Genomic DNA, 244,089 nt, shown 5'->3' with positions numbered 1-244,089 from the left:
TAGGAAACTTACTTTTAAAAAAAATATTTTTAAGATATAATTTTCTTTCAAAGGTGCCTTTTTAATGGGCCTAATTAAATTAAAAAAATTTACTTTGTTTGTACCTACACCATAAAAGCATTGTATTTGTAATATCAATACTTTAAGTTCTATTCTCATACGAAATGTTTCGGAGAACGACCAACGCTATAACACGATTTTTATACTAGACCTTATATATATATATATAATATACTCATATCATAAAACGTTAAGGAAGATGTCGCGTATGTTTTTGTGTATTCGTATATCTTCGATTAGCTTGTCTTAGTATAGGTATGTTACATACATATTTTCAAATATGATCTCCTAAAAGAGGAAAATAAATACTATGTTTCCAGTCTTTTTAAATATTTGTATAATATCAATGGAAATATTTGCTTCCGGTCGAAATACACTCGAAGGTTGCTTTTGTCGTTTAGTTTAAAATAGTGTAATATATAAGTACACTAGCGGACCCGACATACGTTGTCCTGCATGATATTCAATCAAATCGATTTCATTCAAATCGGTCCAGCCGTTTAAGAGTTCAGTGACAGTTACACATGTACAGTAGAATCATATATATAAAGATAATAACAAGACCCAATCCATTATACATTTGTCAATTAATGACCCCATAAAAAATGATTTAAAATGCCCAGCAACATATGGGAACCAACAACAATGGACCTAATATGCGTCTAAGTACGGACACTGAGTCCACCAACCGACCACTTATAATTAATACAGCGTCAAAACAGAAAAAAAACCGTGATTTAAATTATTTACTTTTTATATTTGCTCAGTTTTTATTGTCTTTAGGCTTTTGACATTGCAAAATGTCTTTAGGGAACTCTGTGACTCTGATATCTTACCCATCTAACAAGGAGGTTCTCTCTTTTCTCTTCAAGGAGTTTAAATTCATACAGTTTGGACTCACTCTAACAGTAGATCGAGAGAGATATTTAATTATGAATTATTAAAAACATAATTGTTACTGATAAACAAAGTCAAAGTCTTACCGCCTCTTCAAATATCTCTTTGGTGAGGTGGAAAATATCAACATTCTCATAATGAGTGTCAGATAGATAAAACTCGAAACATTGGCGAATTATGCAGAAAATTCGTGTTCGTACGGCACTTGAAACAATTATTATGAGAATCTTGTCGCATAAGGTAGGGGGATTGATAGAGAAATTAACGACAGTTAATTTATTTATTTCTTTATGCTACAGCTAACATAAATTATATATATAATAAAAAAACAATTTTAAAAATATATCCAAAGATGGAATACATTATATTTAAATAAAGTTCAAACATTTATAAAGGGAAAAATCAATACATTTAACTAAGTAATACCTAATTTGGCTGTGTTGTGTGATGGTATGAAACTATTGATTGTGATTAAACACATGTATATTTTAACAAACAAGGAATTTACTTATTGTAATTATTTAAAGTAATTTTTTATTTATACTAGTTTTACTATAATTAGGGGAACAAAAACTACAACCTTGTACAATATTAGTTCTTTAATCAAAGGTTATGAAAATATTTAATTATCTACTTAATTACTATTATTATAATGAAACTATCTTTTAACACTGACATTGAATCTGGGTTTATAACGCACATGTGAGTAATAAAAAGGTCGATTATAATTTGTGTAATATATAATATATTTTGTTGCTGTTATAGCTTACCTTGTTTATTTAGAATATCTATCATACATACTAAATTAATATTTACGAACAAAACGCAAAAGCTGTGCATTTATGGCTTTTTATTTTTGAAGTTATACTTCTTTTGGCGCGTTAGGAAAAAATTATGAGAGTAAATTTTTCGATGCGCGCGCTCACCGTCACAAAAAACCGACACCCGGAAGTTGGCATAGTCAACATTTTAAAATAAAAAATACCCAGTTCTTTATGTAGAAATATTTTTTGTGATATTTAAATAAACTTTATTTAACGAGATAATGCGGTATAATAAAACTTTTAATGTATTCAATACCTTTTTTCTGATGTTAGTGTCGTTTTTTCTACAAACGTAGAATAAGGCGAAAGATAAAAAATTTAATAAGATTTTTGAACTTGAAGAACGCGTGTACATAAGTACACACTCATGTTTTTTTTGCTTGCTCCTAAGGTCAAAGGAGATGTAGCGCGACTGGATTAGTTTTAGTATTATCTATGTAAATTCTTTAAAATTATTTTACGAAAATAATTAATTTCAACTACAATTTGGTCAATTATTCTTATTTATTTATTTACGTACATAAAATAGAAAAATTTTAATTATATTTAGAGTATATAAAATAGAAGTTGAAAAAAATCCAGTCGTTCGTACACAACACTTAAAAACTCCACGTGTTTAGTATTTAATAATTAATTTTAATTGTATTATATTTGATTGAAGGTTTAAAAATCATTTTGCGCCATTTGTTGCCCGCTCAGCGAACCGCGAAGCAATTAAAATTATTAAGATGTTCTTTAGGCTATTTTTTTGTTCCAAGGACAATTATTTTAATGTGTGTTTGCCTTAAAAACGCTCAGTTGGGGACGACACGGACGTCGAGGCGATATAGGCAACTTTAAAATATTTTTTCCTTTTGTTTTTTCGCTTCTTACTTGAGCACACACACACATTACACAAGCACTGCCATTTTTAAGCGCGCTGTATTTGCTCAGACGAATGTAGCTACGGTTTTTGGGTGCTTTTTAAAGGAAAACGCGGAAACCTGTGTCTTTTTGGGGCTAAATGGCACTAGATTTAGATTTAGACAACAACAGAAAACAAGTTTTTTCCTATTCTGTTCGACAACCGACTATTATTTAACTGGTTTAGGTATGTGATTCATGTTTAAAGACAGTAAACGAAAATAAATAGCTGAATCCTTCATATGGAGTATTTAAAAATAAAGATCCAAAGCCAAGAGCCATTTTACTCACACTTGCGAATCTGGTAGCGTGAGTGTCCATGGGCGTAGGTACTACTAATAAAGTAAAAAGGTTAAATAGCACTTAAATTTTTAGGGGAGATACTCCAAATAATCTTAAAAACATCACTAAGAAAGTATTTTGTTTGATATTTGGTTTATAGTAGTATTTATATTTTCATGCACAGGATAAGGTTTAAAAAGCGTGTACATATTTGATTTTCTGTATATAATTCAATGATTGTTAAAATATTGAAAGACTGTACTAAAATTCTTCAGCTCCGGAACAAAGGATGAAAAGCATAACAGGATAATTACCGATAAAAAAAATGCAACAATCTATTAAACATATAATATAAATAAATACATTAATAAATTACTTATTATTCTCCTGTTCAGTCTTACGTCTAGTTGGAGTTAGTACGGCCTTGACAAGTCCCGCTACTGGAGACTCGACGAATAGGTAAAGTGACACTCCAAGTAGATACGATGTGAAAATTGATGAATGTAGCAACACCGACTAAAATTAAAACAATAACATGAGTCTTAGCAATCGTAAATCTTTCTTTGTTCTAAAGTTTAGATGGAATGACATCTAATATGAATAACGATGCTAAATTGGGATTTTTAAAAATCTCTTCCTTCGATTTCCGTTTTACATTCTCACCACACTATTCGTCTCATTATCAACCAATTGATAAAGCCTTTTGTGAATCTTCAGACTGTTAAAGACGCCATTGAAAGAAAACTTGCATTGGCGCAGGTGGTTCACTGATAGTAAAATAAACAGTAATCTAGCTTTATTACATACCACATAAAAGTCGGAGACGTACATAGGCTTCATCTGTATTCCCAGTAGACATCGCTGGAACAAGGTGTGTACAAGAAAGGCGGCATATGAAATCCTTCCCATCCATGTAAATCCACGCCATTCACAAATAACACGGTACACATCTGAAAATTCAACCATCAGTAAAACCTATGGAGACTGGCCAATGAAATATTTTAAAGATTTTTCAGAAAATGCGATTAGCAATAGACCACGCAAGTTAGGCATTTCCTTGTTCCCGTTGAATGGACAATAAAGTTGAAGACAGAGGCTAGAGCTTAGTCACAAATACTTGATAGATCTTCGCTATAGATATACATAGATAGATATTAATGCAAAAGGCCACAAGCGTGTCCTTTTACGAAACATTGGAGTTATTGACGCTTTTATTTGTGATTATTTGTGAAGCAGTAAAAAAAAATATCAATTTGTCATCTTCCGACGCAATTGAGATCCACATTTAAAGGCACAATTCGCGATAAAGTAAAGCATGCAAAAACAGGACCTTATAAAAATATCAATCAAAACTAAACTCCCTATATAAAATTGTGTAAGAAAATCAATAAATTAATTATACTTAATTTCTGTATAGTTTTTGTTCCGCGGGTAGATTTAATTAAATAATTTAATAGAAAACTAAAACTACGAATAAATACTATACCAATAAAATTCACTTTCGCAAGGAATTTTAAGAAAATGAATATAACTTATAATTTGTTGATAAGATTAGGTTTTTAAAATTAATTAAGACATGTAATATCACAAATCAATCTTTAAGGCCGTTTGATGTCCAGCGCACATTTAGCCTCTCTTTTGTCAAATCATCTATGACTATATATGACTCCAGTGTAATGTGGAGGTATGTCCACAACTTTGAGGTCGATAATGCTAATGCAGGAATAATGTCATACTTTTTGTATGTTTTTTTCCTCCGTCGTTCATTCTACAAAATTCCTCCTCTAACGCGTAATAGGTAATTTTCTGAATGGCCTTGAGCTTATTACAGGTTTTGGTTTAGCATCAGGCAGTTAACATAATATAAGTTTTGATGAGTTATGTTTAACTTATGCAGTACTTACTGTCATATTTAAAGAAACATCCGACCATGATGATAGTGACCAGGATTTGGAAGACGATTTTGTAGAAAGTGGCGTATATAGTTTTGAACACTTGCGAGGGCTCCAGACCGTCAATGTAGAAGAATCCACCGGATAGAATGATAAGAACACCAGCCGGGAATACAAGCCAGTAAGCCCAGAGATAGCTCTGAAAAAATAAAGCATTTCCTCGCTGTAATGCGATACTTATTCGTTGAGCGAGGAAAGCACCAGCTCTCTCCAGTCGCCGGTATTATCATCTACCGGCACTATCTAATAAATATAATTTTTTTTAATATACAAAATAATATTTATTCAAAAAATTAAACGTTCAAGAGTAAATAACAAAAGCATTTAGTAATTACCCTGTATTTGGAGAAATCTTTTTTCTCGTTATGCCATTTATAAGTGAGTAAGGCAGCGATGAAACCTATTACATATGAGGACAAGTTTGTGTGACCTGGTACGTATACAGCTTTGAATGTCGGGTTCGTGCTGTAGAGGTTACGATATGATCTGTAAAATAAAACCTTTATTACAAACATATTATATAGACCATTTACGGACATTTGGATGTATAACCTAATGGAATTCCTACTGAGGTGAGATATTCGGCAACGTAGAATCAATGGAAAGAACTCGGTAGAACAGCATCGGTATTTTGAAAACAATACTGATGGCGATTCCGATCCCTACTACAATTTTGTGTTTTTGTACCGCGCGATCAGCGCTAATGATATCAGCGTTACGTATATTGATATACATCCAAAGCTCATAGATAAACGTCGGGATCCGTTTTTTGAGTTACATAGTACCAGTGCATGCAAAAGATAAAAAATACAGATCAAAAGCATCCGTAACCGATCGAATAAAGAGCTATGACATAGTATGTTATGAATTATGTCTCAAATCCACTTGTTACTATATGCCAAAATATGTATACCATCCCGTCGGGATATGTATATCATATATCCCATATGTGATAATCGGTGGCTAGGCATAATTGTACCTACTTTGCATCAAGTAGGGGATGAATTGCGCTTCCCATATACTATGTCACAATTACATAGGTTGACGATTAAAATTATGCTTGAAATTGTCAGAAGTATGTTGGACGGATTATAATTCCATTAACAATATTACGGTTTTGCGTCTGTATTTAATAAACTTACTCAGGCGTCTGAATGACAGTAGCATCTAGTTTCTGGTAGTATGTGATCGTTGCTGTGATGACCATAGACATGAGGAACATCAGCCATATTGCTATCTTACGAGAGCGGGGTGTCCGAGCTATTACCAGCACGAGAAGACTAAAACAGAATAGCTGCGTGTCGGCGGCTAGATACCTAGATATGTAAGATTGCATTAAAACATACAAATATTATCCATAATTTTATACATAAGTATAAGGTATAATCTTTATTAATTGCTTTCGGCAGTTGTGAAGTATCCAGAAAGTCGGCAAAAATGCGGATTAATAATAAACAGACGACCATATTGTATTTGTCTCAACACGCAATCTATTGGAGAGGAAGCTCACAGGACTACATAGTGAAAGCAGGCTTATCTTAGATTGTATGACGAGATAATATAAATCAGGTCTAATATGGTCAGAATATGGTCAGTTATTCTGTGACTGATCTATGATCGATACAACAATAGAAGAAATTGACACAAGAATAGCAAAAGCGTGCAAGTGATTTCGGGCGCTTAAAAACGAAACGAAACGAAATAAACCATTTACGAACAATTAAAGGGAAGCTATACAATACTGTATTACCTCTCAAACGCACACTAAAGCGCAGCATAGATTACTACAGGTGTGTGAAAGATTGATGGAAGGATGCACGATAATGAAGAGAAGATAAGATGAAATAAAGAATACAGTATTAAAAAGAATAACTACTCGTGCTAGCATAAATGATTCCACATGGTAAGAGCAACAGAAAAGTGGAACTACAAAGTATTAAATTGGTGTCCGAGGTACAATTACAGGAAAAGAGAAACACAAATCAGACCAGGATAGACCAGATCAAGAAAGCAGCGAGAGACACATGGCAGAAAGTGGCACAGTGCGGACTTAAATATCGATGATTCCTCCCTCTGACGATAATGATTTCGACGACGCCTTTGCCTCAAAGCCACTCAGAAACTAAGGAATGACACTGTTACATAGATAATAGAAATAAAAGGCTTTTATTGTTAGTATACAAAATTCTGGGACCGGAATATTCCTTTCCTCGTGAAAGCTGAATAACTCACCAAGATTGCGGCATACAATTGCTGTCGCTATACATGTAATTGTTTATGTAAAGTATGTTTGTCCACCACTTATTGCGACAGGCGTCGGATTCACTGGTCACAGTAAGCTGCCATAAGGGGCCGTCTCCGAAATACGGTACGATACAACCAATAGTGCCGATGAGAAGAGCGTATGTAGGTGTCAATCTGAAATTTTTGATGCAACGGTATACTTATGAAGAAATAATTAGATCTAGAAAAATGCACTAGCCTTAAACCGTAATGGAAATAACGTTCTTTCGTTTAACAGCTTTTTTTTACATATATGAACTTTTTCTATAAGTTTTGCGGAATTTGACAACAATTAATTTTAATGTTTTCTATTTGGATAACTTCAAAATAGTCATTTAAATTAAATGTTATAGCCAAAAAGTTAAAGCTTGTAAAATGTACACTACTAAAGAATTAAATGATTGATTATTAAATTATTTTTATAATATTATTAAAAAAAAAATACGCCTGTAAAATTATATAAAATGAAAAATAGCAAGTTTGCGAAAACCTATTAGCAGGCGCAAGTCTACATATATATAACAAAAAAAATCTCGGTTTTTTTAATGATGTTGATCTCTCTTATTTATTCCTTCTATTCTATTAATAATTTCGCATAGCCCTTCAACCACAATCGAATTATAGAACGTTGCCTTCTTTTCTCGTCAATGATTAAAAACAAAAATACCATTTATGAATTTAGAATCTGTGATTTTTTTTCATTCAATTAATAAGTAAAAAAACCAAAGGCATTTCGTTTAATGCTTCATGAATTTCGTACTAGCCTATTATAGCCGAGCCTAAAATATTTTATGACACAAAAGAGAACTTCAGATGTTTAGTCAATAATACTCTGCGACAGGCAATACAATATTGTATTGGAAAGACAATAATTTGCGCGGTAACCATTTCTATACTAGTTCGAGCGCCGCGCGCCGTAAGTATATCACGCCTGTCACTTAGAATCTTTGGCTTTCATCATATACTTTCTTATATGTAAAATAAGTAATAAGTAAAAAAGGCTTTTTTAAATGTATGCTTGGTTATGCATAGACAAAGAAACATATAATTCATCTTTATATACCTGATCCATCGTAATAAAACTCCTTTGGGAAAATCGACCCATGTAATCTCATGGCTCTCGGCGTGGATTAAGAAATTGTACACGAGTAGAAAAGCAGACATAACAAAGAAGGTCATTGTCACCAATGTACCATTGAATAGGATCTGCTTAAATGGATCGTCATAGGCCTGAAATGGAACAACTTTATTTTAAAATTTCGCTGTGTCAATTTGAAATTAAGGGCGTCGACCTTTTGAGAATGTAGCAAATATTTTATATTATAATTCATTTGTCAAAATTTATTTTAATATTAATTAGATGGTTATGAATTATTTATTGTACTTGGCTGTACAATAAATAATACATGCCATTTAACGATGAAGTTTTGCTTGCTTTATGCTCCCATCCTCTGTACCTACTTCTAGTGGCCCCCTGCCCTGCGTCAGTCATTTTATGATTTGGCATTCTGAAAAGGTGGGAGCTTGTAGTTTTGTTTATCAGAATGCCAAATCATAAAATGACTGCTTCACGACTGATTTGAGAGCGACCGCCGATGCGATAACCGCTGTGTGAGTTCAAAAAGTGAGTTACAGAATCGCAGAGCTGGCCTTTGATAATGGACTAGCAACGCCTTTTATAACTAACTAAAATTTTGATTATCGGTAATCAAGCAAACAAATAGCTCACATTGTTCAAGCTATGGCCCCGTGTATATAGAGGCAGGTAAACATTAACATTTTCAGTTGATAAGTGATGGTACTTTTGAAATAGATACATGTATTTTTTATCAGAATTTATATACAATTCACAACGGGAGATCCGGAAATATTTTGCCTTATGATAAAAAAATTACCTTTTCAAAGTAAAGAGGATTTTCAATATACGTAAACGCCAAAGTGAGAGCGGTATGTGAGAAAATAACGCACACCATCGTCATAGATCTGAAAAACAATAGATATCTTTTTGAATCACTGCTATAAGTGCATACTGCATAGCTCTCTAATCTTAAGGGTACGTTTTCAATGACTTTATAGGCAAAGTTTTCACTAAATGTTAAAATTTTATAGTATTGGTTTAATTGTTTATATTTGTTGTTGTTCTATGGTTTTTCTATATAAATGTAAAATAATAATAGCTTAAGGAGTTTTAGTTCCCAGTCCGCTGTCACGTGCTCATATTGCGAAGGTAACACAGAAGTCTGATCAGCTACTTGTCTAAACTATTACAATAATCAAAGCAACTGATGAATTATTCTTATTACCTTAAACCATTGAGTGCTTTTAGCTTGTTCAGTCTTTCATCTGAACCTTTTCCGCTGGGCGCAACCAATCTTTTCCAATTTCTTTTTAAGGAGAACGCCAGTAAATATTTGTTACCTGAAATGTATGGCTTGAATGTTCAATGGCTTAAATAAGCTTTTACTAAAACGATTTTCATTTGTTCCAGAACTAAATTTGTATGAAAAACTATTGTTATTGTTATTTGGTAATATTATTCGTAATTAGCTACTCTGGGGCCTCAGTCAAAGTGCCTTAACAGCCCTGCGATTCTGTAACTCACACAGCGGTTTTCGCATCGGCGAAATGACTGCTTCACGACTAATTTCAGAGCGACCGCCGATGCGAAACCGCTGTGTGAGTTCGAAAAGTGAGTTACAGAATCGCAGGGCAGTAGTGTATGTAGAAAATCGATAACTAAATTTGTATGGAAATGACAGTTCGTGTCGAAACGTTTTCATCTAGACTAAGGCCCCTGTAACTCCCCAATCCCCATTTTACTCGTAAACCGGCTATCACTGTTTATATAGGTCACAACAATTTTCGTTTACAGATAATAAATCTAAAGAAAGTGTATAGATTAAAATATTCTAAGACAACTTACATATTGACGTTACCATCATCAATCAACTTCAACAGCCTCTTATGGAGGGCGTAATGGACATAAGACACGCGATCCTACTGTTAAATTTATCAAACATACCATTTCTACTGATTTATTATATGTATAGGTTTATCATTAGCATTTACCTGTTCTGTTTTCATCTTTAGATAAAATTGTTTCGTAGAACGTGCCAATCATATTCAATAACAACACTAGACCGTAAACGCCAATAATAGCGAAAGTACCATAGCCGATTACTTTCTTATCATCTTTTCTTTTACAATACTGTATTCTTGACAATTTGGCTTCAATCCCATAGTCTTTCCATATTGTTTCGTTTAGGCATGGGCCAAGGGTCGCGTTCAGGGCCATAGTCTTATTAAAATTTTCTATATAGTCTTTACACGTCCTTGTAACACACAAACCTCTGTGTATTTGTGTGTGATTGTAATGCTTCTTTGTGTACGCTGAATATTGCTGAAATTTTTTGAATGGTGAGTATTTTTTGAGCCACGATAGCCTTTTCTAAAACCAAGCAAAATCCCAAGCAGAACCTTTTCGAAAGCTATTGAAAAACAACTTAATTCGAATCGTTTGTCGTGGTTAAGAAGTAGTATGGTAATCGCTAAAAAGTTAGCTTCGCAGTTAAGTTAAGTTAGCGTGTACAAAGGGTCATTAACCCCGTTCTTATTTCGATTAAATTATCAACTTGCATTTTAAATTGTTATAGTCGAACTTTTAATATTATTTTTTCATAACTAAAGAAATAATATATTAGAAAATATATGTTCTATATTAAAATAATAGAACTATTAAAATACATTTATTTTGACCTAGGCACCTTGACATAGCATTCGTATTAATATCATTATTTATAATTATTTTAATACAAGTAAATTGGCTATGCAGTAAATAACTATTTACCGTTAACTGCATGTCATTTAAACTAGTTATAATGATTTACAACGAGTTTTACACTTGATATATTTTATACTACACCATAATTATACAATTGTTCAAATTAAACGCGATCAGAATATTGTCTCTAGATTACAAATACTACATATTTAAAAAAAAAAATTAACGCATAAACGCGGACGTGTATAAATAACTAAAATAAAGTTAAAGTTAAAAACACTAGCTCAAGACTAGTCAAAATGTTTTGCGTCTGTTTATGTTAAAGACGTGTTATTTAATCATCACTTACCGAAGAAGTAAGAAGTGACTGTCAAATCAGTCTCTAAGCTTTCGGAATAGTTATATAAACTTCGAATCTGATAAAATATCTCAATATACTCTCGATAATTTGACACTCGTTAATTTGAATCTCTCGATAATTTGAAAAAAAAAATCCGGTCCCTTGAAAAATACTCGATAAATTGAATAAAATCAATGATAATTGGTCCCTTCGGTAATTTGAAGTTGAAAAAGTATTATCTTGCTCGCCAATTTGAAATTTATCTCTGGTCCCTTGAGTTTCAAATTATCGAGAGTCGACTGTAACGCTGTTCGCACGGTGTCTAGTCGGTTTTTGATGTCTTCCAATCAATATCACGCTCTATGAAGTACGATTTTTTAAACGTATACTCTTTGCAACGGTAGGTACGTACCCCAATATATAATTTTCTTACATTTATGTATTTATATATTTAAATATCTAATTTTAATGAAGTTTTCGTGTCTTCACAGATAATACAATCGCGATTGTGCGACGATTTCTATTTCATGTCTGTGATATAATTTATGAAGTTTTTACCTGAATTAAATGCATCAGAGGAGACCGAGATCTGGAGAATAGATCGAAGTCCGCGATACAGTAGGTGCCCTCTGCTTCTGTCATGCAGACGTTGTAATCCTCCATCTCATACAGCGGTGGCATTTTGAAGTAATCGGTTTCTGAAAAAAGTTTTTGCTGAATAGAAACTCGCTGGCTAAGTTTGTGTGATATCAAATAATAATAAAAATAATTTAGGAAAATACAGTCCATTGATTGATTAGTAAGTTAGTAACAATAGTTTCTTAAGATCTATCTATAGGTATCTCTACAAAACTGTGTAATCACGAAGCGAAAGCCTGCTGGAATTTTAAGAATAACCATTACAAAAACCTATACACAATTATGTTTATTCTAACCTTCTTAGAGATCGCTGTAATTTCCAGGCATTTTATTTTATTTTTGCTCACAACCATCACATATCTTACAGGACAATTAGATACTTATGAAAATATGTTGTAGAAAAGATATAGGTACACGTGTGAAAATAACATGAGAACTTAAGAAACCGCGCTAACCAGATCCTGCAACTTCCTCACAATAGAGTAGCCCACAACTAAGGACTTCAGTTGAAGGTAAGGTTTATAAAGGGTATTTCAACAAGAAGTTTGTTTTTCAATTGTGGCAACACCGAGAACGTGATAGTTTTGACATTTAGTTTTTGGCGGTATTCGTAGCAGGTGCTTTGGCAATTATTACAATGAATTCAATTTCGCTCGAAAATCGCATTAAAATAATTCAAATCCACTATAAAAATGGTGGTTCTGTTAAAGTTACATTTCGTAAAATTCGTGATATTTTCGGCCAGCATAATCGTCCTTCTGAGACCGCTGTTAAGAATTTGGTCGCGAAATTTGAGTCGACAGGCTCGGTACAAAATGTGCCAACACCAACACGTGTTCGACCGGGTCGTTCAACAGAAAACATCGCCGCCGTGAGCCATAGTGTTGAAGAAGATCAAAATTTGTCAATTTCACGACGTTCTCAACAATTGGGGTTATCCAAAAGCACAACATGGCGAATTTTGCGAAAGGATTTGGCTTTGAAGCCTTACAAGATTCAACTGGTGCAGGAATTAAAGCTGATCGACCATTCAAATCGCCGCAGATTCGCTCAGTTCATTCAGGAACAACCTGCTGGTTTTTCTGAAAAAATCATTTTTTCAGACGAAGCCCATTTTCATTTGTCAGGGTACGTCAACAAGCAAAATTGTCGCATTTGGGCTTCTGAAAATCCTAAAGCAATTATTGAGAAGGCTTTGCATACTCAACGTGTTACTGTGTGGTGCACTATGTGGTCTGGAGGCGTGATTGGGCCGTTTTTTTTCGAAGATGAGGCTGGAAATGCGGTAACAGTCAATGGATCACGGTATCGCGAGATGTTAACCACTAAATTTTGGCCTATTATTGATGACATGGATATCACTGAAATGTGGTTTCAACAGGACGGTGCCACATGTCACACAGCCAATGAAACGATCAATTTATTGCAAACCAAATTTCCCGAGCGCATAATTTCGCGAAATTCAGCTGTTAAGTGGCCAGCCAGATCGTGTGATTTAACACCACTGGATTATTTTTTGTGGGGCTATGTTAAAGACAGAGTCTATACGGAGCCAATCGAATCGATTGCAGCCTTAAAACTCAAAATCCGTGATGTCATTAACGAAATAGACCCTCCATTTTGCCAAAAAGTGATTAAAAATTTTGATGAAAGAATCAACATCTGTCAGCGTGGTCGTGGTGGACATTTGCCAGATATCATTTTTCATTCATAATTGCCAAACTTTTCTCTTTGTAAGACAATAAAAATTTTATTCATTTTCCTCTAAATTCTTTGTTTTATTTTGTTTTAGAAAACAAAGTTCTTGTTGAAAAACCCTTTATAAAGAAATAAATAAGCATCTTAAAATATCTTCTTGTGCAGGTCTACGGTATACGGAATACCACCAGAATATTATTCTCTGGTATCATTCTCTCGTATTTTTTATTAGGTCTTTACATATGAAATTGGAGACTTCGTAATAAAAATGTAATTTTGGTATTATTTTTATTTCAGCTAAACAGAGCACCAGCCCAAACTCAGATACATATAATGTACAATTAAACCTGAAAATGCTTATTATGTAATGTCTAATTACATAGGTAAATACCTATTATCGATAAATAAACGGGTTCATCAAAAGCAAAAAACGTTGAATTTATTTTTATGTTGAAACTGTGTGAGAGCAGTGTTGGCTCTGTGGTTACATCGAACTCGACCCTGAGGTCGTAATTTCGAATTTCGGCTACGCCAATGGATTTTTCTTATTAAGTAATCTAACACACGTACGGGGAAGGAAAACATATCACGCGTCAGAGTCAAGAAGCGTAGGTATAGCGACGCAGCGATGCGACGACGCACAGAAGGCTGTTGACCTGCCTCCCTATTAATAAGAAAGAGATCATGAAATAGATATAGAAATCTGAGGCCAATACAAAGAGTTGCTATGCTTTATTGTAATGAAGCATGTCGGATATAATATTAAAACTAGTCGTACAAATATCTGATAACAAAACGATATTATTACGGTAGGACAGTGTTTCCCTACAGTGCAGTGGGGCAGTTTTATTGTTAAGGGGGCTGTTCAAAAATTTATTAAAATTATTTAGAATTTGAATTTCAGTTTTTCATTATGTTTTGAAAATTTACTTACTGCGTACTTTCGTTAACAACTTCCTAGTAATTTCTTCCTTAAACCTATCATTTAAGTTTCTTTAGTGAACAATTCATTTTTTAATATTAAAAATTATGTATGTTACATAGCGGGCATAATAATTTAGAAAGGCTAAAATGGGGCATGGCTCAAAACACGTTGGAAAACACTGCTGTAGTGTGTACTATAAGTGTTAAATTTCATACTTCGTTGCATAAGCTTGTACAATTGATTTAGAAAGGGAACGGGTTTATTTTAAGCGATATCTTCCAGACCATCCACTCAGCATAGATTTAAAGTAGATAATTTGTATGATTTGCAGAAAGCGTTATAAATTAAATTTGTTTTATTTTCCTCTAAAGGTCGATTTACATCAAACGAGCGAATGCTCATTCTATCCCCACTACATCAAATTCTTCTAGTGTAAACAGGCGTAGAGCATTCTTTCGTTGTTCTTAGTGCGTTCGCAAAGATTCTATAGAATATTCTAAGAATGCTCGTTTGCTTGATGTAAACGGCGCAAGAGCGCGCGAACAGTTGCTTAGAGCGTTCTAGCGTGTTCGGACGTGCTCGCGCCACTGAGCGGTCTTTTCAAAGCGTTCTTGTGTTCTAGCGATTGTTTACGTATCTTATCGATTAAATTATGGATTGGTCTCAAGAAAAATGTTTATTAATGATAGAAGCCTACCGCAATTTCAGATGCCTGTGGGATCCGACGTATGAAAACTATAAAAATACAACTTACAAACAAGATGCTTGGCGGGAAATCGCAAAACAACTGGAATGTAATGTTGAAAAGAGTTAAAAAAAAAGATGGACTCGCTTCTTGCATCTTACCGCCGGGAAAGGCAAAAAACAATGAGTACGAAGTCAGGCAGCAGTGCCGATTGTATTTATAATTCTACACGAATGAGCAAAGAACATTCGATCTAGCTTTTGTTTACACTAAAAGATTACGAAAGAATGCTCTTGTTCTAGCTCTAGCTCTATGTTCGTTTGATGTAAATCGACCTTAAGAATAAGGTCACAAAAGTGTAACCTTGGCACGTTGTCTATGTGCGAATATGACCATCTATTTTTTTATGACAACAAACCTTTTTTAAAACTACGTGACTGGTCTAGTAGTAAACAACGGTCACCACAGATGTATAAACTTCTGCTTTTAAAATGGTTATTTAATTAATTTATAAAGTAGGGTTTTAAAATAAAGTAATCATAATTAATATTGAATATTGTCGTTATAGAAATTATGGTTCTGAAATGTAAGATTAATTAGTTGTAATTAATAAGTTGTCGAAAAACTCGTATATTAATCGCAATTATGTGTTGAATAAATTGAAGATATCTGTTAAATTATGAAAGTTGAATCGAACAGTATAATTTCCTTATATATAACTAAAAGAAATTTGTATTTTAGGAGTTAAACAACAAACTTTTTTATTTGTTTTTTTATTTTTTATTGGTAGATCATGATGGCGAATTTTGCGGAAACGAAAAAACGAAAAAAAAGTCAGTGGCGCTACAACCTCTTTAGGTCTTGGCCTCATATTTTTGAATCTGTTTCATGATCATTTTTAAATCTAATAGGCAAGTAGGTGATCAGCCTCCAGAGCCTGACACACGCCGTCGACTTTTTGGGTCTAAGACATGTCGGTTTCCTCACGATGTTTTCCTTCACCGTTAGAGCAAATGTTAAATGCGCACATAGAAAGAAAGTCCATTGGTGCACAGCCGGGGATCGAACCTAGGACCTCAGGCATGAGACTCGCACGCTGTAGCCATACACGCATAAAAGGGTTTGGAAGCCGGTTAAAAATACATATAGTCTTATGCTATATAAGTATGATAAATATTAAAACTAATTTATGTAAATTACTTCGGTAATATTTTTTGTCTCAAGATTAATTTTTCACTTTTTTAAACTTGAAACTAGCAAAAACTTAATCTTTATATTACGTCAAGATAAATAATAAATTCAAGAACATTCCCGATTATATAATTATGTAATTTGTAAAAATTGTAGATTATTATCACTGATGATGTGATACTATGATTTATAAAGCATTCATAAATATAATGTGCTATGATAGCATGCTAATTCATTTTAATTAGCAAAGAAATCAAAAAAAAAAAAAAAACAACAAAAACAAACACAGACACAGCCCACGCTTATACCAATTAACACACTCACACATTCATGCATACTTATAAGACTTGTGTTTGATTAGTTGTAACACTAAAACAACTTTTTCTCAAAAAACATATACCATGTATCATGTAAGAATTGTTATCTAATTACCCACAACACAGGGACTGCCTTGTGGGACTAGCGATAGGTGAATTTTGTCACAACCTATTTGAATCTATCTATCTAATTTTTAAGTCATGAATAAAGTTTTTATTTGTTATTATTTAATAGATTTCGGGCAGTATGGTCACTTTTTAGGCTTTGCTCTAAGATTCATAAACAAACATAAACTCTAAACGACAAATTTTTCTTTAACCATTTCCTAAACATCATTATACTGATTTTGAGACAACGAATTCTACGTCAAGTCTTCTTAAATGCGACTTTCGACAGTGGTCTTCCAGTTACACATTATTCTTAGCTGCCTTTATTTAAACAAACTGCGGTGTGTGGAAGTGTGTCGCACATGAAGATCCACAAATTTTAAAATATCAAAACTCTCCTGAAAAGCTTTCCAGATAACTACTAAATTATTCAACATGTTAACTCTTAACTAACTTGATTTCCTCTCGCATACCTGACAGTTTCCGTACAGCATTGCCTTATTTTAGAGGTAGAATGTCCAAATCCCTCTTTTTGGTTATCATATCAACACAAAATGCAATACTTACCAATTTCATACAAAATATTATTTTCTAAAATTTTCTGATGTATATGTTTATAATATTATTCTATTTTATTTTTCTAGCCATAGACGCTTCGAATGTCTCATAAAGCCTTAAGGACAATTAAACTACAATTTTAAACATTCAACATCTTAGCAATGCTATATGTAGTATTCTTTAAATTTCAATCCTAGTTAAACTCACCATTTAAGCTATATATCACGCACGCACTCCGCCCAAATAACAAAAACAAAATAAGCACAAAAAACATATTGTCACTAGATTAAATCACGTATACTAGAACCGCTGGTCACTGTTACTCTAAAGGAAACCCATTCGTTAAACGCAAAGCATTTTGTGTCCTTATGATTTTATACGCAACGCCGCATCCTATGAACTCCGATGAAGCGTGCCAGGTACACACCGTTTAGCGAAGGTGAACGTATTATACGAGTAAATATATCGAAATTATTGATATTTTTTTCTCATAGGGGAAAGATTAGGCACATATTGTTGTACGCTACATAATATATCACTAGCTATCCATTTTCTATCTGAATATTAAAAACAAATATAATATTCACCGTCTATGATATGTGAAGAAAACTATATCCTTGAAATCCCATCTCCTCCTTGGCGAGTCCTGTAAGGTCTCTGCAGTTAGGCTATGGAATTCACTTCCCGTTCCTATTCGCATAGCTCCTTCTCTATCTTCCTTCAAATTTCATCTGTACAAACATTACCTGTCCACATCGTATCCCTAACTTTCGTACTAACTACTAACTGACGTGAGACTGATCTTTAATGAAATTATAATGATTCATGTGCACTTTTTACTTTTTATTTTTCATGTATCCTTTATTAGTTTAGTTTGTTTTTTGTTCCTGTTTAGTTTGTTTTTTTCTTAATAACTATAATATTTTAATTTATTTATTTACACTTCTTTGCATTACAATATAAAAATTTAACATAATTAAATGTAAAGGAGGGTAACTGGCGGCCTTATCGCTAACGAGCGATCTCTTCCAGGCAACCACTGTGAGAAAAGAAAAAAAAATGTATTCAATTAGAGAGGCAAGAAGTGCAAAAATACATATTACATAATATAATATTTACAGTCTATGCTATATAAAGAAACAATTGTAGGAATTAATGAATGTTAGTTCTCGTTCCTCATTCAGGATAAAAGAAATGTTGACTGGATAATAACAGCAATTTGTAATCTAGGTTTTAGATCATTTTAACTAATCGCCACACGCGGTATGGTTATAAAACGTTGACTAAGTACAGTGTTACCATGGTTAAGACTGTGCATTATGTTTACTAACTAAAATTGGAGAAAGAAATATACATTCAGAGACGCTTAGATATTATTCAAAACAAGTAGAATAAACAATAAAACTGAATTCCGGAAAACATTTACTAATAATAATTACAAAATAATTTAAAAAAAAAGTCAAAGTAATTAAAAGAAAAAAATTATTTATACATAACGTCAAGAGATGCTACCAAAATATAATAAAAATAACAAATATAGTACAATTTCCATATGTAACTATTTTACCTACATTTCAAACATCGAAGCAGAATAATGTGTTACATTCTCGTCAGTGATGTGCACTCGGCATTATAACGAATGAATTAACATCAAAAAGTATATAGAGATTATGTTATCGGGTTTAATTTTTTATTCGTCGCCGAATATTTTAAGAGTATAAATTTTTTCCTCAGTTTAAATATGAAGGTTTTCTTCATATTTATTTGAAAAATCCACTTCCTCGTTGGATGATAATATTGGCCTGCCCTGCGATTCTGTAACTCACTTTTCGAAGTCACACAGCGGTTTTCGCATCGGCGGTCGCTCTCAAATCAGTCGTGAAGCAGTCATTTAATGATTTGGCATTTTGATAAACAATAAACTACAAGCTCCCACCTGTTTTGTGTACTATGTCAACTAACTAGTAGGTTAGTGTTTTTTCATATTATTCAACATATTTTTTTACAAAATATACACTTATACCCTCCTATACTACAGTTATAACTTTTAAGGCTGGAAAATATGTGCCAAGCGTAATAGGGTGTGTTTGTTTGTTTATATAATAAAGATTCTTAACTCTATAGGTAATATCATCAGAGTCAAATATAAATCTGTAGCGTCCGCAGAGCAGGTGGAAAATAATAAACGTCTCAAATAAAAGAGTCTTTCCTCCAACTTTAATTTCGTTCCCTTTGGAGTAGGCCTCTTGGGCCGTTGGACAGTTGGCGCCTGGTAGATACTACCGGTGACCCCGTAGCTGGTGCTTTCCTACCTCAACGAATAAGTATCGCAATACAGTGAACAAATACTGCCAGTGTTAAAGGTACGCTGCCATAGGGACCAAACTTTTTAAATTTGTTTTTTTTTATTAATGTTTAGTTATTTTTATTATTACTATGTAGGTTTAGAAAATTGTAAATACTGTATAGAGAGAGAAAGTAGAAGGTAGGTGTGCTCTTTCTCTTTCCTAAAGGGATCAGTTTAACCAATGACTGGATGTTGTCATATATATACTTCTTCATCTTTTCTTTGAAATTTAATTTACAATAAAAATAATTTAATTTAGGTCTGGGCCTCAGATTTTTGAATCTGTTTCATGATCATTTGTCAATCGAATAGGCAAGTAGGTGATCAGCCTCCTGTGCCTGAAACACGCCTTCAACTTTTTTGAACCAAAAAAGTTGTTTGCACCGTTAGAGTGTTAAATGCGCACATAGAAAGAAAGTACGTCGGCCGGGGAACGAACCTAAAACTTCAGGGATGAGAGTCACACGCTGAAGCCACTAGGCTAACACTACTCTATAATTTACAATAAGCGATTTCAAAAATTTGTGACAATGACTAAGATACATGGAAACATTGTTGCTTTATACGATATATTAGAAATTATGGTTTTCCGCCATTTGTGGTTTTTGTTAATCGTCGAAGATGCGAATGTAAGCGAGAACAATTATTTGTCAATTGACAGATTCAAAACCATTCTGCGCTAGTAATATATTTTCTATAGTTACTCAAACACACCTTTGAGCTTAAGCTTCTGTAATATTTATTTTTATTATTTTGACACATTTATAAACGTCAGCAAAGGAATTTGAGAATTTTTAAGGAATTATCAAAAAGGTTAGTCGCATCTCGGGAGACCGAAGATCTGGCAGCTACCTCGGACAAAGAATTAGTCTAGCAATTCAAAGGGGGAACGCTGCCAGTATCTTCGGAACCTTGCCTAAAGGGACTCCTTTTAATAATATATTTTAGTTTATGTTAATGTTAGTTATTGTTTTATTGTTCTTTTTTTGTATTTATTACATTAGCATTATATTATTTCTAATAAGAATTGTACAAATTGAAATTGTTGCCTTTTACTTAGAAGGTAATTATCGCACGCTGCAGATAATTATTTGAGAATTCTAAATGTATCATGAGTTCATTAAAGATGCAGAACGGACAAGAATTAGAAACAATAAACTCTAGAATATTTCTTTACTTGTGCGTCTTAACTTGTGTTTATTGAAGATCGTCCGGGAAAGCTGGTTTTTATGCATGCATTTTTAGTAACTTCTTTTTCTGTTTGAAACTAGTATGTGTAGGAAGGAAAGTGCTGGTCTTCCTCCAATCTAAAGGGAGTTTTACTAGGGTTAAAGTTGAGAAATTGATAAATCGTAAGCGGTAGGAATAAATTCGTTGCCGCGATTTAGAATTGACGTCATCGACGTCGCCGTAGGTGTCACTACAGCCTTGCGATTCTGTAACTCACTTTTCGAACTCACACAGCGGGTTTCACAGCGGCGGTCGCGCTCAAATCAGTCGTGAAGCAGTCATTTTACGATTTGGCATTCTGATAAGGAGGAGCTTGTAGTTTATTGTATATCAGGATGCCAGGATGCAAAAACCGCTGTGCGTGTTCGAAAAGTGAGTTATAGAATCGCAAGGCAGTACTCAACACAAGATTATGACTTGAGATATTGAATATATATATTTATGTCGAGTCTTTGAAATAATAGCCAGTAACAAACACCCAGCAGACACTTACTTTACATATATGGAGAGAAAACCATGAGCACGGAATTATTACAACCAAAATAGTTGAGACCTCTGTTCCTTATACAGTAACTGACTTAGATTTAATTTTTTATAGTATTAGGAAACTTCATCTATTGTACAATCATATAAATATGTATTTAGGTTTAAAGCAGTTTATTCTCATTAAAAACATACATGTCACTTACATGAGAATTAATGATTGTTAATAAAACATAAATAGTAATATCTTATACATAAAATTCTCGTGTCACAATGTTAGTTACCTCCTCCGAAACGGCTCGACCGATTTTTATCAAATTTTATATGCATATTCAGTAGGTCTGAGAATTGGCTACTATTTATTTTTCATACCCCTAAGTGATAAGGGTTGTCCACTCCTTACATTTTATTTTTATTTTTTAGACAATTTTTTTGTTATTATTTTTATTATGATACAGCATACAAAAATACATACAACCCATAATCACCCCTCTACGTTCAACCCCTATTTTTTATTATAGTAGATAGTTATTTTTATTAAACAAAAAAAAAAATTCCTAGAAATAATATAGGTACATGGCAAAACAACGTTTGTCGTGTTAGCTAGTAGCTAGTAGCTAGTAGTATATATATATATATATCACAAATATATATATATATATGATAGGCTGCGATTACCATTTCTTAATGAAGCGGCATCTCGTGCAACTATTTTAAATTGGTTTAACGAGTTTAAGCCTGGACGATCCAATCTCAATGATGATCCGCGTGAGGGACGTTTTTCAGTGTTACAGGTATAGGTACTGGGTATATTATTTATGTTAGCTGTAGTATTACGAAATAAATAAATATAAGACTAGTAGCTTAACCCAGCTTAGCACAGCTGGACAATTATTTTTATAAATACAGCTTATGTTTCTAAAAAGACTTTTTTAAGTAGGTTCAAAAATAAAATATTTCCTCGACATCATATTAGTCTATATAAGGTGAATGAAACACGATTGATCCTTTACGCAGATTTTTGGGTCCTAGTCTACATCCTAATTGCGTATTTGCTAACTACTCAAAGCAATACATATATTCAAATTATGTGTAAGTACTACTAAGAATATGGAAATTCACTCGCGTTCAATTGTTTTAAAAAGACAAAAATATACCCGTTTATGTTAATTATTTATTTCTTTTTTTTCACTACCAAGCGAGTAGATGCGTAGAGGAGGCAGAGGGTTGTAATTTTCGACGTAGGTTTCTCCACCATCAAATATATTGGTACTGCAAGCAGGTATGACAACCACACAACTCCCAAGTGCATTATTACCTATAAAGTGTAAATATAAACTGTATTACATATCTATTAATTTATTCAAATAAGTTTAAAGTTTTCTGAAAGATTTTATAAAAATATCCGAAACGCCTTCCTAAGTAAAATTTGGGCATACAATGTATAATGCATGATTGTTTACGACAGAAGATATATAATAAAATATTAGGTGCTTTTTTTTCAAGAAAACGATTTTAGTTGAGATTTTAATTCCTTTAATTCGTGATAAATAATTGCTGCTGCCACCGCTAATTTATTTACTAACACTACGATGCAAGTATACAGAAATACAGAACAATTAAAATAATTAATTAATTAAAAAGGCGGGCAACTAGCGGACTTATCGCTTTCGAGCGATCTCTTCCAGATAACCACGGTGAGGGAAAAATATAATTAATTTCTTCTTATAAAAACTTCTCTAATAGAAACTTCTTGCGCTTATCTATTTTTAATTAATAGAAGAAGTGCAAACTACTTAGACAAAACTAATGCAACAAAGCAAAACAATTAAAACATATGTAAAAAGGGAAACGGACAATAATAGAAAAAAGAAAGAATGCACATGACTCATGATAATTTCAGATCAGTTACTACGAAAGTTAGGGATACGATGTGGACTAATGCTTGTACAGTAGAGATTTAAAGAAAGACAGAGAAGAAATTAAGTTAATGTTTTACACCAAAAAATTGTTTTCTTGCTAAATATAGCATGAATTGCTTCTGTCCAAGAAGGAACATTTTGCTCTTCCTTAAACCTACAGGAAGGATCCTCAAGCAGTCTAACTACAGACTGGCGCAAAAGCCCCAATGTCTGTAATATAGCTTTAGCTGTCGAAATAACTTCATCAACGCGTTTCAGGGTGCAAAATGCATTATATAGCACTAGATTGTAGGCGTTACGTCTGTAAGTTAACTCACCACATTAAAAATTGATATGTTATATAATTGCGTCCTTGTTCCTTGTATGTAATGTATAACACATATATGTACCAAGAATACACCATACGTCAATCTACTCGGTACGCGCCATCCAGGCCATTCGATGAAAGCTCGGAAGTCATCTGCAATTAACAACAAACTTTATATATTTTTTTTATTTTTTTTTATTTAAAAGACAATTCACACCAATTGACCTAGTCCCATGCTAAGCTGGTGAAGCTTGTGTTATGGGTACTAGGCAACGGATATACATACATATTATAGATAGATATACATATAAATACATATTTAAACACCCAAGACCTAAGAACAACACCAAATGCTCATCACATCGATGTTCGCCTCAGCCGGGGATCGAATCCGGGACCCATGGATTCGCAGTCAGGGGTAATAACCACTAGACCAATGAGTCGTCAGAATGTCATCCATGTCCTTGTCTTTTTCTTAAGTCTTTTACGCAAACTATGACTCCAATATCCTACAATACTAGCCATGCTGATCGCCAACCTTCGCAAAGAGATGGCACTATAAGAAAATCTTTTGTTTACGATTATTGCGCAATATAAAGCCTAAATGTTGAAATGTACTGATAGTGCAATTCACGAAGACGCGCCCCGCCAATTTTTGGTTGAGGGGATCGCGGGGTGGGGGGAGCACAGAGTCGTCACGAAAGTTGCTCTACTTTATTTTTTTTATGTCGAGAAAATCTCAGCGTGTTGTACTTAAAAGCCAGGTATGTAAATTATTGTTTAGAAGTGTATAGTTACTAAAACATATGAAATAAGCAATTGAATTAATTTAATTTTGAAAATAGCAAATTTTCATCATTCAATTGACATCATTTTATGTTTAAAAGTAGATAAGGAAAACGATTAAATATTTTAATTTTAGGCAAGAGAAATTATTTTTAAAGTTTATGTTTATTATATTATTAGCTGACCTGGCTAACTTCGTTCCGCCCTACAACCTTATAATATCGTTGTTATTTTAATTTAACTTATTTTAGGATTTTATTAATGTTAAGTATTACATTAATACAACTATTTTGCAAATACAGAAATGTTTTATTGCTTGCCATTGCGAAAGAAGAATGGCAGTTTTACACATTAGGCATCTTCTCTCTAGCGTCAATATGGCGATACTGCATGTTAAGCACTTTCTGATATCCAACATCTTTTGATCAGGATCAAAGCATGGTTATGCATCTCCTCATTCACCTCAAGATCGGAATTTCTTGAACTGACATGAATTCGACGTAAAATGATGCGTAGTTTTGTCAACAGATGGCACCATATGGTTTTTGCATTCGTAAAATTAATTAACTTATCCGATATTTTATTGCTTATTCTGCTATTCGGGACGGAAACAAATCCAACAAATCAAAAACCATGGCAATCGGTCCAGCCGTTCTCGAGTTATAAGTGTTGTAACAAACACGACTTTCTTTTATATATATAGATGAAAAAAAGAAGCTAGTAGTCCATCTTTCACTTTGACCATGACACTCTCTCCTGATTAGTATATTCATTGTAGTGTGCGTGTGTACCGATAACACTCAACATTGACGGAAGCTTGCACACATCTATATATATAAAAGAAAGTCGTGTTTGTTACAACACTTATAACTCGAGAACGGCTGGACCGATGTTAGTTATGTCTTTTTTGATGGATTTTTCTCCACTCCGAATAGCAGAATAAGTAATAAAATATCGGATAAGTTATCGAATAACAATAAATAAATTAATTAATTTTACGAATGCACACGGCATGTGGTGACATTTGTTGACAAAACTACGCATCATTTTACGTCGAATTCGTGTCACTTCAAGAAATTCCGAACTTGAGGTAAATGAGGAGATGATCGAAAACATGTGTTACCTCATCAAAAAATGTTGTAAAGCAGAAAGTGCTTTAACATGCAGTATCGCAATATTGGCGATAGAGAGAAGAGGCCTAATGTGTGAAACTGCCATTCTTCTTTTGCAATGGCAAGCAATAAAACATTTCTCTATTTGCAAAAAAAGTTATCACCTTAATGAAATCCTAAAATAAGTTAACTAAAGTAACAACGATATTATTATTAAGGCGGAACGAAGTTAGCCGGGTCAGCTAGTATACTATAAACGGTTAGGAATAATAAATATGGTAGCTCAATGCTAGATATTCACATTATTCGAATTAACTAAAGTTTTTTTACCTTCCACTTTAAATACGATCATTGTTATTCCAATAAACATTAGGGCTCCCATCATCGGCCTATGAAGAGCTGAATAGGCAATCCGTATGGGTAGTGATGGGCGCACGCCGTTAGGATACACAAAATATCCAGACATAAATAATAATAACAGCAAAAGAAATAGCGCCCAAAATAGTGTTACGAGGATTCTCTGTAAAGTTTAATAATTATATAAAAAAGAGGAATTTGAAAAGATTAATTTTATATACAGTTATAGATTCTAAGTAAAAACTAACCTTATGCTTTGAGAAGTCAATTTTATTTTTACTCGCGTTGAATGTTAGCAGGCCCAATAGTAAACCCATTGAGAAAGAACACAGGTTATTATAAAAGGATACATACACCACAGCAAAACTATCGTCACTAAACGTGCGATATGCTCTGAAATTAAAAAATCAAAATGTATAACGTATACATGGATTCTAAACAGGTGGGATTCAGAAAAGAGATTTAACAGGAATGTAAGTTTGTGTGTATTTGCGTATGTTAGAAGTTAGAACGATCGAAGTCAAAATTTAGCTTAGAAACTCGTAAACCCTGAGCTGCGGTTCCTAACACCACCTAACATACAATTACATTTAAAATACAGATAAAAAAAGGGTGCGTGTACTTAATTATGTACGCGCGTAAGAAGTTATACTTCTTTGGCTTTCTTTATTTTTTTTCAATATAATTAATTAATAATTAATATTTGACGTAAACAATTTAATAATATTTAGTATATTATTCAAGTATTACTTAATATTACTAACAATTATTATTATTATTTTAATAACTTGGTATGTTTCATAACCTTTTAACTAAGTAACAATAGGTCTTTGTGAAAAAGCATTGCTAAATTTCTTTGAAAAAGTAATTAAAACTCCTTTATTTGTTTAAAAGGTAAATGTCATTATGGTCATTCAAAATTCTTAGCATAGAGCTGCTAACTTCACGCATATTCTATTTCTTTTTACTTGTAGATTGTCTTATTCCCATCTCGCTCGCGCACGCTATAATCACACTGACAACTTTGTGTCTCAGGTGCGCGCGAATCGTAAAATTTCACTCTCATAAATTTTTCATAACGCGCCTTAAGAAGTATAACTTCAATAATTCAAAATACATCACTACGATAAATAATAAAACAAATTCTATGTGACATTAAAATTTCGCACTTCTATTTTATTGGTACTTTTGAACTAGACATTCTTATTTTTATAGAACAAGGGGCAAACGGGCAGGAGGCTCACCTGATGTTAAGTGATACCGCCGCCCATGGACACTCTCAATGCAAGACAATGCGTTGCCGACCTTTAAAAGTTTACTGTTCTACACTCTCAATTTGATGTTTCTTACAGTTACAGATTATATATCATTAAATACGTTTTTTCGATAATTCCACTGTTACATTTTGAATGGCTTCACATATACAATAAAAAACAGTAAACAATGTTTCACTGTAATCATACCAAAAACAACAGAAACCGGACTTCGAGCAACAATGTTAAGCCAAATGTTCAACAATTAGGTTTGTCTCGGCTTAGACCGGACTTCGACCGTGCCACAATACGTGTCTAATCTGAATACAACATAAATTTGTGGCAAACAGTCCAGATAAAAATTAAATCGAACATAAAAATAAGCAAACGTACTCTGGATAGATTATGAAGACTCCGTTCACGTCTTGGAGCCAATCATGAAGTGCAGGTCCTGCACAGCCAATAAGAAACAAAAGGAAAATAGCGAAAATTCTGCCTCGATTTCGGGTGGCTATGAATAATATCAGTGCTATTGCATACATTTGAAAATCAGCAGCTAAATACCTGAAAAAACAATATTATTGCGAAAAAGGGTGTAACGATTCTTTTATTTTCTACTTAGACACGTTTTTAGTAAAATGAATCTAAATTTGGCAATTTGAGAGGGTTTCACGAGAGGGTCTTATGTTTATCTACTAGCAAATTTGAATTTACAAAAAGTTATCCTCGTTTTCAGAACATTCCAAAACTGTTGTAATCCCATTTGTGACGGAATATTCTGGCAAGGACTGCTACGCGAGTGAGGAAGAACGAGAACATTCTTATCGCCAGACTGAACATTCTAGAACGCCGGACCTAGTAATGTGCAATAAAAAATGTGTACAAACATTCTAGAAGAGAACGTCTGTATGATTAGCATGAAAGAGATTACCACAAGAAAGATCTTCATACTAGAGTTTTTAAAAATCGAATTGGTGTATTACTTTTGGAAAAAAATTATTATTAAATAAATGGTTATTTGCGTGAGACACTGTAGTTGATATACATTTAATAACGTATGATACAAATAATGAAGGAATTGACCAATTCATATGGCTAATAATGTAAAATGTAAAATTCCTTTAAAGACATATTTGCGCGCCATTGTGTGTGGCAGAATATGCGAACTTACGATTGTACCACCTTACACATTTTTGTACCATATTCTTGCAATAAATTATTATTATTATTGTTAAGACTCCTGCCCAGAAAGTTCTCGAATGTCGTATATGGTTATTGCCACTGATATATAAGCGGGCCAAATACCAAGAGATAAATATATAAACACAAGTGATTAATTACTGTGACAGTATTTAAGTGCGCGTTAATTGAAGTGTTTGTGCGTGTATTCGTATATAGCATTTCTATACGATCTCCTAGCTCGTATTAACATTTGTAATAATCGCTTTTATTTCGCCTAGATATTTATTTGAATTATATTATATCCATATTCTCTAGTAAAAGTAGTTTTATTATTTGTTAACGTACTAAGTCTCAAATAGCTAACTAATTGTTAGTTTTATGTATGGCACGGCGCACTCTCCTCAGAATTATTCATTTCATAACATTAATAGCGTTGATTCTTTTGTTTCTCTATAATCTAAAGGAACCTATTGACCAACCGTACTCTAATAAACAAGAATAATGTGATAAACGGGTCTCTATTGAGTTGGAGCTTCCTTTGTGAATAGGATGTTATTGCAGATACATTTACCAAATTTAAATATTATATGTTATACAAACCATGTCTGTATATTACAGTTCTCTTTTATATAATTATTGAAGTATAGTATATGTGACCACCAATACTGTTTACAATCATTGACCACAGGCGACACGTAGAAGTCCCACAGTGGTCCTGTGCCCAGGTGTCGGTACCAGGTGGTTATAAATCCAAGGAGAAGAGCGAGCCCTGGTGTTAGTCTGAAAACGCCAATTGGTTACCTTTCGCCTTGTTCCCACTAAACGCAACAGCGTATAGAATATAGGTAGATAGCAGCACATTTTGTAATCTGTGCAATTTCATTTCAACTTTGTTAAATGGTAATACTTAAATGGGTAGTTTACTGTTCTTTGCAAAGGGTTTTAGTCAAGATGCGTTAACAGTAGTATGTGGAGAGTCGAAAACTAAATTTGTATGAAAATGCCAGTTCGTGTCTACAAATTTAATGTTTTACTTTCTATATACACTACTGTTAAGGCATCTTGACTAAGCCCCCAGTGCCACATACTTTTCTTGGCCGGTAGGAGCGTCGCTGTCATGGATATTAGTATTGCCACTAAAAATAAATTTACATTTTAGTTGGATTTTTATTAGATGTTTGTAGATAGTAAAATTATTTATTGTACGCACCAAGAAATTAAGAGCGAACTGACAATGTCAGTCTGACATTTCAAAATGGCGACGGTACTACCAATTTTTTGGCGCCGGCCAAGAGAAGTATGTGGCACTGTAGCAACCTAATTCACTCCATAGTGTGTGAATAAAATAATTTTTTTATCTTGATAATTTAAATTTTTATCATTACACAGTATTAACAACCAAATATTTTTTATAAGGGAGCGTTCAAGTATTACGTAACGAATTTTTAGAGGTCCTTTTGTAAAACGTTACGATGCGGGGTGGGGATTGAATTACGCGTTATTGTTAATATTATTTTCTACTTACACTACATAATAGTAACTAAAGAGTCACTAGGTGGTCACGAAACGTTTTACTAGACTTGAGTACAGTACTATACTTGGGTACTGAAAAACGTTACGGCGAGTTCATGGGGGGGGGGGTCTAATAATCTCCAAAAATTGCGTTACGTAATACTTGAACGCTCCTAAAGTTGAAAGAAACTTATCAGAAACTCACCTGAACCACCTATATACCATTGGCACTAAAAACGACTTTAGCCAATCCGGATTCACAGCAAGAGTATAGCTGAACAAACATCCAGATATAATGAAATAAGTCTGAATTACCATTGGGCCGTTAAATATTATGTATGAAAATGGGTTCTGATACGCCTGGAAATTTATAACAGTTGCTATAATATTGTTAAGGCTATAGCTTGCAAAGTTATATCCATCCCTTTCCTTCCTACTCCAGCGGCGGTGCTCTGTAACTCCTATACTATACTAGGAGAGATTCTTATAATGGGTTTTTGTTAAACTCAAACACAAAAACGTCAAATCAATAAAAAGCTTTATTGATTAATTTACGTTTAACGAGAGTTTTGAATTTATTTAGTAATGCTTCTACTCGTATAATTTCGCTTGAGTGTTTGTTGTAAAAACGAATACAATTTCCATATAAGGCGTTGTTTATCTTCTGAAGCCTGGTTGGTCGTACGCTTAAATTAGTCCTGTTTCGAGTATTATATTGGTGAAAGTAATCATTTGTTTTAAAATCATTTAAATTTTTTGTAACATACGACATTAGCGCTACCATATCAATATCAATTGACAGAACTAAAAGTTGAACACAAAAACGTTGGGATTGCTATCGTTGTTGCTATTGGAAGTTACACAGTATGGGTGCGCCTTCATGTATAAATCTGTCAATGCGCCCGCGCGACTTGAGGATTAGGCAAGACGAGTATACGATACAGAATATGAGGAAAGGTGGACATTGAGTTGGCTTAGCATTAGGATTAAGTGGTGATGCAGTGGACACTTGCAAGTCGGGGGTGCAATCCATGAATTGTTTAATCTATTTCACACTTGGAATGCATCTTCCATCCTTATTGATGTTTTCCTTACAGGCGCACAAGCTTGCCACAGGTCTTTTTATTTTATTCGGTTCAATCCGGGGAATAAAAATGTAAATGGCCCCTTTTTTGTTAAATTTAAAAAAGTACAAAAGAGAACCATACATTTTGCAGAATCCATGTCATATTTGCGATATAATAATCAACATTTATTACCTGTTCTAAAGCCTCGGGATTATCAACAAATCCTGAACAAAAAATAAACATAGAGTGGCCGAGAACCATGCCAAACGACAAAATAGTTCTGAAAATGAAGCACAAAAAGTTAACTCAAATAGTAGCATTGATCGATACGTATAAATAAATTAATAAATCATTTTTTGACTTGAAAGTGGATATTATGTTGGATGAATAAACACCCCGTACGTACAGCCTATGGCTGAATGTACGGGTTTTTTATTCATCCAATATGTTAAACTATCGTGCAAATCTCTTTTTTTTTTCAAATCACGATTACGAATAATTAATATACGGTAGTGTAAATACACCGTTTTAATTCATCTATCTCTTTTCATCACAGCGTAAACACCCTTTTGACAGAACGAGACGAATGATTTCAGTTCAGTTTCTGTGTAATGAGATTTATTACCTTATTCCATGAATGGAGACAAATTTGTTAAACTTAGGATCGCTGTAATGCGACACCAAAAGCCCCCAGTTTCTTATTATTGAAAAACTTAACAAATATTGATTACCTGCGAATAGCGTACTATTATTATTATTAAATAACAAATCAGACTAATCATAGACATAATATACTTTATTGTTAGAATTAATATTACCCTTTATCGAAAAAAAACCAGTGGCGCTAGAACCTATTAGGTCTGGCATTCAGATTATCTGTTCCGTGATGATTTGTTTTTCCTTTCTTTGACACACGCTGACGACTTTTTAAGTCCAAGACATGCCGATGCCCTTATTGTTTTTCTTTATCGTACGAGTGTAAAAAACGCACATAGACAAAGTACATTGGTTTACAGCCGGGGATCGAACCTCAGAGTTATATTGAAGCCACTAGGCAAAACTGCTTGATATCGATTAAAATACATAACTAGTTAATAGATCATTGACATAGCGAAATCATTTTCGCGCTTTTTACAAGCGTACAAATATACCTTGCCTCTTTATAAAAACATAGTCGTGATAGTTACACCACTAATAACTCAAGATCGGCTGGACCTATGCTAGTTATCTCTTTTTGGTGGATTCTTCTCCGCTCCGAATAGGAGAATAAGTAGTTAAATATCGGATTAGTTATCGAATTACAATAAATAAATAAATTAATATTACGAATGCAAACAACACGTGGTGCCATCTGTTGACAAAACTACGCACCATTTTTACATCAAATTCGTGTCAGTTCAACAAATTCTGATCTTGAGGTGAATGAGGAGATGCATAACCAGGCTTTGATCTTGATCAAAGACATGTTACCTCATAAAATTTTTTTTTATATCAGGTAGTGCTTTAACACAGAAGAAGAATACAGAGAAGAGGCCTAATGTGTAATATGTGTAAAGTTGTGCCATTGCGAAAGAAGAATGGCAGTTCTTCTTTCGCAATGGCAAGCAATAAAACATTTCTGTATTTGCAAAAAGTTGTAATAATGTTTTTACCTAAATGAAATCCCAAATTAAGTTTAACTAAAGGTAACACGATATTATTAGACTGTTAGGCGGAACGAAGTTAGCCGGGTCAGCTAGTATTAGTATAAAAATAGAAAACTTACCGTTTTCATTGTTAATTCTTCGTAAACGAATGTCATATAATGTAGCTAATATGTTTAACGATATTATGGAAGCAAGAACGAAACCAAAAATCCAATCTCCGAAGTCATACTGATACCTTTCTTTAGAATTATTACAATAGTGAACTGTTACTTTTGCCTCTAATCTGTGTTCGTTATAAAATGATTCATTAAGACATTTTTCAATGCTCCGTTGGATATCTCCTTTTAAATTATAATTTTTACATCTGCTGGAGACGCATATACCCCAATCTATGTAACTGTGGTTGTAATGAATACGTGCTTCTGAGTATTCCTAAAAATAAATATTCTTATGTGAGAAAAGTACCTCTCTTAAAAAGTTATTCATAAAAAAATTGATGTTGGCGAAAGGAATGCCTAGTAAAGCGTGCCACTTTCAACTCTCAAGTCTTGAGTCAAAACCCGATTTACCATATTCAATTAATGCAATTTTTACAACACAATTTACAGGGGCAAAAGCTCCGAATATGATTTTGTCCCATTCGGTGTCGAGACCCTTGGTCTGTGGGATCTTAGCGCTATAAGGCTTTTTAAGGAAATAGCTAAAAGGTCGTCGACATCACAGGAGACCGAAGAGCTGGCAGCTACCTCGGACAAAGATTAAGTCTAGCTATTCAAAGGGAGGACGCTGCCAGTATCTTCGGAACCTTGCCTAAATGGACTCTTTTAATAATATGATATTATATCGGACAAAGAATTAGTCTAGCTATTCAAAGGGGGAACGCTGCCAGTATCTTCGGAACCTTGCCTAAATGGACTCTTTTAATAATATATTTTAGTGATTATATTACATTTTTTTAAGGTTTTTAGTTTTAGATTCAAAGAATGTAATTTTTACGTTGCTTAGTTGTAGTATTCAATTAATTCTAAAATCGAACATCGTTCTGATATATACGTAGATGTAACTTTTTACCTATTTCATTATGAAAAATGTCTCATACACATAATATTAATCTTTTTTGCCCTGCCGATATTTTTATTTTATTTTACAGAAGACAGACGGGCAGGAGGCTCATCTGATGTCGAGTGATACCGCCGCCCATGGACACTCGCACTGCCAGAAAGCTCGCAAGCGCGCTGCCGTTCATTGAAAGCTGAATGTTTTATCGGATTTCATCTTATTAACTTACTTGAATCATGCGCATCAGCTGATTATCTGGTGAAGCGGACAACGTTATTTTGACAACACAGTATTGTCCGCCTGTTCTGAGGCATTTGTCATAGTCATCGAGCTTGTAAAGGGAAGGCATGCGGCCATATTCAGTATCTAAATAAAAATCCTTATATGAGAAAAGGGGCCAAATAAATGTATCTTTTTTATTTTAAACATTTGATATTTATCATATCAAAAAATGCATCTAAACAAAAACAATTGTAAGAAATTTACGCTTTTGAATAGAAATAGTACCTATAGAAATTTACATACGTAAGAGCTGGTTTTATATCTATATATATAAAAATGAAACCCGTTTTCCGTTGCCACGACATAACATGAAAACGGCTTGACCGATTTGTCTGATTTTTTAAAAATAATATTCCTTGAAGTACGAGGATGGTTCTTACGGAGAGAAAAATTAAAAAAAATGAGTGAGAAAGTCTAAAAACAACTTTTCTATATGCCAATACAAAATATTCGTATAATAATAATACTTCAGTCAATTTGAACTTTAATACCATATCATAGAGTTCAAGTGTTAGTGGAGGGGTTCCGGGAAGGTAAATTTTTATTTTTGACATAATGTATTTGTTGCCTTATCAACAAATACATTATGTATTATTTTTTTATCTTACTAGCTAGACCGGTGTCCCGAATAGCAGAATAAGTATTTAAAAAAAAAAAGAATCGACTGTTAGGCGGTACGATGTTCGCCAGGCCAGCTAGTATTATATATATTTAAAATTGTCATTAAAGTTTACATATCGTTAAAACACGTCATATTCACGTTATTAGTTCACGATTTTTCATATTATTGAAATATTTGTTTCATAACGAATTATTGAAATTTGACTTCGCACAAGAGTCTAAATAGGTTAGAAATCGTGTTGCCGGGTATTAATTATTCGGGCATAGAGAGTATTCGTTCATCTAATCCAGTGTTTCCCATAGTGGGGCCCACGCCACAAAGGGGGGCAATTTGATTGTTAAGGGGGGCTATTTCTTAAAATCATTTGGAATTTGAATTATCCTATAAAACTATCATTTAACAAGAGAGTGAGTAAGAGTTTCTTAAGTGAACCATTACATTTTTTAAATTAAAAATTATGTACGTTACTTGAATCAGATTTTTACAAAGGCTAAGGTAGGGCATGGCGCAGAAACGGTTGGGAAACACTGATCTAATCCATATAAACTGTGTAAAATTTTAAGTAGGCACGGTAAAAGACTTTGAGGATACCGCGACGAATCAAATCTTTAAGCTAGTTAACTTGTTTTAGTTTTTATAAATATTAAAAAACCAGATTACTAGACGATGCTAAATACTTTAAAATCAGTTCAGTATTTTTGTAGTTTATGTCTCACAAAAAACAAGTGGACTAGCTAGGAACTTAATACGAGTAGATAATATTTCTTTAATTGGTTTAATATCTTTTGTCTATTTAAGTCTACACTTTCTTGCGTCCCAAAGACAGTCTATATTAAACAGTCTTATAAGAAGAACCAGACTTTATAGAGCTACAAAAAAACGTAGCAGTCGCTCTTATTATTGTATTATCTCTTATAATTTGTGCCATGCTCCTTACAAGAGAACCAGAGTAGTGCAAAGGTACCAGATTAATGGATGGATATTCTTACCAGCCTTGCGGTGACTAACTCTTCATAAAAATCCGTGATTCATATTTTTTATCCAAATATAAGCTACGTAACTTACCATTTAACTTATAAATAACTGCATTTGAAACTCTCAATAACAAAGCGACAATACACGCCATGAAAAACATTTGACAACTGCACGTCACGATTTTCAAACGATAAATGTCTTTACAACATAAAACTATTAATATTATAATGTAGAAGGTAATAACATTAAAAATATTATTGCTTGAACGCTAATGCAGCTATGCTCCACGACTAAAGATATAAGGCCTAAAAAGATCACCTTCAGTTATGAGCAAAGTTCCGCTTATAAGTTATCTAACATAAAATAAGGAACAAGCTTGCTCTCTAATTTTTGTATGCAAGTTCGATGTAGGTCCTTTTTTTTTAGGACAGGAGGCAAACGGGCAGGAGGCTCACCAAATGTTAAGTGATACCAGAAGGCTCGCGAGCGCGTTGCCGGTCTTTTACCTTAGGAACGGAAAAGGGGGTCAAGTAATATTACGGGATATTACGCGGGTGAATCGCAAAACAGCATAAATGTTACGTAGTTACTTATCTTAATATATATAAATTACGCGTCACTTTGTCCCGCTTTGGACTCCTAAACTACTTAACCGATTTTAATCAAATTTGCACACCGTGTGCAGTTTGATCTAACTTAAAAGATAGGGTTACATATATATAATGCTAATACTGTACGTGTGCATGTCACTAAACTCCTTTTAAATGACTGGACCGATTTGAATGATTTTTTTAAATGAATTTGGGTGACGCCCTGGATTCACAAATCAGCCCAGCAAATGGTGCTGCAGTCGGTATCATTCTTTGTTTAATATACTAATCGCTTGAAATATCATGCAGGACAACGTCTGTCGGATCCACTAGTATCTAATCTAACATTTTTACTTCTCTAATCTTATTTATATACCTACCAAAAGTGTTGCTCGGGTAGAATGTGAAGGTGAACCCGGAAACTCTCTAACGTGGTCTTGTAGGAGCTATCTAAGGTGGTTTTAGTGGGTATTGCTTAACCTGTCTCTGAATAGCAGAGACTGGTGTGGATCGAGTCCCACATATCCGTGCTGCTTTCGGGGGCAGGGGAAAATGTGATATAATTGAGGAGGAAAATTTTACATTTTAATTTAAAAAACTGACAGGCGTTTTATATTTAATTTTGATTTATTTAAACAAAAGGACTGTATTACCGATCGGAGATCTCTTTATCAGCATTTTATATGTCCCATTAAGCGACCTAATTTAAAAGGTTAAAGAACCTCAACTGCGCATTATATTAATACATAGGAGAATGTAGAGAACGGGAAACTGTTCCTTCAACCTTAAAGGATCTTTAACCTTTGACTGGCCGGCGCGAAAAGCTGGCTCACGTCGAGATGGTATTTGACGTCACCTTACTGATTGTAACCGTAAAATGTAGATGTCAGTACAGCAGTGTGAGCCTATAAAGCTTTACAAGTAAAGAACTAAACGTTTTTTTGTGTTCTTACGCGATAGGGAAGTAAAAAAATGTTTAAGGAGTACTTCTTGTACTTTACCCTCAGAAGGTATTTCTTTTATTTTTATTTTATGTTACAATACTAGGGTTGCCTACATCATTATTATAGATTAAAATAAAATGAAAAAATCTGTGAGGCTACAACCTTTTTAGGCCTGGGCCTCTTTTCTGTTTGGTAAATTCTGAACCATGATCATTTGTCAATCTAATAGGCAAATAGGTGATCAGCCTCCTATGCCTGACACACGCCGTCAACTTTTTGGATCTAAAGCAAGTCTGTTTCTTCACAATGTTTTCCTTCACCGTTCGAGCCAATGTTAAATTCGCACATAGAAAAAAGGCCAATTGGTGCACAGCCGGGTATCGAACCTATGACCTTAAGGATGGGAGCCAACACTTATCTATTATGATAGATTATTAGATAATTTATGTAATCTGTTTTTATATGCATGTTTAGGGTAAGGAAGTGTAAATAAATATTTCAACAAACATTGTAAATATATTATTTCGTTTTGGTTCATGTGTACAAAAAGACTACCATAGTTTAATTTCTCGCATAACAGTGCAACAACATAACTTCAGTCTTAAAACTAAACAAACTTACAGAAAGTATATTTTATTTTCATTTTTAATCTACGCATGTTATACTCGTGCAGTAGTGTAACAATACAAAGTACCAATTAATTCATTCCAAAAATTTGTATAGACAAACGTTGAAATTATAATAATCGTACTATACATAGCAATAACTCTTATAAAATATTGTTCCCAAATGTACGACTCAATTCTGTACTCGGCGAGTGTTAATTGCCGTAAATTTAAATGACATTCCAGCGTATACAATCACTGACAATACCACGGAATCTCTTAGCAAACATTTCATTCGGTGACATTACGAATTGATTATAATCAAAGTTTCCAAGGTCCGGTGCTGCATCTTCTTCTACGACAACTGTTGGAAGGATTGTGGCACCGATGAGCATTGCGTATGGTAGATTCTGAAAAATTAATTGTATTATTGATTTCAAGCATAGAGACATATATATACGGGTCTATATTAATTATTTTCTGCCTTTATCCACTTTGATACGTGTATGCATTAAACGTTTTGTTTTTTATTATTTATTCATTATTATAATTAATTGCATTAATACGTAATGAGGAGCATGATGTAATGATTGCAGCTGCTTACAAATATTTCAGTAAAAAAACACGACAAAATAAAAGAGTGACGGATTGCCAGTTCTTTTTTCCCGTTCTATGCCATCAATTTCAGAACTCAGTAAATGTAAGAAGCATTAATTTGTTACTGACGTTCATAATATATGATATTTAATTATAAATTGAACGTATGTAGCAACTCAGCTATACATTACAAAGCAAAGCAATAAAATACTTTTTCATTTTTTTATTAGTACTTAAATGGCTGTTCATTTCTATAATAAATTGATAAGTACAACTAAATATATTACTACAATTAACCTGTATGCCCTTTCCGATAAAATATTACGATAACATTGTTATATTTTTATCTTCATTCAAAAGAGTTTGTCAGTTTTGAAACAAAAGATTTCAAAACAAAGCTATTCATAATGTCATTTGACCATACTGTATAAGGAATTAATACATATACATGGATTGAAGAAATCGAATGTAACCTAATGAACGAATCTTTCATATTCTGCAAGGCCCAAGAGCAGTAAGAACATGCTAAAAATATCACTAAACCAATACAAATAAACTATCTTCAAGACACAATAGGTATATATGTTTAACTGTCACAAGCTTTGATAACACGGATAAACGATGTATTATGCAAATAAACTTCAGATAATACTTATGGATTTGGGGCATGTAGCAATACATGTATTTATATAAAAAGATAAATATGTAAACAACACTTTTCAGGCAGTAGATGGTAGAATTTTATTATATATCAGAAGAAAGGGAAAAAAGGTAGGTATATATGTACTATGACTATTTACTTATATTTTTTTTATAGAACAGGGAAACGTAGATGAGCCTCCATCTGATGTTAAGTGATACCACCGCCCATGGACACTCTCAATGCCAGAGGGCTCGCGAGTGCGTTGCCGGCCTATTAAGAATTGGTACGCTCTATTCTTCAAGAACCCTAAGTCGAATTGGTTCGGAAATACTTCAGCGGGCAGCTGGTTGCACATAGTGAAACAATAAATATAAAAAATTGCTTATTTGTAATCACCTCTTTCATGTCTCTATCGAATTCTTCTCTCGGATAAACCTCAGTGGAGTCGATAGAAAGCAATTCCATCATCTTGGACAGACTGTTGTAGTAGTGGTCGAGTAACTTCTCGTAGTATTCAGCTCTGAACTCCTCGTCTGAGCCAAGGAAGATTAGATACACCAGATCGGTAGCCGGACAACCTGCGTACACAGTCTGGAAGTCCACTGCAATCGCTTGTACTTTCTCGTTCTGAAAATTAACATTATGTTATTTAACTGAACGAAACGATTGTCCTCAACTGGCGAAACGTGGTTTAAAATCGGCCTACAACGTAACTTCTAATAGCAATAGCGTTATTGACCTTTCATACCAGGTTTGCGAAATCATTGCTTCGGATATTGAGAGTTTGGTATCGTTCTGAAATGTTGTTATTGGAGTTTTTTGTTATGAAATTCTAATGCAAGCCAAGTACTTAGAGTTACCTAATCAGGCATTACAAAATGAATGGTCTAAAACTACGTCGCGTTCTGTTTCTGAATTGTTGATAATTATATTTAATAATGATAAATCTTGAATTTTCTCGTTAGTTACAATACAAATGTAATCAACGTATAATATCTTATCTTCTCAAATTATTCTTTTCGATAAATGTAATTCTAAATTAATAATAAAAAGATAATATCGATATACAAATATTACTCATACCATTTATTCAGTAATCTTAATATATATAAATTACGTGTCACGTTGTTTGTCCGCTATGGACTCCTAAAGTACCGAACCGATTTCAATCAAATTTGCACACCGTTTGCAGTTTGATGAACTTAAAAGATAGGATAGCTTACATCTCAATTTATCATATCAATATTATTTTATTGCAAAACATTTGTTTATTATTTAATAGTCACAATTCTAACAGATGGCGCTGTGTTGAAAGTACCAACGTTTCACATAAGCTACAATTTAATGGCATAACTACCAAAACAGCATGGTGGACCTCATGACTGGTGTTCTCCTAACATTTCCCTTGAATAGTTTGCTACTATGTAATATAACAAAAACCTTAGCCACAGCAACGCTTGGCAGGTCTGCTAGTAAGAATATAAAATGAAGTCATCGAAGATTATTTTCGAACCACAAATATTAATGGTTATAATTTGGGCCGTGGGGTTCAAGTGTACAGGCGCTAAATAAAGATTTAAGTTGGTAGATAGATAGTACCGGTTGGTAAATATTAGAAGCGTAAACAAAATAATGTAAACAATCATCGCACACTTGAAGCCAATATAAATTCTCATATAAATTCTAATTTAAAATTCTTGTTTAGTCATAAACATGTCATTTAGATTTAGATAAATTTGTTTGTGATAGCCAAATTTGTTTTTGTTAACATCGCAACCACTTAACCCCTAATTTTGTGTTAGTTATAAGGTTTTTTTAAACAATTAACGTCAGTTGTTACCCAGCTTCAAACAAAGAGTTTTATTTATAATACATAGTAAAACCGCCACCATACTTCGTAAGTATCGCAATACAGTGAGCAAATGCTGCCAGCGTTGAAGGTACACTGCCAAACTTTTAATTTCCTATATATTAATTTTTTATTATATATAATTATATATTTTGATTATTATTATACTATGTAGGTTGAGACAATTGTAAATAAGAAAATTAATAATTATCTGTTATATATTTCAATTATATGTTTAAAGTCATGTCATTCGTGAATAAATATTTGAAGGTTAACGTTATAGTTATCGAATATTTATTTCTGCTACATTTAATTTTTTATAACAGATACGTTTTTTATATATCTTATTTGTTTGCACCGACTATTTGCAGTGATCACAAGAGAAAACAAGTAGTAGTTCCCATTAGTAAAACAATTTTGGGATGAATAAATCAGCTAAATTAATAATTGTATTATTATTAAATCAACATCCAATAAATCTTGTTTCAATGCCTATATAGAATCTTATATACAGAAAACATACCATTAATGACTTCCTCTAGAACCATTCAATTAACATATTAAATAATAAACACAGTACTGAGATAACTATTATTCTGTACGGTTAAAAGATTCAACTTAACATTCATTTTACGTAAAATATATTGGCAGCTTTACTGCAAATATTTAAAGTGATTTTTTTAATGTAATAGTTGGAAAACGGGCAGGATGAACCTAATGTTAAGTGATGCCGCCGCCCATAGACACTCACATTGCCAGAAGTGTGTTGCTGGACTATCAAGATTTGGAACGTCTAATATGTTAAATGTAAGTTATGTAAAATGTAAAATATTTGACATATTTGCAATCATTTTACGCGTGATTTAGATCGCAATAGAAAAATAAAATAATTTTATATCTCTCATATTTTATTTACTTAATTATTTTCTTTGATTATTGTTATTTTGTCTGTTTATGAGTGTGTTTTTGTTTGTAATAAATGATATGTCTATGTCAATCGCAGTAAAGAAAAATTACCGGCTAACCAAAGAAAACGCACATACAAGCGTAAAGTAAGCTATATCTGGGCTAGCAATAGATAAGTAAACTAATATCGTTACCGTTTTCTTGTAAAGCAAATTGCTTAGCCTAAAATCCCCATGTGAAAGTACTGGTGTACCAATAGGTTTGGTGTATGTTTGTGGTTTTGGCAGGGATTCAAAAAACTTTGCTACTCGACCCCTTTGCTCATTTTTAATTATTGCTAGGCATCCAGCTAAGGTCTTCGCCCAATAAGCTTTTGCATCTTCTTCGTTTAGCCTACTCCATATTTCATATTTCATATTCAATACTTTCTCAAACTCTTTCGGATAGTCCTTTGCGAATGCAAATGACAAAGCATGGAATTTCGCAAGATAGAGGGTGATGCTAGACGCTTGCTCCCAGTCTAAACATTTAAATCTATCAAATGTTTTATATCCCAATGCAACTAAATCTTCTTATATAATAGTCTCTTTTCCACCCATTCTGCTGCTTCCATAAAATTTGGGAAATTTTAATCTGTCTTCTTCAGAAATTTCGTATTTTACCTGCAGGTCACTGTAGATTTTAGCTAATTCGTTGTATGCAAACCTCTCAGTGGAAAACATCCATTCCGAACACTTGCCACGAACGACTCCAACTTTAGCGAATAATTTCAAGTCACCGTCAGATGATTTGACGTTAATCGAGAAAAGTTTGGAGCTAAAACTCGCCCCATGTGTGGGTTTGCTCTTAATTATCACATAATTGAGTTTGTAGCCATGATTGACCAATAAATTATCTAGAACACCACGCAAAGTATTCTCCGCGTCCGACATTGTTTCTCTTTCTTACAGAACTGAGGAAGAACAAGTTCTTATTATCACCACAATTATACATTCATGTAAATTTTTGTTTGATATTGGTTACCACCATCTTTGTCCACAGCTTTGCTCGTTTGCTTTTACGTACGTTTCGACTTGTATGCAATTTATGTTACCATAACTGAAATGATTGTTACTATAATATTATGAAAAAAGAACACTTAATTGGCTATGTGCTAGCTACTAAAGACTGGAATATAATATCAGAAACGGGCAATATACTTTTGAACTAAGGCTAAATGTTCGTATATGAATTCACATTCGCACACATCGATTTATTAATGCTTTCAGATAAAGAATACTGTAAACCACTATTGTATTGTTTTATGGAATACGAGCAAGAAACTCAGTAGATGTGTTAAATGCGTTAAGATTCATGCCTATATTGTATAGTGAGTGCACTTACTCACACACTTATTTAATGTCATCTCTTTTCATAATTTATTATTTAATAGCTGTATTATATAAATAAGATGTATTAAATAAATAATTAACGCAATTAGAAAACTTGTTATTACAATTAAAAGTAGTTTTTGTGAAGAAATTATGACATTAGTTCGTCGGGGAACACACGGGGACTTCAATGAATCGTAAAAGTTTACATAGACAAAATTCATTCATACATTTTCATTAAAAGAACACTATTTTTGTTATGAGAATGTTACTCATAAAAAAAAAATTGTGTGTATGTCTATTATAAATTTGTCGAAGAAGTTGTTTGATATGTGTCTGGCTAATAATTTTGATTTAAATAAGATAAAAGGAAACATTGCCATTGTATGTTTTATATGAAATAGAACTTGATTTCCTTATTAACTAGACTTACCGTTGTTTTAAACATTATATTGCTAGATCTGAAATCTCCATGACAAAGCACTGGTTTGCCAATAGGTTTACAATATGTATTCATAGTGGGCATAGACTCGAAATATTTTAAAACCTTCTCCTTCTGCTCATCTTTAATAACTTCAAGCATATTGTTCATAACTTTATTCCAAAGAGCCGCCATTGTTTCCTCGTCAAACTCCTGGTTCCCTATTTCATACTTCATGTGTGATAATTGTTCGAACTCCTCGGGAGAGTTTTTCGCCAAAGCAAAAGAAAAAGCATGGAATTTAGCAAGGTATTCCACGCTAGCAGATGCGTGCTGCCAATCCAAAGATTTAAATCTATTAAATGTTTTATAACCAGAAGCTAAAAGATTTTCCATTAGCACACTTTCTTTTCCAGATACATCACTGCACCCATAGAATTTAGGAAACTTCAATTACTCCTCTTCTGGTATTTGAACTTGTAGATCCTCAAAGAGTTTAGCTATTTTTGTGTATACCAGTTGTTCTGTTTTATAAAGCCAGTCTGCGACCAAATCTCTCATCACGCCAGTGGAGTTAGCAACTTTGGCAAATAAATTCAAGTCTTCCTTAGGTGATTTTACGTCTACAAGGAAGAGACTTGAGGTATAATTGGCTCCACCTGAGGAGATAGCTTTGACTGTTACATCTCGGGGCTTTAACCCGCGCTCATCCAGCTCTTTGTCCAAAATATTGCGTAAAGTTTGTTCCGCGTCCGACATTATTGATCGACAATAAACAATTGGGCACAGGGCAACACGATATCATGATACATTATCTTAATCGCGTAAATGTTTCAGTATTTCCTGAGAATTAGTTTTAATATTCTATTATATTATTATATTCGTTAGATAAATACAAAAAATATTTATTTGATTTCGAATTGACGATGACGTAAGTAGTATGACATCACCCATTTAATTCTCTGAAAACAATGATAGAGACAATTACGGGTCTTTGTCTCGTTAATAAACATATTTTTGTACTAGGCGCGACAGACAGCCCCATGTGCAGAGGCTGTTCCAGCGCTGAGGAATCAGGCACGCACGTAGTCCTAGAATGCGAGTGATGCTTAACATCGTGCAGAAATTTTTGGAAGAGTGAGGTCGTTCCGTGAAGCCTGCTTAAGCAGTTAAGCTGGCTTAGTTAGCCAGGACTTTACGCACAACGGGCCTATTGAGTCTCAGAGACTGATTTTAATCATAATAATATTTACTTTAAGAACAATAATTAACACGTAATAACCTTGAAATTTGTTGTCTGGTACAACGCCACCTTGCCTTTTGGTAGGTATTTCAATTGTTTATATTTAATTTGATTTTTTCAAGCCAATAACAGAATTAAAAACAACTTCAGTAAGTTCTATAGTCGGTAGTGATTAATCTGAAATGGCTTTAAAAATCTTGTCAAATAGCAAAATGGGTCAACGCAAAAAAAAATGTTTTACATTTTCCATATAAAAACACTTCAATCGCAATATAATAATTTCAAAACAAAACTATTATTAATTTTAAAAAAAAGGGATATTACCTGGAGCACAAAGGATTAGTTTTATCACGTACGTCATAATATCAATCAGTGGCATAATTAAGTATTTTTGGAATTGATTCAAGTTTGGTGTGACTGAAATTATAATATTATTTATTATCATAATATTATTACATTATATTATGTGCATATTTTGTTTTAAATAAATGTTTTGTAATTTACCCTGTATATAAACGCAGTCATAGGAAATCAGATACCGTAGCCAGTTTTTATTTAAAATTTGTCAACGTTTTTATTCGAAGGCAATTTGATGAAGGTCAAATGTGAATAATTGCCAAATACATTTAACCTTCATAACGGAAATGCTGACAGATCTCAGCTAACCGTAACTCCGACTGTGCTAGTTTTTTACTTAAAACATTATGGAACATGGAGCATAATGCGTATGATTAAATTTAAGGTCAGCAAAAGTTATTAGTTATTTTTTTTACGTAATAGGAGGCTCTCGTCTGATTTTAAATGATACTGCCCATGGACATACTGCATATTGCCAGAAGGCTCGCAAGTGCGTTGCCGGCCTTCCAATAATTGGTATACTCTTTTTTTGAAGGACCCTAAGTCGAATTGGTTTGGAAATACTTCAGTAAACAGCTGCTTTGCGGTGCCCGGCAGGAACTGCCTTAAATACGCTTAGTTGTGGAACAACGGACGTCGAGGTGATACGGATAGTATTTTGTAATTAGCTGATATGACTGATAAAGAAAAACTATGGAAAATTCCATCTTACTGTTACCCTGAAGACAAAACGGGGCTGTGTGTCGCGACTAGCGCGCCTTGTCACAAAGTTTGGAGTTGTAACTTCCCTTTCGCCCGCTACTTCCATTCCCTTCCTTCCTTCCTTCCCTAAGCAACGTTTCGGCGCGTAATCACACCGCCCATGTTTCCGAGTGGCATACCCGGAAGTCTTGGGTTCTATTATCTCTTACAATATCTCAAAGCTATCTTATACAAAAGTTTGAAATAAGATTTTATCTATTACTAGCTGGCCTGGCGAACATCGTACCGCCTAACAGTAGATTTTTTATTTGTTTAAAATACTTATTCTGCTATTCGGGACACCGGTCTAGCTAGTAAGATAAAAAAAAGAAAATTGATAAGACAACAAATACATTATGTCAAAAAATAAAAAATTACCTCCCCGGAACCCCTCCACTAACACTTGAACTTTATGCTATGGTTTTAAAGTTCAAATTGACTTTTAAGTATTATTACGAATATTGTGTATGGGAATATAGAAAAGTGTTGTTTTTAGACTTTTTCACTCAATTTTTTTTATTTTTTCTCTGTAAGAACCATCCTCGTACGTCAAGGTATATTATAAAAAATCAGAGAAATCGGTCAAGCCGTTTTCATGTTATGTCGTGACAACGGAAAACGGGTTTCATTTTTATATATATAGATTTATATCTCTCACTTCTACATCACATATTAGTTTCTAAGAATTCTGTTAGTTATTAAGTATACATCAGGTGAGCCTCCTGCCCGTTTGCCTCCTATTACATAAAAAAAAAAAAAAAATACAGCATGCTGTGTGCCTGTTAACGATGTATCTGTTTACATTGTTATTTTTGTGTGTTCCTTTTTTTCTAAACCGATAAATGAATAAAATATTGTTTCCGGTAGAAGTTATTAAATACCATATGATAAAACAAACAAATATATATATATATATCCATATTATGTAGTCTGTAATTTTTTTATCTCTGTTATATCCGAAATAGTAGGTACAATAGTATTTTCGATCTTATTTTATGTATATCATCGAAACGTATACAATTACGTCGTATTAATTCAGCCGAAATCAAACAAAGCATATTCTTATAGCGGTCAGTACGTCTCATAATAAAGCAATTACTTAAAGTTGTTAAAAATGGTTAAGCAATTGAAGCATCAAAGATATTTACTCTGTTTCGTGTGTATAAAATAATAACATCGCGATCAATAGTTTAGACATTTACGTATAAAGATGTACTCAAACTCAAACTCAAAATATCTTTATTCATATAGGTAAACAAGTACACTTATGAATGTCAAAAAAAAAGTTAAGTTAATTGTAAAAATTTAAAAAGCTTTATTGATTAATTTACGGTTAACGAGGGCTTTGAATTTGTAAGTATACATAGAAACTTATGCCACTCACCTCTGCCTTGAAAAGCAAGTTGCTGACCCGAAAATCTCCATGTGAAAGTACCGGTTTCCCAATCGGTTTATTGTAAGTGGTAAACTTTGGCATATTTTGGAAATAACTTATAACTCGACTTTTATGTTCGTCTTTTGCGACAGCGATCGCTCCTTTAATAATTTTTTCCCACATTGACTTCGAGATTTCGTCGTCAGGGGCCTGGCTTCCAAGTTCATACTTTATAGCTGATAATTCTTTGAACTCTTCAGGAAAGTCCTTCGCCAAAGCAAACGATAACGCATGGAACTTCGCAAGATATTCTACACTGGCCGATGCGTGCTGCCAATCTATAGATTTTAATCTGTTGAATGGTTTATATCCGTATGCAACAAGGTTTTCCAATATGACCGTCTCTTTTCCATATTCATCATTGCATCCATAGAACTTAGGAAATTTCAGTTTCACGTCTTCAGATAAATTGTATTTTTCTTGTAAGTTTTCGTAGAATTTGGCTATTTTTGTGTATGTTAATCTTTCTGTAGCAAACAACCAGTCGGCGCTCATTTTTTCCCTGAGCTGGCCAGCAATGATTGAAACTTTCGCAAATAATTTCAAGTCTTCTTTGGGTGTGGTTACATCAACGAGGAATAATTTTGAGGTGTAATTAGCTCCGCCTGAAGAGATTGGTTTGACTTTGACATCTCGTGGCTTGTACCCGCGTTTGTCCAACTCTTTATCTAAAACACCAAATAAGGTTTGCTCCGCGTCTGCCATGATTGCTCGCCAATCCACGACTGGGTGACTCGTGTCAATGGGGCCAAATAGTTGTGTCTGAGAGATTTTATCATTACGCAACATCGCGATTATGTTATGTTTTGATCGTTGTGTATGCACAGTACGTTATATTATTAACGTCGCCTTTGTTGATGCCCGATAACCGGTTGTGAATACAATAAAGAAGCCGATTTAGAAATTATTCCATAAGCCGAATTAGGTTTTTTATAACAATACATTTTTGGTAAGTTAAGTTTTTTGATGCAGAACATTTGAATTTTTTTCTAGGCCGTAATCATAGTAAAAAATTCTTTAGAAATACAATTTTTTTATTGATTCAATACCTCACCGTACATTCACTAAAAACTACTTTTTATATTCCCGATGCTGCGTTTCATTTTCAAAACAAACTTGCCTTTTTTAATATACAAATACTTCAACGAATACAAAGATATATTTTAAAAAACTGCTTTTGCACTTGCGAATAGAAGTAAGTAGTTTACAAGAATGAATTTAATTATTTTGATATTACACACTAATTAATGAATATATAATAATGAAATAGTTTAAACCTGTTGAAAATTGCGTAGCAAAATGTGACTAATAATGCTTGATAAACAAAGAAGTTCTTCACGCAGTCGCAGGCACATTTGATTGAGAGTTGCATTACCGAATCCTTAATAGACAAAAAAGTCCAAATGATAGTTCAGTTCATTTTTTCTCTGCGGTTATTTGCAATCAGCCCCAAGGTTATGAGCAAATTTTTTTTGTCGTGCTGTCATGTGGAGTGACTTCCCATTGGAAGCATCTACTCATCTTCTGTCTAGAGCTATTGCCGGTCTTCTAGCTCTAGAATATGGTGACGTTTTAGTCGACTCACATACTGTCTATGGTCAGTTGGCGAGCAAGTTCATTCGGGTGACAGCTTAACCGCTCTTTGTATTTAGCTGCCAGTCTCCGGATTTCCTCTTTGAAAAATAACTAAAGATATTTTTGATTTGAAACCTAACGTAACACAAATACTTATTACTAGATATACTTACTTAATAGATATTGCCGAGGTATAAAGTTATTAGAACATTGTTTGCGGTTTTAGGAGTGGGCATAGTCGAGTTGATTGACAATTGTACTTTAGTACCTACTATAGAAAAGCCAGACATTTATTTAAATAATATTTACAACTTTGTACTTTACTCATCCTTAGATATTATTGTTTGTATAGAATGGATATAACCGCGTATCGTTTTGGCGAAGTATACCATAGTCGTAAGTGTTTGTACGTTTACGATTTTATAATTCTTTGTTACCTCAAATGTATCGAATTTGAATATAATTTAAATTTACTACACGTATTCTTTTCTATACATGTTGTGCTTCCGTTTAGAAACAAATACGCCCACAGCACCATTTCCATTAACTTTTCTATAACAATAGATAGCTATCCGATTTTACGTAACGCGAGAGCCCAGAGTCGTAGTCAGAGAGAGAAATTATGACCGTTATTGATGTTTTATTTTAACATAGTATTCGCGTAATTCAAAGACATATACTATCTTTATTTACTTATGTGCACAAAGAAAACAATGATTAATTTTTAAAATATATGATGGTTGTTCAAAGTAACTATGACGGGGACGATAGAGAAATAAAGTGTTGGAAAAAATATAAGCACATTGTTTATAGTTTTATAATTACATGAGTTACATTAATATATAAAACTATACAAATACTGTATAGAATAAATAATTACATGTATCTGTCCTTATGAAGAAGTCTTCAATACCTACGTTATCATTTATCTTTTTCGACTGTTTCGCAATAGTACGAGTATGTTAGGAAATTATCTTAATTGTAGAGATATCACTGGGTTTACTTTCAATAAAACCAATATTAGAAAAATGTCCTCTATACATGTTATATACTATATAATTATGTAAATATATTAAATTTGAAACAATGTGTAAAATTACGTAGCAAATTAAATGTATGTTATATTTGCTAAGATACAATTTTAGTATTTTTCTTCAGGCGCTTTAAATTAAAAAATATGTCCAATTATTTTGGTACAACCAAATAATTCCTATCGTAAACCCGAACGATATATTTTTATTTCAAGTAGTAGGTTTTTTACATGAACAATAACATATACGTATTATACATGTCGGAAAAATGGCGCTGGTATCAGCTGCCATTGTCAATATAATTAAATAACATCAAAGTCAAATATTTTTCATTCCGTAGAATTGTGACATTTCATAAGTGTTGCTACTAAAAAAGTTTTCCAGCGAAAAAGGGACAAATTTGACCCGTTTGAGGGCAATAAAAAATAAAATGCATCGTATTTTTATGTTTTACCTACAAAAAGGTAAATCTAAATACATACTTACTCAAGTGACTTAATACAAAAACAATAAATATTTCAATAACACGAACAATATATCGAATTAACTTTAATTACTTTATTTTATTCTTTAGTTGGCCACACTGCCTACTAACTCCAAGTTTAGTAAACCTTAAAGAAAAATGTTTTCTTTACTTGTGCGTTTTTTACTGGTTGTGATGAAAAGGAACGTAATTTTTATAGGGAGCACTTAATAAAATGGATACATTCACTAACAAATAAAATGTCAACAAATACAACTTAACGACTATTCAAAGGTCGCTAATAATAATGACTTCACAGTCATTTATGTTTTAATTAAAAGTAATTTATCATAACTAAACATTTTAATGACAAAAAAGGCCCTTAGGATGTCCCGAACGGAACCACCAATCACCGTAGCCAACGACAAATAATTATTATAATCATAAACCGTAAAACTCCATCCTTTCTGTCGCCGTAAATCCGTAATTAATACCGTAAGTGTTATTAGACGCAACTATTTTATTCATGAGACTACGACAGAGAGAATACTCCATTCATTAGCAACATATTACTTGAGAAGTCCAGCAGTGACATGGTGCGAAAAATTAATTATCCGACACCGATGTTCTGCAGAAACCAGGCCCCCCTAGCAACATCCTAATCTTGTATTGTTATACTGCACCCGATCCGAATATCACTATCAACTTCATTAGATTTTTAATATAATGTTTAACAAATTAAGATGAATATATGTATTTTACTCATTAGTTTTAAATCAGGCTAGATTGTATAATTTAATTTACTACAATATGATTAGAAAAACTTCTTACTATCCTCGCTACTTCGCGTTATTCTGACATTGCACATCATATATAATAATAATAATATATAGTATTACTAGCAGACCGGCCAAGCGTTGCTGTGGCTAAGGTTTTAGTTATATTATATATTAGTAACCTATTCAAGGGAAACGGTAGGAGAACACCAGTCATGGGGACCACAATGCTTTTTGGTGGTAATGCCATTAACTTGTAGCTTATGTGAAACGTTGGTACTTTCAACACAGCGCCATCTGTTAGAATTGTGACTGTCAAATAATAAACAAATAATTTGCAATAAAATAATAGTACGGGTATAAATGAAGATGTAAGCTATCTTTTAAGTTCAAATTGCACACGGTATGCAAATTTGATTGAAATCAGTTAAGTAGGTTAGACGTCCATAGCAGACAAACAACGTGACACGTAATTTATATATATTAAGATATAATCCTATCATGTTTAACATTTCAGGACACTTCGAGTTGGCTGTTTTCATACAATTATACTACTAGTTTGCCGATATATCAGCATCGGCAATATTTTAATTGCCGATTCAACGATCATTCAGACTTGATTGAACGTAGATTTGAAGATCATTTAGTTGGCGTTTAACTTCTATCGCGACTAGTATTTTGTCGATACCAAATTAAATAAAATACACAATTACAAAAATATTATGATTGTTAATTTAAATTATTAACAGTTTTTTATTTTAATTTAATTATAAATCTTTATTCTTAAGTTTACTAACTAAACCTTTAATATTATTCAAAGTGTGTGACTATATATAAAAATTATAAACTTTAACTAAACTTGATATAGTTTTCCTTAATTTGATTTTAATTCAATAAGCGTTGGTATCGGTATCGGTATCGACGATATTTCTATAAGAGTATCGGCATCGGTATCGTATCGGCGAAGTAGCGTATCGATGCATCCCTAAATTATACCATGTGTTCCCAGCTACAAGAATATTATATTACTATGAAACGTTGGCATTCAATACAATATAACGAGTGCAAAAACCAAGCGAGTTTTTCAATTAGTAAGAAAAACATTTTTATGTACGAGAGATTTGAAAATATTTGAGGAAATTAAATATTTAATTATATATACGCAGATCCTTTTTTGTGGGGACTGTTGATATTTCGAAAATATTATTGCCACAAAACTGAAATAAGTTAATAAAACCTATAAAATATTATGGAGTTACAACTTTGAACAGAAGAACTGTCTACGTAAAAACACGAAAGAAAAATGGAAGCACAGATATGGCAATACATATTACATGGATTTTTTGACGTTTATAAGTGTACATTGTGTTACCAATATGAATAAAAGATTTTGATTTTAACTTTGACTTTGCAACGGCGAAACAGCTGCAATAACTAAGTTATTCCTTCCAAATGTTGTTTTGGCTTTTTCGATGATTAAACAAATAAAACCAACGGGATTGATTATCTAGTTGTTGACACTTGACAGGTCACGGTGGATTCTTGTCGTATCTTTACAGGTTCAGGGTTAGACAAAGTGCTGCCTGTTCTTGTAGCAATACAGCTGAAGAGACGGTGTTACATGTCCTGCCCGACAGTCCAATGTTACACGACAGGTAAAACACTGAACAAGCTATGGGAATAAAAGTAACAGAGTTGAACTTAAAATAAATAATATGCAACAATAGGTTAAGAGGCATCTTTCTGGAATTTGCTGTAAATGTTATACAAAAAGTTGTAAAAAGAAATAGGTAGTCGTGCTTAATCATCCGGGTTACCGAAACCATTATTAAACTTAAGTTGTACATATACGTTACTTATTTAATACCCCCGACGACAACATAGACAGGTAATTATTAGTTGGAAAATATATATGTATATAAAAAAATAAGTTCTCCTCCTTATAAGTTCTAGCTCCTTAAACAAAGAAGTGACCAAAAGGCCTGAATAGTAAATCTTACATGATTGAAATTTAAAAGAACACACTCGAGTTTTTTTAGTACATATAAAAAACCTTTCACTTCAAATTCAAAAGAAATTCAAAGATTTGTATTCAATAACAAGTTACATTTTTAGCACATATTGGAGCCCCTGAACTAAGTCTAGGGAGACCTGTACATCAGGGTACTCCGCTCTTCCAATTGTATAACGAAATAGTAAATTAACAATAAATGAAACCAAAATACTATATTAAAGAAAAACAGAAATCTAAGACTAATTACTAAACTCACCATAATGATATATATAGATATGTTCGCACCATAATGATAATCTTAGGCTAGGGGCGATGTAGTATAGAGATCAGGGCCGGTACTCTGCATCTTAAAAATAGCGACAGAGATGCCGGTGTTTCTGTATGTAATTCTGATTTAAATTCTATCTCATTATTGTAAAAAAAAATTTAGTATTCAAAATCAATTTAATTTTGGACCCAAAAATTACGACTTTTCACATCATTCAATCAAGCACAGAAGGAAAACCTGCATTTAAAATAAAATTTAGTAATTAATAAGTTATTTATAAACCAAACGAAAACATTACTTTTTTTATAAGTAGGTATACGAGTTAGAAATACTTTTGCGAATCCCCTGTCCCCGAAAGTTAGCAGGGTGTGTACTGTGTAGGACTCGATTCACGCCAGATTGTCTGTTAAGTGAGATAGGGTAAGCAATGCTAATAAAACATAAATAGAAAAATCACTTCTTATGTGTTCTATCTAAGACATGCCGGTTCTTCGCAAAGTTGTTTTACTGTTTGACCAAGTTTTAATTTCACTCATTGTAAGCCATTTTCCGGGGTTTGAACGCACGCTTGAAAGTCGCATGTTTTACGGCTGGACAGGTAACTTTTGTACATTTGTAAATTAATTTTTCTGCCAGTTCTCAAGGGCAAAGGCCATAAGGGCATAACACGAGTAAAAAGAACTGGCTAGAAAATCTCCACCACTTATTTAAAATATTTTGTTTTACAATGCTTGTAAAGAGCTGTAACCGTTACACGTTGCTTCACAAGATATGTATTTATGATTCAATTAAGAAATATACATTTAATAGTTTACTTTATCACTATGACTTATGAAGAAAAAAGCCATTAGACTTAAGACATGTTGAATGTATACTAATTACACCACAAAGTAATTACGTGGATCAAAATATATATAATTAACGTAAGTTATATTTTACTTTACAATTTACTTTCAGAACTTCCGTAATGTACCATTATTATAACCACGATTGATGAATATAAATATAAATATATATATTCAAACAGTCGAATTCGATAGGAAAACCGATTCAACAAAATATGATTATTAGCAATTTAAATAGTACTCGTATATGTTATATCCAATAAAAAACTAATTATATAAGTTTATCATCCCTAAAGAGTACAAAGTCAATATGTATTAATAATGTTCAATATTTGCCATAATATTTTTAAAAAAAAAGTTCAAATCAATATTAGGTAAGTTTGTAAGAATTAGGATCTGTTTCACAATGTACGGATAAGTTCTACATAAGTTCCAAATTAGCTATTTATTACTTATTGGTAGGATAAACGCTATTGTTGCGTTTCACGAGTGTCAGATAGCGCTATTCGTCACATAAAGTCCATCATAAGCTATGAATGTCAAATAGCACAATTTATCTTCCAAATAATTTATGTGTTGCATAGCTATTTGGTACTTTATTCATACATTGTGAAACAGACCCTAAGTTTGCCACATAAGCTTTGTCATTAATGTTTTTACTTATTCGTGATTATAATTATGCCATTTACTTATCTAGAAAATTTTATTTGTTGTTTTTCATTTATTTAAATACTTATGAATATCGTAGTTCAGTTTCTCTCATGACTCTAAAGCCTATTTACACCAGGGCAACACTGAGCGGCATTGTGGCATGCCACAAGGCCGCTACAAACTTAATAATGTCGCACATCCGAGCACAATGCGACACCATGCGACATTTTTCGTGCGCCAAAACAATTTGTAGGTTGATTTTATTTGTATTTGTTTTGGAAACTGAGAATAATCGATCATGAAGTGGTGTAACGAAAAATATTTAGACTTAAAAAAATAAAAATAATAGAATAAAAAGTCCTCAAAGTCCTCAGTTGACTTTCTGGTAAAGTTTTTAAATAAGGCACTATCGTCTGCCTTAATTTTTGTTTGTAGGGCCATTCTGAAGTAATCTTCTTTTCCACCCACGTTTCTTCTTTCATTGTTTAGCTGCATGGCTTAGTACTACTAAATATGCTGCTGCTAAAATTAGGAAGACCAGTAACACTCCATAAACAGCACATTGCTTGGGAAATTATCAAGGCACGATGTTGCCTTGGCGTAAAATAGGCTGTCGTATGCCACATATGCCGCAAATGCTTTCTATTTCGCACGTTGTTTCCTCGGCGTAACACGATCTACTGGCATGTATTTGTCACTCGCTCCTCTTCTCGAGTTAATTTCATGTCGTCCTCCTACCTCTTAGGCTACCCTTATCATCTACGTATACCGTCTCTGGGGTACCAGTGCGTGAGGATTTGGCTCCACTTTTCTTCGGTAGTTCGATGGTAGTTTTATTTGTTTTCTCTCTCTTATTACAGCTCCAGATTTATTTGGCCTACTAATCTTTTGATTTAATAAGATCATTTATGTCTTTGCCGCCAATTAATTATTAATATCGCAAGGCTGGCTTAGATTTTTAGATGAGTTTGACAACTAAATATCAACCAAGCATAATTCCAATCTTATTTATCGGTTGCGCTTTTGATGAAATAAACGCGTTTCGAGCTTTCCAACTGTCATAGCATAGTGATCAACATAATACAAAGCTATTCTTGGTTAACGAAGAGAATTTTATGTGATAACGTTATCAGTCACGGTTGGACTAATACACAATATAATTTTATTATCGTAATAAGTAAATTAATAGCCTAACGTACAAAGCGTTTTTGTGCGATGGCTTCACGTCATAATTTCTGCAAATGATTTTAATATGGGATACTAAAGTCATAAAGGTATGTTTTTACTTACAGTTGCCTATTAATTTATCTTATAAAATTAATGACCAATGGACTTTCTGTCTATTTGCGTATTTAACATTCGCTCGTACGGTGAAGAAATATATCGTAAGGAAACGCGCATGCCTTAGAATCAAAAAGTAGACCGTGCGTGTGTCAGGCACAGGTGGCTAATCATTTACCTATGAGAAAAGATTACGAAACAGATAGAGACATCTAAGGCCTAAGAAAGGTTGTTGCACTGGTTTTTTTTTCATATTCTTACATTACTAACGTGAGCCGTGGTCTCTGAAACAAGAGTACTGCACTAATCTGCCACTGGGTGGGACCTCCACTGATCGCGGTGTTTTTCCAAACAATTATATGTACCTGCCCTGTGATATACTTGTTCTAAACTCCGATCCCCATTTTCTGAAAGTGACCAGTCCATCGTAGTCTTCGAACTTTGGTTTTACCCTGTTTCTAATTCTTCCTTATATTCATTATATTCATTATATGTGTAATACCTTTTCAAAATCCCTATTAAATGCGCCAAAACTTGTAATACAGGGTCACTTTTCGGTAGAGTTTTTTTTTCACAGTGGTGTCGGAAGTAAACAAAAAGTTATGATTTGAGAAATTTTTATATCGTATAACTTAATATTCGTTCAATACACTCAATAGACTATAAATAGTATGTCTAAGGGCCGATTTACATTATCTTAGTGTTTAGGAGAGTGCTTTAGTACAACTTGAAAGGCAAGTTCTTTAGCGTAGCGTTTACTAAAGCAAGTAGCGTTTACATGTTTCAACTAATAAAGTACTATCCTAAAGCACTCTCCTAAACACTAAGATAATGTAAATCGGCCTTAACGCAAGGACTCATCATACCAATCTAGTGGATATTATGAAAAAGATACAAGCGTAGATTTTTTCGAATTTTAATAAGAATTAGTAAAATAAGTCAACACATTTATGAAGATAATAAAATTAACTAAAATAAATAATTATTTACAAAAAATGCGAGGCAACTTGTAAACCTTGTTCGTCTGGTTTAAAAAGGCTTCATTTGAAATTTTCCTAAATATTATAACAGGGTAGGTATTAATTATTTTAAAAACAAAGATTATAGATTTTTCCAGAGACGATTAAAGTAAATTGTCTTTGATATAACTCGGTGCACCACTGTACTAGACAATAACAACTTCTTATATTTATTTAATTACAAATGCATTTGTTAATAAATTAATATGAATTTCCAAAAAGATTTTAGAAATGTTTATAAACATAAAAACATATACTTTTATATTTAAGCAAAATAAATATAAATTACATTAGGAAATTCTAAGAGTCTGATTCGAGATTTCAAGTCATCGGAAAACCATACACAAGAATATAAGCTTAACTCCAGATAGCTGGAAGATAAACAATAAACTACAAGCTCCCACCTTTTCAGAATTCCAAATCATAAAATGACTGCTTCACGACTGATTTGAGAGCGACCGCCGCGGCGAAAACCGCTGTGTGAGTTCGAAAAGTGAGTTACATAATCGCAGGGCAGCAATGAATTTCAATAATAATTAGTGGACTTTGGTCCACTAATTGGTGAAGGTTATTAATCAATTAAAATTCTATGTCTCTCCAATGAAAAAAATAAACTAAATAAAAATGCATTAATAATATATTTTTGTATTAAACTGAAATTGAACATTAACTTTTTCTTTAAGGAATTTTAAGTGTACTACACTATCGAATTGGCTTAGTTTGTAAGAATAATAGACCAGTGCAGATAGCCTTCAAAATAAATAAAAAGTGAAAAAAATTACAGTAGGATGAAACCCATTAGAAAAGCAGGGGAATATGATCAAAATGAAAGGAAAAATAAATTACGGTCGATCTGAGGTCGGGAAGGGGTGGGGGGGAGTTTTAAGGGTAAAAAAACGGTTTATCTCGATTTCCGGCAAAACTAAAAGTCCTATCGAAGAAAGTTAAATGGCAAAGTTGTAGGTAATAAAAAGATCTAAAACTTTTGTATTCACACATTTTTCACATAACCTCAAAATTTATGTGAAAAATTCAAAAAACCAAGTTTTTGGTTTTTAATTTTTATCTTTTACAAATTTCTTTTTTTTTTAACGAAATTTGGTGAAAACTTACCTTATTATGTCCCAAATATACTGTAATTTATTTGATTAAAAATATTTATTTTTTCACCTTATTTTGAATTAATATCGAAAAAACACCCTAATTTTCAATCGAAAATTCTGACGTCAAAATTTCAGCTTTTTTCAAAAAGTTGGTGTGCTTTCAGTTCGTTGAAATCTCTACTTTCCTATGGTAAAAAAATATATATATATTACCATAGTAAATCTTCTCAGAAAATGCAAAAAATCGTATGCAGTAACGCCCAGACCCGTCATACCCTTCCCTACTTCTCTATGAATCTTCTTTAAATTATGATTAGATGCCTATTTATTACTATTTTAAGATAACTTATATATACCTGAGTGACCTAAAAAAAATTTTTAGCCTTTAGATGGGCTAAAATTTTCGTATTTCATAGAGAAGTAGGGAAGGGTATGACGGGTCTGGGCGTTACTGCATACGATGTTTTGCATTTTCTGAGAAGATTTACTATGGTAATATATATATATTTTTTTACCATAGGAAAGTAGAGATTTCAACGAACTGAAAGCACACCAACTTTTTGAAAAAAGCTGAAATTTTGACGTCAGAATTTTCGATTGAAAATTAGGGTGTTTTTTCGATATTAATTCAAAATAAGGTGAAAAAATAAATATTTTTAATCAAATAAATTACAGTATATTTGGGACATAATAAGGTAAGTTTTCACCAAATTTCGTTTAAAAATATAAATTTTTGTAAAAGATAAAAATAAAAAACCAAAAACTTGGTTTTTTGAATTTTTCACACCAATTTTGAGGTTATGTGAAAAATGTGTGAATACAAAAGTTTTAGATCTTTTTATTACCTCCAACTTTGCCATTTAACTTTCTTCGATAGGACTTGTAGTTTTGCCGGAAATCGAGATAAACCGTTTTTTACCCTTAAAACTCCCCCCCCTACCCCTTCCCGACCTCAGATCGACCGTAATTTATTTTTCCTTTCATTTTGATCATATTCCCCTGCTTTTCTAATGGGTTTCATCCTACTGTAATTTTTTTAGGTTTCAAAAATTATCGGCACTGGTCTATAATGTGTATTGACTTTTATGAATAAAGAAACATATAAATATTTTGTGATTATTATTCTAAAATAGAGTTAGTGTAATTTTAAACGTTTTCCAATTCGGTACGAATGCATTTTAGCTCGGAGATTCAAATATTATTATCCTTTGTTCTGTTTAAACGTTATTTTAGTAAAGTGGTACACCCTGAGGGGCTTATAACGCATAACTATTTTTATGTCGCGACCCACGAAAAAGCCAAAAATTAAGTAAAACAGTCTTGCTCACTGTAAAATTTTATTTTCGTTTTATAACACAATACTATAATTATTAATTCCTTTAATAAACGAATCTTTTGTACCTTTATCTAGTTTGTATTTATTACTTTTCAACAGACTGCGACCCCCTTTTAAAACATACACGACCCCCCCCCCCAAGGGTCGCGACTTTTCGCGCGATCGCTTGAGAAACGATGGTTTAGAGAAAAAAGTAGAGACATGGGCCGTGGAGTCCAAGTGTGCTAATTAAAGATTTAATTTGGCGCCTGTACATTACAGAACTATTGCTTTCCTCTCTCAAGGTATAGGTATCGCAATATACCGAAATGCCACCACACTAAAGATACACAAGGACAAACTTTTTAAATTGATTTAAGTAATTTTTACTTTCGTTGATTTTATATTTATTTAGGTTATTATCAATAACTATAATATAAATTACTAGAATGTGTTTATAAAATTAATTATTTGCCTCTCACTTTAATGAATAATAATTAATTGTTTTTTTTTTTAATTCCATTATCCGCAAGAAAACTGCATAGAGCCACCACTGATTTCTCCAAAGCCTTAATAAAACAATAAATAAACAGTAAAATTAAGTGTAATGAATTATTGACTATAATTATTTATACAACGCTTTTACCTATTATATAATTAGATGATGATCATCACCTTTCGAAAAATTAATTGGTGGGAAATGTTTTTATTGAAAACTTATGTTTTTGTATTAATAATTATGGTCAAGAGATTTATTTAAATATGAATTGGAATGATGTCGAAACAATTGAGCATTTGTGTGCCGGTGGACGAGTTTTGTAGACGTCTTGTGAAGTGAGGATTAAAATGCAGTGTAGTTTATTATTTCTTTTGGCTGTGTGCGTTGGAAGTTTTGCTAGCAAAACTGAATTGAATGGTAACGTAATTTTTGTGTATTAGAATACATTTTAAATAGTTTCCTTGCATTTAGATTGCAAACTAATGTTATAACAAATACGAGACTAATGTTACATTGATGCATTTTCAAATTTTACTAATTATTTTGTATACTTTTAAAATTTCTAAACCGTTTGAATTTTTGATCAGATTATGTTGCGCAAATCATTTAAATTATTTAAAACTGTTTAATACATAGTTGGCGCTAGTTGATCAATGTTATTTTAATAATCGTTTTTAAAACAGATAAAGGTAAGTTTGTTATACGTGCGCACTTTAAAATAACTTCATGTAACGTTTTATTTACATTTACTTTGTCTGTGACACCGGAATTCAATCTGTATTAGAATTTTCTTAATTCATACAAACAGTCTAAAGAGTAATTCATAGCAAGCGAGCTTTTTCACTTTTGGAGGTTTAGTGTAAACAAGCTTTATATGTTAGTTTAGGCTTAAATTAACGTAGACATTGAATTATTCATTCTATTGTCTGAAGTTATTAATGATAATACATTTTCATTTTCTTTTTATTAATCTATCTTATACAAAAGCTGTCATGTAAAACACGACACGTGAATATCGACTATCAGGAGTGTTGGTTATTTTTTGGTTTATAAAGATCTTGAGCATACAATGGTTTTCTGACAATCAATATACATATGCTTCTCAGAATTTCTTCGCTTTATTGCGATACTTTTGATCTAATCATTTATTACAATTAAATATATGAGGTATGTTCGAATGTAAAATTGTTTTCAACTTAAAATATATAAAAAAATATTCACTAACACCTAGACGTTCTAGGTTTTGGTACTAGTGTTTATTATTTTAAATTAAATTTCATACATAACATAGTTTGTGATGAACTCGAAAACTAAGTTTATAGATATGTTCAAATCATTCACGCGTTGACATTTCGGGCATACTTCATTCTAACAATGTCCCTACCCTTCATTCTATTTCCCAAACCCCACATAGGTTAAGACTACTATAAAAATATTAAGTCAATATCTGAATGTAATCGTGTTGAAATGACCACTTGGTGTTGTGGAGTGATGCAACGTGACCCACACTTGTGCCCTTGGACGTTCAAAAACGTAATTAAGTAATACAGATTTAAGTAAATATGTAAATAATAAAATAATAGTATTGTACTAAGGAGCATTGCATTTTAAGCATTTTTTTCTCTGAAGGAATTTTGACGACTCATTGGTCTAGTGGTTAGTACCCCTGACTGCGAATCCATGGGTCCCGGGTTCGATCCCCGGCTGAGGCGAACATAGATGTGATGAGCATTTGGTGTTGTTCTTAGGTCTTGGGTGTTTAAATATGTATTTATATGTATATCTATCAATAATATGTATGTATATCCGTTGCCTAGTACCCATAACACAAGCTTCACCAGCTTAGCATGGGATTAGGTCAATTGGTGTGAATTGTCTTTAAAAAAAAAAAAAAACTAAAATAAAAAAAATTATGAAAAATTTACGTAAAGTAGTAATTCTACAAATACAAAAATAGTAGGTCATAAGTGTGTGTATTCCTGAAACCTCTCAAAAGGGCAATGACATTTCGATATCATTATTCCATAATCGAATCCAATTCCGGTGAATTGAATTTGCAAATCACGGCTATAATTAAATTTAATATATAGTAAGTAACAGTCAACATTAGAACCTTCTAATAGAATCGGGTTAATTTGTTAAACAGCCTCCAGAAACTATTAGAATGGCAAATTTAAAAAATCCAAAAATACAAGACAGATAAATAAGACAAAATTTTACGTTATTATATTATGACTAACTTACTTGCCCTAGATGGGGCAGAGGGCGTCCACAGTGAGTCTTTTTCGCGTTCGGTCTTTAGTCTCGTAGTTCACCTCGCTCCAAGTCTCTCCGGCTGTCTTTGCCTAATGCAACTACGTACGGCGCCAGATTTGCCTGGGACGGTCACGCTACCGCTTTTTATTGGGAATATATTATATTATGATGTATTGAAAATTTATTGCTAGATAAATGAATCACCTCTAGAAATAAACTATGCTAATTGGCAGAAAACACCTTCATTTATTTGGACGACAATTATTCTAAGACAGTGTAAAACTTCCAATAGATATAGAATATTAATAAGACATTTTTGTAAGAAAAACTTATAAGAACACGAAAGAGATATTGATAAAGATAGAGATATTGGTGCCAGCTGCAGCGCATGTCCGAAGTCTAAGACAGCAATCGCATTTTGGTTCGCCCTTTACTGACTTGACCAATTTAAAACATTTTTCAGTTGTGAGTCAGTCTTGGCGCCAAGTCTCGTATCTAAGGGTGAGATCTATAGTGCGCACTTGGACTTTGCTCAGACTTTACTTACGAAAAACACTAAGGTTAAACTATGATTTAGTATATTTATAGACATTTTAACGGTGAGATTAAGCTAAGCTCAAGCTAAGACAGAAATTGATGTTTCATTTCATGCAATACCTTCTTTATTATCCTTTAAAAAAGTAAAGAATGGTTATAGTTAAGTCTGAGCAAAGTCTAAGTGCGCTCTATAGATCTCACCCTAAATCTTACCCTTAGACTGCTTCTATATTTATCTAGCTATCTATATCTAGAATTGAGACAAAATGAACTAAACTTATAAGTATTATTAGAAGTAAAATCTCTAACAATTTTTTCATACTATGTCAATTAAACTCAAAGTCATCTCATTTAAATATATTTATGTTATATATTTTGAAGAAATTAGTAGATAATAATTATGGTTTAAAGTATATGAGTAATTATTATTTTTTTGTTTTACTTAAATTAATTTTAATATCTCCAAGATTAATGTTCAATTAACGTTCAACGCGATTTTTTTCGCTAATCATTAATAAATGACGGCGTAAGAAAGTTTTTTGGTTCGATTAAATTTTACACTTTAGCACTATACTTAGAATATTTATTTCCGTCACGGAAATCTCATTTATAAAGTAAATGTGAGTTATCTAAATTTAATGTAAAAAATCTAGTAAATGATGCAAGTGACATTTAATTATATTTTTCAGTATTCCTAAAATTTGCTATTTGTACCGGTTCAACTATAAAAAAAACTAGTGTGACTCGGTCCATACATTTTTCGTGAGCTCGCACCCTGTAGTAGTTACTACGATGAAATTTCTAATAACAGATAATTAATATATAGAAAATGGCTGACTTCCTTATACGTTACAACTTTTAACTTGCTATACAGATATCTATCTATGAGTCCGAATAGAAAATTAAGCATATTTGTAGAAAAAAAATAGTTTCGTGGTGGTTACCGATTTTGTATCGTTTATGATAAACCCATGATACCTGCCTACTTTAGCTATTTACTTACTTGTACTTCATTAAATGCGGGCTCCTAATATTATTCGCATCTGCCTTGCGATTCTGTAACTCACTTTTTGTACTTTATAGTTTATAATTTGTAGTTTATTGTTTATCAGAATGCCAAATCGTAACATGACTGCTTTACGAGCGATTTGAGCGCGTCCGCCGCTATGAAAACCGCTGTGTGAGTTCGAAAAGTGAGTTACAGAATCGCAAGGCTGGAATTGTAAATAAAAACTGAATTACTATATACTTACAGTTTTTTTATATAAATTAACACGAAAAATATAAATATAGGGGTCTTTTTTATAAGGACTATATTGGACGGGTGGAAACCTGTAGGTTATGAAACCTTAAATTTCGTTGTCATGGTTACCATTTACTTGCACACCTCCCGTGGCTACTAAAACTTTATGCTAGTTTCATTTCATATTTATTTGTGGTAGAACGAAGATCAGTGTTGACCTAGGGGTTTCATCGTACGACTCTCGTTCCTGAGGTCGTGGGTGCGATCCCCGACTGTGCACCAATGGACTTTCTATGTGCATCAGACAACCGTTCGTACGGTAAAACATCGTGAGGAAACCGGCAAGTAAAAAATCTTGTCTATGAAATAAAAATGATCAAAGACAAGGATGCAATCTGAGGCCACTGGTTTATTATTATTAACCTTTTGCCTTTCCCGTAGGCACATTTGCCCCACTATATAAGTATATATATAAGTATATATATTATGTACTCACTACATAAGGTCAAGTTACAACATATAATTACACAATATAACAAATATTCATGGTTAAGACATAAACTTGTTCGAATTATATTGCCAATACTATCAATATTGATAAGCAGTATATTAATATATAGCAAAGGCTTAGGCTATTACTATAATGTATGTTAATATCAAGGCTAATTTACATAGTATTTTTAATATATTAATACTACTAATCAAAATTCAATGACTATTGGTAATTACTATTTATTTCTAAATATCAAAAATGCGGGCGAAACCCGTTTTATATAATCTTTAAAAATATTAATTACATATAAAAGTGTTTTAAACATGCTCGATCCATTTGCATTTATCAGACCCAGAGTAAAATTAAAAGTATGACAGGTTTTTTGGAGATTTTTATGGTTATATATATAGTAACCCAAAGGTCTACTTAAAGTCAAATTATATGCTATGATTTATATATGTTAACGTAAAATTGTAAATACCGTTAGATTGTAATCTATCTCGCGAGATTATAAACTGTCGAAAGATTGTGAACTCAAGGTACTGCTTACAATTTAACGTATTAAAGAAAAAACTGTTTAACCGGATTGAAGTTATGTATTATTATAAATCAGCGCGCGAGGTGCGTACCGTTTCACAATTTGACGATTTCACTTCGATAGATTATAATCTACCGAATAATAATACGTTAAATAGTAAGCAGTACGTTGAGTTCACAATTTTTCGACAGTTTACAATCTCGCGAGATAGATTACAATCTAACGGTTTTTACAATTTTACGTTGACATATATATTATATGAATATTAATAAATATTAGTTTCGCTAGTCTTATTATTAGTTAAAGATAATCTAATAAAGGGCATAAAAATTAGTTACATTAAATAACTCGCTAATAATAATTTTATTAACTCGCTTTTTCATCAAATCAATTTCTGGAATAAAATTATAATCTTGACATGTATTGAGCAAGAAAATTGTTTAAAAAGAAACTTGTAGTATGGACAAGTCGTTAGTTTATGGCAAATTAGTAAACTATTTTAAATGAAATTTTAATAAGACCTTTCAAATAAGCCATCAAGCGGACATGTGAGATATTATCTTAAAAAGTTGCGAGCAGACCTTCGAAAGATTGCTAAACCTAACCACTCACGCATTAAATGTCTTTTCAACATTCAATAAAATTACCGGTTTGAATCGGTTCTAAAAACCGGTCTCTTTGCGTAATAGCATGCTGAACTTCTGACCTTCCATGGTCTCTATGTCAAGTGAAATGAGCATTACAAACGTCAAATTGTGTATTATTATTCGTAATTATAAAAAAAATATTTAAAGGCCATACATACCACATACATAGTACTGATATATATAATAAGTCAATATTTTTATTAAATAAAGAGGTTAGATTGTATATTTGTATCGAATAAAGTAAAAAAAATATTTCTCAATAAAAGCATAATTATTGAGTAACATAAGCTTTTTTTAAGCGCAAATGCGGGAAAGCTAGCTCAACCAATGGACTCTCTATCTAACATTTAACAATAACTCGTACGGCAAATACCTCGGCCGTATCTTAGACCCAAAAAGTCGACGGCCTGTGTCAGGCACAGAAGTATGATCACCTACTTGTCTATTAGAAAAAAACAAATGATCACAAAACAGATACACCAATCTAAGGCACGAAACACACAGAGAAGGCGTAAGGTCAGGCGTCAGGCGTTTAAGTCGCATCCGTGCCTTATCTGTTCCACGCCAGCTCTGCGCCTGCGCCGCGCCTTCACCTTACGCCTTTTCTGTATGTTTCGCGCCTAAGACCCAGACCTAAAAAGTTGGAAGGCCACTGGTTTTTTGTTTACTTAAAGTAAAATAAGATATTTTAAAACTTTGTATGTGTTAGTTTAACACCAAATCGTACTTATTTCTTTGCTATTACTAACCGTTGGCCGTTGCATTAAACAAACAACATCCGCTTTGGTTTCCTACTAATTCGACTAAAAAAAAAAAAAAAAAATTAGGAAAGGGATAATTACGTCCTCGCCTATATACAAATTATTAGTTAAATATCGCCCTGAACTGGCGTTAAAAGCTCAAACATGTCGCTCAAACAAGGCCACGAACAACGGTCGTTTACTTGAGTTGAACATTAATTTATGCAACTATTTGATTATCATTTGAATAAACCTTCACATACTAGCACAATGCATTAATTGTCTTTATAACCATTTTTAACCAAAAAGTATCAATTATAAATTGAATTGAAATTAGAACTTTCGAACTTGCTATACGCTACGTCAGTATAATATCAGTTCTTGACTCGAACAAATTATTTTCTTTACAATGCGTCCATTAATACATCCGTCATATGAAAAGCACTGCTAACTATTTCTTATAAAATACCATCAATACAAAGCCCTTTTATTTTTCATAGTGGCGCTATGCTTGAACATACCAAAAAAGCATTTGAATAATTATATAGAACGCCATTTGGTGATGATGGAGCAATAGCCGATGTAAGGCTCTTCCTTTATAAGGGAGCTACCCTTGTTTTCATACTTTTATTTGTTATTCTGTCTCTCTTTCCTGCTAATTAAGTTTTGTATGACAAAGCAAGGCTCACTTGCTGTGTTATTTATTTTAATGGTTTTGTTTTAATTCCAGCGACACTATTAGAATGGTTTCCACCGTTCTTCAGTTTAGACGACTGGGGGTCGTGTCAGCGGCCTATGGACAAATACTGCATCGTCGACGCCGTACTTCACTCTAGCAAACCTTCACCACTTCTTGATGTTTTAGAAGTAATTTTCGTTATTTTTTCTATAAACTGACACTATTTTTAGATACGTAAAACAAAAGTATACATTTAAAACGAATGACCAAATAATTTATGTTAGTTGATATAGCAAATGAAAACCAAAATACTAAAAACCAAACAAAAAACGTGAGGCACTCGGGGACTGCCGCGGTAAAGCTGTTGCATAGCATTTTTATCAACTTATGTATTTTTTTTTTTATGCAGTATTTTTTTTCTTTGATATTAATTCAATCTACCACTCTACCAGACTCAGCCTAACACGCCTATATAGTCTGTCTCACTCTAACGCGTACCGGCTGCACCGGCCGCGCTTACGCTACGTCACCGATCTCGTCAGAGATGTGAGACGCAGTATGCGTTCTGTCCCGCTCTAATGCGTATTGGCCGTATCTATATTACGTCATCGCGTGTTAAGTTTTTATTTTCGTTACGGAATTTCTTGATTCGGCTTTAAAAAACATGAGGTATACGAAAAACTCACGTGATATTAAGGGTTGAGCTTTTTATATATGCTAAACCGTTCTTCTTGAATTATTTTGTAGATAAGTTTGTTTTGTGAATTACGTATATTAATTCAATGTTTATATTACAGGTATACTCGTCTGAGATGTATAAGCACTATAATAGAACACAGATCCATCGCGGTGTATGCGTATCAAGATGTCCCGGGAAAAATAAAACAGATAGTTTAGTCGAAGCTGCTCAGAGCTGCATCGACGAGAATATTAAGGCTTACGATCTCGAGGTATTGGACATTTAATTCTGAACATATACTTGTCTAGTGGTGACCGTTTTTGCAGAGAAGTTGAAGGTACAGATACCGGCAAACTTCTTGAGCATTAAACAAGGGAGTGGGGGAAAGTTTGCGCAGCGTGGGACACAAACGTCAACTAATTTACCAATCACGTGATAGACACGTCACTCTCCCGCCGCCGCGCACCACCGCCCCCTCCCCTTCCAGTGATACCTAAAAATCGCTTCTGCGCAGGCAAGGACATTTGTTCAAGATGTTTGCCGGTATCTGTATCTTGACGATTGGCTCTCCAGTCGTACTGTGTCCCACTTATGTCCTACCAACGCGACGCTTCGAATACTTATTCTCTACTTACACATATCAGCCTTAGCCACAATTGGACTGCAGTTTTCAGAGGATAATTTGTAATCATTTCATAAATGGTTTAATGACATGATTTTTTTCTCAATTACTAAAATTTTTTATGATGTTTTCAGGCTGAAGTTGTATCGGCGAAATGGTGCAATACGGCTGGCGTTTCGCGTGTGTCGCAGTCAGCGCGGGTCATGGCGGTCGTAATGGTTACAATTTTGGTAATAACTATTGCAGCCACCATTGTCAGTTTTGTGGATCCAAAAATGGGTAGGCATAACAACATTCTAGTTTAAATTAAATTATACCCACCCAGTAAATAGGACGCGTGGAGCCCGATCACGCCGCGCTAGTTATGTTAAAGTACTCAAGACAATGTTTTTTCCATTTTTCGTCATCGTTTCTTGAAGTAGGACGTGGAAAAAATATATGGTGAAGTTGAGTAATTTATGTATCTGTTAACGTAAAATTGTAAACACCGTTAGATTGTAATCTATCTCGCGAGATTATAAACTGTCGAAAGATTGTGAACCTCAGCGTACTGCTTACAATTTAACGTATTATTATTCGGTAGATTGTACTACACTAACTTAGTTATCATTCAAACTTCTTTGGTCAATTACAGATTAATTTTACTTCCCAACAATTTCATATAACTACCGAATAATAATACGTTAATTTGTAAGCAGTTCGTTGAGGTTCACAATCTTTCGACAGTTTATAATCTCGCGAGATAGATTACAATCTAACGGTTTTTACAATTTTACGGTGACATATCCATTTTGAAAGATCGATACACGATTTATAACTTCACTCGATAGAAAATCCATAGCCAATTTTTGACACTTTGAATTCATTTTATGACGAAAATATATATAGAACATGATTTAGAAATTTACACGATATATTTTATCGCAAGCCAAGTAATCTATTTCAGAAATAAAATTGATAAAATTACATTAATTTAATGTTTTACATAACTAATTGTTATTACGGGTCGGCGCGCCTCAGTGCTCCAGCTCTCCACTGCGCACCGCAGTCCACCCCGAGACACTGACACAACAATTCGTGCTGGGATAGGGCCTTAATAATAAATCACTGATTTCAGGTAACAGATATTTAATGGCATTTTCTCTCAAGAAGAACTGGGAAATTTTGACATGCTCCAGATCCAATCCAAATAGCGATCCTCGTCTAAAATGTTTCGCTTCTTTCGATGGAATTAAGTATGTCTAAACTAATTACTTTAATAATAAATAATCGTATTCAAGATTTAATCAAGTCTTAGAACAAGTAATACAACCTTTCAAATTGACATAAACAACATACAAATTAATAATTTAATATCCAACTACTAGATATTCGGAATATATTTAGAAAATTGGGATTTCTTTTGAAATAAAATAACATATTAGTTTAATGAAAAGGTTTTGTGTATTGAGGATTTCTTCCACTATTTGTGGCTACAGTCATATCCATTGATGTTTATATGTATTAAATTTCAAACAGAAAACATAACATTGAATAGCAATTTTTGTCTGATTTTACGCTTTTTTTTTAAAGACAATTCACACCAATTGACCTAGTCCCATGCTAAGCTGGTGAAGCTTGTGTTATGGGTACTAGGCAACGGATATACATACATATTATAGATAGATAGACATATAAATACATATTTAAACACCCAAGACCTAAGCACAACACCAAATGCTCATCACATCGATGTTCGTCTCAGCCGGGGATCGAACCCGGGACCCATGGATTCGCAGTCAGGGGTACTAACCACTAGACCAATGAGTCGTCAAACGCTTAAATAAGACGTAACACCGACAGTTATAGTACCGACCAGAAGACTCGACTCGACCTCGACTTATATATATATTTGTTATGTTTCAGAGCATTGGGTATACAAAGTGTATTTTTCACGCATATTATATTGATACACGCGTATGCGTACTCCGATAATCCAGAGTTCATAGAAAGGGTGAGTAGTATTTTAGATGTATATTTTCTGTGTAAGCTAGTGTTATTAACACGTCGTGAAAAATGTAACAAAACTACAGTCAAAATCTGTTGTAACAACAGCGAAGGGACTACTCATATTTGGTCGTAAAAACCGATATTCATAACAGCCGATGACGTTGTTATTAAGAACCTAATACAATTGAATTCAGCCGGGACCTTTGATTTTGGTCGATATAACCGGTATGTTGTTCTGAACGATGTCGTCGTAAACGGTTTTGACTGTAGTATATTTATTTCAATTATCGTTGACAAAGTCCAAGGCAGAGAAGGCTTACCTGATTAAAATAAATAAATGCTAATTATTACCAACTATTGAATACCAATTAATTAAAAAAAAAAACAAAAAAAAAAAATTACAAATGGCACAAATATAAGAGTCTTTCCTCCAACTTCAATTTTGTTCCTTTTGGAGTAGAGACTCTTGGGCCGTGGGGTTCAAGTGCACAGGCGCTTATTAAAGATTTAAGTTGGCGCCTGGTAGATAGTACCGGTGACCGCAGAGCTGGCACTTTCCTGGCTCAAAGAATAAGTCTTGCAATACAGCGAGGAAATGCTGCCAGCGTTAAAGGTACACTGCCACAGGGACCAAACTTTTTAAATTTGTTTTAATTTTAATTTTATTTATTTTTAATTATTTTTATTATTACTTTATAGGTTAAGAAAATTGTAAATACTGTATTTGTGTAAATAAATAAAACTAAAAATTAATTTAAAAAATAAAGTATATATTACTTATAAAATCTTCCTGCAGTCGTATAACTGTTATAATTTATATATTTCAGTTCTATGACCAGTTTCCGTGGAAGGTCCTGATGAATTCGCCACTCCTCCTCCAAGCTTTCTTCGTTTTGACCGGCTTCATGACAGCTTACATGGCGTTAATAGTATCTGAAAAACGAAAAATTACTATATTAGGATGCTTTTATTCAATAGTTAACCGTTGGTTCAGGTAAATAAACTATTTTAGAAATACGAAAGTTAAAATAAATCTTAATATATATATAAATTACGTGTCACGTTGTTTGTCCGCTATGGACTCCTAAACTACCGAACCGATATCAATCAAATTTGCACACCGTGTGCAGTTTGATCTAACTTAAAAGATAGGATAGCTTACATCTCAATTTATACCCGCAATATTATTTTATTGCAAAATATTTGTTTCTTATTTAACAGTCACAATTCTAACAGATGGCGCTGTGTTGAAAGTACCAACGTTTCACATAAGCTACAATTTAATGGCATAACCACCATAAAGCATGGTGGTCCCCATGACTGGTGTTCTCCTACCGTTTTTCTTGAAAAGTTTACTACTATGTAATATAACAAAAACCTTAGCCACAGCAACGCTTGGCCGGTCTACTAGTATAATATATAATTACCACGTCGAATTAAAAACCTTCGGCGCCCTAGCTTTCATTTGCTTGGTCAAAAGACAACATTGGTAGAAGGCGAGTGACGTGTCGATATTGAGATCGAATCTCCCTTCTAAGTTTCCAAATCCTAACGACTCAATTTGTAAACAAAAAGAATACATACTTATATAAAAAAAAGCTAAAACTCGGCCCGGTTTTATGACGGGCCGATGTGGCGGCTATACAAAACACGTTTGTTCTTGTCCACACGTGTTGTTCACACTTGTTTGCTTGTTTTTCTCACGAAAATGTAAGTGCGTGCTCCTATTTCACCATGCCTCCGGCTGATAGAGGACAAATCTTTGTTTTTAATTTATTTTATTATTATTTATGATGTCATGTGGAACATGGTGTAATGGTTGCAGCTCCTTACATACTGAACTGAACTACTAATATATCTATAATTTACTTAGAACTGAGCCACCGATATATCGGCGCGGTGGACACACGATCGCCGTCACGTCATTTTAAACTCGGCCCGAAATAATCTCGTTCTCGGTGACGTCCCGGTGATCTGGACGGCGGCGGTGGACAAACGGCCTTAGTCATATTATTCAACTGACTTTCGTTCTAGGTTAGCCCCAGTGGTGATATTTGTATTATGGTTCACCATGGCCTGGTTCCCATTGATGGGATCGGGCCCCCACTGGTCTTGGATCGTGGAGAAGGAGGCCCAAGAGTGTTCAGAAATCTGGTGGTACTACTTGTTCTTCGCACAAAACCTCATCGGAACAGAGCGGTTTTGCTTGAGTCATTTATGGTATGTACTAAAATAAATTATATAACGTAAGAAATAAATATCGAAAATACTGCAAAGGCAGTAAAATATATATACTCCAGTCAAATTACGAAATAAATAAACATGAGCGAACACAGTTTGGGGATTTTGGGGATCGATAGGGGGGTGTATTCTGAGCATAAATTCCAATTTGAGGGGTTGTACTGAGGTCAGCTCAAGGTAATTTCGATGGAAACGCGTTTAATTCGATATCTCGAGAATGGTTAGTGTAAGGCGAAAAATTGTAGAGACCTTTTCTTTTCCTAACTAAATTTACTAACTTTTTTATCTGAAACTTTTTTTTATAACATTAATATTTTTCAAGTTATTACTCCCGCAAGGCAGAAATTTTACTTTTTTTTCAATTTTTCGTCGTTTTCTCCCCAACCATTTAATTTTATTAAATTTTACCGATCATCGAAGTGAAGATCTTTTAATTATGAACAATTTTGTTCTTAAACTTTTTTCCGTAATGCCAATACCTTCGGAGTTATAGATTACTTTACCGAGCGAAATCCGCGCCACTGTCGCAATATAAAAAGGTCAATCGATTAAGTTATTTAAAAATTCGGTATTTAATATGGGTAAATCCTTGGGTTAATTCTTGGGTTAATTTGGGTAAGAAGTAAATTAAAAATTAAAACTGTTTCACACATTTATTGATAGAAAAATAGGTTATAAAATTCGGAATATTAAGCACCCGAGGTCGATGGAAGTGATTCGTAAATATTCGTGGTCCTGACGGTATTGGGGCATACGTCGTCCTAAATTATCCGGAGCTGGTTTCAATGACATCGCTATCGGCTAATAATTACTGATTAATTATCATTATTAATCATATATTAAGATTAATAATTTACTGAGATCGATTGCGTGCAAATACAAAACCAAATGCGGCAAAGCGTGCGAATGCAGAAAGGCCGGCCTCTTTTGCTCAGTGATTTGCACCAATTGCCAAGAGAACTATTGTTCGAATGTCGCGAACGTTATCGACGATGATGATCTTGACGCAATGGACGAGGATGACGTATGCCCCGATACCGTCAGGACCACGAATATTTACGAATCACTTCCATCGACCTCGGGTGCTTAATATTCCGAATTTTATAACCTATTTTTCTATCAATAAATGTGTGAAACAGTTTTAATTTTTAATTTACTTCTTACCCAAATTAACCCAAGAATTAACCCAAGGATTTACCCATATTAAATACCGAATTTTTAAATAACTTAATCGATTGACCTTTTTATATTGCGACAGTGGCGCGGATTTCGCTCGGTAAAGTAATCTATAACTCCGAAGGTATTGGCATTACGGAAAAAAGTTTAAGAACAAAATTGTTCATAATTAAAAGATCTTCACTTCGATGATCGGTAAAATTTAATAAAATTAAATGGTTGGGGAGAAAACGACGAAAAATTGAAAAAAAAGTAAAATTTCTGCCTTGCGGGAGTAATAACTTGAAAAATATTAATGTTATATAAAAAAGTTTCAGATAAAAAAGTTAGTAAATTTAGTTAGGAAAAGAAAAGGTCTCTACAATTTTTCGCCTAACACTAACCATTCTCGAGATATCGAATTAAACGCGTTTCCATCGAAATGACCTTGAGCTGACCTCAGTACAACCCCTCAAATTGGAATTTATGCTCAGAATACACCCCCCTATCGATCCCCAAAATCCCCAAACTGTGTTCGCTCATGTTTATTTAACCCGTTTTTAGCCATAATTTGACTGGACTAATATGTGATTTAGTATGAAAGATGAGTTTTTAATTTTGTAAGTATGTTTATAAGTTTAATGTTCTAATTCTTCGAATAAAATTCGTGAAGATACGTTAATATATAACTATGTAATAAGTAAAACGAAAAGACCAAACAGAAGTTTTTTTTTTTTTTTCGTTTGATTTTAATAGGAATAAAATAAATTAGAATTACTCAAGTGTTTTGTTTTATTTTAGGTATGTAGGTGTTGACATGCAGTTCCACATCGTCGGTATGCTGCTGCTATTTGTTCTGGTTCGTTACCGAAAGATGGCATTACCAGTACTACTCCCCTTGTTCATTGCTCCTGGTATAGCATCAGCCGCTGTCAATTGGATTAATGAATATCCTCCCATCATTGCTGGACAGCCCCCAGAGTAAGTGGCAACCAATCAATAAGGTCATCATTATCATATCATAGATACGCTTCTATAGAAATAATGAGTGGTGTTGTGTGTAAAACCCAACTATATAAAACTCTTTGTGAATTCAGCATGTGCATTAGTTAGTACATAATAGTACATAAATAGTAATAAAAAATTAGTTAGTACATAGTAGTACATACATAGTAATAAAAAATTAGTTAGTACATAATAGTACATACATAGTAATAAAAAAATTGTTAGTACATAATAGTACATACATAGTAATAAAAAAATAGTTAGAACATAATAGTACATACATAGTAATAAAAAATTAGTTAGATTATAATAGTACATAGATAGTAATAAAAAATTAGTTACAACATAATAATTACTTATTATGTTCAACATGTTCTGATGTACATATATTCCATTTTATAGCAATTTTTAATAAGATTTATCCAATATAAATCCTAAGTTAGGTAGATAGGTCGTTTTGGACATTCGGCCTATTTAAGTGCAAGTTAGTATAAGTATTTCTACGTGCATTGCGCCTGTTATACATAAGTGAGCATTGCAAGCTGTTTAGTTAGTAAATTGTTCCTTAACTTACAAATAAACAAAATCATATTAAACTAGAATTTTTTTACCCAAAGTAAAGTCTAGAAAATATATAAACGAAAATAAAAAATCTACATACTCCGCTAGCGACGATTTGTATGAATAAAAATGTTTAATTATTTTTTCAGAGTACTTCGGAGACTATTTGCAGACTGGCCTCGTACGACAAGTATATATATGGCACCCTGGATGAACCCTGGATTCTTTGCAGGTCTCGCCACTGGATTTATCCACTACTCCAACGAAGAAAAAGGAATCAAACTGAATGAAAAGAAGGTAGAATAGTATTGTCTTTGATTTCATAACCTTTACACATTTAAAGAAAAAACCTTTTACCGGATTAAAGTTATGTATTATTATAAATACAACGTGACGTGCGTAAAGCACGCGAAACGTCGGATTAATTTAAAATTATGTCAAATAATTATATAATAATATATAATTTAAAATTATGTCAAATAATTATATAATAATATGTATATAATTTAAAATTATGTCAAATAATTATAAATTTATAATAATACATAACTATAATCCGGTAAAAGGTTTTTTCTTTAAAAGAAGGTAGAATATATGTTTGTAGTATTTAAAAACGCTTTTGAAACCCCCTTCCGCCCTTTAGAGATAACTGAACTGCGTTTTATGGCCGATTCACTTTCTGTAGGATAAAGAGATAGTCGTGAAGATCCTTGACCCTTCCCACTTCTCTTACTCACAGTTTCGCAAAGCTATCTTTTCCAAAGTTTTATATTATACTAACTGACCCGGCTAACTTCGTTTCGCCTAATAGTCTAGTAATATCGTGTAGCAACTTTAGATAAACTTAATTTGGGATTTCATTTAGGTAAAAACATTAATACAACTTTTTGCAAATACAGAAATGTTTTATTGCTTGCCATTGCGAAAGAAGAATGGCAGTTTTACACATTAGGCCTTTTCTCTGTATTCTTCTTCTGTGTTAAAGCACTTTCTGATATACAAAAATTTTGATGAGGTAACACAGGTGTCGATCAAGATCAAAGCGTTATGCATATCCTCATTCACCTCAAGATCGGAATTTCTTGAACTGGCACGAATTCAATGTAAAATTATGCGTAGTTTGTCAACAGATGGCACCACATGCTGTTTGCATTCGTAAAAATAATTTATTGTTATTCGATAATTTTTCCGATATTTTATCACTTATTTTGCTAATCGAAGCGGAGAAGAATCGGTAACTAACATCGGTCCAGCCGATCTTGAGTTATAAGTGGTGTAACTAACACGACTTTGTATTATATATTTAGAAAATACATCACATAAAGGGTGTATACGTATAATTCGTTTTTATTGTTATTTTTGTATGTACCATGTGAAAGTGTAATTAATGCCCATTGGCAAACCTTTTTTAAATAATTACATATAGTTAAAGTTTAAATGTTTAAAGAGAGACCTGGCTTATTAGACCAGGGTAGAAAGAAGCCTTTAAAAATAATAAAAAGTGAAAAAAATATAATAGTAGGATGAAACCCATTGGAATAGGAGGAGAATATTATTAAAATGACAGGATAAATAATCTAGACAAACTTTTTTTACCTTTAAAAACTCAACCCCTTCCCCTTCCCGACCTCAGATCGCCCATAAAATTATTTTCCTTTTATTTTTATAATATTCTCCTTCTTTTCCAATGGGTTTCACCCTACTATTATTTTTGGTTTTAAAAATTATCGACCCTGGTCTATATATATACAATTCTCGCGCATTTTAAAATACACCGAACAATATAAATTAATAAAGTTTATTATGCACTCACTAGAATTCGAAACAGTAAGGTTAACAAAAGTTAATGTGTATTTTTTAATTTTCAGTGGTTCTGCACTCTCAGTCACATATCCATGCATCTGAGCATGGTTGTCTCGGTAATAGGAGTCATCTTCATGGCTGATGACTTACCACCATGGTGGGCCACGGCGGTATACTCCGCCTTAGATAGGAACCTGGTTGCTTTATTCATGAGCCTCCTCCTTTTGGGCTTCGCGAGTAACTGTCAATGTAAGTATTAAATATATTATAAAAATCATAGAGAATTAATAGAAATTTAAAACAATATTATATGGGTGTAAAGATTTAGCTACTCTCGTCGCTCATATGGTTTCTGCGATACAGCCATAACTCAAAACTCAAAATATCTTTATTCATGTGGGTACACTTATGAATTGTCAGAAAGAAGTTAAATCAATTGTAAATTTACATTTACTACCAGTTCGCAAGTCAAGGGCGTAGAGCGGGTAAAAAGAACTGGCAAAAAAACTTTTCGCCACTCTTTTTATTCGCCAAGTATTGTCATACAAATTGTTTGAACTGGAGCAAATCAATCCCAAGGATTAGGATCATTTAAGTATTCCTCAAATTTATAAAAAGCTTTATTGATTAACTTTCGTTTAACGAGGGCTTTGAATTTATTTACACATAGTTTGGGAACCATAACATAATGTATAATTTTTCGCCAGTTTTGCAAATACTTAAATAATGTAAGCTTTTATCACCATTTAGTTCAGCCCTGCGATTCTGTAACTCACTTCACGAACTCACTCAGCGGTTTTCGCATCGGCGGTCGCTCTCAAATCAGTCGTGAAGCAGTCATTTTATGATTTGGCATTCTGATAAATAATAAACTACAAGCTCCCACCTTTTCAGAATGCCAAATCATAAAATGACTGCTTCACGACTGATTTGAGAGCGACCGCCGATGCGAAAACCGCTGTGTGAGTTCGTGAAGTGAGTTACAGAATCGCAGGGCTGAAAACTTCTTGAAGGAATTTACGCGAATTATTAAATTATTTATGAATATGTTCATTATATATAAAAAATAAATCGTTTATTTGCAAACAAAGTGGTACATTCAGAGCGATTAATTATAAAAATGCGCACAGTCAGCCATATAAAAATAGGCATGCAAATGTCATATTGATTATCATAATGTTTGTCTGTAGGTGTTTCTTTTTCATTGTTCCACATTAGGGTTGCCTGGAAGAAATCGCTTGTTAGCGATAAGGCCGCCCGTTGCCTTATAACTTTTTAACCTGTTTTATTTTTATTTTTGTTATGTGTATGTTTGTGAAAAAGGTAATAAAGCATAAATAAATAAATAAAATAATGTCATATAATCAGAACATTATCATAATGTCATACTCATAATAATAAATTTAGTTATTTATAATTGTTGCCAAACTTATAGTCTAAATACACTCCCATGCTACAAAGGCATCTTGGCTTAAAAAACTAAATCACCTTCCCCTTGAAAGCCTTACACGTGATCTAAAGAAAGGTGGTCAAATAGTTTGAATGGTGTATAGCGATCAGTCTCTCACACGACGCTGCTCTACCCAAGAAGCCTAAAAGCGTAAAAATTTATTTTAGCTCTTAACACACGCGTGAACTTATTATCTACGTAATCTGCCTTGCGATTCTGTAACTCACTTTTCGAACTCACACAGCGGTTTTCGCATCGGCGGTCGCTCTCAAATCAGTCATGAAGTAGTCATTTTATGATTTGGCATTCTGAAAAGGTGGGAGCTTGTAGTTTATTGTTTATTATCGAAAAGTGAGTTACAGAATCGCAGGGCTGACCCCTTATCGACATTTCACAAACCAGTGTTTTTTATTAACTGTTTTTTCAGCCATTGCCCTCAAGATATGCTCGTGGCGAGGTTTTCGAGCTCTGGGAAAACTGTCATACTGCGCGTATATTATACACTTTATCATACTTCGTTTAATTATGGGAAGCAACACCAATCTTGTGCACATTTCTATATTTTCCATGGTAAGTTTATTTTTTGACTGGTTACTTAGTTACTTAGTTGTGCGCAACTACGACGCTCTTGAAGTAACTTCATGGGGAATCCGGCATGTGTCAGATTCAATTGTTTCGGGCACAGAAAGATGATCTGTCTAACAAAAACCAATAAAACAGGCTTGGAAATATGTCCGCTCCTTATCCTATTTAGGGCCTTAAGGGCCAGGTGCATAGTATTTTTCTGTTACAGTTCTGTTTATGTTAAAAAAGCAACGTAATAAACGTCACGAATGAGTAGAGATTTGTGAGACACAAAATGTTTTTGAAATTGTACTTCTTTTGGCACGTTAGGGAAAAATTATGAGAGCAAATTTTTACGATGCGCGCTCACACCGTCACAAAAAACCAACACCCTGAAGTTAGCCAAAGTCAACATTTTAGTTTTTTCTATTGTTAGTGTCGTTTTTTCTACAATCGTAGAATAAAATTTTTCATAAGATATTTATCTTGTTACGCCAAAGAAGTATAACTTCTAACGCGTGTACATAAGTACACATCAAGTAACACATTCCATCTCCATGCTCATGATTTTTCAGGTCTGTTACGTCATCCTAACAACGATCCTTACGTATTTGGCGTGTGTCCCTGTGTACCTGATCATTGAGTTGCCAATGGTCCAATTGTGGAAGGCTATATTTGAGGCTCCAAGACGTTCACCTCCGGTGGAACCAATCACAGTAAAGATGGAACAAGCGAACAATGGCCACGCAGAAGTGTAGTTGCAAACGAAACTGAGTAGAATAATTTATTTATATAGAATTGTTAAACCAAATAAATGGAGCCACGAGCCTGCTATTTCAATTGTCCAAATGACTAAAATTAATTTATATATTGCCGATCACCTTACTTCGGCACATACTATAGTACGCAGGCATGCAAAAGCATTGACATTTTGAAAATAGTAGACTTGAAGCCAAGCTAGAATAAGACGAGAACAAAACCAGAAACATGTAATGTTTCTCAATAGCACTAAAAATCTGAAAGAGCTTTTAACTTTCGAACTCGAACGAATTCCGTATGCGGTAAATCTAAGTTTCATATTTGTGCCAATTTTTCTCTTACATAGGTTATATAGGTTTATCAAAAAGTTATGTTAACTATAACTCTATTTAAAACTTCAGCAATAGGCTACACAAAATTTCAGGACATATTAATACCAAACACTCAAAGAATTGCGCGGACTTTAGGGATGGGCACATGGATAGCGTGTTGAAGGTTGTGCGAGTGACTTTGTGAGCAGTGAGCCTTCCCACACGAAGTCCCTAGGTTTCTAAATTATAGCAAATATCTTAGTAGCATCGTTTTTTTCCTATTAGAAGATGCACAATCTGCATGTCTAATTTGAGCGCGTTGAAGAGCTATCTGGGCATATTTCAAATGCTAGAAAAGTAATTTTACAATTGTTAAAAAAGGCAAAAGACATCTTTTTTTACCTAAAATTAGATTATTTATTAAAAAAAGATGTAATATTTTATGTTTAATTCGTTATGTAAATATTGTATTTTATCTTATGTCTTGTGATCCTAGTTCAAACATTTTATTTTCACTCTTTTGTATTAAAATATAAGAAAAATATTTTATTTATATTCGCTTCGTATATAATATATTAGTAAAACTTATATATTTATTTACTTATTTTAGTCAGATATTTTTTAAGCCGATATTACATTAGCGTGGTCTCTGGGTATTCAAAACAACGTACTTCACTTTCAGTAGGAGTATAAATAAAAATGACTGTAATTTAAAAATATTGTAAGCAGGTATCTGTAAGATTATAAATTTTGTAAATACAAATTATGTGTTTTCATGACTTCCTTTGAAGGCCGAATGTCAGGTACGACCTTGAAACTTGTAACTTAGAAAATGTATCTGCACAATTGTCAGACAGAAATATGTATTTTTATACAAGTTGAAAATGAAAGGGTGAGAATTTTAAAAAGTTCTATTTACAAAATTATGGATCAGCCGTGCGATTCTGTTAATCCGTGAGTTCACCTCGCACTAACAACGCTCCCTTCGTCACTCACGTCATTTTTGGAATCTCATGGTATTCTGTTAAGCAATTTCACATTACGTCTTGACAAGCGGAGGGAGCTTGTAGTTTATTGTTTATCAGAATGCCAAATCATGAAATGACTGCTTCACGACTGATTTAAGCGCGACCGCCGCTGCGAAAACCGCTGTGAAAGTTCGAGGAGTGAGTTACAGAATCGCAAGGCTGTGATGAAAGCAATGAATGCGCTGAAGCCACTAGGCTTACATGCTCTTTGCATAAACAGCATTGCACTTTTACATATACAGTATTTTAAATCTATCGCACACAATAAAATAAAACAGAAAAAAGCTAATATTCTTTTATAATTTCTAATAAAAAACTGTATTTCATTTAAATTTAATACGCAAAATAAACCACAAAAACTTCACATCTGGTTAATTTCAAATAAAGCACTAAATACTTATATAAAAAACCTTATTTCGAATATATAAAATTGCAAATAAATCACCATCTAAATGATTTATTAAATCATGAATATGTCAGACACATTTGCAATTTTATATATTCGACATAAGGTCTTTTAAATAAGTCATTGGTGCTTTATTTGAAATTAAACTGATGTGAAGTTTTTGAGACACACATATTTATTTAGGTAATAAAACACACACAGACATCATGTATGTACTTCAATAATAAGAATAATATTGACAACAACAGTTTGCATAACAAACCGTATCCCAAGCTCCTGGTGTAGTGAGAACTGTATATCGGGACCCTGTAACTATAATTTTTATTCAATAATAAAATAAATAAAAAAATGAACCAAATTAAATTAATACATGATACAAGTTAATAACTCAAGTCAAGTCAAAAATCAGTTATTGATGTAGGTAACACAATGACCACTTATGAACGTCAAAAAAGAAATGTACATTAAATGCTTCTAATTTTACATTAATGTAGTGTTTCTCTTTTTATTTATTGTTTTTTATTAGGGTTGCCTGGAAGCAATCGCTTGTTAGCGATAAGGCCGCCCGTTGCCTAAAAACTTATGTAACCTACTTACTTTTTGTTTTTTTATATGTATAATTATGTGTATTATGGCAATGAATTATAAATAAATAAATAATTTATGTGTTGCATAGCTATTTGGTACTTTAGCTATATATTGTGAAACAGACCCTAATTGTCACAAGTTTAATAGTGAGATATTTCGTAAAAGGAAATAAAAATTTGAATTTTTCAACCTAACTCACACTTAACGTTTTAGACGCTAATTTTGTTAGCAAATCCTAATTTAACACAGCACTAATGAAAACTTTTAGCAACAAGATGGAAAAACTTTAAGGAAATACTTATATAACAAAGTTATTTAAAATTATAATTTTTACAGCCCTGCGATTCTGTAACTCACTTCACGAACTCACACAGCGGTTTTCGCATCGGCAGTCTCTCTCAAATCAGTCGTGAAGCAGTCATTTTATGATTTGGCATTCTGATAAACAATAAAGTACAAGCTCCCACCTTTTCAGAATGCCAAATCATAAAATGACTGCTTCACGACTGATTTGAGAGCGACCGCCGATGCGAAAACCGCTGTGTGAGTTCGTGAAGTGAGTTACAGAATCGCAGGGCAGGACCTAAATTAAACAGCTGTTTCCCTTACAGTGTTGCCACCTTTTCTCATTTATTATATTATATATTTACTTCATCCTCTTCAATGGTTATTGGTTATACAGTCCCTTGTGGGCCTTAGCCTCCTCAAGTACACTTCGCCATCGCAATCTATCCAGTGCTTACCGCGTCCAATTTCGAATCCCTATTGTTACGTGGCCCTTGACAACTACATTCCACCAACGCAGCCTCGGTCTACCGGTTTTTCTTATGCCACATGTCCCAGCCACTTGATCCTGTTGCACTTTATGAATTGGACGATGTTGGCGTCGTCTAGGATGTTATAAAGTTCTTCATTGTAGGGAATACGCCAAACACCATCGTCGCAAACATAACCAAAGGTTCTTCGATGAATCTTCCGCTCGAGAATAAAAAGAGACATCTTTCAACATTAACATTCCACTTGCATAGGCGAAAAACATTGTTCTTATTCTTGCCAGTTCGTTTACATGTGATCGGTCCGGTTTCATAATCGGTTGTTTTTGACTGGACAGGTGATTAGCTGAGCCTTTAATTTCAGGTATTGTCCCTTCTCTGTTCGATCTGGTTTTACGGCGTCAGAAAATCGCCTTTGCTATGCAAGAATATATCATAAATAAGCCTGGCAATATGCCTTTCCACACCTAGGCTTGCGAGAGACAGTGAGAGACAGTGGTGGTAAAGGAAATTATGCGTGAACTTCAAGAAAAAACAACTGAAGAATAATTTTTCCTTCCATCAACTAGTATGTGTTTGAAACATGATAGTAGATACTGCCCTGCGATTCTGTAACTCACACAGCGGTTTTCGCATCGGCGGTCGCTCTGAAATCAGTCGTGAAGCAGTCATTTTACGATTTGGCATTCTGATAAACAATAAACTACAAGCTCCCACCTTTTCAGAATGCCAAATCGTAAAATGACTGCTTTGAAAAGTGAGTTACAGAATCGCAGGGCTGCTTAAAATATATGTATGAAAATTCCGCACGTAACCATTTTTATTATGAAAAAAAGACCAGTGGTATTAAAAGCTTTTTTGAGGTCTGGGTCTCAGATCTGTATCTGTTTCATGATCATTTGTCAATCTAATAAGCAAGTAGGTGATAAGCCTCCTGTGCCTGACACACACCGTCGACATTTTTTGGGTCTAAGGCAAGCCGGTTTCCTCACGATGTTTTCCTTCACCGTTCTAGTGAAATCCCATTGGTGCTGAACCCGGGATCGAACCTACGGCGTCAGTGATGTGAGTCACACGCTGAAGCTACTAGGCCAAAATAAACTTAGCATATACTGCACTTTTACATATACAGTATTTAAATCTAACGCACACAATCAAATACATATAACAAATTGTACAATGTACATCCAGGAATTTACGTAAGTAACATTTGTTTTCATCACCTTGTAATGTTTTTGCATAATTAATTAGTATTATTAGTATTCCTTACTTAAAAATAATAATCACATAAAATTTACATAAAAAATATATAACTAATGCGTAATTGATATTTAATGGATAATGTAACTAACAGTGATAAAATTTAATTAACATAAATTCGTAGTAGATAGAAGGGTACCGTAAACCAAAATCTAATATGTATAAGCTCTAGTATCAATGAGCTGGATGAGCAGTGTTGGCCTAGTGGCGTCAGCGTGCGACTCTCATCCCTGAGGTCGTAGGTTCGATCCCCGGCTGTGCACCAATGGACTTTCTTTCTATATGCGCATTTAACATTCGCTTGAACGGCGAAGGAAAACATCGTGAGGAAACCGACATGTCTAAGACCCAAAAATTCGACGACGTATGTCAGGCACTGGAGGCTGATCACCTACTTGCCTATTAGATTGAAAAATTATCATGAAAAAGATTCAGAAATCAGAGGCTCAGACCTTAAGAGGTTGTAGCGCCACTGATTTGTTTTTTATCAATGGGCTGGCCACATTGCCCGAACCATTGCCGCTGAATTTAATGAGTCCTGATATAGAGACTGGGGACCAGTGAGCGAAGCGTAGGACGGCTGAATGGATGACCTGGTACGGGTAAAAACCTTTTCTTCAGATATTTAATTCATAATTTCGATGTTGATTTAAGTAATTGTAGTTTACTATTATGGATACAGCAAGATTCTGTGATCGACAAAAACAAAACGACAAAATTTCCATTATAATAGTATCTTTTGTGAATTACATGAAACAATGAATTAGGTTTAGAAATAAATGTTATTATATTAGATTTGGCGTAAATTAATGTACTGTGAATTGAATATGAGGCATTCAATATGTCAGTCTATAATTCATCAATTTAAAGTTTATTTAGTAAAAATAAATAAATTATGAGCTGTTTTTATCTCAACTTTTAAGAGATTTTCATTATCATACAATATTATACATAGGCTGCACTAAAAGTATCGGGAATGTACTGTATGTACTGTTCCTGACATATTTAAATCTTTTTAATTGAAAACTCCTTTTTTTTTAAATCAAATACCATTTATTTTTTTTAAAAACGATTCTCGGTCTTTTCACAAAGTTTTGTCAAACTTGTTTAGTCGTTGAGAAAATGGAATTGACTCGAGAAAATTCAAGAGCGATGATTTATTATGATTTTCGAAGTGGTTTATCACAAAAACAGTGTGTTGACCGGATGATTTCTGCATTTGGTGATGAAGCACCATCCAAAACCACAAATATCTATAAATAATATAAATCTTATCTAGTTCCATACCCTTGATATTGATTCTATGTAATACAACAATAATTTTTACTATATTAAAACGAGGTACATAAAAAAATATAACATATCATGTAATGATTACTTTTTGAACATTTCGATAAAAAACCCATAATTTATGAATATATATTGAATTTGTGGAATTTCGTCTAACCTCATGTGGCCATTAATTTATATCAATGAAGGCCAATTTTCACGGTTAATATGTTAAAAGGAGTACGATTTTAATTCATAGAATATACGTCAAACCTTTTTGACTGCACATAACATGTATATCATAGCGTCGGCGGAGACTGTATAAGCAGCGTTTGTGAATTGACGGAGTTAATTACATATTATTAGTACACAGTGAAACAGTGTCTTCTATTAGTGTTTCAAAATGTATTTTGAATTTTGTTTTTTATCTCTATTTCTAAAGTTTTCTGGAGCAGTTATAGCCACATTAAATGGTACGTAATATATTAAACATTATTATTAATTCACCTGCGTTATTATATAAAAGCAAATATACCACAATATTCATAAAACTCAAATTTTTGTGTATAGAATAATTTAAACAATTAGAACGTACATTTACAACAGCATACAGAAATATATAACTCTATGATAAGAGCCTTTAAAAACACACAACTTACGATATATTTACTTAATATTTATACAGAAACTATAACTTTAGTTAAATTATTCCGATGTGTAGAGACGAAATGAAAAACAATGTATTATAAAACCTTGCAAAAATAATAGACGTGGTAACACACTCAAAAGAATTAAAGGAAATGGTCTGGTCACACTGCCCACGTTTGTGATGGCAGATGGGTCAAAAATATCCTTTCTTGGGATTCCCAGTAGAAAAAGGAGAAGTCGCCCACCAGAAACTGGGAAGATGAAATGAAAGAGAAAGCGGGGAAAAATTTGATCTACGTTGTTATTTGTCTACATTGTTACTTGTAGTTTTATTATTGTTAATTAAGTTATGCATTACACTATTATGATGTGTGCTTAACAAATATTATTACTCCACAAAAAAAAAATCAGTGGCGCTTCAACCTCTTTAAGTCTTGGCCTCAGATTTCTGAATCTGTTTCATGATCATTTTTAAATCTAATAGGCAAGTAGGTGATCAGCCTCCAGTGCCTGACACACACCTTCGACTTTTTGGGTCTAAGACATGTCAGTTTCGACACGATGTTTTCCTTCACCGTTCGAGCAAATGTTAAATGCGCACATAGAAAGAAAGTACATTGATGCACAGCCGGGGTTCGAACCTACGACCTCAGGTATGAGAGTCGCATTTTTACATTTTCGAGAGAATTAATACTTCTTGAATATTTGTGTGTAATTTTTGATACAATTAACGCAGGCACTGAATATGATCGTATGCCTCCTCTGTACGAGATGGATGACTATGAAAAATGTCTCCGAGAACAGCAAGGACTGTACTGTGTCGTCAACATAACGCTATCAGCCTCTCCAGATAATGATCTTATGCGTATGATAAGGGTTAGTAAAGTTAAAGTTTAGTACTAATTTTTATTTCCTTTACGTACAAAATATGACTTGGCCATCCCATGAAAGCATAATGTATCTCACAAGTAATGAAAGTGACCCAAGAGCTGCTGCTTTCCTCGCTCAACGAATTAGTATCGCAATACAGCTAAGAAATGCTGCCAGCGTTAAAGGTACACTGCCAACAGGGAAAAACATTTTAAATTTGTTTTAATTAACTATTTATCAATTTTTAATTATTATTATTACTATGAAGGTGAAGATATTGTAAGAACAGTATAATTGTATTATTTTACTAATTTTCAGGAATATTCAGAATTGCCGATACATTATAACCACACATCTGTCGATCGTGGTATATGCGTTACCAGCAAGTGTAAACGTTTTCTAACAGATACGAATGGACGGCGTGATCTACATAACAGCCTTGAAACATGCGTCAAGCAGTCCTTCTATAGAAAATACCAATTGAACTCGAATATATCAAAAATTTACTATTGTAAAGGATCAAACGATAAAAACAAGTTTGATTTAGGAGATTGGATCTTTGGCAGCGTTATTACGTTCATAATAGCAATTAACATAATATCATCTATATATGACATATATTTACGCAACTTTTGTGATGACACCGGTAAAGAATATGGTACGTATTAAGCATCGACAGAAGACCTGTGATATTCTCTGGTGTATAACAGACCCAAGATTTTAAAAAAAGTATAGAAACTATCTGAGCCGTCTATGGTCTTCCTCTTCGTCTGTTTTTAAAAACGGTTAAAACGCACTTAATTATAACAGACGGTTCGCGTGTTTTCAAAGTCGAAGTCCCAAAATAAAAGCACAGATTACATTGAAGAAGATCTATTTCTATAATATTATCTACGCTTAAGCAAAGTCACTGCCCGTCCCGTTCCCGAGACTATGATTCCATATCATAAATGTATTGGATTTTGAACGAAATACGGAATGGAACATACAGAAGTCAAAGTTGGCGCTAACTCTCGCCTCGACACGCAATAACCAAATTAATGACTGGCACTTATTTTCAGGTAGCAAGTATCTCTTGTGTTTTTCAATAATAAAAAATGTGGAGCACTTAATGTCACATCAGAACAGTCCAAATTTTGAGAGATTTGCTGGTGTTAATGGTTTGAGGTATTTATTACTTTGTATTATTCTTTAATTATGATGAATCTGTCCTGAAATAAATAAAATAAAACAAAACATGACTTATTATAATACTGATATATTTCTATCAAACAAAAACGCGATGGAATTTTTCCAAGCTAAAGCTTCCCATAGCATATCGCTATCAGCAAAAAAATGCCTGCTTGCATACAACTACCATCTTCGTATCTGACATACGGTGACCGAACAATGATTTTACTGTTCCATTGAAACAATTGACTATTTGCTTGGGTCTTTACAATCCACTAGAGATAGAGAACAAAATTAATTTTAGTTATAATTTGCTCTTCGACTGGGAATCGTTTCCCAGGCGTCGCGTTGGCCAGAGCTAAAATATTCTATTGAAAGGAATAAAATAGTAGAACCTATACAAAAGCAATGAAACTGTAGTGAATAATAATGTGAATTTGATTCAAGCAATTTAATTTAAAAATAAATCTTTTTATGTGATATGTTTCATCTTTTTTATTTCTGCCAAATAATGACACTATCGTACGAATGGCCTAAGCATTAGCCAGCCAGTTGTTGTTGTAACAAACGATACGGCTGAATATCTTTCAGGCCGCTAGTTAAACGGCGACGTTTAGTTAAAAGGCTAGGCTGTTAATCGAACGGCTAATTAAGCTAGTTGCCTGCGACATATACAAACCATTTAAAAACCTAAGTATCACACATATATTACACAATACTTAAGTAATGTTACTTTTTAGGACTATTTTATCATTTTCAATGGTGCTTGGACATGTGATATTTATTTTTGGTTCCGGTTTCGTTGATAATCCAGGGGATTTTGAGGCGGTAAGTGCTTCACAAAATAGTTAGCGGATACCAAACTATTAATATTTTTGTTTTTATTATTAGACGTAACTAATATTATAAACGGCATAACACGGATATCAATTAGATTCGGCTTTTAAGCAATTATGACATAAAAAGGTATCCAAAATTATTCAAAACATTTAAAAAACTTGCCTGTATCTACCGAGAGACCCAACGCGGCCTTGCACCACGATAATATAAAAAAAATGTGTGCGCGTACTAGTGTACACACGTAAGAAGTGAAACTTCTTTATGACCTTATTTTCGAAAAATTATCTACTACATGCAACTTTACAGAAATTAGTTAAATAAAGTTAAATTAGATAAAGTTTAACATAAGGCTTTTATTATCATAGACATGAATACAAATAAAATTATTTCATTTTACCTTATTACTACTAAGATTATTACATAATTTCATTAATTGTAATAGAATTATTACTATCATTGTTATCGTTATTATATATTATTGTTATTAATGGCTTCGAATCTCTTCGGATCAACCGTGGTAGGGACAAGAATTCCAACGCCGATAAAGAAGTTTGACTTCAAAAAGCAACATGGCGCGTAACGGAAAAATGTGACGCGTAACGAAAAAATGTTACACTAAATTTTTTTCCAACCCCGATAAAGAAGTTTCACTTCGAAAAATGTTACGTCATGGCAAACTATTTAATCGCCTTCCCAAAAGCTATAGATCACTGCCGTGAAATGCTTTCAAGGGGAAGGTGCGACATAGCGCAGGAGTATAACACCATAAGTTTTGACAACAATTATAAATAACTTAGGGTCGATTCGACCAAACAAGAGTAAATCTTAATCTTAGAATAAATCGTCAGTTAATCGAGAGTAAATCAATTTAACGTTTTACCAACTACAAATTCTAAGAATAGTGGGCTTATTCGGGAATTGCTACTATACCGCCGTTTCGCACGGAATAACAGCTATTCCTAGAATAATTTAATGGCGTCAGTCAGTCCAATCAGCTGATTTCTGTCATTTCACAAATATGTATTCTGTGTTTTAATTTCAAGTCAACGCAACGCACTAAATTAATACTCTAGCATTGTATAATGAAACGTTTAAACAATTTATTATTTATTTATTTGTTTTTAGATTTTTTATTTTCTATAATATTAGAATAAAATTCAACTGGGCTCAACAGAAGTTCCTTTTTAGACGAAAGCCTCAAACAAACAAGAAATAAAAACTTTTTGTTGTCGTTTGACAGTTGACACCTGTTAAAAGCTACTTTTTCACACTATAATACGGCAAAATCGAGTTGACATGATGTATGCTCTTACACTGTCCCGTTGTAGAACAACATTTATTTGCCGAGTTTTATTTTCGTTCACCATTCTCTTGCTATTCGCGTATTGTTATTCCTAGCACAATTATACTATCGATTACGTGGACAAACGACTATGGATTTACTCGAGATTAAAATCATGGAATAGATTATTCTTGGTATAGTTACTCGGGTATAAATTGAAGTTTGGTCGAATCGACCCTTAACAGTTCTATTATTGTGATTATTAAAATTACATTTCCCTGCCTATTTTTATATTTTTTATAATGATACCATATGAACGTAGCATTTTCTTTCGAAATAAAAGATTTATTATTATTATTAAAAAACACTCGCAAAGAATGGCTTTCAGCTCATATTTGAACCAGTTTCATAAGTAAGTTTCCTGGCATTTTCTCATATTTCACTACACCTTACGCATGTTCATGCATAGAAAGAATAAACCCTTGGTGCACAGCCAGGATAGGCCAGTATTGCTCTGTGCCTAAAATACGACGTTAATTGGAACCTTTTTAACTCTTTTTTATATTTACAGGCCTACCACAACCCACTGGCATACATTATATTCAACGGAACTCTGATAGTACAAGGCTATTTTATAATGTCTGGATGCTTGCTCAGTTATACACTCGCTTTAAACTCGGAGGTTATAGCTAAGTGGACATTTATCCCGATAGCCATGTTTTACAGGTGGTGCAGGTGTGTATAGACTATTTATATTATAGTGTTTGAAAACAAATATAAATGTCTATTTAAGGCATTTTGTATGTTTATTTGAATAAATCACACACTAACACATTTTAAATAATCTTCGTATCGTAACTGGTCGATTTTCGAGCGGATGACTGCGGCAGGATATATCCTACATAATATATTTATTTAATTAATAAGTGGCATAAATAATTCAATTACACACTCACACACAAATACCCTACACGCATTTTCTCAGTATATTGTTTAGCCTGTAAATCTTTTAATTTGCGTTAAGATTTAAACAATTGTTTGTATTGTGTAGGGTTTTCTAAAAAAATAAATAGTACATTTTAAATCAAAATTCTACTACAACGGCGGGAATTAAGGAAAATTTATTATGTGGGTACAGTAAGTTTGCTATTTAATGAAATTAGGAATCTTAAGAAAAGTCTGCAATATTTTTTACCCCAATCATTAACTATCTATTTATAGTTTTTTCAATGATTCTTCATCTTCCAATTTTGGAATATATGTACATAATTTGCGATTTCAATAAATCACATTTAGGCTAATATGAAACAAAGAATCTTTTGTGAAAAATAGGTCTCAAATGATATACATTACTCGTAGTTATTTTTGTTAGTACATAACGATCTTCGTACATAAGGTGTAATCCGTTTTGGCTATATTTTAAATAATTGTATAAATTATCTTTAAAAAAGCCGTGGAATTACAAAATTAACTGTTTAATTAATTAATTAATTACAGGCTCACTCCGGCGCTCGCTGTGCTTCTTGGTTTTATGACGACCTGGTACCGACATATTGGCTCCGGACCTCTATGGGACTTCTACGTATCTCCTGTTATCAACGACTGTAGAACACATTGGTTATGCCATATACTATATTTCAACAACTTTAGTATAAGAAGAAACAACACGTGCAACTTGCAAACATGGTGTGTTGTACAGTTTTCTATTTTCATGGGACCGGGAGCTTTTAAGTTGTTTGCTAAATTGTATTTTAGCATAAAATAGTTGACATTTTTAATATGATTATATACATTCAAACTCTATTTGATCCACTTTTATGGCTGTTCCATTGATTGTTTAAAGATTATTGAAAATTATAAAAACTGTTTTCGTTTTATAACTACCAACTCGGAATAATTGAAAGCGAATCATTTGATATTTGTTTATTCAAAAACAAATTAAAACGGACACATCATAAAATACAGGTTATACATAAGAAAAGCAAGAATAATTAGAGAAGTGTCCTTAAGAGCGTTATTAAAGTGAGAAGGAAGGATAGTTATGGATTTTTTTTCGTGGGGAAATGCGTTACGCATACCCTCCCGCCGCATGATTGCCCTGGTGGGGAAGGGTTACGTGGGACTCGCTGTTGTGCATACCCACTAAAACCCCACGGCGCCACCAGCAATCGCCCGGGGAAGGCACGGTAACAGCGTAGCCTTGTCCGGATCCAGCCACGCAAGTTATGGTTATAGTTATGGTTTCCGTCAACCTAAAAAGACGATCTTCGAATAGTCTAACCACTAGCCGGCCCGAAGGCCCGAGCGGCTAAGGTTGAGAGTTTATATCGTTAGGTCGAAATAGATTCGTTAGCGCGTTTTAGGTTATGGCGTCTTGTAATGATTGTAGAATGTAGGTGTAAAAGTAAGTGTATAAAAACACAACTAAAACATTAACTAATAAATACATAAAATAAATAGGAACATACTAACTATAGATGATAAAAAAAACACACGATAATTAGTTAATTGTACTATTGTAACAAAACAGGACCAAACAGTTACAAGAATTCTTTTAAATGGCGCATTAATTATAAAAAAAAATACTTCTGAGGTCTAATTCGAAATTCAGTACTTAATCGGAAGATCCACAACGCCCCGGACTGTCTGATACGTCCAACTTTCTCGTTAAGTGTTAAAAATAAAGGAAAAAGTCATTTATTATTTGTTCCAGGCATATTGCAGCTGACACCCAAATGTTTGCAATAGCACTGATCATACTCTTTGCATTTAAAACCTATCGAAGTAGAACTATTGCCATTCTTCTACTGTTTCTGGTAGGCTGTGTCTGCCCGGCTTTGCATGACTGGCTCCAAGATGTAAATGGAGTTTTTATAACATATCCTGAGTAAGTTGTATTTTAGTAATTAATTAGCTATATATTTTATACTTTAATCGAACTAACTTAATATTATTTCGGTTATAGTTTTACATTGCAGTTTCCTAAACCTGAACCTAAACTTATCAGGAATTGCACTATTGATGAAAACCATACAAAAATCCGGTCGGTAGTTTTTGAGCTAATCGGGCGGTAGATTTCATTTTATGATCTGTAATCTGTCCATATCTGGCTAATATCGCTCGCAACCTAAGCGCCGTACGCGATCAGCGCGCGTGCGGCGCACGAACAAAAATGCACGCGCACAGCTCGCAAACCACTCGCGAGCTATTCGCGGAATATTCGCCAGATGTGGACACACCCTATGGATCATATCAAGATTTGAATTAAAACTATAGCAAGTTCCATAATGATATATTTTTAGCAGCTAATATCAAAGTTCAGGTTTTTTGTCATTTTGTATAATTTATCCGTTAAAATATATATATGTATATATAAAAAGGTGTCCGTCGTGTGTATTATTGCTCGTCTTTGTAAAAACATGATTTTAATTATTTATTAATTCATTAATTTAAGAGAAATTCAAAAGTTATGCCTTAGTTTTATTGTGAATTCGAGTTAAATTTTTTTTTTTGAGAACGGTTAAAAATTCATGCTGTATCAGGGGTTAGTAAGCTAATGTCAATAAAAAATTTTGTACTGGGCAATATAGTGGTTCAATTTTATTTGATTTTACCACTCATATTGATGTCCGTTAAAGTCAATAAATCGTGTAAATCATTTTTAAAGTATTTGTATATTTCATATTTTTATTTGATTAAACCTAATAAACATTGATTAAACATAGCAGTGGGCCCCCATTTTTTAATTTGCCCCAGGGCCCTTGGTCACCTAGCTACGCCACTGCTTGCAGGGTATAAGGCCTTGAAGTGACATCTCAAAATTCATTAAATAAACAACTAAAAACAATTGAACGTTTTGACAGCGAAACCTTTATCAACCACTCGGTGAAATATTTATATTTCAATAGACTTTGATTCAAATTGTTGTTTCTGTATGTAATATTAAAATAAATATATTCATTCTGTTAAACAATTATTCCTATGAGGCACTAATTGAAAGTATATTCATGCCACTTGCGACATTGAAGATATTGAAACTACATCATTGAGTTTCCTGAATCGATGACGTCATTGTGAAATCGCTACTTATGTATAGAGCCAATTCCAGCCAATATTCAAGTGAATGGAACCTTTTTGGAAGCTCAGATAAAATTTTAACAATTTTCAGATTTTACCGCACACACAAGGACAATAGTTTTCGTTTAGTTTACGTATCCTTTTACAACAGTCTTGGTTGTTTCGCAATAGGATTACAATTGGGCCTGATATTCCATAAATATAAGAATTCATCAATGAAAGTAATATCTCCATTTAAGGTAAGTATTTGCTAACAAACAGTGTCTTATTAGGCGCTTCTAGCTTATATTGGGTGTCCATCTAACTATTCGAAACATCGCTTCTAAAAATTATTATAAGATATACAGTGTAAACACTTTATAACGAATTTCAAGGGACCGAACAATTGTGTTTGTTATAGAGAGTTTTCGCTATAGAGAAAAACACCAAATTTAACCATTTATAATCATTTATATGTATATATATAATAGATAGGTGATAATGGTGCGTTTAGTTACTGAGACCAAAATTTCCTACAGGCAATGTAATCTAAGAATAATGGCACACGCGTTAATGCAATTACCAATAACAAAGGCGCTAACAATAACGACGGTTGTTTATGAACTCAGGTGCCTTTTTAGAAATTTCGGTACCTCAATAGGTTAGTTGTGTAATCTGATTATAAAAACAATTACTCTTAAGTATGTTGTTGATGCCTAAATAAGAAAATATTTCTTCACAATAGAGAGTGAATTAATGCGTTATAAAGAGTGAAATAATGTTTTGGTTTTGTCATTATATCAAATGACGTTATAAAGAGTTTACACTGTAGCATTAAAAGTTTAGAAATTTGACTTTCTAGTTTTAGTTTCTTACTGTAGTTTATCTAACCTCGTTATTACAGAGATATATCAACGTGATGGTGTGGCTTCTTGTGCCTATGTTTCTGCTTGTTCTGATGTCTGGTTATGCCGTTTACCCAAACGGCGAACGGCCTTCTCTCCCTCTTCGAATCGCGTACTCAGCTCTTCATAGACCTATGCTTGGGGTCGTAGTAGCCATTGGCTTTATTATAGTCATTTTTAATATTGAAGGTACGAGATATTATTTTTGGATTTGCTTTATTGTTACACCTATATATTTAAAAGTGTTTCGGTTCACGTGAAACGTAAATATGTCTATTTTTATAGTATCGGATTTTTAACGATACATGGATGCCAGTTCAAGATATCTAAGCAAATTAACTGTTTCTTTAAAGATCCTATAATGGTCTAAGATCCGGCTGCAGCCGGTTATAGTGCGCTCATCGGTTAGGTATTTGCTAAAAACCAAATTTTTATGTAAATTTATAATTAGTAGTAGTAAATGTTTAACTACCAATTTGCCTATAAAATTTGGCCGCTAGTATTTTTAATGAAATTATTTTGAATTGATTTTTGGGAAAACATTTCGTTCACTTGTTATTTAAATAAAATATCGTCTGCAGCCGGGTCTCGTACTAATATTTTTATTTAATTAAAAATAATTGAGACGGCCGAAGCAAAGGTAAGTGGGGTCCCCAGGAGAAGAACCAATCAGCACCAGGCCCCCTTAACAAAGACGTTGCGCCTTCTTAATACAGTCTCAGAAACAAACTACAGCTTTATATGTTTGCAGGGCAAGATTGTAAAAGTGATATTAAATGTTATGAGTAATTACACCTATTGTAGTTTTATAGCGCGAATGCCTTACTTTTACTTATTTAAGATAATAGTATCTGAATAAGATTTGATTTGAAACTATTGTATCATTAAGTGAAATTATAATGTTTATTACAGATAATTTCCGTTCTATATTCGAATGGCCCGGATGGCGAATACCAAGTAGATTGACGTATGGCGTTTTTTTGGTACACTTTTGTATCATTCAGTATATTCAGGGATCAAGAACTCAATTGTTCAATTTCTCATACTTTAACCTGGTAAGTTTCCTAATTAGTATAACGATATAATGTTTAATGTGTGAAGTTAAAGAGTTATTAATAAATAACCGTTGTTAATTACTAATTATAGTGCTTTTTACGTAAAACGTTAATACACGTCAGGCCGGGCAGAGTTCGCCTAGCGCGACTCTCATCCCTGAGGTCGTAGGTTCGATCCTCGGCTGTGCACCAATGGACTTCCTACTGTCTTTGTGCGCATTTAACACTGGCTCATACGATGAAGGATAAATCGCGAAGAAAACTGTCATGCCTTAGACCAAAAGAGTCAAAGGCCTTTCAGGCCCAGAACACTGACCACACAATTGCCTCTTTAAAAAAAATGTGTGCGTGTACTAGGTGTACACACGTAAGAAGTGAAACTTCTTTATGACCTTATTTTTCGAAAAATGATCTACTATATGCAACTTAACGAAATTGGTTAAATAAAGTTTAACAAAAGGCTTTTATTATCATAGACATGAATACAAATACAATTATTTCATTTTACCTTATTACTACTAAGATTATTACAGAATTTCATTAATTGTAATAGAATTATTACTATCATTGTTATCGTTATTATATATTTTTGTTATTAATGGCTTCGAATCTCTTCGGATCAACCGTGGTAGGGACAAGAAAAAGATGGCGCGTAACCGAAAAACGTGACGATTTGCTACAAAATTTCTCCCATACGTCGATAAAAAATTCATTCTAACGCCGATAAAGAAGTTTGACTTCAAAAAGCAACATGGCGCGTAACGAAAAAATGTTACACTAAATTTTTTTCCAACCCCGATAAAGAAGTTTCACTTCAAAAAAATAAACGATCACGAAACAAAAATCTAAGGCCCAGACCTAAACGGTTGCAGCGCCACTGTATGTTTTGTTCTATTCTCATTAATAAATATGTTGAGAGAGAGATGTTGATATGTATTGCATACCGCAATGGGACAGTTTTAATTTTTATCCCCAGCCCAGAATTACAGTCAAATTACTATACTAAATTGTTTATACGTAAATGATAGATTGTCTTTGATTAAACATCGAGAATAATTGTAATAAATAATATGTTCTCTTAGGGGGCGTCCATAAATTACGTGAGGTGTTTTTTAAATCTTTTGTACCTCCCTCCCCCGCTGGTGAGATGTCGTGAGATTTTATTCAAGCCGCTCCCCCACCCCCAATCTCACGTGAGATTTTTCATTTTTTTTTTATTTATTTTTTCTAACGTAAACGCGAATAAAAATCATTCACTTGACTCTCTAAATAATCGTTATCAGACATTTGTTTATGGGAAATTAATAATGTTAATATCATATATAAATTAATATAGTTTCACAAAATTTGTACCCATTACATTAAATAAGAAAGGGAAATAATTTCGTCTATATAATATGTAAAACCTAAACATCACAAAACATATAAATAATACTATAGTATTTACATACTTAACCTACATAGTAATAATAAAAATACAGCGAGGAAATGCTGCGTTAAAGGTACACTGCCACAGGGACCAAACTTTTTAAAATTGTTTTAATTTTCTTTTAAATTTTTTTTAATTATTTTTATTATTACTATATATGTAATTATTTATTAATTTAATTAAGCATTAGGTGCCGGAAATCTTTACGAGCGTGTATGGATTCGACCTCATTATTTTGACATTACCTCAACAATATGTTAATTAGATCGCCTACTTTGATAATTATTATAAAAAATCAGATTGCTTTGTATATCTGTAATAACTAGCTGACCCTGAAAGCTGATAAAGCTTAATGCATATTATAATGCCTAATCATAAAAATAATTGAGATGATCCACCTTTACCAGTTAGAGATATAAAAAATAGGTTACGACCTACCGAAAATACACTACAATTTTCATGAAAATTGGTGAAGCGTTCTAAAGAGTTTGGTTACAAACGATGACACAAGAATTTTATATAAACATATATAGCTGCTGAAGGTTTGCGGTTATTGGATGAACTTTCAATCGATTTATTTTCCACAGATGATAATGCATCTGGGCGTGGTCTGGCTGTCATATCTGGTAGCGATCCCAGTGTACTTGTTGGTGGAGAGTCCAATTTCCAAGATTGTTAAGATCTGCTTAGTTCCTGAACGTCCGCAACTTAAAAAGAAGAATTAACCAATATATTGACACTCTCGTTAAATTAGCCAGAAACAATAAATCAGAAGTCGATGTTATTTAGAAACATGCGCAAACTTTTGTATACTCCACAAAATCTGACCAAACATGGATCTGACGGTCCAACCTGCCGAGGCGGAATATAAGTCATTTTTAAAACAGGCGTCTGAACCAAATGTTGTCATAAACCTTTTTGTTTATATAGACTTATAAATAAATAAAATGTATATACTTGTCTTTTACTGAGTCAGTGTGTTGCATTTCAGGTATATTTTGCCAAACCTCTGTTAATATAGATAATTAATTATTGATTGTATTGGACAGTGGAGCCTTTGAGGGGGCCTTTACCCGTAGAGGGGTCCATAATGATTTATAAAAATGAATTTTGGTTTTGATCCTTTTTAATTTATCATTTAAAATTTATATACATTGAAATTATTAATTATGATTGGAATTTAAATTTAAGGATTATTAATATTAATATTTTATTTTTTAATGCATGCACATATTATGTAATAATTAATCAAATGATATACTTGATTAATATATTATTCAATATGAAAATAAAGAGGCTATAATAATAATAATAATAATTGGACAGTTATGACCTGAAGGTCCACTGTTTTGTACGTCTACTGGAATTTCTTAATGGAACCCTCTACGCAAATAGATAGTAATTAGTAGTTGGGTATGTCTGTTAACTGTGGCAGCGTAGCTTCTAAAATTTAGAAACGTTAAAAGAAAGAAAAGATGAGTTAGAAAGTTATAAATCTAGAAAACAAGCTTAGCCACAGTTTATCTGTTAGTGCGTGATGGTTTAATAAAACAAATACTTATAAACTACTTAATTTAAATCAGTAAGGTGTAGATACAATACAGAACCACTCTTTGTCAAATAGACATTGCAATGGCATTAGCAGAGACAATTAATTAATATTAATTTATGCCATTACTTTATACCCACATATATCGTTCAAGGTTGAAGTACTTTGGTAGGCCTAAATTGAGCGGAAGTTAAATGTCACTCTAATATGTTCCCATCCTTGAGTTTATAAATTACTAATTCGTGTTCATGTTCCATATAAGTAATACCCATAGCAAAATCCGGTTGTTATATCTCCACATGATAATATTTAAATTATGCTATAAATTAATAAGTAATTACTATACTTTTATATACTCAAAACTGCTATTGCGTAATTGACTGAGTTGTATAGAATCAATTCTTTAAAAAAAAAACTAGGCATTAACCCAATCCATGGTACACAGCCACGGCCAGTACCGGAGCACTTGGCGTTGACATCGAACAACTGTCGATGGAGTGTGTTCAGAGCAGTTGTTCAAATTATTAACAAGCTCATAACAGAAATCAATGCTAGCAATCTCTATACAGTGGGGTTTGCGGTTGTCATAGCTATCTTAGTATCGGGGAACTTCTTGTGCTGAGGCTGTTTCAGCGCAGAGGAATCAGTCACCCATGTAATCAAGCCCTGCGATTCTGTAACTCACTTTTCGAACTCACACAGCGGTTTTCGCATCAACGGTCGCTCTCAAATCAGTCGTGAAGCAGTCATTTTATGATTTGGCATTCCGAAACGGTGGGAGCTTGTAGTTTAAATTGTTTATCAAAATGTGAGTTCGAAAAGTGAGTTACAGAATCGCAAGGCTGGAATGCGGGGCTGTGGCTTCCCAATGTTTAGAAATCTTTGGAGCAGTGAGGTCGCTCGGTATCACCTCGACGTCCTTCGGTCCACAACTTAGCGTCTTTGAAGACAATTTTTGCCGCGCACCACCACTATATGGAAGCAGCTGATTACTAAAGTATTTCCGAACCAATTCTACTTAGGGTCCTTGAAGAATAGAGCGTACCAATTATTAAAAGGCCGGCAACGCACTCGCGAGCCCTCTGGCATTGTGGGTGTCCATGGGCGGCGGTATCACTTAACATCAGGTGAGCCTCCTGCCCTTTTGCCCCTGTTATATATTTAAAAAAAAGGTTTATATCAATACCACAAAATTGAGAACAACTTTATTTAATTATATGTAATGCATATTAAAGTTATGCTTATATTTAATTTTTATTCGTTTATCTTATTATTTTCTGCTACATTATCTACATTTTAGAAAATCCGTGCCACTATTATTTTTTTACTCGGGTAGATAAATGTAATTTCTTGCTAAAAAGCCTCCTTTTAAAATCCCCACGTAAATATCTGTTAAATAATATATGCAATTTAGTATAATATAATATATAGATATACAACATTTTATATTTAAAAAACTTAAGAAAAAATAAGTTTTTTTCACTAAAAACTAAATGCATAATTGGTTATTTTCAAATAGCGTCAATATTGTATTTTACCGACGACATAATAAATTATTTTAAACATTATTATTGCGCGATTTAAAGTACATGATAGTTTCGTCAAAGTAAACACAATTTAGAAGATATAAACTAACGAATACTATAATTAAAACAGCTTTTTTAAAGTCGATATTCGTTCTAAACTTCATTCTGACTTTTGACCTCGGATAAACTCTTCTGGTTAGGTTCTTGGATTGATGAGCTTACTATGTTGGACAGTAACGCCTTCCACAACTGCGCGATTGGTAATTCGATGAGCAGGCACACCGGAATACTCACAATGTATGTGAGAACCGTACCCAATATAAGAAGAGATATCTGTAAAAATATAATACGTGAAATCCAAATGGCCTTTTCGAATTAAAAAATTGTTTTATTTCTATTCATATATTAATCCTATATGACTCAAAGCCTATAAAGAGAAATAGATATGTATATCTTAGTTACAAAGATTGGCAATTATTATGGCTTCTTTTAGTATAGATTGCGCTTTTGAACAAAGTATAACATACTAAAATTGTTGCTGGTATCATTAAAGTATATTAGAAGATAACTGTTCTTAGCCACATATAACATATATCTAACTTTAAAACGTTTAGTACTTCTTAATTATTTATTTGAAACAATTTTCCAGCTATGATCTCATTACTAACCTCAAAATAAATTTTGCTAAAAAGTTATCGTTTAAATTCATAATGCCATTATACTTGTGAAAAATTATGTGTGAAAAATTATGTGTGAAACTTACCATTCCAAATATGGATGTATGTCCGAGTTGAGTGTTATATGCGATGGCCAAACGTAAGATAGTGAAATGTAAAATGTAGGCGCAGTAGGTCAATCTTGCGAGGAAATGGAATCCTCGCCATGAGCATATAGTCAGAAATGGATCTGGAAAAAATATTATTTACCAATATAATATAATGTAGGTATTTATCAATCGACCAACAGACTTATGATTTGCGAATACGCAATGGAAAGATGGAAATGAGTATGAATGGAGATAAGAAAAGATGACGAAGAGTCCAGTCTGACTCTCTCTCCTTAATCGGCAGCTCATTTGTCAACGTCATGGTCAGCAACGAAGCACCTGGAGCGAACTACCTGTTTCCATCGGTTTCTGTCCAGCGCCTCTCTTATGACAGTGTACAGTTTTGAGGACGATGAGTCTTTCTCTTGATCCGTCATCTGCTTGGTGAATGGCCACGTGATCTTTAGCCCTCCGTGTTACCAACCACGATCTCTGCGCATTGCATGGCCGAAATAAGATACAATTCGCTGCAGGTAGACAGGCGAGTCCGTATTAGGTCACGTCACGTCACGTCAGGTCAGAATCGATGTATTGGTGCGCTTCACAGTCCAACGTATTGGATTTTGACATATTGGAGTCACAGTGCGTTCTAAGTCTCTGTTTATGAATCTCACTCCCTACGTTGGGCAAATACTCTAACGATTTTTAGACCTTATACTCAAATTATATTATCACTCATTGAATGGTTCTTTTCTTAAATCGAATAAACAAATTAATACCTACACTAAAATCGATAGGATAGATAGATACCATCACAAATATAAAACAGAGATTTATATAGAAATAACGAAATAAATAAATGTAGAATAACTTTAAGTACTCACTTTTGCATTTACTAATAATCCCCAAGAGGAATATAGAGAACAGTAACGAGAAAATAGTTCGGTCGAAAGCAGCGTAGACCACGGAAGCCCACAATGGCGGAGTCCTGTCACCCAGGAATGGGATGCCGATGAAAATCACCACGTTCACCAGGTTCAACGAAAGCTGACTGAAGATATTAAACCACTAAAACCAAATAATCGTTTGTACGAATGACTGTAAGGCACTTTTTCTGAGAATAGTTTCATTACGAGTTATTCTGTTTTTCACCTTGTCTTATAAATCTTTAAAAAAATCCGTTTAGTTAATATAATAGACCATACCTCTATACACACATATATCAAAATTAACACATATATAAAAATTTTATCAAAAAAATTCTTATATCTAATATATAAAGTTCTCGTGTCGCGGTGTTTGTAGTTAAACTCCTCCGAAACGGCTTGATCGATTCCCATGAAATTTTATGTGCATATTGGGTATGTCTGAGAATCGGACACCATATATTTTTCATCCCCCTAAATGTTAAGGGTAGTCCTACCCAAAATTTTTTTTTTTAATTTTAAAATAAAAAAATTTATGATACAGCATTAAAAGATAGATACAACCCCTAATTTTCAACCCTCTAAGATCAACCCCTATTTTTTATTATATATGATATATATGGCAAAACGACGTTTGCCGGATCAGCTAGTTATATATAAAACGACTCTTCGCCGGAGAGCGACGTATTTGTAAAGCGTCTATTAATAGGAAGTACTTAATCGTTTAAAAAGATAAACATAAGAATCAAATATACAGTATTTAATATTTTCTTAACCTACGTAGTAATAATAAAAATAATTAAAAATTAATAAAAAGAAAATTAAACCAGATTTTTAAAAGTTTGCCACTATTAATTAAAAATACCTTATTTTCATTGAGTTTTACACCGTTTTGCTGATTATTATAATGAATGAACCCCACCGCGATGCCACATGCGTATCCCGCTAAGTTCATCCACATTGGCAGATATATAAGTTCTTGTATCTTGGAATCCTTATATATTGTGCGAAGTACTCTGAGGAATATTTTATATAGGAAAGGAAAATTCTTTCATTGACGCATGAAACTAAAAAATAATTACATTAACTTGAGATTAATTGTTAGGGGGTATTATCCCCCAATTATTAATCTCAAGTTTTAAACGGTTAAAATAAATATGTCACCGATATATTTGTTTATATATTTTGTTCACTTATATTAACAGTACCCGGACTGTTGATAAACCGAATTCTGTCCAAAGTCGGTTACAACAAATCTAAAAATAATATATAAATAAACTAAACTATTTATAATTATCTGTGTAGATATCATTTGTAATATATAACTTTACTTTTAAACTACTAAAAAGGTAGGCTAAGTAAAAAAAATATATTAATGCGAAACAATGTTCGCGGGGGCAGCCATCATAACATAAAACTAGATCTTAATAGCTATGTAGGTTGTATGTATTTATAGTGTTCATACGTAGAGTGAAACGCAGTATAAATAAAACACTGTAAGGATATGAAATAAATAAAATGATCTTGAAATGTATTTCCATACAAAAAAAAGGGTGCGTGTACGCGCGTAAGAAGTTATACTTCTTTGGCATTATTATAAATAGTTTTTGATTGCATGCAAATAATTATTTACAATTAAATAATCAAAGACTGGAAAAGGAGTCATTATAGTCAATAAAGTTCAGTTTACATTTGAACGACTACGAATCGACGATTAAGACGACTCAGTGGTCTAGTGGTTAGTACCCCTGACTGCGAATCCATGGGTCCCGGGTTCGATCCCCGGCTAAGACGAACATCGATGTGATGAGCATTTGGTGTTGTGCTTAGGTCTTGGGTGTTTAAATATGTATTTATATGTCTAATCTATCTATAATATGTATGTATATCCGTTGCCTAGTACCCATAACACAAGCTTCACCAGCTTAGCATGGGACTCGGTCAATTGGTGTGAATTGTTTTTACAAAAAAAAAAAAAGAAATATTAAATAAATAATTATTTATTATTATTCTCTTACATTAAGTGTAACATAAATTCTATTATTATTCGAATGTTGTTTTTATATTATGTTCAATGCCGTAGCATCTTCCGTGGGCAACTTCATTATGTTAATTTTGTGTCACGGTGCGCGCGCATCGTAAAATTTCACTCTCATCAATTTTTCATAACGCGCCTAAAGAAGTATTACTTCAAAAATCAAAAATATTTCCTTATTATTAGGTTAGCAACTGCAAACCATGATAGAAGAGCTAGCTGCTAAACAACCAAGGCTGGTCAATCGCTCTAGGCCACTGCTGCTTCACGACAACACTGCACAACAGACTGCTACCGAATAAGAGGAGCTTCAATTGGAGTGTCTAAAACATCCACCGTACTTCCCAGACTAAGCTCCAACAAATTACCATATTTTTCGAAATTTGGATAACCGCTTGCAAGGTAAAAAATTCAACTCTGATGGGGCAGTCAAAATCGCCTTCAAATATTTAATTGATTCCCATCCGAATGGTTTTCAATAAACTACCTAATAGATAGCAAAAGTGCATATACAGCAATGGTACATACTTTGATTAATTAAATATATTCTATTTAAAAAAATCTACTTTTGGTTCCTCCCATAAAAAACGTCAATTTCATATGTAAGTTCTTAATATATGTTAGTTATGCTCACTCAGGACTTTGTGCGGCAATTATAGGGAGAAGATTATAGTAGTAAACGTCGAAAGCAGTCCAGGCCGCAGAAACCACCAATATCGTTGTCAATACCGGAAATACGAGTCGGCGGAATCGAAGGAGGACGAACATGAGCAGAATTCCAAAGACATGCAGCTGAAAGTCCGTTGCGATGTACCTGAATAAAAAATAAAATAATTCCGTAAGAATTTGTTTGTTTTTTTTTACAATTACAATTATGAAATATTTTTTTAAACTGTTTACAGCGTACGTATACAGAATTTTCAAAAATATTCTTTTTATATGAAACTTCTTTAATTTTTGAAGTTATACTTCTTTAGGCGTTATGAAAAATTGATGAGAGTGAAATTTTACGATGTGTGCGCACCGTTACACAAAATTAACAGAATGAAGTTGCCCATGGAAGATGCTACGGCATTGGACATAATTTAAAAACAACATTCGAATAATAATAGAATGTCCACTTAATGTAAGAGAATAATAACACATATTTATTTATTTAATTTTTCAAATGTAAACTGAACTTTATTGACTATAATGACTCCTTTTCCAGTCTTTGATTATCTAATTGTAATAAATTATTTGCATGCAATCAAAAACTATTTTTAATAATGCCAAAGAAGTTTAACTTCTTACGCGCGTACATAAGTACACGCACCCTTTTATTTTTAATATTTCTATGTCAGTGTCTTTCGTGGCCTTTCAACGATCTATTTTATCTTTTTTATAGAACAGAAGGCAAATGGGCAGGAGGCTCACCTGATTTTAAGTGATACCGCCGCCCATGGACACTCTCAATGACAAAGCGCTCGTGAGTGCATTTCTAGCATTTAAAATCCATCAAGATCTAGAGGTATAGATAAACAATTTAGAGTACTCTACTTACCAGGTTTGTGCACTACAGAACTTTCCAAGGGGCAAATAATTTTGTATATGGATCAAATGGTACGGCCAACGCTCCAAGCAATCTTGGGATTCCCGGTCAACGACCCAGGTCCAATGCGGCCCCGATCCCATGAGAGGGTACCAAGCAATTGAGAACCATATCACAAACATCGATGTTGGTGTCAACCTGAGAAAATTACAACACAAATATTTCGTCAGAAAATAATGATAAACGTAGAAAATCAGTATGTATGTTTAGATTGAATGTAAAAAAAAAGAATAAAAGAAACTTTAATAATAAAGTATAAGTATGTATAAACATTAAAGGATGTTTACTTAAAACAGAAAGTGCACTAGCATGATTCCCTGTGTGGGCCGCTAGTCTCTTCCATTGGACATATTAACTCTACTTGATATGATTCTACGTAACATACAATTTATAATTAAACTACTGTTGCTAATATCTATAAGAATGCATTCCGTTTCAGCATAGGATAGGTTGAAAAACTGTTGTTTAAGAATGTATGAAGTTTTGGATCGTTTGTGAAAGTTTTGTCTTTAAAGTGGTTAAAGATGAAATGGCCTCTTCTGGAAAAAAGCGTTGGGCAAAGAAAGTGCGTGTTTGGGTAGCTTATATATAGGTTTACATTGTGTATGGATCCAGGAACAAATGGAAAACAGATTGATAAAAAATTGGAGATTTGTGATAGTCTATTTAATAGAGCTTTATTAATGAATCCATACAAATATAGGTTGGTTTACATTTCTTAATGTATTAGTTGAGTTAGTAAAAGTTGAAAAAATTAAGTTAGTTTTTTTAGCGGTCTAGTATTGTATGACCCCGTTTGGGGCAAAAGCCTCCTCAATATTTCTCTTTCTTTTTTTTCTCAATGCATTTTTCAGATTTTGATGATCTTAAATTGAAAGTGCATTTAAATTATTGTGACGTGGAGGGCCTTTTTATTTTTATTAATGTCCTGTTCTTTGTTTTTCATATGGTGGTAGCTTTCCCAGGGACCAGTCGCATTGGGGATAGTCTATTACAGGCATCACGACTGCATTTAACATAGATAAAACCGCGTAGGTTAATTAGTATTTAATTAAGTATTAGGTACCTCATCCACCTATGTGCAATAGCTAACATGCAGGTCCCGATTGATAACTCCCGTTTCTCTGTAAATATGAGTAGCGAATACGCCGTGATAAAGCCAGTCATCGTGAAAAATGCTTGTATCCACAGCGGTGAGTTAAATACTATCTTCCAACCAATATTATCGTACATCTGGAAGCATAAAAATTTCATCAATAATATATGTGACAAAGATATTGCTACAAAAGTTATCTGATGAATATAGAAAATTAAATCGTTAAACCTTATTAAAGGATACACAATTTAAATAACCTCGGGCTCTGGTTTAATTTTCTTGAAAAACAAGATGGCCGATGTTTTAGAAGCTATATTAGTTTATTTTGTACAGTAGAACCTCGTTAAGTCGAACCTCGATAAGTCAAAAACCTCCAAATCTCGAAAAAATGTTTTGTTCCCTTCCCTTAAAACACCAAAACCTCCATTACTTGAAATATTGACCCTCTGTTAATCGAAATAATCACCGAGTCCCTCCAAGCCATTTTGGTACATATTTTCACTCTATAACTCGAAAAATTAAATTTGACCTCTGTATCTCGAACATAGGAACGTTTTATTTTACAACCTTTACAACTTGATCATTTGGAATTTATTATCTCTATTGTTCGAACAAAAATAAGTTACCGACTTTAAGAACTTTCCGACAATGTGAGTACACTATTGTTTCTTAGAAAACATTTTAGGAGTATACAATAATACATTTATGACTCATGGAAACATGTGTTTGCTTGCTCTCAAAATTTATAAGAATAAACCTCAAACTCTTTATGTCGAATCAAAATCCGCCTAAGTCGAAATCCTCCATAAGTTGAAAACTCTACAACTCGAATTTTTTGGCGTCTCCCTTGATGTTCGACTTATAGAGGTTCTACTGTAATTGATTTCATTTATTTGAAAAATTAAACAATGATATGGTAGCTAATAATCATACAGTTTATAAAATGTTGTATGTGTGTGTGAATGGTGTGTATTAGTTTTTATGTCTTGTTATAGGAAAAAGGCATAAGTTTAAATTATAATTACAATAAATTGAGAGTTAATTAGTTAATTAGAAAGAGTTAATTAAATAACATGTTAAGTATTTTAAGAGTAAGGGGGAAAAGTGTTAACGGGCCAAAAAATGTTATATAAACCAAACCAAAGGGGTGGGCTCACCAAGTGATACTCGCCTATGGACACACATATTTTTTACGTGGCATCCCCAGTATGCCTATTCCACAAACAACTTGCTGATGAGGTAATCTTCGACATAATTACATTATCAAACAGTTATTAGAATGGGGCTATCCCATTTTACTCTTCTTCGATGGTTCAGGTCCTAATTCGACGTTGAATGTGGGAATGGGGAATGGTGTGATAGTGAGGGTGTGTATGTGAGCTGTGCTCATGATGCAGGTGATTTAGCGCTATAGATATTCTTAATACTCCTTTGAAGCATATTCGGTGATAGCTTAAACAAGTCAAGGCATAAATAGTGGGCTGTATATGTCGAGGCTGCGCGATACAAAATTGTTTTTTTTATCTATTTTACACCAGAACAATGAGATCACTTCAATTATTAAGAGAGCAACGGGCTGCTTTATCTATTTTAAGCAATCTTTTGCTGCCGACCTTTAGATGTTTGTTACTATTTTTGATAGACCTGTTATTTGTTTATAATATAAATTAATCTTACCTCTTCCACATATTCAGGATTGTCCGTGTAAGTGTAAACAAAACACAGTAGAACATGTGCAAATATAACACCCTCGATTGCGATAACTCTGAAATAAGTAAAGAATTCTAAAATTTCTCGGTTCTATCATATTTTTGGTCTTGCAGGCACGCTACACGTTACTAGTAGATACAGAATACTTTTTAATCTATATATATAAAAATGAAACCCGTTTTCCGTTGTCACGACATAACATGAAAACGGCTAGACCGATTTGTCTGATTTTTTTTTAATAATATACCTTTAAGTACGAGGATGGTTCTTACGGAGAAAAATAAAAAAAATTGAGTGAAAAAGTCTAAAAACAACACTTTTCTATATTCCCATACAAAATATTCGTAATAATACTTAAAAGTCAATTTGAACTTTAATACATAAAGTTCAAGTGTTAGTGGAGGGGTTCCGGGAAGGTAAATTTTTATTTTTTGACATAATATATTTGTTGTTTTATCAATTTTCTTTTTTTTATCTTGCTAGCTAGACCGGTGAAGTGTCCCGAATAGCAGAATAAGTATTTTATTAGTAATCGACTGTTAGGCGGTACAATGTTCGCCAGGCCAGCTAGTTGAATATAAATTGGAGAGAAGATAATGGAGACCTCGGCAGAAGAAAAGCCCGCTCGGCCGCCCACCGAATAGACTGACGACATCGTCAAAGAAGTTGGCTTCCAGTGAATGCGTCCAGAAAGGACAAAAAGAAGATGCTGATGATGATGAAATTAACACGAATCTTACATAATTACATTCACTGAATAAAATCTATTTAATTATCACTATTAATATATTTTAAACGCCATTACGCATGTCTTAAATAATGCATTTGATAACTAAACGAATGTGATTCTGGTGAAGGTGTATTGTATGAATCACTAACTTTATCCCATCCAAGCTGTTTAAATCTTTCATACGCTCGTCATTTTTTGCCTTAGATCTGTCACCAAACAAGATCTTCCAATTGTTCATTAATGAAAATGCCATCAAATATTTATTACCTGAAAAAATAATTACAGTCCTTATAGATAGATTGCTACGCTTTTCAGTTTCCACGCCCTTTGAGTATAAAAAGTTTATTTTTAAATCTGAGCGTCTCATACAGAGAATCATAATCGAGGGCTCTAAATAATTACTAAAGCTTAGATTTCCTAGAAAAGTGGTGCTGTTAACTAACGGCCGTCATTTTACGGTTGTTTAGCTTAGGTTTCGTAGAAAAGCGGTGCCGTTAACAAACGGCCGTCATTTTACGGTTGTTAATAACAGCCGTCTTTACTTTTTAACATAATGCAAAAAACCTGATGAAAAACCTGAAAAAACCTGAAACCTGAAGGCTGATTTCGACACAAAAGAGGCTTAGACTTAGAAGTTGTAGCATTACTATTGTGAACAATATATAAAAATATATCGTATTAATCTTGGTTTCAAGCGCACACAAAATCATGTATATATGAGTTTTTAATTTGAATCCGAAGTTGAAGAACCAAATACACCACCTCTCTAGCCCTTATTATTATTATTTTTTTTAATCAGAATATTTAGTTTAGTTTAACTATAAAGTTAATATAAGTTAAACTAATTCAGTTTTATGAATAGGTATATATTAATAAATGAAAATTTGCACTACACTTGAAACATACCAATTTTAAGCTTAAATTCCACTACAGTAGCAGCTATTGTAAGTATTAAAATCAAGGCCATGACGACACCCAGTGCAATCGCAGCTCCTGAAGCTCGCTTGGGACCCGGCGTAGAGCATCTTTGCGGCGAAAGCACTTCAGCCTGAAATGGTACAAGCTCAATATACTTAAGGAATTATTCAATACTAAAACTTTATGTAGTTGCATTATACACGCTAATCCCCTCTAGATATAACGCAAATGAAAGGATAAAATAACAAAAAACTGGACAATTATGGCCGAAATCAACTATACAATATGCGAGACTATTTAAAGTTAGTAAGGCTATGTTCACATGTAAAGCGCGTTAATGCGCGTCAACGCGCGATCAAATTTGAAGAGCGTTCAGATGATGAGCGCTAACGCGCGTTGCCAGAGTACTCGTCAGTCTAGTTCGGTAGAACGTAGAAAATGGACGTGGAAGAGGCTATTATTTTGTGGTTATATTATAAAGAAAAATATAGAAAAGAAAACGTACACATTGGGTTCATCTAATTTTGAAAAAAAAAATACAAATTATATTATATTTCTTATACAAATTTGCTATATTCCATATTGCTGGCCTTTTTTCTACTTCATCGATTAGTAAGTCGATGTCCATATCATCAATTTCACTCATTTTAAATGCGAGAACAAAATATAATTACGAAAATTAACAAAATTACATGCGATTGCGATGAAAGCGCGCGCTCATCTGAACAGCAAACGGACATTACATTAATATCAAAGCGCGCGTCAACGCGCGATCACCTGCGTCTAGAGACTTTTTCTCTGAGCGCCGCGTTGACGTGCGTTAACGCGCGTTGACGCGCGCTCATGTGAACAGTTGTATGAAAATACCACAATGTCTAGCCGCGCGATTTGAAAACGCGCGTCAAGTTTTTGCCATCTGAACATAGCCTAATTCTCTTTAATAAAATCCCAGAGGCTCTTTTATCTCTGCCTTTTAATAAATTAAAGAAATCTGAGGCCCAGACCTAAAAACGTTGTAGCGCCACTGATTTATTTTGTATTACATAGTTAATAATGTGTATTTAAAATCAAACCTGAAGCTCATATTTTTGAACTTCGTTATTGATGCAGGCCTGGGCTGCCTCCAGCTCATCGGTAGTGTTCACCCCACATCGCGTTATGCAGAGACCTCTGTGAATTTGGGTCCTGTTGAAGTGTTTCAAAGTTTGGGAAGAATACTCCTAGAAAAAAAGATTGAGAACCTTTCTTAAGAAATGTCAATTACAATGATTGTATCGTTAATAATATACTCCAGTCAAATTACGAAATAAATAAACATGAGCGAACACAGTTTGGGGATTTGGAGGATCGAGAGGGGGGTGTATTCTGAGCATAAATTCCAATTTGAGGGGTTGTACTGAGGTCAGCTCAAGGTCATTTCGATGGAAACGCGTTTAATTCGATATCTCGAGAATGGTTAGTGTTAGGCGAAAAATTGTGGAGACCTTTTCTTACCCAAACAAAATTTACTAACTTTTTTATTTGAAACTTTTTTTTATAACATTAATATTTTTCAACTTATTACTCCCGCAAGGCAAAAATTTTACTTTTCTTTCCATTTTTCGTCGTTTTCTCCCCAACCATTCAATTTTATTAAATTTTACCGATCATCAAAGTGTAGATCTTTTAATTATGAACAATTTTGTTCTTAAACTTTTTTCCGTAATGCCAACCTTCGGAGTTATAGGTTACGTTACCGAGCGAAATCCGCGCCACTGTCGCAATATAAAAAGGTCAATCTATTAAACAATTTAAAAATTAGGTATTTAATTTGGGTTAATTTGGGTAAGAAGTAAATTAACAATTAAAACTGTTTCACACATTTATTGATAGAAAAATAGGTTTTTTTTTCACCGTAATCACTTCTCCTTCACTTAACGTTTTGCTGCATATAAAACAATCGTCGTCCATTTTTACTTCTGGCAGCTGTAAAACATTTAAAAACAAACAATATACGATTTTTGATCCTCACTGCGTAGAAGCCAAGAGTACACTGATCGACTGAACGGTTATGCTTACTTTCACTTCCCTTTACCCCCTTAGGCTAAAAATAGATTCCATAGGACGAGGGTTACCCCAGGTATAAAAGTCGAGGACAGATGTTCCTTACTCGCAAAACCAACGATCAAGAGATCAAGGGGCCAAGTTGAGATTACTCCTTGGCCCCAAACCACCGGATTTGACACCCCGGACAAGACTCCATCGGCTGCGCGCAGCGAGTTGAGGCCGCGTCTCCTCGCGCGCTGCAGCCCCTACCAAGAACAATGAGGTCCGACCCCGTACCGCCCTGTATTAGAAGGGCGCGAACCACCACACCTAAACGGCCAAAACACACCCCTCTAGAGGGAGTGTGTAACAAAAACCACGACGAGTTCCTTACTCGCACTAATACACGCAACAGTGTGTCTGTGGATACACGTTGCGACAATGGCGCGGATTTCGCTCGGTAAAGTAATATATAACTATGAAGGTATTGGCATTACACTTCGATGATCGGTAAAATTTAATAATATTGAATGGTTGGGGAGAAAACGACGAAAATTAGAAAAAAAAGTAAAATTTTTGCCTTGCATTAATATTATAAAAAAAAGTTTTAAAAAAAAAATTAGTATATTTTGTTTGGGAAAGAAAAGGTCTCTACATTTTTTCGCCTAACACTTCTCTGTCTTACTTCTGACATGTGTACTATGTACGCACGCAATTTTTTTTTTTGTATGAAAGACGTGTGTTCAGGACAACGTCTGTAGGATCTGCTAGTATTTTATAAATCGTTTTATAATGTGCAATAATAAATTATTAAATATTAGGGTGTAAGTTACACTTATCTAAGAAAACGTGAATTATGTTGTACTAAGAATAAATGATATTAAGATTCCTCAATATAAGTTTTATTTAAAAAATCTCAAATGTATTCTTGTATAATTATAAGTGCTTATTTATTTTAAATTACTATGTACTACGAAACCTACGTTTTAGTTCTCTCAATATTCGTTTACACTTCTTAGAATCGTGCGTTATATACATTAAAAGTACCAGCGATGGGTTTCCCCATGACCGTAACTGAGTATAGAATATAAATACATGTACAAATTTAAGTGAGGTAAATAAAAAAAGTAAAAATAACTTTAATTATAACAACACGTAGCCTGCCTTAAAGAGCCATTAACAATGCTACAATCAAGCTAATTGTGGTCATTGCATGAACATAGTATCATACTATATATTTATACTACTAGTATGAATAAGATATTAGTAAAATACGACTTTATACTAACCTTTAGAACATCAAGAAGTGATGAAGGCTTGTTTGAATACAGCGCGGCGTCAACAATGCAATATTTGTCCGTGGGCTTCTGACAGAACGCCCAATCATCTAAGCGGTATAGTGGTGGAAACCATTCCAATAGCGTTGCTGACAAATAACATACTTTTTAGAAAAATGGTCAAAAGCCTGTGCTGTAATTCTTTTGGGACATTTTTTGCCATACTTAAAAAGTATAATCGTTTTTGGCGTGGAATGTGGATAAATAGATTGAAGGTAAAGAATTTATTACAGTATTAAAATTTATTGATGACTGAATATCAAGAATTATAATGTACTAAATGAAACGTAAATAAGTCAATTTTGGGAACGGACATTGGTTAGAAAAGGTAAATATGTATGAAACTTTTTAAGTTCGTCAACGTCAAAATAAAGAGCTATTGGTAAAGGTATTAGGTAGGCTTTTTACTCAGCCATAACATTACGCTGACCGCGAATACTGTAGAACATAAATACGTATTCAACGCTTCGAGCCAAACCTAAACCAAACAAGGACCCAGCTTCAAGTCCAACTTTTATAGAAAGTCTTAAAAGGGGTAAAAGCGCGCCTGGTTTATTTGTAGTTAGATTAGTATTTTAAGCCTACGAACTTATTATTAGTTTTTGCATAATGCTTGTAATCGTGTAAATTAATAGTGTAAGTGGTTTCTGGAAATGTTTAATGTTTAATTAAACAATAATAAATGTTCGAAAATATAACAAGAACACTGTTTTACTTTTTTTAATTAAATGTTGATAAAAGGGCCTGGGACTAGTGCTAGACAGGCTACCTCTAATTAATTTGCGATATTTGTTTTAAAATAAGTGTTGTTTGATGGGGAGGATTTGATATTTTAAAAGAGTACCGAGAGTTTTTTTACGCCGTTTTTCTCTCGGCCTACACCCTCTGTCTTCTTTGCCGATGAGTAGGGATGCCTACAAACTCAAATTTAATGACGTGGAATAAGTGATACATGTATCTTATATTCCATAATAAACATATTTTATTTTATTTTAGGTGTCTATTTAGAAGACAGTGGCCCGTAATTGTCACTATCAAAACAACTAGGTTAGTATTGCTCAAAAGAAGAAGAAGAAGAAATTTTATAAAAAAGATTACGAGTCTTTTTAATACACGTACATTCCCTCACTTTCACACAATCACACAGCACAGCCGAATAAGGTATAACGTATTTAATCATTTTATTGATCTTTTCCTTTCGTTACTGTTTGGTATCTTTTTGTACATATTATGTATTCCATCTTTGACTATATCTTTAGTATAATTGTTTCTTGGATATAAATTATGTTAGCTGTAGGAAGACGAAATAAATGAACAAACTTCTAATATGTTGTGTTTACTTTTAAACCCAATTTAAACTGTTCGCGGAAATTAAACAATTCCTTTACTTGCATGGTACAAAACGTCTTTCAGTTATTAAATTCGCACGATAAGAATCGTTCATAAACATAATTTGCACGATTAAGTCATTACACGATATTATGTTAATTAAGTGAGACATTAAATATTTCAAATACGATATATATAATGTAATATTACAGTTTTTAATAAAAGCACTGGCCTATTTTCATTTACATTTACAATTCGATAGAAATAGATTCAAGAGAACTTCAGTCAAAACAATGCAACAACATTTATTGCGATTTATAAATAAGGACCTAACTTTTTATACGCAGCAAAACCTTTTCGAATCTAAAATAAAACACAGATAATAGCGAACTATTAGTCATTTGATATTTATGTAAGAAACGTAAGAATTTGGCTCAGTTGATTAAGTTATTTCGTTGCAATTATAAATTAGAACCATGAGTTCACACTGAGCAGGAACTCACATGTAAGCAAAGCCTGAATGAATATATATCTCTATCAGTTTAAAATTACATCAATATAGCAATAGTTAGACACGCAGAACTATAACTAGATAAAAATTATTTCATTATTACATTATGCACCGTTTTACTAAGTAACTAATCATTGATACACTTCGTTTTAGTACAATTAATTCTCCCTTTACCGACAAAAATTAATATAGAAACTTTTTACATATGTAAATTAAAAATATTTACCATTCAGTTCCATATTACTCCCGATACCTCCTCCGACACTCACAAATAAGAGAAAATAGAACAACATTTCGTTTAATACGAGTTAGCCCTGTCCAGCGAATTCTACATACTATTAATATATTAATGTATTGTGTTCATATAAAAATAAATGTAATTGTATGTTATAGTCATACTACAAAGCTGTCAAATTTCTACTTGTCAAGTTAAATCTTGAAGCATGTAAGGAGAGTAGTTAATTATTTAAACTTCGTTACATTAAAAGAAAGCAAATCCTTGATTGTTATTTTATTTTTTGCACATTGGAAAATTCTTGACGCAAATTTATTATTGTTATAATAAGTTTTACAATAATTGAATAACTTTTATGTAAATTTAATCATTTATTGATTATATTCATGGTTTTTGTGTACAAGAGATCAGGAAATCTCAATAAAAACAATGTCAAAACGCCAACGCCAACTTCATATGTAAGGACCTAATGAATGAATAATATATAATATATTAAAGTAAAGTATTTTTAGAGTAACCAAGACGTCAGTTACAGTCTAATCTAGTCAGGCAATGAATAATCTACATAGATTATTGCCTGTAACATAATGTACATATTCTGTTAACTATGTATATGCAATTGATATTCAATAAAAAAAAATCCTACTATAATCCTTCAGTAATCTAGAAAATTTAATAACTATTTACTAGTTATGTAACTTAACAGTATTTAAGTTACATAATATTTTAGATAATAAGTTGAAGCGCAAATCAAATGTTAGCAATCATCGCACATTTGAAGCCAAAATGAGCCCTTTAGATTTCCCAATAGGTTGACACTAAGCTTCAGTGTTTTATTTATTAGAACATCCGTCCAACAACCGCCACTGAACTTAGCTCTAGGCAATTATTAAATTAATTTCCTAGTAAATTGTTTACTAAAAATTATTTGAATAACTAAAAAAATTTGACTTTTATTCGTCCTCAGTAATGAGCTGGATCTCTTTATTATATTCCGTTAATATGTTAAAATAGAGATACTATTCATTGACTGTAATAATTTATTGGTTAGCATAATCGACGTCGCATAAAGTGTCTTGGTTCGTCTTATGTTTCTCTTCATTTCCTGAAGACGTAAAATCGCAATCGGCTAAGGTAGGATGTTCACTATTTCATGGCTAGTTTTAATAGAGACCGCTGTGTATCCTTCCGACATACGTTCAGTTGCGCTACACCTTTAAATTTACGTATCTGTTTCACTGTAAAGAAAATTGCGCCCAACTCGTGATCTGCGGGAATGCCCTGGCGCAAATAACGCAAGGCGCCGCTTAATCACATCATACACTCGTACATTGCTACGGTACAGATACCGGCAAACATCTTGAACATTAAACAAGGCAATGGGGGAAAGTTTGCGCAGCGCGGGACACAAATGTCAAGTGATTTACCAATCAAGCGATCGACACGTCACTCTCCCGCTGCCGCGCGCCACCGCCCAGTGATACCTAAAAATCGCTTCTGCGCAGGCAAGGACATTTGTTCAAGATGTTTGCCGGTATCTGTACTCAACCGCATGATGAGCATGTAGTGCGCATATATTCATAAGACCCGTTTAGCAGCGCAAAACGTGCGTGTAAAAAGACCACCTGCACTGAACTCTACCTAATTATACATTCAGGAGAATTATTTTTGTTATTTCCACACGACCTTCTACGAATTAGGGATGTGAAAAAATAATCGATTATTAAAAAAATCTATTAAAATCGATTTTTTGAGATTAGGTTAATTTCGATTTTGATTATTCTTAAACGTTAATTTGTGTTTATAATTTCTATTATTTTTAATTAATAAAACCATGAAAAATTAAATATTTAAGGTGTTTATTTTGAAATGAATTCATAAATTAGGAAAAAATCGATTAATTAAAAAAATCGATTATTTTTTTAAGAGAAATCGATTATTAATTAATTGATTTTTCATGCTAACAAAACTCGATTTTTTTATGTAGTCCCTACGAATGCAGTACTTCTACTGTATCCCGTTTTAATGTTTCTATACTTAATAAGCTCCGCTGTTATACCCTGAAACCTGCTTACAAAGAATCTCAAACGCCCTGGAGTTTTTGGATTCATTTATACCTATTTGAAATAATACACCAAATTAATTTCGATGAATCTTTGTGTTAACTGACGCGAACCCTTGAATGGCGTAGTTAATAAAAAACAAGATTGTATAATCGATAACTTTTATTTTCGTGAATCTTTCAACATCAGTTTTATATTTACACAATTTATATATCTTATAATTTATAATTGAAAAACTCATCTAGCAGTAATTTATTGTTGTTCTAACTTAAAATAATATACAAAATATACACTCGTATCGCTATATAACGCTTTATCCGTCGATAAATAGATTCTATAAATGAAAGTACGGATGTCTTTGGACTTAAGCAAAACTAAGAAATTATTAATCCCGACGTTTAAGGAACTTGGATAATGGACGGATTATTTTATTGAGGAATGGAATTAATTATGTGATAAAATCATTACAGGTACAGACTATTAGACAATGGACTGTTTAGTTATTACCTCGATTGATAATTTAATAGCTAATTTTTATTTTCTGAGAAACAAAGATTTTTATTTACACAAATACAGTATTTACAATTTTCTTAACCTAAATATATTTTTTTAATTTGTTTTGATTTTCATTTTATTTATTTTTAATTATTTTTATTATTACTTTATAGGTTAAGAAAATTGTAAATACTGTATTTGTGTAAATAAAAATCTTTGTTTCTCAGAAAAAAAACAAGGAAAATTACGTATAACATGACCAAGTTATAATTTATTACTTCCATTGCAAAATTATTTATCTACAATTTTATATGATATAATTGTTTAAATTCTTTCTGAAATTCTTAAACAAATATCATATTTAGATTTTAAATTACCTTTAGGGTTACAGCGATGTCGCAGTCCATTTGTGTGCCAAAATTGCTTTAGAAATATCAATACAGATTTCGCTATCCAATTATAAAATGAAACTTCAGTACCAAAATTCAGCGATGTTTTTCTATAAGAATAATCATAAAATAAAATGTTATACAACAATACGAGTGTACGACGTCCATTAATCGTTACAGTTGGAAAATGTGAAAATTCGATTTTGAAAGTGGCACTCAATAAGCAATGGTTTCAATACATTTGATTCGTCCATTTCATGGATAACTAGCAATTTTACTTACAACTATATTTATATACAAAACTATGGAGCCCACTGTAACACTTTCTTTACTATTACGTCAAAGCTAGAAGCTAGAAACTTTTGTCAAGGGCTTGAGAACTTACAATTTTAATGTCATTTTGTTATCGAACATTTATTATGAGATTGGTGGGGTATTAAAAACATCATAATTCACCTTTCCAATCATGATACCCCAAGCAGCCCTGCGATTCTGTAACTCACTTTTCGAACTCGCACAACGGTTTTCGAATCGGCGGTCGCTCTGAAATCAGTCGTGAAGCAGTCATTTTATGATTTGGCATTCTAATAAACAATAAACTACAAGCTTCCACCTTTTCAGAATGCCAAATCATAAAATGACTGCTTCACGACTGATTTGAGAGCGACCGCCGAAGCGAAAACCGGTGTGTGAGTTCGAAAAGTGAGTTACAGAATCGCAGGGCAGGCGCTTGATTGGAACCCGCAAGGAAAGCGGAAGCGTGGCCGTCTCAAGCAAAAATGGCGTCGTACAGTTGCAAATGAGGCAAAGTGAGCCGGAATGTCTTGGAGCGACGCCCTCTGCCCCAACTAGAGGACATTAAATCATATTTCACCTTATTACTCGGAGTTTCATAGAAGGAAGCCAAAATCAAAATACGACAAAAACAGACCCCGCCACACGTACGTCATTTAAAATTCTACTCATGTAAGATCTACCCTTTCTCTCATATCGTCGCTGTAGAATGATAACCTCTTATGTCCAAACATTACAGGAAACGAAAAAAATGTTTCATTTCGTCAATGTTTTTGTATTTTTGGCCATAGTTTTGGATTGTAAAAAGGACTTATTTATGTTATTAATACTTGCTTACTTCATGATTATACCAGTTAAATGACATAAGAGTCTAAGAATTTTTTTTTTTGACATACGAGGTTATCATTCTACATTGACTATTAATACATAACGTCGATAACAAAAATATATTAATAATTTGATGGGCACTAAACACAGTCCCTTACAACATAAATGTTCGACGGATTTGTAACGATACGATTCGTAACACGTGAATGTCAATGACGGGACGGTCCCAGCTGAAAGCCTAGCCACACGACAGCCCCAACTCGCCATCGCAGTATAAAACTGCGTCACGTGACTTAGCCGCAGTGACTAAGTCACGTGACCATACAGATTAAATTGGCGATAATGAAAAACGAAAAAATCTATCTGTCGTATGAAATTCCTTCCCTCTACCGTCCCATCACAAATCATCTTCACTCCTGGGTGACTGTCACACTATTTAAGTCTAGATATATACCAGGTATATGCTAAGGCGGTCTAGAATTAGAAGTTTTTCACGATTTAGGCACTGTTATTACACTTATATTGCAAATCTATTCAACAATTCAGGGAATTTAATTGACGATAATTTTGACTAAAAACTGTTGATCAGCGAAGTCTTATTTAACTTCGATAAGCAAATTTGAACCGTATACTCGCAAGTTAAAGTTCATATTCCTAGCGACTATAGTGCGTCAAATACGTACATATCGTTTCGCGGACTTCTTTCGCATATGGCCTATCATTATTTTTATTAATTGATATTGCTGATAATCAAGAATCACGCCACTGGAATATAAGAAAGAACTATACAAACGTGAAAAGGGGCAAAGTTATTCTTTACGAGAAATTTAGGGTCGGTTCACATATAACAGATTCGACGCGTAAGGGAGCGTTCAAGTATTACGTCACGCAATTTTTGGAGATTATTGACCCCCCCCCCCCCCCCCCCCCCCCCCTCCATGTAACGCGCCGTATCGTTTTTCTGTACCCAAGTATACTAAAACGTTTCGTGGCCACCTAGTGACTCTTTATACCATTATGTGGTGTAAAGTACTGGAAAGTCGAAAATAATATTAACAATAACGGCTTAATTCAATCCCCGCCCCGCATCGTAACGTTTTACAAAAGGACCCCCCCCCCCCCCCCCGAGAATTCGTTACGTAATACTTGAACGCTCCCTAAGGCCAGAACAGACAAATGTATAGAAAACCGTCGACCGTTTACACTCAACCGTTAGTGCGGTTGGATCCTGCGTTACATGTGAACCAACCCTTACGTGGTAACAAGAAACCTGAACGAGTGGGCTTGCGATTTCTTTAACACAAAGTAGAAAGACTATTCTAGGTCTCTCTATATTTTGCTTCTGCAGAAAGGCCACTTAAATATAATTAAAAGGCTACAGCAAACAAAGCTACTTTGAGTAGCTCCTACATATTTGACATTCGTATATAAGGGTGTCAAACGGTTATAATACATAATTTAAAAATAATTTACTCTAACAGTACCACGTACGTACCAAAAATATAATATGAACTTTATGATTTTCTTAGTTTAACTTAAAGTTATGCAGATTAAGTTTAAGCCGAAATTGACTAGAAAATTTGGACGAGTGAGCAGGAATCGAACCTTGTAACACCACTGCGCATACGTCGAAATTTTTCTTTACAATGGACCCACGAAGCACCAGTAAAATATGCCGCAAACAATTAAAATGAGCAATACTTAACACACGGTACATTACCACTAATGTATCGCGTATACGGCGTAACTTAAGTTTAAAATACCTAGTCTGCATGTAATTAAAATGCTTAAGTTTAATGTGAATGTATTTAAGGAAAATATAATAACACTACAGAGGTGTGAACAAACTAAGACCACCGAAAAGTATATCTATCTCTTTCGGTGTGCTCATGTGAGAGCAGGACGACAATTGTTTCAATTTTAGAATCAGATAAAAAAAACAAGTTTGTTTACAATTGTATTTTGCAATAAGGCATAAATTGATAAATCAATGAATATTCTTGTCGCAACATACATTTGCAAATATTTAAAACTTATGCACGAGAACGTACTGCCGTCCTTTTCATTTTAGTACCATAAGACCAGGATGGAGAGATTTATGGCTTAAACGAAGTTTCTAAACAAATTGCGTCGCGAGCGAGTTCCTGACACTACTATTATTGCACCAATAATTAGGATTTTTTATTATTGGTTTAAAATATACATTATATAAGTTTATAGGTTTTTTTTTTATGGCAAAAATCTAATAAACGATTTTTTTTACTTGTATCCAAACATACGAAAAATAAATAGGTACATATTTTCAAAAGCATCAGACCTTCGCTCACGAACTTATAAATATTGCAAATCGACTTTTAGAAAGAGACTAGCGCTATCTCTGTCTCGCACAAAATTTTGCAGTAGTATTTTATTTAAAAGCGTATATAATTATTTAAAAAATTAGTTTGAATAATTAATTCTCCAAACTTTCTGTCATAACTAAGCCACTTTGAAAGACCAATGTGCAATATTTATCGTATTCCTATCTACATAAGGCGTATAATGCAATATCACCGAATATACGAAATTTAAAAGAGCGATCAGTCGACACCCGCAAACCCTTGGGAGCCTTCAATAGCTTTGATCAGCTTCTCCCGTAACTGCTGGTAGGTCTCATATGGCGGCAGATCGATCCTATTAAAACTGAAAAAAAAAATCTATTTAAAAACACAAGAAAACACTGTAGAAGATGTGTATACTGAATAACGTGTATACTGAATAACGTGTATACTGAATATAAAGGTGTATACTGAATATAAAGGTGTATACTGAATAACGTGTATATTGAATAACGTGTATACTGAATAACGTGTATACAGAATAACGTGTATACTGAATAACGTGTATACTGAATAACGTGTATACTGAATAACGTGTATATTGAATAACGTGTATACTGAATAACGTGTATACAGAATAACGTGTATACTGAATAACGTGTATACTGAATAACGTGTATACTGAATAACGTGTATACTGAATAACGTGTATACTGAATATAAAGGTGTATACTGAATATAAAGGTGTATACTGAATAACGTGTATATTGAATAACGTGTATACTGAATAACGTGTATATTGAATAACGTGTATACTGAATAACGTGTATACAGAATAACGTGTATACTGAATAACGTGTATACTGAATAACGTGTATACTGAATAACGTGTATACTGAATAACGTGTATACTGAATATAAAGGTGTATACTGAATATAAAGGTGTATACTGAATAACGTGTATATTGAATAACGTGTATACTGAATAACGTGTATACAGAATAACGTGTATACTGAATAACGTGTATACTGAATAACGTGTATACTGAATATAAAGGTGTATACTGAATATAAAGGTGTATACTGAATAACATGTATACTGAATAACGTGTATACTGAATAACGTGTATACTGAATAACGTGTATACTGAATAACGTGTATACTGAATAACGTGTATACTGAATAACGTGTATACTGAATAACGTGTATACTGAATAACGTGTATACTGAATAACGTGTATACTGAATTATGTTTAGGAAAAACACCGTTTGTATGGCAATTAAGGTTTACAATAATTTACCAAAAGAATTATAAGATCTTCCGACTTCCGTCTTTAAAAATCGACTTGGTGTGTGTGTTTGTGTTTGTGTGTGTATGTATTTCACTTACCACGTATGTGCTCGGGGATAATTCTCGGGCGAGCCCCATTTCTCAATAGTAAATAATTGCGGGCCATTGGAGCCATACAACTCTTTGAATCCGTTCATTGGCACACGAGACGTGCCCGTAACGAATTGGAGGAGGCGCGAGCGCATCTCATTCGAGAATGATAGAACCACCTGCAATATTTAGTATATTTAGAATAATCATTTTAGGTCATTTTAATTTAATGCCGCGTTTAAGCTATAACTTTAAAAAATATCGTATGTGTTGGAATTTGATGATCTTTGCTTTCTGTGTTAATAATTAAAGTAAGGTCTTATTTTAAATTGCAAACGGATGGGTTCCAACTTAGCAAATAGTGCAGTTTTATTGAACTCGATTCAGTAGTTTTTGAGATATAGGTCTACATCCACGCATTTCTGGAGAAATGTTTTTTTCAAATTTAAAAAAAAATAAAAATAATAATAAAAATAAAAATCTACTAGTTCAAGTATTACGTAACGAATTCTGGGGGGGGGGTCTTTTTGTAAAACGTTACGATACGGGGCCGGGATTAAATTACGCGTTATTGTTAATATTATTTTCGACTTCCCAGTATTTTACACCACATAATGGTAACTTTTAGATATAAAGAGTCACAAGGTGGTCACGAAACATTTTACTATACTTGGGTACCGAAAAACGTTACGGCGCGTTACATGGGGGGGGGGGTCAATAATAATCCAAAAATTGCGTGACGTAATACTCGAACGCTCCCTAAACCTTTTTGAAAAATTTAAAGAAAATAACAAAAAACTTACCCTCCAAAACCACTGCACGACCAGATGGTTCGCATGATAATCTCCCTTATACAGGGTGTTAGCACGCCAATCCCTGACATCTATGCGCTGTATACCACAGAGTAACAACTCAAGCTCGTGTTCATCGAAGATCTTGAGCAAAGCTGGTGGCACCAGAGCGCCAAAGCCTTCGAGGAACGCGTTCATTTGCTCCTGAACACGACGCACGAAACGCCATTCGATCACAGATCTATACACAAAAATCCGTTAATTTCACCATATTTTTTTTATATAAATATACGAAAGGCAAACGGGCAGGATGCTCATCTGATGTGAGTGTCCGCCCATGGACACTTGGCGGATCTTTCTGCATCTTCTACTAAGTTTTATCGAGACAGAATACGAAATTCTACCCATATCACATCGACGACCAGTCGTTCCACAACTGAGCGTTTTTCAAGGCAGTTTTTGCCGCGCACCACCACTATGTGGAACCAGCTGCCCACTGAAGTATTTCGACTTAGGGTCCTTCAAGAAAAGAGCGTACTATTTTTTGAAAGGCCGGCAACGCACTCGCGAGCCTTCTGTATCACTGAGCATGAGGCCTCCTACCCGTTTGCCCTCTGTTCTATAAAAAAGGTAGTAAAGGAGGTACTCACTTGATATATTCATCTTTATTCTCGTTGTCAACTGAAATATTGGCCCCATTTGTCTTCAGCTCTCTCTGGTACGTCTTTCCAAATTGCTCTTCATCCACCGCGAACGTTAAATATAATTCTGAGGGATCATTATCCTGAAATTGACAATGTTTTTTTTTATTTATCGACTCTATATAAAGACGCGGAATGGAAAGCACATATTCTGCTGTTACAGAAACTTTACAGTGTAAAGATAAAACAAACCAATTAAAGTGGAAATTCAACGTTTCCGGGAGTTTGTCTTTAAATCGAGTGACATTATAGCGGCTTTACGATATATTAACAAATAAATAACAATATAGAGTACGGTTTACGTATGAATTACATTTGACGATTCATTGGTCTAGTGTTTAGTACCCCTGACTGCGAATCCATGGGTCCCGGGTTCGATCCCCGGCTGAGACGAACATCGATGTGATGAGCATTTGGTGTTGTGCTTAGGTCTTGGGTGTTTAAATATGTATTTATATGTCTATCTATCTATAATATGTATGTATATACGTTGCCTAGTACCCATAACACAAGCTTCACCGTCTTTAAAAAAAAAAACATTCAGGTAATTTGTTCATTTCATTTGGGAATACTGAAACGTGGTAATGTGAAACAAAAGACTATCACGCATTTCGCTTTATTCTTATTGGTCGACTGGAATTGTATCACGTACCAGCGTACAAGCGTGCGGAAAGTCTATTCAATTATTTTTTCTTAATAGGAAAATAAATCAGCCTGACACATGTCGAATTTTGGATCATACATACATTCTCACGCACATAGAAAGAAAATTGCATTAAAGCATTCCGTGATTCGAATGCATGACCTTAGTGAAAGGGTCAATAGCATGTCAAATAGAAGAATGTCTTTTTACCCGTATCCACATAAGCGAGTTATAGTACTCCAAGTCAACAGATTCCATGTCTTGAAGATCAATGGGTTTGGCCAGCATCATCTTGTAGAATGGACGGATAAAGAATGCTGCAAATATTTTATTTTAAAATTAATACACATAAAACTCCATCACATCTTCTAATATATAAAATTCTCGTGTCACAATGTTCGTTCCCATACTCCACCGAAACGGCTCAAACGATTCTTATGAATTTTTTTATGCATGTTCAGTAAGCCTGAGATGAATTGGACATCTATTATTCATCCCCCTAAATGCTAACACCCCTAAAATTTTAATTTTAATTTTTTAGGCAATTTTTTTTGTTTATATTTTTTTATGATACAGGATACAAAATACATACAACTCTTAATTTTCACCCCTCTACGAACAACCCCTATTTTTTATTTGTTAATTAAAAACTTATGACTTGAATGCTGAGGTTTATATAGAGAAAAAATCACAGAAAAACACAAAAGTTTTCATTCCGGAAAACCGATTTTCCCTCTCTCTCTTTTTTATTTCTCTTTTCTTTCGAATGTATTGAAGGATTATTAAAATCATTTTTCAGAACCAGTGGCTCCAATCAGTTTCAATTAACGCAAAAACTTTTTTTTACAACAAAATAAGGGCAAACAAACACACAAATACAGGTACTAATATCAAAACGGTAATATCTATTAATGTTAGAAAAAAACACTTACCATCAAGCAGTTTCCCATGGTACACAGCCATACCAGCGACACGACCAATAAATTTAAAATAATTGAGATGCTCCTCATTGCAAACCCCACTGTTGGGGTTAATTTGGAGTGTATAGTTATCCATAGCAGAGTACTCGAATAGACCATAATACGGGTTGAACATTTCCTTCGACAGCAGGAAGAACCATTCACGGGCCAGACCGCCATAATCTGTGGAATATATGTACGAGTGTTTTATTTATAATCTTTGCGGAGGAGGTTCTATACCTGACAAATTTTTTAAACTTTGTTTGAAGATATACTTCTTTAGGCGCGTTATGAAAAATTGAAGAGATGAATTTTTACGATGCGCGCGCACCGTGACACAAAATTAATAGAATGAAGTTGCCCACGGAAGATGCTACGGCATTGGACATAATTTAAAAACAACATTCGAATAATAATAGAATTTATGTTACAGATGTAAGAGAATAATAATAAATATTTATTTATTTAATTTTTCAAATATAAACTGAACTTTATTGACTATAATGACTCCTTTTTCCAGTATTTGATTATTTAATTGTAATTAATTATTTGCATGCAATCAAAAACTATTTTTAATAATGCCAAGGAAGTATACTTCTAACTTCTTCTAACTTCTTACGCGCGTACATAATTAAACGCACCCTTTTTTATTGTATAGAGATGTATCTGTTTTTTTTTTCAAATAAATAATTAATTACGTAAACCAATTTAATTCTTATTTGCTCATTTACAAAAATTATAGATAATTGTATTCATATAAAGATGATTGCTGTCAGACTATAATGACGTAACAGTGTTGTCAACATAAAAAATTAGCCCAACTGCGACCTCAAATCTACGACGGTTCTTTCTGCACAATCTATAAAGAAGAATGCCCCCATATGCAAGTTATATAGATGTAAAAAAAAAACATTCGTAACTTAACATCGTTGATAAAATTAATAATATTACTGAAACTATAAATATCTAACAAACTCAAAGTACATATTCAGAAAAACTAAGTTTTAAGTAAAATTAAATTGTGTATTTGTAATGAATAAGCTTGTAGAGTGTAAATTATATATCAAAATAATTATTACTTTATTATTTTTTTTATTTTTTTTTTTTGGTTGCTTATTTAATTTTTTCCCTCGCTACCTTGCTTATGTTCTAATATAATGTATGTGTGTGTGTTTAAAATGTGTGATGTCATATTTTCTTGTATTTATGCACGTTGTTTTAGAACTTATAAATAAATAACTCACCCAAGCCGACTTCAGACTCGAACTCAACCCATAGCTTTGTCTTCAGAAGATCGACTCGACTAACAGAACTAATGATGCGATAAGAGTCCTCCAGAATCGAGTTTCGACGGACTTTTATTTCAAACTTGTTTGGTACGTTACTCTGAAAAACCTAATAAATTAATAATACACAAATACTAGCAACCACGTGACCCGTAAACCTTAAAAAATATTCTAGATATTGGTGACTAGTAGACTCGGCCAAGCGTTGCTGTGGCTAAGATTTTTGTTATATTACATAGTAGTAAACTATTCAAGAGAAACGGCAGGAGAACACCAATCCACCATGCTTTTTTGGTGGTTATGCCATTAAATTGTAGCTAATATGTGAAACGTTGGTAATTGTTTTGCTAAGGATCAATACCTAGGTACGAATAAAGAGCCTTTTCTAGCGGTGGTATTTTAATTTAAAAAATTAATTAATTCCGTGAAATTTTTGAGATTATTGCGAACATAGACCGGCGCGCCGCGGCGGAGACCTTGTTTTTATCTACACAAATGTTATATTGTGAGGTTGTAGGGAGTAATCTTTGGATCTACAGAACTTATTTAAAAAATTCTAATACCACTAGAAAGCCACCTTATTTGTAAATGTCACTATAAATTAAAATTAAAATATAAACACTTTATCGTGATAGTCGGTCAAGTGTGTCGCAGATAAAGCGGTCGAACGAAAACCTACGTTCTAACGCTGCCTACAGAAAAGTGCTAGCTTAATAACTCCTACAAACTTCAGCGACAACATATATTTAACTTTTACAAAATAAATTTAGTTTCACTAAGTTACTGCCAAACTATAAATTTTACTCAAAGGATTTAACTACTCGTTTAATTTTTTTTTATCTATTATATGAAAATGAATTGCTGAATGTGTTGCTTAGCGCAAATCTCGAGAGCAACTGAACCGATTTCACTATTCCTTTTTTTATAATATTCCTTGAAGTACAATGATGGTTCTTACGGAGAGAAAAATTAAATAATTGCCTGGAAAAGTCTAAAAACAACACTTTTCTATCTTGCCATACAAAAGTTAGTATCGTATTAATATTAATGTCAATATTTATACGATGGTAACATTACCTATTATTTATGCCAAAATATTTAAAAAATGTAGCGCACCCGTGCGAAGCCGGGACCGGGCTATATTTATCATAAAAATTCAAAATATCAGAAAACGTCTAATATGCCTAGGTTATTCTTATACGAAACTAGTCAATAAGATTATAATACAAATATTTAATTCAAACTAAATTGAAAAATTGAGTATCCGTTAACTATCGTTCCACGTACGTTATACGTGCCTTGCGTGTACGTTCTTTTGTTACAGCGTGTATATCAATAGTTAAACGGTAAACAAAACTCACCGGCTTACGCAACTGACTCTTGAGGTATTCGTACTTGCGTTTATAGTCGCGAGAGTAAGGCACAGCTGGGCCAGCGATGTGGGGATTGGAGAGACGAGGGTCCTCCCATTGCGTGATGCGGGTATCTGCAATTATTTCCCAATTCTTTGGTTTAAGAATAAATTTATTTCTCATAAGAATTGCATACAAAATTCACTTACTGAGAAACACATATTATTTAAAACTAAGATTAAAAATTAGAAATTAGAGCGCACAGATGTAGGTACATATATAAAATAACAAAACAGAGCAGCACCAAAAATGTGGGTAGACATAATAAACTCGATCAGTCAACCAAGCAAAACACGGATGTTCGAATTTGATTTTTTACTAGATGATACAATTCAGATTTAAATGTAGACGATGAAATCTTTGTGGTTTTTATATACATGTGGTATTTTCATTTCATTGCGTAAATTGTAATACTTAAAGAAAATAATAAGCATTGTTGACAGCCAAATGTTTTAGAAAATCTATCAGGTATTTAATATTTCCAGGTTTTGATATTATTTATGGCAAAACTATGAATAAAATGTAAGTATGTAATAACAAATCAAGATGTTATCTCTTCCATTGCTGTATCATTCTTGCAACTGTAGAATTCTGACAGCTCTCATTTTGACATGTCAGAGATGGCTAACCTTTTTGCCCGGACACATTTTTCAATTTCAATACGAGTCTGAACATGACATGTCATTCTACGGAATTAAAATTCCAAATATAGTTACTATAACTAACAAAAAAGTTTACATTTTTGAAGTTATACTTCTTTTGGCGCGTTAGGAAAAATGATGAGAGTAAATTTTTACGATGCGCGCACACCGTCACAAAAAGCCGACATAATGCGTTAAAATAAAACTTTCAATGTATTAAATACCTTTTCTCTATTGTTAGTGTCGTTTTTTCTACAAACGTAGAATAATTTTTTTGAAAAGATTTTTATCTTGTTACGCCAAAGAAGTATAACTACTAAGGCATGTACATAAGAACACCTTACCTACCGGTTAGTAGGGGCGGGGCACAAATAACCAGTTTGACTTAAAAAATATCTCCATTCAACTCACTGTGATCAATAAAGAAGATACGTCCATCTGTATGCACGCGTTCCTCCCATCCCTCAGGCAGCGGACCCAACTCATCCGCTTCCGCTCCCGCGCTCGCTAACGCTGCACTTGGCAAATTCGATGCACAACCTGAAAAATATTACGCATTCCTTAAATTATATTATCAATTTCGATCGGTAATACTTAAAAAAATCTAATATTTTATTATTTACCTGTTCTAGGATCGACCCAAGTAGTTGTCTTATTATTGTGGTCGATGAAGAATACTCTACCATTCGGAGCACGCTGCATACTCCAGCCTGGAGGTAGACCTGCAATACATTTTACTTTAGTCAATAATTTTCCGTTTTTGCTATTTTTGTTGATTTTTAAATCAACAAAAGTAGATGATCCAGCCTCTAGTGCCTGACACACGCCGTCGACTTTTTGTGTCTAAGACATTCCTCACGATGTTAAATGCGCACATAGAAAGTCCATTGGTGCTCAGCCGGGTATCGAAACTACAACCTCAGGGATGAGAGTCGCACGCTGAAGCCACTAGGCCAACACTGCTCTCATTATTAACAGATGAACTAATATTAGTCTAACTAAAATTCAGAAGCGGTTTTTACATATGGTAGTAAAAGTTACTTGCTATATTTTTGTATACTACGACTGTGATTTTATTTATTATATCTCTACATATTAAAAAAAATACAAACCATCGCTGTTAGGTAAATTCTGACTCTGTGTGCTGCTGGCACTGCTGCTTCGTGTACTCTCTGAGGAACCGTCCGACTCGTCCTAATAACACAATATTTTTTTAACGTCCAATCAATATTAATATTATCAAAAGTAATATAGGATAATAATATTAACTAAAAACCAACTATTCATTTTTGAAAAACACCCTTTGTGCTGAATTTAAAATAGTTAAAAATGATTTTTGTTCACTCAATTAAAGAAAATCATTAACACCCAAATATCCCAATCTAGTTGTATTAAAAATTCCATACCTTACTCCATGCAGTACTGTAACTATGCGATATATTTAAACATGCCATGCGCATGCGATACAAGCTTAGCGGAAGCAAACCTATAGAAAAAGCTTGAGTTCTATGATAAGAAACCGGTGCAATCATCCATAAATCTTACCAAATGATTTCTTACGAATTTTGACCTATTTACATCATTTTTTTTTTTCATGCCAAAATCTCCCTTTACTTTAAAGCTGTTCCTGTGTTCGCGATAGATTTTAGTACGAGAATTTTATTTACAATGTGCGTGTTAGGACTTCGTGATGTCCAAGGTCCTCCATATGAGCGTTTGTTATGGCACTGTGTTAGTTGCAAGCGCAGCCGTGACGTCTTAGGCACATCAACGAGTTCACCAGCTCGGTATTTATACTCGAAGATGTAACCGCGACAACGCCCACAATGTCCTCAACATTGACGTATAGAATCACGCCATTATTAATATAACGTTCAAAGGCAACGCATTCTATACATCGCTGATTATCATAGACAATTGCCCAAGCATAATCTAGAGATCGAGCCTTGAGCCGCAAAGTATTCTAGCCGATTCATTCCATTGTGTACTAGAGCTAGCGTTGCACTCGGGTGCTATTAGCGGGACGTAATAAAACCCACAAATGTACATTTACACTCGTAAGTCGAGAACTCACTAATGAGATGACCATTGACTCGCCTAAACATGAGATATAGCAATCAAATCTATTAAACAAGATTTAAAACATTACAAAAAATATTTCTTGTATATAACATGTCCCTTAAAACCTCGCCGAGTAGTTAATTAAGAAGTACACACGTACACGTGAAAAATATATGCAAAAAATATTTTCTAATATTTCCTCATACATTTGAAACATCTAGCAGTACATAATTTATTAAAAACTAAGGTGTACTGGTAACAGCTCGCTAGTGAGTACCCGTTCAAAACGTCACTCCCGCATACCGTTCCTTACCTCTGAGCTCATTGAACTGGCCGTTGTTCGTCGTCTACGTCTGTCAGTTGAGGAACGCCTTCCCGTTGAGGAGCGGCGTTCTGGACTAACGCCTCCAGTCGGCGTACTGAAGTGGTTCTCGTCAAACGTCAAAGACTCCGCTGACTCGTCACCCGTTTCTTCATTTCGTTCGCCTTCTCTTCTTTCCACCTCTTCGTTTTGAACACCGTTAATTCTGTCTATCTCTTCTTGAGTTTCTTCAGGACTAGTTATTATTATCTCTTCAATCGTCGGCCTCAATTCAATCTCTATAGTATCCGTTTCGGAAGTATCTTGACTACTTGTTGGAGATAATTTATTTGTCGGCGTTACAGATTCTTCGTCATTTACGTTGTCATTAGCAATATCGTTACTACTAGATGCCTCAACATTAACGGCTTGAATGATTTCGTTGTTTTCTTGTTCAGTTTGTTCTGTATTTTCAGTCGTTTCATTAGCACATACTACGTCATTTTCTTCGTTGCGTTCGCTTACATTAGTATCACAGTCGTTAAAGTTAGGCACTGTTTCGGTAGTGTGTTCGATTACAGGTGAAAGGGCAGGCGTAGAGAACGGTGTAGGTTCGTTTGGGTTTTCAGATAATTCATTAGATTCCACTTCATTTTCAGTTCTTGATTCGGTCGAGTCAGAAGTGCTTTCGGCTGGCCTATTTGGTTCCTCCTGTTAGAGATTTAGAATTGACACTAACTGTTTGTTACATTTTGGTATGGGGACATTATACAAAGCTTTACAATTACCTTCATACATATATAGACTTGTAGAAGTTAACTTGAATTTTCTATTGTGCCGAAGTATTGTCTATGACATGTGAGGACATCACAGTGAATGTATCGAGATCCAATGATACCAATTCTTTTAAACAATGTCTGCATACATTACGATAGTTAAATACCAAAACTGTTTGTTCTGTTGCCAGAATTTTTTATAAGGATGAAAGCTGTACTATGCAATTCTTAATTATTTACATTTAGTTTAATGATTTAATGAATAAAGAAGTACATAGTTTTTAATGAGTTAATGAAAAAACAATTAATGAAACACAAATTCAACTTCCCATCTACATTTGCTAAGGCCATGCTGCAGACAGTAACATAAATTGTGAAAAGATACTTGAAAATTGATCTAGTCCATTTCAGACTATGAGTACGCGTGCGCATGCAATTCCCCAATTCTCGCGTAAAGCAATTAAGACCAGGACACTTATTAGAAAATTTGTTAAGTGAAGGCTTTTATGACAGCAAAATAACCCGAATATCCATAAACGTAAAAGCAGGTCATCTAGAATCTTATGTCACTATCACTCTGGTATGAGTTTCCAAATGAATGAACGTGACAGAACATTCATGAACTTGAGGCACACTTATAAATAAGGCCACAAATATTTAGTAGGTTTATAAGACACAATTTCTCTTTATGTAACTAGTACAAGTATAGTCAACGTGCGTATTTTTTAAATTAAATAACCGGCTATTTCGTCTACATAGAATGCATTATGTCATCCACATATACCAAATCATTAAAATTGTTGTATTATATGTTTTTCTATAGTGCTAAATCAAAAAACATAGTTTAGCAGGAATAGTTAGTATTTTACACCCTTATTTACAAAATATTAGTAGCAATTTGCATTTGTATGCAAGCGATTAAAAGCTGATTGAATCTTAATTAAAAAGTTAATTTAACTTTGAAATCTGTGACTGAAAATAACATTTATTTGACATCTAATACATACGAGAAACAGAACCTAAGCAGACAGTAAGACTTCTAATTATATCAACGTTTTTGAATAAATTCTAACTACACAAACTGCGCTCTACTTGAGATTTATCATAACAAAACCCGACGCTTTTAATTTGAAAAACCAAAATGTTTTTTCAGACACTTTAGCAGACTAAAATCCTTTCAGAGTTATCCAAGAACATTTCGACTAAAGTCTATTTCAATTTTCTAAACAATGTTTAGTGCTTTAAAAAGGGTATAAATAAAAAGCCTTTAACACGCCCGTCTGCCAAAGAAATCTACCCTCTTTTTCTAGCAAAATAACCTTTAATAACAAGAATCTACCCTCTTAATTAGAAATCTGTATGTGCTTAGATTCTGTTAAGTTTAACCCATACAAACAAAAGAAACATACATGCGGCTGAGTGTTAGCCTGATTGTGTTCATCGTCCGCTGAAATGTGGAATCTGCGTTGGAACTCCGTCGCTGCCGTCTCCATACGCTCCGCTTGAGACTCCGTACTCATATTACGGCTGGTGAAAATCATATACAGTGTAAACTTAACGTCACTCGTTATAAGGAAAACCTCTCTATAACGAATTTAAAAAAATTGTAAATTTATTTGGTTTAACCCATACATTAATTCTTCCGTCCCTGTAACGAATCCTCTCTATAACGAATAAACATGCTCGGTCTTTTGAAATTCGTTATAAAGAGTTTAAACTGTACATAAAAACCAAGTGGTGTTAGATCCTCTAGGTCTTGGAGATTTTTGTATCTGATTCGTAATTTTTTTCTCAACTGGCAAATAAATGAACCTGCCACGTCGATTGCGTCTAAGGAGTTGCCTTCTACTGTTTCCTCACTATGTTTTCCATCACCATAAGAGCGAGTGTTAAATGCTCGTATCGACAATTGGCCTACAGCCAGTGACACGATCGCAAGACCTCAGGAATAAGGGTCGCACGATAAAGGCACTGCCAACATTTTCTCACATATAATTATATAATGTCTTAGTAAAACTCGGTTAAGAAGATTTCATACAGAACGCATACAAATGCATACATATAACATACAAACGCGCTTAAAACATGAAAGTGTATATGATTATTTATCTTCTATCTCTATTCTATTAAAAATAATTTAAAATCGCTTTCATTGGTACTACTTTGTTATTTATGGCCAACTTTTTTATATAACTGATAATCGAGCATTTGCAAACAGGAGGCCAGGATAGCCTGTTGAATAAATTATGAATGGAAAAGACACTACTGGTGACGGCCTTCATATTAACCGATATTTTTTTTTCATTATCGATTAGATTAAAAGCATATTTTAAAATATTTGTATGACATTTTCCGTTCAAGTATTACGTAACGATTTTTTTTCCTTTTGTAAAACGTTACGATGCGGGCGGGGATTGAATTACGCGTTATTGTTGATATTATTTTCGAATTACCATTTCCTCACACAACATAATGGTAACTTTTAGGTAAAGAGTCACTGGGTGGTCACGAAACGTTTTAATATTGGGTACAGAAAAACGTTACGGCGCCTTACAGGGGGGGGGGGGTCAATAATCTCCAAAAATTGCGTGACGTAATACTTGTACGCTCCTTTACATACAACTTGCCGAATTGCAAATACTTTTACAAACCGAAGTGTAATAGACAATTTAATCCAAATTTAACCACAAAACTTAAATATAATTTGAAACTCAATCATTATTCCTAAACCAATCAATTCACAAGACGATATTTGGCCTTGAGACACATTTAATTGGTACACATTTTAAATACTGCTTTACTGAATGCTGTCTCCGACACTATCGACATATTTATATGTTCGCAGAGTGAATTCACAGTAGCGATGTTGTGTATATGTTACCGTAAAATCGTAAACACCGTTAGATTGTAATCTATCTCGCGTATGTAATAATATATTCACAATCTTTCGACAGTTTATATTGAGATTGTGAACCTCAGCTTACTGCTTACAATTTAACGTATTATTATTCGGTAGATTGTACTACACTAACTTAGTTATCATTCAAACTTCTTTGGTCAATTACAGATTAATTTTACTTTCCAACAATTTCATATAAATACCGAATAATAATACGTTAAATTGTAAGCAGTTCGTCGAGGTTCACAATCTTTCGACAGTTTATAATCTCGCGAGATAGATTACAATCTAACGGTGTTTACAATTTTACGGTGACATATATAATGTGTTCAATATTATATATGTACCTACTTTATTATATTTTATTTAATGTTTCACGACATTATCGTATTGGCATAGTCTGTAAGGATACTGTATGTATTTCTGTAATAAATAAATAAATAATTACGTGAAAGTAGGCCGCTCCCATTGTGTGGACCGAGCCGCATGATTCACGTAATATGTCCTTCCATTCGCGTCTTGCCTTTCCTCCCACCCGGTGGGGAGTGGATCTCCTCCTATTGCCTGTAAAGACAAACATGCATATTATCTGGAATCTTACATACCAGTATAGGAAGCATCACTGAATTAAAATGTTTTTATTCCCATAAAATAAGAACTTTAGATATTTGTACAGTCGTTTTAATGGAATAACATAGGCGTAGTTAGTGACTTGGGTGCATAGATATTTGTATTAACAGTAGAACCTCTATAAGTCGAACATCAAGAGAGACGCCAAAAAATTCGAGTTATAGAGTTTTCAACTTATGGAGGATTTCGACTTAGGCGGATTTTGATTCGACATAAAGAGTTTGAGGTTTATTCTTATAAATTTTGAGCCAAACTACTTCTGACAGTATTTAAGTCGAAAACAAATGACTGGCTTCGAGTTAGAGTGAAAATATGTACCAAAATGGCTTGGAGGGACTCGGTGATTATTTCGATTAACAGAGGGTCAAGATTTCAAGTAATGGAGGTTTTGGTGTTTTAAAGGAAGGGAACAAAACATTTTTTCGAGATTTGGAGGTTTTTGAAATATCGAGGTTCGACTTAACGAGGTTCTACATTGCACACATGCGTATAGCCTAATTACACGTCTATTCAAAACTTTACCACATTTTCTAGAAGTAACATTCAAACACAAGATGTAGCTCAAACTGTACCGTATAACCAAATCCAATACGTTTTTGACATTTGGAAGTTACACTTATATATGTCACGATCCTATCACCCAAAGACCAATTTGATTTCAAACGTCAAAAAATTTGAACGCCATCTGTCTGGCAGTATACGCGAACATAATCATATTTTCGATAATGCACCTACAACAGATTCGTGCAAAAGAATGATTATTATTTAGTCCCCAAAAAATAAAATAAAAATCTACGTTCCTTATGACGTCATAATATCGTCTGTGCGGTGCAACACCATAAACAACAACCGACGTAAACATAACCACAAATTAACGTGTATATCTTGATTTATATGTACTGTCATGCTTGTGCACCAGCGATTTCTTGGCTAAAGCTTCCTTCACCAAATTCGCCTTGATAATTAAAATTAACGTACAAGGGGCAAGGGTGCTGTGTCGATCAGTTCCCAGTCATCTTCCCCGATCAGCGTCGGCACTGAACCCGCGAACACCTACACGAAAATTCTACTTTACTTTACTCCTACGCACTAAACCTACACAGCTCTAACATTATTTGGTTAGTTTTAAGCAATATGACGGTTTTGAGCATAAACTTAAGTTTCCAAACTGTCAAGCAAATATCCTCTAGCAAGAGCTGGATATTTCTAAAGTAAGGATCAATTCTAAAGAAAGTTAGGATATTAGAATAACAAGTAAAAAGTGCGTGCAAAGAACACATGTCAGAAGTGAAACTTCTTTGGCAAACTAATTTTTAAGTCTTGTTCATATTTATACAAATATAAAACTTTGGATTTCCGTGACTTAAAGGGAGGGAAAAAGTAAGATATGTCCTAACATTTCATTCCTAAAATTAATGAATTTAATTGTCATTAAAATATTAAGTGTCGCGAATTATATAATTTTTTAAAAATTTATTTATACGATAGTAAAAACACGTGGCATTTTAATTTGCAATTCGTCATTTGCGTCATATTGCATAACAATAACATTTGAATTTCTATAAGGGTTTTCGCCCTTCTCACTCTCTCTCAATCGGGTTCAATCGCTCTCTTTCGCACATCTTCGTGACGCGTCCGTAAAAATTTTACCCTCATGCGATTAAAGAAGTTTCACTTCAAAATGGATATAACAAATCTAAACTGTATTTTCGGAAATAAACGGTATATACATTATTAAGCAAATGTTCCGGGCTCTTCTGAAATCTCTGGTACTCTTTGTACCAAACATCCGTAAAATCATCATCTATTATTATCATTCCATCGGTTTTGGTTTGTAACTTTACAATGTTTTTCGTAAATACGCAATACCGTTGAACAGCACAAATTACTCCAAAGTGGACTCTAAACAAAAAATACATAAATGTATGGCGCATAGTTGTACCGTACCAGGCCATTTATAGTTATATATTAGATTTTGTTATTTGGTTGGAAATAAAGATTATAGTTTTCCATTAAAATAAATAAATTAACATACATAGTACATATTATATGTCTTTTACCTACATTTTTTCTTTTTGTTTTGATTTCAAAAAAAAAATCATAAAACAAGTTTTAGCAGCTCCTAATAGATACCGGACGGTTAGTGTTTCGTGTGACAGAGATAACGCTCTACAATGCCGAAGGTAGCCGAGTATCTCTTTCTAAAGCACGATGGGACTTCTAATTAAATGGCTGGGTACTGTAAATAGAATTAAGTCTTATTTCTGACGAAAACTTTCGATCTGTCTTATATGCAAAGGAGTGAAAATACCATAGAATCCAATCGGAAATAACAGCGCACACAATCGCGCAAAATTACTACCGCTATGGTATGTCATCCAAGAACGATACGCGTACCATTGTTCTGTTTCTGGTTAACCAGATAAAACTTACCGGCTGAACATTCCCCACTTGCGGTGCAGGTTCCACCATCTCCCAATCATCTGGTGGACTCGTGGATTCACCTTCTTCCTGTCCCACGCGGCCCACCAGAGCGTGGTATATTTCGATGTAACCACGGACGCGAGATCTGGCGCTGTTGGTTTTAAAAGAAGTTATATTTTCCTGCCAGTATTATTTGTTTCATGTCCAATGTTTTAATTCGAGTAAGGCTGACAATTATAAAGCTTAGTATATTTAGCTCAGATCGTATTTACTCAGCATGTGTATCTTTATACAAAGAAGGCAACTATTTCAAATTCCTCAAATACAAATTATTTACGTAACATGATTGATATGTATCACCTTCAGATTATAACGAAATCTATCAACATAAGCATATATAAGTTGACTAAAAGATGACAAAAAAACAATAATAAAATTTGGTATCCATTGTTAATTCTCATTTATACTGAACATTTATATTGTGAGAAATGCCTTTTTATTAATTTTTTTCTATATATTATATGTTCATTGTGTAGATAATATTGTTATAAGTCTAACTGTGGGAATACTGAATATAATATAAATAAATATGAATAGTATCTAAGAACGCGATATAAATTTCAGCGCTTACGCTATACCTCAGACTTAGCACGGACTAATTCAAATACACTTTTAAGATATGGGTGTCATACATTATGGTAAAAAGCTATTTGACAGTATGAAAAATAAAGTGTAATTGAGAGTAATCTGTATGGCATGGCTATAAAAGCGTTACGAGGTAAAATAACTTGTAAATAATCATAAATTAATCAAAAAACGGATAATTAAAAATATGTATCTTTATACATCAGTTCACAGAATGAGAACCAGAATCACAGATTACTCGACATTGACGATTTCGTACTATGACATTAGGTAAAGTAATGTCTGCGCCTGTCTAACCCTAGTACTGTGTATTGTAGTTTATTTTCGACGGAGAATATTTCTTCACAAAAAATAATATGTGTATATGTATGTACGAGCCTAGGGTGTACATTTTTCCTCACCCAGGTTGTCATAGTTATACAAGCGTAGCTATTTTCTCAATCGTAGAATGCTCTGGTACTCTTTTCAGCATTATAAGCATAGTATTTCATTTCATACCATTAATAGCATTTAATCATTAAGAATTAATTTATTCCTTCTGTTATACAAGAGTGATTATAAATAGTTTACATTATTCTAAAGCATCTCCGGTTGACCCAGTATCATTTAAGAATGATAATTATAACGTAAAAAACTTTGTTTACGTGTTTACTGGCACATTAGTCTGGTGCGACGCCATCTTGTTTAGGACACGCGTTTTGGCGGGCTCTTGAAATTATCAATGTTTCATTTGCATTTTTAAAGCGAAAACTTAACAGAATTAAATATAAATATGTGTTGGTTCTATAGTCACTGATTAATAATTTGATTAACTGATCAATGTTTTTTTTATTCTTGTCAGATAGCCCATCATCGTTTGTATTGAAGGAGTCCCGCAGTTTGCATACCTATATTAAATTAGGTTTGAATAATGGTTCAGTAATCCAGATTACTCTTGTAACCAAACCAACTGTGAAGATAGTGTAACTACTACATGAAAAAACCAAACAAGCATGTGTTCTACAATTATACTAAAACATCGACGACAAACAAGTTCAACAACATCGCTGGCAAAATAAACCAAAAGTGGATTTCGTGATGAGGGGAATATCGTTAAGCCTCTAAAACACCGAGCCTACGAAAACCTACATTAAATCGTTATTAATATAAATAACACGAACATAATTACTTCATTTACACAACTGATTAATTTACGACAAATACAATCAGAGAATGTCATTAAATTCGCGTTAGCCTTAAAGAAGTTTTATTAAAAAGTGCTCGTGTAATGCCCCGTATTCATGGTAAACATTTGTTTAGCAACAGTTGCTAAACATTGTTGGTGAGCGGCGAGAATGTTGCTAGCAACTATGTTTAAATCAATACAGGTTGTCCACACGCCAGTCTGCGTTAAAATGTTGCCCGAGGAGGTAGTGTTGTTGTGTTCTCTGTATCAGATGTATAGAATCTCTAATAAAAAAAAGAGAAAAAGATGGTGGATTCGAAATTATCTTTTGCAAAGAGAAAATTTGATGAGTGACCTCAGAATGACAGATGGATCATTTTGTAACTTTACGAGAATGTCGAAAAGTGATTTCGAACATCTTCTAGAAATGATTGGTCCATCAATAGCCAAAAGGGAAACAAATATTCGTCAGCCAGTTTCACCTCAAACGAGGCTGGCTATTACATTACGGTATCTTGCAACTGGAGATTCATACAGTTCTCTTTCATACACATTCAGAGTATCAAAACAATTGATTAGCAAAATTATACCAGATGTATGTCAAGAACTAATTAACTCACTAGCAGGATATGTCAAGGTACAAGAACACTATTTGTGTAATCAAGTATTTTATTAATTAAAAAACACAAAAAAAAACAGTGTATGCTATTGCGTTGATTCATCACTGAGATAGTTAACTAAGTTTAGTATAGCCGAATCTTCTGTTTCGTCTCGTAATGCATCTAGTCTATTTGTTTCGTGTCTCTCAATTTCCCTTATTTCAGTTTCCTGAACATTATTTGGTGTTGATGATGGATGAGAAGATGCCGTTTGATATCCATATGTATTATATCGTCCCATTTTTAATTCATACAGTATATTATTAATATGGTACTTTGCCTGTGTCACGGCTTGGTCATCTTTAACACTTCTTAATTCAGCAGCAATATATTCACCATATATATCAAATGGATCCTTCTTCTCCCTTTCATCCATCTTTTTTTTAGCACTTTTCAAAACCTCTAATATTTCATTTGATTCATCTGTCTTATTTCTTTTCCTCGAAGATGTAGATGTTGTAGCATTCGGCCTTGGTGATTGAGATGGCTCTGACTCCATACCACTTTCAAGTGCATTGTTTTCATCTACCTGTAAATTATTATCTTATTATATATTTATTTATTTTTTAGGTTCCAAGTTCGGAACAAGAATGGAAACAAATAAGTCGTGAATTCGAAATACGATGGAATTTTCCACATTGCATTGGGGCCATTGATGGGAAACACGTTATGATTGTGGCGCCAAATAATTCTGGAAGTGAATACTACAATTATAAAAATCAGTTCAGCATGGTACTTATGGCAATTGCAGATGGCAATTACAACTTTATTTACGCAAATTATGGAGCTAAGGGTCGGTCGTCCGACAGTGGAATATTTCAAGAAACACCGTTTTATAATGCATTGTTAGAAAACTCACTTAAACTGCCACGGCCTGAACCAATAACACAAGGCGGAACAGAAATGCCGTATGTAATTGTAGGTGACAGTGCTTTCGCGCTAACGGAGAACATCATGAAACCATATCCTGGCATTCATGAACGTGGGAACAAAAAGCGTATATTCAATTACAGACTATCAAGAGCTAGGAGGATTATAGAAAATGTTTTTGGCATTTTATGTGTGGTGTTCCGTGTATTCACTAAACCTATTCCGTTAAAACCAGCCAATTGTGAACTCGTGGTTATTGCTTGTGTATATTTACATAACTTCTTAAGACGTAACTCAGTTTCCAGATCCATATATACACCTCCACAAACTTTTGATTTTGAAGACTCTGAAGGTAACCTATTAGAAGGTTCTTGGCGAAGGGAACTAAGTTCGTTTCCTATGATTGATTTGCAAAGACGGGGCAGGCCTGCATCACAATCAGCTCTTTGTATTAGAGAACAGTTTGCCGATTACTTTATAACTCCAGAGGGAAGAGTTCCATGGCAAAATAATGTAGCGTAATTGTAATAATTTTACAGACAATAGTATAAAACAATTATATACAAAAACAACTTACTGTTTTATTCATAGTATCCGTTTCACCAGAAGTAGTTGCACCACATAACAAAAATTCCAATGGCTCGTAATAAATCCATTTACATTTTTCTATTGCGCCGCTGCCTGTAGTTTTTTTTGCCGACATCTTTTTTTTCTCTCTAGTAAATTGAGTACGCAGTACATGTATTTTAGTTTCTACGTCTTTTTTGGGTATATTTAGGACTTGAGAAATTTCTTCGAATGCATCGTTCTTTTTGTTTCTATCTTTGTATTGTTTTATAGAACAATCCCATAATAATGGTTTTGATTGAAATAATTCTATTAATTGCATTATTTTATCATTGCTCCACACTACTGCCATGTTTATAAACTGTTGCAAACTCGTCCACACACGTCAACAATTGTCGCTAAACTGATGTTTACGCTTGTCGGGCGAGAGCTTGTCAACATGATGCTGTCAACTCTGCAACACGCAGTGTTGCCAGCAACATGTTGACAGCAACTCCGCAACACGTTGATTCAACTTTGTTGCTCAACAAATGTTTCCCATGAATACGGGGCATAAACCACAAACTAGAGTTCTACACTATGTTCCATATTTAAATAATTATACATGACAATTTACATAGCAATTGTCACTATATCAAACTATACAAACACCGAGCTTAGTCAAAAGTCTAACATAGTATGTTACTTTGAAAACGGCAAAAAATATAATTGGTTAAAATTTTTGTCTGACATTTTATTTTATTTATTTATTTACACTTTATTACCTTATACAGAAACATACATATAAAAAAATGCAGGTAACATAAGTTATAAGGCAACGGGCGGCCTTATCGCTAACAAGCTATTTCTTCCAGGCGACCCTAATATGGAACAAAAAAAATAAAACACCTACAGAGGGTAAAGTACAAGTGCATAAATATTTTAGGTGTCAATGAACTCAAAGTAACCTTTGCTATGCTTTAGGTTTAGTTAAAACTTATTTTAATTACTAACGTAGAAATGGCTAGATTAAAGACGTAGGCTGATTGTGCGGATTTTTATAATTAATCGATTAAAATGTAAGACATTCTTTGCAAATAAACGATTCATTTATTAATTAAGGAAAATTGTTACTATAACAACATGTTCACTGAACTAAACTTGTAATAAAGCCGTATTTGCTTCAAAAATTTTAATTACGGTTTCGTATGGGGATAAAAATCACGATTTCTAATATTTATTCTAGCTTGCCTAGCTATTATGAATTACCTCATAATATAATCAATCCTTTACGCCGTTCATTTCTGAACTCATTTTTATTTGTAATCCGTATTAAAAGTGCAACCAAAAATCCCGGTAATATCACGGGCTATGCTGAAATAATATAGCAGACAGCATGCAACTACTTACACGGACCTGCGCGGGCGCAGGGGGTACTTAGTGATGGCCGGACGGGCGTTGGCCGCAGATTCGAAGGGCGTGTTCACGAGTGGCACTTCAGCCATACCCAAGAAGTCATCACGAGTAAGGCGATTTTCGTCAAACACTTGAATTAGTAGTTTCTGCTCTTGGGGTTTTACCTGAAGGTGAAGGAAAATCTATATTATGAAACAACCGTAGAAATTCTGGAACATCAGCGGACTGAGAAACGTCGTAGGATTTCGGTTTTGCTAAATTACTATTACGTCATTACAGTAAGACAATAATCATCATATTGATACTTAATATGAAAAAAAATATATATATTTGAATAAATAATATGATACATGTATCAATAACCGCAACACTGATTCTATTTTCCCGCTTTATTCCATAGAATGCGTCATGAGTAAAAATTGTGAGTGCTTCGCTAAACACAGTTTATAATAAGTTTTCTAACATCGTATTTCTAATTAATATTTTCTATTGTTTATTCTATACATTTAAACCAAGGTATTATAAGCATTTTTAAAATACCTGAAGTAAAGATAAAAGCTTAAGCTAGAAAAAATGTAGTGATCCTCACCCGAAATACAAACTCCTGATTCCATACTGGATTGAGGGTCTGAAATTTGTAATTATGATTATTAAACTCTCATCAATAATGTTATTCATAGATCACTCTTCTTTCTTCGTTCGCCGCCATAATGAACACAACAATATAGGGTCAATACGATATAATAATGAAAACACAAATTATCAGCAAATAAATATATTTAATGGAACTAAAAATTGTTTAAAAATAATTTAAAAAACTCTGGTATCTTTTATTAATAATGGCTTTGTTATTCTTCCTTTATATTAAATATATAGTATAATGATCAATGAATCTTAGAACTGAGATTTTATTTAGAATTAATAAATTCTAAATAAATACATAATATATACTTTGTTATATTTTTTGTATATATAGGTGAAACTGTGCTTTGTTTATGTTTGAATGTGTAATCCGTTTTTGGCTTTTGTGTACAATGTAATTGTTTGGATATTGTTTAGTGAGTAGCTTGAAGAATATTGTTGAGCAAATCTATTATACAAAATTCTCGTGTCACCATGTTCGTTCCCATACTCCTCCGAAACGGCTCGACCGATTCTCATGAAATTTTTTATGCATATTCACTTAGTCTGAGAATCGGACAACATCTATTTTTCATCCCCCTAAATGCCCCACCCCTAAATTTTTATTTTACACAAAACTTTTTGTTTTTATGTTACAAACAAAAATACATACAGCCCTTAATTGTCACCTCATTTCATTTCTATTGAACTAAAAAAAAGTTTCCTAGAAATAATATCCATGGCAAAACAAACGTTTGCCGGGTCAGCTAGTAAATAAATAAATAAATATAGGTCATAGGTTGGAATATTTGTTGAGGCACAAATTTGCCTTAAAAATTATACGCATATGATCTATATGCCCATCTAATAGACTCACTTTTCTTTGTGTGTCAGTGTTTACTATGGCAAAACTTTTTACCGTATCTGTGTGTTCTTCCCGCAACGTAAGTGCATGATCCTATTTCACTGAGTCTTGCTGAGAGGTGCAATGTTCGGTTTTCTTCTTTATTTATACATTTTAATAATTAACTACTTTGTCATGTAATAAAAAGAATAATGCTGTGGGTGCGTAGATTACAGACATTTAAAAAAAAATACGAAGAGTTTATTGCCAATTCTTCTTGTCGGTTCTACGCCCTTGATTTAAGAACTGCAGTAAATGTAAATTTAGAACCATTTATTTTTTACTGCCGTCAATAAGAAAACATTAAGTTATTAAAATGAACTAATTATATTTGGATTTTTTTATTTCTGTTTCCCGTAAGGCAAAGATCACTAACTTATGTTCAGTGTTCGGCACTTTCAAAATTTATATAAAAATGTGTTGCCCAGACATGAAAATCTCCTTTCAAGTTCAAGAAAAATATCACGTTGAAACAAAAGACTTTTACTAGGTCTAATGGAGCGTGTCTTTATATAACCTAATTTACTTACTTGAGAATTAATCTTTCATAAAGGCCACTAAAGATGATATTTATTAAACGGTTGTAAACAAACAATTATAGATGAATTTACGACAACATTTCTGGAGGGACAGGATTTTTGAAGTTACACTTCTTTAGGCACGTTATGAAAAATTGATGAGAGTAAAATTTTAATTTAACAAAATTAATAGAATGAAGTTGACCACGGAAGATGCTTTAGACATAATTTAAAAACCACATTCGAAAAATAATAGAATTTATGTTACACTTAATGTAAGAGAATAATAATAAATATTTCTTTATTTAATTTTTCAAATGTAAACTGAACTTTATTGACTATAATGACTCCTTTTCCAGTCTTTGATTATTTAATTGTAATTAATTATTTGCATGCAATCAAAAACTATTTTTAATGATGCCAAAGAAGTAAAACTTCTTACGCGCGTACTAAGAACACGCACCTTTTTTTTTTTCATTAAAATCTCATGTCAAAGTTTAAACAAAGAAAACGGGTTGATTCTTCAAATTGTCAAACTGTTGCGTGATAATAAATAATTTGACTTTGACTGTCTGGCGAAGACTTCGACTGTTTATAACAGTAACTAATATTGTTTATAATTAATAACAAACTACTGGCTAAACTACAACAAACACATACGTAAATTTCTATTTTCATATATGAATATAATAAAAATTACCCTTTTCTTTGTTTTGGTCAGGAAAGTCTCAAGTGTGACGTCACAGTCAACCTTTTGCAACTCCACACGAACATATGGGTCACTGAAATGTAAAAATATTATTAAGAACATTTCAATGATATAATGACAATCATTATATTAATTACTTCTTATAAAAAGAATAGATAAAACTACATTAATTATTGTTCACAATTCAAATACATGTTATCATTTCCAGTAGAAAAAAACCCTAAAACAAAATGTCTAATGTCTTTATTAAACAGCATTAGTCATCATTGACATTCTGATTTGGTTTGATTCTATTTCTCTTCAAATTAATTTTGAGAAGTCAAGTGGTCAACCAAATAAAGGAAAAAATTAAATATTTGGAAACATTAATTTCTTACACTGTAAGTGTCAAACTGATTTAACAATCTCTAATTATATAGTAAAGTTGACCCAAACTTGTAAAAGCAGTCCTACTTAAGATGTAATTATATACATTTAAAGAACTTATCATATATGTACACTAATGTAGAAAGTAACCAAAATGTTTGAAAAGTTTTTGTTATATATAAACCATTACTTTCCAGCACTTCTTAACACTTCAATTTACAATATAGTAGAAATTAAAGGCTGTTTTATTTATAGTATAGTATTACAGATAGATTAAAAATCTGTTTATATTCTAATGTAAAACCTTTGTATGGAAAAAATCATTTTAAACTGACCATAGATAATTTTTCCTTGATAGACAAGGTAATCAGCTGGTCTTCCAGTCTGAAACAATTATAGTTTCACAAGGGAACCTGAACCCTGAACCTCTGGGATGTTCCTACTATGAACTACTCACTAAATCATGGAGGCAGTTACAGTTAGTGACAATGATAAATACACATAAATAGACAATTATAAGTATTTATTCTACAACCCTAATCTATTAGTACTGCATTCTTTTAATATTAGTCACAACTTACCTAGCACCAAAAATATCTTTCTTAGCCAATGAATATGCTCCTATTATCTTCAACCGAAGCAGGAAGCTATTCTCTTCGGTCTGAAAAAAAAAATTAGAATAAAATTAGAGAGTGCATGTATACAAACATGTTTTTTTTAATTTAACATATCTAATCTAACTCTAACTCTTCTAAGCAATCAATTTTTTAAGTTATCTGTATAGCCAACAGTCTTCTTATAACAAAATATGGTGCTCACAAATTCAAGAATATTATTATTTAGTTTTTTACAATTTACAGAATAACTACAATATGTATTAAGTACTAACAACTAAAAAGTCAAGCCATTGATATAGTAAAATGAGTCATAGAGAATAGTCAATATATTTGTATAAGGTTCTGATAAGAATAATTTCTGATAAAAAAATGCATTGTGTGATAATCACATACAGAATTAAAATTCAATCACAGTATTTATAATTCTTTTGTATTTCAATTAAAAACAGTTGATATAGAAACACAATATTCAAAGACACTCCTATATTACAAAGATAATTAAAAAGTTGGAAATAAGAAATCTCTCAAAATGTAACAACCATTAAGGTTTTCACGAGATCTAAATAAGGATTCATCTATGGAGTGAAATTATTAATAATAAAAGAAACAAACAATCCCTATGAATAAGTCAAGAAAAATTATAATATTCAATGAAACACAATACACACATATTTTGCTACAAAAAACAACATATAATGAAAGAATATGCTCTTATGTAAAGAAATTAGTTCTACCTATAACACATTTCAAATCAGTATTTCTCATGTTTCAATGATGCATACATTAAAGTGAACAGTATAGTAAATATGAAATAAATTACTGAATAACAACTTAACCTTGTAAGAAGATTTAATGCAGTATTAAGTGTCTCATATTCATAAGCAGCTCAAGAATTAAGAACTAAATTATAAGACATAACCCGAAGACGAGGCACACCTTGAGACGCATTTCTAGCAAAACAGTGACCATTTAAATAGCAAAATCAATGACAAGGACATATTTATGTTAGCATATCAATTGACTAAATATCCTGTTAGAAACACCTAATGTGGAAACTTACACGATTGTCCGACTGCCAAGCCATCACCCATGAGAACCTGTACTTTTGCTATCGAAACGCCAACCAAATCGTTTCCCTTTTTATATAAAACATCGGTTGTATTAACTTAAAAAGTGATGACACGTTTGCTACACAATCGTATTGGCTACTTTTTGAAGACTTGCTCCACTTGTCCATACCATGAGCCACATGTATAATCTTATGAAACTATTAATTTAAACACCAGACAATTGTATTCACTAGAAACATATGAGGACACACAAACTTTTAAAAAATATAACAAGGAAAATCTCTTTTACTCAGTAATCGGTAGTGTACACCATCGATGACAGCATCTGCCATCTGGGATTGACAATTGTCTGACAGAATGTCATTTTTGATTTACCGCATTATAATCAATCTACGCAGTACTGTTTATTTGTGTTGGAAATAAATTTTTTTGTTATATACGCAGTTTATATTCATTAGAACCTATAAAACGTAACATGTTTTTTTTTAAATTTATTGCTTATTTTGGGAATAAGCTATTAATGATATGGAATTATGAATTTGCTATTTGCAACGCTACTTTAATTAGATTAAAATTCTGCCTGTAAGATTTTGAATGGAATACACGTTCAAAATTTGTTAAACTGTATTTTACCGAACCATAATAAACAATATCTGTTTAGTAAAACCAACAATTTTAAATTAGTTTCCCGCATCCATTTACAAAGAAAATTGAACTAAACTGTGAATAGCCTAAAGTAGACCTAATAGGTATGTAAACACATGAATTAATGTTTATCAATGTGTGTATTTTATGACCGTTGATTGGATCGCAATAAATGTTAATGTATTAAAGAAGTTATTCAAGAAGAAAGCTACAAGGTATGTTTTTTTGACTTGAGAAATATTTATTTACTATTTAATTATTGGATACAATATAACATCTATATGTCTGGTCAGTCACAACACAGGAATATCCTAGTGTGGAGACCAGCGTCTATAAAATAATGCAACATTAAAACAAGGTTTAGCTAATAAAGTATATTTTTTATTTTTTTAACTAAACAACACCAACAGGTAAACTGTTACCGGCTTAATTTATTTCTAAACTCCTTTGTAACTTCTCAAAAGGGAAATAAATATATACTTTTAAAGAAAAATATATAACTAACTTTAAATAAATAATGGAATACAATAAAACAAACTCTATTTGATTTTTTTTTTCAAATGAATTCAGCTGTTTTGACATGACAGTCATGAACATGAACAGACATATTTTTTAAACGCAATATTTATCAGAAAATGGTACATTTTATCTTAAGATAAATAAATACAATGCGTATCTATTATTTACATAATACGTTTCCGTGATTTGCATATCTAAAATGTTGGCCGCAATAATATACAGTTATAATTTTTCGGCACAAAAACTCGCTTACTCATTAATATTTTATATCTACTTAAAATTTAACTTTAAATAATTTTATTTTAATCAAGATCCGAATTTGAACTTATTATGGTTTATCTATAGTAAATGTTTACATAAATATGATAATCCAAGGTTGCATATAATCACCTGATATTGCAAGGAGTATCGTGGTTCCGGTCGTAAATTGGCATATCTCCGCCACGACGACCAAGAAGACGAGCGGCTTCTGTGCGGCGGCGTAATTTCCAAGGGCCTCACGTTCTGCATTATTGATGTTCGATCTCTCATAGTTAAACAAAACACTGCACACCATCACGGTCAAACATTAGCTTTTTTGGTTCACAGAAAATGGCGGTCGCCATATGATTTTATAATCTTATCTCGAAATGAGCGCGATACGTAGCCGTACAATTAGCGTTCGAGTGATAACTACTAGTAATATTGGACAGTGAGCTTCGAGCGCAAATTAAAGATAACGGTGCTGCCATTGTAGATAGCTGTACAATCTTGGTACGTATGCACGGACAGGTAAATCCCTTTTAAAGGCATTGTTGGTAATTGGGGGCCCGTTTTAAAAATATATATTATCAACATACAGGTATAATATACTCGATCGTAACTTTGATATCATTTACGTATAAGACAAAACTATTTTATAACAACGTAAAAATGTGAAGCTCATTGAAATTGGATCAGCGGTTTAAACGTAAAGTATTTGCAATCGCACTTATAAGATGGACTTCGTAGATTTATTTTTTTGTTAAACTTACAACTTTACCTCATGTTTTAAGTAATATTATAGGTTTAATAACTTAATTATCTGTTTTAAACTTGATGGAAGTTAAGTTTTTATTTTCCATTAGTGTAATATGCCTACTTTATTACATATTTGCGAAAATTTCATAAAAAGGTACTCGCAGAAAGAAAACTCGAAAGTAATTACACGTAACAATTATTCTTTAAAAAATCTAGATCAAGGAGATCAATAACGCGAAATAAGTAGGTTAAACAAATAAAACATTACTGACAAGGACAATAATAATTGTTCTTCTGTAATAGATATATCTACTTTTTTATATAGTTATAAAAGTCTGAAACTTGATTTAGCTAAAACAAAAGTTGGCTAAGTTCAATTTCAACAATCTAACTTCAACCAGAAGTCTTATAAAACGTAGAGCTCTTTACGTTTTTGTTACTGCTATTTTTTGTCTAATATTTAATGTTTATTCTTTCTGTGTAGATCTCACGCAAACAATAATTCTAAATCATAATCGATTTAGTTAAATGATTTAAAAAAAAGTGCGTGCGTATAAAGTGCATAATATGTCAGAAGGGGAACTTCTTTGGTAAATTAATTTTTAAGTCTTGTTCATATTTATACAAATCTAAAACTTTAGATTTCCGAGACTTAGAGGGAGGGAAAAAGGAAGATAATATTATGTTAGGAATTTAAGTGTCATTAAAATATTAGGTGTCGAAAATTCAAACAAATTTAATTTACAATTCGTCATTTGAGATTTCAATAAATTATTTTGCATAAAATATAAAATACTAATATTTCATAAACTCTCTTTACGAAATTTTAATTTTAAAAATAGAATTTCTATAAGGTAATCGCCCTTCTCATTCTCTCTCTCTCCCTTTTCTTCGACAAAAACGCTGCACATCTTCGTGACGCTTTATTATTATTATTGCATTTCATCCGTAAAAAATTTACCCACATGTGCCTAAAGATGTTTCACTTCAAAATTAATAAAATAAACGCTACGTTGTGATCACGTTTAAAGAGTTACTCTGGAGTTATTTTCCACGCCCTCTATTATGTACCTATAAAGTGGCTACTTTGCTCCGTTTTAGACGATAGTTTATCTGTTGAGTTATGAGTAATGACACAATGTCAGCATTTGTAAATAATTTTGAATTGTCAGTTATTTTTGTCATTGTCACCGTAACCTAAGGATACAAAAAAATACAAATTGCATCTTGTAAATTTGCATCTTATTTATTTTCTTTACAGTTTAAGTTATTATTACATATTTTTGTAGGATACTAGTCTTTTTCATCGTGAACTGTTTAAATTCGTCATTTTCCTTTCACTATGACCCAACAACTAATAAATGAAAATAGTAAATACATATTAGAGTAAGTTTGCTGTCATGGTTTTTTACGTAAATATGTATAAAGTATGAGTTAGGTGTATATTTGTGTTTCAGTCTTTTTTCTGAGCAAACGATTGACTCACAAAGTTTGGAAGCAATATGCGCGCAGGTGCAAAAAAGGTTCCCAAGAGGGGAATACTTTAACTGTAAGTACAAGGATATTAATTGTAATTCATACTTTTGGTATTAAATAGACTTAATTTGCATATAGGATTACATTGATCTATATTTTCAGTGTCACTACTGCTATCATCTCTTACAACTGGTGGAGATCTCTCGCTTCCAGGTCAGCGCATTGTAGCGCTGGCACTGATTTTTGACTTTTTCAAAGTAGATAATCCATTTAGTTCCTTATTTTTACATTTATTGGAAGGCAAGCCAGGTCTGCTCCCATTGGCACCACAGGAGAGGTTATTTATCGCACAGCTACATTCATTTGTTCCATGTAATATTAAAGATGTAAGTAAAAATTCCAACTGTTTGTAATTCTGGCTACATGGTATTTAATGTTGTATTATAGACTTACCTCTTCAATTGAGGAAAAAAGTTTATACTTTGGTTTGGAAAAAAAAATTACAAATTTGTCTGTTAAATAATAGGAGCAAATACAATAAAATGTTTGTAAAATATGCGTCTAGATTATATAGACTTTAGATTAAAACAGTAATACAACAACAACTAATAAAACCTGTTCTTAATTACAGGTGTTTAAGAAGACTGCAAAACAAGTGATGTTGACAGAAGTGGTGAGCAAAGACCTAGAATTTGACTATTCATCTCTTCAGTCACTAGTTAATGATAGAATAACAGAAATGAGTGCGATAGCTAAAGTCACAACATCGGCTCTTGTGCCCCTTGGAGATGGGTAAGAATATATTCATAGGTGAAATAGTATGATTACAATTAATTTTGAATCAAAAACAGGTTCAAGTTAGTGACAATCAGTCAGATAAAGTATTACTATTATACAATTTTTTGTAATACAGGTATTATAATCTCTGGTAATTCTATGTTCAATTAATTGATCAATAATTCATTAAATAAAGAATTACTTAAACAATTTAAAAAAAAAAATTAAACCAACCTGAGATGCTTAGCTTGTTCTTCTCAGGTATTCCCGAAAATGCCAACATATTTTGATTATAACTTGTTCCTTTTCCTTAATAAACAATCAAGTTAGTAATATTATGAGAAATCCATCAATTAAGAAAAATTTAAATCATGTTAATATTAAGTGCTTGGTTTTGGTTTCTATCCTGCAACTTGGCATGAATAATAAATTAACTTGAACTATTCAACAGGTCTCCACCCAATCGAATGGCCATGAAGGAGCTCTTAGAAGCCTTAATGTCAAATGACTATATCCCATTGCACAAAACATTGAAGCCAATTGGTCCGATACCACCTCCACCGTTCCTGATTGAACCAAATGAAATTCCCTTTGCCAATGAAGTAAGTAATAAAATAAACACTAAAAAAATTTTTTTCTTGAAATCTTATCACATCTCTGTGTACCTAGAAGCAGAAAAACAACTATTAATCACAATCAAAAAAGATATGTTTTTTACATTAAATACCTCCTGTTTATAGTAATACCTCTATATTTTGTAGGGTGTGTGGAAGAATTTGCCGAACCGTGGTACATATGTGCCATTGTACGATACGGATTTAGATGGACTGTTGGGCCTTAGACCTGAAAAGGTTGAAAAGAAAGTCTCCCAGTCTCCTAAGACCAAAGTAAGATAATAAATATTTATATAATTTTATTCTTATATTGTTGAAATACTAATTTATTCTATTTGAAAATATATTTTATTGATCAGCCTTCTGTGCCTACTGGTAACAAATATTTTTCATTATGAAACATATTGTATAGTGGAAAGAAGAAAATTTTGTTCATAGTACTTTCAAATAAGTCTTAAAAAAGGCTTAAAAAATGTAGCGGTAAACATTGATTGGTGCCTTAGTTAGACTATTCCTTTTTTACGTAAACAGAGCTGTTAATTGTTATTTTTGAAAATCACAAAACAATGATTTGCAAGTACTACTTTTTAATTCTTTTAAACCTCAGGATGAAAAGAAAGAAAAGCAAGAGGAGAAGAAGATAGAAGAAAAAGACCCTGCTAATGTATCAGCAGAAGCGAAAGAGTTAACTCAAATAGCATTAAAGGGGGTACTGAGTGTGCCACACCAACAGAGGCTGTTAGCGATACTAGACCAGAATCCTGATATTGTCTATGAAATTGGTATCACACCTTATCAGGTATATAAGTTAAATAATAATACAAAGGTTGTTTGAAGTTCTACACTATAAGGTCCATACATCTCTGTATCTGTACTACTAATGAAAGTTGATCAGCTTTCTATGTCTACTAACCGAAATTAAATAGCCGCGTCCACACCGAACGATCCAAAATGGATCGGCGATCCGTGATCCAAGATCGCGATGCGTGGAGTGTGGATCGTACTAGGCCGATCCAACAGTAATCTTTTGCGATCCTGACTGGCTGATCCAACACGCTCCAGCGGATCCATACTGAATCAGTTGAACTTTGTCTGGCTATGGACATGTGCAACGACGGCGACAAATACCCGTAGCAGCAACAAACTACATTTTACTTGTATATTTACGATAAAAATTACGAAAACGAAAAAGACAGTATTAGGTTATCCATAACGGTGGATCACGCGATTTAAAATCACAACCGTCCACACCGCGCGCGCCAAGTGACTGAGGCCCCTTTGAGCGTGAACAAAAAACCGACAACAAATGGATTACACGCGGTATGGAGCGCGCGCGGCACGTCCACACCGCCTGCACATTTGGATCGCGCTTATGCCGCGCGCGATGGATCGTTCGGTGTGGACGGGGCTAATATTATTTCACCAAAGATCAGGTTGCCATGGAGATAATATTTTTTATATTTCAGTTACCAGAGTTAGTAGAGAATAATCCAATGGTGGCGATATCTGTCCTTCTAAAACTCATCCACTCTCAACATATCACAGAATATTTCTCGGTTCTCGTTAATATGGAGATGTCGCTGCATTCTATGGAAGTTGTTAATAGGTAATTAGTGAAAAATATTTTGAGAATATTCTCTAATTTATAAAATTCTCGTGTCACAAAGTTCGTACCCATACTCCTCCGAAACGGCTTGATCGATTTTTGTGAATTTTTTAATGCATATTCAGTGAGTCTGAGAATCGGCTACTATCTATATTTCAAACCCCTAGTGATAAGGGGTGTCCCAAAAAAAAATATCGAATACAATTGATTTTTTATGATACATCATATAAAAATACAGCCTTTCATTTAAATTAGAGAAAATTTCACAGAAAAAACCTAAAAAGTTTTCATTCCAGAAAACCGTGTCTGAAGACAAAAGGTGTTGAATGTCAAAAAGTATCACAGCTGTAGAAAAAGTTGTGTTATCTGTATTTATTTCCCCGGAGTTGGTATCGACTAAAAGATGGAGGGTTTTGGCAGAATTCTTAATATTGTTTTTTTTTTTCACAGATTAACAACATCAGTAGATCTGCCAGTTGAGTTTGTTCACCTTTATATTAGCAACTGTATATCGACGTGTGAAACTATACGAGATAGATACATGCAAAACCGGCTCGTGAGACTAGTATGCGTTTTCTTGCAGTCATTGATTAGGAACAAGATTATAAATGTTAAGGTAAAATCTATTAATAACACTGTGTGATAAATTTTTATAAATCGTTAAAAGAACACTAAGGGAGCGTTCAAGTATTACGTAACGAATTTTGGGAGGGGGGGAGGGGTTCTTTTGTAAAGCGTTACGATGCGGGGCGGTGATTGAATTACACGTTATTGTAAATATTATTTTCGACTTACACCACATAATAGTAACTAAAGAGTCACTAGGTGGTTACGAAACGTTTTACTTGACTTGGGTATCCAAAAATTGTGTTACGTAATACTTGAACGCTCCCTAATACAATATGTAAACTTTTGCATTTTGTACTAAAAATTCACTCACAAACAATCAAAAAGCCTTAAATATGCAGCATTAAAGGCCTAGTGGCTTGAGCTAGCGCCTCTCAAGCCTGAAGTCGTTCGTTCGAATCACGGTATTACTGGTACTGTGTGCATGGGGAAGCAAACCATAGAAAACGGTATGCATTCCCAAATCGATGGCGTGTGTCAGACACGGAAGGCTAATCACTCGAAACCTGCAGCCAAGATATAGCGGTTGTAACGTGACTGGTTCATTTTTTTCTCCAAATAAACATGCTACCATAATTCTAAACGTCAAGGGAGCGTTCAAGTATTACGTCACGCAATTTTTGGAGATTATTGACCCCCCCCCATGTAACGCGCCGTAACGTTTTTCTGTACCCAATAGGAATGAATACGTTTCTTGACCTGTGTTTAGTGACTCTTTATACCTAAAAGTTACCATTATGAGGTGTAAAGTACTGGAAAGTCGAAAATAATAACAATAACGCGTAATTCAATCCCCGCCTCGCATCGTAATGTTTTACAAAAGGACCCCCCCCCCCAAAATTCGTTACGTAATACTTGAACGCTCCCTGATCGTAAATTGATTGAAATAATGAGCTTTAGCTGACCATATAGTTTAATCGTCAACATTTGATAACACTTTAATTAAAACCTAGCTTTATTGTGTTAAATTTTCTTATGCATTGTTCATAATGAAAAAATTTTTTTAAATCAATGTTGATATATTTACGTATTTTTTAACATTCTAGGAATTATTTATTGAAGTAGAAGCATTTTGCGTCGAGTTTAGTAGAATTCGTGAAGCGGCGGCACTGTTTAGATTACTTAAACAGTTGGACTCGGGCGAGCATAAAGAAAAAGAATAGCATTTTACATGTGATACACCAACAGAAGACTGAACAAAACATGGCAAATGTTTTACTGTTTTTATTCACACTGGCAGGTTCATCTCAGTGTTAAGAGACTTTATGCTTTATTGTCAATTTATTTTTAATTTAGTTGTAACTAGACTTAAGAGACAAGCCTGTGGCGAAAGACAACTTTTTACACCTCATAGAAAAATATGTCATGAGAATATTATATTTTTAAACAGATATTTTTCTTTTTTTTTTCATAAATAAAGCCTATACTATACATTGGTACTGGTGTTAATTTAAAATTCTATTGAATATTCAAATTTAGAAAATTAATCATATTTAATGAACTTTGTGTACAGATTAAATTATCTTCTATGTAAACAAGAGTAAGGCTAATATTCTACAAATTAAAAGCAGTCTGATTGTATTTTCTGAATCTAGCCCTATTTTAGTTTATTAGTCTTAAGATACATTAAAATTTAAAAAAATATACTATTTTTTTATAAATAATGTAATATTTGAATACTTGTTCTAATTTATTTTTAACAATAACCTCAATTGTAATTAACAGCTAATTATGGTATGGTTTACAGGTTGCACCTTAGTACAAATTGTTTTCATAAATTGTCACTGTAAAATTATAATAAGGCTTTTTTATTACATTTTAATATTCTGAATTCATTGCCTCATAATTGTATTGTACAATGTAAGGGAAAAATAAAAGTTTCTCTAATGAAATTTGCTTTAATTAACCACTATCTACAAATATAGAAATAAAACTAAAAATTGGTAAATGCTACTAAGCACTTAGAATATTCCTGATTTCCTCATCAGCTGCTAAGTCTAATGGTGAACAGTCATCCTCATCTTTAAATAGTTTTGCTCCTGCTTTCATTAAAATTTGTGTGGAATTAACATGCCCACATGATGCTGCGTAATGTAATGCTGTTTGTCCAGAATTGTCCATTGCATTTATGTCACAACCTGATTGAATAGCAGCTTCTAATGCTGATGTTGCATTTCTATCTGCTGCCCAGTGCAAAGCAGTAAGACCATCTTTATCTCTTTGAGCCTTGATAGCAGGATTCTTTGAAATTAACTTTGACACTAATTCCCCCATGTCTTCTCTAGCTGCATCAAGTAGAGATAACTCATCATGTGATAGGTCTGGTTCAGGTGATCGCTGCAAAGATGATACAGCTACCCACTGCTGCTTAGGTCCAGCTTCTTCCACTAGTTCACATTCAGGATCATACTTTTGCACCAAGTCAATATATTTTTGCTTTGCTTCATCACTTGGCATATCAACAAGGGATCTCCATGCTTCCCATTTTTTGCGGCCCTTTCCATCTAACCATCCTGGCCTTGGTATGTTGCATTTACCCTCGGTACTTTGCTTAAATAAACCATATAATTCCAATAGTTGATTGTTATTTAGTTTAGTAGTTATTTTTCTTACATGATCAGATGCTTTATTAAAGGATACTTCCAAGGGAGACTGATCATCCTCGGAGAAATCAGAGTCAGGATATTCAGGTAGTGCCTCTGCCATTATTCTTTATTATTCTGGACAGTCAAATTTAGACCTTCTAGTGTGTGTACTTGCTTATTTGTTGCATTGGCAGCATCAGCTGAACTCACAAATTCAACAAAACCATAACCTTTGCTCAATCCTGTCGAGCGATCAAAAACTACTCTGGCACTTTGCACTGGGCCAAACTGGGAAAAGTATTCTCTTAATTGGCGATGGCCAACAGTCCATGGCAAGTTGCCGATAAATAGGCGTACTGCTCTAGCTGTGCTTGCCATAACCTACACTGCAACAATTTCTAGTAAATGTAATGAACGATCACCAACTAGTGCTCTATAATCTATACCAGAACTCTCACTTAAGGAATCCAAGTCGAGTAATGCGCCTTTTAAGCCCCACTTCTGCAGAAGAGCCTCAATGGACCAGTCCGTGCTCCGCTCCTGGTAAGCACACAAAAATCTAGAGTCAGTACCGTCAAGCAAATAAGCAACGGTAGATAATACCTCTTCGAATTGTGAGGGTTCGTAAAAGCAGTCTGAAGCTAATATTAAGTCTACTGGACGTAAGTTGTGCACATCCGCTAAAAATAGGCCCCAAGCTAGCCCTAATATTTGAACATCACGACCTGGAATAAGACCATTTGCTTCACAGCAACCCGATAAGTGATGCAGCGATCGCGGGAGAGCAACGCTGTCTGAGAGAGTCACGTGAGCACCACACTTTGCAGCTAAAATACCGGGGAGTCCAGTTCCGCATCCAAGTTCCAATATTCGTAGTCCACGTAGATTTTTTCGCTGACTCCACAGGTACCAAGCTAATAGCGGAGCAGACGGCCACGTGTAGAATGAATAGCCCGCAGATAACAGTTCGGGTATTACTATTTCCAAATAATCACCTCGAGTGTCCCCGTTGTTGAGGGATTTTCCACGAAATACAAATTTCTTTAGTTGACCACTGACGACAGGACCATCGCTCATTGCATAAGCATTATTTAAACATTGATAGCCTAAAAAATAGTATATCCTATTCTAAACGCCAAAAATAAATTACCTTTGGAATTCACTGAAGATTTCGAGAACCGTGACCGGTGACAGATACTGTGAATTGTCATCGCTGAACTGTTACGATACGACGTTAGCGTTACTTGACATTTGACAATGACAAACAACAGTATTATTAGTTGACTGCAAATTAGTGTTGCCACTTGCCATTTGCCAGTTCAACATCAATTTTGGACGCTAGCCGGTAGGTTAAAGGAATTATTATTCGCTAACGATTTCATTATTAGCCATATATATATACATGAATATATTCAAAAACTATAACGTTTGATAGTTTTTGAATGAATGATGGCAACATTAAACAATTATAAATCTGTGGTTAATTCCGAAATTTACTAATTTGTGAAGATATAATCTGTAAAATTAAATTTCGAAATTCGAAATTCGAATTCGTGAAGTGTGAACAGGGGGGGTCAACTTTGTATGGGAGAAGTAAAATACCTATTTGGGCAGTTATTGCCACTGTCAAGACATAAACATTCATGCTTAAATAAATTTTCTAATAGCAACATTGTCCTAGAACCTAGAAAACCAACATGGCGATTTTACATCAAGGTTGGTGTTGTCGCCTGTCGGTGTTGTTGTGGAAAATTTTGTCTTTTCATGCTATTTCGTCATTTTCCCAAACTACAAACGTCGAGTTGAGTTTTTATTCCTCCGTTTATGTTTTGTGCTTGTTTTGAGATAGTGACTAGTGCTTCACAGTGAATACGAGAAAGTGACTCTTGAAATCTGTGAAAATGTCGGCCGCTAAAGAAAACCATAAAGAAGACAGTCGCAAGTGTTCGAAGTGTGGCAAATCCACGGCAAAGGAAAACGTTTCTTTGTTTCGTTTTCCAAATCCCGGAGTTCGGAATCTTTTGCGGTACGTACTAAACTAATTAACTTCTTAGTTAACATCACATCAAATCGATTGACAATATTTCAACCTATACCGCTATAGGTACGTCAACGTTGGAACTTTTTTTGCATTTCCCAGGAAAGCAGTCAACAACGTTTGGTCTTTGTTACAACTGTCAAATTGTCGTGGTTAAAATACAATGTAGTTCAAGTTCTAGTCGATGGAATCTATGCCTTGAATTTGACAAGAATAATTACGTGCTTCTTAGGTAAGGTAAGGTAAGGAGACCTTTGATATCTACTACAATTATGCCCGTTTATTTACAGCTGCACCCTGTGGGCAAAATACCTTTTTCCCTCGGATGAACAGCACACTTCAATAGCTTTTCAAAAAAAGCTGTATGCTGAGCACAGGATGCTGTGTCAAAATCACTTCCACAAAGGTGATTTTACTGATGGCACTAAAAAATCATTGCTAAGAACTGCAGTTCCGCATGAGGTAAGTTGTGAACTTTACTCACCATTGTATTTAATTTAACTAAAATTTGTTATAATTTAAGCATAGTGAGAAATAGTTTGAAGTATGTAGGCCTACCTACATAAACCTAAAAACATTACGATAGTAAATGAGGACTGTGACTTGATTTATTGTTGTAATTACAGATTGGACCTGTATTCATTCCTACACTTACATTGCCCGAGAATCTGCAGCTAGGCCCTTCACACATACCTCAAGAACCTCAAGCAGGGCCATCAAAAAGAATCCCTTTGAAGGAGATTGGAAATTTCCAATCAACAACAGATGTTCTTGAATCTGAGAAAATTGACAAAGAAAGCAAGACTTATAAAAAATGCTTGAAATATATGCGCAGTGTTTGCCAACTGCGGAATCGAATAAAGAACATGAAAGTCAAACTGCAATTAAATGCCCTCACAGAAAGCAACTCCTTACGAAAACTTTCTGAGAAAATCTCACCTACATTCGCTCTTTTGCTCCAAGGGCAATTAAGAAATTATAATAAAAAATTCACTGGAAGGAGATGGACAAAGGAGGAAAAAATTGTAGCCTTGAGGCTATTTAAAAGGTCACCAACTTGTTACCGCTTGTTGAGGAGATTATTTTATTTACCATCTCCAGGCACCCTAAAGGCTTTGCTGAACAGAGTGCCTTTTGCTGTAGGTATTACCCAGCCAGTACTGGAAGTAATCCAACAATTTTTAAAAACACAGCAGCGATCGGACAATAATTATATTCTTATGTTCGATGAAATATCATTAAAAAAACATTTTGATTATAACCCAAAAGAAGATGTCATTGATGGATACCAAGATCATGGGGCACAAGGAAGGTCCCCCAATGTGGCATCCTATGCCCTAGTTTTTATGGTTGCTGGCATAAGGAAAACTGTAAAACAACCGATCGCACATTTCTTCTCAAGTGGCTTTTCCACAGCGGACAGGCTTGCAGTGCTTTTGAAAGAGGTATTAACTTAAGAAAAAAAATTTTTTTTGTTACTATTCACCTTTAGAATGCCTTAAACTAATATGAAACAATATCTTTTATTTCAGATCTTACAGCAATGTTTTGCATCAGGCATTAATATATCTGCCACTGTCTGTGACATGGATGGTGTAAACAGACGAGCACTGTCAATCTTGGGTGCAACTGTGGAGCGCCCATACATAACAGTGCATAACAAAGAGATAGTGACATTATTTGACACACCACATCTTGTCAAATGCTTTAGAAATCTTTTTATAAAATATGACATTGAGTGCATTACTAACATTTCATCTGAAGACAAGAAAGGAAAAGGTATGTTCATGTGACTGTTTAAACAAAAATATGATAAATTTTGTAACACTTAGGGCCTATTGCACGACCTGCTAAAAGCATTTAATTTTAAGATAATTCAAATTTTTCTATTAAAAATTAAAAGGCTCTTAAGCTGGTGGTGCACTTAACACTTCCCTCTAGCATCCCTTTTAGTTTTACAATATTTTATTTATGCTTATCATCCAAGTACTTGCCTCAATTAAAAACTACTTTTTGTTAATTTACAGGTGTAGCCAAATGGTCACACATAAAAGATTTCTTTGAAATCGACAACAAAAATCCAAATTTTGTGTTTGCTCCTGCTTTGACAAAGGATCACCTAAACCCAAATGCAAAACAAAAAATGCGCGTCAAACTAGCTGCACAAGTTTTGAGCCACACAGTGGCAGCAGGACTTTATGCAAAGATAGCTGATGGTATGTAACAGTGTAGAAGAAATGTGTCACAAGATAGCTCATTAGTTCTATTACATTATTTATCAATTTTTATTTCGTATTTCCAGGCGCGCTCAGTACAGAAGCTGCTGTTACTGCAAATGTGATAACACATATGGACAAGCTTTTTGACGCGCTGAATAGCGACTCAGCAGACTTGCGGCGAGGAAAAATTTTCTCCACAAACATGACAGCAAAAAGCCCACACTACAAATTATTTCAGAATATGAAATATTTTTTCAAAACATTGAAATTTATGGGGTCTTTGCGAACACCCCCATCACAGGAAGGTTGGATTTGGACCATTAATGGCATCGAGCGCCTGTTTAAGCAATTCGCTAACGAGGGTATAAAGAGCCTGGCCACAAGACGGTTACAGCAAGATCCATTAGAAAATTTGTTTGGCTGCATAAGGGGCAACTGTGGCTCAAATTCCAACCCAACTGTGGGCCAGTTTGTGGCCGGCTTAAAAACATCAATTTTGAGCAGACTGGCACATATTGGGACCACAGGATATAATTGTGAAACTGACAATAATGTCGTAATGAATAACTATGAGACATTATTGTCAGTTTCACAACCCAGGAATTGTGCAGACATATTGGCATCAGAGTGCAGTGCATTTGCATTGTCGTCTTCAGTAGTACCACAAAATATTGAAGAGGACAATGCAGAAATGCAAGCATGCGCATATGTCTGCGGATTTTTAATTAAAAAAATATGCAGTGTTAATAATTGTGAGACATGCAAGCATATTTTTGTATCCTCAAATGTGGAAACAGTCCACACATTTGTGGAATATAAAGAATACAATGAGTTAAAAAAAAGTTTGCACTATGCAAATAAATCTATTATATCATGTGTTGAAAAGTGTGCAACATTAATAAATTCATTTTTTAAAGAAAATAGTCACCAACGTCATTTAAAAACAATTGCAAAGGAAATGGTGCTTCAAAATGTAAATTTTGATTGCATAAAAAAATGCGAAGAACATGGCACACAAAATATTCACCACATCATGGAAAGTGTTTTCTCTATATGTGTGAAAAGATTTTGTCTACTAAAAAACAGATTGTTTGCAGATGAAGCATCAGCATCTGCGCTCAAACGCAAGATGAAGATAATTATGCATAAATAATTATTATTTGTGATGAATATATCCATGATGTGGTGAATATTCTGTGTGCCATGTTCTGTTTTTAAATGACATTTGTGACTATTTTCTTTAAAAAATTAATTTATTAATGTCGCACACTTTTCAACACATGATATAATGGATTTATTTGCATAGTGCAAACTTTTTTAACTCATTGTATTCTTTATATTCCACAAATGTGTGGACTGTTTCCACATTTGTGGATACAAAAATATGCTTGCATGTCTCACAATTATTAACACTGCATATTTTTTATTTGCCAATATGTCTGCACAATTCCTGGGTTGTGAAACTGACAATAATGTCTCATAGTTATTCATCTTGCTATAACCGTCTTGTGGCCAGGCTCTTTATTATTAATAGCGAATTGCTTAAACAGCCGCTCGACGCCATTAATGGTCCAAATCCAACCTTCCTGTGATGGAGGTGTTCGCAAAGACCCCATAAATTTCAATGTTTTCAAAAAATATTTCATATTCTGAAATAATTTGTAGTGTGGGCTTTTCACAAGCTTTTTTTTTTAGGCAAGATGAAGATAATTATGCATAATTATCTTTATTATTCCAAGTTTCAGTGTATATCCTGATGCTTCTCATTGTAAATACCGTTTCTTAAGTGTTTTCGTGGTACCATTTTTTTTAAAGTGGTTTATGTAAATTATTCATTTGTAGAGAAGAAACTTTTCATTTGAATTACCTAGGTAATTCGACCACGACTACGAACATTACAAAATTATGTTGATTTCGTGTCCAAATAATAATAAGGATCCATAAAAGTGAAATAAATAATAATTCAATGAGAAAACGTTTTTGTTTTATTTCAAGATCATTTGTTAAATATCTAGTGTTCTTTTGGATGCATAGGCCATTTCATTTGTAAGAAAACTCAAATGAATGAGTTTTCCCATTCATTTGAGTTTCCTTACAAATGAAATGGCCTATGCATCCGAAATTAATAAATTTCTGGGGAACCTGGACCTGCCGGCAATTTAAATTTTTGCCGCCAGATATTCAAATATTGCCGCCACATGTAGTTTTGGGTGGGTTGATAATAGGTGGCGATACATTCGCGTATCTTAGAATTTGTTCCTAGTCGTCGTTCTTCCTTTAGGTAATTGTGTTCTGTGAGTGTGAACTTCGGAGTGTAGTCGTTGCTTGCCGCACATATTTTTTATTAAGAATAAATCAGTTTAATTAAATATATATACTTTCCACAAAATGTCTGTTGCCGTTAAAGGTAAATATTATTTACCTAAATTTAACGTCGACTAGATCAATATATTAATCGCGTATATTGTGTATTGAGGATGGGGTCAAATTCCAATAAACTTTTATCTGTAACTTTTACTAAAACTTTTTTTAGTTTATTTACTGCGTTAATGATATGAAATAAGTAAACTATTTACTTAATATTATTTTACATGCTAATTAAAATGATTATTTCTTTAATATAGACTAGACTGATCTAAATGCTTTTAACTTCTTATTTACAGGAATTTTTATTGTGGGTGCCAAGCGTACACCTTTTGGTACGTTTGGCGGCGTTTTTCGCAACACATCAGCAACTGACCTTCAAACTTTAGCAGTAACCGCGGCCTTGAAAGAGGCGGGGGTAGCCCCTGACCAAGTCGATTCAGTTGTTGTGGGTCAGGTTATGAGCGTAAGTATCCCTCCATTACGTTTTCTAAATGTTTAAGAATATTTTTTGTCTAATATCAGTATTTGTATATAAATTATCAGAATTTAATCCCACTGTTTTCTAGACCTTACGTCGAGAGCCAGTGTACATACTAAAATTTTATTGAAATTGTTAACAATAACATTCATATTAACAAACATAAAATCATAAATCTTTAAGTTATATGTAAATAGAAATACATGAACAAAAACATAAAATTAAATTTATCTCTGTCTCAGGCAACTCAAGCTGATGGCATCTACACACCAAGGCATGCAGCACTTAAAGCTGGTATTCCCCAAGACCGACCAGCATTGGGTATTAACAGGCTCTGTGGATCTGGTTTCCAATCAATTGTTAATAGTGCGCAGGTAAGAAACATTTGTATTTTTTTTTACATATAGTTTTAAATTGGAACTTTTTTATTAACAAACTAGTAAAGTGAGTTCTTAGTAGAGCTTACCAGAACTGCAGAAGTTAATTTTTGTATATTAATATTACAAAAAGGTTTTTACAATCAAACTCTGTGATAAATAATTATAGTTTAACATAAGCAGCATATTTACATAATTATAAATTACTGAACTACAAAAATAATTTTAAAAAATATTGCTGGTGATAGAAGTTAAAAATATATGTATATATTTTAAATCAATTAATTTTTCAAGTAGACTTTCTCCATCAACATTTACTCTTATAAAAATCTTTAAAATGTCTAAAAATAATGTTGTTTAGTAATAATATATAAATTTTTATTTATTAAAAACTAATGTTCAAGCATATATGATTCTCTTGTGATATCACAATAAGATGCAAACATAATAATTCCAAAATGTGTGAAACTAAATTAACAAGATAATAAAACACAAATATAACCATATATAATATATAGGTAGCATTTGATCTGAAAATAAGTAATGTGAGATGATCAATATGTACCAGAAATACATATTTAAGATATAATAATAAAAATATAAACATTTAATACGACTGTCATATCTTAAAATAAAATATATTATAAATATTGTACTTATGTACTTGCAATGCTTCTTTATTACCATATGTTTGAATAAGTTCTATATTCGTGAATCATTAACTATTTTAACTCCTTTTGTTACCTTGAAACATATTGCAAAACATGAAACTGAAATATATAAAAACTATGACAAAAAATAATTAACAACTTACATGGTATTACTGTTATCTGAAGGAGGATTTTTTATGTAAAAATATAAAGGTATCTTATTAAGATATATATAGGTATTAACCTATTTAATGTCTAGAAAATAAGCTTTTCTTATTTAAAAAAACGCGTGCGACTGACCAAATTACGTACCAACAGTAATTTACTGTATACCAACACTAGCCGTTTCCCGTCCGCTTTGCTGGACGAATTAAAATAAATTTTATGTTTCATTATTTAATTTTTTTTCATATTTTTATTATTCTTCTTTTTAACTTCCCGCTAAGAAAATTGAAATATTTCGAAAATCGAGTTTTTAACAGATGTTGACGTTTTGCGGTTCTAGGAAGCCTCTTTTGTTTTTATTAGCGGGAAAAATTTTCATAAAAGTAAAACAGAAATAAAAAAATGAAGGAACGTTGGAATTAAAAAAATAAATAGCCATAAACCATCTAGGAAAAATTTCGCATCGAATGGTGGTAGTTTCATGTCGATACGATCAGTGGTTTAAGCGTGAAAGAGCCTCAAACGAACAAAGATATCAATTCTTTAAAAATACATTAATTTAATATGTTCAGACAGCAGACATAAATAAATTTATAAATTTTGTACACAACGATGAAATCGCGAGATGTTTTAACTAAAATTTGCGGGTAAAAATCAAACTCTTGTTTCTTAGGATATCTTAACAGGATCAGCTAATATATCCGTCGCTGGTGGCGTCGAAAATATGTCCCAAGCTCCCTTCACTGTACGTGGGGTTAGATTTGGGACTGCACTTGGGTCCAGCATTGCGTTCGAAGATTCTTTATGGACCGGCTTAACCGACTCATACTGTGGTCTACCCATGGGTATGACAGCGGAGAAATTGGGCGCCCAGTTCGGAATCACCAGGGATGAGGTCGATAACTTCGCGTTGAAGTCACAACAGAAGTGGAAGACAGGTCAGTTAGCTTTATTCAAGTAAACTTTGTAGTTACCAACAGCTGGTTTTGTCCCGAAAATAGTCACACCCTATAACAAATTTAAATGGTACAAAAGTATCTAAAAAAGACATGTCTTATTGAAGTTATACCTACTTCTTTAGGCGCGTTATGAAAAATTGATGAGAGTGAAATTTTACGATGCGCGCGCACCGTGACACAAAATTAACAGAATGAAGTTGCCCACGGAAGATGCTACGGCATTGGACATAATTTAAAAACAACATTCGAATAATAATAGAATTTATGTTACACTTAATGTAAGAGAATAATAATAAACATTTATTTATTTAATTTTTCAAATGTTAACTGAACTTTATTGACTATAATGACTCCTTTTCCAGTCTTTGATTATTTAATTGTAATTAATTATTTGCATGCAATCAAAAACTATTTTTAATAATGCCAAAGAAGTATAACTTCTTACGCGCGTACATAAGTACACGCACCTATTTTTTTTTTAATTTAGTCCGAAAGAAAATTAACACGTTTCGCATAAATCACCCGCGTACATACATTTTATATTTAATTTATTGTTCTATTGGGCAGTGCGTTACAAAATAACTTTATCAATTTCCTTCATATTTCTATAAGATAACGACTGCTGATCACCGACAAATCTTGTCGTTTTTGTCGAGTATTGAAGTAGAATTTGCCTGATGTGCGGATATAGAAAAAAATCATTTTAAACCAATGCTTAGTAGACCAGTGCAGATAGCCTTCAAAATAAATAAAAAGTGAAAAAAATTACAGTAGGATGAAACCCATTAGAAAGGCAGGGGAATATGATCAAAATGAAAGGAAAAATAAATTACGGTCGATCTGAGGTCGGGAAGGGGTAGGGGGGGGAGTTTTAAGGGTAAAAAACGGTTTATCTCGATTTCCGGCAAAACTACAAGTCCTATCGAAGAAAGTTAAATGGCAAAGTTGTAGGTAATAAAAAGATTTAAAACTTTTGTATTTACACATTTTTCAAATAACCTCAAAATTGGTGTGAAAAATTCAAAAAACCAAGTTTTTGGTTTTTTATTTTTATCTTTTACAAAAATTTATTTTTTTAAACGAAATTTGGTGAAAATTTACCTTATTATGTCCCAAATATACTGTAATTTATTTGATTAAAAATATTTATTTGTTCGCCTTATTTTGAATTAATATCGAAAAAACACCCTAATTTTCAATCGAAAATTCTGACGTCAAAATTTCAGCTTTTTTCAAAGGGTTGGTGTGCTTTCAGTTCGTTGAAATCTCTACTTTCCTTTCATAGAGAAGTAAGGAAGGGGATGACAGGTCTGGGCGTTACTGCATACGATTTTTTGCGTTTTCTGAGAAGATTTTCTATGGTAATATATATATATTTTTTTACCATAGGAAAGTAGAGATTTCAACGAACTGAAAGCACACCAACCCTTTGAAAAAAGCTGAAATTTTGACGTCAGAATTTTCGATTGAAAATTAGGGTGTTTTTTCGATATTAATTCAAAATAAGGCGAACAAATAAATATTTTTAATCAAATAAATTACAGTATATTCGGGACATAATAAGGTAAGTTTTCACCAAATTTCGTTTAAAAAAATAAATTTTTGTAAAAGATAAAAATAAAAAACCAAAAACTTGGTTTTTTGAATTTTTCACACCAATTTTGAGGTTATGTGAAAAATGTGTAAATACAAAAGTTTTAGATCTTTTTATTACCTATAACTTTGCCATTTAACTTTCTTCGATAGGACTTTTAGTTTTGCCGGAAATCGAGGTAAACCGTTTTTTACCCTTAAAACTACCCCCCCTCCCCTTCCCGACCTCAGATCGACCGTAATTTATTTTTCCTTTCATTTTGACCATATTCCCCTGCTTTTGTAATGGGTTTCATCCTACTGTATTTTTTTTGGTTTCAAAAATTATCGGCACTGGTCTATAGGTCAAACCTTTTTTTACATTATAAGCACAAATCAGCTCACTTACTGTTTCTTGTAAGCGTCATAGCCAAGGTCTCATAATATATACGTTTATTTTGAAATACCTTGACTTGGAATCAGAACTCTTACGCTCACTCGAGCTCCTTGGTTGATCGAAGCTAATTGGGATCCAAGCATAGATTTATATCGTTAGATAGGCCCCGACACCGAAAACTGTGGCATTGTTTTTGAATGTGTGCGTTAACAAAATGCCGACAACATCTGTGCAATCTATACACAACAAGTGTACTGAGAAAATAGTGTCATCTCTTTTTCTCCTACATTAGTTGCAAACACTACTTTCTTTTTCGTGCACTCGCCATTTAAATTTGTTATTTTAGACAGTGCGGAAGGAAAAATAAAAGTATTTAAATCAAATCGCAATACTTACGAGTGAAATGTTATAACTCTGGCTTTATTTGTGTTTCTAGAATTGTTGTTGCACTTTAGAAAGGCACACGATGGCATTTTGTGACACTAAACTGCTCGCAAACGTCCTTTACAACACGTCCGGCTAACACTGTGTTTAGGGGTGCACTGATCCCAGGTTAGTGAGCTCACTCACTTCGACTGTGGAACAACACGGCGCGGTCTCACTGCGGTAAGGGCCTATCTAACGATATAAATCTATGGATCCAACATAGCGATTTGCATTGTAATATACACCTTAATAGCAAGCCATAAAAACGCAATAACAATTCACGAGAAATCGGAAGTATGTGACGATCATCAGCTCAAGAGCACGTTGTTCTATCGACTAGGATTGTTTTTCGAATATCTTTGTCACAATAAGCCTCGAACACTGCTAGAGAATAAACCCCTAGGCTCTTAGTCACGAAAACTTTTATTCAATAGCTAACGACGCGGGCCTGTTCAAAGCTGAAATCGAACCTGTAACTCTGACGATAAAGAAGAAAGAAGTGAAAGTGGAAGTAGACGAACATCCTCGCCCGCAGACCACTTTGGAGTCACTTAAGAAACTTCCTCCTGTGTTTAAAAAGGAAGGATTGGTCACTGCCGGATCAGCCTCGGTAAGATTTAAGGACTAAATAGGTTTTTGTGGAGTAGTATAAATATACATGTCGCAGCCAAGTAGATTAATTAGCCATTTAACTAGCGGCCTGAAAGATGTTCAGCCAGTTGATTAAACAGCTAGGCAAATGACTTGGATCGATGATGTTTCATAACTTGCCTAGCCTGTCGACTGTTAATCTAAATTTAATTCCACATTCTGCCAGTCTCAAACCCGAAACGAAACTCTTCAAACTGTCAGTATGGCGTCGGCAAACCACAACTTTGTTACATAAAAAAAACATCAAGTACAATGGAAGAGCGTAGTGACAGTAATAATGTGAATTTGACTTAAGCAATTTAATGTTTATTGTTTATCTTTTTTATTACTGTGAAATAATGTATCTATCGCACGAATGGCCAAAGCCAGCCAGTTTATTAAATGTTGTAACAAACGCTACGGCTGAATATATTTCAGGCCGTTAGTTAAACGGCGCCGTTTAGTTAAAAGGCTAAGCTGTTAATTTAACGGCTAATTAATCTAGTTTGCTGCGACATACAAAACTCAACAGCTTTCAACATTCTTATCTTTGATTTTAGTTGACTGTCCCATTTCTTTTGGTTTTCCTATTAGTTTAACATTCTTATCTTATATATAAAATTATCCTGTCATAATGTTAGTTACCATACTCCTCCGAAACGGCTTGACCGATTTTTATCAAATTTTATATGCATATTCACTATCTATCTTTCAACCCCCTAAGTCATAAAGGTGTCCACCCCAAAAAAAAAAATATTTTTCAGATTTTTTTTTTGTTTTTATTTTTTTATGATACATCATACAAATATAAATATAACCCCTAATTTTCTCCCCTCACCCCTACAATTAACCCCTATTTTTTAATTATTGTAGATAGCTACTTTTATTGAACTAAAAAAATTGTCCTAGAAATATTTACATGGCAAAACAACGTTTACCGGGTCAGCTAGTAAATATATAAAATAGTTCTGGATTCTCATACAAATGATTATCATTCCCGAATAAGCTTACAATCTCTAAATTGTGTCTCTTTAAATTTGTGTATTTTTTCTATCACTTGGGGATTCAACGTCCAGACTTAGAGCGGTCTACGAATTTAAAATGTCAATACAGTTTTGGCATATGGGAGTCTCCTTTCTAAATAGCCTTAGGGAGCGTTCAAGTATTACGTCACGCAATTTTTGGAGATTATTAACCCCCCCTACCCCCGCGTAACGCGCCGTAACGTTTTTCTGTACCCAAGTTCAGTACTGTAACCAAGTATAATAAAACGTTTCGTGACTACCTAGTGACTCTTTATACCTAAAAGTTACTATTATGTTTTGTAAAGTACTGGAAAGTCGAATAATATTAACAATAACGCGTAATTCAATCCCCACCCCGCATCGTAACGTTTTACCTACTTAAGGACCCTCTCCCCCCCCTCCAAAATTCGTTACGTAATGCTTGAATGCTCCCTTAGGATGCATTGGGGGCAGGTCTCTCTGCCATTTTTAGCCCTTTGTCAATATCATAAACTGTCAATAGATAAGTTGACCCCTTTTATAACATATTCAGGGTATTAGTGATGGAGCTGGTGCCTTGGTCTTAGCCAGTGAAGGGGCAGCTAAGAACCTCAAACCTCTCGCTAGGCTGGTTGGGTGGTCTTACGTTGGAGTAGACCCTAGTATCATGGGTTTGGGACCCGTTCCCGCTATCGAGAACTTACTTAAGGTCACCAAGTTGTCTCTCAATGATGTAGACCTAATTGAGGTAAGAATTTTTAAATTTATATGTGAATCTATATTATTGTGTCAACCGTGTGTAAACAGCCATATTTAATTTCTTCATTGAAATTTTTACGTAATAAAATAAGTAAATAAAATCTAGATAATTTCAAATCGATATATAAAATCACACAAAAATCGCTGGTGAGATTTGAATCAAATTTTGATTGAATACTGCGGGCTGTGTATGCAGAGATATGCGCGAATGTTTTCCTAATTTTCACACAAAAAAATATATTAATTAATCGGGAAATGGCGTTTTTATACATAACAAAAAATACATTTCATTCAGACAACACAGACGTAAATAATAAACCATATAAAACTGTACAGAACAAAATTTTATTACCAATATGTAATAAAATCTAACAGCTCTCAACACATCTGCTTATAGTCTAGCTGACTGATTGCAAGATAAACACTTATATAAAATAAAATAAAAAGATATGTTAATATTAATTGCTTACTTCTTACTTCTGATATTTAATTAAATATTCTTTCATTATCTAATATCATAGATAATTGCCTACTCGTGATTATCGTTAGCAATTACTTTGATAAAAACGATTACCTCCAACGAAATGGACTTTGTACTTCGTGTTTTTCAAAACGTAAATATGAAAGGCGATTATGGGTGAAGAAAATGTTTTGAGTGGGTAATAGGAGAAATAAATAAACCAGTTTTACATTAAGCCATAAACTATTGAGGTTAATTAATGAGACTTCAAGTACCTGAGAATTTAAAAACAAAAAGTGCGTGTACAAAGTACACATGTCAGAAGAAATAGAATTTCTATAGGGTAATTCGCCCTTCTCTTTCTCTCTCAATCGCTCTCTCCCTTTTCTTCGACAAAAACGCTGCATATCTTCGTGACGCTAATATTATTATTGCGTTTCATCCGTTAAAAATTTAGCCTCATGCGCCTAAAGAAGTTTTACTTCAAAAATTTAAAATTAACCAATGTTACTTAGTTTCCGAGACCTATATAATAATGAGTAAAAGCAAATGGCGTCCGTTTCTTTCATAATTTTTACTTCATTGACAAGTACAGGCAGCCTTGTGTCTTACATATGATATCGATTTTTGGATTTGAGACACGCATACCTAACGTTTTCCTTCACTGTACGAGCCGGTGTTAGATGCGCACATAGACAGAAAGTCCATTGGTGTACTACAGGGTATCGAACCTACTACCTTAGGGATGAATGTCAGACGCCGAAGCCACGTGGACCGCTTCCGAGACATACTAACTTCCTAAATTAGCATAAGTGTTTGGATATCGCATAACAGGTCAAACTGAACCTTTGAATTGTACAGATCAATGAAGCTTTCGTTGCCCAAATCCTATCATGCGCCAAAGCTCTGAAGTTGGACTTTGAGAAGCTCAACGTGAATGGAGGCGCCACTGCCGTTGGACATCCTCTTGCCGCATCTGGATCGAGAATTACAGCACATTTAATTCACGAACTTAGGTAAGATTGTCTAGTATTATAGCTTGCTAGAATCTGTGCGGGAAGAGAAATTAATATAAATCTTATTTGGTACCAAAAAAACGTGTAGGGGCTCTGCAGCTTTTTAAGGTCTGCCTTGCGATTCTGTAACTCACTTTTCGAACTCTCACCGCGGTTTTCGCGGCGGCGGTCCCTCAAATCAGTCGTAAAGCAGTCATTTTGTGATTTGGCATTCTGATAAACAATAAACTACAAGCTCCTTCCTTATCAGAATGCCAAATCGTAAAATGACTGGGCCTTAGAATGTTGTGTTTGACACACGCCGGCGTTTTGGGTCTGTGGCATGCCGGTTTCGTCACGTTGTTTTCCATTTCATTTAACAGGCTAGCTGAAACTACTAGAATCAGACAGCTATATCCTACGCGTCGTTACTTTAATTAACAAAAACATTATACTTTTATTGTTATTATCAAGTGAAAGACTGTCGTAATATAATGACGTAAGTGTAAGTAATTTAGCACTGTAGCGACCTCAATTGTTCTCGGTCTGCCAGATTCTAATGGCATGTTTTTCATGAGATTTTATTATTTTGTTTGCGTAAAGGCATTCACTCTAACACATATAAATGTACACTCTTGTAAGAGATACAATTATAAATACATAACAACAGATGGAGAAAAGAGTATAATTTGTATAAGGGGTCGCTGTAATCGATATTATATATATTTTTTGTTTAAGGAAAGCTATAGTATAATTTAGGTAATTATAATTTTTATCTTATGACTGGGAATAAACATCAAGTATATTAAATAGATTTTTATCGTATCTTTAAACGAGTTCGTTTATCGTTTTTATACAGGTTTGACCAAGTCTTGATAATTAAGGTTTTATATAGATATTATCATTAAGTGACAACAACGTGATATAACAATAATTGTTGTTAGACTAATAAATTGATCAATTGCCTTAAAAACATCTACAAAAAACCTTAGAGGAAACATAAAAATATCCTGTCGTGTGTCCAGCATATTGGCTGTATTAATTGCAATTTCTCTGTCGTTTTAAAATAGTTTTTACACGCAAGCAAAATTTAGATCCAAATTATATTATCTCGTCTTATCAAACACTGTTATGTTATCATTACATTTATCAGTTTTTCTTTTAATAGGATTTTAAGGTCGAATATTTGTTGTTGTGACAGATAATGCTGAAAAGTTTTTAAAATCCATTTTTCCATCCTCCGTCCACCTACTGGGCCCCTGGTCAGCTGGTCAACCAACCAAACAGATATACGCAATATCCCTGCGTCGTTACTCTGTAATCCAATAGCGACCGACAATGTTGAGTTTTGTACCACGCAATCCACATTGACGTAATCTGCCAAAAACTATCCATATATATTGGAAGTTAGTGCTTATATTGATAATATTTCTATTTGTTTGTAGACGTCGCGGCCTGAAGCGTGGTATTGGATCTGCCTGCATCGGGGGAGGACAAGGAATTGCCGTCATGGTTGAAACTGTATAAATGTGCTCATGGAAATCAAACTTTATATCAGATTTATAAGTAAAAATGTAATTAACGAACAAATTGTCACAAAAAAAATGAAATTGATTTGGAATTAATTGAAACTAGGGATAGCGGCCAGAACCCGTGACAATTGGACTAGCTGACACTTTAACTTGTCTCAGAGCATCTGTCAAATTTAAATTTTATATTTAGAACACAAAATTGTCTCTGAATATGGTATAGAGGTGTCACTTCCTTGTCATATTTATTTTTCTAATGGTCTTTAGCGAGAATATTTTTAAAACACAATAATTAAGGCCCACAAAAGTTATTTATATATGTGTTTAACGCACAATAAAAACAGTGTAATATATGTTTATTTTAAGAATCAACTTTACAATTTTTTTAATTATATGACAAGTCGATATAAAAAAATGTTTTTATCTATTAAATTTGTACTATTTATACATTTTATAGTGTTATCGTCCAACGAACTTTTAAAAAAATGTTATCACCTTTACTATTTTTAATAAAAAAATATTTAAAAACAATTTGTTTTATTTTACCTTTATCCAGCTATTAAAATATACAGGGAATATTTTTAGGTATGTATTGGTACTTAAGTTTATTTTTATAGCTTAATATCTTTCGTTCTTATTTTTTTATCATCAATTGTGGAAAGTTCTTTCCTATTTCCAATGTTACGTTTTTACGCTCGCTGACAATAATAAATTAATACATTTATCTTGTTCAAAATAAACACACGGCCGACCCTCAAATTTAGCATTTGTCACAAACTTTAAAAGGCTAAATATTTTTGAAGTTATACTTTTTTAGGCGCGTTATGAAAAATTGATGGGAGTGAAATTTTACGATGCGCGCGCACCGGGCCACAAAATTAACAGAATGAAGTTGCACCCGGAAGATGCTACGGCATTGGACATAATTTAAAAACAACATTCGAATAATAATAGAATTTATGTTAAGTAGGGTAGAGCGGGGCTAGTTGAGCATAGGGGCAAGTTGGGCAATCGAAATATCTCGGAAACTATTCACCTTACGCGGGAGTATCAAATAGCGAAAAGAAGGAGTCGTAGGAGGGGTAATCATCGCACGATAGCTAATGGCAGCTCGACGAGTGAGTGAAGTGTCACGGCGTTTTGTTTATTTTGCGACCAAAAAGTAAAAACATTATTTATCGCAAGTTTTCGTCTGTCTTTGTCTAATGTTCTCTGTTTTCAATCAGGACAGTGTTAATCTTCCAGAAGATTATTGTATTTTTGATTTGTAAATAGGATTTGGGTCTAATTCTAGGCATTTTTTTACAATCCCACTTTTGTTTTAAGATTCCGGGTTGGGGTAAGTTGAGCAACTATAGCTCAACTAACTCCACGACTTAAACAACTGATGAGTAATGAATCTTTTATTTTTGTTTGGATGCTTACAAGAGGAGGAGATGTTCTTACACTACTGAATACTTAAATAATGCTGCAAAGGCTGTCCACGATGAGGGAAAAAGTGTGAATACCGCCGCTAAAGAATTCGGTATGGGTTGACTTTTAAATAAATTAAATGAAGGTGATGGTTCATTTATGGGCTATACAACACCGAGGGAAGTATATCCTCCCTCACAGGAGGACTGTTTGAAAAAATACTTGCTACAAATGGAATTTTTCTCCAAAAGACGACCATCGCCTTGCCTAAGAGTGTGCTGCTAAATTTGGCATTGAAATTCCACCCAGCTGAATTGCAAAGATGGCCGGAAAATAATGGTTGATGATGTTTTTAAAACAATAAAAATCGTAGCTATCCATACAAAAACCCGAACCCACCAGCCTTGGTAATCTTTTTTAGAAATTATCGGAAGTAATGGATAGATATAGATGCTCATGTTTTGTTGATTCTAGTTTCGGGTAATTATACAAAGAAAATTTCTTTAAGTTTTGTTGTTCTGTTAATAAAAGACTATAAATAAAAAGCTGACTGTCTAACACATATTTTACTTCATCTCAAGTTAACATAGAACCCATGGTTTGGCCTAGACATTTAGTGCTCAACTTGCCCCATACTCTTGCTCAACTTACCCCACCTATGGGGTACATTGAGCATACTTGACTTTCTGCATTTAAACATCTGTAGCTATTATATTGGACTTGTTACAAAAAAATACTATGGACACATTTGTTAAGGGATAAATTACTAATCCATCAGGACACATAACAACTCATTGAGACTTATCATTGAGGAGCTATATCCAAGCAAGTGAAAAATTGCTCAACTAGCCCCGCCCTACCCTACACCTAATGTAAGAGAATAATAATAAATATTTATTTATTTAATTTTTCAAATGTAAACTGAACTATTATGACTATAATGACTCCTTATCCAGTCTTTGATTATTTAATTGTAATTAATTATTTGCATGCAATCAAAAACTATTTTTAATTATACCAAAGAAGTATAACTTCTTACGCGCGTACATAAGCACCCTTATTTTTTTGTTATGTTCGAGAACCTAGGACGTAAAGCTTTAAAACCTTGAACATTCGAGCTGCGGCAATGAAGTTACCTAATTTAAGTATTTTTGTTTGTAACCTTATCAACTAATTTCCAGTCTTACACCGGTTATCTACCGATTCACACGTATTCAAGTGTCAATATGACAGCAGTAAATAAAGGTAAGTAGTAACCTAGATTTATAAAGTTATGGTAAATATATTTTAGTAGAACTTTACTTCAAATATAATTTCTTTGCCTTTAAAAGTAACGGACTCCATTTTGTTGTGCTAAATGTTTACGAGTTCGCTTCGGGGTCAATGTCCACTCGGGTATTATCATTGGTTTTTATGCGAATGACGAATTCTGTGTATTTTGATAAACATTGTATGTAACAGTTAAACTCCTAATAATAATTATACATGAAGTTATGGGTTTCAACGAAATTACATAAATACATTTAAATGTCCATCAAAATACACAATTCGTAATTACGAGTTACTATTTGAGTAATGAGTAGTAAATATTTCCAAACTTGCGTACTTACCTGATTCCATGTTTTTTAAGATCTATAAAGGCGGTCAGCCAGTTTCTAAAATTAATTAATTAAACATACTTAGCAATGCGTTTTTATTTTGATCATAATTTTAAATTTAACCTTTTAGTCACCACACTTCAGCTCAAGGTTAAATTCTTTCTATATGTATATTTTTGAGAGCGTGTCTAATGTATATTAGAATTATCATTTCACTCACAATACCTAATAACACAGAAATTTAAAATCTACCTCCGATTTAATAATTCATTTTTATAACTGAATTACTAGGAAACAGTTTGGGTCATAACGAAACGAAACTACATACATTTTATCGTTGATAGGTATATTCATTGTTGCGGCAAAACGCACGCCTTTTGGTAAGTATGGTGGGGCTCTTCGGAATACACATCCGGCTGATCTTTTTGCTGTAGCCGCCAAAGAAGCATTCAAAGCTGGCAGTGTCAACCCCACTGCTATAGACACTGTTAACGTTGGACAAGTAAACACAGTACGTATTATTACGGTGGTAATATTTATTTATTTATTTACGAAAGCTTGCCAGCGCTCACATTGATACATTGGTACTTAAGAAAAATAAAATACAAGACTTTATGTGACAAACATAACAAACACGAAGAGAAACAAAAATACATCGATGCATAAATTATGAAAACAAAAAGAAAATTGATTTCAAACTGTGAGGGGAGCAATTATGGATATTATTATTATGTATATAAACACACTAGCAGCTTAATAAGATGATGCGCGCGTATTTTGAGATTTGGAGAAACTATCCAATCTATTTTTAAATGAGTTCAAAGATGGTGCCCTGAATACACTTTCCGGAAGCCTATTCCAGTCGTAGTCTAGTCGACAAGTTGAAAATGGAACAAAATAGAGATACTACTCCTAAAATTATGTGCGATAGCTCATTGGATCCGGAATGACGTCTAGAAAAATGTGCTAAAAGCGTGTATTAGCACATAAAAAATTGCAAAAGTTATAGACCATTAAAGATGAAAAAATAATGGCATTTAGTTTTTTGCCAATATTTAATAAACTATTAATATTTAAGAAATTTCAAATAAAGATTCTGAAAGAGGAGGAAATTTCCAATAAAAAACTCTTAACTCCCGGAACTCTATCTCCATTATTTATAATTTTAATTTAACGCTGAAAATAGGTCTGCGGGTGACATTTTTAGGATTCGCGCGTGGCGTCAAAAGCGACTACGGCACATTAATTAATTTATTTAAGGTATTGAATATTTTTTTTTAAATTTGAAAAAATTATGGTGTGTTCTGAACACTATAATTAATTTATTCCCGTTGAAAATTTTACTTAAAGTTAATTTTTCAACAAGTTAAATAATTGTTAACTAACGAAATTTTCTCGAACGACCGTCTTAATTGTAAGTGAAAAAAAATGTTTAAATAATGGTCGTAAAAAAAAAAAAATTTAATTAATAATAATAAAAAAAAAAAATGTGCTTTATCTGGGAGTCATACCACAAAAATAGGGGTGCTTACATTATATGATAAACTATTTTACACAACAGTGATCGTATAATAAAATGAGTGGCCCAAGGAAAAAGTTAACCCAGCCGGACATTCACCGCAGCTTGTTCGTCACCAGGCCCAGAAGCAATTCCTTAGGAAGTAACCCTCCAGAAAGCTCACAAACCGTGACAGAACTACCGAGAGACACGACCATGCAAAATGCACCAAGCCAGCAAGGCACTCCATGCCCCCCGTCTTGGCAAAGAGTACCAAGCACGAGAAATCCAAAACGAAAAAAAGTCAGTGACTCTCCAGAGAATATAACCACCAGCAATATGTTCAGTCAACTAACAATTGACCTAATGGAAGAACCCACTACAACAAAAAAACCAGTGGAAAAAAAACCCAGCAAGCCTCCACCCATAATATTATATGGCATAGAAGATGTCAATAAATTAACGGAACTCGTGGAAACAGTTACAGATAAAAGCTCATTTACATTTCGGATAATGAACAGAAACCAACTAAGAATCAACACCCTAGATACAGAGGCCTACAAAAAAATCATCACTAAATTCCGTGTTAGTGGCTTAATTGGTCACACATTTAACAAAAAGGAAGAACGACCCTGTCGTATTGTCATTCGGAATCTTCACCACACAACACCTATAAGCGAGATAAAGGATGAAATTGAAAAAACTGGAAATACTGTGGTCGGGGAAATTATTAATTCCAGATATGGCCCAGAAAAAAAACCTACCTCAACATTCTTTGTTAATCTCCTACCTAGCCACAACAATAAGGCAGCTAAAGAAATTAAATACATCTACCACCAATCTGTAACCATAGAGGATCCCAAAAAGAAAAACTCAATAGTACAGTGCCAACGGTGTCAGCAATATGGACACACAAAGAACTACTGCATGAGACCTTTCCGCTGCGTGAAGTGTGCGCAAGAGTAAAGGAACGGCAACGGACTTTTGGTTTAAAAATAATTTATTTAAAGCAACAGAGTGACAGCACTTAATTAAGAACTAAACAATAATCAACTTAATATCTATGTCTTCGTGAATTTATACATTCAGATTTACTTACTAAGTATTGGTCGTTGCTGACGCACGACCCATATTCGGCTTAGTGCTAGCAAAGCATATATTAATAGGGTTGGTACTCTTAACTCCTCCCTCCCTAAGAGAGAAATTATCCGAAGGAGCTAAAGGTGACTTCGGAGAATTTCTTTTATTGCAAATAGAATACAATTTAAACTTTAATATTATAACAATTACTATTATTACTACTATAAAATAAAGAACTAATGTCCATACACTTATGTTATGTGTCACCACACTTTCCAACACTATTTCACTATTACTATTTCTCACATTATTTAACATTTCTTTTACGTCACTGAAGTCCACGTTTGTCAAATCTAACTTTTTATCTGCCGTTGCTAAATCTTCCTGAAGTTCGGGAATCACCACCAGTGGCATCTGTATATTCACATCCGATACATTGCTTGATTGACCGAAGATCGTTCTGCCAATTTGCATGTTGCACCCTTGACTTGGCGTCACGATGTAAGTCCCCAGTAAACTGAATCGACGGACGTCGTTTCTGCAGTGTTCTGACAAAATTATTTTATCTGCTGTGAATATCAACCAACTATTGTTCATTATCTTCTGGATTTTTAGCTTCTCAATTCGTATTTGATGTTGATGACATAGGCTGTAATTATTCTTTATTAACATTAATTCCTCGATACATGTTTCCTCATTGTCTGTTGCCATATTTTCCTCTGAACATAAGTATTTGTTGTCTTCTATGCTCTCGCAAGGGCTCAACACATTTCTGTATTTCAAACCATTCACCAAAAGGTAAGGATATTTAGGAATAATTATATAAGTTTTAGAGGATTTTGTTATAGGAATAGGAATAACCTTGTAATAGTTATACGTTTCTGATTCTATCAAAGGAATTTCTAATACAAATACTAACTTATTCTTATCAATATAAGACTTTAATATAATATTACGTTCTAATTTAAGTAAGTTGTTTTTTGTTACTGGATAAATTGTTTGTGCATGTTTTTCTATCACTTTAAAAACACCTAATAACTCTGTAGAATTTATAATAGATTGGTGTAAGATGTGCAATTTACTAAATGCAATAGCAGTTTCAATGTCTTGTATACTCTCTTAAATGTAACGAAAGTTATTTAGAATCTGGTATAAACTATTCATAGTACGAATGACATTACTAATTTTAATTTCTTTTTCAACAACTTTATCAAACTCATTTGTTTTAAAATGTAAATTTTCTATATTATGATTCATTATCTCGGAGATATTGACTAAAGTAGCAAATGCTTTGTGCATAGAAGATACTTTAATTTCCGTCAAGTGTTCTCTATTACTTATCCTACTAATTTCCTCATTAAATTTTACAGCATCTTCCTCATCTAAATTTCCAGTTATAACTTTTACTAAAGAACCTAAAGGACTAAAAATAGCACGTTTCCTCATACTATATGGAAGTAACTGGTGAAACTTATTTTCTACTGTTTTAATTAATGTATCTATTTGAACTCTTATTACAACTAATTCCCTATCTAAGTGATTAACCGTTATTAATTCATTTAATTTATTATATAGTTCTATATTATTATTTATTTGTATACCTAAAGTTTTAATGTCTACTGTTTTAAAAACTGTCCAATAACTATTCTTCATTACTGCTACTCCAAATTTCATTGGGATGATTCCTGGATTCTGGTCCATCTTTCGAAGTTCCAGGCTGTGGACTTGGCTCTCTAGTATCAGGAGTACTAGCCATGACCTGGGGAGGACGTTTTATATTTTTAGCAGCTACTCTGGTTTTTCTTTTATTCATCTCTACCGGTACAATATTATGATTCGATTTTCCCACTACTTTTGCTTTCTCATAACGCGGTATTTCTTTAGCTTTTCTTGTTCTAGTAGTTTTCATGAAAATAGTATCACCTTCTTTAATATTAGATATTTCTTCACCACCTCTCTTGTCTCTAACTTTAATCTTATTCTCTTTTAATTTGTTCGCGACATATTCGTAAAGAACTTTTAGACGTTTCCTATTTGACACTGAATTAGCGGTAGCACCGTCGCCTGATATTTCTACCAGTTCTATCGGTTTCTCACATTCTGTGTCAGAGATATCCATTCGATTTTCATTCAAATCAGACAATGACATATCGGGCTGAGGCCTAGGGTTTTTGTCCCTAACTATCACAAACTCGTCATTAAGTTCTTGTATTACTTGTTGAACTCTTTTGTCATTATCTTCAATATTAACCAAAGTCGAGTCGAGGTCATCGTCAAGAGCATTAATTCTTATTCTAGGCAATTCATTATTCTTATTCGGTATTGTTGTGGCTATCATAAAAAAATTTCTTATCTGTTCATGGTTCGAACTATCCGAGTTCGATTCCCAGCTATATGAACAAGATGGTTGAATATTATGAGTATCAGTGTAATTAACGCGTCTTGAACTGGCTGTTCTCATCGTAATATCGGTATTGGAGGTCGATGGCATAGGCGATTCTTGGTATTGTAATCCATTGTTCGTAAAATGCCGACGCTGCTGTGACGACGACTGTTTTACTGGTGACCTAAATACCGTGTTATAATTGTTTTGATTATTTAATGTTCTATCATTTCTAAATTGGAAATAATTATTATTTAAATTATTTGAACTATTTTGATAATTTTCATTCGAGTTCATTTGAACGTTATGGGTTGGAGAATTAAAATTATTAACTTGTCTTGGATGAAAATTCCTATTTTGGAACGAATTAAAATTATTATAATTAGGTCTAAAATTTTGATTGGACCTTAGGTTCTTACTGTCGTAAACCGTTTGAAAATTTTGTTATTCCAACACGATTTTTAAAGCATCTTCCAGGGTGGTAACATTACGTAATCTCACTAATCTTACAAGATACGCTGGTAAATTAAATAAGAAAACGTTTAATGCCGAATTATTATATATTGCTTGTTTAGCCTGTCTTATTTCGGGGCTGTTAATGGTTTCATTTATTTTGGAGAATAAAATACTCCTTAAATGTTGAACACGATGACAGAAATCTAAATAACTTTCGTTCCTATCCTTTTTTAGGGAATCTAATTCCATAGCCAGACAATCTTCTGACCTTGGATCGCCAAAGTGTTGGCTTAATAATAACTTTAGGTTATCCCAAGTATCTATTTGTTCCCGTTCCCCAACTAGACTTGCGGCTTCCCCGGATAATCGACTAGTAATTACGTGAAACAGATATTCATTTTGTAAATTGCCACCTTGAAATGTCTGTAAAATGTATTCGCATTTCTTAATAAATAATGGTAATAATCTAGAATCACCATCAAAAACAGGAATAATTTTTACCATTTCCACAGGTACTCTTACGATATTTTCCATTTTGAATATAAAAAAAAAATTACCTATAAAATAAGTGTTTAAACCTAACTTCTATTAACAATATTTTGATTGTTTAATAAAAATATTTTTCCGGCGTTTTCCAATCCGAAATAAACGTATAACTAATACAAGAGGAAAACAAGGAAAGTCACGGGAAGTGAAAAGTTTTACTCACAGTCCTGTTATCTTGACCATGCTCCTCCGGGATACTGCTAGTTCTTGGCTGCTCTTCCGCCGATGCCGTGCTGTCCTTAACTTATTTATTTGTTCGGCGATCTCCGTTAAAACGTACGTTACCCGGTTGGTACTAGATCACGAAAAAAAACGCGGTATAACTTCTTCCAGGCAACTATGGAGATCCTACCGGCTGCGCCAGTAAAGGAACGGCAACGGACTTTTGGTTTAAAAATAATTTATTTAAAGCAACAGAGTGACAGCACTTAATTAAGAACTAAACAATAATCAACTTAATATCTATGTCTTCGTGAATTTATACATTCAGATTTACTTACTAAGTATTGGTCGTTGCTGACGCACGACCCATATTCGGCTTAGTGCTAGCAAAGCATATATTAATAGGGTTGGTACTCTTAACTCAAGCACATAAAACCTCAGACTGTCCAAAGCGGGATAGAAATACACCCGCCCAATGTGCACTATGTAATGGCTCACACCCGGCGAACTATAAGGGTTGTGAAGTATACAGAGAAATTCTTGCTAGAAAAACTAACAAATATGGCCATCGAAGAACTGACAGACACATTACCGCAAAAGAAAACACGATTCAAGCCGTAAACGCTCAAAGAAACACTGCCCAACAATCTTCCTTCATTGGTAAGGAAAACGAACCACTCTCTTACGTGGGAGCTGCTAGAAAAGTTCCAGACAAAGAAAATGCTTCACCTGATGCTAACCAAAACCCTACATTATTAGAAACTCTCCTCACCAAACAAAATGAGAAATTTGACTTAATATTACAACAAATGAGTACTCTAATGAGTCTCATGACTACGCTCATAACCAAACTACAAGGCTAACCGGCCTTGGGTTAAGACTGGCGACCTGGAACATAAATGGTCTCTCACCCAATAAAAATGAACTCGAGATACTAATAACTGAGCACAAGCTAGACATAGTCCTAATATCGGAAGCACACTGCACAGACAAAACCAATATCAAAATTAAAGGGTTCCAGATATACACCACGAACCACCCAGATGGAACAGGTCATGCAGGATCAGCTATAGTTATTAGAAACAAAATAAAGCACCATCTACTGCCTGAATATAGAACCGAGCAAATACAAGCCACTACGGTCGCAATACAAGACAGAGGTGGATACTTTAATGTCTCAGCTGTTTACTGTCCACCAAAACATCGAATAGACGCCGACCTGTTCTCTCATTTCTTCTCGACTCTAGGCAATCGCTTTATAACAGGAGGCGACTGGAACTCCAAACATGTGCATTGGGGGTCAAGATTAATAACAACTAGGGGAAGACAATTGATGTTGAGCATCGATACAAATCACCTAAACATAATTGCTCCATCAGAACCTACCAACTGGCCAGCTGATCACAATCGAATCCCGGACATCCTCGATTTCTTCCTAACAAAAGGACTCTCTAAACAATACATGAAGATCGAATCATGTGCTGATGGTTCATCTGATCACACTCCAGTCTTATTAACTGTCAGCTCCACTATAATTGAAGTCGAGAGACCGATAAGATTGTATAACCAGCAAACTGATTGGCCTTCCTTCAGGGAACACATAGATGAAAACCTTAATCTAAATGTCAGACTTAAAGAAGCAGAGGAAATTGAAACAGCACTAGTGCAGTTTACTAATCTCATACAAGCTGCTGCGTGGAGAAGCACGCCTACTACTGAACACAAAAACCAGCACACAAACATACCATTGGAAATAAAGATGATGATTCAGGAGAAACGCAGATTGCGCAGAGTTTGGCAACTGAGTCGTCATCCACAAGACAAGACAGCCCTTAATAAAGCCATTGTAGAATTGAAGGAAGCTATAAAGAATGTTAATGACTTAACAATGCAAGCAAAGTTGGAGTCTCTAACCGCTACTAAGGCCAGCAACTATTCGCTCTGGAAAATCACCCGTTCTTGTAGCCAACCTAACAAATCAAAAGCCCCAATTAAAAAGGAAAACGGCTGGGCCAGAACGAGCCAGGACAAAGCGGACTTGTTTGCGAACTATGTAACAAGCTCCTTTAAACCTAATGTAACACTGGACAACTCATCAGATGAATATGTTGACCAAGTTCTAAATCAAGACCTTCAAATGGATCATCCCCCTAGACCTGTGTCGCCTGCAGAAGTCATAAAAACTATCAAATGCCTGGACAGTAAAAAGGCACCAGGTTACGACCTGATAACTAAAGAAGTATTGATGGAACTACCGAGAAAGGCTATGATCTTCCTCACTATACTCTTCAATGCTATGTTACGAATAGGCTACTTCCCAGTTGCGTGGAAAATCTCAGAAATCATCATGATTTATAAGGCTGGCAAACTGATGACCGAAAAAACATCCTACCGACCAATCAGTCTGTTGCCTACTCTTTCCAAGGTATTGGAAAAGACAATACTTCGTAGAATTGTGCCAAGCCTTGTGGAGCGCAAAGTAATACCAGATCATCAATTCGGCTTCAGACAATACCATGGCACAGTGGAACAAGCTCACAGAGTATGTGACGCCATAAGAAAGTCCTTAGAACAAAGGGAATACTGCTCATCAGCATTTCTGGATATCCAACAAGCATTTGACAAGGTCTGGCACAAAGGCCTGCTATGTAAGATCAAGCAGAATATTTCCCACTCTTACTTTCCAATATTCAAATCTTACCTAGAGGATCGCATATTTTATGTAAAAGAAGGTGACGCCACTTCGGAATTTAAAAACATTGATGCCGGGGTACCACAAGGATCTGTTCTCGGCCCCATGCTCTACACGTTGTACACTGCTGACCTGCCGCTATTGCCAGGAATAACCACAGCAACATTTGCAGACGACACCGCTATATTAGCAAGCAATAAAGACCCAGGACTTGCATCAGAGGACTTGCAGAAAGGCCTTGACAAAGTTAACGAATGGCTGCAAAAATGGAAAATAAAAGCTAGTGCCGCGAAGTCAGTACACGTGACCTTCACCCTTAGAAGAGGAGACTGCCCACCTGTACAGTTGGACCAATGTATTCTGCCCCACAGCGACCATGTAAGATATCTTGGCTTACACATTGATCGTGGATTAACGTGGAGGCACCACATCAAATGTAAAAAGCAGGAGCTACAGCTAAAGTACAACAGCCTTTACTGGATGCTAGGTAGAAACTCAAGACTTTCTCTAGATAACAAACTTCTTATATATAAAGTCATCCTTAAGCCCATTTGGACATATGGCCTCCAACTATGGGGCAGCGCAAGTGATACCAACATAAACATACTCCAGCGACAACAGAACAAGATCCTAAGAGCAGTTGCAAAAGTACCCTGGTACATTACAAACAACGAAGTTCACGAGCACCTCAACATAAGAACAATCAAAGAAGAAATCCGGAGACTGGCAGCTAAGTACAAAGAGCGGCTAAGCTGTCACCCGAATACACTTGCTCGCCAACTCACCATTAGACAGTATGTGAGTCGACTAAAACGTCACCATATTCTAGAGCTAGAAGACCGGCAGTAGCTCTAGACAGAAGATGAGTAGATGCTTCCAATGGGAAGTCACTCCACATGACAGCACCACAGAAAAAATTTGCTCATAGCCTTGGGGCTGATTGCAAATAACCGCAGAAAAAAAAAAAAAAAAATTAATAATGGTCGTAAAAATATTTCGCTTCGTAGAGCCTTTCTTACATACATACTTAACAAGATCGTGCCATAAAAGTTAAAAAAATATTTATACTTTGTTTATAACAATTTTTTTACTTAAACAAAAACTTAAAAATCCATGTAATGATGTTAAAAAAAATTTTTTTTTTCTAAATCATCATATAATCGTTTTTTTATTAATACAAGATATTTATTGATTTGCAAAAAAAAAAAATCCCGCCATTGGTTGATAAATTTTTTTTAAACAAATTGATTAAATCAATATTTAAAAAAAAAAATTTAACACAACTTTATTACATTAAAAATTTTATGATTTTAAAAAAAAAAATTTTCCTTAATAACAATTTTTAATTGTTTATAATCGTTTTTTTTTAATTTTCCATTGTTTAAATAATTAGTTAAGAAATTTTTTTTTTCCTAAAAATCATAATTGACAGTCTTCTATAAAGTAACAGAAAAAAAATTTTTTTTAATCAACAATTCTATTGTTTATTAACTTACCAATTTGTTATAAACAAATATTCAACTTTTGTTTATTTTTTTTCTAAAACTTCTAAAATTAACAAAAACAACCATATATAACAAAGTATAGAAAAAAAAAAATTTAATTTTAAATAAAAGTAATATTCATGATAATCAAAAAATTTACAAAAAAAATTTTTCTATACTTTGTTATATATGGTTGTTTTTGTTAATTTTAGAAGTTTTAGAAAAAAAATAAACAAAAGCTGAATATTTGTTTATAACAAATTGGTAAGTTAATAAACAATAGAATTGTTGATTAAAAAAAATTTTTTTCTGTTACTTTATAGAAGACTGTCAATTATGATTTTTAGGAAAAAAAAATTTCTTAACTAATTATTTAAACAATAGAAAATTTAAAAAAAACGATTATAAACAATTAAAAATTGTTATTAATGAAAATTTTTTTTTTTTTAAATCATAAAATTTTTAATGTAATAAAGTTGTGTTAAAATTTTTAAAAAAAATATTGATTTAATCAATTTGTTTAAAAAATTTTTATCAACAAATGGCGGGAATTTTTTTTTTTTGCAAATCAATAAATATCTTGTATTAATAAAAAAACGATTATATGATGATTTAGAAAAAAAAAATTTTTTTAACATCATTACATGGATTTTTAAGTTTTTGTTTAAGTAAAAAAATTGTTATAAACAAAGTATAAATATTTTTTTAACTTTTATGGCACGATCTTGTTAAGTATGTATGTAAGAAAGGCTCTACGAAGCGAAATATTTTTACGACCATTATTTAAACGTTTTTTTTCACTTACAATTAAGACGGTCGTTCGAGAAAATTTCGTTAGTTAACAATTATTTAACTTGTTGAAAAATTAACTTTAAGTAAAATTTTCAACGGGAATAAATTAATTATAGTGTTCAGAACACACCATAATTTTTTCAAATTTAAAAAAAAATATTCAATACCTTAAATAAATTAATTAATGTGCCGTAGTCGCTTTTGACGCCACGCGCGAATCCTAAAAATGTCAACCGCAGACCTATTTTCAGCGTTAAATTAACATTATAAATAATGGAGATAGAGTTCTGGGAGTCAAGAGTTTTTTATTAGAAATTTCCTCCTCTTTCAGAATCTTTATTTGAAATTTCTTAAATATTAATAGTTTATTAAATATTGGCAAAAAACTAAATGCCATTATTTTTTCATCTTTAATAGTCTATAACTTTTGCAATTTTTTATGTGCTAATACACGCTTTTAGCACATTTTTCTAGACGTCATTCCGGATCTAATGAGCTATCGCACATAATTTTAAGAGTAGTATCTCTATTTTGTTCCATTTTCAACTTGTCGACTAGACTATCGGCCACTACTCGGTTTGGGAGAAAGTTCTTTAGGGAATTTGTGTTATGTTGAGCGGTCTTAAGTTTTAAAGAACTACCCCTCAAATGTATATTTTTACTTAAAATAAAAGCTTCTCAATTCCTGGAACATTATAGTGGCCAGTGAGGATTTTATAGGTTTCAATGAGATTTTCTCTTAATCTCCTACTTCCTAAATCAGTAAGATCAAGTGCTTTCAGACGCTCATTATAAGATTTCTTCCTGAGTGACCTGATCATTTTCGTGGCTTTTCTTTGAACCCTTTCAAGCATACTAATATCCTTTATGAAATAAGGATCCCAAATGCTGTAGGCATACTCTAATAGTGGTCTAAAGTAACAATTAGGTATATATCTATAAGAGTGTTCTTGGTGAAAGGCATTTGAATGATTTTATCCAGCTCGTTTATCAGAATGCTCAATCTGGATATCGATGGGTTTTTTGGCCAAACGCGTTCTTTTTAGGAGGCCAAGGCCTAGTTAGCTGGAAGTATTTCAAAGCTTTTCTATTTCCCATAAATTGTACATTTACAATCTGCGACTAGAATCAATACTCATCTATAGCGTCATCATCAACCACTACCCCTTTGGGCCCGCCAGTCGGTAGTTACACAATACTTGATCACTTTAAACAACCATTTAGGTTAGACGAACTGAAATGAAAGAGTGTACGATTAAGAAGTTTGCAGAAAAAGCACCACTAACTTTCTCCATAATATCTATGATGTTCACACAAATCTTAGTATGTATGAACAATTTGTCTTCGGAATAACGTATTGCTTTAACTCTAGTATATAAAATAAATATATCTGTAAAATGAAAGTGCGTCAGCTGTATAAAACCTTTTCAGATAAGTGGATCCGGAGATGGGGCTCTAGCTGCGAGACATGGAGCCTTGAAGGCAGGTATTCCACAGGAAAAACCAGCTTTGGGAGTCAACAGATTGTGTGGATCCGGATTTCAAGCAATTATCAACAGTGCTCAGGTGAGTACATAATTTTTTTGTTATGCTGTATATTTATCTATATAAGAAGATTCCTCACGTACTGATTTTGATCTTAAACTACCTAGTTGCTTTTCAAAAATTAACAATAAAACAGACGAATTTTTTTCAACACAAACAATCGTGAAACTTTAACTTATTCTTTTGTGATTTGAATGATGTTATGAGATCGTTCTTCAAGCTTCTTCACATCCTGGTGGACCTTTTACCGTACGATTAGATACGAAGATTAGATGGAATTAAGAAAAATGAGAATGAAGAAAGTGAATTTGTTATGACATTCTGCAACCCAACTAACTGTTCTGCAGTTTCGGCTCTGTGGTTACCTAAAAAGACTTTTATAATTGCTTACAATGATAACAAAAATTTACGTCTTCAATATGCATTTGTGGTCCCACAAATATTCCTTCTTTGAGTTTGGCATCACTTAGCTTTAAAAAGTCTTTAAATATAAAAGCCATCTCCTACTTTATTCATTGCCTTGACTAAAATTAACATGAAACCAGATTTTATTTTTATTATTAATTTTATACCGTAACCTTAAACCCACTATAGAAGTACATTAGTATAGGTTTCCAGCGAACATAAAATATTGAGGCTCCCATTGTTTAAGTTGTAGTCACACACATTGCCAGAAGGCTTGCCAGCTTTTTAAGAATTTTACGCTCTTTTCTTGAAGGACTCTAAGTCGTATTCTCCTCTATAATTATCTATTCTATGTTACAAAGTGGATGCCTAACCCACGAAAATTAGTTAAATATCTGTATTTTCAGGACATATTAACAGGAGCAGCAAACATATCCCTTGCTGGAGGTACTGAAAGTATGTCAACGGTCCCTTTTGTCGTACGAAATGTTCGCTTTGGGCTACCTTTGGGCGTCAACACACCATTTGAAGATGCTCTAACCTCATCTTCTCTGGATTCATTCTGCAAGTTCACAATGCCACAGACAGCTGAGAATCTTGCGGAAAAGTATGGTCTTCAAAGAGGAGAGGTTGATGAGTTCGCGTTGCAATCCCAGAAGAAGTGGAAGGCTGGTGAGAATTTTACGAAATTCATATAAGTATTACGTTAAAAATAGTCATATAAATAATCTATCTAATATTGTCGACACAAGTAAAGGATTATGAGTTTATTAATTGTCAAGTGAATTGACATTTAATAAACCGAATAGACGTGTCGCTCTCTCGCTACGCTCTCTAAAAAGCACTCGAAACGTATATTAATGAGAGAAATTTTACAATATAACCTCAAATTAAAGAAATATGTTGAGGTACCTAGGTACATGCTACGCAATTTAAGAATTAAGACCATATTTCCTGTAAAGTACCGATGCAATATGTCGGAACTAATTATTTTAAACTGTTAATATTTAATAAATCACATAAAGGGCATTGAAGCATTTTCTTTAATAAATTCTTTTTATTAGAAAGATTTTCTTTAATTTAAAATCCACCACAAACTTGTGTGTACTTTCAGCATATGATAGCGGAGTTTTCAAAGCCGAAACCGCTCCTGTACCAATTAAAGTGAAAAAGCAAGAAGTATTAATAGAGAAGGATGAGCATCCGAGACCAGAAACAACCGCAGAAGGTTTACACAAGTTGCCAGTGTTGTTCAGGAAAGGTGGTGTTGTTACGGCTGGAAATTCTTCGGTAAGATCATAATTTTAGCCCCTAAGTAACAAAAAATAGTCCCAATTATAACATAGTAAAGCAGATCACATAATAAACGGCATCACTTTTTTATTTTTTTAAGTCCCTTCATTATTTATTTGCGTCATCTGTCAAAGTCTCCGCCATGTTTTTTTTCTCAATTCAAATCGTTTCGCGCGTTTTAACTGAAAAGAGAGTTTAGTTTAGTTACAAATATTTTGATGAATCTAAATTTTTCATTTTCTATTAATGTGGTAAGTAACAAGAAAACTACACAAGAACAGAGTGTCTTCCCTTGTAGTGTTATTGGTCTCTTTATTAGTTAAATTTCCTATTTAGTAAATTACGCTAATTTTAAAATACTTATTAGCCTTAATTTAAGCTAGATCGTAATATTCCAGGATGTTTTTGTGCAGAGACAATTAATTTTTTTTTTTATTTCAAACATTTTCTTTAGGGGATCAATGATGGAGCAGGTGCTCTTATTTTGTCCAACGAGGACGGTCTAAAACAAAATAACTTAAAGCCACTCGCAAGGCTTTTGGGGTGGTCATTCGTAGGAGTCGAGCCAGGAATAATGGGTATCGGCCCAGTACCTGCTATACAAAAGTTACTCGCTGCTACCCAGCTGACATTGGATGACATCGACTTAGTTGAGGTATCATTTTTTATTTATTCATAAACTAGCAAACTCGGTGAACTAGCAAAACCGTTTCGCCACCAGATGGCTTCGTTTTATGCAACATTTCGTTTGGTGATCCCGCTTTTCTGTTGAACGAATGCAAAACCGTGGAAATCGGTTCGTGCGTTCTGGAGTTATAGCTTCAGGAAGGAAAACCCGAGTTATTTTTATATAGTAGATTGAATATTTAAAACATTAATAATTATTCACGAATAGAAATTACAAAATACATCCTTCACTGAATCGAATTTAGAATGAAACAATAATACAAATTTATAACATTATGATAGGTACACCGAAATCACTGTTTTTACAAATGTTAATTACGACAGATCAATGAAGCGTTCGCTGCACAAACTTTGGCCTGTGTGGCAGAGCTGAAGCTGGACCAGAGTAAATTAAATGTGAATGGTGGAGCCATAGCTATGGGACATCCAGTAGGTGCTTCTGGCGCCAGAATTACGGCACATCTAGTACATGAACTGAGGTGATTATAAGAAAAACAATGATCAAGAGAGAATTTCTTCGTTCGTTTGTTAGATTATTATTCGTGTCATCATGTCAGGACTAAAGTCCATAATTCATAATTCGTAATTAAGTTTGATTCACGTTTTAGAATACGGACTTAAGGTTTCTATTATAGAACATCAATCAGACTCTAGTCTGAAGAACTATTCAAATATTTGTATTTACCTTTACCTACACAATTTAAAATACATGTATTGTTAGTCTGTGATCTAAAAAATAAATATCGCCCCTTTTATGTTCATACTAGCCGTTTCGCGCCCGCTTTGCTGGACGAATTAAAATAAATTTTATGTTTCATTATTTTATTTTTTTTCATATTTTTATTATACTTCTTTTTAACTTCCCGCTAAGAAAATTGAAATATTTCGAAAATCGAGTTTTTAACAGATGTTGACGTTTAGAGGTTCTAGGAAGCCTCCCCGAATGTTTCCGCGGTGAAGTCCGTATGGATAAATTTTCATAAAAGTAAAACAGCAATAAAAAAATGAAGGAACGTTGGAATTTAATAAATAATTTCGCATCGAATGGTGGTAGTTTCATGTCGATACGATCAGTGGTTTAGGCGTGATTGAGCCTCAAACGAAGACCATTTTCATTATATATACATATATAGATTACAAATTGAATGGACTACTATTTCTTTATATACAAATAATTTTCAGACGCCGTGGTCTTAAACGAGGCATTGGATCAGCGTGCATCGGTGGCGGACAAGGCATTGCCTTACTTGTGGAAATTGTATAAAAATAAAAACTATCTAAACACTAGAACTGTGTATACTATGTGTACCAATCAATTGTTTTTTTACTTCGATGTACTGTAATGACGAATTTATTGTTTATTTATTTACTCTTATACAAAAAAATACACATAAAAAAGCAGGTAACATAAGTTATAAGGCAACGGGCAACCTTATCGCTAACAAGCGATTTCTTCCAGGCAACCTTGTTTTTGAGTTAATGTCAATGTTATGTTGCACAAAAAGAGAAATGGTTATTTAGAGGCGCTAGTGGGTGCTAGTCATGGTAGTTATTGATCTTATATGTATATTAGGAGTCAAGTCGATATTATAACGTTAGTCACATTTGAAATATACGAAAAAATCAATTTTCACTTGCATTGTCGCTTATTGAATCATTTTTTAATAGATATATTTTTATACTTTGTCGACTTGAATACAGCCTTTATAATGCAAGTGATGGTTTTAATATGTAGACAATATTTTACTTTTTATAAATTTTGAATAAATTTGTCTATTTTTTTATTGTGTTTTAATCTATAAAAACTCCACTGTATAGACTACAATGTGGTGTAACAAAACTCTTTCACACACTACACTGTGTATAAAAAAATCACTGATCATATTTTAAAATTATTTAAGAAAACCATTATAACCTGTGTTTATAACCATATTAAAAGTATTTAATACAAATTATCAAATAATTTATGTGTTATTATAGAAAAAACTACATCTTTTCCATAAGATTACTTAAGCATACTTAAAAAAATAAAATATGTTTATTATGGAACATAAGATAGAGGTATCACTTATTCCACGTCATTAAATTTGAAACGGTAGATAAAGGACTTAGTAAATAAATAAAAATAATGTAAATAGCATAACTCTACACTGATAATTTAGTTATCTCATTTCACGACACAAAACAACAGTGTAATCAGTTACATTGATAAGAATATTTTTATCATATTGAAGTACAGATGATACTTAAGAGCAAAGGTACGTGTTTTTAAGGTTGTTCACATTACATGCACTCTAATAATCATTCTCGTTAACGCACTGTAAGCATTAAACACCTTTAATATACAAAAAAAAATGTGTGTTCGTTTTTTATTAGGCGCTTGACTTTATATATGTAATATTTATTTTGCCAACTTAGATACAACAATTTATTGTTTATTTAATTTTGTTTTGGATATTTGTGGTATTAGAGAATAAAGATGGCATTTTAGGTATTTTTGTTATTGGCGCGAAAAGGACGCCATTTTGTAAATATGGTGGATCCCTACGAGAGTTGCCAGCGTCGCATGCATTTGCCGCAGCTGCAAAAGATGCCATACAGTCATCGAGAGTAGATCCAAACTTAATTGATTGCACGATCGTTGGAAATATCAATTTTGTGAGTATACAGGAGCACTAAGGTCTACAGCTGAATATACCGAGACTTAAAATATCTATTAAGATAAATTATAGTTTTATCAACCGGAGAGTGACCTATTTGTGAAGCGTATGGGGAATATACTGTGATTTAAAAATGTACTTGGAGAAGATTAGTGGATAGCAGAAGATTTTCTGTCAATTTAGTAAAATAATTTAAATGTATAATATTTAGTTTTAAATATTATATTAGTTAAAATTTGCCCATGCATAGGCTGTAAATAAATAAATCAATCAATCAATCAACGATCGAATACTTGAAACCTTTTTGCCATAAAAAATCCTAAAAGAGACTTTTTGATAGCCTTTAGCGCAAGTAAAGTAAATACTTTCTCCTACGCGTTTGCAACTGTGCAACTTCTTATAAAAAACGTTTACAAGTTGATTCCTTAATTATAGCTAAGCCAATGTGATGGAGGAAAGACTCCTAGATACTGCGGCATCTACTCTGGTGTTCCCATTGAGAAACCGGCACTTGGTGTTAACAGAACATGCGCGACGGGCATTCAAGCCTTGATAAGTGGTGGAATGGTATAAAACAAAACATATTAATGGCAGGCTATGACAATCTCTCTCAAGATTTAACAGAATACTTATTAACAACGATATTTATACGATTTTTTTTTTGCCAAAACATCACCTTGTAAATTTGCAAGTGCCTATATAGACCAACACTTAATTTATATAGATCAACATATTATTTTATCTAGAAAGGTTATTCTCATAAGGGCTCACGACTATGTGCGTTTTCCAATTACAGCACTAGAGCGCATTATGCGGGCTATGCGGCATAATGCTCAACGTTGAATGTTCCAACTACAGCAACGCTTCGCACAATTGAGCACTCTCAAAACGAATGCTCTCGCGTGCTTCTCGCAATAAATACCAACACAGTGACAGAAAATTGACCAGTGTTTTTCTTTAAGTTGGCATTTATCGAAATTTTCGTTAGTAAATATTATTTATTGTTGAAAAATTTGTTTCGTCGTAGATTTTGAAAATAATTAAAGTTATTTCAAACTGCTAAAAAAAATAAATATAAGTATGGATTATAGTTATAGTACAATTTTATTTTAAAATTCGGATCTGTAAACAAATTTATTTTACAGGATTATACTCTTGTAAACATTGCAATGGTTTTGAAAAAGTATATATTTTTTTTAGAAATCATTTAAAAAAAATTACTCAAAACGTAAATGATGTAAACTTCTTACATGAAACTATATATTTTACTGTTAATTTAGCTTGTTAAAACCTTATATTCTTTAAAGGTTTTCTCTTATTTCAGTAAAAAAATGTTAATGAAATAATTTGATTATTAAAATAAGCGTAAAAAGTTTTCAACCAATTATTATTGTTAACCACATTATTTATACATTAATGTGGTTGCTAACTCTATTCAGAACATTTTTTTTTCAACACTGACTTAGCGCACTCTGCTGATGCATTTGAAAACTAATTCACGTTCCAATTAAGCTTCAGCATTATGCGGCATTGTGCGGCACTGAGTCGCATTATGCGGCATTGTGCGGCACTGAGTCGCATTATGCGGCATTGTGCGGCACTGAGTCGCATTATGCGGCACTGAGTCGCATAATGCTCTGTAATTGGAAAACGCACTATCTTAACTCGATTGCGATGATCTTCTCAAAACCTGAATGAATGGATTATCATGTCATTTCACAATTTAAGAGAAAGCGTAGAAAGCTCCCGCACGAGTTGATGACGTAAGCTTTGTTAGAGATTTTGGAATATGTGAATCTAAATAAAGTAATTTATAACGGTTAAAACACAAAATTAGTGAACAGCAATTGAATTCTAGGGAACAAAATTGGTTTAAATAAATAATTATATACTTAGAGTAACAAAACCAATTTACCTACCTATAACCTTATCTCCTATCATTATTAGGGAGCGTTCAAGTATTACGTAACGAAATTTTTTGGTCTATTTGTAAAACGTTACGATGCGGGGTGGGGATTAAATTACGCGTTATTGTTAATATTATTTTCAATTTTCCAGTACTTTACACCACATAATGGTAACTTTTAGATATAAAGAGTCACTGGGTGGTCAAGAAACGTTTTACTATTGGGTACAGAAAAACGTTACGGCGCGTTACATGGGGGGGGGGGGTCAATAATCTCCAAAAATTGCGTTACGTAATACTTGAACGCTCTCTTAGGTACTTGCTTTGTTTATAATTTATTGTGATAAGCGGTTTTCAGGAAATATTAACAAATTCAGCAAATCTGTGCCTCACGGGTGGCTCAGATATAATGTCATCTCTACCGATGTTAGTACGAAATGTTAGATTCGGAACAAGTCTTGGTACACCGTATCTAATGGAGGATCACATCAAAACACCGTTTCTTGATACATACACAGGCACAACACTACAAAAAACAGCGGAAAATATAGCAAAACTCTATGGTATAACTAGAAAAGACGTTGATGAGTTTACTTTAAAAAGCCATTTAAAGTGGAAAAAAGGTAAGGCTTTATAAACTAGCGACTTCTTTATTCGTCAAATATGCTTTATATATAAATAAAAGTGAATGCGTACAAAGCAGGTACACATGTCAGAAGTGAAACTTCTTTGGCAAACAAATTTTTAACCCTCGTTCGTATTATACAAATCTAAAACTTTAGATTTCCGAGACTTAGAGGGAGGGAAAAAGGAAGATATGTTAGGAATTTAACTGTCATTAAAATATAAGGTGTCGAAAATTAATACAAATAATAAATTTCTTCCTAATAAAAACACGTGGCATTTTAATTTACAGTTCCTAATTTGAGATTTCAATAATTTATTTTGCATACAATATAAAATACTAATATTTCATAAATTCTCTTTAAATTTTAATTAAAAAAAAAGAATTTCTATAAGGTATTTCACCCTTCTCACTCTCTCAATCGGTCTCAATCGCTGTCTGCCTTTTCTTCGACGAAAACGCTGCACATCTTCATGACGTTCTGTAAAAATTTTACCCTCACGCGCCTCAGAAGTTTCACTTCAAAAATTTGAAATATTTTCAGTTACGTGGAAGTGTCTATGAAAAGTTTATATTGTGTCTCAATCGTAGAATTTGATTGTCATGAAATAGTATGGGTTAACTGAAAATCAGTGTTGCTGGCGATTGCTACTTAAAGCTGAGTTTGACCCATTTTTTATTGAAGTGAATGTGTTTATATTTCTTATATCCATTATATGTTTTAACCACTATAATAGACCATTTGATTAAATAGTTATATAAAGTATATTTTGTATAATTGTGTGCTTCATGCGCAAACTCACTTAACAGCACATCGATTACAAAAAAAAAAGGTTACGTTTTTAGAGAATCGCGAGAGAGAAAAGAATTGAGAGAAGGTCGATATTTACAGAATAGCTATAATAAAAATCAAGCATTAATCATATGGCGTACAAATTAAATAAGTATATAAAACTGTTGTGCAAATTTAAGTTTAAATTTGTTATTTATTTAATGTAAATATGATGATACAAAAAAGATAAATAATACCGATTAAGATTAAAACCATTACTAACAATGCATAATTGAATTGTGATTGTTGTGAATGGACATAAATCTCAGTCTTATGATCTTCAAACCTTTTGAGATTTATATAGGTCATAAATGCATAATTACACTTTGCAGCTGAAGAATCAAATACTTTCGAAGATGAGATAACAAAACTAAAAACTGTGAGAAATAAGAAGGAACATGACGTCATTAAAGACGAATTAACAAACCCAGAAATTAAACTTGAAGACTTGACCGCATCACCCTCTGTCAGTGAAGATTCTATTGTAACTTTCAACAATTCTGCTGTAAGTTACTGTTGAAGAAGGCTATTATTTAATTGCGCATCTTTGGTTACAGATCCAGAGAGTTGTCTTTCGTCTCTTTCTGTCAAATTGTGTTTACGCTGAGACGGTTAGAGATAGATTTTAATATTTTAGTGTTTAAATGAATTTTCAAAATTTATTGCTATATTTATTGAGTAAACACTACAGCTACAAGTTTGTACGCTTTAAAAACATATATGTCTTTGCATAATTCAATAAAAATAAATACACATATTAGACTGAATTAGATTTTTACAAAGCATTTTTTTTCTACGGTATATACGTACATGTACTTATTTTGATGACTTAGGATAATTAATGCTATTGTTTAATAGTTTGAGTTGTCTTCTGAAAATTATAACATTATAACTTCTATCAAATACTAGGTATCTTGCTTGTTTTTATTTATGTACACGCACAATGCCTACATCGAATGTAACGTAGCGGACGCTTTTATTCTAGTCCATTCCGCAGGTACTAGGTAATACAAGTGACAAATTACGTAGTACGTTTATGAAATTTAACATTGTGTAATTCAATTTTGAGCTCAAACCAATAAAAGACCTTATTTATTTTAGGCCCCAGCAGACGGTGCAGCATCTATATTGCTAGCTAGTGAAGAAATTGTTAAAATGTATAATTTAAATCCTATGGCGCGGATAACTGGCTGGTCGTGTGTTGGAAGTGATCCGTACGAAGGCCTTGGAGTAGTTGCGGCAATTAAAAAGTTAACAAAAACAGTAGATTTTAGGATGCATGATATTGATTTATTTGAGGTTTGTACTGAAAGCGAATAAAAATACTGCTTTGAGTAAGACATCTCCATAGGTATAGCATACACACAATGTAAGATTTGTAAAAAATATTTTTTTTTCAAATCAAAACTTTTTGTTTACTTCACTGTGAAAAAAAATTACTCTACCGAAAAGTGACCCTGTATTACAAGTTTTGGCGCATTTAATAGGGATTCTGAAAAGGTACTACACGTAGCCATGAGTGGCTCTAATATCTTTCTAGGTTATATATCTATTTGCGTTTGATCCACGACTTTTCGGCCACCCTGTATAATAATTACTTTTTGCAGATAAATGAAACATTTGCATCACAATCCCTTGCTGTCATAAAGGAACTCGATTTAGATGAGACCAAAGTAAACGTAAATGGCGGTGCGCTCGCTATGGGACATCCTGTATCAGCCACTGGAGCAAGAATGATCACTCATATTGTACATCAATTGAGGTACCAATAAAACCGACATATATAAAATCATTTCAAGCCGTTAATTTAAAAAAAAAAGGGTGCGGGTACTTATGTACGCGCGTAAGAAGTTATAATTCTTTGGCATTATTAGAAATAGTTTGGCTTTTTTCCACCTCCAGTTTTTGATGTTTCACAGCGATAAGATGTCAACTCTTTTTTTGTATTCAATTTAGTTCACTTACACTGATTCATCAATTGTTTTTTGTCTCTTGTCCTTATATCTGCTAGATTAAATCAGAAAAATTACATGTTTTGATTAAACAATGTGGTCATTTTTTTAATCAAAACATTACTCGATTATAATAATACATACGGATAGTTAACCTCAATTGTATTGAAGCACTTAGGAAGGTTGATGAGCACAGTTTCTTCAGAAATATTAATTAGTATTGGTTTAAATATTCAATTTAAATCACTTCTGATTATAATTCAAAAAGCATTGCTAAATTTCTTTGAAAAAATAATTAAAACTCCTTTATTTGTTTAAAAGGTAAATGACAAATGTCATTATGGTCATTCAAAATTCTTGGCATACGAACTTCACGCATATTCTATTTCTTTTTACTTGTATATTGTCTTATTCCTATCTCGCTCGCGCACGCTATAATCACACTCCTAATTTTGTGTCACAGGTGCGCGCGCATTGTAAAATTTCACTCTCATAAATTTTTCATAACGCGCCTAAAGAAGTATAACTTCGAAAACGCGAATTTATATAATCATGTACAATGTATATACATTCAAATGCAGTCCAGCTATAGCTGTTTATTTTAATTAATGGCTTTTTTAAATGTGTTCTTGCCTTAACCTACGTAAATTTAACGTCACTATAATAAATTACTACGCAGCTTACAGAATTTTTTCTGGTTATTAGTAAAACTCTTAAATCAAGGGGAACCTCCTTATTGTTTTATTTTGCTTCAGATTACACAACTTAAGGACAGCTATAGCCGCTTCATCGTGTGGTGGAGGACAAGGTGTTGCAGTAATGTTAGAAACAATTTAAATGTGGACCATAACTTATCAAATAATGGCCAACGAGCCTTCTAGCAGTCTGTGTCTATCACTTAACATCAGATGAGCCTCCTTCCTGCCCATGCACTTAACAACATCTGTTCAATAAAATAAATGCAAATGGAAATGATACAATATACAAGACAAGAATCATCTTTATTTATAATTTAAATAAGCTAAGAGACATTTTAAATATAAATGTAAAAACTTAACATAACTAAGAATTAAATAATGTTTACCATACTCAAACCTAACCTTAACTTGAGTTGATACTGGTAGGTCACACTGAATCAAACACAAAATCTCAATTTAGAATATTAACAATAATTAAGAAGGTATTAAATTTGATAGTAGCACTTTTACAATTGTAATAAGAGTATACATACTAGTATGGTTATAACAGCTTGTATACTGTATGTTCAATTATACAATGGCAAGTGATAAAACAGCTCTGTCCATATTGCTGGACAAAACAAAAGCAAAAACTATTTTTGATTATGCATACAATCAGAACAAAAATTTAGTCAAATATGTATTTTACTTTATTTTTAATTGATGACATGGTGACCCTTTACACCAATCAATTATTATTGAAAGCATGGTAAGACTGTACCATTCAGCAACAAATTGCTTAAAGCTAAAAGTCAGTAATAACTCAAAATCACAAAAAACTCTCCTCATATATTTCAAGGGGATTTCTAGAAATTAAGACTATGCAGTCATACAATTTAAATTAATTGGAGAGCTTACAACTTGTAAATTAAATTAGAAATTCTTTAATTAAGCTAAGTTTCAATAAAATCAAAGATTTAAATTACTTCGGTGAAATAAATTGTGTAAGTTTCAGCACTATCAATCTATTAATGCTCAATTTAGCTACTTCATGTATTTCTTCATCTTTTCACTATGTGGCACTTATGTCAAAGTTTCTCCTTTGGTCACCTATAATTATTAATTTGTGATTAAAATCTTTATTTATATATATATATAAATAATTTTAAAGACCAAGAAGAGAAATTTTATATTAATTATATTCTTTAGTTTACTATTTATCATATACTCACACATGCTTCTAAATAATCAATCTTCCTTTCTAATGATGTTAATTTTTCATTTAAAGTAGCAAGCCGAGACCTACATGACATATCTGCAAAAAATATAATTTAAAATATGGAGAAAACATAAAGTAAACCATATTAACATTTACATTTATATTTGTTTTATAAGTGGCTTCAGAGTTATGGTTATTACTCAATTATTCATGGGCGTTGTTTTGCTCCATTTCTGAAAACATCTTCTTACCCAAATAGATAAGTAGGCGTTTTTTCAGCAAGTCCTGCAGGCTGTAGATATTATAATGAGTAATGGAACTATAGTAATAAGGCTATAAGACCTTTTTTAACAAGTTCACTGTTTACGAAGCGTTGACAACAAAGCTATTAAGTAATAACGCCAATTATCTTACCAAACGAGTTGAGGAAATCCGTAATTTTCTTGATGCTTCCTGTAATAACTTCAATGTATTCCCTATTCGCCCAGTCCTGTTGTATTTGCTTTTGAATAGTTTCTCGAGGTGGAGTTGACATTTTAATGAGTCTTATGTTTCACAGCCAGATTTTGAAAGTTTGATAATTATTATTAAATAGGTTAAAGTTGTAGTTGAAGTTTTCAATACAATCATTTAATTATACACAATACACAGATTTATAAATTATACATAGGAGGAAATAAATTAGGCATACTACTCGCGATCTTGATTCTTGAGACCCAATTAAAATTTTAGAGCTAAAGTTGATGTCACGCCCTCTTTAGGTCAGTCCCAGATTTAGAACTACAATACTATAACATTCTTCTTCATTGTTAAATTAATTAATTGTATATAATATTTTTGTTTGAATGTGTATCTTGAGAAAAAATAATACAATTAAATTAACATTAAGTAACCAGAATTAACATAAGAATAAACTTTAAAATGATACTTAACTACGTAATGCTAACCTACGTAAAATAAAAGAAAATAAACATTATTTTATGAGAGATTTCCACATTAACACGTTGTAACATGAAAATTCAACACATTTCCTCGTTTCCTATTTCAGTGTATTCATCTTTACTCTTTAGTTCTTGTTCTTCGATGAGAATAAAGAATTTTTATTTGAATTTATATGTTAAACTAGCCGTTTCGCGCCCGCTTTGCTGGACGAATTAAAATAAATTTTATGTTTCATTATTTTATTTTTTTTCATATTTTTATTATTCTTCTTTTTAACTTCCCGCTAAGAAAATTGAAATATTTCGAAAATCGAGTTTTTAACAGATGTTGACGTTTAGAGGTTCTAGGAAGCCTCCCCGAATGTTTCCGCGGTGAAGTCCGTATGGATAAATTTTCATAAAAGTAAAACAGCAATAAAAAAATGAAGGAACGTTGGAATTTAATAAATAAATAGCCATAAACCATCTAGGAAAAATTTCGCATCGAATGGTGGTAGTTTCATGTCGATACGATTCAGTGGTTTAGGCGTGATTGAGCCTCAAACGAAGACCATTTTCATTATATATATATATAGATAGAAGATATATATATAGATAGAAATAAGAAGACACATGCATTATGCATAGTCTGTGGAATTATATGTTTCCAATCATGTTATTTATCAAAGTCAAAATTCAAATATCATACGCACGTATTCTGACAGGAAATCTTCAAAATTCAAATTGATGATTTTCAAATAAGTATCTTTAAGCATCGCTTACTAGTTTATTTTTTACTATTTTTCTTTAATATATCAATAAAATGGATGAAATTGAATATAAACTAAAAACTAATACTAGTGTTCTCATAGTAAATGCTGTAGATAAGTTGATATCTACGATAAAATCCAAGTTTAAGCCGGCTGAGAGACCGAAATTTGTTTTAGAGAATGAAGAATTAAAGTTTTTGAGAGAGAAATGTTCGTCTCCGGATCCTGTAGTGAGCCTAACTGCATGCCAAGGCTTACTCGCCTTGGTGGAATTGAATGTGCTGGAAATAGGGCATACAATGTCAACTGTGGTATCACTTTTGCCAACAGCACAGTAAGTAAAAAACAACTGCTTCATTTCTACCAGCTACCAAATTGATTAGTGTTTATTTATCAAAGCCTTTATAAGGTAAATTTTTAATATAGTACTAAAAATAAAAAAATAATATCTGTGTATAATAGTTTTTTGAAAGCATATGTTTTCTTCAGAATAATAAGTACATATGTTAAAAAAGTGTCCGTATAAAATATTTCACTTGATTTGTTCTTATTTCTAATTTCAGTAACTTCTCTGCAATAATCTCAACAATGGCTGGTCTTTTAGTATTAGATCTGAAGTCACGTCTCATCCCTGGGCAACCATATAAGTGCCAGTTCTCTTTACGTTCACCGCAGCATCCATTTATCACTATACTAGAGAAGAATAAGGATATAGAGGACAATGTTCTGGCTCAAATGCATGCATTATGCACAAGTCATGAATATTTGTAAGTTCTGAACGTATTATTTTAATTATTTCTTATAATAAAAAATAGTTAAGTTTCTTATCTTCTTAGAAAGAGTATGTAAATAACAAATTAAAATTGTATCAATTAAAAAAAAAGTTTATTTCATAAATATTGTTATTATGAAGGTTTGTAAAAAAAAGGTTTTTCTAAATGGGATATAATTTTATTTCATATGAATGTGATTTCAGTCAGTAATCAAGATATAGAAATATATTGTATATCAACAGTACTAGATGTGACTTGACTTGATTTGTTGTACAACCCATAGACGGAGCACAGGACCCGTATTTGTTGTCTATCACGCTCAGTCTAGAGACTCATATTTTATCTGGAAATACTTGGTGTCAGTTCCAAATGTAATGAGGCTCTATTTATGTGAAACAAACCTAACGATTCCTATGTTTGCAGGGTATCATCAAACAGCCTTGAGCTGCTAAGGCCAGTATTTCTCTGGTTGACTAGCAATCCACAAAGATCTAGAGGCAGCTCTAGAGTTTGGCAATTATTGCTTACTCTTCCACAGTCTGATGCCCAGTCATCCTTGCTTCTTGCGTGTCTCAGTAGCCAACAGGTATTATTAAGACAAATTATAAAATAATACATTATATTTTCATTTTCTGTGAAGTGGTGTAGACATATAACTCCTATTGAGGCTTTATATATTGCTACAAAGTTTAAACAATAGCCGATAAAGAAGTCTCATTCTTATTAGAAATGGATTCAACATTTATGTGTCCCTGCCTTTATTAGAAAGCATTATATTATAAACATTTGTGAAAGTTATTATTGATCAAAAGTCTATACTGATTTTTAGTAGTTGCATTATATCTTTATTATGTTATTATTTTCATAGTTTTTTTTTAAACAATAACATATATGTACATGTATCTACTTATGAAGGATTATTAGTAAGTAGAAGTATTTAAAAAATAAGCATCTGTATTATAGATAATTTTTACAATAAAGTGTCTTTATTTTAGTTTTTAGATTTTTGGGGAATTAATCTTTAAGGAATATTAACTAACCATTTAACTATATTTTCAGATATGTAATCCAAAGTTACTAGAAAGTTCTGTATCGGCTTACTCGGCAGTAACTGAAGCGGCTATATATCAACAAAGAAAGGAGTATATTGTGGCGTTTGTGCCTATGCTGGCAACAATATGCAGTCAACTTCTTAAACATGGGTAAGAAATACATTAAAAAAATTATGGCACTTGTATAATCTTTATTACTTGATGTAACCGTTAAATAAAATTACATTTAAATGGTTTTAATAATTTAAACTTAAACAAACATTAATATTTTATTGCATTATAAAATTGACAGAAAAATATTTGATACCAGAGCCTTTTGAAATGTTGACATATTAACACCATCTATCGCCGCGAAGTTGGTATATGGTCTTGCAATATTTAGCTGGATGACAAAAATGACTGATTGTGTCCCCTTTTTAGTATGTCTATAAATAAAAATAAAAAAGGTCCAAGTTGATTTGAACGCACGACCTCTGTTCGAGCGGCTCTAGCTCAAGCCACTAGGTCACTGTTCTTCGAAAGCAAAGACGATACTAAGTAATCATATTTTGACTAGTAGTGAATTTCTTGCCCCAATCTCCTACATCAAAGGTCTCGAATATAATTTCTTGAATGGTTATAACTCAGTATTAAACTTATAGAGTTAAATCTATTCATTCAATTTTTTTTAAATTTTATTTGTAACCTTTACAACAGTCAACTGTTTACGCAGATGTTCCGAAAAGATAGTTAAATAAAAGTAATTGTTTGTTTTCTTTGTAACAGTTAGCCTGGATATAAATAATTTTATGTGTACCAATCCACCTAATTATTAAGTTTATATGTGAAGTTTTTTTATTGGCCTATAAAGTTGTTTATATTTAATACATAATTTCATTATAATATATAAGCTGTAAATATCCTACAAATAATAATATTAATAATAAGCCTTTAAATGTATGTTTATTCACATCTTATTGATAAAAATAAAAAAATAAAATAAAAATACTCTAAGATCGAACGAATAAGAAAACACACATCTTAGAGTCGCCGCGACTCTAAGATGTGTGTTTTATTTTGTGAAGTAAATAAAATTAAAAAAAAAAATGTTTTCAGTCGCGATCCTCGGCCGTGCTACAGTTTAATAGATCGCTGTTTTTCCATGGACGTGCCGGAGCTCAAATGTGTGTCTGGACTTACATTGATAATACTCGCAGACAACTTGACAGAAACCGCTGCCCTGTATTTACACGAACTGTTCAACTTGTGTGAGTATTAAAATATTATATAACCATATTTTAAATCATTTCTAAAGTTCTTACATACCCTAAGAACTTCTGAGAATAAAATTGCAATGAGTAATGGTTGAACACATAACTGATTAATACTTGGAGCAGTGTTAGCCTAGTGGTTTTAGCGTCCGACTCTCATCCCTGAGATCGTAGGTTCAATCCCTGTCTGTGCACCGATGGACTTTCTTTCTATGTGCGCATTTAACATTTGCTCGAACAGTGAAGGAAAACATTGTGAGGAAACCGACATGTCTTAGACCCAGAAAATCGACGGCGTGTGTGTACAGGAGGCTGATCACCTACTTGCTTATTATGTAGATTGAAAAACGATCAAGAAACAGATTCAGAAATCTGAGGCCCAGACCTAAAGAAGTTGTAACGCCACTGATTTATTTTTATTTTATTTTTAATTAATACTTAAATTATATTTTAATGGTGTACAGTGCACAGTTTTTGGGATACGCTTACTCAATGCTGTCTTCGGCACTATCGACATCTCTTTATGTTCGCAGAGTGCGTTCACAGTAGCGATATTGTGTATGTTATATATTTAATTTTTTTGACATTATCCTATTGGCCCAGTACATTATGTATGTATTTAAACAAATAAAAAATAAATATTACATTAGATGGTAGGTACGTCTACAGGAGTCATATAAAAATCGTATGTATATACACGTTATACCAATTAGAATTTTTTATTTAATATCGGTCCAGCTACTTTATGAAAATCTAAATATATTTTTAATTGTTTTGTTCTACTCTTTATGTCTATAAGTTATTGTATGTCTTTTATCTTATCTTACTTTAGAAAATACATTCCTGGTGTAAAATCTCTGGACATACTTACGTATACGTACGTTACGTAGACGTATTTGATACTTGAAAAAAGATTTACTGTCGAACTGATATCTAAGTAAGTGTTGGATTCACATACAGCTATCACTTAATGTTATATTTATGACCCTAAAAATAAATTTAATTGTGTAAGTTAATTAAAATTCAGTGTGAACTAGAAAGTGCGTACGTACTAAAGAAGTGTTTCAAACAAACTAAAATAACAGATTTTGTTAATGTAGAAAAATAATAAATATATGTATTTTTACTATAATTTTCATGTGAAATAAATTAAATGTAAGTAGTTTTATTTTATACATGAGTATATTAATAACAACGTCATCGGCTGTGACGACTAAATATGAGTCCCTTCGATGTCGTTATAACCGATTGACTGTATAACGTTATACAATGTATATATTTTTATTTTCCAGGTCTGAACATAATAAGCAAATACGAATACTCAACAGTATGCCTTAACTCTTTCGTTGGCCTTTCCCTACAGTGGCTCCATCTACCGTCGTACCTGACAACTAACGCGCTCAACACGGCCTCAAAAATCATAGACATACAACAACAGGAGAAAACAGACAATTTCCTATACATAGCTAATTTAAAATCCAACAAAACATTCCAAAGTTTAGTCCAAACAGAACGGCATTTACAAATATATTTCAAGTTATTGGAAACATGGGAACGTCTGGATAATCCGGACAAATTAAAATCGTGGTTTGATGTGTTGTGTAGTACTAATGATGAGTTAAAAGTGGAGCTACTTCCGTTTTTGGTTGGATTGTGTTTAAATAAAACTCTGGATGAGGATGTAGTGGTGAAAGTGATACAGTGTATAGTGCAAATAGTGGGGATTAAGAAGGAGGTATCGGTGGCAATTTTGCCGGTTTTGGTTCATAAATTGGGTGATAACCGGCCTAATGTCAAGTTGGCCTGTTTGAAGGGATTGCCAATCATGGCTTCAACGAAGGTAAGGTCTATACTCTATTATAATATATATATATATATACTATCTGCCCCCGCGAAGTTCGTTTCTCCTTAATGCATAGCCTACCTTTTTAGTACATACCAACATGAAACATTTTGCTATGCTACCCTAGAGACTGTTTGGTTTTCCTGAATGAAAACTTTTTAGGTTTTTCTGTGATTTTTCTCTATATAAACCTCAGAGTTCAAGTTATAAATTCTTAACTAACAAATAAAAAATAGGGGTTAATCGTATAGGGTAGATAAAAATTAAGGGTTGTATGTATTTTTGTAAGCTGTATCATAAAAAAATAAAAACAATTTTTTTTGTTACAATTGTCAAAATTCTCGTGTCACAATGTTCGTTCCCATACTCCTCCGAAACGGCTCGACCGATTCTTATGAAATTTTTTATGCATGATCAGTAAGTCTGGGAATCGGACAATCTTACATATTTTATTTATATAAGATTGTCCGATTATATATATATATATTTTTATCCCTCTAAATGTTAAGGGTGGGCTAAAAGGAGCCTTTTGAGTCTGTGCACTAAGCTCGAGATCAGCCAGCCAGTATAGTGTATGAGATCAATGATTTTCTTGACATAAACTTTTATTAATCCTTTTTTCAGGAAAATGTTCCAACATTAGTTGCGGTATTAAATAAATTAAAGGCCAATAAAGGCGTCCCTACATCGCTGCTTATTGCGCTGTATACGAGTCTAGCTGAAACGCAGGTAATTAAATACTCAAATATATTTTACTAGCTATAAGGCATTGATATACAAAAAACCCAAGATGCACACTCAACGTCAAAAAAACGTCCTCAAAAAATGAGCGCAACATTCTAAATTGTGCGCTCATTTCAAATAGTCTCGCGTCTACAAGTGGAGTCGATGTTATTTTTTATAAATAAATTTATGTACTCTTGAACTTTTTTGTGTGTAGTTTTTGACAAATATATTTACGCTATATAAAGTGTGGGTCAGGAGGTAGCCAATTTAATATTTTTTTTTAATTTAAAGAAAAAACTTTTTAACCGGATTAAAGTTATGTATTATTATAAATTTACAACTATTTAACATCCAACACCTTTTGTCTTCAGTCACCGTGACCACTCACGCTGTAAAGCACCCGAAAAGTGGAATAAATTTAAAATTATGTTAAATAGTTGTAAATAAAAAAGTCATGTTCGACTCCACTCAATACCTTGTCCTACCGACCACGGTCGGTCGTAAAATTTTATTGCTTTAAGTACGTATACACTGCGTTGTAATAACAACTTTAAGCAATTCGCGTAAGGTTGATTTTGCAATAATATATGCTTGTAACATATACTGTTATGGACAGAAATAGTGTTTCGGGACACTTTCGAGCGTTACTTTTATATGAGACTGTGCATCTTGGGTTTTTTGTATATCAATGCTATAAGGTCGTTTATCGAAAGCTGGCGCGCGTTCACAGTACTCACACAAATGCAATTTCACTATACAGTATGTTTAAAAATGACTTTTTTGCCAAACTATATATTTTAGTCTACTCTGGTTTTAGTAAGGTTGGGTTAAATAAAGGTTGGGTTGTAAATAAATAAAAATGTGTCAAATACATATAAATATTATGTGCATACGAGGGTGGATCCAAAAGTTCTAAGCCCGACCAAGAACGTATAAGAGTAGTTTGTGTAAGTAATTTTTCATTTTTCGACATAAGCTCCATCTAGCTCAACACACTTCACTTTTACTTCACTAACTATTCTTTCAATACTTCTCTTAGAAATCCCAGTCGCATCTGATGTCAAATTAAATATAACATTTTTATTAAGATGTTTAAAATAATTAAAAACATTGTGCACCATTTCACGAGATTGCCCTGGTATTGTTTGAAAAAAGATCAACATGTATAAAATAATAATAATATCAAACAGTAAAGATCAATATAAACAGTAGCAAAAGAAAAATAATAACTGTCTCTTTAATACTCATAAGCTTGACCGAGCGCGAGAGAGACGGACAGTCTTTTCATGATGTATTTGTGATTGTATTTCAGTTTGACATCACGTCTCGCGCTTATTCACAGACACTACACAAGCACAAAGTGTTAATGTGTTGAAGCCGCCAGCTTTAGATAACATACCTATACCCCCCGCAAACTTCGTTTCTCCTTAATGTGATTTTAATTAGCCTATTATTATTGCATGGAACATTTTGCTATGCTACCCCAGAGAATGTTTTGTTTTCCGGAATTAAACTCGGGGAAAGAGATCGAAACATGAAGCATATCTTTACAGCTTACGTTTTGTGCTTGTAATCAAACTCCTAAACGGCTGGACCGATTTTGATGAAATGTTTTGTGTGTAAGTGGGTTCGAGAATGGTACATTTACAATTAGATGATTTTTTTAAGTTTGAAATTTTTGTATTAAGAACATGACGTCTTTCGGTTCCGCTAGTATCATATATATATAGGCAACCTTCTATGCATAAATATTTGTTTCATAGAGAATCGAACCCAATACGGAAAGTTTCACGTGCGTTAATTAATTAGCCTTGGTGTTCTTAATGAATTTTAACAATTACAGGTTAGATGTTTTCCATATCTTCAAGAGTTATTAGTTGATACCGCAATGAAACCAGACGACCTCAAATGGGAAATTGACCTCGCCAAAGCACTTGCTGTTAAACGGATTTGTGAGGCGCGGTATGTATTGAATTGTAGTTAAGTTAAGTAATTTTTTTTTTTTTTTTTTAAAGACAATTCACACCAATTGACCTAGTCCCATGCTAAGCTGGTGAAGCTTGTGTTATGGGTACTAGGCAACGGATATACATACATATTATAGATAGATAAACATATAAATACATATTTAAACACCCAAGACCTAAGAACAACACCAAATGCTCATCACATCGATGTTCGCCTCAGCCGGGGATCGAACCCGGGACCCATGGATTCGCAGTCAGGGGTACTAACCACTAGACCAATGAGTCGTCAATTGTAGTAGTAATAAGAACTACATATAGGTACAAAATATTCGTTTATTAAAAGAAATCATTAATTATATTTGCGTGTTGTTCTCACGAGAATAAAAGTGCGTGCTCCTATTTCACCAAGCCTCCAGCTGATAGAGGACAAATCTTTGTTTTTAATTTATTTTATTATTATTTTTTATTATTATTTATTACATAAGTTTTCATGTGGAACATGGTGTAATGGTTGTAGCTCCTTACAAACGTTGTGTAAAACAAAAAACATGGCAATTAAAAACAGTGGCGGAGAGTTTATTGTAAAATTGAAGCATTTCATATATTTTTTTTGACGTTAATAAGTGTGCATTGAAGCGCGCGCTCAACGGAACAGTCAACGAACGACATACCTATCTAAGCGCGCGTTCGCCTGCGTCTAGAGACTTTTTCTTTGAGCGCCGCGTCAACGCTCGCAGACGTTCGTTAACGCGCGCTCATTGTACCCGCAAACGGTATGTAAATACCACGATGCTTAGTAAATATTTTGCCATCTGAACATGGCCTTAGAGTAGGTATTAAATAAGATGTGGATAACTAAAGGCTTATTATTATTCTACTGAGGGTGGATAACCTATTTATTCGTCGCATAGCGCATCATCACACGGGCTTGAGCTGGTCTCAGTGATATCATCCCTTCTCAACCGCTGTACGGATAAGTCGGGCGGTGTGGCAACGTCGCTCGCGTTAGCAGCACTTGCAGCGCTATGGCGAGGTGCGGCCGTGGCACCACCTGGTACTTGGCGCGCTCTGGAGCCCAGACTTGGGAGGGACACGAGACCTGCTGTTCAAGTTAGGTATGGAAGTAGTTGATTGTTTAGTCAGAAATTGAGTCTAATGTCTCCGGGTTTTATGCCTTGCCTATTAATTGTGACTGCTATTAAAGAAGAAATTGGCTATAAATAGTTTTTCGCCGAAACGGAGTAATTTATAAATAGGAAATTAATGACGTGCCTTCAGATAACAAAACATATTACTATATTTATAAACTACTGGCGAACACAATAATTTTAAGACTTCAAAATGATTAAATTTTATTAACAACGATATGGCAAAGTGTGATAGAATCTTCAATCTCCGTTGCTTCTATCTATAGAGTATAGAGAATTTTAATTTATTTCACAAATCATATGTTTATTGTTTATAATAGGGATATGAAAAAATAATCGATTATTAAAAAAATCGATTAAAATCTTTTCGCTCGATTTCGATTTTTTTACGCGATTTTTATATTTAAAATAATCGATTGTTTTTATAATTGAAAATCAATCATAATCGATTTTTTATCTGCCACCTCCCGACATTATGTCTGGTCTTTTATAACCCGGACCTCGAACTTAGGGATATTCGATATACAACGATGTTTACAATGCGATACATTGAATCCGATTCTTTGAAGATGTATTGATATACTCTCTCGATGCATTGATGTTTTTTTGTAAAACATCGAAAAGAGGATAAAACCAGTTAATTTTACAAAAACTCAAGTTTGAATGGAACACTATAATTTAAAAGTGAAATAAATTTATTCAGCAGCACAAGACTACATACAATTAAAAAGACAACAATAATACTGCAATGTGCTACTGAAAAGGCATACACTCAGCATTTATCAAATTTCACCTAAATTCTATCAAAACGAGATTAAGTTAATTTCGATTTTGATTATTCTTAAACGTTAATTTGTGTTTATAATTTCTTATGTATTTTTAATTAAAAAAAACATGAAAAATAAAATATTTAGGGTGTTTACTGTTTATTATGAAATTAATTCTAAAATTAGGAAAAATCGATTTTTTAAGCAGAATCAAGAATATCACATCCCTAGTTTATATTTTATAAGCCCTACCGAAGTAGAGCGTCAAAAATTGAGTTAAACTCATTTAAGTGTCCCCCTCCACGGAAATCTTTAGTAAAAGGCGAAAGATTTATACGTTTTGAAGGGAAACCAGAGTAAAGTTGCTAAATTGTACCGAGATACTATACCACTTGATCGAGCTAAACGATAGCGCGTTTTAATAAACGTTTATAGCACCATGGCGCCATCTAGCTTTACAATTAATCATGTACTTCATGAGCACGATAACGGCAAAATATGTTATTTTTATATACATTTTAATATTGAAGTGAACGTATAATTAGAATTACATTTAAAATATTTTAAAGTGTAATTCGACACTTTGTTTATATGATCTTTTATTTGCACTAAAATTTTTTTAGCACACAACAATTCTTCTAATTATATCTAAGCCGAAATGTTTGTTTGGTTTTTTTAGAATTCTCTCTAGACCCCTGTAATCCTAAGTTAGGTAATAAAATAAATATTTATTGTGTTACAAACAATATTAACTTATTCAAGTTATTGTTGTGAAAATACAGCGGAACATTTTAAATTCCAACTTCGCGCATTAGATGACGATAATTTGGCAACATTTCATTATTATAGTGCTCTGTCAAGTTGACAAGATAGACTTCCCCTTTACGATTGCTCTATTCTAAACACCGTTTAAATGTTACAAATTTGCTTTTATTTGTACAAAAAGGTTTTATTTATATTCTTCATTATTTTCAGCCTGTGCAAACTTCTAGCCGAAATTCCCGCTTTACGTGTTTCTACGCCAGAGTACGATAAGTTAGTAAGTGATGCTGCTAAGCGATTATGGGTGTATCTTGCTGAAGGCATTTCGCCCGTATGTGAAGCCGCTTGTCATGCCCTTGCTAACTATAAAATTGAAGATTTCAAATTGAAGGATATTCCTGAGGTAAGATTTTTACTTAAACCTGTTTTCCAAATATAAAAAAAGGGTGCGTGTACTTTTGTACTCGCGTAAGAAGTTATAGACCAGTGCAGATAGCCTTTAAAATAAATAAAAAGTGAAAAAAATTACAGTAGGATGAAACCCATTAGAAAAGCAGGGGAATATGATCAAAATGAAAGGAAAAATAAATTACGGTCGATCTGAGGTCGGGAAGGGGTAGGGGGGGAGTTTTAAGGGTAAAAAATGGTTTATCTCGATTTCCGGCAAAACTACAAGGCCTATCGAAGAAAGTTAAATGGCAAAGTTGGAGGTAATAAAAAGATCTAAAACTTTTGTATTCACACATTTTTCACATAACCTCAAAATTTATGTGAAAAATTCAAAAAACCAAGTTTTTGGTTTTTTATTTTTATCTTTAACAAAAATATATTTTTTTTAACGAAATTTGGTGAAAACTTACCTTTCTATGTCCCAAAGACACTGTAATTTATTTGATTAAAAATATTTATTTGTTCACCTTATTTTGAATTAATATCGAAAAAACACCCTAATTTTCAATCGAAAATTCTGACGTCAAAATTTCAGCTTTTTTCAAAAAGTTGGTGTGCTTTCAGTTCGTTGAAATCTCTACTTTCCTATGGTAAAAAAATATTTATATATTACCATAGTAAATCTTCTCAGAAAACGCAAAAAATCGTATGCAGTAACGCCCAGACCTGTCATCCCCTTCCTTACTTCTCTATGAAATACGAAAATTTTAGCCCATCTAAAGGCAAAATTTTTTTTTTAGGTCACTCAGGTCAAAATAGTAATAAATAGGGATCTGATTATAGTTTAAAGAAGATTCATAGAGAAGTAGGGAAGCGGATGACGGGTCTGGGCGTTACTGCATACGATTTTTTGCGTTTTCTGAGAAGATTTACTATGGTAATATATAAATATTTTTTTACCATAGGAAAGTAGAGATTTCAACGAACTGAAAGCACACCAACTTTTTGAAAAAAACTGAAATTTTGACGTCAGAATTTTCGATTGAAAAATAGGGTGTTTTTTCGATATTAATTCAAAATAAGGTGAACAAATAAATATTTTTAATCAAATAAATTACAGCGTATTTGGGACATAGAAAGGTAAGTTTTCACCAAATTTCGTTAAAAAAAAAAAAAATTTGTACAAGATAAAAGTTAAAAACCAAAAACTTGGTTTTTTGAATTTTTCACATAAATTTTGAGGTTATGTGAAAAATGTGTGAATACAATAGTTTTAGATCTTTTTATTACCTACAACTTTGCCATATAACTTTCTTCGATAGGACTTTTAGTTTTGCCGGAAATCGAGATAAACCGTTTTTTACCCTTAAAACTCCCCCCCCCTTCCCTTCCCGACCTCAGATCGACCGTAATTTATTTTTCCTTTCATTTTGATCATATTCCCCTGCTTTTCTAATGGGTTTCATCCTACTGTAATTTTTTTAGGTTTCAAAAATTATCGGCACTGGTCTATTATACTTCTTTGGCACTATTAAATATAGTTTTTGATTGTATGCAAATAATTAATTACAATTAAATAATCAAAGACTGGAAAAGGTGTCATTATAGTCAATAAAGTTCAGTTTACATTCGAAAAATTAAATAAATAAATATTTATTATTATTCTCATACATTACGTGTAACATAAATTCTATTATTATTCGAATGCTGTTTTTAAATTATGTCCAATGCCGTAGCATCTTCCGTGGGCAACTTCATTCTGTTAATTTTGTGTCACGTAGCGCGCGCATCGTAAAATTTCATTCTCATCAATTTTTCAGAACGCGCCTAAAGAAGTGTAACTTCAATAATAAATTAAAATAATAATTATTTTAATAGCAATAAGGTATACATTTTTATATGATTTGTAATTGTTGCACAGTCTAGGGCCGTTTTTATATATTTAATTTGTATCGAAAATAAGTTGCCAGATGTAAAAGCGCGGTTTTACTTCTACGAGCAATTTCTAATAATAAATAATTTCTAATATCGAAAATATCGTAATTAATATCAACTGTTAATCACAGGGAGGGGTATATCATCTCACGCTGAAAATGTCAATCTGAAAGCCTGTTCGTATGCTCGTCATGCTGTTTTTTTTAGCATTTCTATGCTCTTCATTTAATTATTCGGACAGTTACTGCTAAACTAAGAGAACTCAAAGGGATAATTGTATGCAATATTTGTATCATGAATTGTCTAATATATACTATTTGGCAATACAATTCGTTTGTAACAAATATTTCTATTCAATGTAGTTTGCAGGACTGTAAAGTTTTGATTACATTTAATCTACTATTATGGGTTAATAAAATAAAACAAAATAAGTACAGGCTACTTATAAAAGAAACCAAAAACAAGAAATATACAACAATAAAATAACTGAAATGAAATAAACTAAATCTTAAAATTAACTTGCCAGGAGGATTTTTTGTTTATCTGACCAAACCCTTTTTATATGTTTTTTCTCTATAATTGGACATCTTATTTAAGGGCAATTCCCAAAGCTAAAAAAGAAAAACACTTCAAATAACTTAAAAAAATAATAAAAAAATCTGAGGCGGTACAACCTCTTTTAGGTCTTGGCCTCAGATTTCTGAATCTGTTTCATGATAATTTTTTAAATCTAATAGGCAAGTAGGTGATCAGCCTCCAGTGCCTGACACACGCCGTCGACTTTTTGGTTCTAAGACATGTCGGTTTCCTCACGATGTTTTCCTTCACCGTTCGAGCAAATGTTAAATGCGCACATAGAAAGAAAGTCCATTGGTGCACAGCCGGGGATCGATCCTACGACCTCAGGTATGAGAGTCGCACGCTGAAGCCACTAGGCCATCTACTTCATATGCAAAAAAATAATATTTTTTGCATATGAAGTAGATTTTTATAAATTCAAATAGGAAGATTGAATAATTTTGGTAAATTACGGAACGGTAATGGTAAACGAAATGTTTGTGTGCCATATTTTTCGTCTATCGATTTTTTGTTCATTACCATTTTCAGCCTAAATTAGGAATTATTTTTCACTTTTTAGTTTGATGTGCTTTAAAAGCGTGTTTTTTAGTTTTTTTAAACTATTATTTATTTTTTTTGTTTCTAGATTTACATACGAACAGTCAAACTGCCGCCGTCGTATTGCAAGACCCCTGCAGATGCAATGCGCAGGCCCGAGGATGTTCTTGACTATATACCTTGTAAGTAATGAGTTTATTAATGATTATCTTGAGTAATTGCTATGAAATAAGTGTTCTACCTATTTTATAGCACTGAGCTACTAAATAATAAATATATATATATTTTTTATATTGTAACAAATCTACAAACAGTGTATGTGTATTGCGACTATTTATACCTAAAAGGTACCATTATGTGGTGTAAAGTACTGGAAAGTCTAAAATAATATTAACAAAACGCGTAATTCAGTCCCCGCCCCGCATCGTGACGACTTGCGTTTTACAAAAAAATAAATGTTATAGTTAATATGATATTATCTATAGTTTAAAATTTAAATACTCAAAATTGAAAATATCATAATCACAAACTTTAATATTTTAAGTTTTTAACTTTAGTTTATATGTACTTACATCATACATGCAATGTTTTTAATAATTTTAATTGGATCATTTATTAATTGTTTATCGCAACGTCATTCTTACGTAAAAAAATTGTAACTTAGACGTAAAGTAAATAATTAATTATTATACAACAAAAAAGTGCCTGCATACAAAGTACACATGTCAGAAGTAAAACTTCTTTGGCAAACTAATTTTTAAGTCTTGTTCATATTTATACAAATTTAAAACTTTCGATTTCCGATATAAGAGGGAGGGAAAAAGGAAGATATGTTAGGAATTTAATTGTCATTAAAATATTAAGTGTCGAAAATTAATAAAAATTATAAATTTTATTTCTTTATTTCTTCGGTAGTAAAACACATAATTTTAATTTACAATTAGTCATTTGAGATTTTGCATAAAATATAAAATACTAATATTTCATAAATTCTCTTTACGAAATTTTTATTTTAAAAATATAATTTCTATAAGGTAATGTGCCCTTCTCACTCTCTCTTCATGACGTTTTCTTAAAAATTTACTTCAAAAATTCAATTTATCTTTTGACACTGCTTTTATTAGGTGAGGTGTGGCCGGAGTTATTTAAATCAAACTCCTCTCTAACTGGAGTGGAATATTTCGTGGGAAAACTAATAGAAAGAGAAGTCAGGGGATTCAGAAGTGGAGTATACCTGATTGAAGGACGGGAACCCCTAGGTTTAAGTAACCTGCCACCCCATAGCGTGTTAAGGGGAATGACCGACTGTGTCAGGAAACAGGTAATTGCTACAAAATCGATATTTTATAAATACAGTCAAACCTGGGTAAGTTAGAACTGGATTAGTGAGAAAACTCTATAAGTGAGAGTAATAGCCGGGACCCGTCATTTTAAGTTACCAAAACCTCTATTAGCGAGAAACAGAAACCTCTGTAAGAGAGAGTCGTTTTTCCCTCATGGACCTCCGTAAGTGAGACTGCTATATATCTTTACCTCTATAAGCGACAGTCGGGCTTCATTTATTTATATTATGTACTTTAAATGCGTTGGAGACGGTCCCCATCAGTACTTTGAAAACGCGGCGGTTGTTGATCAAGCAATATTCGACAAAATTTATGAGTTAGAGATAAACATTCAAAATACAAAAACAGAAACCCAAACGAAATTGACAGTTTTTTTAAGTGTAAATTCTAAATAAATTAAACTATTTTGTGCACAACATATTATGCACATAATTTTATCATATTGCATATTTACTACATTCGTACTTGCTCCTCCTTACCTCTATAAGAGAGAAACGCTACCCATGTACCTGCATTAGTAAGAAACTCGGGTTAGTGAGAAACCTCCATAAGCGAGAATGAGATTGTGCTCCCTTGAACTCTCGCTTATCCAGGTTTGACTGTATATAGCTTATTTCCTTTGTTCGACTTGGAATATGTAAATACATATATGAATACTCCGAGGAAGTTCTGTATAGATATTATATTTTTTTTTGCAAAAAAAAAAAGTGTGTGTACTTATGTACATGCGTTGGAAGTTATACCTCTTTGGCGTATGGAAATAAATTATACATATCGACAATTAACCTCAAATCTACAAATGCACTCAAATCAGTTTTATCACTAATATTCAATATATATAGATATACTAATAAATAATAAATTATAAGTAAATACTATCACCGTCGTATATGAAATTGATTTAATAAAAACACCAAAATAATATTTATTTACACCGTTTAATTGTACTGTTACGAAACACGTGTTCTAAATATAAAAATACTAGAATATACAACTTGAACATAGTTAGTATCGATTTTCATGCCACCTAGAACTAACTTTACGATGTAGAATTTAGGTGTCGGTTTGCACGGGCATCGTAAAAATTCACTCATCATTTTTCTCCATCGCGCCAAAAGAAGTATAACTTCAAAAAGTTCAGTAACATCAAATCAATGGCCTAGCATAATAGACTCCTATCAGGTTTCTATATCTCTTTCATGATAATTTTTTTAATAGTCAAGTACGTGATCACCCTTCTGTGACAAAGGCCGTCGACTTTTCGGGTCTAAAGCTTACCGCTTTCCTCACGATGTTTTCTTCCTCACATGAACGAGTGTTATATGTGAAATGTGCATATCGAACAGTCTATTGATGCACATTCGATCGAACCTACGACCTCAGGGAGAGTTCCTCACCAAAGCCAATAGGCCAACACTGCTCGAAAAAAAAAATTTAAGCTTCTATAATTAGATTTAATGATTGTCTGCATTAGACACTTGGTTCACGAGTATATTCATACTTTACTGGTATTCAGATTATGCTAAAATTCATCAATATCGCTTTAACGTATAGCTGGACACTATTTAAATTTGGAAATAAATATAGCCACTGAAATATATCCGAACCAATTCGACTTTTTTTTATGGCTCTGGCACGGTTTGTGCATAAGCCAGCGTCAAGTATAAGATTTTTATAATTTGTGCTTTTTGCCTTAGAAATTCGACCATGTCCCCCATGTACGGTTAAGGCACTCGCCCGGTACCGCACAACCCTCCCAAAGGCCGAGAAGAAATTTAAATTAAATTAAAACTTGCCCTCGAACCGGGAATCGAACCCGGTACCTCACCTAGCTGCCACTTAAAAGATAATCAATATGAGAAATTAGACTCTTAATGGTACCACTAGATGGCGCTGTGGTGCTAAAAAGTTTATTAAAACGCGCTATCGTTTAGCTCTATCGAGTGGTATAATATCTCGGTACAATTTATTATCGTTACTCTGGTTTCCCTTCAAAACGTATAAATCTTTCGCCTTTTACTAAAGATTTCCGTGGAGGGGGACACTCAAATGAGTCTAACTCAATTTTTGACGCTCTACTTCGGTAGGGCTTATAATACTTTATGTTTCACCAACTTTTATCACTAATCACTTACTCTCGTCTCTTAGTTCTTACTTCTTATCATTTCATCGTTACTCACGGTCAGTGCCGTCTGTCGTACTGGGTAAAAGTCGAAAGACAGACCTAGACGTCTTAAGCCGGGTCCAGACGAGTGTAACGTGTAATGTAAGATTACGTGTAATTTAGCATCAACAGTGTGGACGGCACACGAACTCAAAGCGAATTGTGAACGCGAAAATATTTCAAAAGCTGTTTCCACTCAGTTGCTACGAACATACCGAATAGGAAGGTCGTGATAGCTGGTGCGGCTTTCATCCCCACCTGTAAAATAAATTACAGTAAATAAACAATACAATAGAATATAGTACATATATGCATAGTAAAATATAGTAATATAGTGGGTATACAATAGAAGTAATAATTGTACTAATAGAAAGTAAGTGATAATACCTAAGTAAAAACTAAATTAATAAATAAAAGTGTGTAATATGTAAAGCAACAGAAATTTATAATAAAACATACCTTTTCCGGAACTATGGCTCTTCTTTACTCTACCTTTTTCTCTTCGATGTGAAGCAAGCAAACTAATCATTTTGTTTTTGCATTCTTCTACATCTCTTTCCAATGAATGAGCAATATCACTCCAAGCATCGTGTTTCAGATTTTTTTTATAGTATTGCGGGTTTTTTAGATCCCAAATAACAGTTTTTTCCTGATACAAACTAATAAGTTCAAGTGATTGTTCGTCACTCCACATCATGAACGTACATACGACACAACCGTCACGAACGCCGTCCAAACGAGCACTGCGAGCGTCTTTGTGTTCGCGCGAAAAACCGACAGCCGATGGATCAACCCCGAGCGCCGCGCGAGCGTTACATGTAATGCTCGTAGTGCCGTCCACACGTAGAATTCGTGTAACATTACACGGTGGATTACATTACACGTTACACTCGTCTGGACCCGGCTTTAGGAGTACATTGTACAAGACACAAGTACTTAAGAAACAACAGTATTTATATGTTTGCATCTGAGTCACCAAAATATTCTTTACAGTAATTTTGTCTATGAAGTTAAATTTTAAAGCTATAGTTAATATTTTACCCTTAGTTTATATAACGTTAAACGTACATACATTCAATGTTTTTAATCATTTTATTCGTTTATTGCAACGACGGTACAAATAATTCATAAAAGGCGGGCAACACACTCGCGAGCCCGCTGGCATCACAACATCAGGTGAGCCTCCTTCCCGTTTGCACCCTGTCAAACAAAAGCCTACGTTACTCAGGGATCATGTAGAATTCTTATGGTAATACAATTTTTGAAATCGGTAAAGCAGTTTTTTTATTCGTTACGAACATCTCCAATCTTTCCGCTATACTATAGATGAAGCTTCTGACAATTCAATATAAACAATTGCACTGAATTGTATTTATTTCAGATAACATCACCGACGTACGACATCCAAGAATCCATCCTTCTATCAATGGTGTCGTCCCTTTCTCGCGAATACCCTCGTCCGCTGCCCCCATTCGACGTCTCTTTCTTGCATGACGTGTGGCATCGGGGAATGTTGTGGCGCTCCAAAAGTGTTGAGTTAGCCGCGAGACAGGCGTTAACCGTTCCCTCAGCCAAGAGGCTGTTGGACAACTGGTTAGCGGGAATACAGCCTGGAAGTAGTGAGGTGAGTTTTTATATATATCTAGATTTAACGACGCAACAGTAGATTAACGTTGGCCTAAAGGCTTCAGCGTGCGACTCTCATCCCTGAGGTCGTAGGTTCGATCCCCGGCTGTGCACCAATTAATTTTTTTTCGTGCGCATTTGAAATTCGCTGGAACGGCGAAGGACATCATCGTAAGGAAACCAGCTTGCCTTAGACCCAAAAAGTAGACGCTAATACCTACTTGCCTATTAGATTGATAAATGATCATGAAACAGATACATTCTAGCGCCACTGATTAATTCAAGCGTCATATAAACAAATGGTATGACAGCTCCTGTTTTGATTTAATTTCGATTGATGATATGGGATATAGCCTTAGAATTGTGTCTTTGGGAGCGTTCAATTATTACGTAACGAAATATGGGGGGTTTCTTTTGTAAAACGTTGCGGGGCGGGATTGAATTACGCGCTATTGTGAATATTGTGTTCTTTGTAAAATATTTTATTTTATTTTATTTTTAAAATAATTTTATTACTCCAAGGCCTAAACGTATTATCACAAAAAATTACTCTGCAACACTGGGTCTTGGGCTCATATTTCTCTATATGTTTCGAAAAAAAGAAGCAGGTGATCATCAGTTGCCTGTCACGTGGTTTCCTAACGATGTTTTCCTTCACCGTACGAGCGCGTGTTACAAGCTCATATACAAAGAAAAGTTCATTGCAACCAACCCTTCAGAGTTGAGAGTAGACAAAGATATAGACATAACATTTATCACTAACAAAAACATACACACATAAAAACAATAATCAAAGAAAAAAAAATATAATGTGTGATGACAAATATTTTTTCCCTTTTTCCTTTCGGTTCGTTTCAAGTGTGTGTGCTGTGGTTGCAGTTGGCCCTGGCTCAGCATTATGCTGAGGAGCAGAATGTTCTACAGCGCTGGTCATAAAGAGCCGAATCAGGCCAACACTGCTCTTTCCACTTTCAACTTCACGCGGTTCTAATACATATAGTATGTATGTATATAGATTCTGAAAATAAATGAATTTTTTTAGGAAACAGATATAATGCTAATATTTGAATACCTCCCGATACTGGCTCGTACAATGCCACCGAACAACCTTCGGTATCCAGTCGAGAACTGCTTGGCTGAATCCTTTTCTCATAAGTCAGATTGCTTCGTAAATCAACTGCGACTGATCAGAGATTGTTTGGAATGTGAGAGGATACACGAAGCGAATAGGACTTGGTTGTGCCAAGCTGTTGAAGGATATTTCTCGCTGATAAATGAGGATAGCCCGGTAAGCTTTTAGACTTACGAACAATTTTACAAATAATAAAAATTAAAAAAAAAAAGTGTGTGTGTACAAACTACACATGTCAGAAGTGAAACTTCTGTGGCAAACTAATCTTTAAGTGTAGTTCATATTTATACAAATCTAAAAGTTTAGATTTCCGATACTTAGAGGGACGGAAAAAGGAATATATGTTAGGAATTTAATGTATTTAATTGTCATTAAAATATTAAGTGTCGAATAATAACTAATAAATAATAAATAAAAATGTGTGCGTGTACTAGGTGTACACACGTAAGAAGTGAAACTTATATAAAACCTTTGTTGTACGCAGAGCCATAATTGGTTTGTTTTAAGTTTAGAGGTCCGAAACTATTTCTTTAAACACAGTAAATTTTGATACACTGCCTAGCATACAATTTACAAATTAATTGCTGCAAATTGCGATTAGCAAATTTCAAGTCGAAAATGTAATCCGTTGTCAAACTTCAAAGTCAAAAACATACTATATGTCATATTTTAACGCCGATAAAGAAGTTTGACTTCGAAAATGTAATCCGTTGTCAAACTTCAAAGTCAAAAACATAGTATATATGTCATATTTTAACGCCGATAAAGAAGTTTGACTTCAAAAAGCAACATGGCGCGTAACGGAAAAATGTTACACTAAATTTTTTTCCAACCCCGATAAAGAAGGTTCACTTCAATAAATAAAAAATAAAAACGTGACGATTTGCTACAAAATTTCTCCCATACGTCGATAAAGAACTTTCATTCCAACGCCGATAAAGAAGTTGGACTTGAAAAAGCAACATGGCGCGGAACCGAAAAATGTGACGCGTAACGAAAAAATGTTACACTAAATTTTTTTCCAACCCCGATAAAGAAGCTGTTTTCTTGAAAAAAAAAAGAACGAATTTTATTGTTCTGTTTGATATTTTTTTTTTTTTTTGATTGCTTATATTTTTCCTGTTGAATTTACTATTCTAACTTAATTTTTCCACAACGGTATTAACGGTAAGCGAGATATAAAAAAGATATATAATGATTAAAATAATTTTTTTTAGCTATGGCCAGAATACGTAGAATGCAGTCTTTCCTTATCCACAAAGTATTTGGAGAGAATGACATCCCCTAGTGGATGGTGGGAGGTGTCAAGTGATCTTTTACGCAAATCTATGCGCACGCGCAGCGCTTTAGCAGCTAGATCTGATACAACTGCCCCACTTGTATGGCTTAACGAATCTATTGATGCGCATGCACAGCAAATACTGTGAGTTTGACTTTTTTTTTATATTTTTGCCTATACGTTATATAAACCAAATATGGAAATATTGATGCAAATATGCCATCACAAAAGCAGATTCTGCAAATTTATAAATAAATATAAAATTTATATGTTAAAATTGGATTTAAAAGAACTAAATTTAGGTTTTTCCCCAAATTAACGAAAAATCATTTGTATTTTAAGTTTTACAAAGTGAACATACTTTATACTTATTACTTACTATAACTTTACTTATATATTGGAGAAATCGAGAAAAAATATTTTTTATAGACATATATATTATATATATATTTGATTATCAACCTCATAATAAAGGTTGTCGTATGTCGGACGCAATAAGTATTTTTGTCCATGTCAAAATATAAATCACATCGATTTAGAGCTGCTTTTAAAGAAATTTGTATTATTGACGCTATATAACAATTCGTTAAGAGAAATTATTCCTTAAAATGTTTTTTTATTCCAGTGAACAGGATTATTCCCTCCGATGTATAATGGAAGCCCTGAGAGTGGCCAGACAAGATGACCCCGCAACAAAACACTGGTTCTTACAACTGATGGCTCGTACTCAAGTCGCTTTTAATGAGTAAGTTTCAAAGATTACACAAAACACTACACACAGTTGTTAAACAACCAAAATATTTTTGCCAAGACCCAAAATGTACGATTCCTCGGTCATCGAGGCTTTAAATAATAGAGGATTTTAGTTTTACTCTATATTTACCACTCACGTGTAACAATAGAATATATAGTATTAGTAATCACAAAAGATTAGAACGTGTAGGTAGTTTAGAATTTTAAAATCTACTGAGGTTAGGTTAGTAACCAGTCCGTTCCGCACGAAGTCTCGAAATAAAAGTGAGTCAACGCCGGTGTTGCCACGCTTTATATAGGTTTCTACTACAAGATGGCGTTAGTCTGCTAACAATAGTATATTTAGGGAAATATTTCGAAACGAGACTCAGCGCTAAGTGTGACTCCGGGTATTAAAAACGTATGGGATTTTGACATAAGGATTACGGCCCACATTTATACATTGGCCCACAGAGACGAGACTAAAACAAGTGATATCCCGTATTAATATTTTCATTAATAATTTATGATGGCTGCAGGTCTTATTGTCAATGTCTCAATGATTCATATTATTGCAGGTTCACAATATCACCACACCACATATAAATTTAAACCTTATTTATTGGTATAAATGTTTAAAATAAACCATAAAAAGCGTGTATTTAAATTTTCAGGATGGAAGACGAATCGTCAAAGCTTTATCTATGCGACGTATTCATGCTTTCGTCGATCATGCTCAGCGGCCTCTGGTCCTTCGAGCCGGACATTGAAGCTGTGGTGTCGAGCCGGACAAATAGACAAACTTTGATGCCTGCAGCTTTAGCTTCGCTGCTGAATAGAGATGCATGGAAGGATTGCACCCTACAGGTACTTAATGCAACTGCGAAATGTTTTATTTTTCACCTATAAATTCCATAGGTCCTTTGACTAATATTTTTGGTATAAAAAAGCACCTCGTTCGTAATTGTGATACACTACACGTTATAGAAGCTAAACTTTTTTTTTAATTATTTGTCATTAATCATTATCATAATTAATAAGATGTGATGTACAAATATTTTATAAAATACATGTGTGTATTGGGATACTTGGCAATTTAAGTTACGGCGCGTTTATTGCCAGTTCACGCTCCACGCCTTGAATTTGAAACCTGGCATTTGGATTAAGAATATATATATTTTTTTAACACACTTAGGTGTTATATTGTGTTATCTATATAACAACAATCAGTGGCTATCAAAAACTTTATTAGGTCTGCGACTCAGATTTTTTATCTGTTTCGTGATCATTTGTTTTTCTTATAGCAAGTAGGTGATCAGCCTATATACAGGATAGCCTTCTGACACACGCCGTCGGAATTTTGGGTCTTAGGTATGCCAGTTACCTCACGGTTTTTTCCTGCACCGTACGAGCGAGTGTTAAATGCGCACATAGAAAGTCCATTTGTGCACAGCCGGTTCGAACCTACTATCGAGGATGGGTTCGAACCTATTATACGAGAGTCACACGCTGAATCCACTAGGCCAACACTGCACTTTGTTAGCTACACTTAATGATTGACATTTCAGATGTTAGAATGGTTATGTCACACTCGTGATGCAACGCAAGATGAGGGTACTTCGCACGCCTGTCAACGGGCCTTATTAGCGTTGAGGCACTCCGAACTATTTATCACCCATAAGATATGGACCAGACTGTAAGTGGAATTCATTTATATAAGAATAAAGAACTAAACATATACATTATACACTCTGATTTTTTATTCAGTAGAATTCTGACAGCTATCATTTTTTGACATGTCAGTGATGGCAAACCTTTTTGGCCGGGCACATTTTTTTAAAGGTTTAATAAACCTGGAATTAGTAGGCAGTGATGCCAGCCAAAGAATAAAAAAAAGTAATTAAAGTTAATTCGATATATTGTTCGTGATATTTAAATATTTGTTATTTTTTTATTAGGTCACTTGAATAAGTAAATATTTAGATTTACCTTTTTGTATTTAAACATAAAAAATACGTCGCATTTTATTGCCTTCAAATGGGTCAAATTTGTCCCTTTTTCGGTGGAGAACTTTTTTAGTAGCAACACATGAAATGACAGAATTCTACGGAATCAAAAATCAGAGTATAGTGTGAATATTTCTGTCAAAGTCCTATGGGACTGGTGGACTGATTTGAATTTATTAAGATCATATATACACTAATTTGTTTAGTACTAGAGAAAGTCCAGGAAAAATATACTTTTTATTAATTATATTTAAAATCGAATTTTAATTATATTTAAAATCTATATTTTTTATTGCTTAACAAGGAGAAACATGGAGGCGTTCTAATGGTGATATATTTTTTTTTCATAAGCTTTTGTTTAATGGTATTAAATAAGAATTACAAATTATAACAAGCATGAATTTTGATCCAGATAAATTGAAGCTCTTGAAGTTACTAGCTAATGTTTGAAAGTTTAACTGAAACCTAAATCAGTCTAACCGCAATGTTTATGTTTATAATGTAACCGCTATGCTTGTAAAAAAAAGCTTCCAAATCTTGTAAATTCTATTAATAAAACTAGGTGAGGGATTTAGTTAACAGTTTTGAATTTACAGTTTATAAATCTTGAAATGAAACAAATTTATTGGATATTAACTTATAACTTTACCAGACCTCCAGACCAAACTTGGATTAAAGTTAGCACCACATTCATAAACATGTTTACAAATAAAATCAATGGTAACAAAACTACTTATAATCCATATTTATATAAGGCTGTACTAGGTTTTGTCTGTGGGTTTTTACTAAATTTTATTTCTTTATTCACTTCATACTAAATAAAACACTGATTTTGTAATTCCAAAACCTCACACGGTTTATATGAGCCACCGGAAGAGTTTTTTTGCATTTAAATTTGTGCATGTAACTATTGATTGTCTTGCTAAAACAAACTTAGATCCACTCAGTTAAGGAGCTTAAAATGATAACTTGTGCAATTTTATTACAGAGAACACCACTTTGGAAATATGATACCCAATATCGAAGATTAAAATATTTATATCTCATTGTAATATTATATCTAGTCCTATTTGTAAGTGTAATTAAAACTAGAAAGTTTAATAAAATTGTTATATGTTCTATATATTTTTATTTATTCAGTCATCAGAACGATAAAGAGACATTAAAAAAAAGGAAATTTCAGTAAGAACATTTTAAAATGGTATAAATTATGACCTTATCAGTAATTTTTTCTAATTAGATTATATTTAAACCTTATAAATACATATACAATGATTCCATACATTAAAAATTAAGAAAATTATTTTTTTTTGAATTTTAATACTTATTTCCATTTAAAGAAAAACGCTTTTTACCGGATTAAAGTTATGTATTATTATAAATTTACAACTATTTGACATAATTTTCTCAGAGAAAGTTGCATTATCTGTATTTATTTCCCCGGAGTTGGTATCGACTAAAAGATGGAGGGTTTTGGCAAAAATGGCTCACGGTGTCCTCTATTTTCGATAATCAAAGACAATACTACTTATTTCCAATTTAATGTAGTTAACATTAAGAAATCATTAAAATAGAAATTTGTCAAAAATTTTGAAATATACACTATTATGTCTTCCATATATTCTTATAAATCGCAGATAAAAAATAAATAATAACCTTCAAACATCGATTCTTTACTCAAATAATAATGAATGTAGAAAACACATAAACAACATTATACATTTTCACTTAAACTTCACTTGTTCTCTAATCACTTGACTAGCCATTTTGTCTTTTCACCACATCTGTCCCTTTTATACTTTCTTTAATACCTTGCAGCATCATTTCACTTCACTCACGCCCGCTACAGAGTCTGTACATTGCGGGCGTTCCGCCCTCAGACAGCAGTCTCATCTGCTGGGGGCTTCACAATGGGCTCAATGGGACTCTTAATCGGCACATGAATTATTTCCTCTTCTATCTTTGAGTCTACTGGCATATTCTATAATAAAGTTTTTAATTAATTTAGTTGCTTGTTTTGAAATTTTTAATTTTCATAATTTATTATTACACAATTGAGTATTCAAATATTTTGTTTTGTATTTTAAAGGTTGAATTACAATCTTACTTGGATATGCCAAGTTAATTCAATAGAATAATTGGTTTTATTTTTGAAGTTATACTTCTTTAGGCGCATTATGAAAAATTGATGAGAGTGAAATTTTACGATGCGCGCGCACCGTGACACAAAATTAACAAAATGAAGTTGCCCACGAAAGATGCTACGGCATTGGACATAATTTAAAAACAACATTCGAATAACAATAGAATTTATGTTACACTTTATGTAAGAAAATAATAATAAATATTTATTTATATAATTTTTCAAATGTAAACTGAACTTTATTGCCTATAATGACTCCTTTTCCAGTCTTTGATTATTTAACTGTAATTAATTATTTGCATGCAATCAAAAAGTATTTTTAATAATGCCAAAGAAGTATAACTTCTTACGCGCGTACATAAGTACACACACCCTTTTTTGTTTAACTTCCTATAACGCACTTGCCTTTCACTTGAAAGGCACAAATAAAAGTGTAAAATATGGCCTACCTCTAGAGCTGTGTACTGATTGTTATGTGCAAGTGGTGGGCGAAGTCGTGTGGGGTCAAGCAGCCTCGCAGGTCGTCTTTGAGGACTTCCCCTAGACCCTCCACTCACACAACCCACACTTTTTAGTAATCGAGCACTGTAATTATTTTTAAACAGATGAATATATATGTATATATATACGTATAAAATAATATATCTTGTATTTTTATTCTGATTCTTCAGAGCTGTGATTAAATATTATTGAATAGACAAACTTACGCATCTAATAACTTCAGCAGTAATCTATTATAAGACCTATACTCTTCCTCTCCAAACTCAGCTGGATGATGTCTCGCAGACTCATATGCATCACAGAACTGGTGGATCAGCTTTTGTCCTCTGCCATCAAGTGGGGCGGCCAGACATGAGAGTAAAAATGCACGAAGTGATTCACGAGGGTGTCGTCGCAGATTAGGATCTTGACAAAAAATTTCTTCTTCTGGAAAATAATACACATTCAATTTATTGAAATGGTGTCAAAAATTTTTTAATTATCACAACACATATTCATTCATATTTATAATGAATGTGAATGGTGAATTGAATTTTATAATATTACATGGTATGGTTGTCCATACAATAATATAAAATTAAACACATGTATTCATAACATTTGTATTACGGCAGAAGTCTTTACCATATAGATCTTCAATGGTATATATTATTTAAAACAGAGATATTATCTAATGGTAGACATACATATTTTATGTACACAGACATGTTTACATGTTTATTATATTACATTATGTTTTACCAAATATGCCATGACTTGTTTAATTAAAATTATTAAGTACCTACCTAGATTTTTTACATCATCTACAGCCCTAAATCGGTAGTGATACGGTTGCTGGGGCTCCAGAATATAATGGGAAAGATCTCCACACAGTAGTCGAGGCTCAAGCAAAATCCTGGGCACAGCTTCTATCCTTCGCTCTATTTCTTTCTTCAGGTACTAGAAGAATACTTTATAAATTAATAAAAATCTAAAAATGGTTGTGAATAAATGTTATAGATAACTAAGCACAAATTAAGAGAGTACTTACTTTCTTAGCATCAGTCCCAATAGGAACATGAGGGCCTCGTCTTGAACGAAGAGCAAATCTGGTTATCTGTCTTTTGGCAAAAATAAATAGAATAACAAAAGTTAAAACACCACCACTTATTATAAATATTATATTTAATATGCTAGTGAAGTCTTGCATGATTGATCTATTGTTCTCGCTTCTAAATAACGATATTTTTTTTGCTTTAAATTATAGTGATGATGATAATATAACTAGTGAAATTATCAATTAAAGCAAGTTAAATAAAAACAATATAATTTTGTTGGAATTTAATTCGAGGTTTTACATTAATAGCTCTGACAATTGACATCCGTCATCTGACAATGACAATAGAGCTAATTATGTCATCAGTCATAGTATACAGATGACAGCGAAATACACATAGTAGAACCTCGTTAAGTCGAACCTCGATAAGTCAAAAACCTCCAAATCTCGAAAAAATGTTTTGTTCCCTTCCCTTAAAACACCAAAACCTCCATTACTTGAAATCTTGACCCTCTGTTAATCGAAATAATCACCGAGTCCCTCCAAGCCATTTTGGTACATATTTTCACTCTATAACTCGAAAAATTAAATTTGACCTCTGTATCTCGAACATAGGAACGTTTTATTTTACAACCTTTACAACTTGATCATTTGGAATTTATTATCTCTATTGTTCGAACAAAAATAAGTTACCGACTTTAAGAACTTGCCGACAATGTGAGTACACTATTGTTTCTTAGAAAACATTTTAGGAGTATACAATAATAAATTTATGTCTCATGGAAACACGTGTTTGCTTGCTTTGTGTCAGGTGTTCAATTTTGATTCCCTTTGAAATTTAGCTAAGCCAGTCATTTGTTTTCGACTTAAATACTGTCAGAAGTAGTTTGGTTCTACTGCAATACACATCAATTTTTAAGAATCTATCAAAATTTATAAGAATAAACCTCAAACTCTTTATGTCGAATCAAAATCCGCCTAAGTCGAAATCCTCCATAAGTTGAAAACTCTATAACTCGAATTTTTTGGCGTCTCCCTTGATGTTCGACTTATAGAGGTTCTACTATTAAGTACGAATCCATTTAATTTTTCCCGGGTTCAAGTTCAGGTTAAACTTGTCAAATCTCAAAATTTGATCTAGATAAAAACCTCCTTATCTATAAAAAATATATCAGTTTTGATAAATTGCACTTTCGTTTATTTAAAGTAATCTATTTTTCTTTCTATCAAATTGACGAAAACCCTGTAGTTAAAACGATGTATTAACTAATGAAATTTTTATGAATAACGAGAAAAGTGTGCCAGATGGACAGAAAATTGTCGAATACCTTGAAGGAGGCTTTAACCCGTGGGGAGTCCATGAAAATATAAATACCTTATTTTACTTCACTGTGAATTTCTTGTGTCGTATATGTATTTATATTTAAATAGCATAAAATAAAGGAATATTATTATTATTATCTATAAAAAGATTGACATGCAAATGTATAATAAAAGCAGCTTATTTTCTGACACTGTAAACGTATGATAACAATTAAATGATTATGCAATAAATCATGATCAATTTCTTGGCATCCTAAGTAAAATTGAGTAAACTACAGAAATATTATAGAAAACGCTCAGATTAGGATCAGAAGTAGACAGTTAATAATCCAAGATTTATATCATGGTTAAAGCTTCTAAAAGTTCTAGAACCGCGAAAGAGCTGCCCTTTGCATATAAAATCTGATGTCAGTAAATAAAATATTCATCGTATATCATACGTTGAACATAAATTCCATCATCATGATTCTTTCTATTCATTCGAGGCGTCGCTCTTTGGCGGAAGACGTGATCTGAATGTATACTCTCCAATATGGTGGCGACGGTGACCAATGTCTATCAATAAGGATTCCGATGGTTGATTGTTTGTTGAACAAATGGTTTCGTGGACAAATCGGGACCGTAATATTCATATAGTAGCTCAATACAAATATTATATACTTTTTGCTTACCGCATAATAAATTGCGTATTAATATTAGAAACGGTTGTTTCGTACTTCGTTAATACCATTGGAGACTAGAGAGTAATTACTTACGCAATACTCACTTCTTAAAGGCTGGGTGTAATCAATAAAAGATATCTAAACTAATTGGTTTGTAGACATTTATAGACAAAGCAATTAAAAGAGAATTATGGTAGATGGAAAACTTAATTTATTGCAGTTTAGTCATAATTAAGTAACGTGGATTAGATCCTAGGACATGATAGCTGGTAGTATCCGTAGGATGTAAACAATCCGACAATATATTTTCCTAGGTATAAAATAGATAAAAAACAAATGGCAACATAGGATAAAAAAAAAACATCTAAAAATATTAATTTTTCCATCCATAGTTTAATGAAATTGTTGCCAGTGTGAAGGCAGGTATTAAAAAAATGTTTAAATGCCCAATTGTTACATACTCAGTACCAAACACAGGCCTACCTAATTCTGTAAAACTTGTATTTTTCAATTTCATATCAAAATAGAATTCATAATTTTAACTAAGAATATCTACGAAATTTTGTACACCAAAAGGTTGACCCCGGTTTTGACTGATTTAACGTATCTTTATGATGCGACCACCCACAGCACAGCAATTTCAGCATTCACTAAGCTCCCACAGCCTACAGACGTGTGGAAAGTAGGAATATGCCGTAGGTTGGCAAAACATCTAGGGGTAATGGTCCATTGTTTTGACATAGTAGCTATTGGTGGAATCTCCAGTTTTACTATACCTACCATGATTAGGTCGAAATTCGAATCGCTAGGTGTTACGCTAAGTGTGACGGACTTAGATTTGATTTTTAACTGAAGTTTTATTTAGGGGTATCCAGTCTCAAAATTTTACCTCTATTTTAATGGTCAAAAGCTATCTGTCTTGTTGTACCAAGAACCAGTGAAAAGCAGGCCAACATGATGATCTGACGCAATGACATAACGACCACAACCTTGATCTGAGCGTCTCCTATATGTATAGAAATAGTCGCAGAATATGATATCTTGTAACCAGAGATAACTAAACCGGTGAGGCGATGGTCAATTAGATTTCACCGAGCCAAAATTTATTCAGGATAAATAATTAATATTTACGTCCAAAAACGTCAATAATTTCTACATGGTTGTCCATCCCAATTTCGATCTATGTTATTATAACAAGTAATTTTCAAGGCCAGTAATTTTAGCGGGAACACGAAAAAATTACGTCACAGCAACAAGTCACGAGATTAAAGTAATGGTCGCTTTACTTAAAAATAACTTCATACATGTTGTGTAACGTAGCCGTGTACACTTTAGCGCCTGACGTAAAACTTACTAATTAAGCATATAATTAGGAAATACGCGAATCGAATGGATTATGAAGATCACATAAATACGCACACACACTTACACACCTCCACACATTGCGCATTCCCACACACACCTCAACAAGCAAATTATTAGTACATTGTTTTAGTATATAATGTTCGTCGTATATGGTGTAATACGCTTTGGTTATGTTATTAATAAATACAACTGAATTTGGCGATTTGTCCCTTGACTTTACTTTCTTTGTAGCTACATTTGCTTGTGGTAAAAACTCACTAAGGAAACCAGCATTTCATAGACTCGCCTATCGACATCTGAGGCTGACCACCTTCTTGGCTGGAGCCTGGAAGTCTTCCACAGTCTTCACTAGACATTTTTTTGCGAACTAGCGAACTGTCGAGAATGTACGTGCGTGCTCCTATTTCACCATGCCTCCTGCTGATAGAGACAAATCTTTGTTTGAATTTTTTTTTTATTATGATTAATTAACTATTACTTAAGATGTCATGTGGAACATGGTTTAATGGTTGCAGCTCCTTAAAAACATTGTGTGAAACAAAAAACTTGGCGATTATAAAGAGTGATTTTTAAGAGAGATTTTTTTTTATCAACATTACATGGATTTTTAAGTTTTTGTTTAAGTAAAAAAAATGTTATAAACAAAGTATAAATATTTTTTTAACTTTTATGGCACGATCTTGTTAAGTATGTATGTAAGAAAGGCTCTACGAAGCGAAATATTTTTACGACCATTATTTAAACATTTTTTTTCACTTACAATTAAGACGGTCGTTCGAGAAAATTTCGCTTGTTAACAATTATTTAACTTGTTGAAAAATTAACTTTAAGTAAAATTTTCAACGGGAATAAATTAATTATAGTGTTCAGAACACACCATAATTTTTTCAAATTTAAAAAAAAATATTCAATACCTTAAATAAATTAATTAATGTGCCGTAGTCGCTTTTGACGCCACGCGCGAATCCTAAAAATGTCACCCGCAGACCTATTTTCAGCGTTAAATTAAAGTTATAAATAATGGAGATAGAGTTCCGAGAGTTAGCAGCATTTTATTGGAAATTTCCTTTTCTTTCAGAATCTTTATTTGAAATTTCTTAAATATTAATAGTTTATTAAATATTGGCAAAAAACTAAATGCCATTTTTTTTTCATCTTTAATTGTCTATAACTTTTGCAATTTTTTATGTGCTAATACACGCTTTTAGCACATTTTTCTAGGCGTCATTCCGGTTCGAATGAGCTATCGCACATAATTTTAAGAGCAGTATCTCTATTTTGTTCCATTTTCAACTTGTCGACTAGACTATATGAATAAATTATTTTGACTTTTGTGTGTCGACACCCGGTAGCCCGGTCTTTCTTCGGAGATACGACCTCCAATATTGTTTAAAAAAAGAGAAGAAACGCACCTACTAATGTATCCATGGGCTGCGATGATTGCGCTTTATAGACTTTTTGTAGGCTCGGTTGCCCCTATCCTATAAAAAAATTACTAAAGAAACATCTGAGACCAGCACCAAGATACGCTGGTATATTGGTGATTAGATTATTAGTATATTATAAAGCTCCTTTTGTATAGTAAAAGAAAATATATTTAAAATTTATCACGGTTTAAAATAATCTATTTAGGTATTTAAAGCGTATCACTGGTGTTGGTAACAAGTTATGTTTAGTCCCCCCTCATTTTCCTCAATATGTAAAAAAATTCAAATCGCGTATAGTTCACTACAATGGCGGCACGCGGAGATATGCGCACGCGACGGTTGGATGTTACCTTAGATGATTTTTTACAATTCGTGTACCTAGTTAGGTAACCGTTTCTATGACTCAGTGGACAAGCAATTGTTTTTTTCAGTGAGATAAAAGCCTTCTTGGCTTTTATTTTCAGTAAAACCGAAGGCAAATGCGGCACTATTTACTTGCCAGTTAAAACAGTTGTCTATGCCTTATTGAAGATTACAGGAACTCACACGTAGTTTCTGTTTAAAGATGTATTTTAATGTTTTGAGACGTAAAAAAATCAACATTTAATTAATTTACTGTGATAGCGTTATTACAAGTAAATATGTACCTACTTGTTTAGTTATTTTTTGTTTTAGATGTTACTTGTAATTTAATTTAATTTAATTTTAATTTAGTTATGCACATTTTACTCTACCATTAGTAATTCGTTTTTCTTTTTCCTTTCTAGGGTCTAGAAGAGATCGCTTGTTAGAGTTAAATCAGCCCATTGCCTCCTTAATAATGTATGTTACCTGATTGTATATGTACTAATAATGCAACAACGTATTAATAATTAATATGTTTCGAAATAATCGACCCATAACCATTCATCCTGTAAAGTTTGCTAGATGTCAGGATTAAATATTTTTAATCTAATTTAAATAATTGTATAAAAACAATAATGATAAGCGTTTTAATTCCGACAGTGTTAAATTGTATCATTTATAAAAGGTTTTTATTATATGTATGTAAAACTAAAAGGTTCAATTTGGAATATGATATACATCTATACATCGCATCATGATGGCAAACCGCTGTTACTTTGGCCTTCGCAGATATTTCCAATCGCGACTTCTCAGGAAGAATACCAAGCTTGTTCTGTACAAAAATCTGCTGCGACCAGTGCTCACTTATGGTTCTGAAACCTGGCCCCTTAGCAAGAAAGACGAGATCTCTCTCCCTTTTTTCGAGCGGAAGATTCTTCGAAGAATCTTTGGTCCTGTTTGCAACGACGGTGTTTGGCGTATCCGCTACAATGAAGAACTTTATAACATCCTAGACGACGCCAATATCGTCCAATTCATAAAGTGCAACAGGCTCAAGTGGCTGGGACATGTGCACCAATGGCGAAAGACAGAACCTCAAGGTCCTTACTAAACTCACAACCCGGTGGCATAAGAAAACCCGGTAGACCGAGGTTGCGTTGGTGGGGTGGAGTTGTCAAGGACCTCGAAACAATAGGGGTTCGCAATTGGACGCGGGAAGCACTAGATAGATTGCGATGGTGAAGTTTAATTGAGCATCAACCATTGATGATGATGATACATCTATACAAATAACATTGTTATAATACTTCACAGCTTATTACTAAATATGGCATACAAAAATTATCCCTTGAATAAATTTAAGTTTATTCAAGTTTGATAAGCTTATCTAAATTAGCCATTGACTACAGATGGCTGGCGGGCGTGGAATTAAATGTGTGAATCAGCTCTTACATAACTCATTCGTCTAATAAACTTGATAGTTACACCCACGTGTTACTACCGCCCCTTCATCTTAAGACCTCCACATGGTGTCTCATCTAGCCTCGAAGAGAAACACTAGAATTTTAATATATTCTATATCTTAAGTAAGATATTATTATAATATGATACTAGCTGACCCGTCAAACATCGTTTTGCCATGTATATTATTTCTAGGATTTTTTTGAGTTCAATAAAAATATAGACTATCAATAATAAAAAATAAGGGTTGATCGTAGAGGGGTGAAAATTAAGCGTTGTATGTATTTTTGTTTCTTCATGCATGCATCATAAAAACATTAATAATTAAAATCTCGTCCAAAAAATAAAAATAAAATGTTAGGGGTTGACACTTAAAGGTATGAAAAATAGATAGTAGCCGATTCTCAGACCTACTATGCATATAAAATTTAATAAAAATTGGTCAAGCCGTTTCGGAGGAGTACGGTAACTAACATTGTGACACTAGAATTTTATAAATGTATAAGATATGTCATTGGAGGCTGGGGGAGGCCTCTGCCAAAAAGCACACTGGATTGCTAGATATTTTATAAACGCATAAAACTTCAACCATCTCAATGTTAAACTTATAATTAGGACATTTTTATTATTATTATTGTAAGGTTACAAATCCGTGTGAATGCTGAGGCAATCAAACTTCTTGACTCATCAGTAATAAGACGCCTTAAGAGAACTAAACCTTTTGAGTTAATAAACCTAGTGCCCTCTTTTCCACTCTACGCCCTTGACTTGGGAACTGGAAGTAAATGTAAATTTACAATTAATTTAACTTCTTTTTTGACGTTCATAAGTGTACTTGTTTACCTATATGAATAAAGATATTTTGAGTTTGAGTTTGAGTGTAGTGAATATAAGTGCAAGTGCGGTAAATTGGACACACGAACATAGTGTCAAAACATTATAGAACACTAAGTCTGTTAATGATCATTGCCTTAGTTTAAGCTATTCACTAGTATTGTAGAAAATTAAGTAAAAATAATACTTATTCGCCATAATTATTGTATATGCTAGATGATGAAAGTCGCACTCTTTTTTGTGAACTTTATTGTAAGAAAAAAAATTGTAAGGTATTACAGTCGAATCTCGATGATTTGAGACTTAAGGGAGATAAATCTCAAATTACCCAGAGTTCAAAATAACAAGCATTTAAATAACCACGAGGGGAGGGGGGTTCAAGTAAATAAGAGTTTGATCAAAATGCGTGATCTATTATTTCTATATAACTATTATATAACAATGAAATACAATTATTCACACATTTTTATTTCAAAAAGAAGTTTGTTATCTGTTTTTGAGTGAGCGACTTCAGCCTATCACTGTCTGAAGTAATTTAAAAAACAATTAACAGATCTGTGCATGATAAACACATCAAATTATAGAAAGTAGGGAAGCCCAGACTTCAAATTATTCCATGTTGATGACTACCGAGGGGACCAATTACCATTGATTTTATTCAATTTATCGAGAATTTTTCAAGGGAACGGAAAAAATCAAATTACCGAGAGTCCACTTCCACTGTAATAGTATTTGTATAGTATTTTCATACATACAACGTATGGAATACGGTTCATACAACACATGCTTTATACTACTGATTAGCGCACACTGTTAAAATTACTAAAGCAAAGCTCAATACGTTTTTGAAATACAGAGTCCTATCTGCGCAGTTATTGCCAGCAGATACTTACTCAGTACTCAGTTCATGATATTTCAGTTCATGTAATTCCTGGATGCAATTTACAGAGTTTGTGGACAATTTACTTAGTGCATGCTATTTTCTCAGCAGCTCATGCGTATTTTTAAGTTTCTTTACATACCTGAAGATGAATTTAGAGTGACATAAGTGTTCTGTATTCTGACGGCTCAAGGGAATTTAAATAAAGTAATAAACACCCCATGAGCACCTGCAACTTCGAGAGGCTTACAGGTGCGTTAAAGGATTCTTTTCAATATAATCTTCGTTGCATAGTAACCGTTAGTTGAAAAATTATTTTCAGTAATTTTTTTCTCAAAAGCAAACTTTATAGATACCAGATGATATCTATAAAGTTTGCTTTAACAGCCAATGTATGTGCGTGGCGAGTCGAACATAATCCTTATTTGCACGTTTCATTTCAGTTATTAACAACAATTATATATCTACTTTTAATTTCTTCCATGTTAAGTATCAAGATAATTTAACTATAACTATAAGAACGTAACTGTAATTTTTTATATTTTTATTTAAAGAACAGGGGGGCAAACGGGCAGGAGGCTCACCCGATGTTAATGTTAGTGATACCGCTGCCCATAGGCACTCACATTGCACGAGGGCTTGTAGGTGCGTTGACGGCCTCTTAAGAATTGGTACGCTCTTTTCTTGAAAGTCCCTAAGTCGAATTGGTTCGGAAATACTTAAACATAGCAAACAAGGTAATTTAGAACTGCTGAGACTTCAAATCCCAAGATTATATTTCTGCATAAATAATACGAAGATTTTTGAAGAACTGTTAAAAAGGCTTGAATACATGTTTTAAAAATAGAATACGGAAATGTTGCAACTTAAATTTGAATCACGCATTTCCGTGAACCAAAACTTCACCGGAAACTAACCAGGATGTCCCGTGTTTATTGTCGCTGTCTCTTGCATCCAGGTAGACATTTTTATATATGGCAACCCTCTTCGTAGTACATACGCGTCCGACATTTCCTGCGTGGAAAGGAGCGCTACCAACCCATTGTTCAAGGGATGTGTGCGCTTTGCATACAAAGCGGTCCATCGAATTATATTGGGTGCTTATGCTGTGTCAAACAGGTTGCCTCATACTGATACTTGTAACTTCATATTCATATAGTGAACTGAAGAATATATGGGAAAACTTTAATTTAGTATGAAATTGTATCCGTTTCTTTACATCACATGAAACTCTGCCTGCATTTACCTAGATAGTGTAAGTGTATCCTTCGCACCACGAAATTTCCTTTCTATGTGCGCAAAAGTTAGTACATAAATGAAATCGAATGAATAGAAGTTACACCCTAAAACACCGAAGATGTACGACACGGAAGGCTGATTGAAAAGTTGCCTATTGTAAAAAGTTAAAGAAATGAACATGCGCTGAAATATACCCCTTACTCGACTTCATAATATTTAAAAAAGGTTGCCTTGATCAACAATTTCTTCACGATAGACCGCATAATACATAAAGATAGATACATAAATAAACTTGTTATTAGACATGTTTATTTTCGACAGCATTTTAGGATGTTTGCTTATGTTAAGGTAGGCTTATCTCTAGGATATTTAAAACAAGGCGTTCTTGTAATGTGATATTTTAGAGTAAAGTTGCATCGAAATCAGAGTCAGCAAACAACATATAGCGATGTTGTCTTTCATACAAGATAGTAGGTACTTACTACGCATTAAATTAAAAGTTCCTTAACGGACATTACCGCGAATTAAATAGATTTTATACAAAGCTCTACATTTCGAGTGTTTCGATAATTTCAGTTTAATTATTTGTAGGACCTGTTAACTTTAGGTAGCCCACATACAATATTGTTTACATATCTAAAGTTTTTAAACGTACTTATTAGGTATGAATTTAGATTTTAGAGAAAATATAAAATTATCTGTTATAATACGTTATGTATTTATATTTACGCCGA

General features: G+C 33.2%; 20 protein-coding genes, 1 long non-coding RNA gene and 2 other non-coding genes across 31 annotated transcripts; 10 read left to right on the top strand and 13 right to left on the bottom strand.

The window, feature by feature from the left end:
- Positions 1-3,299: 3,299 nt before the first annotated feature.
- On the bottom strand, positions 3,300-17,790 carry LOC125057303 (nose resistant to fluoxetine protein 6-like). The gene is made up of 12 exons (XM_047660917.1): positions 17,651-17,790; positions 11,881-12,020; positions 10,271-10,601; positions 9,505-9,619; positions 9,097-9,184; positions 8,265-8,431; positions 7,151-7,336; positions 6,061-6,234; positions 5,254-5,404; positions 4,871-5,057; positions 3,774-3,916; positions 3,300-3,482 (listed from the first exon to the last, which is right to left on the bottom strand). Exons 1-12 carry the CDS (start codon positions 17,715-17,717, stop codon positions 3,339-3,341), a joined length of 1,893 nt encoding a protein of 630 aa, XP_047516873.1. The 5' UTR covers positions 17,718-17,790; the 3' UTR covers positions 3,300-3,338.
- A 4,876-nt stretch (positions 17,791-22,666) lies between these two features.
- On the bottom strand, positions 22,667-35,776 carry LOC125057304 (O-acyltransferase like protein-like). The gene is made up of 12 exons (XM_047660918.1): positions 35,676-35,776; positions 33,936-34,072; positions 32,767-33,079; positions 31,627-31,732; positions 31,194-31,281; positions 30,140-30,294; positions 29,023-29,202; positions 27,634-27,804; positions 26,236-26,380; positions 25,961-26,150; positions 23,743-23,885; positions 22,667-22,821 (listed from the first exon to the last, which is right to left on the bottom strand). The coding sequence occupies exons 1-12, from the start codon at positions 35,743-35,745 to the stop codon at positions 22,678-22,680; spliced, it is 1,842 nt and encodes a 613-aa protein (XP_047516874.1). The 5' UTR covers positions 35,746-35,776; the 3' UTR covers positions 22,667-22,677.
- Positions 35,777-37,615: 1,839 nt separating this feature from the next.
- LOC125057368 lies at positions 37,616-48,033 on the bottom strand. The gene is made up of 3 exons (XM_047661022.1): positions 47,236-48,033; positions 39,361-39,591; positions 37,616-38,134 (listed from the first exon to the last, which is right to left on the bottom strand). The coding sequence occupies exons 1-3, from the start codon at positions 47,989-47,991 to the stop codon at positions 37,955-37,957; spliced, it is 1,167 nt and encodes a 388-aa protein (XP_047516978.1). The 5' UTR covers positions 47,992-48,033; the 3' UTR covers positions 37,616-37,954.
- A 12,395-nt stretch (positions 48,034-60,428) lies between these two features.
- On the top strand, positions 60,429-81,348 carry LOC125057502 (nose resistant to fluoxetine protein 6-like). Its single transcript, XM_047661225.1, has 13 exons — positions 60,429-60,543; positions 67,311-67,447; positions 68,057-68,209; positions 68,695-68,839; positions 69,678-69,795; positions 70,466-70,553; positions 71,377-71,543; positions 72,584-72,769; positions 74,747-74,926; positions 75,661-75,808; positions 77,380-77,563; positions 79,192-79,334; positions 79,904-81,348. Exons 1-13 carry the CDS (start codon positions 60,474-60,476, stop codon positions 80,084-80,086), a joined length of 1,902 nt encoding a protein of 633 aa, XP_047517181.1. The 5' UTR covers positions 60,429-60,473; the 3' UTR covers positions 80,087-81,348.
- Positions 81,349-86,094: 4,746 nt separating this feature from the next.
- Positions 86,095-98,857, top strand: LOC125057380 (nose resistant to fluoxetine protein 6-like). Its single transcript, XM_047661041.1, has 12 exons — positions 86,095-86,195; positions 87,107-87,246; positions 87,559-87,898; positions 88,302-88,407; positions 89,151-89,238; positions 91,104-91,267; positions 92,030-92,218; positions 93,246-93,419; positions 94,701-94,848; positions 95,493-95,682; positions 96,406-96,548; positions 98,565-98,857. The coding sequence occupies exons 1-12, from the start codon at positions 86,126-86,128 to the stop codon at positions 98,700-98,702; spliced, it is 1,890 nt and encodes a 629-aa protein (XP_047516997.1). The 5' UTR covers positions 86,095-86,125; the 3' UTR covers positions 98,703-98,857.
- A 2,242-nt stretch (positions 98,858-101,099) lies between these two features.
- Positions 101,100-110,168, bottom strand: LOC125057561 (nose resistant to fluoxetine protein 6-like). Its single transcript, XM_047661329.1, has 9 exons — positions 110,056-110,168; positions 109,144-109,231; positions 107,437-107,603; positions 106,323-106,508; positions 105,414-105,593; positions 103,610-103,760; positions 102,703-102,886; positions 101,816-101,958; positions 101,100-101,385 (listed from the first exon to the last, which is right to left on the bottom strand). Exons 1-9 carry the CDS (start codon positions 110,157-110,159, stop codon positions 101,206-101,208), a joined length of 1,383 nt encoding a protein of 460 aa, XP_047517285.1. The 5' UTR covers positions 110,160-110,168; the 3' UTR covers positions 101,100-101,205.
- A 647-nt stretch (positions 110,169-110,815) lies between these two features.
- LOC125057562 lies at positions 110,816-116,374 on the bottom strand. The gene is made up of 4 exons (XR_007118217.1): positions 116,253-116,374; positions 114,139-114,275; positions 111,898-112,044; positions 110,816-110,954 (listed from the first exon to the last, which is right to left on the bottom strand). It is a non-coding gene; the product is annotated as an uncharacterized LOC125057562 (long non-coding RNA).
- Positions 116,375-122,122: 5,748 nt separating this feature from the next.
- LOC125057071 (E3 ubiquitin-protein ligase Nedd-4) lies at positions 122,123-151,355 on the bottom strand. 5 transcript variants are annotated; one of them, XM_047660529.1, is made up of 21 exons: positions 151,215-151,355; positions 148,555-148,634; positions 147,599-147,680; positions 145,445-145,483; positions 144,850-145,019; positions 139,564-139,705; positions 138,109-138,183; positions 136,949-137,064; positions 135,011-135,128; positions 132,838-133,536; positions 131,576-131,657; positions 131,087-131,185; positions 130,875-131,003; positions 129,772-129,896; positions 128,369-128,510; positions 127,098-127,307; positions 126,376-126,482; positions 125,472-125,605; positions 124,834-125,062; positions 124,040-124,209; positions 122,123-123,012 (listed from the first exon to the last, which is right to left on the bottom strand). In XM_047660529.1, exons 1-21 carry the CDS (start codon positions 151,353-151,355, stop codon positions 122,910-122,912), a joined length of 3,192 nt encoding a protein of 1,063 aa, XP_047516485.1. In that variant the 3' UTR covers positions 122,123-122,909. The 5 variants fall into 5 exon arrangements, with proteins under 5 accessions (XP_047516485.1, XP_047516486.1, XP_047516488.1 ...); XM_047660530.1 differs by having other exon boundaries at positions 144,856-145,019; XM_047660532.1 differs by lacking the exon at positions 151,215-151,355 and adding an exon at positions 149,651-149,998.
- LOC125057075 lies at positions 141,465-144,011 on the bottom strand. The gene is made up of 2 exons (XM_047660537.1): positions 143,471-144,011; positions 141,465-142,552 (listed from the first exon to the last, which is right to left on the bottom strand). Exons 1-2 carry the CDS (start codon positions 143,810-143,812, stop codon positions 142,070-142,072), a joined length of 825 nt encoding a protein of 274 aa, XP_047516493.1. The 5' UTR covers positions 143,813-144,011; the 3' UTR covers positions 141,465-142,069.
- LOC125057074 (protein ANTAGONIST OF LIKE HETEROCHROMATIN PROTEIN 1-like) lies at positions 141,534-143,465 on the top strand. The gene is made up of 2 exons (XM_047660535.1): positions 141,534-142,001; positions 142,594-143,465. The coding sequence occupies exons 1-2, from the start codon at positions 141,534-141,536 to the stop codon at positions 143,413-143,415; spliced, it is 1,290 nt and encodes a 429-aa protein (XP_047516491.1). The 3' UTR covers positions 143,416-143,465.
- Positions 151,356-153,008: 1,653 nt separating the features above from the next.
- LOC125057073 (CCR4-NOT transcription complex subunit 11) lies at positions 153,009-158,314 on the top strand. The gene is made up of 10 exons (XM_047660534.1): positions 153,009-153,209; positions 153,281-153,372; positions 153,462-153,685; positions 153,931-154,091; positions 154,528-154,678; positions 154,838-154,963; positions 155,298-155,489; positions 156,157-156,296; positions 156,747-156,912; positions 157,970-158,314. Exons 1-10 carry the CDS (start codon positions 153,166-153,168, stop codon positions 158,084-158,086), a joined length of 1,413 nt encoding a protein of 470 aa, XP_047516490.1. The 5' UTR covers positions 153,009-153,165; the 3' UTR covers positions 158,087-158,314.
- Positions 158,315-158,807: 493 nt separating this feature from the next.
- LOC125057076 (acyl-CoA-binding domain-containing protein 6) lies at positions 158,808-159,629 on the bottom strand. The gene has a single exon (XM_047660538.1). The coding sequence runs from the start codon at positions 159,627-159,629 to the stop codon at positions 158,877-158,879; it is 753 nt and encodes a 250-aa protein (XP_047516494.1). The 3' UTR covers positions 158,808-158,876.
- On the bottom strand, positions 159,629-159,886 carry LOC125057078 (SRA stem-loop-interacting RNA-binding protein, mitochondrial-like). Its single transcript, XM_047660540.1, has one exon. It carries the CDS (start codon positions 159,884-159,886, stop codon positions 159,629-159,631), a length of 258 nt encoding a protein of 85 aa, XP_047516496.1.
- A 3-nt stretch (positions 159,887-159,889) lies between these two features.
- LOC125057077 (probable methyltransferase-like protein 23) lies at positions 159,890-160,585 on the bottom strand. Its single transcript, XM_047660539.1, has one exon. The coding sequence runs from the start codon at positions 160,583-160,585 to the stop codon at positions 159,890-159,892; it is 696 nt and encodes a 231-aa protein (XP_047516495.1).
- A 500-nt stretch (positions 160,586-161,085) lies between these two features.
- On the top strand, positions 161,086-165,763 carry LOC125057068. The gene is made up of 6 exons (XM_047660525.1): positions 161,086-161,534; positions 161,837-162,008; positions 162,173-162,991; positions 163,079-163,325; positions 163,574-163,762; positions 163,849-165,763. Exons 1-6 carry the CDS (start codon positions 161,410-161,412, stop codon positions 164,916-164,918), a joined length of 2,622 nt encoding a protein of 873 aa, XP_047516481.1. The 5' UTR covers positions 161,086-161,409; the 3' UTR covers positions 164,919-165,763.
- Positions 165,764-166,056: 293 nt separating this feature from the next.
- Positions 166,057-176,936, top strand: LOC125057070 (3-ketoacyl-CoA thiolase, mitochondrial-like). The gene is made up of 8 exons (XM_047660528.1): positions 166,057-166,172; positions 166,429-166,595; positions 166,853-166,984; positions 168,476-168,740; positions 171,591-171,766; positions 173,344-173,538; positions 174,871-175,025; positions 176,450-176,936. Exons 1-8 carry the CDS (start codon positions 166,154-166,156, stop codon positions 176,529-176,531), a joined length of 1,191 nt encoding a protein of 396 aa, XP_047516484.1. The 5' UTR covers positions 166,057-166,153; the 3' UTR covers positions 176,532-176,936.
- Positions 176,937-179,062: 2,126 nt separating this feature from the next.
- LOC125057069 (3-ketoacyl-CoA thiolase, mitochondrial-like) lies at positions 179,063-196,349 on the top strand. 2 transcript variants are annotated; one of them, XM_047660526.1, is made up of 8 exons: positions 179,063-179,191; positions 179,889-180,055; positions 192,069-192,203; positions 192,995-193,259; positions 193,702-193,877; positions 194,335-194,535; positions 194,892-195,046; positions 195,750-196,349. In XM_047660526.1, the coding sequence occupies exons 1-8, from the start codon at positions 179,173-179,175 to the stop codon at positions 195,829-195,831; spliced, it is 1,200 nt and encodes a 399-aa protein (XP_047516482.1). In that variant the 5' UTR covers positions 179,063-179,172; the 3' UTR covers positions 195,832-196,349. The 2 variants fall into 2 exon arrangements, with proteins under 2 accessions (XP_047516482.1, XP_047516483.1); XM_047660527.1 differs by lacking the exons at positions 179,063-179,191; positions 179,889-180,055 and adding an exon at positions 191,349-191,399.
- Positions 196,350-196,706: 357 nt separating this feature from the next.
- Positions 196,707-204,239, top strand: LOC125057410 (3-ketoacyl-CoA thiolase, mitochondrial-like). 3 transcript variants are annotated; one of them, XM_047661091.1, is made up of 8 exons: positions 196,707-196,825; positions 197,059-197,225; positions 197,663-197,794; positions 199,492-199,756; positions 200,923-201,095; positions 201,692-201,889; positions 202,198-202,352; positions 203,298-204,239. In XM_047661091.1, exons 1-8 carry the CDS (start codon positions 196,807-196,809, stop codon positions 203,377-203,379), a joined length of 1,191 nt encoding a protein of 396 aa, XP_047517047.1. In that variant the 5' UTR covers positions 196,707-196,806; the 3' UTR covers positions 203,380-204,239. The 3 variants fall into 3 exon arrangements, with proteins under 3 accessions (XP_047517047.1, XP_047517046.1, XP_047517048.1); XM_047661090.1 differs by having other exon boundaries at positions 196,736-196,825; positions 197,047-197,225; XM_047661092.1 differs by lacking the exon at positions 197,663-197,794 and having other exon boundaries at positions 196,747-196,825; positions 197,047-197,225.
- Positions 203,527-205,129, bottom strand: LOC125057411 (probable protein BRICK1-B). Its single transcript, XM_047661093.1, has 3 exons — positions 204,853-205,129; positions 204,452-204,534; positions 203,527-204,329 (listed from the first exon to the last, which is right to left on the bottom strand). Exons 1-3 carry the CDS (start codon positions 204,971-204,973, stop codon positions 204,303-204,305), a joined length of 231 nt encoding a protein of 76 aa, XP_047517049.1. The 5' UTR covers positions 204,974-205,129; the 3' UTR covers positions 203,527-204,302.
- A 939-nt stretch (positions 205,130-206,068) lies between these two features.
- Positions 206,069-231,257, top strand: LOC125057333 (focadhesin). 2 transcript variants are annotated; one of them, XM_047660977.1, is made up of 19 exons: positions 206,069-206,462; positions 206,692-206,895; positions 207,325-207,487; positions 207,961-208,103; positions 209,049-209,200; positions 210,496-211,043; positions 211,671-211,775; positions 213,616-213,734; positions 214,651-214,854; positions 216,630-216,819; positions 219,946-220,039; positions 220,982-221,178; positions 224,746-224,988; positions 226,033-226,278; positions 227,340-227,545; positions 228,027-228,146; positions 228,808-229,000; positions 229,702-229,829; positions 231,128-231,257. In XM_047660977.1, exons 1-19 carry the CDS (start codon positions 206,182-206,184, stop codon positions 231,168-231,170), a joined length of 3,579 nt encoding a protein of 1,192 aa, XP_047516933.1. In that variant the 5' UTR covers positions 206,069-206,181; the 3' UTR covers positions 231,171-231,257. The 2 variants fall into 2 exon arrangements, with proteins under 2 accessions (XP_047516933.1, XP_047516934.1); XM_047660978.1 differs by having other exon boundaries at positions 230,444-231,257.
- Positions 215,899-216,014, bottom strand: LOC125057604. Its single transcript, XR_007118227.1, has one exon. It is a non-coding gene; the product is annotated as a U5 spliceosomal RNA (small nuclear RNA).
- LOC125057607 lies at positions 223,176-223,291 on the top strand. The gene has a single exon (XR_007118230.1). It is a non-coding gene; the product is annotated as a U5 spliceosomal RNA (small nuclear RNA).
- Positions 231,258-231,796: 539 nt separating the features above from the next.
- LOC125057501 (protein C1orf43 homolog) lies at positions 231,797-234,134 on the bottom strand. The gene is made up of 5 exons (XM_047661224.1): positions 233,814-234,134; positions 233,569-233,722; positions 232,990-233,209; positions 232,732-232,867; positions 231,797-232,120 (listed from the first exon to the last, which is right to left on the bottom strand). The coding sequence occupies exons 1-5, from the start codon at positions 233,970-233,972 to the stop codon at positions 232,016-232,018; spliced, it is 774 nt and encodes a 257-aa protein (XP_047517180.1). The 5' UTR covers positions 233,973-234,134; the 3' UTR covers positions 231,797-232,015.
- Positions 234,135-244,089: the final 9,955 nt, after the last annotated feature.

This window comes from Pieris napi, chromosome 16, assembly GCF_905475465.1.
Source record: "Pieris napi chromosome 16, ilPieNapi1.2, whole genome shotgun sequence".
Taxonomy (NCBI): Eukaryota; Metazoa; Arthropoda; class Insecta; order Lepidoptera; family Pieridae; genus Pieris; species Pieris napi.
This window is presented reverse-complemented; position numbering and strand designations above follow the sequence as displayed.

Coding starts and splice junctions, on each gene's coding strand:
- LOC125057071 (XM_047660529.1), bottom strand. CDS start 151,355: ATGAGAGATCGAACATCAATAATGCAGAACGTGAGGCCCTTGGAAATT. Junction 138,184..139,563: donor AAGTGGGGAATGTTCAGCCG/GTAAGTTTTATC, acceptor ATTTTCGTGTAG/GTGTTCGCGGGTTCAGTGCC. Junction 124,210..124,833: donor TCGTGCAGTGGTTTTGGAGG/GTAAGTTTTTTG, acceptor TAAATATTGCAG/GTGGTTCTATCATTCTCGAA.
- LOC125057380 (XM_047661041.1), top strand. CDS start 86,126: ATGTATTTTGAATTTTGTTTTTTATCTCTATTTCTAAAGTTTTCTGGA. Junction 86,196..87,106: donor AGTTATAGCCACATTAAATG/GTACGTAATATA, acceptor CAATTAACGCAG/GCACTGAATATGATCGTATG. Junction 96,549..98,564: donor ATTTCTCATACTTTAACCTG/GTAAGTTTCCTA, acceptor TATTTTCCACAG/ATGATAATGCATCTGGGCGT.
- LOC125057411 (XM_047661093.1), bottom strand. CDS start 204,973: ATGTCAACTCCACCTCGAGAAACTATTCAAAAGCAAATACAACAGGAC. Junction 204,535..204,852: donor GGATTTCCTCAACTCGTTTG/GTAAGATAATTG, acceptor TATTTTTTGCAG/ATATGTCATGTAGGTCTCGG. Junction 204,330..204,451: donor TTGATTATTTAGAAGCATGT/GTGAGTATATGA, acceptor TAATAATTATAG/GTGACCAAAGGAGAAACTTT.
- LOC125057068 (XM_047660525.1), top strand. CDS start 161,410: ATGTCGGCCGCTAAAGAAAACCATAAAGAAGACAGTCGCAAGTGTTCG. Junction 162,992..163,078: donor TTGCAGTGCTTTTGAAAGAG/GTATTAACTTAA, acceptor CTTTTATTTCAG/ATCTTACAGCAATGTTTTGC. Junction 163,326..163,573: donor TGAAGACAAGAAAGGAAAAG/GTATGTTCATGT, acceptor GTTAATTTACAG/GTGTAGCCAAATGGTCACAC.
- LOC125057410 (XM_047661090.1), top strand. Junction 197,795..199,491: donor CCTTGATAAGTGGTGGAATG/GTATAAAACAAA, acceptor AGCGGTTTTCAG/GAAATATTAACAAATTCAGC. Junction 199,757..200,922: donor CCATTTAAAGTGGAAAAAAG/GTAAGGCTTTAT, acceptor TACACTTTGCAG/CTGAAGAATCAAATACTTTC.
- LOC125057303 (XM_047660917.1), bottom strand. CDS start 17,717: ATGTTTTTTGTGCTTATTTTGTTTTTGTTATTTGGGCGGAGTGCGTGC. Junction 9,185..9,504: donor AAAGCACTCAATGGTTTAAG/GTAATAAGAATA, acceptor ATTGTTTTTCAG/ATCTATGACGATGGTGTGCG. Junction 8,432..9,096: donor ATCCTCTTTACTTTGAAAAG/GTAATTTTTTTA, acceptor GTTCCATTTCAG/GCCTATGACGATCCATTTAA.
- LOC125057069 (XM_047660526.1), top strand. Junction 193,878..194,334: donor TTACGGCTGGAAATTCTTCG/GTAAGATCATAA, acceptor CATTTTCTTTAG/GGGATCAATGATGGAGCAGG. Junction 195,047..195,749: donor CATCTAGTACATGAACTGAG/GTGATTATAAGA, acceptor AATAATTTTCAG/ACGCCGTGGTCTTAAACGAG.
- LOC125057368 (XM_047661022.1), bottom strand. CDS start 47,991: ATGGCAGACGCGGAGCAAACCTTATTTGGTGTTTTAGATAAAGAGTTG. Junction 39,592..47,235: donor ACTTGCTTTTCAAGGCAGAG/GTGAGTGGCATA, acceptor GTTAATTTTCAG/AACGAGAAAGTACAAGCGAT. Junction 38,135..39,360: donor TCGATAGAGACATGAAAGAG/GTGATTACAAAT, acceptor TTAATTTTTCAG/AATCTACCATACGCAATGCT.
- LOC125057070 (XM_047660528.1), top strand. Junction 166,985..168,475: donor CAATTGTTAATAGTGCGCAG/GTAAGAAACATT, acceptor CTTGTTTCTTAG/GATATCTTAACAGGATCAGC. Junction 171,767..173,343: donor TCACTGCCGGATCAGCCTCG/GTAAGATTTAAG, acceptor TAACATATTCAG/GGTATTAGTGATGGAGCTGG.
- LOC125057073 (XM_047660534.1), top strand. CDS start 153,166: ATGACCCAACAACTAATAAATGAAAATAGTAAATACATATTAGA. Junction 153,210..153,280: donor AATAGTAAATACATATTAGA/GTAAGTTTGCTG, acceptor TTTGTGTTTCAG/TCTTTTTTCTGAGCAAACGA. Junction 156,913..157,969: donor ACAAGATTATAAATGTTAAG/GTAAAATCTATT, acceptor TTAACATTCTAG/GAATTATTTATTGAAGTAGA.
- LOC125057501 (XM_047661224.1), bottom strand. CDS start 233,972: ATGCAAGACTTCACTAGCATATTAAATATAATATTTATAATAAGTGGT. Junction 233,210..233,568: donor AGATGATGTAAAAAATCTAG/GTAGGTACTTAA, acceptor ATTATTTTCCAG/AAGAAGAAATTTTTTGTCAA. Junction 232,121..232,731: donor ATCAGTACACAGCTCTAGAG/GTAGGCCATATT, acceptor ACTTTATTATAG/AATATGCCAGTAGACTCAAA.
- LOC125057075 (XM_047660537.1), bottom strand. CDS start 143,812: ATGGCAGTAGTGTGGAGCAATGATAAAATAATGCAATTAATAGAATTA. Junction 142,553..143,470: donor CGGATACTATGAATAAAACA/GTAAGTTGTTTT, acceptor AATAATTTACAG/GTAGATGAAAACAATGCACT.
- LOC125057078 (XM_047660540.1), bottom strand. CDS start 159,886: ATGGCAAGCACAGCTAGAGCAGTACGCCTATTTATCGGCAACTTGCCA.
- LOC125057074 (XM_047660535.1), top strand. CDS start 141,534: ATGTTGCTAGCAACTATGTTTAAATCAATACAGGTTGTCCACACGCCA. Junction 142,002..142,593: donor CACTAGCAGGATATGTCAAG/GTACAAGAACAC, acceptor TTTATTTTTTAG/GTTCCAAGTTCGGAACAAGA.
- LOC125057561 (XM_047661329.1), bottom strand. CDS start 110,159: ATGGCATTTTCATTAATGAACAATTGGAAGATCTTGTTTGGTGACAGA. Junction 107,604..109,143: donor ATCCTGAATATGTGGAAGAG/GTAAGATTAATT, acceptor TTATGCTTCCAG/ATGTACGATAATATTGGTTG. Junction 105,594..106,322: donor TTCTGTAGTGCACAAACCTG/GTAAGTAGAGTA, acceptor TTTTTTATTCAG/GTACATCGCAACGGACTTTC.
- LOC125057502 (XM_047661225.1), top strand. CDS start 60,474: ATGCAGTGTAGTTTATTATTTCTTTTGGCTGTGTGCGTTGGAAGTTTT. Junction 68,840..69,677: donor TTTTGTGGATCCAAAAATGG/GTAGGCATAACA, acceptor CACTGATTTCAG/GTAACAGATATTTAATGGCA. Junction 72,770..74,746: donor TTTTGCTTGAGTCATTTATG/GTATGTACTAAA, acceptor GTTTTATTTTAG/GTATGTAGGTGTTGACATGC.
- LOC125057304 (XM_047660918.1), bottom strand. CDS start 35,745: ATGTTTTTCATGGCGTGTATTGTCGCTTTGTTATTGAGAGTTTCAAAT. Junction 31,282..31,626: donor GTCTCCATTCATGGAATAAG/GTAATAAATCTC, acceptor CTTCATTTTCAG/AACTATTTTGTCGTTTGGCA. Junction 22,822..23,742: donor ACATATCAATTTTTAATGTG/GTGAGTTAACTT, acceptor TACACTTTATAG/GTAATAATGCACTTGGGAGT.
- LOC125057077 (XM_047660539.1), bottom strand. CDS start 160,585: ATGAGCGATGGTCCTGTCGTCAGTGGTCAACTAAAGAAATTTGTATTT.
- LOC125057333 (XM_047660977.1), top strand. CDS start 206,182: ATGGATGAAATTGAATATAAACTAAAAACTAATACTAGTGTTCTCATA. Junction 206,896..207,324: donor TGCACAAGTCATGAATATTT/GTAAGTTCTGAA, acceptor CTATGTTTGCAG/GGTATCATCAAACAGCCTTG. Junction 221,179..224,745: donor CCGACTGTGTCAGGAAACAG/GTAATTGCTACA, acceptor TATTTATTTCAG/ATAACATCACCGACGTACGA.
- LOC125057076 (XM_047660538.1), bottom strand. CDS start 159,629: ATGGCAGAGGCACTACCTGAATATCCTGACTCTGATTTCTCCGAGGAT.